At 36.8% G+C, this 288,358-nt stretch overlaps 1 protein-coding gene and 1 non-coding gene across 2 annotated transcripts; one reads left to right on the forward strand and one right to left on the reverse strand.

The window, feature by feature from the left end:
• Positions 1 to 11,159: 11,159 nt before the first annotated feature.
• Positions 11,160 to 221,798, reverse strand: WDR72 (WD repeat domain 72). Its single transcript, XM_009005469.5, has 20 exons — positions 221,746 to 221,798; positions 193,592 to 193,756; positions 186,514 to 186,620; positions 180,163 to 180,241; positions 178,732 to 178,906; positions 177,665 to 177,741; positions 176,086 to 176,205; positions 175,020 to 175,165; positions 174,542 to 174,638; positions 169,923 to 170,064; positions 169,315 to 169,560; positions 165,844 to 166,064; positions 163,451 to 163,646; positions 137,228 to 137,430; positions 98,950 to 99,767; positions 97,260 to 97,351; positions 93,829 to 93,908; positions 90,001 to 90,196; positions 19,180 to 19,284; positions 11,160 to 13,713 (listed from the first exon to the last, which is right to left on the reverse strand). The coding sequence occupies exons 2-20, from the start codon at positions 193,742 to 193,744 to the stop codon at positions 13,658 to 13,660; spliced, it is 3,309 nt and encodes a 1,102-aa protein (XP_009003717.4). The 5' UTR covers positions 193,745 to 193,756; positions 221,746 to 221,798; the 3' UTR covers positions 11,160 to 13,657.
• A 4,786-nt stretch (positions 221,799 to 226,584) lies between these two features.
• On the forward strand, positions 226,585 to 226,691 carry LOC118145302 (U6 spliceosomal RNA). Its single transcript, XR_004730427.1, has one exon. It is a non-coding gene; the product is annotated as a U6 spliceosomal RNA (small nuclear RNA).
• Positions 226,692 to 288,358: the final 61,667 nt, after the last annotated feature.

Here is a 288,358-nt window from a genome sequence, read left to right on the forward strand (position 1 = left end):
TTTACGTACTCAAGTCCATCTCACTACAACTACTTGAATATAATAGGATATATAAAGTTTTAATATTTTATGTGCTTAATTTGTTCCTCAACTTTTTAGAGTGCCTTTAATCTATCAGCAAATACAGTCTTCACTAATTTATTATTATAATATGGTAGAGAGAAAGGGATGCTTTACAAAAGGCTTCACAAGCCCTGCTAAGGGAATTTGGATGGTGCTCAAGGAAGTCAAACAATAGGTTTGTGTTGTAGAGTCGGCTTAAGCAGCAGTGTGGAGGGTGGACTGGAGGCAGTCAGGAGGCCGCTGCTGCAGTGTGGATGGGAAATTAGCCTGAACCGAGGAAGTAACCATGGGGAGGCCAAGAGGATAGACTCAAGAGCCATTTAGGAAATCAAATAAAAAATACTGGGAAACAAATTTTATGCTTGGAATAAGGAAAGCAGAGATTTGTTGAGTCCGAATGAGTTCAATGTGGAATCGAGGGTTAAGGTTCCGGGGACGGTCAGGAGAAGATGTTTATGCAGGTGAATATGTGAGTATGGAGCTGGATGTGAAGTTGTGCCTGAGAGATTTGTGCTTGGAAGCATCTGATTTTTAAAAAATAGCAGGCACTGGAAAAAGGAAAAAATACAGTGTTTACTATACTTTCTTTTAATCCTAAAGTAAATGTAAAAATTGCCGAAATTAACTTTATGTTGAAGTCAGACTAGAGGGTAGTATTCTGAAATAAATATAACTCAATATAATACCCTATGAACTTTTGTATTGGAATTTATGTTGGAATTTGCCTCAAACCAGTGTTTTCCAACTGGGTGCAATTTTGTCCCTCCAGGAGACATTTTTCTGCTTGTCGTAACTGTAGCAGGGGTAGGCAGTTACTGGCATGTAGTGGTGGGGGCCAAGGATGCTGCTAAATATCCTGCAACTTACAGGACAGCCCCCACCAACAAAGGGATCCCTGGCCCAAGGTGCTGAGGTTGAGAAACCCCTGCCTTAGACAACCAAGCTTAGACAATCTTAGAAAAAGAGTTCAAATCATCCTTAAATTGTTTTTCTAATCAAGAAACGCCAGAGAAGGACTTTCACTGTAATGCATGAAAGAACCTGAATCTTGGGCCTGGGAAGTCCATTCTATTAACTTTTCAACTCAAAAGGATGTTCCCCTGTTTAAAAACCCTTACATACATAGGAGTACTCTGCGAGCACCCATGAAGGGCTCCGAGACAGTATGGCATGTTCACCCAGTGAATCCCACACTGCAGGTTAGCAGTCAATGCAAAGATAGCAAGTTCAATCCCATGGGAATAGATGGAAATGTACATACCACCAAGGACATCTAAAACATGAGGCTTGAAAATGACCATTAAATCTGGCTATTGCATTGTTAAATGTGAGGACAGAAAGATGCAAGTGGTCAGCAATATAACATAATGGTGAAGACTACAGGTTACTGAATCTGATCTTACAAGATCCTGGTCCTAAGACTCATTAGTTGGGTGATCTTCAGCAAATTATGTATGCTTTTCTGTGAAGCACATTCTTCATCTGTCAAATGGGGATAAAATACATCCTGCTTCTAAGATATGACACACAGAGCTGGCAGAGTAATCACATTGTAGACTCTTAATAAATGTCATCTACATGTGCTTTGGTGCCTAGCTGGTAGAGAATGTTATCAGTGGAGCAAAAGAACACCTAGACCCAGTCCACTGTTTCCAAAGTAACTCTCTACTAAAGGCTTCTAGGTAATAGATACAAATATATTGACTGTATTAATGCCAGGAATATAACACCTATAGCTTGTTTTAATCAAATCAATAATTTGTTGATCAATATTTGTTAAAAGTGATGACATTGATTCTACTGGTTTCTGTCATAATGAAAGCAGATGAAACAGATTCATGATTTTTAAAGTGCCATCCTAATACCCCTTATGAAAAACTGGGAACCATAGATAAGAGAAGCAGTTATAAAAGACTGAATGATTCCAAAGAGCCTGAAAGCAAAGGCTGTGTGCTTAGAAACTATGCCGTAATATTTAATGCATTTTTCCACTGCTTACTAGCTGTGTGGTCTTCAGCAAATTACTCAACCTGTCTGTGTTTCCATTTTCTTTTATAGGTAATAAGGATCAAATGTATCTTGTAAAAAGAAACTAAATGTAAAGTACTAGGCACAGCATATTCTCACTCATAGGCGGGTGATGAAAAATGAGAACACATGGACACAGGGAGGGGAGTACTAAACACTGAGGTCTATTGGGGGGAAAAGGGGAGGGCTAGTGGGGGGCGAGCTGGGGAGGGATAGCCTGGGGAAAAATGACAAATGTGGGTGAAGGGGAGAAAGGAAGCAAAACACAATGCCACGTGTGTACCTATGCAACTGTCTTGCACGTTCTGCACATGTACCCCAAAACCTAAAATGCAATAAAAAAAGGAAAAAAAAAGTGCTAGGCACAGCACAGCCATAAAATTTTCCGTAAATGTTAGCTATTAGAATAGTATTAACAAACACAAATGTATGTGAATGCAAAATTGAAATAAATTTTAAAAGATAAACTACAGATGACAAATTTCACATTTCCAGTGGTCTACTTTGGAGCTACTTTTATAAACTAGTATGCTTTTCTTCTGACAACATTTTGAAATAACTTTCAGAGGCAAAGAAGTAGGTGGCCTTCTAGGTCCCTGGACAGCTATGCAGGCATAGAATATTTTTGACCAATATTATTTTAGCTGATATCCAAAAGTGACCTTCTGAACAGCCAGATGCTCAATATTATATTCAGCTGTTTAGTGTTTCATCATCCCACTCATTAATCACACATAACACTCATTTATCAGTTACACAAGAGGATCATTACTAACTGGGGGCAGTAGTGCAGCAACATTGCTGCCTGCAAGCCATATCAGTAGGCCTTGCATTACTCCAAAGACTGGGTAATGGCCAACTGGCGTATAATGGCATCAAGTGGGTGACACTTCTGTGGAGGTCAGAGGAACCATAAGACCTGGGTAGTTTCTTAAGTTATAGCCCAAAACAATCAGAGATGCAATGACAGGCATACACAAACAAGGCTAATAGAGATGAGAAACTGAAGGATTCCAGATAACTCTTTTTGTAAATAAATTCAATATGCCAATTTTCGCTACGACAAAATTTGTAAAGTGGGAATTTACCCACTATTTCAGTTTATTCGAAGTTTTTTATTTTCATGATTTTAAAACTATTTCTCACCCTATTTTACTATATTTTTAGCGCATTCTCAGCTCACTGCCCGCCTCTCCTTGCCGAGTTCAAGAAATTCTCCTGCCTCAGCCTCCCGAGTAGCTGGGATTACAGGTGCCTACCACCACACCCGGCTAAGTTTTTGTATTTTAGTAGAGACAGGGTCTCATCATGTTGGCCAGATTGTTCTCAAATCCCTGGCCTCAGGTGATCCGCCCACCTTGGCCTCCCAAAGTGCTGGGATTACAGGTGTGAGCTACCATTCCCAGCCCCTGCTATTGATTTATAGAGAATAAGGATTTAGCTTTCCTTTCTTCCATCCATTCCCTTCACAAAATTTCCTCATCCTCCTGATACTTTCATTATATTTTTTGTTAGAGTAATAATTACTTGGTAATAATTATTACTAGATTTACTACAGTTGGATCTTGTAGTAAACTGTGATTACATTTCTGCTGTCTCTCCTATTTTATTCATTTAGTTTTCTGTCCTATGCAATAACTTCACTACTTCATAACCCAAGCCCATTGACAGAACTGTAACATTAGTCTCAGTACAGTCAGGCTTACCAGGTAATCTATCAGTTTCATTGTTGTCCTGGAGACATCCCTATGGGAATCCTCTACTTTCTGCTATGGTCTAGACCAGCTGCACTGTAGGCTTGAGCACAGCAGTAGACATGCCATCTACCTTCCCTGTCCTCTGAGGATGTCTCTTCATTCCTCTGTTGCATGTGCTAAACTTTCCTGGTTTATTCCATTTTGTAGGAAGATCATATCCTCCAGTAATTTCATGAGAAAAATACATGGAAGAAATAGATTGCCTAGTATAGAATTCTAGGATGGTGATGGTTTTCATCCAGTTTTTAAGTCAATGTCACATTTTCTCCTGGTATCCAGAATTGCAATTAAGAGCTCTAATGTCATTCTGATTCCTAAATATTTGTATTGGGCAAAAGTTATCCTCCCTTTTCTAAAGTTAAGAGCATTTCTTTTGCTCTAATATTCTGAAGTTTCACTGAAATGTACCTTGATCTGGGTCTTTTTTTTCCATGAATTTTGCTGAGCATGCCTACGTTATTTCAATCTAAAAGATGGTTTCATCAATTCTGGAAAGTTTGCTTGATTTTATTTTACATAGTTTTCTTTCCCCTGATTTCTCTGTTTATTCTTTGTAGAGCTCTCATTAATATTATTTTTCACTCTAGACCCCCTCTTATTAAATTAGTCTTAAAGTTTTCCACTGCCTCTCATAATTTTTCTACTTTTGGAGACATTTCCTTAGTTGTATTTTTTAACCATTTTTTTGGGGGCTGGGAAAATGCTAGCCTTGGAGTGTGTGTGTGTGTGTGTGTGTGTGTGTGTGTGTGTGTGGGTGTGTGTGTGTTTACTGCTGTATTCTCACACTGGCTAGAACAGTACCTCGTACATTAGAAACTAAAAAAAAACTGTTGGGCTGAAAAAGTAAATGCTATCACCTATGTTTAACTCTTGGAACGTCTTCTTTCATGCTGCAAAACAAAACTACTCATTAGACAATGACTTTCCATTCTTCCCTTCCTCCTGTCCTGGCAACCACCATTCCGCTTTCTGTCTCTCTCATTTGATTTGACCACTTTACATTGCTCATATAAGTAGAATCATACAGTGTGTGTCTTTTTTTGGTAACTGGCTTATTTCACTTAGCATAATATTCTCAAGGTTCATCAATATTGTAGCATGTGTCAGAATTTCCTTCTTTTTTAATGATGAATACTATTCCATTGTAGGAATATAGCACACACATTTTGTTTATTTATCCGTCAATAGACACTTGGGTTGCCTCCACCTTTTGGCTATTATAAATAGTACTGCTATGAACAATGACATATAAACCCCTTCTTGAGATCCTGCTTTCAGTTGTTTTGGATATATACCCGGAAATGGAATTGCTGGATCATACATTTTACATTCCCACCAACTAGTACACAATAGTTTCATTTTTTCCACCTCCTCATCAACTCTTATTATTTTCTTTGTTTTTTCTTTATTGAAGTAGTAGTGGTCCATCCTAGTCGGTATAAGATGGTATCTCATTGTGGTTTTAATTTGCATTTCCTTGGTGATTAGTGATACTGAGCATCTTTTCATGTGCTTATTAGCATCAGACTAGTTGTTTTATCATAAAAGAATCATCTGTCTTCTTTCCAGGGCTAATAAGAGCAGTTACCAGCATTTTTGGAACAAAGCATAAGGAAGCTAGGGTAAGTGGGTGGCCATTAGTGCACAGATTTTCACCCATCCCTCCTCTTTCAGGATGATGTCCTGCCCTTGGCTGGCCTAGTGTCCTTAAGCCCAAAATCTCTCTTGTTCAGCCTTTCTAGAGAGGGAACATCCAGCTTCCCACTGGGGAAGGGGAAGAACAACTGCTTGCATGACAAATGGGAGTGGGATTCAAGGAAGTTAACTGTTTCTTTCAAACAATTTTTCTGTTTCAGCCACACCTGCACCCCCACTTTCAGAGGTCACAGTTGACCCAGTTTCTAAACCCTTAAGGAGCTCTGCAATATCAGCTAGCTTATTTTTTGGCCCTGTCCCCTATAGCATTTATCTGCTTTCAGTTTTTAAATTTTTGCTGTTATTATTTCTTTTCTGTTTTTCTTCTGGTTTATGGTTTTCATGCCATCATCTCAAAGAGGCTTCAGGAGGGCATGGAGATGAATATCTTTAATTTGCCATTTTAATTGAAAATCCCCATAGTTATTGATTTTATTATTATTGCTAACAATACTTTTATTTTCACTTAAAGACGGGGCAAAGAAGAGAACAGAAGCAGAGGCAGAATTCTGATGAGATATTTAGCCAAGATTTATGAAAGTAAAAATAGGTGCATTCTGTTGGTGTTTGATGCCCCAACGACATAGTCAGATCTCCACTTTAACTCTTTCTTGACTCATATTTTCTGCTCAGTTCATCCATTTTCAGATTATTGTCTGTTTAGAAAACATTTTGAACACAAACCATCCTACGTACAAAGGTAGAATCTGAAATAAATATTTGCTTTACACAAAACCTTTCAGGAATTCAGTGACTTTCTAAGTTTTAGGACAATTCTTTAGAAGTCCTTAGGTGTTTTGGTTTGGTCTCTTTCTTTTCTTTTTTTCAAAAGTTTCACTTTGTCATCCACGCTGGAGTGCAGCTGTGCGATCTCAGCTCACAGCAATCTCTACCTCCTGGGTTCAAGCGATTCTTGTGTCTCAGCCTCTGGAGTAGCTGGGATTATAGGTGTGTACCACTGTATCCAGCTAACTTTTGTATTTTTAGTAGAGCAGGGTATCTCCATGTTGGCCAGGCTGGTCTTAAAGTGATCCACCCTCCTCGGCCTCCCAGAGTGCTAGGATTACTAATATGAGCCACTGTGCGCTACCCTGGGTTGGTCTCTTTCATCACACTCATCCAAGGCTACAAGACATATCCTTTGTAGTGTCATTTGATTGTATGCATACTGGCAGAAGTTGAGAGGGAAGCTGCTTGTTTTGTACAACCCTGATGGACTATGGCCTATCCTACTCTGACATAAAACATTGCCAGTAGATTATCTTTTGGGACCCAGAAAAATAACTACTTGCTACTTATTATTACCCACTGTGCTGAGGAAAGCTCTGACCTCTAAAGAAATGATCAAAAACTTTGAAAATAGTCCTTGATTTTTGGCAATACTCACAAGTTAACATGAAACATTTTAAAAGAAGAAACTGTTATTTAAATAACGAATTGAGCTTGTTTATGCCACATTGCTCTATCCAATCTGAGTAAAGCCTGCTTAAGCACTAGTAGGCCATTATGGTTGGCCATAATTCAGATTCTAACCAGGCATTTTTTGGTGTGTATAGTAATTTCAGTATTTGTAATGCTATATTAAATAATAGTACATGTGTATTGTTTGCAAAACAATTATTAGTCTCAATGTATACATGAGGAAATTGAGGTTCGGAATACTGTACGAAACTTCTTATCTTAAATAGCAAGTAAGAAAGCGAAGAAGCTTGGACACAATGTCAGTTCTCTGACCCCATATGCAGTGCATGATGCCATGCACAGGTCTGTTCCTCAAAGACTTGGACTCAACTACATAGATATGGGAAGAAAGATCAAGGATGTGGAAGGACGCAAAAAATGAGGGGGAATATAAGATTGAAAGACAGTAGATGCAGAAATCTCACCTCACCTTCCCCAAATCACTCAATGGCCTCTTCCTAGCCTGGAAATGTAACTGCTGTCTGTTTCAGCTGGGCCTGGAATTGTGTGTATTTTCTTGGTGTTCTGGACCTGTTGACTGACCCTATGTAACAAGAACACTCTTAAAATGTTTTCAGAAAGGCTGCCTATATTTGCTATAACATGTCTAGCAAAACACCAGGAATTGAGGAAAAGCCTATTGCCCATCAGTTTTCAAACTTAAGGAAGAACTAACTCATTTCTATAAAGGGATTGGAGGACATCCTGGTTTCATTTCAACCCAGGCACAGGAGTGAACATCCAAGGCAGGGACCCTCATCCACACAGTGGCAACAGTCTCAGCTTTAGCCCACATGTCTTGTGTCCAGGTCTTCTGCCTTCACTCTTGGGCACCCTGAGCCTCTCTGCTCAGACAGAGCCATCGTTTGATTTGCACACAGAACTGGGTTGAATGCAGTCATTTCTAGTTGGGATAATCCGAGAACATGACTGCATTTTGAAAACTAAGAGAAAGCTCTCCACATATACTCAATCCTCAGGTTGAGTATTAGATGTTCAGAAAGAAAAAAGGGGACAGCCTTTTATTATAGTCCCCATAAAACATAGGCGATAGGAGACTAAAGCAGATTTCTTCCTTTTTCTTAAGAGAATGGCTTTAGTCTGAGAAAGGGTAAAGAAGTAACAACCTAGTAAATAAAGAAACAGCAACCTACTACTACCACCATGTATGAGAGCAGGCTATGACTTCTGTATTAAGGGGAATGATGAATGTTTTCACATTATGGGAACCGTTTTAAGCACAACCTTAAAATAGTGCTTTAGAGATAGGTGAAGACATAGAGAAATTTGTCTCTACACTTTAAACCTTTTCTCTCCCACAAGGACTTTTTAGTAAGAATATGTTTTCACTTGAGCTAAGAGAATGTGAAAGAAAATTTCTAGCCTTGAGTGTTGCTGCCACCTACATGGCAGGAAGACTACAAACAAAACCTAACACTTTCCAGGCAGGCATTAGCTGCAGTGTGCTTTCTATGAAACTGTACTTTAGAAATCCCCAAATTTATTTATTTCACTATCCTGATAGTATGATAGTATTTGCTATTTTCGCGTCATTTTCTATCTCAAATTCTAGCAGACATTGGAGTTAATGGTTTGGCTTAGATGGGTGTGAACACACTGATTATTTGAAATAGAAGCTGATTCAAATGCAACTTGATCCTCATAGCTCTGTCTCAGGGAAGGAATGAAGGTTCTTAATCTCACTGTACTACAGGTCCTTCCTCTTTCCCAGCCTAGCAGATTCTAAAATACAAAAAAGGAAAATGAAATGAAATACTTTTTCCTCAATTGATTATATAGTATTTATAATTTGATGCTAACAGGGGTAACATAGATGTCACAATTCTTTTGATATAGATCAGAGAGGTTATTTCTGATAGGAAATGTAGTTGACATGGCAGAATTAACAGGAAACCTCTTTAAAGTCGAAAGGAAACCTGTGATATGTCAGGAACATCACGGGCTGTCTTTTTATCTTGGAAGGCATCATCCAAGGCCACGATGCTGTTACTGAGGCTGTGTGAAAACACCTTCTCCCTAGAAAATATACATGCAAGATCGAAAACCTGATTGATGACCTTACAGATAATTGCAATTAAAACGATTGTTAACTGAATAAATGATGAGTTTTGGAAGCATGTGCCAACTAATTATTGCTCTTACATAACCTTATGACTATTAGCGTTTTTCTGGCATTTGGTACTTTGCAGATTTAGGCATAGTGTACTATGGCCTAAACATGGACTAATTATCTTTAGTGTTAAAAGCTTTGTATCCTCGAATAAAAATCTTTGCTATTTTTCCAATAGTGGGATGTAAAACCAAAAAAGGACCCTAAAATTGATGCTAGGAAAATACGCTCTGTGCAAGGAAAACTAGGCATTTGGAGGAACAATGTCCAAGGAAGAATAAAATATGCTCTGCCGCACCCCCACACTGAAACTCCTCCTGGTTTTGCCCCTGTCAAGAAGGGAACCATTCACGTGGTCACTTGAGTGGTCTCCCCACACCCCTTGCGGGGCGTGGTGGGGGCTGGGGTGCTGGTCTGAATGGCTCTGTGTGAGAAGCCCTGCATTTAATGGTGCCTAATTTCCCCCGGTATACCTCTAGAAGTAGGCCATTTCAGACATCTTCATTGGTTTATGGCTTTAGTTTTCACATAGTATTAAAATAACTATTTCTTACCATTTGCATCATTGTAATCGTGCTTGTAATGATGCAATTGTCACAGTCCATTTACCTGCAGTATGTTTTCTTGGCTAAAGGTGAATTTATCTTTGACTTAACAAACAGGATCTAAGACTAGGCAGTAGCAAAACAAAACAAACAAAAAACAGTAATCAAGATGAATGTATTTTAATATACTTTTATAAAAATTAAATTATTGCAAAAACTCTATGTCATCAAAATTTTCCATAAACATGGTATCTGAGAAGGTCAAGATGAAGGTGAAAAGAGTAAAGGAGTTGTACCAGGACAGGCCTCCCCTTAGACACATACTGTCTTCCAGGGGTCCCAGATTGGATGAGAGTTTCCAGTGGCATGCTCTTATGAAGAGACCTGTTAATTTCCAGTTTACCCTCTCCTACCTGCCATCTGTAGGCTCCTTCTTGAGCAAATTACAATGCAAGGTGATCTGGGGACTATCATATATGAAACCATGCAGCTTTACCTAAAATATATCTACTCAAGAAAGTCTTAATTTTGCAACTCTTATGGTTAAGCTATGTTTTTTTTTAATTTCAAAAACCCCTAAGTATTATGCAAATGTTTAGAAAGCAATGAGTTTCTTAGGAAATTAAACACAACTTTTGGCATTTTACATATAAGACAACAGTTTGTGGAGAATAAGGGTCTATAACACTGCTTTTATATAACTGAGTAATCAAAATGTATGAATATAAAATTTAAGAAATGGAATGAGTTCATTCTCTGAAAATAAGACTTTAAAATCAATTGGAATTAATGTATCCTGAGCCTTCATTTTAAACATATGGCATAAAATTTAATTTTAAAATATTCAATTATTATAATGTGCCCTTTAAGGATGGAAGAGGAATAGTATCTTTTCTAAAGTGTTCATTGAAATAATTTTAAAAGGATTTTTAAAATACAGAACACTGAAAAGTCTAAGAAATAAAAATCACCAAATGCTATCATTTAAAGATTGAATATTAATATTTAACAAACTTTATCATTTTTTTCTAATAACATCATGTTCAAAATAGCCTTAGTTTCTAAAAGAGTTACAGAATGTTTGATACCTGAGGCTCTCTTTTAGTTTTTAAAACTACACATTTTTTCTTATATTTGAAGTGTTTCACAGTGTTCAGATTGCTTTGCTACACTTCTGGATGAGCCCTGTGAGAAAGCTCTTCAAGCACAGGGGAGGGAATAAGGCTCTGAGAAGCACAGCAAGCACACAGGGCCTGGACACACTGCAGAGGAGTCTCAGCTCTTAACCCTTCATGATTTCCAGATACTTTTCTCTGCAATTACAATTGAGCCAATGTAAAACTCAACAGCAAGTCAAAGAATCAAGGCTTGCCAACTTGAAAATATTCCTTTGGGGTATATAGATATATTATCTATATTACAAATATATATGTATATTCATAGATATCACCAGATGGTTACTAACAAAAAAACACAAAATTTTTAAATAAATTTTTTATTACAATGACAAGAAGACTCTGGATACAGACACGTTAGCTAATACAATTACTCCACTGGTTACCTAGACATACCAAAGGACACCTCTATCTAATCAGGAGAAAGTCAATTTTGAGTTTCTGGGTGTGGTATCAAGTGGGTATGATCACCACATATGTGGTCCATCCAGTTAACTGTGTGGCAATTTGCTATTTCAAGTCCTCTCATGATAGAAATTACTGAAACATATTGAACACAAGTCAATACACAGAAATCATTTTTAAACAGACTAGTAAATTTGTGTCATAAACATTTGCATATGGATATTAGGAGAGTATTGCTTGAATGTCTCCTACTCTTATTTTTAGGAATTATAAGTTTTCATAGTTAATGACATTGGCCTTCAGAATTCATATTGATAAAAGCAAACTTTAGTCATTTAACATGAATATTTAAATTTTAGAGACTCTAACATGTGATGCTGAAAAATCCTAAAATTTCATTTAGTAATGTCAGGATTGTGCCAGTTCTAATTTCCTATAGCTAGTAACATCAGAAAATATTTATGAGAGATTCAATATTGGTTTCATGAGACCTGAAAAATGCCAAGCAGAGCAGCTGTTAAAACTTATTGTTATTCTTGTTTGTGAAAGGAAATAATAGGATGTAGCTATAAAAATAATGAAGCTTATTTTTCATAAACATATAACTTGAGTGTCCAAATAGGTTTTAACAATTAAAAATGCCTCTATTGGGAGGACATGCACTTATTTGATATTGCTGTCATTCAAAATGCTTTTGAAAGTCCTCATAATGACCTTGACAGCCAGTACACAACAGGCAAGAAAATAAAATCCATTGCCTAACTTGTAACCTTCCTTTATTTTGAAACCTGTTTGAAGTAGCTTTTGAGTGTTTCTAAAGGAGGGGAAATATATTTACCAGTTTTCAAAGGATTATAATTTTCCATGATTATTCATATTAACACTATATTAGTTTCTAAAGTTCAACTCAAATGTAATTTCAAGCAGTGAAATCATATTTTAGGAAACAAAGAATGCACTATTTAATCTACTTTAAAGGAGTCACACTCATTTGACATGTTTATTCTGGTGTGTTTCTTCAGGTCATCATTAATTATAAGTTGCTTAAGGGTATAGCCCATGTCATTTCAATTACATAGTTTTATTTTCTGATTTCCCCATCTCCTTTCCACTGCATCCCAGCATAGGACCTGAGGTTGGTCCTATGCTAAAAGTGTTTCTTTAATTGAAATGATTTGAACTTCTCCTTTAGATATATACATACATAGATATAACTGCATATCATATATTTAATACTTTATATCCCTTTTTCAATTATATAGTTCTCTTTTCTAATTTCTCCCTCTCCTGACCACTGCATCCCAGCATAGTACCTGAGGCTGGTCCTATGCTCAGAAATCTGTTTCTTCCATTGCAGTGACTTGAATTTTTCTATTAGATACATAGATATAGCTATATGTCATATATGTAATACTTTATATCCCCTTTTCTATGGATTAGGCAACACTCATATTCATGATATATATAGATTAATATTTTGATGATTTTCTGTAAATCGAGGAACTGTACAATATACATCATTGTAAATAGATCACTGAAGGCTTTAATAGAAGAGCACTTTATGTCTGTTCCTATTTATGCTGTTTGATATATTTTAGTTTTAGAATTCCTGCTAGTTAAGTTTCTTTCTGGGAAAAGACCTACAAGAGTTTATACTTAATAAGGATCAATTGTGATATGCCATAGGTTGATTCTCTTTCCCTAGTTCACATCTACATGGCCAACAAGATCAACCTTTAGCTGAAGACATTAGCCTCAATGTCATTAGATGTCCAAATTAACTCAACAGTACAAGGTTGGCCACTGTTATACTTTGTATCACTTATTTTGGCTAATCGATGACTAAAGGGAACTGGTTATTTGCTGACAACATTTCATGCTTAGGGATGAGATTTGCTGCAGTAATTGATCTAAATTAAGGCATATCCACTAAAACAAAATATCCTAACCAGACAAATCAAGTTGTAGATTAAATACCTTGAAGCAACATTAAATTTCTAAGTATTGTGTGCTACATTGGTTTTAATATTGTTTATTATATAATTCAGGGACTAAAAGGATAGGAGAAAATTTAAAGCAGTGTTAAATTTGTGTCTGTGGACTGGCATTGCCTGTTGGAAATACTAACAGAAAAAGTAAGAAACAGGCATACAGAATGATCTAGACAATAATTTTCTAAAATGAGATGAATTTGAATATTTTCAATCAGTATGCATTGCATTTTGGTAAGCGTGTATTAAATCATTTTTTAAATACATGCTGGCTAAAGTATTAGCAAATTCACTACAGCCTAATAATTTGATCAATAACAACATTGTTTTAATACAGTAACAAACAAATGGCATTTTTTTGATATCTTAATTTGTCCAAATTCAGCTCCTATTGATGAGATTCCATTTAACACACCTTGCAGGGGCACACCTTTGCTATCCATGAATGATGCCTTGGCTCACCTAAGAAAAAAGAAGATATCTTGGGTTATATGGTGAAATCTAAAAAGAGGAAAAAAAAGAAAGACTAAGAGGATGGGAGAGAGAGAGAGAAAATGAAGCCTCAATATATAGAGAGGAAGGAGGTAGAGAATGAGGAAGAAAAGGAAGGAAGAAAGGTATTGCTTATACTTTCTAGATGTCTTTCCCATCTTAAGACAGGTAAATATAATAAAAATATACTTGTCTTATAAAGTAGGTAAATATATTTTAATTGCATACACTATTGATAGCTGGGCTTTTTTTTTTTTAACTGTTAAGGAAGATGAACATTTTCTACAAGAAAAATTTAGTTTGAAATTAGTAAATTTCCATAAATTTCAAACAGCTTAATTGTTCTTAGAAAAACCCACAACTGCCATTTTAGGGTAAAAACTTAAAATTTTAGTTGAAATACTGTTTGACTTACAGAATCAAACAAGTGTTTACATAGACTACTTGGATGATTGTCTTTGCAATCTAAAAATACAAAACAAAACAAAAACCACTCATTTTAAATCAATTTGACTACCAAACTAATTGGAACATTGTTTCTTAATAACTGTTTTAAAACACATTTATATTAATGACATGTTTATGAATAGTAACTTTCACTCCTATTGGCAAAAACTGTGGTTTAGTTAAACCAGTACTGTATAGTGTATTTGTGTGTGTGTATGTGTATTAATATATAATTTTACATTCTTTAAAAAATATGGTGATGCTTAAATTTTGCTTTTGGGTAAATTTTAAGAATGTTTATATTGTTAAATACAACTAGAAGTAAGTGCTTATATCTTACTACTGAAATTGCTCTTAATTCTTCTAGAAGATTTTTTTAGCACTACCCATAAGAAGTGTGTTCTCAATGGCTATGATTGATGGGCTGCTCACACATTCCACATTTCTTCTGCTTCATGCATCATCATCAGCCATCTCCAACACTCCAGTCCTGAATCTGTCCTACTTTCTGTTACCTGATTTTTGCTGGTGATTCATGAGCCAGAATAGTAAAAGAAAAAAATATATGCCTTGGCTTTTCACAATGTAGCATCCCTGGAAACTCTGTGAGAAATCTAGTTTTGGTCATCAGACTCATGCAAATGTAATATTGATTGACAATGATGTATATCGATGTACATACATAACCTGCCTTATGAAAACCACAAAATTTTTCTATTAATGGTAGAATGCATACTAATTATAAACTACTTCTGAATGATGTAGAAACACTTATGTAAATGCATTTTGTCGGACTTCCAATTCTCTCATGTCACTACTATTTTCAGCTGCAGCTACTTTCAAGTGCACTGTTTCTAGTGCACTAAAAAGGACAATTCTTAATTTTCCAAGCCAATATGGTGATAAAGGCTTAGGATTTCTCATTAACACTTTCATAAAAACTGTGAATGTCACACTAAATTGTCTATCATCATGAGTTTAAAGATGAGGAACTAGAAATCCTTTAAAAAATTATTCTAGAGAATGAAAATTGAGCTTTAATCACCGCAAAAGAAACAGTAAGAAGTTAACTAGCAAAAGGCTCCACTGAACTATTTTTATGATAACATCTTTCAGATTCAGAAGCAACTAGGCCTTAAAGAGCTAAAGAAAGAAAGCCTAATGGCTCTAAAATCTCAAAAAAAGGGAGCTGCAAGTTCATGATATTGTCTCAGTGCTTCTATTACTAGACATCAAAGTTATTCCCACAGGTTTCAGGAATGTATAAATGCCAGTGAAGAAGCAAGTAGACTTCACAGAGTCTGAGCCAGAAACTTCAATCTGCGATTCACCTGTGAGTCAAAACTCTTTGCTAATGAATTATTCCAAAGAAAAGACCCTACTGAGAGATACTTTTCTCTATCAGACAAGACCTCCAGGTTCACTAGCAGGGTCAAAGTAACAGGAATGTTCTGGTCTAAAGGTGCTTTGCCTACCTTAATGGACTCCAGGCACTCAACTGGGTATACAGCTTGAACCCATAAAGAGATCACAGTGGCATGAAGAATAAGGTAGAGTGCTCTAGAGACCAGGTGAACAACCACTCCACAAGGCATCTAAATTGTGACCTATATGCAGACTGCAGCCCATTTACAAATGGGTCGTCCTGGTCAATTCAGTGCTGGAGAAGGAGGGATGTCAATATAAAAATAAACGATCTACATACTGAGTTCAAGCCCATTGTATTCAGAGGCAATACATGAAGTGATTCTATTTTATATAAATTCAAACAACTTGGCCTTGTTAATGACATGTTAAAACTCTATCAACATCAAATTATTAATTTCACTTTTTCCAAAATTCAGATTTTCTATGCTTCAGTGTCCCTTTTGCTTTCTGCATATGAAAATATGTTGGTATCCACCATATAAAACCAGAAGAGTTAAAGTAAAATGATGTTTATAGGATTTGCAAATAAAAGAGTTTATGTGGAATGAGCAACACAGAAAGCAATATCCTTGAACTGTGCTTGCAAGGAAAAATACTTTTGTTCATTTTCTATATGCTGTTCAAACAACTGATCTACTCATTAAGATGATGTAATAATTATATTAGTCATTTAGCATTGCATATATAAAACCATGTAAGTTCAATATCCATTAAAGTTAGGGGATTGACCACATTCGGCTTTGTAACTGGGGGATTTTGCATGTACAAAAAATGTTAAAAGAAATTTTAAATGAGTGAAAACCTTCTGGTTGAAAATGGTAAGAATGTCATGCAGAATTAAATGCATTCTTTTCATGCAATGAATAAGGAATATACTAATGCAATTATCAGTTTAACTACTAAGCACCTCTTCTGGTTGGAAGATGTCTTCCCAAATCTCACCACCTAAAAACCCCAAATTTATTTCTTCCTCTGACTAAGGTAGTTAATATTTTCCAGAGAAATACCACTCACATGTGGTAAATAGAGGTAACTAAACTACTAGAGTAATGCCTATGGTTTTGGAGCCCCTACATTTTGAAAGAGTTGATATTTTGAAGTTAATGTTTGGACTTTGAAAAGTGGACAGTCATATTTTTATAGTTCAAGACAGTCCCTCTCTGCCACCAAATTCACACAAGAAACATAAAACTTATTTTCCTCCATGTTCAATTTTAAGAATTTTGCCTGTCGAGTACTCATGTTTCAAGGAAATACACTCTCTCATCAAAGTCTTTCTTACAAAACAAGCACCTCTGTCAGAAGTGTCTTAATTTCTTATCACAGAATTTTATCCACACAAGGAGCAATAAATAATTCATGTCACTGACTCTTTGTTGTGTGTCCCTGAACTGCGAAGAGCTGGAAGGCTGACAGCTGTGTCAGGACAAGCACCAAAGATCTGACATGACAAGTGACTAACAAGTTTCTTTCAGTTCATAGTGAAAGAAGACAATGGCCCAAAGTGCAGAAAGAAATCCTAAAACAAAATAAAACTGCTTCTTTCTTTTTACCTAAGTGTTTGCTATGAGCTTATTTCCAACCCACAAGCCCTGGTCATTTTATAGGACTGCCCAGCCCCCTTTATTCCTCACACTGGCTTGGCCATTTACTCCTGGCCACGGATCAATATGAGCAATTCTTGGAGAAATACGATGTCTCCATGACAACCAAGCCACAAATTCTCAGTGGAAGGCAGTGAGACCAGTAGTGAACTCTCCAGAGGTTTCTAGGCCTATAAGGCAAGATGTCTTAAAATGCAGGAATGGACAGAGGAAAAAGCCAGAGTAATTCATTCTTTATTACTGGTATAATGATGTCCGATGTATAGAACTGTAGTCACTTTTTGAATTAAGATTCTTTTTCGGTACCTATATTTTCTAATTAATCTTTCTTTCTTGATAAATGCTCTTGTGTTTATGAATCAGATAGAAAATGTTATATTTGAATCTCTCATTCTACTCATTTCAAAAGTAGAAATTTGTTCTAATTTTGAAATAGTATAAAGCTGATTTATTCTTATCAAAAATAATGAACACTTAGGTAAAAACCTGACTCACAGATTTACCTGCCTGACAAAATGAGTGATAGAAAACTGTGTATTAAGATACCTTTAAAACCGAATCAAAATTTGGCAAAATTATTCAAAACTAAAAGTAACGGATAAATAATTTTTATTATAGAAATTTGACACTACCATTTACCTTCTCCCTTTTAGAGTGAGACTCATCTACATTTTTCTTTTAGCTATTATGGCAGGGGGTGGGGTTAATTTGCTCATTAAACATCTCTGTCGTTGCTAAAGATGCCTTTTCTCAGTTCCATGGGGTCTGAAAGCAGAAGTGTGGTTGAGAACGGGCACACGGCAGCAGTCCATCTTCAGAGGAATCTTGGTGGAGTGAAGAGGACTGATATACAATGCCATTGCCACTGCACCTATTGGGGTTCCGAGATGACTTAGGGGACCTGACATAGATTGCAGGCTGCACCTTTCACTGAAAATTAAATCTCAGTAGCTCTCCTTGGGGAAGGATCAGGGGACTGTTTGCAGCTGCCCCCTGTCAACGAAGGCTACAAGATTTGGAAATCTCTTAACTAAGCTGACAGGCCACAGAGAGGATGAATCAAAAATATGATACATGGATCAGCACACAAAGATGTGAGAGGGTAGAGGGTACACAGGTGCAAGATACAACAGGAACGACAAATATGAAGTGGAGGAGATATTTAACTCTTTCATTCATGATAATAAGGTACCTTCTAGCACCTTATAATTGTGTAGTTATCCAGGAATGTTCATTTGACTTTTACAGGATTTTTTTCTTCTAATTAGTTGTTTAAGGCTAGGCATGCTTCAAAACAAAACAAAAATAGAAACAGAAATCCAGGTATAAGGGTTTCTAGCTGTATCCTTCTAGTACATTTCTTTTATTTCTATACTGTGTGTGTGTGTGTGTGTGTGTGTAACTTTGACAAAGAATAGATTTTATTGCATGAGAGAAGGGTTACTATTTTCTAGACTTTTGTTTTTCCCTAAACATGCGACAGTATTCATTACCATCATGCGAAAATCCTCTCAACTCAGTTACAGTCCTGTTTGTTTTTAGGAAGATAAATAGAATTGTAATTATGACAATTTCTCTTTTCACCTCCATCTGTCCACTTCTCCTCCACTCTTGTTAGATCCCATTATTTGAAATATTAAAAATGTTGCCATTCCTCTATAGTTTCCAATCTCTGGCTCTATTAACCATTTAGCCTAAAATTGATGATAATGAACTAATAGTGTCAGCTTCCCTTCTCAGTCATAAAGCCTTTGTACTTCCTCCAACTGAATTCTTGATGAAAGAGGAAAAGATAACAGCTCCACACTGTGACCCCTGGAGGTGACCATTAATTTGACAGTGCAGCTGCTAAGAGAAAACAGCATTACAATGTTCTCTCCCCGCACCCCCTTCGAAGGACCCCAAAGCTGTGTCAAATTTATCATTTTATACTTGACTATTTTTAAATGGCTTTCACCTGGACTCTCAGACTCTTCCAAGGCACATCTGTCAGGCATGTCCTTCGCATCTTGGAAGTTTGCCGAGTTTGAGTTGCTGTCATGCTTGACTGGACTGACTGGAGCTATTAAGGAGGGGGGAAGAGAGAGAGAGAGAGAGACAGAGAAGACAGAGGATGAAAAAGTAGTAGCAAACACCATTAAAACATTTCCTTTCAGTTCCACAGATATTTCCAGGGACACACTATGTAAACACAAATAATAAATTGAAATAAAATGTATCCTCTAAGTATTTATTGGCAGACATGTAATTAGTTGAAAAATCTATAGATGTGACTTTATCTTAGAAGAAAAATAAGTTCATGGCATCAGCTTAAAAGCTACAAAGTAACAAAGTGATCTCTTCAAAGTAGAAATCGTATTTTTAATGCATAAATCTAAAACAATATAGTCAATTAACGGCAATGGAACACAGAGAGAACCATCAGCCTAGTCGATTAGAAAGACCAGCTCTGTACTGGTGGCAGTGGTTCCTCTCATCACACAAATCACAGCTAATGAACATTTTGTGTACATTTTGGCTCTCTTTCATGAAATTAAAAACTATGGTACTAAACACCAAAAAAACTAGTACCATAAAAAGTAAATTTTAAAATATAACAATATACCTGAGTATTATAATAAGGAGGGCTGTTGTTTTGAATGGTAGGTCTCCAGACAACCTGTCATGAGATACTATTTCCTAAGTAGGATTATGATCAGAAATGGAAGCTAGTACAGAAGTCTAAAATTTCCTATAAACCTGTGACACCCACTAATTCTGTTTTGAGAAACAGGCGCAAGTTTCCACATTTTCCACAAGTTGTAATACCTGCTCTATATTATCCCCATGAAATAACACATTTCCATGTTACATTTGTTCTAGAAAATATTTGTCAGAAAAAGTGGGCTGGTCTTCATGAAAAAACTCAGAGAAAAAATAAAACAAGCCTTCAATAGCATAAATTAGGTCACAAGCCAAACATTCTAAATATATAGATACTGTTGAATACAATGGAATTTTATTTATTGTAAGTTACTGCAATAAACACAGCCGCTGATATGATAACACATGCAATATATTTATAAGCCATAAATGCAATAAACAAAATATGCATTTGCAAATCATATGTAAGATGTTTGTTGGCACAGGAGAGTGGGCCTGGACACTGTTTCTAAAACTTTGTTAGGAGACAAGAGAGCAGTGCAGCAGCTGAGCCTGTGGTACTTCACACATCTGATACATGACACAACCCCTTCCTGCCCAACCAAGGTCCAAGCAGCATTGGTAGTGTCCACACCTGCCACACCCCTCCACTTATTTTAGTGGAGTGTGCATAGCACTGATGTCTGTAACTTGAAGACCACATAGACACACTTTACAGAAGACCGGTAACATGATTCTGGTTTAAATATTCCCTCTAGATTGTTTCACCAACTCTCTAAGGATGCAGGTATGACTTCTCTGCTCCATGAAAATGCCACTATAGTTAGAATTCACTACTTCTCTAAAACCTTTCTTGGGGAACCAAATGTAAGAAAAGCATGAAATTGCTATTTTCAATAATAAATCCAATCTTTTCATTTTGATCTATATATTTCTATGCACTTCATAAGCAACAGTGTCTAGGCCATAGAAGGTATTCTTGAAGACTCTGTGAAATGAATGAATGAACACATGAATGATGCAGAAGTACCGTGTTAAATGTCCTCCTGATCCAAGAGGATATGTGCTTTTAATTATCTTTTCAATGGATCTGTTCAATTTCTTCGTTAGACCAACTTGAAACCAAGGATGCATGTTTGCAAAATGGTGATGTTGGTTTGTGATATGGAAGAAGAGGATGTGTGGCCTAAGCAGTTATTGATGTAGCTGAGTTTAATTTTCTTTAGTTTAGGTCATACTTACAAATTATTTTTTAATCTACAGATTGTTTGTGAAATGTTTAAGTGGTATAGTTAAATGAATCGAAGTTTCATTCAGAATAATATTACGTTGGTCAAGATTTCCTTGCCTACTTTAATGATTTTTATCTCCATATATCTTACTTGATAATTTTGTGAAATATTTACATTGGCATTTATAAAAGGAAATAAATCATATAGCTAAATCTATTACTAAAAGCCAATGAGGTAGCACCTCTATTGATTTGGGCAAATGCATTGCACTTGCCATCCAACACACTGTTCTTCATAATTTAAAACTTTTGTCCATTCATTCATTTATTTATTCATTCCTTCAACAAATATTTAGCACAAAATAAATATTCAGAAGATGCTGTTCTAAATCAGGGACCTCACAGAGGAAGAGGACATGGTATTAGACAAACAAAGTACATGTCTGCAACCATCCTTTGTGGCAATAAAGTGGTCCCAGTATGAACTGATATCCTAAACCTCTCAAAAAGGCCAGAAAGTTATGTGTAGCTTTAACTGCATGATCTTCATTGAACTCACACTAGTAGGTACCATGTGACTACTTTGCTTCCACCTTTCATTTTGGAGGGTTTGGCTTGTGTGGGGGAGGGGAAATAAAGACGGTTATTCTTCAGATATAGTGCTTGGTTACAGATGAGTTTCCAAATTTGAAATGGTACAAGAGTTATCATTTTTACTGGGCAGTTCCTAGAGCATCCAATTAAATTTACTGTAGAAGAAGTAGCTACATTCTGCCAGTTGGGAATAGCAGGCATTGGAGAGGTTAATTACTGCCATTCTACTTTTTCTTTGTGTGTTTGCTTGATAAGCTAATCCTTGCAATGGTTCTTTTGGGTGTTTCCTGTGATGTTTCATCACTGAACTCTGACATGGTATGTGACCAAGGCTTCTCTAATGAATCACTTCCAAAGTGATGAATCAGCAAATATTGATCTAGTGTTTATTATGGGCAGAGCTCTGTGCTAGACTGTGAGGAGTAAAGAAATGAAGGCACTTTTAATGTGCCCTCATATAACTTGTGCTCTAGTTGAAGTATGATAAAAAGTAACCAGTCAGAGCACTAAAGGCAACATTCTTAAGAGGGGCATGGTTTTTAATAGTGCAGAGGAGAATTCCTCTACAATAGAGTAGTCTGAAAGTAAAATTTGAATCAGACCTCCTTGAGTAGGAATGTGGGAAGCCAAAGGGAGCTTGCTGAAGGCAAAAGAAAAGAGTGTGAACCTAGGCACGGCCAAAGATACACATTAGCCTAGTTTTGTTAACACTGCTGCCTACTTTGGGATGTATTTTTAATGAATTCTCTTTACATGTCTCTTTGACATGTAAATTGCTTTTTTTTCTAAATTGCTGTTGTTAGCTAATTCTTCTCACCTGTAAAAATTAGCTATAGACAGGTTTTTCCTGGCTTTAGATAGTCAATAATTTGATCTTTACTGATGGTGGGCCCATTTATCACAGTAAGTTGTCCTTTTACTATACATATTGACTTTTATTTATCAATACCAAAGTCCATTTGTAGCTCATCACTAAAGTTCTTGGATATTTTCAGTAGTTTTTGAAGGTGCATTTCAGAGCTTGGCAGAGAGATACTTTTGACATCAATATAATGCAAATGGTTGCTAGACTCATCTTCAGCTTAAAATTAACTGTTTATTTCTTCTGTATTTCTTCCGAAATATATTCTGAAATATTCCACATCTAAGGGGAAGGGGCAAAAAAGGCAAACTCTTCTGGACAGTCTGCCACTGAAAGATGTAAGGCTATTCCATTTACTCATCACACGCCTCAAAATACTGATGACTGAAAGGCCAGTGTTCTAAATATCTTTGCAATATCTTTGGTAGCTAGATAAGAGGAGTCTATGAACTTTGTATGGATGTGTTTCACTACGGTGCATTTAACTACTAGTGTAATTATTGTAGATCGTTAAGAAATGAATCATTCAGCCATAGACAAGACAAAATCAGTAGTTTTTAAACTACATTCAAGAACACTGTAAGAGGAAATTCAGGAGACAGTAGGAGGAAGACTCTATGGTAGGATTTGTTGCTAAAATTTAAAAAGTGGTAGCAGGTGTTCTCATTTTTCATCACCCGCCTATGAGTGAGAATATACGGTGTTTCATTTTTTGTTCTTGTGTCAGTTTGCTGAGAATGATGTTCTCCAGATTCATCCATGTCCCTACAAATGACACAAACTCATCATTTCTGATTGCTGCATAATATTCCATAGCGTATATGTGTCACATTTTCCCAATCCAGTCTATCATCGATGGGCATTTTGGTTGATTCCAGGTCTTTGCTATGGAGGGGAGTATTAAACACTGGGGTCTACTGGGGGGAAAAGGGGAGGGCCAGCGGGAGGGGGAGGTGGGGAGGGATAGCCTGGGGAGAAATGCCAAATGTGGGTGAAGGCGAGAAAGGAAGCAAAACACACTGCCATGTGTGTACCTATGCAACTGTCTTGCATGTTCTGCACATGTACCCCCAAACCTAAAATGCAATAAAAAATTAAAAAAAAAAGTGGTAGCAGGGCCATCAGTGATAATACTCCTTCACCTTTTCTGTTCTCTATTTTGGTTTTGGTTATCCTCTAAAAATTCCCTTCTTCCTTTTCTCATCATTTGCAGAAAAATGGTATTAGCTGTTCAAGGGGGTTAGGCCTAGGCAGCAAACAATTCCCCCCAGAACATGTCCCCATCCCCAGCAAGCAAGTGGCCACTGGAAAACAGTCTCCATCCACTTCCACAAACAGTGGCTGGATTTTCCAAGCTTGGCCACTGCTGTTGGATAGATGGAGCCTGTTAAAAAAAATATCCCTATAATTTACAGTGTGAATAAAAACTTCAGCTCTAAATAACATTTTCAATACAATGACTTAGGAATGACTTAAAAATATATCTCATTCATTATCTGTATAGGCTTTTTGGAGGTAATGAGGATCTTTATAGGAAAATAAATAAAAAGAACAGTTTGAAATGTTGGACAACTGAATAGAATATACTAGTGTAGAATGAGGTAAAATCCGAAGAAAAATCTTAATTACATAGTAATCAGGCCACAGAAATAATGTATAGGATGCAGAGGTCCAGAAAGACTGAAAGATAGCTCATACCTGTGGAATAAGCAGTGAAAAAGAGCTCGGACTTGAGTTGCTAGCTCAATATTGTAGCCAAGAGTTGATTATCATCCTGCTATATAATTCAGATCTGTCTCCAATTTTAAAGAGACACTATAAAATAAACTAAAAGATATTATTCTAGAAGTATGGAAGTGAGAGAAACTGTACAAAACTCAAGTAGAAGAAAATATTAATGCAATAATAGCAGATCTCAAAAGACTGCAAGATATTTTAAATCTATGAAAAGACGGTAAGTGATAACACCAAATTTGTAAACAAAGATGTCATTTGAACAGACCCTAAATTCACTTTACAAGTGGCATCTCTCTGGACAGATATCTTATCAGGAAACAGTATCTGGCTAAAGAGCTGTGTACACATTACCCTTACTTTAAGAGCATCTATTGAGATAATCAAGTGCTAGGACCTGATTATATTTGAATAGCAACAGCTACATTCTGCATTACACTTCAGGCTTACTTTGTCTTCAATGTGGACTGGAAATCAGGGAAAAATCATGTAGAAATGTTCCCAATTAAATTAGATATCTAATGCGTCTTCATAACTAGTAACTATTTTACAGGCAGGTTTAGCAAGATGAGTTAAGGTTAGACTTACATGTTGTGCCATCTTCCTGCAGTTGTAATCTAACATGGGATATTATTTTGTCTGGCATCTTCTAGAATGAATCACTTTAAACATGACCTGTTTTTCAACTAATAAATAAATTTTCTGAAATGTTGCAAATATTAAGTGTTATTTTTGTATTCTTAGCTAGATGTAGAGAATTTAATGTATTCATTTCAAAACACAGAGGATTAAATTATTTACTGTTTAGGCTAAGGGGGGAAAAAACCTGTTTATAGCTAATTTCCACAAGTAAGAAGTATGGCTAGACCGCCCAAACAAGTTTGGAGAAGATAAATTAGAAAGAGGTATCAATTGCTTACTGAATCTTTTTAAACATTGCTGTATTCCTCTAAAATACAAATACTGTTCTGTTATTCAGGATTTTGAGCAATGGCCTGCCTCAGTAAGCCTGACAAGCAAGCAGATACTGCACTTCTAGCCTAATGCAAGACACAAGGTAGATACTCCGGAGTACTTATCATATGACTGTTTGAAATTGCGAACAAGGATTCCTGAGAAGTAAAACAAAAAAAAATTTTTAAATCGATGATTAATTTCACTTGCAGTTTAAGGGGAAAATCCCAAGGTCTAGCTAGGGTTTACAGCTCAAAGTTACTCAAACATCTCCAAAACCTCTTATTAATGCCAACAGGAAGTCTGCATAAAGAAGGAGACTCCATCTGACTTAGTTTTGGATGGAAAATGATATTCCACACTGTTTAGTCCCCAAATATATGTATTTATTTTAGAAAGAATATAAAACAATTTCATTAAAGAGATGAGCTTAAGAGTTTGCAAAGAGGGAATGTGTTGGAAAAAAGCAAATAAAAACAAAAAGCATATTTAAACCAGAAGATCAGGCTTTCAATCTTACGCCTGCTCCTAATAATGTAACCTTGGGCATGCCATTTCACTTTCTTAAATTCAGGTTCTTTCCTTTATAAAATGAGGTAGTTGATGTACACAGCCTCTTTGATACCTTCCAGCTTTGAGACTAAAATATTCTGCCAACTAAGAATCCAAGACCACTACACTAGTGTTGGAGCTACTAAGGACTTCTGAGGCCCTTTCTGAATTAAGGAAGGTTGGCATTTTCTAAAAGATAAAGTATTCCTTCTTGGTTTCAGTTTCCCAGCAATAATGAGGTTCTCGATGATTGTTTGTTGAACAAATGGACAAGGTTATGGAGCAGTGGAGTGTTACTGTATACTCATACTCTCTTCAATCCAAAGCTCCTAAAGGAAGAATCAGTATAGTCCCAACTCTTTCTGTTTCTTTTATATGTAGGGATGGGGTCCATGAAGTCATTTTGTCTTAGTCAAGCCAGGCACGAAGGCTAACTCAAATCAAATTATCTAAACACTCGGGATCTGAAACAGATTATAAGCATATAGGAAGAAGAAAGCATTACAAAGAGCAAATGTGTAGGTTGGGAAGTAGAAAAGCAGAATAATAGGGAATGGTGCAACTGCTTTCCTTCCTCCTACTGCATTTCCTCACTCCCACCAGGGTAATTCTAAGAGTTCCCATTGGGAGGTTTGCCTAGATTACTTATGTGCTTCTTCAGAATACCATTTTCATGGGAAGCAGTGTTTCCAGGAGAGAGCTGGTGAGTAGTTGAGCAGGTACTTAAAGAAAAATTCAATAATTTCCATGACTTTGGTCTCTGAATAGTACTGAGTAAATCTAGAGTAGAAATAACTAAGAGAACTTACTTCTTATTTTTATCTACTATTTGGTCAAGAAGAGAATTTCTAGATACAGGAAGTTAATTGTATCTACTAAATTAGTAAGCTCAATTCCAGTTTTCGATACCAGAGAGATAATGAATGAAAAGAGATCGAGAAACATCTGAAAAGATCTTTTCATCACTAAAAGAAGTATGGTGAGGAATTATTTTTAAGAATGAATAGAAATGAACTCCACTCTTCATGCAATTTAGATTTTGCAAAGTCATTTGACTTTTAAAAACCAAATCCTATGGTAAATACAGAAATGTATTAATTTTACTTATTGTACTCAAGTTCAAGAAAATACTAAGTTGAAAGCAGGAGTCCATTCCAAAGAGGAAAACAAATAGATACCCACATATTGATGAATTGAAGAACAGTCAGTAAAGGTAAAACTCTAAGATGAATTTATAGTAAACTTCCCAGCTTGTATTTGAAAATTTAGAAGGAGGCCAGGAAATCAAGAGACCCTTCAATCAAACGAGCATCATGCTAGCATTAGAGACTAGAGATAAACATGATTTATATGTGAACTTAAGGATTCACATCACACGGCAATTTAAACCAAGGAAAAGCACCAAAAAACAGTCCCCTCTTGAATCAGTGGGAGAAAAAAAACTGTCAAATTGCACTAGCATTGGAATTCCTAAGAGCAGTAACCTTTCCACAGACTGAACCTAAGACATCACCATCAGTGTGGGGAGAATGGTTGGCAGGCAGTCTCAAATTCCCAGCTGATACCCGTCTCTATCTCAAGGGAAAGTGTTTGTCTCAGATGGTTTAGTCAAGTGTCAGAGCTCTTTAATCCCCCAGATTGGAAATGGAAAATAAGAAAATCACATTATCGAGACTATGCCTCTGTTTTCTAGTTCTTTGTCAACATTAAGAAGGATGTAAGGAAGGGTTACCATATTTCATATCATTAGGCTGAGTTACTCTGACTGTGACTTATTTTTATTTGAATGACATCAAAGTGGTATGTTAGCATACTTGAAAACATGCTAAGATTGAATGAAAGATATGCTTGGGTGCTAACAAGTATTTTACCACTATATAAAAATGTAATCAGTAGTGAGCATAACTTTCTCACATCCCACACCCTCCATATGCATTCACATGACACATGGAAAGCATAGGTGGTCTATTGGCATTGGCTGGGTCTTATGATCACACGTCAATGTAGCCACACATTTAAAAGTATTAGTTATATTGAGAGATAAATAACAGAAAGATGCCTTCCCAAATCTTTACACTGTTTCACTGCATAACACTCAGTATTTGGACTAATATCGCAAAGAGATGGTCACTGAAAATATGGAAGTGATGTTGATATGTGGTAGAGAGTCTCATTTAATACTACGTAAGCCACTGATATGTATAAATAAAGGATTAGAGAAACACACCTAAAGAAAGCCAAGTTTTAAAGAGCAAACATGCATGTGGATAAAGGGAAACTAGTAATCTAATGATAGTTCCGGAAAGGTAGGTTCAATACAAAAAAGATGTTATCATATTGGAGAACAAAGAATAGGAAACAAAGGGTAAGAGATGAATAGATATTTCTAGATAAGACAGTTTACTAGATTAGTGTAGAATCTCTCTCTTAATATAGTTTTACACATTGTTTGGAAGAATGAATGGTAAATCTCCAGGACACTAAGGGTTCCTGAGTTGTGAGATGTTAGACTAATTAGATTAGCTATAGAAAACAATCATAAGGCAGAATGAATGGGAATAAATATTGCATACACATTTCAGTATTGTTAAGTTTGGGAAACACTTAGAGGAAACATAACCCAGATATATGTAATACGCTAATCATCAGAGAAATGTGAATTAAAACCACAATGAGATATCTCACTCTAGTCAAAATGGCTTTTATACAAAAGACAGGCAATAACGAATGCTGGCAAGGATTTAGAGAAAGGAGAACTCTTATACACTGTTAGTGGGAATGTAAATTAGTACAGCTACCATGGAGAACAGTACGGAGGTCTCTCAAAAACTAAAAATGGAACTACCATATAATCCAGCAGTCTCACTGTTGTGTACATATCCAAAACAAAGGAAATCAGTATATCAAAGGGATATCTGTACTCCCATGTTTATTGCGGCACTATTCACAGAAGTTAAGACATAGAATCAAACCAACTGTTCATTAGTGGATGAAGAAAATGTGGTACTATACAAAAGGGAACATTATTCCGCCATAAAAAAGAATGAAATTCTGTCATTTGCAACCACATGAATGGAACTGGAGGACATTATGTTAAGTCAAATAAGTCAGGTATAGAAAAACAATATATTAGTTCTCACTAATATATGAGAGCTAAGAAAATATTGAACTCATGGAGATAGTAGAATGATGGTTATCAAAAGGTTAGTGGGAAGTGGGGGATAAGAAGGGATGGTTAATGAATATAAAAATACAGTAAGATAGAAGGAATAAGATCTCATGTTCGGTAGACTATAGTTAACAATAATTTATCGTACATTTCAAAATAATGAAAAGAATAGAATTGAAATGTTCCTAACACAAATAAAAAGTGCTTGAAGTAATGAATACCTAATTACCCTGAATTGATCATTACACTTGTATTCTTATGTCAAAATATCGATTGTAACCCATAAATATCTATAACTAGTGTGTATTCATAATAATTACAAATAAAAATTTAAAATAACGTGAAGTATATGTAATAAGAACACGAAACTGATCTATCATTTGTTATGACTGAAGGCCGTTGTGTCAATGTAAACATGTAGGAAAATGGCTAGCAGAAGGCTAGTGCTTTAGGAAGGGGATGAGCAAGAACACCAACCACAAGACAACCAAGTTGAGCCCATGAGGACTCTGCACTTCGGAACACTGAGTGTATCTCCAGTCACTATAGCCCATGCAGAAGACAGTAGAATTTAAGAGGCTATCCAAAGATCTGGGAGGAAGTAATGGAGAACAGAGTTTATTTATATAAGAATATCTCAAGAAGAGATTGAGAAGACCAAGACTCTAGTCTGAAAGTAAATCTGAAGAAGAGCATGACTGATATTTATAAATTTGCTAAAAAGTTATCTATACCTATGATGGTCATTTTTCTCACTTCTCATTCCTTCAACCCATTAAGATGGTTATACTCTCCCTCTTTTTTCCATTACTAGAGTCACTCCTCTATTTTAACTATCCAATAATAGGTATCTTTCCCTCTAGCCATTCTTTAAACAAGGACCTTTGTTCACTCAGCAATGAAGGATTCTGGAGCCATGGATTTCAAGCCCTTTTGCAATACTTTCTCAACTCACCTTTAGCAATTTCTCACTAGATGCTACCACTCTCTCTATCCTTCCCATCTCAGCCTCTGATATCATCACTGAAGTTAGATAAGACTGCTTATTATCCCCTGGATATGCCATTTAGTTTCTGCATCTGTGCTTTCGCACAGATCCCCAGTTTGAGATATCCTCTCTTAAACCAATCTTCAAATCTCTGCTCTCTAAAATAGTACTTTTTATTGAAGACTTAGCTGAAATTTCACCTTTCTGTGACATCTTCATCAGTCCACCACGTAACATTAATTTTTCTCCTCTCTTCTCTATGCCTTAGCATTTTATTTGGTCTGTGTTATACTTCTAATCCCATTCTTTGGATCTCATTTCTGACTACCTCACTGGGTACGTTAATGGGGAAGCAAGACAGTTTGGACACATTTTGAGACTTTGAGGCTGATGTTATGAGGATAACTTTGCCTATCTACAATGGAACCTCTGGTGCTGAAAGCAGAAGACTGAGCTAGAAAAGTCAGAGGCCTGACATAATGAGTCAGTTTCTGTCATCTTTAGCTTATCTCAGATACCTGGAAATTCATAGATTATATGTTTCCTCCACAAACATGAGGAGTCTAATGCCCATGGGACAGCTGACTTACAGGTAGTTATTAATGAAGAAGTTTACTTTATTTGCACTGAATGTTTATGTAACATTGGGTGGATCATGTTATGCGGTATCTCTAGGCCAAAGCATCATTTTTCACAAAACCCACTTTCCTAACCTTGAAATAACTTTAAAAATAATATGATTCATATGTTGTAAAAGATTACACCTTCTTCCTACAACAGGAGGGGAAATTCACTGATTTCCACTCTCTTTTCCTTATCCTCATAAATCATAAAGTTAAATTTACGCTAGGGATTTTATTTCTCTGAACTCAATGTACAAGCATAAAACAAATTTTGTTTTCACAGGACATCCCATTTTTGTTTCATTAGTTCAAGGAAAGGCTCACTCAATTTTTAAAGTATTTGGTTTGATCTCTGCTATGATTCATGCTACCTAACATCCACAGACACACTCTATATACTGAAGTGTATCTTATATATAAAATGAGTCTCTATGGACCGCATAATATTGGTACTTTCAAGTAAAGTACTCAAAAGCTGTATTATGGATACTTGAGTCTAGGCAGGGTGATCAGAGGTAAAAATAAATTAATTTTGTTGAATATTCAAACAATTGTTGTTTTGCCCAAGTTCCTATTTCATGATAGATTTCTTTTTCTTCTTATGAAAGGCAAAATACTTCCCTGGGGCTATAGGAGGAAATGTTTTTAAAAAATTTCCCCACATATGAGGCCTAGATTATACTAGTTCTATTTTATACATCTTTATTCTATGTTCAACCATCTCACTGATATTTCATCCTACAGAGAGGGAAGTGATAAAAATTTTATTAATGTAATAAAGGAAAAAAGAAATAAAGAGGATTTGTCATAATTTAACTAGATAAAAAGAATTCTTTGATCTTAATGTAAAAGAGACTATAATCTCTAAAAGAATACTGAATTATGGAAACATGATTTTTACATAATAGAACCATTTACATGGAGAATTTAATCCTATTAAGCAATAATTCTTAAGACTCTATTGGCTTATATACATTTTTGTCTTTAGATCCTTTCCAGGGCACAGCTCAGTTGTTTAAAAATGTTTCTCATTCTATTGCTATGGAAGAGATTCCCCCTTCCCACTTCTAATGACCAAAATTCTATTTCCCATGCTGTATATCTATGGGGAACTATGATCATCAACCTTTGCAGAGAACTTCTCTTCATGAGTTTAAGATGACAGAGATTTATTTGCAAAAACAAATAGGAGGAAAGATTTGGCGTAAATTTTTTTTGCTTGATTATGGCCATTCTTTAGTCTTAAAACCCTAAAGATCTTAGATAGGAGGATCAAACCAAGCACAGCACTGTTGGAGCCTGAAAATGGCAGCTGAACCTGGGAGGAAGCAGTCATTTCCAGGGCATTTCTCTCCTATTTCCCACAGTAAAGAAGTTGGCCAATTTAGTGGCATTTGGTATAGCTAGAGGCAGGAGTTAAACAGACATGCTTTAGAATTCCATTTCATTGACAAATCTGAAACAGATCACATTGGCCTTATTCCAAGACTAAATCGCCCCCCAAATCATCTTATTCTGTGCAACAGAATCTCAGAGTTTCCAACCCACCTATAGCACAAGATCCTGGCCTCCAGTCAGCCAGCTAGTTATCCATGGAAGTGGCTCAAGGCTGACACTCAGATTGACTGGTTCACACTAATTTACTTCACACAGGTTCCATTTATCTCCTAGAAGATCCCCCGGCAGCAGCCTATAATGGCATATCCTAGGATGCCTGCCTGCATGCGTGTTTAAAGCAGCAGCGCTTGATGAATCTAAGTCCAGAAAACAGTTCACAGATTGAGGAGTAGGTGCAATCAGAAAACATCAAGAGGCACAGCTGGGACTTGGGGGCTTGCTTGACTGGTCAGAGCAGCTGAGCATTAAGTGTGTCTGCTTTTCTGCTGGCTGCTCACCATCGCTGGGACAAATCAGAGAGCCACCCCCTTTTTCCTTCACCAGTCATCCTCCAAAGGGAAAGAGAAAAGAAAATGTGTCACCATCCAAGTAGCATGTACAGCTGTAGAGAAAGAGAATTTGATCATTTACCTTTACTCTTTAAATACTACCATATTGATCATCTCAGTAAAACTACAGCTGGTAGTTGTAAGGTTGAGTTGCTGAATGGTTGGACAGGCAAAAATGTAGTTAGAAGATGTGGAAGAGAACTCCAGCTTATTTTGTTTACTTTCAACAATGAGTCCCGAAGAGCTGTTTGAGACGCTATGATTGTGAGGCTTGTTGGCTGACCTCCAAAGAAAGGAACGGTGCCTTTCTGGTTGCTCTCCTTTGTCTACCAGAGAGCCTGGGGTAAGACACAAAAAAGCTGAATATTTATCTAATGAGTAAATGGATGGATAAATATGTGAACAAACAAGTCAGTGTTGTCCAGTTGGTGTTTCAGAAGTGTGGCGAACCATTGCACAGGGACATGGTCAGCCTCCCAAGGCGGAGAGAATTGAGATCTTTTAATGGCATTGAAGCTAAAAGCTTTAAACAATGCCAGTTCAGTGACAAATCTACCAAAGCAGTGACAAAGCACATTTAGTACTTAGAAGGTTAAACACACTAGGCTGCAGTAGCTGGTTGATGGGAAAAAGTAGGATTAAGGCTTTTGCATGAGACTTGACATGATCGTGTTGTCTGTCTGCTGCCTTAAGCTTTGAAAAACAGCTGGGATCATCTTCTTATAAGCTCCAACTGAAAGATGTTTAAGCAGTCCCCAATCCAATTAAACAGAGGTAAATAGAAGGAAGAATTGTACTGAGTACTATCATCATGTTTTTTCTTAATAAAAAACAGCATAATTGTGGGTTATACAGCTCCTTAATCTCACATTAACTCTAATAGATTGCTGACTTATACTGAGCATGACAGGCCCAGCTTTCTATATTGGTGTGCTTAATTTTAGGTCATTATCCTTTATTATGTGACTTGTAATCCTTAAAGCCCATGATTGTGTCTGGATATTTGGCAAGGATTGTACTTGGTAATACAAGGATTCTGCTTCTAAGAGTGATGGTTTAAATGACATTGTATAATTATTAGATGTTCAGAGAATTACATATTTTGCTTTTCTTTTTTTAATTGGCTGGTTTTTTATAAGTGTTTCCTTCAACAAACATTGTTCAAGATTATTATTCAGTTTTAGGGGCTCTTTTGAAAAGGGCAGCTTTCACAAATGAAAGACAAGTAGTTTATTGTTACGGAAATTTATCTAAATGCCGTTAAAATGCCCAGTTGACATACAAATCTGGCTCATCCACAGACTGGTTGACGTTGGTCAAGTTAATTTACTTTTCTGCTCAGTTTTTTTGTCTACAAAATAGCAATAATGATGGTGCCTACCAGATGCTAGAAACTGTTGTTGTAATTCTATGAGTTAAAACATGTAAAGTGCTCAGCCTAATGGCTCAAACATAGACAGTTTAAGTACATTCAGTATTACTAATATTTTATATCTGTCTTTGTCTAGAAATACACATAAATGGAAATAAGGTGTCCGGTCTTAAAGACACTTTTTTATTTGATTAGCAATATAGTAATATCTAAAATTTCTCTGGCCTATTAATATAAGAAATATTTTAAGTAGTTATATTATCTTGATCTTCATTGAAGACCATAGAAATCTACATGTTACTGTTAGTGGCCCCCTTTTATTTTACCAGTTTAAAGAGGCATCTCTATTTGTATCCACTTAATGATATTTGTCAACTAAACAAAATCTTGTCCAAAGTCATCTGTATTTCTTTTTTTTTTTAATCAAGAGTGCTGAATATGGAAGGCAGTAAAAGTGATTTCTTACAATTCTGACCAGCTAACACAGAACCTCATTGGAAAGTTACTCTAAATAGCTTTTTTTTTTTCTGATAAATAAAAATTAAATGGAATGAAAGTGATGACATGGTAGTATATTTTATATATATATTAACCTTGTAGAGAACTGATTTGGGTTTAGAAATTTAAATTATTGTATGTGTGCAATCGAATTTCAGCTTATGGATATGGTCCCAGCACTTTGGGAGGCCGAGGTGGGTGGATCACGAGGTCAAGAGATCGAGACCATCCTGGTCAACATGATGAAACCCTGTCTCTACTAAAAAAAAAAAATACAAAAAATTAGCTGGGCATGGTGGCGCGTGCCAGTAATCCTAGCTACTCAGGAAGCTGAGGCAGGAGAATTGCCTGAACTCAGGAGGTGGAGGTTGCAGTGAGCCGAGATTGTGCCATTGCACTCCAGCCTGGGTAACAAGAGCGAAACTCCGTCTCAAAAAAAAAAAAGAACAGGTTTTGTACCATCACTTGTGCATGGTACTTAATTGCTGCTTTTTTACTGGTTTCCATTCACACATTAGGTTTTAAAAAATGCTAGTATTAAAACTGGAAGTCTAATGAAGCTCAGCTCCATCAATGGCAAACACATTAGTGGAGGAGGTCATTTAATAAAGTATACATCTAACACACAAAAGTAGTGACTTGCTTGCTATTAACATTCTTCTTTTTCATTTCTAGGGTAGAAAGCACCATAAGATCTCATATAAAATAACAGCATAAAAAAAAACTCTTTTTCTTTAATACCACATTAACATTGGGGGGTGCAGAATGCATTATATCCATCTTACTTAATTTTAAGTGTGAAAAGATAGATTTATATTGCTTCATTATAAAAAGGTTTTTGCTGTGCTTTTAAAGGTGAGATGGAATGAGTTAGAATTACTTTTATATTCAACTCGGGCCATAGCTAAACCATGTCTTGTTTGACCCAGTATTTATTACTGCTACTCCCACTACCCCTAGACACACAGCAGATCACAGAATGAATCAGGTCACTGCATGGTTCTGATCATTCTATAAAAGCAGCTGAAATAACTGGATCAGAGACTTCATAATTGGTGTCAGTAAGTACATTTAAATATTAAGCTTTCAGTTTTTTCAACAGAGACTCCATGAAACTCATTAATTTGAATGTATGGATAATAGCAATATTCTGTATTTGAGCAAATTTCAAAATAGTGATAGAATAAGAAGTGGGTCAAGTTACTCATAGGAGAAAAAAATAAAATTGCCAAAAGATTCTAATGACAACACTTCACCCCAGAAAATGAAGTAACATGTTTACAAATTTAAGAGAAAGAAAAGATTGAACTAAGATTTTTTTATCCAATAAAATTGACTTTTAACTAGAAAGATTGTAAGCTGATTTAGGCATATAATAACTTAAGAAATATTATTTAAATATGCCTTTCCTGAGTGGCCTACTAAAAATGAGCTTTAGATAACCAGAATAATTGAAAAGTAATCGGCATGAGAATAGGAGGTAAAGACAAAATACACATTTACTGTAGAACTAAAATGAAATGATGGTTATAGAAATATGGCTGTATTCACTGACAGTTCATAGAACAACTATGAAAAATGGAGGTGACCAGACAGATATGAAGAGTGTATAAAAAGCAGGTTATGCTTAGTAATTACATAGTAATGCATATACTTAGTAGTATATGTATTACCTGGGGGTAATTTGAAAAGAGTATCATTTCAAATTAGATGCTGGAAGGAAGAAAACAAAATGTTACTAGCAAATTATTTCATTATTGCTAATAGGTGAGGGATAACTGAAAATGACATAAAGGTAATATATAAAGGTTTTAACAGAAAGGTAAACATTAGGGAGAAAATAAAAACTATCAAATACTCCCTCAGCACACACACAGAAAAAGAGAGAGAAAGAGATTTTTAGGAAAATGAAATGAAATAGATGACATAGTAAAATAATATATAAAGTTGCATATATTTGTATGTATGTACAAACTTACCAACATTATCAATAAATGTTAATGGACTTAATTCACTTATTAGAATAAAAGATACTCAGATTGACTAACAAAGTAAAATCTAACACTATGGTATTTTTCAAAAGACACACCAAAAACAAAGAGTTAAGCAAGATTAAAGACAAAAGGATAGACAGGGTATAAATAAATTTTTAAAAAGTAGTGGTCACAATATTATTGAACATGGTGGAATGCAAACCAGAGAGCAATAAATAAAGATGCAAAGAAGAGTATTTCATAATAGTAAAGACAATGATTCACAATGGAGGTATTTCAATGACTAATAAATGTGTATGTAATAGAACAGCTACTTTAATAAAGCAGAAACTAAAAAGAATGCAAACTCACAATAGGTAACGTTAGCACATATCTCTGAATATAAGACAGATAATGGAGACAAAATATTGACAACAATATAGAAAACCTACACAACTAAGTCAGTAAAGCAGATGTAATAATCAAACTCTAAGGCCGATAGTAGACAGCACACTTTGTATTTAAGTGCACGTGAAACATTTACCAAAATTGGCCACATCTTAATTTCTGGAGTGACCAATCTAGCATTCCAGGAAAAGAACTAGCACAGACAACTTTCTCTGATCACAATGTAGTAGGGCTAGAAATTAATGGCAATATCAGAAAACAAAAAGATCTTTCCACCTAGAAATTTCAAAACACATAACTAAATAATTCACTTCAAAGGGAAATTCAATACAAAATTGCAGAACTTAAAAATAAGTGATAATAATGAAGACATAACAATACAGCAAACCAAAAGAAACAAAAAACCAAGAGGAAAGAAAATAAATTAGAAAACAGTAAAACCAAAGAACCAAGAAAGAAACACAAAAGATACTTTTAACAAAATAATTAATAAAACTAACAAACCAGTAACAAATATAATCAAGAGGCAAAGAGAAAATTCACAAATACACAAAATCAAAAATGAAAGGGAAAGAAAAATGACTATTGGTAGAGAGGAAATTTAAAAAGTCTTAAGAGATTATGATGCTTAGTGTATACAAATTAATTTGAAAATCTAGATTAAATAATTTTCTGGAAAAAATGGTAGTGATAGAGTAAGTAGACAATTATCATTGTTGAAATGCGGAAAGAAAAGCCATTTGACAAAATTAAATATCCACTTATGTAAAAATACTTAACAAAATAAGATTGCAGGATATTTCTTTGCTATGACAAAATACCTAAGTCTCAGCTCCAAAGCTAACAACTTAATTCAGGAACATCAGTGACTTTCCCATCAAAATGAGGAAAACACCAGGGATGCCCACTGTTTCCACTACTATTTAACACTGAGTTGAACATATTCACCAATGCAGTTAAGCCAGATGGAAACAATGAGAGGGAATGTAACTATTAAATAGAAATAAATCAATCAATCTATTTTTATTGGAAGGTATAGTTATACATGTAGAATACCCAAAAATACATGTAGAATACCCAAAGGATCAAAAAATACGTTGCAAAGAAAAAGATGTTAGTGAAGTAGCATGGTATACAAATCAATATTCTTAAAAAATAAAATAAAAAATCAGCTAAAAAGATGCAATGACAAGGAAGCCTCTATTTACAATAGTTTTTTTAAAAGAAAAATTTTCCAAAATCTCTGAGGAAAACTCTAAAGCACTCTTAAGAAATAAAAACAGATTGAATAAATGACAAGATAGATAGATATACTTTATTCTTGTATATTCAAGATATATCTTGTCATTAGGAAACTGCATTGAGCAAGTAATTGAATTACCTCTCTGAATCTACTAGTATAGCATAATGACATTAAATAAAACCAAAAAATGTCAGCAATGTTAAGTCATGGATATTCTGTTTTAAAGGAAGAGTATGGCCTTAGATCTAAACTCATGATTGAGTGTTCAATAGATTATAATCAGTCTCCCAAGAATTTTAATTATTGCATAAGAAAATAGATTAAATTAGATATATATGTAAAGTTTTTAAATATAAAATCTGAGCAAGTAGAGGGGCATTTTCAAGATGTCTGGAAATGGTTTCAGTTAGAAGTGAGTATTTCATTTCCTAATATTACAAAATAACCAAAGTGTTACTATTATAATATCATTCATTCTATAAACAATGAGTGCTACTGGGTGACAGGGCACGTAGGAGCTGCTGAGTATAGAGCAGTGATCAATAATCTTTGTATTCTTCAGGTCTCAGTGGTTGTAAGAGCTAAATACTGAACAGTTACACAAAGGATGCTCACCACAGAGTAACAGGAACAGAGAACCTCCAAAATTTATTTGTTGGAAGAACTACACCAGCCTCTTTTGGTTGCCACACCTGGAATAAAAGGATTTCATCCACTTGTTCTGCCTTTGCTTCATTCAGTTTAAAGTTCAGGGCCTTGGAAGAAATTAACTGGTTGAGTTAAAGAAATCTGCCCATCCTGTGGCCATACTGTGGTAATGATGGAGGAATTGATCTGGTGGTAGGCGATTCAAGGGTGCTTATAGCATCTGAAGGAAGAGGACAAATTAATTCATTGCCTCTGCAGGAATGCACAGAAGAAAACAAGGGTGCTCTCATGGCAGCAGTGAATGCTTGATAGCAAAAAAAAAAAAAAAAAAAAAAAAAAAAGAAAAAGAAAAAAAAGAAAAATGTTGCTGATCTCTAAAGGTTGATGACTTCTTTGTAACTGACCACTTGGATGACTTCTTTGTAATTGACTAGTTGGATTTGTCTGCCACGTAAGTCTATGCTGAATGTGAGGCCACCTTATCCAGTCAAAAATAACCAGCATAAAGTGGTCGTCAACTCTGCTTACACCCTATATTAATTAAGAACTATGATCTGATCATCTCCTAACTAAATATTTTTTTTTTATTTTCAATGAAGTAGTGTGTGGTAGTACAGAACCATATTCCTGTTTTCCTTCTAAATGCACCTGTGGTAAGGTATCATTTATAGGTAAGACTTTTTGAGTAGGAGAGTAGTAGTCAGTGCCACCATTCTCCTACAGAATAAGCAGGGCAGGCCTGATGGGAGGGCCCGGGCTCTCAGATGCAGCATGGTTCGTTTCCGCCACGCACTGGGATTGGAATTCCTGTTGTGTATCCGGACCATGTACAGAATTTCGGCTGACTTCAAAGAGAGTGATTTTGAGAAGAGAGAGTTCGTTGCCAAAAGGAGAAAGCAAGGCATTAATCTTTGATAAGCTCCATTTACTAATTTATAAAGGCAATGGGAATTGGGGTGAGGTTAAAAAGTAAAAGCTGAGGGAACTATCTGCAGTGAATGCTAATGATTTTCTTACCATGTCATGAGCTGTGCATTTTTTTGGGGAGGGGAAACTATAGCTTGATTATAAAACATTGCATACTATTTAGTAGTTTATAAGTGATTATAAGATTAAAAAAAAACTAGTTCTGATTCCTTAAAATGGAAGAGCAGTTTGCTAGAAGGGGCTTGTAAGTCATAAGCAGCTACGGGAGGCATGTGTAGAATTCAGAGTCAACAGAGAGATTAGCATAGACAGCAATGCAAACGGTGTTTCCATTTTTTGTTCATCATCTTTATATCAACACAGAGAAGACTAGGAATGACAGGTAAGAAACTCTAGAGAAAATTTTGCAAAATTTATAGAAGACAGAGAACCAATAACTGTGCCCAGGTATAAAGAACACATCTAGGTAGGAACTGTTTGAAACAGTTAAGCATGGATGATGTTATTTATTCTTAAGGATTTTTATTTCCTTTAGCATGTTATTCTTTCAACCATATGTATACTTGGGGGACCCAGTATATCAGGTACTGTCCAAGGTACTAGGTAGAGAAAACAACAATAAAAGATAGGCATGGTTGTGCCCTCACAGATCTTACAGTCTGACAGGCAAGAGACATTGAACAAGTAATTACAGTCACGTGTGATGAATGTCAAGCTGGGCTGATACACAGTGCTTTTGGAACACGCAGCTAGGGGACATTACACCATTTTGTTTCTTGAGAAAACTAGAATGTAGCTGATAGACTCTGTTCATAAACTGTCTAGGCAATTTTCAAGTTTGGATGTTGACATATATATTTTACATATTCGCATCTTTTAATCCTCAAAGAAACCCTGCCAAATAAATGCATGCTTTCCCATTTATTGATGAGAAAATTTGAACTCAAGGTAGTTAAAGTAACACACCCTTTTCACACACACAATAAAAGCTATGACTGTAAAAAAGGGCCTGCTTCATAAACAAGATGATTTCAGGATTTTTTTCAAAGAGATATATAACATAAACTGATGAAGGCAGATCACTTTTTTTTTAATTTAATTTTCTTTAGAGACGAGGTCTCACTGTGTTGCCCAGCTGGTCTCGAACTTCTGGGCTCAAGCTATCCTCCCGCCTCGGCCTCCCGAAGTGCTTGAATTACAGGTGTGAACCACTGTGCCCGGCCAGCAGATCACTTTTAGTAGGAACATTTCAATGGTTAATTACAAATAAAGGTGAAGTGTTATACCTAAGGTCACATGGGCTTTGGTTTTGGTTTTATAATTAATATAAAAGTGAAGTCTTACTCCTAGGCTAACTTAGGCTTTGGTGTTACGATAGATCAAAGGTGATCTATTGCCCAGAATTTTGCCTTATTTTTGTGTCCAATTCTATAATACATATCCAAATTCAAGTGCTAAACTGAAGGCTCCAGATCTAGGGCCTGGGGTTTCCCAGAGTTATTTTGCCCATCTCTGGTTATTTGCTATCCCTCTCATTCGCGCAGATACTTTCCTATGTGAACTTCTAGTATCCTCTTTCATAATAGAAGCTCAAGAAAACAGAAGTTCAATTAAACCAGAAAAAAACTAAGTTTAATTGAACCCAACTATTGTTTATTGAACACTGATTGGAGGCAAGCACTGTGACAAGTCTTGAGGAAACAAGCTTGATAAAACATAGCCTATACCTTATGTTTGCTTCCCACTCTCATCAGTCTTGACGAGGGATTGGGAAATGTTTTCTTAAAGGTTCAGATGGTAAATACTTTAGACCTGAGGGCCATAGAGTCTCTATCAAAACTATTCAACTCTGCAGCTGAAGCATGAAAGTAACCAAAAACAATATATGAATGGATGGGTGTGGTTGTGTTCCAATAAAACTTTATTTATCAAAAACAGATAGCAGGCTAAATTTGGCTTCTGGTTTTCAGACTCCTCTTCCTATTTCTGGTTGGTGCATGAAGCCAGCGGCTGAGCTCCAGTTTTTATATCACAGTGATATAAAACACGGTATGAACTGGGAGCTTATCAGAATCTCTGAGCCTAAGATAATAACAAACATCTCTCCATCCTTTTATTTATTGTGCATTAAACAAAAAACTTGCTCTGCCTACCCCTTTAAAGCCTCATTCGACTGCCACTCTGCTCCAGCAGAGAAAAAGATGTGTGTTTTGGCTTCCTCCACAGGGAATGGTTAGGAAAATGGTTAGAGACTTGCTGTATAACATTAGAGATGTGCTCAGATAAATAGGACTTCACTTGAAAAGCGCTATAATGAAGCATCCAAGAGAATGACAGCATCATTAATTCAAGGAATATTTACTGAGCATCTACTATGTGACAGATCCTGGAATACAGGTATTAGAGAAGTAGCAAACGTAACACACAGGCTCTCCATCTTGTATAAAGCTTAGAATCTGACTAGGAGACACAAAACCTGTACATAAACAAAAAATATATAAATGATTAATTGAAAAAGAAAATGAGTAATATGAAAGAAAATCACAAGATGTCAGAATAACTAATGGAGTGAATTTAATGAAGCTTGGAGGTCAAGGAAGGTCCATTTAAGGAAATGACCTTTAAAGTAAAAATTGAAAGATGGGTAGAAATTAGGTAAAGAATAGGCAGTGGGCAAGATTATAGTTTAATGGGTGTCACTTGAAAAGATATGTGAAAATTCTGCAGTAAGAAGGAGCTTGGCTTGGTCTGGGGAATGGAGGACGGCCCGTGAGACTGGAAGTCAGAATGTGGGGAGGTGACTGGCAAAAATGAAGCTGGAGAGGAGACAGGTCAAATCACAAGGCTAAGAATGTGGGTTAAGTGTTTTGTATTGCATACTAGATGCAGTGAGAAGCCACTGAAACAATTTATTCAGAGGTGGCACGTTTAGATTTACATAGGTAAAGATTGTTCTTACTGCTGTATGAAATATGTCTTGAAAGGCAAATTTGATCAAACCCACTCTCAGCCATTCTCCTTCCAGCACCTTCTCTGGGCAAAGAACCCTTGGCAGCTGTATCCAGAACCAGGAGATGCATAAAGGGAAAAAGTCATACTTCCCTTCTTTAGGTTTATTACGTGTCCATAAATAACCTTGAGACATTTATCACCATAAATTTGCTTCATTATGCAAACATGCAGTTCTTATGCTATGTAAAAATTAAATACAAAAGTCAGTCCCATGTGTAAATCATAGAATCACGACACATAACCATTCCTTTAAGAGTCAGACATAAGATGGTTTAGATAAAGCAAGGATCCAGAGGTGGAAACTTCCCTTGAAGAAGATTCTGCTAAATTCAATAAAAGGTATCAATGAAAGAGGTGGTAAAATTAGATGTAGGATACCAATTCAGATATGGAAGAAGACTTAGAATACACAGACATACACACACACATGCACATGCAATCCGCTGGCAGGAAACTTCTGATCCTGTCTGGCAGTTGGTCTCTATTTAGTATAATAGTCTTTTGAAATCAGGGTGGGAAAGGGAGAAATTGAAGTGACCATTCAGCCATCTGCTGCTAAGCATATTCAGGGAAGACAGAAATGTGGTTGTCTGGAATGCTTTGCAAGTGTCCAAGTGTCACATGAAATTTTTAGACTATCCTCAAATGAACAGTTCTACATCTATCGTGTGTGTATGTGTGTGTGTGTCTGTGTGTGTGTACTAGTATGTATAAATACTCATAGACACAGAGTATCAGGTAATTTCATAGTGGTGACAAAGCTATATATCCAAGTTCAGAGTTGTAACTTTAACTGTATAGTGTATTAATGCCTCACTGGGCTCATGAATGCTACATATTCTTCACTGTTTACTAGCTTGTCAAAGTTATTCAATACATGGAGTGTCACAAAGCACATGGTCACATCTCATATGTCTGCTTCAAAGGCAGGACCAATGTGACCTTTGACTTTTCTTTACACAGGATAAAATAACTCCTTAGGAGCACTGACTATTTGCACAGCTACACAACTGCTATTGAAGCAGTCTCAATTTTCTGCGATGTTGCTTGTTAAATGTTTACAGCTAATTTTATAGTAGAAGGCTAGATGTCTGAATATCTTCAAATGCATTCTCTATTGGTGTGGGTTTTAACTGTTCGTCTTTCATTATGTTTTATGAGATCAAAAATAGACACAGAAAATAATGAAGTGGCTTCAAAAATTCTTGGATGATGAAAAACCTGTATAATATAGAAGAATAAAAGACTGCTCCCAAACACCCTCTGACTTGGAAGATAGTCACATATTTGTCTGTTACTTATTCACCATCCAGAAGCAAATATTAACCAGTCTACATCGAATGCCATCTGATTTCATCCCCTTTTGCTTGGGAAACCTATGACTACCCACATTCAGGGGCCATCAGCATGGAAAGTATTAGTTTCTGTGCAGCCCAGGAGCTCTACAGGAAGTGGTGGAATCTCAAAGGTGGGTTGAAAGGTTCAAATCATAGCCAAGAAGAATGACTTCAGTCAACAGTCAATATCATTTAAATCTCTAGAAATCTTATGAAAAAAAGAGAAAAATTAAAAATAATATCTTTCATTAGGATCCTTTCCATAACAATGATTGAGAATACTACGTTTTTAGACAAGAGAGGAGAAAATCATAAAGCCCTGTAGAAGGGAATGTAATTTTATTTTCTGGCAAGATAGTGGCTTCATCATTAAAAAATTCAACCAACTAGAATACAACGTCCTTTGACCTAGCAGATAAAAGGTCAGACAGCAATTTTGAATAATAAATGAGACCTGTTGACCTCATGACCCAAATCTGGCAGGGTGAGTGTTTCCTCTTTCACAGATGCTGATGGCAGACACACACACACAGACAGCTCAGCTAATGAGCTGCCTCAACCCAGGTTGTGGGTGCTGCAGTGTTTTTGTGTTATTCAGCACAGGAGAGAACAGATTTCTGAAACTGTTGTGTCACGTAAAGTGATATTTATAGAAATATTTCTATTGTGGCTTTTAAGGAGACTCCTTTCCTGGTTCCCAATGTTTCTGTTGAGCCGATGAATTGACTAGAAACCTAAACATTGGTCAAGGTATTTCTTCCGCCTCTGATTTCCTTTTATTATTTCAGCACTGGCAAAGAATAAAGGAAATGCAATATGCAGTTCACTTATATTAACATCAAGGTGATTCTATGAGAATTTTGTAAACATGGGAATGAACCTATTTATCTTTAAAAATGTGACTTTGCCCTTCATTTTGGAGCAAATAGTCCTTGTATTTGGATAATAGATTTAGATGTATATGGTATTAAGCTATATGGATATTTGTGATATTGTAATTAGTTTAAATGTTTAGCATTATTTGAATTACAGTGATCTAATTTGAAACTATAAAAATTTCCAACTTAAATGAAAACACAAATATGGCTTTAAACTAGACTATCCATCCCTATAATTTTAATCCTTAACATATTCATTATTGCTTTTGGAAAGCATCAGCTGCTACAAAGTAAACTTGGTAAATGTTTGCATTCTTTTTGATAAATATTCTATACTATGTCTAATTTTGACACTTGATTAGTAACATGCATAGTGCCTTTAATTTGTGTTTACTTGGTATTCTTTTAAAGAAAAGATTTCAGGAGCCTGGCCAAATTCCAGTTTAGCTAACTATATTTCTCTTGCTAGGTGTCCTTTTAGCTTTCAGCTGACTATAATAATCTTCTTCACTCTTCATGATAAACTCTTGCTAATTTCTGAATTGTAGAAGAGCCATCTGGTAAAGTAACATGATCTCTACTTGCATTAATATAACACAGATGAGGGCCGGGCGTGGTGGCTCACGCCTGTAATCCCAGCACTTTGGGAGGCCGAGGCGGGTGGATCATGAGGTCAAGAGATCGAGACCATCCTGGGCAACATAGTGAAACCCTGTCTCTACTAAATACAAAAAAATTTAGCCGGGCATAGTGGCTCGTGCCTGTAATCCCAGCTACTTGGGAGGCTGAGACAGGAGAATCATTTGAACCCAGGAGGCGGAGGTTGCGGTGAGCCAAGAATGTGCCATTGCATTCCAGCCTGGGCAACAAGAGTGAAACTCCGTCTCAAACAAAAAACAAAAAACAAAACAAAACAAAAAAAAACACAGATGAGTAAGAATTGTTTTGAACCAATTTGTTATTTACCATAAATTGAAAAGAAAAAAACCTTAACAATGAAGATTTAGATAAATGCTCACCACATATTTATCACAATTTCCATATCTTCCAAAAATAGAAAGATGAAATGGCAGCCAAAGCTGGTTGTTGTTCAGTTGGTTTCAAGCCTATTTAATTTGCTATAACTAAATAAATGCATATAGAAGACTTCTGGTGTGCAGAGCTCTGGAAAGCATCATTATGTTGTGATGGCAAACATTTTGCTTTGTACATACTGAGTTTCTCCAGACAGCCACAACTTTTCCAAAGTAAAACACTTGACCTAGATTTATGGTGAGGTTCCATTCTTATTAGTAATATGGAATACTACTGCTACATAGATACACATCAGCTGAACTGTGATACGAAAGAGAGGAAGTGAGTTTACAGGGAGTGAAGAGAATAAAATGACACCTTATGTGTTTTATGGAGCACTCCTTTGTCTTGTTTATACGCTTCACCTTTATTTTTATATAACCTTACTACAAACTCATGTAGAATATATGCAGTTTTGTGTTGGTAGATATTTAATGCATTGTTCTTAAAAATATGCAAACCCCCAAAAGCAAACAAGCAAAACTCCTGATTTGTACTATTTGTTAATCTGTATGGTACAAATACTCCCACCATAACTAATTTGAAGATACCAAAATGATGTCACTACACACAAAGCTGAGGAGAGATGCATACAATTGGCTGTCAGGAGCTGATGCTAGCTAGCTCCATCAGACCACTGAGTATAGAGGGGCTATCAGTGTCTTCATTTTGGAGTCAAAGAAACTGATATGGAAAGATTTAAGGATTCATCTGAGATGAAGAGGCAAAGAATAGCAGGGCTGGCACTTGCACATCTTTTATTACCAGGTTCTGAGTTTTTCTCTGTTTTCAACAATGTGAAACCATTTAAGATTAAAAAGGCAGGAGATGTAAGTGCCTTTTTAAGAAGGGTAAGAAAACTGTGCACCAACTCAGGGAGTGCATATGTACTTCATGGAGGACAGAGGCAGAGCAGGCCCATGAAGGACTTCAGAGCAAAGGGAGACACAAAGGAAAGAAACCCTGGGAGACAAAGATGCAGACAAAGAAATACAGGGAGCTTAGGGAAACTGGGAAATGTAGGGAGAGAGACAGAACAAGTGCAAGTGTGCATTTTGGATAAGGAATACTCAACCTTTGTATCAGTTTTCTCCTTCTGGCTCATTTGCCCTTTGCCCACGTTTACCACTCCTCCTTCATGTTGTAATTAAATTATTTTTTTGTTAGTGGTATTCTTTGTAGTTTTGTTAATATGGAAAACAAGCTAATGTTTTATATTTCTTTCAACTCTCCTACACTTTCACCCTATCACCCATAATGCAATTAAATTAAAATGAAGTTTGATTTATTTGTTTTACATTCGGACTACTTATTTGATTATTTTCCTGTGTCAGTGGTTTGCAGTTAAAAAAATATATTTCTCAGCGCTTCACTGTAGTATTACCTTGCAAAGGGTTTCTATTGTTAGAACGAAGGATTTGTGTTCCCTTCTTCATCTTAGTTTTCATTCTGTTGCAAATAAGTCACATTTTTTCCAATCTGTTACTTCAAATAATTCACATAAATGTTTTTTAGCAGTTTGCCTATAGTAGGGTCTGAAAATCAGCAGGGTGACATTCAGTAGTGTTCCCGTACATGGATGGATGGAACTAACTTATCAACTGTCACCCATATCACCAAAATCATCCATGTGAAGAAGGCTGACTTGGCACCGAGCTGGCAATTATCTGGTGAACCCAGCCTAGTAAACTGCCCAAACTGATAAAAGTTCAAAGAATAAAAATAATTGCATTGGGAAATCATGGAAAATCCTTTCTGATGATTCAAAATGCAGTATCTTGGATGGATTCAATCCACAATAGCAGGCTCATCAAGTCATCTAAGAAAAAAAATACTGACTGGTATTGTAGACATTCTGTAACATGGTTCAAAACTTGCATAAACCTGGTCTTTACAGAATATAACTTATGAGTATACAGCATGCTGAGTACATGTGGAAAAGTTACTCACTAATGTTATATAATCCACATTAAATGTAAAATACATATATATATATAGTACACATACACATATAATAACTTGAACTCAGGTTACTAGAGCAATGACAGGAAGGAGTTTCACTGTGAAAAGATAAAAAAGAAAAGACGAATGAAAGATTTACTGAAAGAAATTTGACTTCAACAATTAAACAATAGATACTGCCAAGGTTGACTTGGCCAGAATAAGAAACTTCACTTTAAAGGTAATTCGCTTTATTAGTCCTTAGTCTATCACGCCATCCTAAAAGCTTACATGTCAACAGGCAGTGCCATAGCAGTCAGAGCAAAATGAGCAATTACCGTGTCATTATACTTAGCTTTCGAATGTTAGGAAGTTCTTTCCAGTTTTCTAGGTGAAGGGAGTTGTACTGTGTTCAGCATTTATTAAATTTCCCTGAACTTTCAGATTATCTTGGGGAAACAAATTGTCTGCTGCCTTTAGTATGATAATATGAAAATCCAAAGTAAGGAGCACCAAATGTAGAATTATTTTGTGTGAGCTTAAGGGTCTCTCAAGACATTAATATGGCTAAGAGTTTCATCTCACATGCCACATTCAAAAGATTATATGGTGATTGCCTGGAAGGTGATGTTCAGAAGATTTCTAATGTTGTATGTAGATCTTGCAAGAAACAATGCCTAGATCTATGAGCAATGTCTGCCAGAGGGTAGGAATGGAGAAGCAGTAGCTCACATGGAACCTTTGGAGTTCTTCTGTAATGAAATCTGGCTGAGGTCAAGAGAGATGAGCCATAAGCCTGGAAAAGTGACACCGACCATCCTGAGGCTCAGTTAAATGAAGCAGGTGATACTAATCTCCAAGGCTTTCATTCATTTTACAATAATAGCATCCAAGGTTTATATAATATTACAGTTCAAAAAATGTTTTATATATATTAATTTCTTATATTATTACTAGGTTTTAGGAAAAAACTAAAGCTCAAAGTGGCTAGCCAGGATGGCACAGATAGAGAGGAGCTGAGATTGAAATGCTAGTTTACACTCAATGTATTTAGCATGTCCGTAGAAATGTACGCTTGTATGATTACTGTAGTGAATAATGGGTAGAAATGACCTCTTCCCTTGCTGATGTGAAACAGTGGCACTGGTGGAATCGGGAGCAGTGAGTTCCCTGAGTAGACAGCTCAGAGCAAAGGGCCAGGTCACTATCTTTCCACAGACACTGACTGACAGACACAGCTCCATTTCTACCATAAATGTGTCCTATAATCTATTTCTCATTTGATAGTAGAAAGTTATAGACTCCAATATTCGTTTTAACATTTTATTCAGTCTTAATGGCAATTATTCTAATAGTTATCCTTGGTTGTCCACATTGAAACATCCATGACACCTTTAATTCCAGATTGCCTCTTCCTGTCACTTGGCAGTTTTTTGGCCTTGATCCAGAAGATCCTACCATTCAAGCCAAACACATTTACAACCATGGCATAAGGAAGTAGCCCTGATGCTTACAAACAAAAACAAATTATGAAAAATGTGCTCTTAAGTTAATACTATGTATCACATTAGACAATTGAAACTTCATTAAATATTATTTCATAGATACTATCCCCCATGGTTGATCTTTATGGAAATGGCTTAGGGGTGGAGTGAAGGAGAAGCAAAGATTATTTGATTATGTCTCAAAATGATGATTTAGCAATTCAGCATCCCATTAAAGAATGTTTAATGCAATGTTGAATTGATTTCTTAATTTATAAATTCAAAAAGTTAAAGTCCACTCACTAGGTTGCTATATAAGAAAGTACCCTATAATGTATTCCAAAACCTTATGTAGATGATTTCCCATTTTATGTGTAACTTTTTTCTTCCAGTGGAGCCAATGATTGAGGCTGCCTTGTTCTGATTCATAGCAGTAAATGGCACCTACCTTTTGATTTCATTTGTTTGGTGGGATTTTTAGTGAGGCAAGAAAAGGCTTCAGAATAAAAGTCTCTTAATGAAACTTGCTTTTTTTGGCCTTTAAAAAAATGGGACATTGTGTTTCTTAACTTATTCCATATGCATACTTAAAATGTGTATGATTTTCATTAAATACACATTCTTGGAGAGTTAGAATCATAGGCATGCTGAGAAGCATCTCTTCAGTTTATTAATGTATGATTGAAACTCAAGCATTCTGTCCACAGAAATATAACTCAGAAGTGACACCAACCTTAAATGGTTATTTACTTATAACTTGCTAATGCACTTTTCTACCTGAGTATTAGCATGTTTTTTTTTTAGAGTTGAGAAACGTGGATTTTGCTACTGTCATAGTAGTCGGTATTTCTTTTAGCCATGGACTAGAAAGAAGAGAGTCTTCATGCCCAAATCATAAAAACTTTAATGATGATAGACATACAGATATTTTTAAGTACTATGGAAGTTTAAAAACAAACATGCAGATTTTCTAAAAATGCTTTTTAAAGATTAGACGAAGATCAGCCTCCCCCAGTAGACTCTTATTTTTCCTTACAGTATCTGTAGGAAAAGCTCATTTGCAGACAGCTGCAATATGAGCTTCCTTTCCTTGCCCTGCCATTGACCTCCAACCTGATCTGAAAGAACCACCTTCTTTCAAAGTGAGAAGTTATTCATTTACCATAATAGCTCTATTCGGGGCCTCCTTAGCAGAAACTAGCAATTGTGCCCAAACAAGAAGGTTTTGTGATCCTGACTACCTTTCTTACAGAAGAGGACAAAACCACTAGGAAATTTCCGTTCCGACAGCCACAGTAGGTGGCCATAAAGTTGGTGTTTAAAACTATAGCTTATGTGTGGTGATCACAAAAAGAGAAAGAAAAATCATTAGGAGTTTGCACTTGCTCTAGTTATGTACTGGGGTTTGCCAATTATGTTCTCTTAACTCGACAGCTTATTCATTGAGCAAGAGCTGCTGCATTAGAGGTTAGCTGACAGTCTGCCATGTGCAACTTAAAATAAAACCACTTTATGAAGAGGAGTGAGAAATATAAATAATAAGCCTATTGGATAATCATTAGAAATAAATAAAAAGCCTTTAATACACGCAATTAGTCACAAGCATTACAAGTTGAAATGCAGTCCAGTGTTAAAAAGACAGTTTAGAAGCACATGGCACATTTATCACAGCTCTACAGACAAGTTATTGAGCTGTCTGTGAAAAAACAGAGCCAAACAGGAAAGCTTTCAGCAGTGAGCAGCGGTTGAGGTCCTTGATTGATATAGCTAGATGATGCAAAGCTGTCCGATGGCTTTCTGCAAAACAAAGTGAAGGAACTCAAGGTCTTTCATGGTGCTCTCTGACCACAGATGAACAGCTACTTTATTATGGTCCAGATTGAGGTTGTGCCTTACTTCATATTCTGCTACTTTCTGATGCACACAGTTGACTTGACTGGAGGGCCATTGTGCTTAATGTAGGGGTTTGTCATTGTCACATTAAAAAAAAACAACAGTAACAAAACAGGTTCACTATAAAGAGCAGAATATCAACTGGTCAGAAGTGTTAGAAGCTCAGAGTCTTTACTTGTCCGTAAAGGATGAGGATGAGCATTATCCTAGGGTACCATGCAGACCCACCCCTTCCCTTACATGCACTTTAAGTCCAAAGCATCACAGACTAGGATGTTCACTGCCATGACTCCAATACACAAGATTACTATTTTTCAAGAATTAAGATGCAGTACTTATTTTTATTTTGTGCTCTAAAATAGGGAATGACCTTTAGGTAAGAAATAAATACCTTTGGAAGTCTCATTTATGCTTTTTGGTTGATTCAAGTAGTTTCAGTGATCGTAATTCATTTTGCTAAGGAGTTTAACAGCGAATAATACAATGTTAACACCCTTGTCTTTAGCTTGATTCTTGTCAACCAAAATTATTAACCTTAAATTTTTCTCGTTATATTCATTTGTGTCCTCCCCAGCTCCCACCTCTCCCCCCCCACAAAAAAAAAACACAGAGAGTGAATGAATGAGGAGAAGAAAGAGACTTGCTCTAGAATCATTTTGAAAACATGACATTCTTCCACACCCTCTTTATCCTAATTATTAGACTTCACTCTCCCTAAAGATATTATTTCCACAGTCCTTTGTTTGAGATTCGAACATCATAAATCTTCAATTCTACTCTTTTATTGGCATTTTAGAGTTGTGTTATTTGATTTTGAGTATCATAAACTACATTGTTCAGAACACTTGGAATTTTACCTTTAATAAATGAAGCAACTGGTGTAGCACATTCAACCAAAAGGACTTCATTTGAAATTAATTCTGGTAAGGGTATAGCTGTTTCTAAAACTTAAATGCACCACCAACACCTAAAACTAGTTCTCCTCTCTCTCCAAAAAATTAGAAAATTTACTCTATTTTTAAATTTCCCAAGGAAAAACAAAACAAACATATTGAAAGCTTTTATCGTGTCCAGAACCCAAATTTATATCCCAAATATAAATATATAAAACAAAGTAATTAAAAAAATATAATCAAAGCTTAACATAGTTTTACTTTGCTTAAAGCTGTCAGCAAAGAGGGTATTCCTCTACATAAAAATAGTGCAACTTTTGCTGCATTCTGGTTCTATCTCCTCATACAAATAAAGGGGGAAAATGATTAGTTTCTCTGTAGAAACTCACGTATTTCCCAAACCTGAATTCCTTGTTACCAAAGTACCTGTCTGTCACCTGGGGAATTCCTAGAGAGTAAGAACTAGCATTTTAACAAATTCCCTGGGTGATTCATATGCACATTCAAGTTTCAAAAGCACTGCTTTCATGTAGTACTTCTAAACTCTGTCTGCATTTTAGGTTCACCTTAGGACCTCTTAGAAAATATAGATGCCAGCACCCTACTATAGACCAATTAAATCAGAATTTTTGACAGTAGTGCTCAAGCACTGATATTTTTTAAAAGCTCCCAGGTAACTCAAATGTGTATCCAGAGATGGGGACCACCACTCTAATCAAAGCTATGTAACCTGTTTTCTTTATCTTTTTATAGTATCCACTAGAAAGCTTAAGTAGTAGTTAATATGAATCTTTTTAGGTAATTATATAATTAATTGTGTTATATTAAGAAACAAGACAACATTAATACATACATATTTCATGCTAGTTTTAAAATAAATTTTCTCATTTAATGTTCAAAGCAGTTATTCTTCCAATTTTATATCCAAGCAAACTGAGACTAGGAGGGGTTGAATAAATTAAGGTGAGATCGTTCTTTAGTAGGGGAACATCCAGAACTTAAAACCAGCTGTTTTTCATTACAGAGCTTACATTCTTAAATCCTTGTTACTACTTTGTGTATTCAATTATTACAGCTTTTTTTCAACCTCTGGTCTAGTTGTCTCTTAATTGCCCTCCACCACAATTATTTCATAATTTCTAGCTTTGGTTTGGACTCTAGAATGAAAAGTGGATCTCAAAGTTTAGTGTAAATTGGAAGCAACCGGAGAGTTTGTTACAACACAAGTTGTTGATTCTGTAGGTCTTGGTCCCCCAAGTTCGTAATTCTAAAGAACTCCCAGGCGATGCTGATGCTGCTGGTCCAGAAACAAAGCCAAGTTTTAAGAATCGTGGGCTAGACTAGTTGTGATGGCTCTAATGATGTTACCCACTTTCATTTCAAATTTCTTTAAATCACTTATGTAAATAGAAAAGTTATGTATAAGTAAAAACGGGAAAGAAGAAAGGGATGACGATATATAGAAATGATGTTAATGAGAATTGATAAAAATAGAACTTCGAGTGGAAGTGATTTTTTTTATCCTCTACTGCAAACCCTTCCCGAGAAATAAATGGACTTCAGCATTCTTTTCTCCACAAACTTATAATTAGACTTGGTATGTGATGGCAGGCAATGCAGGTATTCTAAAAGTCAAATAAACTTACATTATGACATTGTTTAGAAAATAAATGAGCGATGATGAACAATTTTAAGGTCTTCTATGCCTTGTGTTCTCTAAGTTACTTAAATCATACCAAGATACATTTAATTATTCCATGAAATGTTCTGCTTAAGGTTATAAATTACAGTGTTTGAAACAATAAAAGCAAGGGAATTTAAAAAAATGTATCTCAGTGATTTATGCTCTTAGCACGAAACTGACAATTTAAAATACACACTTGTTTTTTCTTCATGACTTTCGGAAAGAAATTTTCCACATAACAGAATAGTAGCTAGAGAGATGGCCCTAATTATTTGTGTTGGATATTGGTGAGATGTGATTTAGAGAATACTCTGTATTCTCTGCCTCATGTAAATGAGGCAGTTTCAGCAAAGACACATCCTTAGAACTTTATGATTTAAAGTTAACAAGTAGACTCATTTATTAAATTGGAAATTAGATATATAATAGAAAATTATTTTAACAGTCTGTCTACCAGGACTGAGTAAAATTTAAAAGAAACAAATTTGATCTTTCACTTAAACTTCAGTGACAGGTACTTTATTTGAGCTGTTAAAGGAAAGCAAGATCTTCCTGTTATACAACATATATTTATTTTTTTAACTTTTTTATTTTTTTACTATTTAAAATTTATATTTGGGGTTACATGTGAAGGTTTGGTACATAGGTAAATACATGTCACGGGGTTTGCTGTGCATATTATTCATCACACAGGCATTAAGCCTACTTAAAAATGTTTTTTAAAAACCCAAAACTAGGTTTGAGGTGAAGCTGTTTGCTAAATGATTAATCTAGTAATAGGAATGTCAGATGGAACATAAGTTTTAAGATTTTTTTTTTAAATGTGAAATACTGTTCTTGCAGAAAGTTGGTAGGATGACATAAAGAGCACAGGCTTGCCTATCACACTGATTACTTGATGTAATAGTAAGCAAGCTTAAGTGAACTGCGTGTCTTCAATCTTTCCAATCACTTAGGGATGGGCATCAGAGCTCGCCATCCATCATCCCTGGCCTGAAACATACAGTGCATCAGCAATCTTGGGCTGACCTAAATGATAGTAAAAGCCGCTCTGCTGTTCACAATAAGAAATTGTTGTCCGCTGAATTACAGGTTTGTGATTAGATTGCTAACATGGCCAACTTGATGTATAAGTGAAGTGTCTAGGGAAGATATTCTTTAGGATCTTCTGGAGATTAATTTATACCCTTGAAATGTAGACCAATCACAGAGTCAAAAAATATGTCAAGGTGTTTTCTTGTAACCAAGAAAGCCCAGCTGTTACAACAGTCATTAATTCATTTCTGGCCTCTTTATCTGCAAAAGAATTTAATGAACAAGTGGTCTAATGGTTATCATCTTGGCATGGCTAGAATTGCTCAATATAATGTTGATTTTTTTGGAGCCAAATTTATATGAGGAATAGTTATATACTGTTAGGAATATAAACCTGAAATGTCAACTGTTTCTCACAATTAAATTTTTACATTTAAACAATTTTAACTTTGCTAAAATGCCTATCTAAAATTCCTAGTTGTGTGTTATGTTCTCATATCTTAGAACAGCATCTAAAGATAGCATGCAAATTACTAGGTAAATATGCCATGTATTATTATTTTTTTCTCCTTTCCTAAGATTAAAATAACTTGTATTTAAAATTAAACTCTAAAGACACTATCTCCAGGTCCCCTAAATAACCCTAAGAGAATATCAACACAGGAACTAGGAGGCCTACCTTGGACTTCAGGTCTGTGTCTAAATTTGCTGATGGCCTTCGACAAACCATTTGACCGCTCTAATCATTAGTATCCACATTTGGTCTTGTAGGAATGGTATTTTCTGACCTATGAAAGGTCTTACTCAGTAGGATAACATTTATTCCTTCCATGTCTACTGAACTCCCCTACTTTCCAGTCACGTGGGTGAGCATAAAATGATGAAAACTCTAGTTCTGCTGACAGCCTAATGGAAGGAGGCAGGCAAGAAAACAGGCAAGTATGATAATAAGCTTAGTGTGCAGAAAAACCACCCAAAAATGAAAATACTGGGGGCCACAGGCCCAGAATCTGAGTCGACAGATTTTGTGCTGAGTTCTAATATATACTTTTCTAACATGTCCTCCAGATGATTCTAATGCAGGTAGTCCATGAGCTACAAGGGAATTTCCTAAGTGCAAGGAATTAGTGCTGGGTGCTTTGAGGTATACAGGAAAAAACACTTGATTTAATTCTAAAAGCTTGGGAAAGGTTTTGGGGAAAGGTGCTGGAGAGATAAAAACTTCATGAGCATATTCTGGGTACAGTGGATGGAAGATTGGGGAAAGTGTTCCCAGCAAGGGAACCACATGAGAAAGGAAGCCCTTGGGGACTTGAGACAGGTGAGTTTGGAAAGTTCAAGAGGCAAAAGCAAGAGATACATTTTAAGAAGTTGAACCTAACACGTAGGACACTTTTTTCTCTCTTCAACAAATTTCTTTTGAACACGTGCACGGAAAAATGTGTAAAAACGATATGCGGTGAAAAGTTTTTCTTCTGTCCTCTCTCCAACCACTTGTTTCATTTTTGGAAAGAAAATACCATTAACAGCTTCTTGCATGTCTTCCCAGAGATGTTAAATGCATATGCCAGAATGTACAAAGACCTATTCTCCACACTCCTAGTCCAGTAAATAATAAGGTATATTATGCACAGTTCTGCATCTTGCTTTTTTGACCTAATGTATTTTGCATATTGAGCACATATTCTACTTTTCTGTAAACACTGCATGGTACTGTACTGTACGTACACTATGATTTATTTTACCAGTTGCACGCTGATGGAGAATTAGGTTATTTTCAATCTTTTGCTTTTACAAGCAAAAATGTAAAGCATTAGCTTGTACCTAAGTCATTTCAAACGTGCACATATGTTGAATTCCAAAGAATAACATAAATTTTGAGTTAAGGGGGATGAACGTTTAACATGTTGGTAGATTCTGACAAAATGCTCTCCATGGAGGCTGTACTAATTTGCAATGTCATTTGCAAAGTATAAGAATGACTATTTCTTTTCTATCAAAAAAGCAGTTAGACTTTATTTTGAGAACACTAGAGTGTAAATCAAGGGTTTTAAGAGAAGGTACATACAGATTAGGGTTACATTTTCAAACGCTATATTCTACAATAGTGTGGAGAATAGATGGATGAGAAGTAACCTGGTGAGGCTTATATGGGAGAACAAGGATTTTTACTAAGAATGTATTACATGTCAGATTTTCTGCTAAGCACTTACACTACATCATTACATTTATTACCTATAACCACAATAATTACTGCTTTCAAACAAAAACAAATGAAACAGAGGCTCATAGTTAATTACTTGTCCAGGTACATGCAGATAGTAGTACGTGGCAAAACTGGGATTCAAATCCAAGGACGTATTAATATTAGTGAAGAGAAAGTGCTTTTAGCCACTACAATACCATTTAGGATGGAGAGAAGTTGATAACTTTGAGATCTGTCAGAGTTAGAACTGACCGAATTTAGTAACTGCATGTGTATACAGAGAGCATAAAGAAAAGAAACAGATCAGCATTATCTATTGAGACTAGAAATCTAAGAAGACTTACAACTGGAAAGCAAGGGGCCAGAGGGTGCCTTTGAGTTTCAGGTACCAGTGGGAGGTATCTACTGCTTGGGAGGCAGGACAGCAGTCTAGTCTGGGGAATATGTGGGATTTCACCAGTGTACAGACACTGTGCTTGGGCAGTCACCAGCATGGATGGGCTCATCTATGGAGCAACATTTAAGGAAGGGGTCAAGGATGAGGAGAACATCCAACAGGTAAAGAACAAACTAAGAGATAAGAAGGTAGGAAGGAAAATCCAAAGAAAATGTTATCTCCAAATCAAATTTTTAAAAAATCACTTTGAACTACTTTACAAATAAATTATTAATATCCCAGGTTTTTTTTTATTTATAAGGACTCTCACATATTGTAAAAGTAACATTCACGAAATCGTCCCCAAACACAGGAAATAGGTTACTGGAACATACCCACCAACACTGTCTTGCACAGGTGATATTCCAGGGGAAAATAGCTTTCCCTAAGCTGGCTGAGAGTCCTGATACATTTCTTTAAACTTTAATAACCATGCAGAAAAGTGTCAAGTTGAGGATTTAAAGCCAACGGCTGCAGTCCCAGGAGAGGGTCTGGGAGTGATTCCTATGTACCTGACATAACTCAGAAGCAGGAAAGGTGCACTCAATGGCAAAAAGTATTCTCCCACACCACCTCATATAAATCTACAGAGGACTACACAAAGGTTTATGTGAGCTGTGTGTCCAACACGTGTTGGAAAATCAGTCTCGTTATATTTTACCTGTAAATCCTTCCAGGAGTCCTCTAGGTTTAAGGAGGACCTTCACATTTTGAGTCGAGAAATGAGTATAGATTTTCTGAAACTGTCGAGACTGTGTAATATGTAGTTCATACGATATATTTGAGAGGAAGAATATGTAGGTACTGTCAGTCAATTGATGCATTCAATCTCAAGAAGCTCCAACAGGCCCACTACTCTCCCCAACTCTCTCATAAGGAAAACAAAAAACCAAAACCTCTTTTTCAAAGGACTTAGTTCTTTAAATGTGGCTAACCATACTCTGTTGCATATTCATGCAGGATACCTGCATATCCTGGAGAGATGGGACTGATCTTATTTTGTTTATATAATCAGTTTATAAATAAAACACAATATCTTTCATATTAGCATACCAAATTCCACTTCTGAATACACCAAAACTTAAAATGAGGACTGACCAAACTGTGGAATCTAAATGCTGTTAGTGCTTATTATCCTGAATATAACAAACATAGTTGCCTTAAATAAAAAGACTATTGATTATCCAGGATGCTATAAATCAAGATTTGATTCTAGGCATCTTTTGTCTTTTTTTTTTAAGTAAACTCTACTTAATTTCTAAATGTTAGTCAATGAATATATGATTTTAAAAAATTGATTATAAAAAATTATATCAAATGTGAAATAATTTTTTTACCATTTAATATAGCAATCTTATGTGTGGATCATGTACAAGTGCATGCATGATACTATTTTAAGTACATAAGCTTTTGTTTTTACAGACCCTTAAGAGGTTCAGAAAAGTGGAATAAATTTCTATGAAGTAGAAAATAGGGATTTTCTAACCAATCTAATACTCCAAAACAGTGACTCTAACTTTGTGACAGACACTATTTGAACAACAGTGACAGGGAGCTCACCACTCAGTGAAGCAGCCTGTTCATTCAATAGGTTTAAGGGTGTAAATATTTTCCTTAACTGTTATACAAAAACCTGCTTCCCTGTAATCTAGCAATGCTATTCATTTTGGCTTCTATAATGATCCCACCTTGCTCCCCATTGTCACTAAGGTGGTTCCATGCAAAGATTTTATTTTATTTTTTGAAGTAAAACAATTCTATTTCCTCCAGTCACTCTTCCACTTCATGGTTTGAAAAGTTCCTCACAATTCCTGCTCCCAAAGCACCACTGATCATTTCTAGCAGGCCTATAGACTGTTTCTTTCAACTGTAACATAACTCTTTATGTAGGGTTATCATTTCCCATGAGTTAAACACTCAGCTGCTGTCAAGGTAAACTTACATTATAGGCATATATTCCTTGAACACATCACTGATACATATAAATTTGCTTCCTTTTGAAGTTTAGCATAAAGAGTGGTATGATATACCACTCTGAATTATACATTTGTATAAATTAAATTAAAATTATAAATTTTAATTGTGACATATTTGTTTGTAAAATAGTGTTTAATTTACCAGTTTTTCTTAGAGTAATTGGGAGAAGTGGAAGAATGCAAAGTATTTAGGTATGGTAGGGAGTTTACTGAAAACATGATATTAACCTAAAGTTTTCTTTCCTTTCATGGGACTTACGGTCTAATTCTTTCTGCACATGGGATCATTCTCTTTCTCTGCAGATGAGTCTTCAGTGAGTTGAAATGCAGGTAGCCAGCCTATCCCTGTCTTTATGTGATCATTCTGGTCTACACTAAGTAGAAACTATGCTGAGCCCCTACACTCCCAGCTTGCAAGACCTGAGACAGACTATTTCATTTTAACCTAGCTCTCCACCCATCATAGGTAATATTAGAGATGACCAGGGTTGCATGAGCAGTACCTTAATCATATGCACTGTAGGTACAAGTTCCCTAAACAGGTGTGGACAAGATTGTGGGAGAAAATTGCATCAGCCACACAGGCACCCTGAGAGATGTCATATTTTTGAAGCACGTGTCTATTAGATAAAATACAGTATTGAATACAGAGATAAGATTGAAACCATCATGGAATGGCCACACTCTTAACCACCCATTCAAGTCAGGAGAATTCCACATATAGGAAGTCCTTCTATTATCTATACATCAGCTTATGAGGCATTTATTTGCATTCACAAGATCAGAGGTTGAATGTGGTACCAGAAGCTATGAAGCACCTGGGTATCTTTATAGAGGTGTAGTTGCTGTACCTCTAATTAATCCTTCTCAGAGTACTGAGGTTTGCTGTCATCAGAGTAATGATTTTCTTTTTCAATTCCCCCGTTAGGATGTCAGTATAAGAGAGAGTTAATAAAATTTGCATTATTTCATGTCATCACTTTTTAATTTTGCTTATTTATCTTTATATAAATAATGAATCATGAAAACAATGAGCATTTGACATAGGTGGCCTTTGTGGTCTTCAGTGAAAAGTATGTAACGGTAATTCACACTTAACAACTGAGTGGGAATGAAGTCATATTCCACTAAAGACAGTATGCTTTTGCAGGAATACACTCCCTTTTCTCCCCAGTACATATTTTCTTAAAAGCTAATTTTTAAATTTTAACTGACAAAAATTCTACATATTTATTGGGCACAACGTGATGCTTTGAAATATGTATGCATTGTGGAATGGCAAGACTGAGCTACTTAACATATGTATTACCTCATATACATATTTTTTTGTGTGGTGAGAACACTTAGAATTTACAATACATTGTCCTTGGCTATAGTCACCATGTTGTACAATAGATACCTTGAGAATTAGATCAAGGAAAAAAATAAATAATGCCATTAAAAAGTGGGCAAAGGACATGAACAGACACTTCTCAAAAGAAGACATACAGGTGGCCAATGAACATGAAAAAATAATGCTCAACATTACTAAGCATCAGAGAGATGCAAATCAAAGCTCCAATGAGATATCATCCATACCAGTCAGAATGGGTATTATTAAAAAGTCAAAAAGTAAATAATGGATGTTGCCAGGGTTGTCAAGAAAAAGGAATGCTTATTCACTGTTGGTGGGAATGCAAATTAGTTCACCCCTGTGGAAAGCAGTTTGGAAATTTCTCAAAGAACTAAAAATAGAATTATCATTTGATCCATCAAACCATTACTGGGTATATACCCAAAGGAAAATAAATTGTTTTACCAAAAGACAACTGCACTCATGTTTATCACAGCACTATTCACAAGAGCAAAGACATGGGATTAACCCAGGTGCCCATCAATGGTGACCTGGATAAAAGAAATGTGATATACACACGCACACGCGCGCGCGCGCACACACACACACACACACACACACACACACACCAGGGAATACTATGCAACCATAAAAAAGAATAAAATCTTGTCCTTTGCAGCAACATGAATGTGGCTGGAGGCCATTATCCAAACAAATTAACACGAAAAGAAAACCAAATATTGAATGTTCTCATTTATAAATGGAGCCAAATATTACAAATTAACTCAAACAGAAAGCCAAATACTGCATGTTCTCATTTGAAAGTGGAAGCTACATTCTAAGTACACACAGATACCAAAATGAAAACAATAGACACTGGAGATTCCAAAAAGGGAGAAATGGAGGGGGGAAACTGTTGAACAACTATGGGGTACTACATTTATTACTTGGGTGATAGTATCATTAGAAGCCAAACCTCAATATGAAGCACTATAAATATGTAACAAATCTGCACATTTGCCAGCAGAATTTAAAAACAAGAAACAAACAAAATATAGATACTTTGAATTTATTTCTCTTATTGAATTGAAATTTTGTATCCTTTAACCAACATCTCTTGAATGCTCAACGCTTACCTCCAGCTCCTGGAACCATTGTTTTATTCTCTGCTTCTGTGAGTTCAACTTTTTAAAACTTCACATAAAAGTAAGATCATGTGGTAATAGTCTTTCTGTGCTTGTCCTATTTCACTCAGCATAATGTCTTCCAGATTCATTGATGTTGCTGCAAATAATAGGATTACCTTCTTTTTAAAGGTTGAACAGTATTCTACTGTGTGTGTGTGTGTGTGTCACATTTTCCTTATCTATTCATCCATTGATGGACACTTAGGTTGATTCCGTATCTTGACTATTGTGAACAATGCTGCAATAAACATGGGAGTGCAGAGATCTCTTTGATATATTGATTTCATTTTCTTGATACTAATCCCAGCAGTGTGATTGCTGAATCAATGGTAGTTCTATTTTTCATTTTTTTTGAGGAATCTTCATACTGCTTTCCATAATGATTGTACTAATTTCTATCCTCACCAACAGTGTGCAATGCAAGCATTCCATTTTGTCAGCATCCTTACGAACACTTGTTGTCTTTTATCTTTTTACAATAGTCATTCTAATACGTGAGTGATATCTCACTGTAGTTTTGACTTGCGATTCCCTGATGATCAGTGATTTTGAACATTTTTTCATATATGTGTTGGCCATTTCTATGTCTTCTCTTGAGACATTTGTATTCAGGTCCTGTGCCCGTGTTTAAATTGGATTATTTATTTCCTTGCTATTGAGTTGTTTGAATTCCCTGTATATTTTGAATATTAGTGCCTTACCAGATGTATAATTTTCAAATATTTTCTCCCATTCTGTAGGTTGTCTTCACTCTGTTAATTGTTTTCTTTGCCTTGAAGAGGCTTTTCGGTTTGATGTAATCCATATTTTTGCTTTTGTTGACTGTGCTTTTGGGATTGTATTAAAAAAAAAAAAAAACAACAACATTGCTTAGACCAGTATCATGGAGCTTTTCCCCTGTTTTGTTTTAGCAGTTTTGAAGTTTCAGGTCTTGTGTTTCAGTCTTTAATCCATTTGAGTTGGTTTTTTGTATCGTGTGAGATACACATTTTTCACTATTCTTATAATATTTCCCCTTCACATTGAAAGCCTATATTTTCAAAGAGCTCATTGAAGTAAAAAAATTGAATATTTGGGATCTAGGGCTAGGCAAAAGGTTGTAAGAATTGACTCCAAAAGCATAATCCATGAAAGAAAAAAACTGATAAATTAGACTTCATTCAAACAAAACATTTGCTTTGTGGAAGATAATACGGTCCTTGCTGCAAGACATTCTTAACCTTTCTTGGAAGAATTTCCTTAACAGACAGGAGCCAACTTGACTAGAGATGCCTGGGAAGTGGCCAGAACTTCAGCATGTGATTGACTGATACTTGGATTTTAAAAGCCTTGTCTTCGTTGCTGCCCTCTGGGAATGCTCCCTACCCTTACAGAAAGTCAGCATTCAGTAGCAGTTAGATTTCTCCTTTCTAGAGAACCACATTTTTTATCATGTCATCCCAAATACAAGTTTTCCATAGGAATTGGGTTTTATATTAACCAGATATCCAAATCAAGAGAAGCACTAGAATGTTGCTTTATTGAATACCAGCGTCCTTACTGTTGGGTTGGGAGGAGGTAGAGGCGTCAGCATTTCAGTCATGAGACTTCATGAGACTTCGTTTCATGGTCATGGATTCCAAATAGTGCCATTCAACTCCAAGAGCAAATATTGTGTTGAAAACAACTGTTTATCTGATTTCTGTCATATTCAAACATCTAGTGTTTTAACTTTGTTCTTCTAAGCTAAGTATCTCATTTGGTCCAAATGACCTTCCTAAATGTGCATATGACTCTGTGTCAATTTCCTTCATTTCAAGATACTATGAATAATTCTAAGGTGTATTATCAATATCATAACAGTCACCAAGCAGAAGGAAATTCAACATTAATCGTTCATATGTTGCATCAATTCACAATGGTGTATACTTACTCATCTAATATATGTGCTGTTCTTTTCCAATATCTTAGTAATCTTGGAGTCTAATTCTGTATGTATTCAGTGGCTAAAATTTTTCTGATTCATTTTGGTCATTGCCGTTCCATAAATATCATTTGATGATGTGTTTTTTATGATGCTTGCTTGTAATTTTAACTTTTTTATCCATTTTAAAATCCACTGTTTTTTTTTTTTTTTTGGGGGGGAGGAGATGGAGTCTCACTCTGTCATCCAGGCTGGAGTGCAGCAGCATGACCTCGGCTCATTGTAACCTCTACTTCCTGGATTCAAGCAATTCTCCTGCCTCAGCCTCCTGAGTGGTTGAGAATACAGGCATGACCACTATGCCTAGCTAATTTTTACATTTTTGTAGAGACAGTTTTCACCATGTTGGCCAGGCTGGTCTCCAACTCCTGACCTCAGGTGATGCGCCTGCCTTAGCCTCCAAAAGTGCTGGGATTACAGGCATGAGCTGCGAAATCCAGCCAACATCAACTGTTTGATTTGCATTTTTAAATTTGCAAATATTCTAGTTGTGTGTTTGTTTTTAGTTTTTTAATTGAGTCAGATATCTTAGGATATTAGACACATCCTCTGGAAAGTCAGCAGGAAACTTCTTAGTCCTTTTTAATGCTTGAGTAGGTTATAGGAATTCACCCACATCAAAAATGTGAGTGATCTCTTATAAAAGATTTGCCCATTTCTGCTGTCTTTAACTGTATATCTTGATGTGTGAAAGGCAATCTTCTGTTTATAGGTTGTATTTGTTTCAATTCTGTATTAAAATATAGTCCTTCCAAAGACATTTTAAGTGACAATTTAAAATCCAAACTTAATTTAAAATTTAGCAGTAGGCAGTGCTATTAATGCTAGTAATTTCAACGGAAGTAAAAACTGAATGAAGAGATGCCTTCTATACATGGCTAAGTTTCTGCATAGACAATGACAACCACTCTTTAGGTGCTCAAAGCTATCTTTTTACTTAGATTCATGCATTTATTTAACAAATATTATGTACAGCCTAATTATGACAGTCATTGACATAGGTATTGAGAAAATTGGGTAAATAAAATAGATAAAATCTTCACTGTAATTGAGCTTATATTCTTCAATTATAAGAGGCACTCAGATTTCAGAAATAATAAAATGTGAAGAAATATGTAAAATACGTATCTCAGAACAAAGAAGGATACGATGTAGCTTTAGGGTTCTTTCATACTTGTTAATTCGGCTATTTCTAGTGTAATTAATTTTATTCAAACTTGACCTAAAGAGACTATTTTAGTATTTACCTGTTTCTTAAAATGTTTTTTATTATATTATTTCTTTTTTTTGGGCGGGGGGAGGGAAGGAGGAAGGGAGGGAGGAAGGATGAGATGAGGGAAGGAAGGGAGGAAGGAGGGGAGGGAGGGAGGGAAGGGAAGGAAGGAATTCAAGCAATGTGAGAGACATTGCCGACCTGGATCTAGAGATTTACAAGTTGATTTCTTTTTTTGAGAGAAGGAAAGAAAAAAAAATGAGTAAAGGAGAGAAAGAAAGGGGAAGAGAGAGAGGGAGCGTGAATGGAAATACTGCTTTATGCTGAAAAAAAAAAATGGGTATTAATAATGGCCAACAGTGTTTCATTTAAACCTATGAGTAGGTGTGATGTGGTATTGACAAGAATGTATATTTTATGTATTTGAAGTGGAGGTCTCTATAAATATTTATTAAGTTTACTTGTTCCGGATCTGAGTTCAAGTCCTTGATATCCTTATTAATTTTCTGTCTCATTGAATCTAAGTCTCTATGTATCTGGGTGTTAGGATCATTGGCTCTTGTTGTTGTATTGATCCTTTTATCACTATATCTTTGTTGCTTTAAAATCTATTTTATCCACTATGAGAATTGCAACTCCTGTTTTTATTTATTTATTTATTTTTGCTCTCCATTTGGTTGGTAAATCTTTCTCCATCCCTTTGTTTTGAGTTTTTGTGTATCCTTGCATGTGAAACAGGTCTGGATGTAACATGCCATTGGGTTTTGGCTGTGTCTTTTCATTGGGGGATTTAGTCAATTTAAATTTAGGGTTACTGCCATTTGATGTTAGCTGGCTGTTTGTTCCATTCGTTGATGAAAATTCTTCTTTATGTTGGTGCTCTTTACTTTTTGGTATATTTTTAGTAAGGCTAATACTGGTTGTTTCTTTCTGTGTGTAATGCCTCTTTCAGAAGCTCTTATAAAGCAGGCCTGGTGGTAATAAAATCTCTGAGTACTTGCTTGTTCATAAAAGATTTTATTTTTCCTTCAGTTGTAAAGCTTAGTTTGGCTGAATATGAAATTCTGGGCTGAAGGTTCTGTTCTTTGAGAATGTTGAATATTGGCCCCCACTCTCTTCTAGCTTGTAGAGTTTCTGCTGAGAGATCTGCTGTAAGTCAGATAGGCTTGCCTTTGTGGGTAACCTGACCTTTCTCTCTGGCTGCCCTTAGTATTTTCTCCTTTGTTTCTACCCTGGTGAATCTAAGGATTATGTGCCTTGGGGTTGCTCTTCTTGAGGAATATCTTTGTGGTGTTCTCTGTATTACCTGGGGTTGAATATTGACCTGCTTTTCTAGTCCAGGAAAATTTTCCTGAATAATATCCTGAAGGGTATTTTCCATCTTGGATTCATTCTCTCCGTCGCATTCAGGTATACCTATCAAACGTAAATTTGGTCTTTTCACATAGTCCCACATTTCTTGGAGACTTTTTATCCTTTTATCTCTAATCTTGTCTTCTTGTTTTCTGTCATTAAGTTGGACTTTGACCTCTGTTATCCTTTCTTCTGCTTGAACAATTCGAGTGTTTAAACCTGTGCATACTTCTCGGAGTTCCTGTATTGTATTCTTCAGTTCCATTAATTCACTTATATTCCTCTCTAAGTTGTCTATTCTCAATAGGATTTTGTCAAACCTTTTTTCAAAGTTCCTAGTTTCTTTATGTTGGGCTACAACATGTTCTTTTAACTCACCGAAGTTTGTTATTATCCATTCCTTGAAGAGTGATTCTGTCATTGGGATGTGCTCATTCTCCATCATCCTTGTTCCATTGTTGATGTGGAACTGTAATCATCTTTAGAGGGAGAGGCGTTCTGATTTTGAGTATTCTCAGCCTTTTTATGCTGGTTTCTTCCCATCATTGTAATTTATCCTCCTGTCGTCTTTGAAATTACCAACTTTCAGATTAGGTCTCTTGATTGGACGTCCAAGTTATTAGTTCCCAGGGCCAGAATGGTGGCGTTAAGACTGATGGTGCTTTTCTGCCCAGGATTCTCCTGTCTGGCTTCCTTCTTGTGTCAGTAATGGGCGACTCTGCCTTCCCGGGGCTCCAAACCTCGGTCAGAAGGGGAACCAGTCTCCTTTACTCTGCGCCGAGAGCTGCCACGCCGAGGTGCCGTCACAGCTGCTGCGCTGGTCTCAGGAATCGTGCTGGCGGCCCGTGTGGATCCTCCAAGTCTTGGTCAGAAGGGGAGCCAGCCCTGTTTACTCTGCTCCGAGAGCTGCCGCGCCGAGGTGCCAGCGAAACCCCTGCGCCAGCCACAATAGTCGCGCTGGCGACCCGTGTGGTTCCTCCACTGTGGATCTTCTGCTCCATGAGCGAACAGAATTTGTCTGAAAGTGTGGCGTCCTCTAGTTCTCTGCGCTTTGACTGAGAGCTGCAATCCTGAGCTGTTATCGATCAGCCATCTTCTTATTATTATATTATTTCTAATGCAAAGCACATACTTCAGCTTTATGTAAAAAATGACATCAGATCTTTTTTTCCTCATTTTTTTCTCTATAAAAGAAATTAACAGGTTTTTCATAGGATGGTCTATTTAATTTGTCTGTGGTCATATATGGAGAAATATATGATTTCAGAGTTCTCCATATATGAACACCTGAAAAAAAGATAGGAGGTGTGCACATAGGTGTTTATAATGATGGAAATGAATAGTGTTAAAACAACTCCCATACCAATCCCTCACTTCCAAGTGAGGAAATTCTCCAATAAGCATTGTCCTAGAATATATCTAAAGAGGCTACTAAAAATCAAACACAATATATATATATATATATATATATATATATATATATATACACACACATATATAGGCACTCACATATACATTTCAAATGCATGTATATACATTTGTGTATACATAATATTTATATACATAAGTGTTTTGATACACACATATTTTAAAAAGCTATGTAGTAAATTACTAGCTTATTTTTCATATGAGCACTACCATATCATATGTTCCAAACTCAAGAGAAGAGTCACTACTAATGGCATTTGAAAACTGCCAATTAAGAAGATGTTCATGTGTAAATGTAGACTTGATCTTTGATGTTCATGGGAAGTGATTCATAGCTAGTTTCTACATTACGCCAAGGACATGCTTTATAATTGAACACTGACACTTTATGTATTAGGCTATAATCAATACTATTAGCTACGTGCTTGGTCACTGAAATAAAACCATGATTGTTCTGCAAATAAAGTTTTAATTACTAACACAAACATCCCTGTTTCAAAATGTGGTAACCCTATATATCCCCTAACAGAACTTTACTACCAAGTATAATGATCAACCGAAGATTTAAAAGTCCTAAAACGTGTATATTGCAGTGGTATAACCTGAGTTTGTGTATTTTTTATGCAAACAGGTAATATATTGTAGGAGGGAAACTAAATTTAGTATTCTTATCTGTAAAATGGAAGTAACAGTTTTTAACTCACGTTGTTATTAGAAAAATTGGGTTAGATTACATGTGTAAAGCACACAAAATTTTGGCTCCTCCTAGATTTGGAGAAGGGTATCTGAGGTTGAGGACTGATGTCCATAATTGAATTAGTGTTAACCTGTGCATTTCAATGGCTGCTGTTCATGCCCATAACACACAGGAACATTTAATTGCTAATCCAAATCTATGCAATCACTTAGTTCATTGCACTATCTAACAGGGAAGAACTGACAGTCAACAACTTCTGCAGGATTGAAAAGAAGACGTTGCTGGTGCCCACTGAGACCATAGTCTGCCTGCTTACAGCTCCTTTGATTTTTGATTCATCTACCAAACCAAGAAACACCTAAATTATAAATCTGAAACTTTCTAGTACCTACAATATAGCATACAAAACCATTCACAACCTGGCCCCACCCCAGCTTTAAGCCCTTTCTGTCATAAAATTTACTCTAATTACACCCCTAAAGTAGCCCATATGATATTGTGTTATAGTTTATTAGGTATCTCCCATCTAGCCCTTTGTAGGGCTGTACCTCAATGTGTTTGCCTAGGGGAAGTTTAACCAGTGTATGCCTCTTCATATCTTCCAAGATAATCACACTTGAAAGGAGTTTCAGCTGTTAGCATCTTTGACAGACCCCTCTGAACGTCAGCAGTAAAATGAAACATTTTGAAATTAAGTTTTAAGGATGATCAGAAAAGAGAAGTAAGATATAGAGCCTCTGGTTCCTCCAAACTTCATAAGCAGGTGTGTCCAGGACAGTCACTACCATTGCACTAAAGCAAAGGTCACACCCTATTGTACTCTTTGTGTCTTATTCCTTTTTGTATACATGATAACTTGTGTAGTGCCCATTACTTACTAGGTGAAATTTAGATTAAATAATTCCTTTCCTTCTCTCTTCTTCCGCCACCCCTAAAAATACACACATACAGAATTTTTCAAGCTAAAGCTATCTCTCTGTGACAGTAAGCAAGTGAAAACCTCAGATTCCTATGGGAACCTAGGGAAAATTGAGTAAGACAGGCTTGGTGGGTACTGAGATGACTTGGAGAATGCACACTCACCCAAAAATGTTATCTCACTAGCTGCTATCAGCTCCAGCCTACTGTTGCTGCATGAAAACAGCAATTTAGTGTGGCTTCTCTTCCTATCTATCATGAGAAGTCAGAAATACAGAATATTTTATGAAATATTCTGGTTTTCATACGTTGAAGTTCAGTGGATTTTTTGTTGTTGTTTGTTTTGTTTTATTTGTTCTGTATAAAGCACTGTGTTAGCCAAACAGAATGTACTTGTAGGGGACTAGTTTGAACCTTTGCTCCAGAGCTCCAAGACTGGGCAATCTCTAGAAATCACTACTGTGCATCTAAGCTTGAAAAGATCCATTGTTCTTCCAAAGGACTAGGATGGTATTAGGACGCACCCAGGCTGTTCATGGGCGTGCCATCTGTCCGTATGCAAGAAGCTTGGTCAGTACTTGACTCACAAAATTATGACTTTCATTTTAATCAGCAAGGAAGAACTTCTGCACTGTAAAAGCTTATTAAGGGAGTTTGACTGCAAATTGAATGTGGTCCAGCACCTCTCCAAAGCTCATTTAAGATATTTGATATTTTAGAGAAGAAGCCTAAATGGGCCTGGTAACTCTCCTTTTACCTGCACTATTCCAAATTCTATCACTGAAGCCTCAGACCATCAGAAAATAATGTCTTGGGCCACATTATCTCAGTCAATCAAAGACAAGACTTCTGAGATGTGACTCAATACTGTGTCATTTGATCTTACAGAAGGCTCATATTTTAAAAAACTCATGTTTAAGAGTATAGTTTGAACCTTTTAGAAAACTGGCTGGAGACACATTCTACCATATGTCTTAGCACAGCATTATATTAGATATATAAAGCATTGTAATAAATTCCAGGAAAAATAGTTCCAGGAAAGAATGTTTATCCTCACAGATGCATCTATATATGATGCCTTAATGAGAAACAATTCCTTTTTCTTAGTTGCCGGGACAAACTTAAAAAGCTACATAGAGGAGAAAAATCTGAGGTTTGTTTCAGAATGTTTGAAGTCCTTACTATCCTTCCCGATTATTTGTTTATTAAAGTTAACATTGGCTTTAGGTTTTAGATAACTAGGAATAACCCAATTATAATAGTTTGTTTTTATTCTAGTGATATGATTCTGGGTAATCAAAATTTTTAAAATGTGTTTGCTCCATTTTCTATAATATTGTTTTGCTTTGTTACAAGTACAATTTTTAAAAATAAAGAGAATTCTATCTATATCATAGATTTTGATGAGTATCTGCCTTCAAAATGTCTTCACCATCACCTATACCAGGACTTTAAATTTTAATTTTGGAAGTACATTATTTGTATTTTACATGCATATTGCAATTCTAGAATTCCCTGCCATCTATTTGTTTATCAAATGTTTATCAAGTGTGTCCTGGGTACCCGGCACTGACCAAGGCACTGGAGAGACAATAGTGAGCAAGTTAGACATATCCCCTTCCCTTCAGGAGCTCACGGTCTCATTGCAACAGAAAAGAAACCAGGCAGTGAAAACACGGGTGGTCAGTGGTGTGACAGAAGTACAGGGTAGGCCGGTTAACATACACTAGGCAACAGTGAGGGCTTTCCAGAGGTTGCCCAAGACATGAAGATGTAGGGCAATAGTGGGAAAGGGCAGGAGGCTGCAGACTCCACGGGGCTGCCCTTCTCACTGCTGTGCCCTCTGGGCCTTGCTCAGTGCTTGGCTCATGGAAGGTACTGAAAATGTTTAAAATAAATAAATGAGTAATGGGACAGCATATGCAGAGGTGGAGAACTAAGGGAGGTAATTGGTCCTTTGGAGGATCCGAAAAGGGTTTTGTTTGGCTGAGCTGTAGACTTAAAGGTAGGTAGAAAGGGGCAAAATAAGACTAGAGAGATGTACAAAGCCCAGTTGTAAATGAACTTCGTGAATCATCTAAATAATCTACTTTTTATCCTAAGAGAAAAGGGAAGCCATATGTGCTTAAATAAAGAAAACTTAGAAGAAAACAAAAACAGAAACAAAACACCTGGATTCCCTTGGTAACTTGATAAAGACAGAATGTCAACTAGTCTCAAGGTGACATTGCTGAGAGCAAAAATGATCCCTCATTGATAAAATGCATCTGGACTAGGAGAGACCATAAATGAACCATAAAAACCCGATTTCATAGCTTTGGGCTTCCCTGTGAGCAGGAAGAGATTGTTGCAATAGATAAAAGACTGTTAGCAAGATGACTTCCATAGCTGAACTGCTGGACTGTTGTGTGGACTCCCATTGAGGAAGGCCTGCTGCTGTGGTGAGCTATGGTTCCTGATCTCTGTCCTTTAGAGTAGACAAGTGCCAGGTGTGGTATATGGTCACCTTGTAAACTGCATGTTTAGGTGAGCCTAAGAAGAACCCCTGACAGGCATGACGTCATTGAAGGGTTTTAAGTAGAGAGTAAATACAAATAGACTTTTACAGTATTTCTTTAGCTATTGAAGGCAATTGACCCTAGGACAGGTTACTGAAATAATACATTAACCAGAATTATATAGTCTTGCTGGAATAAAATGGAAACTGACAAAGAAGGGAGGAAAAAGCATCCTCCTTTTAAGTTTTACCTAAACCTAGAGGCTGTAAGTCCATCAAGTGGGACTTACAGGAATGCAAACTGCTTTCCCTATCTTTTGGTGTGTGGTTCATCTGCCACTTAATTAAGAAAACAGTCTGTACTGGCAAATAAGAACCGCTAGAGGGAAAGAGTGAAATACTAAATAAGGACCACCAAGCCATTTTCAGAACTCAGCAAATATTGAAAAGAGTCAGGTGTGAAATACTATCTCAGCCCTTAACTAGCTCTGTGACTTTAAACAAGTCATCAGCCTTCTCTGAGCCTTAGGTTTCTTGGCAGAAAGAACAAAGGGCTCAGACTCCATGACCTTCAAATGATCCTGACTCAAAGACTATTTGAGTCCTGTAATCTGAGTACCACTCATATGCCAAGTACTATGCTAAGCTCTAACAACCCTCCTGCCCCCATCAAAAAAAAAAAAAAAAAAAAAAAAGTTCAAAATCAGGTAATGAAATGCCTGCGATAGAAAGATCAAGGGCTGGGGCCAACAGCTGAAGTAAGTCTTTAGTCCAAGGTGGAAGTAAGAACTTAGTTATTTCTCTACACCCAAATGTCAGCCTGTTTAACATCATAATCATATCTATCACTAAAACTTTATCATGTGCTTTAGACCCCTCATGTGCCTGGTACTACTGTAGGCTCTGCTAAGTATCAGAAATTACCTATAACATAGCTGCCCACATGTCTGGAGTATTTACTGCAACAATTGCCCACCATAAACTCTCAGTGACTGCAGCTGATTGACAGAATTAAGAGATATAATGAATATTTTAGGGTTCTCATATGCTTCAACTACCTTTAAGTAAGACATAAAAATCTTGCATAATTTAAGCCTAAAATCTAAAACAAAATAATGCAAAGTGAAAATAATCATTTCATTTTAAACAGCTTGTCTTCAAGAAAATTAAGCACTTTCATATTTTCAGGGGTCATTAAAATATATTAAGAATGCAGGAGAAAACGTCTGTTTTTACAAAAAGTTTTGAAGTCGGAAATTTTAGTGAGAAGAATTGTGTGTACTTCTAGGAAATCTCATCATGATCTCAGTGTAATAGCCATTTACAAAAGAGCCCTGAACTGAGTCCATGCCAGGGAGCATTATTGGAAAGTGGCCCACTCCAGCTACTTCCTGGAATTCCTTTTCGTGCTTCAGCAGCTAGCTTGGCATGCACTGGGCACCAAACAGAGACACAGCATCTGACAAAGCAGGGGAAACATAAGGGTCCATTCTAGGATGATACAGTTTGTGATTCGTGACTTGAGCCTTGAAAAAGGCGGAAGATAGTAGCTCACGTTATCCAAATCATGAGGTAAGCCCTAAAAAGAAGTACAACTAAAAGCTGCCCTGAAAAAAATAAAATTGAGGTAATTATGGCAAGTATTTATTCCACTGCCACAATTCTATAGTGGGAGCTCAGGGATGTACAGAAAAACTGATACAGCCTCTGTTCTCATGAGCCTGACCAGCACTTTCCAACCTGCATTCCATGGCATTGCAGCATTTCTCAGAGGGAATTCCATAATTGCCAGATTCAAATTTTCTTTTTAAAAGAAAGTTCTAATTATTTGTTTTAAGCAATTGTTTAGCTACTGTTAAACAGCTGTGATTTAAAATGCAAATTTTGTATCTTAAGTTTAATAAATTTGGAAACCATGAACGTATTGACATATGCTCTCAAACAACAGTTGTTGTGCAGATTCAAGATTAATCTCTGTGCTTATATTTATGAATGTATCATTGATTAGAGAGTTTGTGTGTGTGTGTGTTTAATGTTAGTACTTAACAATATTGCTCATGTAAAAAAAAGTCCATGAGCAAGTGCTCCTTTCACTACAATGTAACCAAAGCAATATACCAAAATGAAGTAGATCTTGAGACCGGAAGTTTATATGACTGTCATCCATGTATCTTAATTTCAAATCTCACAAAAAATATCCTTGATCTCAGTGTTTAACTTTGTACTATGTAAATTATTGGATAATTAAACAAGTAAGATAGAGTTTTATCTATTTTGCCAGTTGTTTAATTTTTACAAAAGGTTCAGATGCTTATGAAAGTTTTAAAACACCAATGGATTCTTTCATAAAAAAAGATATCTAGTCATTGGTAAAAATTAGAAGGCTTTGTGCTTTACATAGAAGGAGGTTGGAAATTATTAATGAACCTTAGCTTTAATTTTCTGATATTTGACAAAACAAAAATATTTTCAATTATTGTTGTATAGACGATCCCATATGAAGATGAAAAAATCCTAACTGACTTCACAGAGCAGAAATTATTTTGTAGTAACTTTCTGCTATTTAAGCAAACAACGTATTTGGAGACAGCACAGCTTTTACCTCTGGCAAAAAGAAATGGAAAATTTTGGAGTTTGTGGTCTAAAATTGTACTTTGTATTAGAAAAATTCCATAAAGATTTACTTGACTTTTTCCCTGTCTAGATTTGAGAAAAGGAATTAATAATTTTGAATTACTGCTTCACATTAAAATAATAGATTAAAACATTTAAAATTTATAATTATAGCTTGTGAATTTGAGAAGGCAAGGATTGGGCAAGGAGAGGACAGGGAAAGTGAGACTATATTCAATGCAACTCGGAAGGGAAACCTGCCAATTGTAATATATAAAATGACTTATGATGCCGTCACCTTCTTCATACAGTTGTTATAACTGGAGCATCTAAGTGCTTTGTACCATTAGTCACTACTGTATCACAGTTTCATACATTTGGTAGTACCTTTTATACTTGTGATTTATGCCTACAGAATAACTAGGAAAACCATATATGTTTTACATACCGATTCCAGAAAGAGACAGAACTCGGCTAAGTAAAGTTATTTTTAAAATCCAGTTCTGTAATGGTGTTACAGGACACGTGGTTTTCCAGGAAAACCTACTCCTCAAGTTCCGCTTTCCCCGCATGGACTTCTTCCAGGGCTGCACTGCTTTCTTAAGCTATATCGTGGTGGAATCTTATCCTTTATAATGTTTTGGAGAAAGCTGAGGGTGGCGCCTGCACAATTTGATTTGGTGTAAAAATACACACCAAATCTGATTTCTGTTACATTAAGGCATTCTCTGACAAAATATACAGAGCAAGGAATGAAGTGAATTGTGTTTTAGAAAAATCGTATGAGCTTGTTTCCCCGAATACCTGACCACTAATTTAAAAAAATGAATCAAAAACCCACTTTAATTGAATATTTAATAGATGATTTAACAGTCAAGTTAAGATACATTTTAACTGCTAAATATAAAAATGATTTGTGTTTGCTTACTGGAAATATTTGTAATATAAGCCAACATATATAATAAACTAATATTTAAAGCAAATTTACCACGAAGAAATGAAATGACTATTTTCAATTTATAAACATCGTACATCAAACTATATTTTTGACTAATAGTTGGCTTTTATAATATGAATATCATAACAGCAGATTGCCATTAACAGTAGAAATAGTTTAACTCATTTTTAAAATGGGCAATATATTTTACTTTAAAATGAACCATTGCAAATATAAAAATGGTAATATTGTCCTATGGAAAGGCCCAAATGTGGCAAGAGTAACATATATCATTTTTTATAAATAAATGAGTTTACTGTCTTGTAAATTCCATCCTCTACATGATGCCCCATAAAATGGGGTGATTTACAGAAAAGAACATGGAATTGGCAAATGGAATGGAGCATTTAATCCAGTCTAGTGCCATTCTCCAATAAGATACATCATCATAGTAAAGATATGCAAGTGTACTATACCCTAGCATTCCTCTCAATAAAGTGGGACAAGAATTACTTCATTTCATATATGAAGAAAAAAATAAAGACTGCTAAATTTTTTTAGAAAAGTAACATGCTGTATAAGTAGAAACGGCATGCTAATCATTTGAAACTAACCATCTAATTTTGTTTTAGTATCTGAAAATAATGGGAAAATAGATATTCCAGGGTCCTGAAATTGCTGTTTCTTAATAGTACTTCTTGAATAAACTTTAGTTAATTTGGAAAGCTTGAAATATGAGGTCCCTAAGGAAATTCTAAAAACTCCTTTGCATTCCTGCACATTAAACATAATCACATTATGATGTCTGATGTTACAACACCTGGAGATTCCCAGCCACAGGGTAAAAAGGTCTATTCAAACAATCTTTTTTTCTTCTAGCATTATAGGAATTCCAGACATAGGACAATAAATATGTTACCGATACCCACAGGTGAGCAGGCAATTCTGTCCTGTGTTGCAGGTACTTTGTCATTAATTTCTGTTTCACCGTACAGCATATGTTATATAAAAAATAAATGATGCTGCCACACTGCAGCAGTTGAAAGAAACATAAGTCAATGGCATAAGGGAAGTAGGTGATGTTACAACTCTAAATTAAGGAGATGGCTTAAAGAGATGGATCGTGAAGTATAACCTTTGAAATTATTCATTGAACATCAATATAAACACATGGAAAAGCACACTTCAAAGTTACCTTGCTTTGCTAAAATTCTATTCATTAAATCAAAAAGTTTTTAAATGATAACAATAGATAATATATCCTATCCCTGGAAAATATGTGAGAGAAAACACCTAATAATCTGGTCTTACTTAATGTTTCAGTTAAGGATGTTTGTAGAGAAGGAGGTTAATAATGTCTACATAATGACACACAATAAAAAGGAAAGGGAAAAATTGACAATGAAACACAACCTTGTCAAATAATAAATGATTACAGATGAATCAGAGGAGATGAAAAATCAGATGAAATATTAATTTACACAAATTAGAAAAATTTTAAAACTGATTCAAAGATGGGTAATTGAGATAATGACCAAACATTAAGAAAGAGAAATAACCTGAAATTGGCATGAAGAACCACAGCAACTCAGAAGGTGCTAATAATGAGATCTGAGCTTTGATGATCTTAATGGCCATTTGGTGGTGTTTGGTCTAAAAGCCAGGAGACAAACTTTTCCTTCACTACATAATGTGAACAAAATTTCTTACTCCTTGTGGGACATGGAGTATTAATGGTCCATCTAAATAAGCTACATTTATGAAGGCAGACAAAAAAAATTGTAAGGTAATTTTAAAAATTAAGAAAAATAAATACTGTTCTCCAAATAAAACATTAAACAGAAAGATACTCTGACAACATTTGGACACAAGATTTCTTTGCACCTTCTGCTTTTATCACATTCTTCTTGGCACTGAAAGTGTCTTGCTTCTCTTAAAGTAACTTTTAATGGCTCTCTCTCTTTCAGAAGAAAGCTCCACAGCAGGATCCTTTCATTGCAGATGTCTCACCTTCTGGACCCAGCTTGGAGTATCCCCATTCTCATGTCCTGTCCTCACCAAAATCATCCCGTCTCCTGACCATGGCATACTGGCCTGCATCACTATCTGTCCTCATGTTATTCCCTTTGCCTCAAATGCCCTTCTTGCATCAAGCCCTTTCCAACTGTTGTCGCTTGGGTCCTAACAGAAGCAGATGTTAGATGAAATTAGAAATGCAAAAGGTTTATTGGGAAGTAACATCTGTGAAAGAAAAAGCACAAAAGCAGGATTGCATAAATCGTGAACTTTAATATCTCGCTCACCTCTCCTAAAAATCATTTCTCTTCCTCTAAAAGTGCCTACATCCCCCACTTCCCTCACTCCTGTTAATAAGGGTATTTAAACTTTTAAATATCATTGGATATATTAGTCCATTTTCACACTGCTATAAAGAAATACCAGAGACTGGGTAATTTATGAAGGAAAGAGATTTAATTGACTCAGTTCTGCAAGGCTGGGAAGGCCTCAGGAAACTTAAAATCATGGAGGAAGGTGAAGGGGAAGCAGGCACCTTCTTCACAAGGTGGCAGGAGAGAGAAGTGCAAGCAGGGGAAATGCCAGATGCTTATAAAACCATCAGATCTCATGAGAGCTCCCTCACCATCCTGAGAACAGCACAGGGGAAACTGCCCGCATGATCCTATCACCTCCCTCACTTGATACGTGGGGATTACAATTCGAGATGAGATTTCGGTGGGGACACAGAGCCAAACCATATAATTGGACGATTGAGTACTCACTTTCCTGTGATGCCCCCATGCATATGATAAATTGACAGCCCCTTTCTCCTGTTAATTTGTCATCTATTTCAGCAGACTCACTTATCATATATAGCTCCAGAGGTTAGAGAGAAGTTTCTCTTACCCATTCACTCTCTATCAGCCTAACAGAAACTCTAAAGCAAAGGATGCCTGTGAAAAGAGGTCAAAGAGGTCAACGTGGGCCAGAAATGGTGAGACCCTTGTATCACCATCTTGCTTAGCCATTGTCCCAAGAAGAGTGTGACCTCTGCTCCAATGCTGGGACTGATGTTGAAGGCACTAACAACAACAGTTGGAAGCTGTCGGATAGCCACATTCCTCACATCTGGGAAAGGAGTCCTCTCTTAAAGAAATATTTTAGCAGTACATCTCTTCATGTTTGCTGCACAATTTTTCTCTAACACACAAGTGAATGTCTATTTCTATATGAAGCCTCTAAAAATCATTCCCAGGCAGTTGTGGCTCTCAATGGCTTTACAGCAATGTGAATGTTAATATCTCATACTAACTACACTGTGTCCTCACTGTATTTACAGCTTTTTCTCTGCCATTTGGAAGGTCGAAACCACATCACATTCTTCTCAGATTTCTAGTACATAGCTTGGAAAACAGAGCACCTAATAAAATATATTTAAAAGAGGCAGAGTGAGTCGATGGATGGACTTACCAGCTGGATAACAGGCCAGACTAGTTATTCTCTATTCTGGTCCAGAGGTACTAAGGGACATACCCCATGCATGTAAAAGTGAAAGGGTATTAGGACGTTCTCGAAAACTAATGTCAATGCACTTTAAATACTGATGGACTATTGGACTTTAAGGATAACGTGTATCAAAAATTAGCATGTTGTAAAGCCAAGTTTTGAAGTTATGTTCCCAATCTTAAATCTAATCACACCATAAATAGATTACATGAAATTATCTGTGTATCCCTTTCTATCCATTATCCTCACTTCCACTTTTCTCTTTCAGTTCACAGATTGGGAACCAGTCCATCTAATATTAAAATTCTAAGTTGTACTGTGTTTATTCTATAGTGTAAAATAATTTAAGTTGTAAATTTTAGAGTTTTCTTTGATGAGCTTTTTAGGCAGGGCTTAGTAGTTACTAAGTAACATATATTCTTCATTTAATCAGCCAACAGCATTTACTTTCTGCTAGGCCCAAAGCTAAGCTGTGAGGACATAAAGATGAAAGTGAATGAACAGGATAATAAGCCCTTTTCCTAATGGTAGAGACAGAATGGCAGATGATTTACTACATGGACTGGGCAGTGCTATGATACCTAAAGGGTATACAAGGGAAAAACCAAACATGGGAGCGAGAGAAAAGGAACTTCTTGAATTAGTGTGAGTTACTCTTTTGGTTTTATCTCCCTCTGCACTTTTAAAGGGGAGCAGGACAGAAACAAAGACCTTAAGAATGTCTAGAATCCCTTTCTCTAAGGCTGTTCTTGGTAGGGTTGGTACTGCCCCCTAGAGGAAGGCTTTGGAAACTGCCGAAGTGAGGGACTGGGTTTCTCAGTGATTGTGGAGACACTTATTGGCATTTAGTGGACAGACACCAGAGATGCCAGATGGCCTGAAATGCTTAGGAACGCCCTTCACAGTGAATAATTGTCCTGCTTGGTTTTCAAATATTCCACTGGATATTCATGAAAAGAAAAGCTTTGTGTGCAATTTCCCAAGTCCGGAACATAACTTTGCTTTACATATAACCACTGAGGAATCTTTCAAGGCTTTAAATATACCTTGAATTTTCTAAAAAGGCCACAACCCTGTATATTAAGGAACAGTCATATTTAGCTACTACTGTCCAGAATTTTGCCAAGAAAATCCACTTTGGATACCCACATCGCTGATAGCACCACCACACACACACGGACATCTGTATCAATAGCAGTGGTCTTATATACACCACAGCATGTTATATAACAGCATGTTACTATATCTTTTAGTGTAGTCATGCCCAGAATTTTGCACATAATACTTTACTAAAAGTTGCTTACTGTTCATTTTTTTTTCCTTTAAATGGTATATAAATGATATACATACGTAGGTTATATTGCTTCTGAATTTTAAGATTATCAAGGGAGCATTACAGAATACTGGCTAGTATTGAGAGCACTGAGATCCACTACAATTACATTTTTTTAAATTTCAAGACTGACCTCATTCTAATGAGAAGAAACATATGGTGCTGGAATTTTATAGAGACCATGTTCTTATGCATATTCAGCTACCAAGGAGCACTTTTACATTGTCCCTAGATTGGCACAGCTGCCCGACTGGAGGACAGATATTCTGCACAGATATACATGAAGGTCCCATGCCCATCTATAGCAGGTAAAAGAAAGAACTAACAAGTCTTCTTTGAACTGTCTTCATTTCTTGTAGCTTATTCTCAGGGGGTTGAAAATGAAGTACTCTGCCTTGGTTTTTGCCTTCAAATACCTGTCAGCATTAATTTTTCCTGGTGGTTCTCTAGACAGATAAATTGCTCTTGAACAAAGTAGATAAATTTGAAGCAGTGCCCCTGGATTAATACTTTAGAAGAAAACCATCATCCTTATAATCACCATTTCCATTCTCTTTCTAGTACAGACTATTAACATATTATTTAGCATTTCTTTCATTTTGCGTTGGACCAGAGTTCTCTGATAGATATCTGTCATTGTCATTTATTACACATCCACTCACTCAGGCAACAAACATTTAATGAGCACCCATGATGCACCATGTGGTTCATTTGCTGCTAGGAGCATAAGATAAATAAGTGCCAACTTTTGCCCTCAAGGAGTTCAGAGAGTTGAGAAAGAAAGGCAAATAAACAAGCAATTAAAGTGCCAGGTAATATACCATATTTCAGAAGATTGTACAAAGAATGTAGAAAATAATATAAATGAAAATATAAGCACCTAACATTGAACCTGAGACATAGGTAAGTGCTTAATAAGAAATGTTTTGATGTTATTCAAATTGTTCCAAGGCTGAAAATTGGGCAGGTAAATTGAAGAGTTAAAATGGAAGGATAAGGCTCCAGCTAGCAAGATGATTGACATTCTGATGGGAATAGGATATTCCAAGGTCACTGGGACAGATGGATAATTTGTCCTTTATCTACCATTTCTCTAGCAATTGCTACATACTAGACACTGTGCTATCTGCTGAGAATACAAAGCTCTCTAAATCACTCGTTTTTCTCTAAAGGAATTTAGTTACTCTATTTACCAAAATTGTTTTTAGAACTATGAATACACATCTATATGGGCTGGCAGAATTGCATTTGATGGAGGAACTAATGTCACACACATTCCCAGGCTCAGAAGTAGAAGGGGTCATTAATGGAGGCTGACCCAAGCCAGCCGGGTTGCTAAGAGGGCTCTGTGTCAGCAGCATGAAGGCTGCTGCTTACAGGAGTCAGGAATGAGCCAGAAGTCCATAGGGAGGTGATGAGTCAGAACACAATATGTAAATCCAAGTACTGAGGAAACAGTGCTTGAGGTGGTGGCTCCTTAGAAACTTCTGTGGAGAAACTGTAACTGAATAAGGAGTGGGAGGAGTTTCAGGCAAGGCTTAGGCCTCTAAAAATATCAAATTGAAATCAGATCATGGCAAAGTGAGCAAAGAAGAGTGAAATAATTATCACTAACAGAATCTGCTGGAGGGTCACAAACTAGATTTATTCATGTGTATATTTTTAATTTTTTTTGTGAGCTTCCTGTGTGTCCATCACATGTTCCTAGGATGGAGACTGTCAGATAATGCAAATTTTGGTGTGTATTCAAGACTATGTCTGGATGCTAACGAACAGCAATTGACTGGTTTTTCTTCTCTACTCCTCTTACTAATTAGGAATTGGCTGAATCTTCAGTACAGACTATCTCACTTTCCATCCATTCATCCATCCTCTCAATAAACACTTATCATCAGCTTCTAGGTAAGGGACCATTTTAGGTGATGGGAGGAAAAAAGATAAATAGACTTAATCCCTGTCCTTGAAGGGTCAGTGTCGGGAGGCCAGTCTCAGCTTCAGAGAACAATAGTGCAAAACACATTGATTTCTGCGACAGAATCTAGATCACTTTTTCTTTGTCAATAATTTAAATGGGTATGCAGACAATAATCAATGAAGTGGTGCCTGCACGACTGTTACCAAAGAAATATTTACCTCAATTCCTCAATCCAACCATCTCTGGGCAGAGCCAGGCTGGCATTCTGACTGCACATGAGGAAAAAAGATGATGAAATACTCTAGTTTTTCATATGCCAAGATGAAAATCATCAATCTCAGTCTCTGTGAAAGATGAAACTACTCTTAGAAAAGAGCAGTGAACTCTTATCAGTCTTTTTAAGGTGATGCAATCTTTAAGGTGATACAGAGAGGGCAGAAACAGTAAAGAAGTTTAGAAGAATTTATATGGGCAAAAGGGAAATGATGAAATTTCTCTCTCAATTTTATAAGGAGCTAAAAATAGGACAGGATGTACATTAAACCCAAATGACTACAATGCTTTTGAAAGTAGGTAATGTATTCTAGCTGCTAAATTATTTATTTGCTTATCATATACAAATTTGTCTTTGTCTAACATATGAATACCTTGATATTTAAATAAGATTGTCTAGATAATTAAAATTAATCTATAACAGTGAAGTTTTAAATTGCTTCCCCTTTTACTCCTACACCCCCAACCCTTATACCTTTCAACTCATATGTATATGCCAAATCTTGTACATTTTTTAGCATTTGCCAGTTGGCATTTTCAGTTTCCAAAAGGAAAGTTTACATTTTTAATTGCTAAAACCTATATTTTTATTAATTCATATTCCAAATAAAATTCTTTAATATTAATTACATCTTTATTGAAATAACTTATAATGCTACAGCCCAGCTTTGTAGAGATCACATATTCAATATCTATTGATAAATTTCTTCTAGAGAATCTTTTTGTTGTTGTTATACCAAGAGGTTTTGCCGTCTTGTAATCCTCAACTGGGTTAATACATTTTTCTGCAACTGTCATAAAGAAGGTACTTGATAAATATTTGGTGAATTAAGAAATTCAAAAGGAGAATTGTAGGTAATTGGGAGGTAATGTAATACAGTGATGAAGAACCCTGATTTCGAAGCCAGCCTGGGTTTGATTCCTGGCTCTGCCACTGTTGGAAATAAGTCACTGGACAAGTTACTTCTTTATGTCTGTTTACTCACAAATAAGGGGGATATAACAATATTACCTGTTCCTATGGGATGGCTGCCTGGATTAAATAAATACTAGGTCATATCAGTGTTAACTATTTCTGTGTTAATTATTGTTATTGTTACTCCAGAAGGCTAAGGGTTAGGAAAAGAAGGCATTTGCACGATGAGATTAAAAGAGAACACAAGTGTTTTAAAGAGAAGAAATTAAAGATACATGGGTTTCTCTCTAACATCCAGGTTTCTCATTCATGCATTTCTTAGTCAGATGATCTTGAGAGGAAGAAAAGAACACAAGTGGTTTCAGTGGTCTTGGTAAACAGTCACCTTTCCCCACCCCGACTTTTTGCTTGGCTAAATCCCGATCATCCTTCAGCTCTCACTTTCGGCAACTTTTCTTGGAAGAAGGTTGCTTGAGCCCCAAAGACTGTGTTAGATGCCTCTTTGATGTGCTTCCCTAGTCTCTGCTCTGGCATCTGACACACTTTAATGGTTAACTTGATTCTAGTTTGTATCCTCGGCTAAAGAGTTTCAGTTTGTTCTTGGTGGTATGCTCAGCTCTTGGGTCAGTGCAAAGAAGCAGAGAGGAAGTGGCATAAAAGAAGTGATATGCAAAGATTTATTGGAAGTTTTGGAGATAGGCACTGTACAAAACAGAATATCAAATCACCAACCCCCATAACCAAAAGTCAGTCATATCTGCTTAATTATAGCTTCCTAGCTTTATCCATCCACAAGTTTTAAGTGAAATACTTTCCTGTAGAAAATAACAAAGAGGAGCTCCTAAATATGTATTAACAATATATGTATGTTTGTTTATAAATGCTTATACATGCTATTAGCATACCAACAGTATGTCCATTATATACCCAAAATAGAAATTCCAAAATGAGGAAATTAACAGACATACACACATATATACATACAACACACACACGCACAGATGTAAACCTTCTGATGTAGCATAAGTTTGATAATGCCATTTACGTCTTGTTTTCTCAAGCTTGCATTATTCCTATTATTTTTAAACATAGCTTCTTGACAGGGAACTGTTAAGCCTCTTGTCTATTTCCTAGTGATTAGTTTAGTTAAAACTACAAAATAAAATCTGTAGGTCACCTAAGCAGGTACACTTGAAACTGAACACCCCAAGGATGCCTTTTGTGGAGTGGACCTTCTTCTCTGGCTTCAGCACTCCTGGAATACCGTATGTGACAATACACCACCCAACATAGGGGCCAAGTCAGGACACCACAGTCAGTCATGCGTCACTGTGTTTTGCCCTTAAACCATGGGCAATGTGATCCCATTACAATTTGTTCCACTAACGTGCTTAAAAAATTTCCCATACCTCGAGTTAGAGACCAGACTGACCAACATGTAGAAACTCCATCTCTACTAAAAATACAAAATTAGCCAGATGTGGTGGCATGTGCCTATAATCCCAGCTACTTGAGAGGCTGAGGCAGGAGAATCACTTGAATCCAGGAGGTGGAGGTTGTAGTGAGTCAAGATCACACCACTGCACTCCAGCCCGAGCAACAAGAACAACTCTGTCTTAAAAACAAAAAGATTTTCCATACCTCACTACCACATTCAAGGCCTTCTGTGATGTGTCCTTCATTACTTCTTTGCTCTTTGATCACATGTACCACACAGACCTTTCCTAAATGACTTCTGTGGCCATAAAGAAGAACTCACTTAGGCCTGGAGATCTCAGAGTAAATGAAAGAAGACACACTTACTAGAAATAATGGCAGTGAGGGAAGAGTTTCCCTGCAGGGTAGTCACAAAGCCTTTCCACAATTAGATATCCTTCTGGAAAACTCAGCAAGCCAAGAAAGCCTGCCCTGGGCCTGTACTGCTGCAGGGCAGGATCACAAAAATGTTTCTATTGAATGGATTTTTATTTTCTTGATATACAATAAATGCATGGTTTTATGTAAACAAAAAACACATTTTTATTATTTAATTTTCTAGGTAAGTCTTTGAAAATGATGCATGCAATAAAAATTATTTGCAATACCCATATTTGATGCATCAGTTTCACAACGACACAGTTTAGCATGAAATTTAAATTCAGCCAATAATTTCAAGGTGACAGTTTTATCTACAAAGTCTCCATTTCTAGTTCAACCAATTTATTTAATGGAACAATTTAGAGCACTTATTTAACAACAGATCCAAATAACATTCAAAAGAAAGTAAAGGGAAATAACTTTCAAATGCAATTTAGTAATAGAAACTATTGCTGTTTTTAAAGTAATGAATCTAAACCTAAAATGTAAGTGTTAATTGTATGTGTTCTTATTAAAGAGATTCAAGGAAGATAGCAATGTAATCATAAAAATGTAAACTTAGATGAAATCCACCACTTTCCTATAAAACACAGATACACAAATATTAAGACCTCAAATGAAATACAGGCTGTGAAGTTAAGAGGTAAAAACACTAAAAAATAAGACAAAATTATAAATGTTAAATATACATTATGCTTTAACTCTCACTTCATTGGATTTCCATTGCTTTCTAGACACATCCCTGCAATAAGTTCTAGACACCTGGTGATTTTCTTTATTATGAGGTGGCAATAATTAAATACTCTGCATTTCTTTTGGTAAGGGAAAGCATGATTTATGAGAAAAGAATAAAAATATAAGAAAAACACATAATAAATTATTCAATGTTTAGATCAATCTGATTTCAGGCAAATTTCTTCCATGCTGCAAGTATGAAAAATGTAGATAACAGCACAGTATTTAAGATAATATCTGGGTTTGATTTCCTGTTCTTAGCAATTTTGTGACTGTAGGCAAGACACATAGCCTCTCTTAAGTCTTAGTTTATTCATTTTGAAAAGGGAGTAGTAATAGGAAGTATGTCTCTAAGAGTAAGATGTATACCACTGGTGGCATTTAAGGTAGCTGGAGTGGCAAGATGGGCAGATTGCTGGAGCTCAGGAGTTTGAGAAGCCTGGGTAACATGGTAAAACCCCATTACAAAAAATACAAAAATTAGCCAGGAGTGGTGGTATCTGTTTGCATTCCCAGCTACTCAGGAGGCAGGTGGGAGGATCACCTGAGCTGGGAAGGCTGAGGCTGCAGTGAGCCAAGATCATGCCACTGCACCCCAGCCTTGGTGACAGAATGAGGCACAGTCTAAAAGAAAAAAAATGATAGCTGCTGTGGTGATGAACTTATTTTTAAAATTTTATTTCAACACTATTTTAATATGCATGTTATAAAATAGATAATTAGTATGTAAACTAAAAAAAATTAATTTTTCAGGATAAACCAAGCAAGCATCATGGGACTCTCTCTTTCTCAGAGTATAGTTCTTTTCAGTTGTACTTTGAAATTTCACTTCAATGAACATGAACATTTTAAAAATGGTAAAGTCCTTTATACAAAGAAGTAAATGTCAGAAGAATGTTCTTAGGGTTCATGTGGATTGTGTCAGAATTAAAGGAAATGATGAGCTAAATTTTATAAGGTACTTAGCACAGCACTGGAATATATTAAAAACTCAATAACTATTATTTTTCCTTGTGACTTGTTATTGCCATATTACTGTAATCCTAATAAATCAAGTATACTCTGTTTAGCATAAAAGAAGTTTGAACATCTATACATAGCAAAACAATCATCTTTTCATTTCCAAAGGATTTATAAATAATATGTGCCACTAAGAAAAACGAAAAAGGATAAAAAGAAATTAAGAAACTTGGGGAGGGACAGGAGCTCACAGACGACAAATAAGCAAAGAGTTGATAAAATTAAATAACATATACAATTTGCCTTAAGAATATTTTGCGAAAGGACATATGTTGCAATGATTAGGCTAAGTAAATCTGCCTATGAAATTTGAGGAATTACCACACCCATTGAATAGCACCTATATCATCATATTACATATTGTCTCAGGACCTTAGAAATAATGAAAACAGTTTTCTCCTTCTGTTTTCTAAAAAATTCTATCAACCAGCCTGGGCAACATGGTGTATCCCATCTGTATTAAAAATAAAATTAAAAAAAAAACAAAACTAGCTTAGCATGGTGATGCTTGCCTGTAGTTCCAGCTACTCAAGAAGCTGATGCAGGAAAATCACTTGAGCCCAAGAGGTGGAAGTTGCAGTGAGCTATGATTATGCCACAGCACTCCAGACTGGGTGACAGAGCCTGCCTCAAAAAAAAAAAAAAAAAAAAGTTAAAAAAAAAATCCTACCAAGTAAGGCAGGACATATCACTGTAATGAATTCTGAAAACATTTCCTATAGTTTTACTAAGATCTTGTGAATAGTTTTTTTTAAACGTTTTCTCACAAAGGTCAATAATTATATTAAATATGAAACTATTTAGTTCCCTCTTCAATGTATTTTATGTCTCCCACTTAATTGCAATTGTAGTTAATGTTTTCCTGCAGCTGATATTTCCAAAAATAACATATGCCCAGCATTATGTGAATGTGTTGTTGTTCTTTTAAAGTATTCTGAATTTTATCCACCAACATATAAAGTAGCTGTAATATTTTGGTGTTCTGATTCTTATTACAAATTTTCTTTTACCATAGGCAAAGAAAGAACCATTCAATAATCAAAAGAGAGTAAATACCACACTTTAATCAAAATATCTTTAGTCATAATAAGACTAAATTCAATAGTATCAACAGTTCTTTCTCTAAACGTGCAGTCTGGCCATGTTGTCCAGGCTGAACTCAAATTCCTGGGCTCAAACCATCCTCCCAACTCAGCCTCCCATGTAACTGGAACTGCAGGCACCTAGCTAGTATGCTTATACCTAAGAATATACTGGGGCAGAATTGGGTGCAATCTGGTGAAACCTCAAATATGAGTAAGCCAAGTGACAGAAAATTCATCTAAAGTTTCATTTTGATAGCTGACCAACAGTTTCTTACCCAGAAAATGGGACTCTGTGTCAATGAAGAAGGTAGGCTCTTAAGATTCAGGAGAAAATTCAGAAATGACATCTACTGAGTTAATACACGATGAACATATAACATTAGCTGTCTTACGAGAGCTGGAAGAAACTTATCCATGACACTATGGGCGGCTCGCCATATGTATCAAAAATGCAACTGTAGTCACTCGAAATTAATTAAAAGGCAATTTTTCTACTTCTTGCTTAAAATATGTAATACAACTATAATTGTGTGATGTGATGAAACAGGAGCTCCTTCACAGAGGCAAATTTACCGGGTCTAATTAAAGCTAATTTTGGAAAACAAACATGCAAATGACTTAAAATAACCATCTAGCTTTATCAAATTATTCAATTTAGCATCATCACTAACTGTTCTGGCACTAAAACATATTCTCCCTGTTTTGATCTCTTGCCTTCACTAACTATACCTTTTTATCTCTCTCTACGTGACACTGTCCAATTAGTAATCTCATAAAAACAATGAGAAGAAATCATTAAGTATTGCCACGAATAATGCCTGTTTTAAAATTTAGCATTTTGTATATACTAACATTGCTCACAGTCCTGAATAATGAAAAGAAACCCCTTTGCGAGAGTGGTAGTACTTGACAGTTTAACTGCCTGTAATATGTAAATTTATAACATGTTTTCCTGACATTTAATCACGTCATAACTTAATGTATTCATCAAAAGCTTACTGATAAAGTTGAAAATTAAAGTTGTCCTTTTTTTTTTTTTTAGTTTTTATTTCATTTTTTAAGTGACAGCTAACTGTACGATAAAAATCAGAGAGCATTTTACAACATAAATTTAGACTCACTTGCCCTAAAATGTAAACATTATCATTAGGAAGTGACAGTGATGAAGTTTGTTATAAAATCAAATGACCCAAGTGTAAAAACAGTTTAATTTTTTATGATACTTATTATGCCCAGAAAAGAAAAATTGTTGCATGACTTTCATCAAGGTACAAAGTAAAAACAAATTTACCCATTATGATTAGGGTATTCCTATAATATAGATCCTCTTAAGCCATTGCTGTTAATTCTGCTTTCACTTTTAATTGCTTAACTTCAAAACATCATTGTAAATAATACAAGCTGTTCTTCTAGCAAGTATTTATGATTATAGTAGGATTTATAAGTTCTTTAAACACTTGACAATTGTAAGATGAAATTGATAGCAAAATAGGTCAGAAACAGGGTACTTGGCTTGGCTCTTGCAGAAATGATATACTGTGAACTGACATTTTCAACGCTGCTCAAGTTATGATGGTGTTACTTCTGCATAAACCTATCCTATGATCTTTTCAACTTACAGTGGGTTTATCTGGACATCCCGTCGTAAGTCAAGGAGTCTAGTGAATGTCTACCACGTTTGCACCCTGATATAATTGAAAATCGTTAAGTTGCATCACCGTAAGTTGGAGGTTGTCTCTAGTAGTTACGTTCTGTTGAAAGAGCACACCAATAAAGTTTGTACTTACTTTGCAGAGGCAAAGTGTTTCTAATACACTGTAACTCCAGTTCCTCTGTCCATTCCAACCTTGGAAGCATCTGCTTCATTTCACAGTTACCATTCTCTGCCCCGGACACTGGTTGACTATTGACTGGTATCTTTCCCAAACTCTTCATGTGGTGTTGAACTTCTGCCAAGAGAACAGCCTGTATTGCTTCAGTTACCTGTAAGATATTTTTTCAACGAATTATTTTTAGTATTATTACAAATGCTTGGGAATGTTGCAAAAAATCCAAAGCCTGGAATTTAAATTTGAGCAGGTTTCCATAAATGGTAACTTTCCATTCTTCTGGAATTAGCATCCCCAACAACTGAAATGTGGGGAGCAACAATTGGTACCCAGACTCTCACATTGTTTTTTGTTTTTTTTTTTTTTTTGCAATGCATGAGATTCTAGAAGGATACTTAGGAGGCATCTTTAAAGTCCATAATGCTAACCATTACACTATGAGACAAAAAGGAGTTTTCAATTATTTTTCCTATTTTCATTTGTACCAGAAGATAAAGAAAATTCATTTGAATTTATTCTATTGCTCTTAGACAAGGTTAGATCCTCAAGCTCCATCTAGCTCCAAAGCATTATTTAACTAAAAACACTGCCTTTAAACTATGTTTAATACAGAAAATTAAAGAAATTACATTAATAATAAATCTTACTAAATTGTGTGTATGCCTATGTGGTTTTATATAGATTAAAGTATTGCAAGTCATGTCTTCCACTTGCTGTGTATGCCCAGTCAAAGACCTGTGGTTGGAAGGAGGGGGAAAGGAACACTTGCCATAGGACACCTAACCAAATTCTTCATTTTTAAAATGAAGAATCTGGGGGATGACACCTCCAGGTTACACACACTTGGTGGTCAGACCTTGTGATTTCTGATTCTGTGTTTTTTGAAGTCCATGTCCACTCAAGATTCTATATTCTCTGCTCTCAGTGCAAAGCTAGGGACAGTTTCCTAGACCTCTTCCGATAAAAGATGAGGTAAGGTCTAGCAGGTAGGTAGAGCCCAAGGAAGGCCAGGAGCTGAATTAGGGAGAGAAAAGAAAGGACACTGCTGATAAAGACAAACAGGGGACATCTTCCCATTACCCTTCTCTGGCCAACAGTTAAGCCTTTCATATAGCTACATCCCAGTGCCTTTCATCTAGCCACATTCCAGTGCCACATCATATATATTTCCCCTCAGAAGTCTGTCCTCTGTCAGACTGACCCATGTTCCACAATTGCCACTGCCTCCGTCCATTACTCCCAGTCTATGCATAAGCATGTCTAGACCTAGGGATATGGGACCATACTGAGAGTGGTGACCTAGAGATGCTTTGGCCAAAAACTGAACATATATTTATGTAAACATTTATTCAGTCTCTTTTGTATGTCATGGTAGCATATGAGACCTTCAGGTTCCAGGGACATGCAGGGAGCTTATTATGATGGGAGATATTTGCTAGGGCAGAGAAGCTGGCCTCTGACTTTTAAACAGAGAAAGCTTCCTGAGAATACTGGAGCAGCTTCCTGATTGCTGATTATCCCTCTGTCCTTGTCCAGCCTAAACTCATATGCTTGATTAAGGAGTGAAGAAGGCTTATGAATTATAGACTATCACTGTTGTATACCATGCATACTAACCTGTAGTACTGTCTAATCCAATATAAGTAAATGGTGCTTACTCATGAATATCATGTAATGAGATATTTAACATCAGAGTATCAGTTATATGCCATTAATCTAAGATATACTTAGCATATCATGATGCTGGCGAATAATGCCTAGTTATATCTACCATATGAGACAAACCTAGTTGACACGGTGAAACCCCATCTGTACAAAAAATGCAAAAATTAGCCAGGCTCAGTGGTGTGTACCTGTAGTCCCACCTACACAGGAGGCTGATAGAGGAGGATTGCTTGAACCCAGGAGGCAGAGGTTACAGTGAGCCTAGATCGCACCACTGCACTCCAGCCTTAGTGACAGAGCTGGTACATATGTGTGTGTGTGTGTGTGTGTGTGTGCGCGCATGTGTGTATACATATATATGTGTGCGTATACATATATATGTGTGTGAAAGTGTATATATGTATACACATATATGTATATACCAGTTTTGATACATAGATATGTGATGAAACATATGATAATCTCTTAATTATTATATATGTGTCTCCTAACATACACTGCTATATATATATATATATATCGTGATATTGGTAAAACATGCTGATTTATGTATATCACAATGATGTGATATACTGTATTATTTATTCATTATGAACAATTTTGTAGCACTGAACTAATTTCATTGTAACTTTGTCATACATGTTATTTGATAGCACTGGTTCCATGACATGGCTGATGTGGTAGAAAGAACTCAGGCTTATAAATGAAAAGGTTTGCATTTCCAATTCAACTATGACAGTTACTACAAATCCAACCTTTGACAAGTCATGAACTTCTCTGACTCTTCATATTCTAAGTCTGTGATACTGAGAAATGAGGATAAGAGCTTTCAATAACAGAATACTGCATGGAAACTGCTCTTTCTATACTTATAAATTAAGTATAGCAGGACATCCTAAGACCTACAAGGTGTCCAGACTGTGTCATATCCCTTAGAATGGGTAGTTTGCCTTCACTGGGCTTATGGCTGTCCTCTCATCCTGGGATGCTTATCACCCCAGAGACATGCCCACAGTTGTGATCTAAAATGTCATGCCTCCCACTGAGTGTAATATCCTATACAACTTGGACAATAATTCTTTCTTAAAAATATATAGGAATTTATGTAATTTCACTTAACATTTCTAATTATTTGATTTACATGTCATGACTTCACTTTAACTGTTTTTTTAACATAGTTGTCACCAAAAATGCATATTATAAGAATAATAATATGAATGTCATAAAAAACAAGAGGAACAGAAATAATAATAGAATAAAATAGATTAACCATGATGACTAGGGTACTCAGTGCCACAACAGTTAAAGTGAATACTGAATGCAATCCAATTGGAAAGAAACTCAAAATATACATTTAAACTTAGTGCGAGATGAGAGAAAGGCTGTATCTTCTAAGTATGTAATAATGGTGTTATAGTATCTGGAATAGATTAGGCACTAAATAAATACTAGAGGAATTGAAATAGATTTGTAGACATTCAAAAATAAACTGTGGAAAGTATAATTTATTGATAGTTTATAACTATCAATACTTGAGTCTCTATAAATACAGTAGATAAATTTTACAGGTAGTCAATAGAAATAGAATTTTCTCCAACAAAATATAAAATATTTATATGGCATTTTATATAACTTTATAATTTTAAGAATGAGCTAGAAGTGAGCTCTGTGGCTATAAAACTGTCTTCCCAATGTATATAAATAAATTTCTTCCAAAGGTAGATATATAAGATATAAAAGAATCATATTCTTTTATGAGGCAATGTGCAGAAATTAAAAATAAGGCTTACAAACTCATTGACTAGAAATAGCTACTAATCTGGGACATATGCTTATTAACTAAAAGTATAAAAATTTTAGTGGTATTCCATTAACACCTTGGAAGAGCAAAATACTGTAAAATAGTATACAGCATCATGAAGATGCATAAGGACCCATGTGTTCTGCTTGTTTCTTCCAATGTCTAGTGTTTTTGCTATAAAAACATTTTCCCCAACACTCTACTTATGCTGACCTTTCATGTCTTTGTGTTTCCAGATGGTGGGGGGGCGGGGTATCCATGAACCACAGCAGCAAAAAAGAACTCTTCCAAGAACTTCATGAATGTGAATTATATCATACCTGCACAGACTGGTCTCTCCAACAGGAAATTAGCTTCAAAAGTGAAAGGTCAGCCTCAGGTACATTAGATGCATTCTTTCCTAGAAACACACAGAACACATTTATATCTTGAGAGTATTAAAAATGGATAATGGCTTTTAACATGGGCTGCATATTAGAATCACCTGGGAAGCTTTGTTTTTTTTTTTTTAACATGAGTGGCCAGGTTCAATCTTCCAGAGATTTTTATTTTACAGATCCTGTGTTAGAGGTGAGGCAGGCATTAATGCTTTGCAAAAGTACTGCAGATGATGTAAATGTACAGCCAGAGTCAAGATCCATTTGCGTACGTTTATACACACACATACACACATTTACATGTAATTTTAACTATATAACACATATTCGCATCAAATCAAAACACAATTTTGTTCATTTTGCTGACCCAAGACAGATCACCAAATCTTACAATTCCTTACTCATAGAAATTATGAAATTCTACTCTGCCGTGAATTAGTCTGTATCACATGTAATATCAAAATAAAACTTTTTTTTTTTTTTTAAATTTGTCCTTACCCAACCATACTACTCTGATTAATAGGTAGGGCACTAATGTTTTAATTTGATTCATTCTGTTACATATTGTTTCTTTTCTGTTTGCCCTCTCCAATGTCCTTGCTATCTATATGCCTTAAATGTTCAGTGTGAAATTTTAAGAATGAGCCAGAGCTTGGTCTATGTAAATTGATTCATAGAGTGTCCAGCAGTTCCCTACACATATAAAAAAAGCACTTAATAAGTGCCTTTCATTAATTGTACATCAATATGTACATATAATCATAATGAACAATCGATGATATAAGGTTTTCTGCTGGCTGAAGTCTGTTATCTAAGTGCCAGATTGTGAGAGTGAGATAGGAAAGAATGGTAAGGGCCTGTGCAAACGGAAAAGTTGTTACTATGATTGTCTATTTAAATTAATATATTGATATGTGTTTGACATCGTGGTATCAACTATTTAAATTAGCATTTGTCTGATAAACTTTTCATCAAATCACTATTTTATATTAATATGTGAGATGCCTATCTATATATGAATATATATTTACCACATTACTAGTCAAGGAAAATGTAATAGAAGGTATTGTATACAATGCAATTTGAGAACATGAAAGTAATATATAAGAAACTTCTGACCAATTATTGATATATTTTTTCCTAATGGAGCATTTAATACAAATGTAAAATGACCAGGAACAGTATATAAAACATGTAAGCATGTTAGAAGATTATAATTTTGACATGTTTTCCATTTCTTCATGAACAGAGGGTAAGGGAAAATTTTCTTTTGATCTCCTTTTTTCCCTCCCTCTCCTACTTTGTTGACCTTGTGACTCAACCATCAAAGCTAAGTATCGGTCTCAACTGTAACTACTTACTAGCATCATGGGGTACTTCACAGCACACTTTAATGTGATGTTAAAATTTTAATATGAGATGGAAATGAGAGCCAACTTGTCTTGGCAATGTCAGCAAGCTAAAGAATTAATTGCAACTTAAGGGGTAAAGATAAAAAGAAAATATCCCAGGCTTACCAATATTATTCAGTCACCATTCCTGCTGACAGAAGTGAATGCTGGTTCCTATCAGTCTTTTAGATGAGCACTTCAGAGTATTATTTTATTCTTCAGGATTTGGCTTTATAAAATTAATACCATGAAGTCAATACTTTCTTTTTTTTAATCTTTCTTCTTCCTATGATTTTTTGAAAAATATGTTTCCCTAGTCCTTACCTGAATTTTAAATGCTATAAGTGCCAACCTAAATTTCAGAGAGATGATTTTATGCTAACAGTGGTTGCTTAGGCTGTTTGACTGGGGCAGCCATAGGAAAAGCAGGGGCCTTCTTGATTGTGGTTAGTAATCCCCTGTCTTTGCAGAAACACTTATACTGAATATTAAATTCCAATCCCCTTCCCAGTTACCAGTGCTAAAAAAGTAAAAGGAAAACTGGATAGGTAACCCTCAGAAGGGTGACTACCTACGGAGAAAGGAGGCAACCCAGACTGGGGCCATTTAGAGGGACACTATCTACAATCATAAATGTGAGAAGTGGCCTGACACCGTGGACTGAAATGGGGTTAGGAATCAGATTTGGATTGGCATGCAGGCCCGTCTACTGAATAGCTGTTTGCCTATGAGTCATCTAACTTCCTTGACCTCCATTTTTTTGAGGGTAAAACACAGATGCTGCCTTCTACTGTGCAGGGTTCTTTTTACATTAAATGAGATAATATATGTGAAACCATATTCTTGGAACATACTAAGCACTAGATAATTGGAAGCTATTAATACACTCTCACTTAAACATACTCTCTTTTTTTTAAGAGTAGGGGGTGAGCACTAAGAGATGACGTCGGATGGAGGTGTGTATGTGGTGACATAGGTAGAGCAGCCAGATTGTTTAGCGTCTTGTGTGCTACAGTAAGGGTGGTGGCTTTTATTCGGAGTGAAACAGAAGCCACTGAAAGGTTGTACATAGAAACGTGAGGTTCTGACTTAATTCTGAATAATCATTCCTGCTGGTTGGTTGGGAACATAGCACAGGAGCCAAGAATAGGAGCAGAGAGGTGATCAGGAGCCTCCTGTGGTCATCCAGGCAAGACAGGATGAGTACTCACAGGGCTGAGGGTGAGGGAAAGGGAAGCTGAGGAAGCTGGAGTTGCTGGTGTAGGGGTGAGAAGCAGTCAGATTCTGGGATACATTCTGAAGGCAGAAGTGACACATTTATCAACAGATTGGATGTGGGGTATGAGGGAAACGGAAAGTAAAACATGATCCCAAAGTTCTTGGCTTGTGCCATTGGCAGTTGGAAGAATAGAACTGTTGTTTACTGAGATGCCCCAAACTTGGAAAGGCAGGTTTGGGAGATAAATTTGCTATGAGGAAACAAGAGAAAGTTTAAACACTGAAGTTGTTAATGAGAAGAGTGCAACCTTCTGAAATGCAAGAAAATTATCTAATAATCATTTATTTGGTAATAAAGATAGTGATGCAATAAACTTTCCAATAAAACACAGAATAACAACATCATCTAAGTACTTCCTTTGCTGAAAAGTTTCAAATGCTTAGTTATTTCAAAGATCATTTGAAATCTATGTTTTATAAATGTTAAAATCTTATATTTATGTTTTAAAATTATATAGTGGTAAATCTAGGTTTTTAAATGTTTTATAAATGTCACCCACCTCATTTTCTAAATGAGGAAAGTAAGGCCCAGAAAAGCTAAGTGACTAGCCTAAAGTCACACAGCTAGTATAATCACAAACATAGATAAATCTATGTTTTATAAATGTTATTTATTTTGACATTGCTAACCAGTTATAGAAAGACTAGTTATTTCCTTTCATAAGAAAAAGAATCAGATCATATCTGTATTGGTAACTTCCTTACCATTTCGTGAGCAACTGTAGAAGCTTGACATATTTAAAATGTCATTCCCAGCACTTCTCACCTTATTATGTACACATTCCATTCTGAAAGAACTGTTGAAAATAAGATTGACAGTATATTACTAAAAACATGAAAAATTCTTTGAGGAAATAAATCAAAGATATCGGTACATGACCACTTAAGCAAATTTGAAAACTGAATACAGATTATTTTTAGCAATACCTTTCACACCAATTTCTTTTGTGAATCTGATTTCCTCACTTTACTCCCACCTAAAATATTAATCCCAATTGACTTGCAAATCTGAGTTTGCCAGAATTATCTGTGACCTACATTTACAGGAGAGGCTTTGCTATTTTAAGTCACATGACTACTGACTAATGCAACAATTAAAAAACCCTAATAGGTTGACATCTGCAAAAGAATTCTCCTCAGGTACCATTTGAGCCTTACAAAAGTAGATTTTACCCTAGGCCAGTGTTCCAATCATAGGAATCTTCCAAAACTGCCAGGGATGTTCTCATAGATAGGCAATTATTTCCTTAAAATTCAGTTAAATCATGCACCCAGTTGTTAAGTGTACGAGGACTTCTCAGCCTTCACAACCACAGTAAAATCTTTGTGAAATGGTCAAATTTGTTGGAAGGATTTGGTGTGGCAAATCCAATATACATTATTTTGATTTCTTAAAAAAATAATATCTGGGCTCTGACAGCCAGATCAAATCGGAAGTGGCTGCGGTAGAAAAGCAGTCTCTAATCCTGACACCTTCATTCTATAATTTGTTTCAATGAAGAATTCTTTAAACAGTCAACTGATGTGTGACAACATTTGAAAGGCTATATAATGAAAGGCAACCAAAAGTCTGTAAGCTTCCCTAAAGTACACCGACATCAGACACATCATTTCCATCCTGTAATCTGTGTCAGGAATAACTTAGAATGAAACCTCTGGCAAACAACTAAGTCCCTCATCTGCTCTGTGGGATTATGATTAGACCGATAAATCAAACTGGCTAGCAGCCTAAGCTTTTAAGAATCTGACAATCACCTACACCACCCACCTCATTTTATAAATGAGGAAAGTAAGGCCCAGAAAAGTGAAGTGACCAGCCCAAAGCCACATTGCTAGTGTAATCTCAAAACTAAAAAGTTACTATTAAACTGTGCTATGTATAAATGAATTACTAAAAAGTATCCTCTATTGTATTCTATTTTAATATGTCAAAATATAAAATAAATGGTAAAATTGCAGTTATGAAATTTTCAAATTTTTCTTTCCCTGATGATATAAAATATATATTATCATAAGTATTTACTTAAATGTTTTTGTTCATACTTAATTCACACCATGTATAATGGATTTCAAGATGTATGTGTGTCTATGTATACATTTATCTATCTATCAACTCATTCAACATCCTATACTATGACATTCTTGGCACATATTATGAGAACAATAAATATCTGTTGAAAAAGTGAATTTTTAATTATATAGATTTATTGCCAAATTATATTCCAATTCCAAACAACTAAAAGGGAGATTCTCTTAAATGTGTTTTAAACCAAGAAATTGTTGCATATTTACCCCCCACTGGAAAAAAGGGAGAAATGTTAAAGAGCTGAATGTAGCAAATAATGATTTTTAATGTCATAAAATAGAATTGTCAAAATCTCTAGGTATGCCTTACCTGCCAACTCTACATGCCAATTCTAAAGGCATGTTAACTAACTTATTAACTAAAAATAGTCTGCTCAACAAATAAACGATAGTATTTGACTCCTGTAAAAAATCACAATTTTTGTCCAGTCCTCTTGGAACTCCAACCTGATTTGGAAGAGTGGCTGTGTATTTATTTGACAAGTCCAAAACTTTCCTGGAAAATAAATTTACTCCTGAACAGTCTTTTATCATTTCAGTATTGCATAAATCCCAACCTGGCAACATCAGTGAGAAATAAACTTCATTTGAAGCAAGTCCCAAAGAAACAGGTCCCTGAAGCTTTAAAATATTGAGGTGCTTAATACAAAGATAATCTAAATCTTTATCCACTCCCCATGGCAAAAGGCAAGACAGAAACAATTTAGCTGTGTCTATTGTGAGACTGGCATCTACTTTTCTTGATGGCTTAGGCTGAATTTTTTTGGAGATCTTCATTTTCTTCTGCCTTTTAATGACATAATTTTCTTCCAAAAATTTGATGGCATTATCTCCTTGGGCCAGGCTTTCAGTAAGAGGCTTGGCTTGTGCCTCTGCTGAGAGAGGACCACAGGCGGTTTTACTTTTTCTCAGTGTCAGTGTCTTCTTCTCCACCGTGCTCCTGGCTCTTCTTAGGACCTCACCACCATAGAATGAACTGGAAGAGTCAATGTCACTGAGTGGAGTTGGTAGCAAAAGTTCAACAAGGTTTTCCAGATCAAATAGAAGAATATGAAAGCCTATGTTACTCCATTTTATCTTCACAGGCAAGACACTGAAAGGTCTTGGGAAAAATTTGGCATCAGCAACCTAAGGGGACAAAAATATTTGTGTCAAAGTTCTTGCTTATTAAGTCATTTCATTAAATATTCCATGATTTTTAAAAAGTATTAAACTGCAGTACAGCTAAAGGCAAATAATTTCAAATTTTTGTCTTAGCTCTAAAAATTTCTCTTTAAATATATTCTAACATTCTTTGAAAACTTCTATTTTCCTACATTTTATTTTTCCTCTAAATAAAATGAATTATGTCACTGGTATAAGATGGTACTAGATTAACATCCTTTAATATACACTCTCACATTATATGAAAAAAAATACTTGCACACCCATGATTGTAACAGTACAATTTGCAATTGCAAAAATATGGAACCAACCCAAATGTCCACCAATCTACAAGTGAATGAAGAAACTGGTATATATATATATCATATACCACATATGGTATGTATTCTATCATACCATATGATATATATGATAAGATACTACTCTACCATAAAAAGGAATGAATTAATGGCATTCACAGTGACCTAGGTGAGATTGGTAACTATTATTCTAAGTTAAGTAACTCAGGAATGGAAAACCAAATATTGTATGTTCTCACTCGTATGTGGGAGCTAAACTATAAGAATGCAAAGGCATAAGAATGACACAATGGACTTTGGGGACTCAGGGGAAATGGTGGGGAAGGGATGAGGGATAAAATACTACAAGTTGCGTGCAGTGTATACTGCTTGCATGACGGGTGCACCAAAATCTCGCAAGTAGACTGAAGCACTTAATTTTGTAACCAAATACCACCTGTTCCCCATTAACCTATGAAAATAATTTAAAAAAAAAACTATCATCAAAGTGAAGATACAACCTATAGAATGGGAGAAATTTTTTTTGCAATCTATCGATCTGACAAAGGTCTAATATTGAGAATCTATAAGGAACTTAAACAAATTTACAAGAAGAAAACAAACAACCCCATTAAAAAGTGGAAAAAAGGACATGAACAGACACTTCTCAACAAAAGACATTCATGTGGCAACAAACATATGAAAAAAAGCTCATAATCACTGACGATTAGAGAAATGCAAATCCAAACTGCAATAAGATACCATCTCATGCAAATCAGAATAGTGATTATTAAAAAGTCAAGAAACAACAGATAATAGCAGGGCTGTGGAACAATAGGAACAGCTTTTACCCTGTTGGTGGACATGTAAATTCGTTCAACCACTGTGGAAGACAGTGTGTCATTTCCATGAAGACCTAGAACCAGAAATGCCATTTGGCCCAGCAATCCCATTATTGGGTATATACCCATAGAAATATAAATCATTCTATTATAAAGACCCATGCACGTGTGGTGTTTATTGCAGCACTAGTCACAATAGCAAAGATATGGAATCAACTCATATGCCCATCAATGATAGACTGGATAAGGAGAATGTGGTACATATAGTACATATACACCATGGAATACTATGCAGCCATAGAAAAGAATGAGACGTGTCCTTTGCAGGACAGTGGATGGAGCTGAAAGCCTTACCCTCAGTAAACTAATGGGAACAATAAACCAAATACCCCATGCCCTCATTTATAAGGTGGAGCTGAACAATGAGAACTCTTGGACACAGGGAGGTGAAAACACACACTGGGGGTTGTCTGTGGAGGGAGCAGGGGAAGGGAGAGCATCAGGATAAATAGCTAATGCATATTGGCCTTAATACCTAGGTGATGGGTTTTGATAGGTACAGCAAACCTGTACATCCTGCACATGTATCCCAGAACTAAAATAAAAATAAAGAAATATATCATACTTTCTTTATCCAATCCATTGTTGATGGGCACCTAGGTTGATTCCATGTGTTTGCTATTGTGAATAGTGCTGCAGTGAACATACAAGAACATATGTCTTTTTGGTAGAACTTTTTTTTCTTTTGAATATATATCCAGTAATGGGATTGCTGGGTCAAATGGTAGTTCTTTAAATTCTTTGAGAAATCTCCACACTGCTTTCCACAGTAGGTGAACTAATTTACATTCCCACCAAGTATAAGCATACACTGTATACATTCCCACTTATATATATATACACAGTATAAGTATCCCATTTACTATGTGTCCTCACCAGCATCTATTGTTTTTGATGTTTAATCATAGCTATTCTGACATGTGAGATGGTAACTCATTGTAGAGTTGCATTTCTACGATGACTAGTGATGTTGAGCATTTTTTCATGTTTGTTGGCCACTTGTATGTCTTCTTTTGAGAAGTGTATGCTCATGTCTTTTCCCATTTTTAATGGAGTTATTTATTTTTTACTTGTTCAATTGTTTACATTCCCTGTAGATTCTGGCTAGTAGACCTCTGTTGGATGCATATGAGAAGACCTCTGAAGTGATGGCTAGAAGAAGGGTAAGAAGATAGGCATATAGCATCAACTGAGAAAATTTCAGAATGGCTGACAGGTAGAATATGGGAATGTAGAGAATAAGCTACACAGAAGACATGAGAGCCAGATTACATAAATCTGTATAAACTCTATTGAGTACTAAATGTATTCTAAGAATAGTTATGACTCTTAAAGGGGAATATAAGCAAAGAAGTCACCTAATCACAAACTATAGCGTGGTTTCTTCTGGATTATTGCTTAATTAAGCAGGCTAAAGGCAGAATTCTACCCTCCTATGCACTCTCACTTCCTCAAAACTATAATCTCTGTCTCACCATGTAGATCTCCTTAACTTCTGGGCCAATCAAAATCATAGCAATTATTTGAGCAATATTTCCTGTTCTCCTCTTCTTATTTTGTGATCCACACAGCCGCAATAGGCCTAGTACACTGCCATAAGCAAAAACCCAAAATTTCTGTTCCTAAATATGTTTACCATATCTAAGAAGCAACGGAATATGTTGCATTATTTTAAAATCATAAATGTTATTCCAAATTTATTTAGCATACAACAGAGTTGGTTTCCATTTAAAAACAAGTCCATTCGATTATAAATATAAATCATTATGTTTTAATGTATTAATATTATTAAACTCCAGCCAGTAATCACTGTTTGAAACTTTAGGAAGTATATGTTAAAAGTCTTATTACCAAAGGGCCTTGGAAAAATAATGACAATTATTTTGGATGTAAGTAACACAGAAAAATGACAATAAATGCTAATAGTAGTATTTTCTGAGTTTTTACATTTTATAGATTGGGCAGACACAATATTCAGTAATGTTTACCAAAGGCTACAGTGAATCTTAACTTTATTTTTATGCCTCCTATATGCAATACTTTTCACAGACAAAAATTCTATTAAAAGCACCATGCTAAATGCAAAAATACAAATGTAATTATGTTAATTTTAGAATGATAAAATATATCTAAAACATTATTCTAACAAAAGTGTTTTGGAAAAATTCATCAATCTGATTGCAATTTTCAGAAGTCTAGAACAAGTAATTAAATGCAACAGGTATTTCATCTTATCTATGCCACTGCAAAAATGTGAAGACTAAATATAAATTTTAAGTGATTGGTTTACATGTTGTTTATAAAATGCTATCTGATTGCCTGACAGATAATTCTGTAATGTGATTTCCAGGTATTGGATCATAGAGAAGGTTCTGGTATTTTCCTCAAAAATCATCACTTTAACTACTACTTTTTGAAATCCCAGGTTGAGGAAAGAGAGGAGATATTGTTTGCAATTGGTACAGCAAGAGGTTGGCACAAAAGGACAATCCATTCCAACCTCTGAACTTTGGAGAGTCTGGGAGTAAAATAATGCTGATACATCTACATGTGAATGCTATAAACAGCAGGTGGGAGTAGGCAAAGGCACAGAGGGTTGAATTCTTTGTCTGAAGTAGAAAGGCTGGGAAAAGCTACTTAGTCTGCAAGTCTGCAAGTAGAATCCCAGATGGCTGGCAGGCTGAAATTATTCCTCTACTACCCACAAGAGCCCAGAATAATTAAAACCAAAGTCAACAACACAAAATTCAAACTGTAAGCAATCCAAAGTACATATAAACAGGAAAAACAAAAAGGACCAGTTGTTCAGACAAAAAAAAATATAGATATGAAAGTACATACAAGTCTAACACTTTTATCTGAAGAACAAAAAAGTCTATTGCTTTATTTTCCTTTTCCTTCAGCCTACTATGTTTCTCTTGTGCTTTCTTCTTCCTTTTCTCCCTAATAAAGACAAAATGGTTAAAACAAGACTGGTTTTACTCCTGGCTTTTGAAGGTAGAATCCTCCTAGCAACATGTTCTTTCTAGCAGCATGTTCTGATAACTTCTTTCTCAAAACATTTTGGACCCCCCACTGAGTTTGTTATGAAATATTTTACCCCTGCCTAAGTTACTACAACCATAAAATAGATTGGATAAGACTGATGCTTAAAACTACCCTCATCTTCTCACTTTTATGATTTCATACAGTAACAAATATAAATATGTAAATACAAAGTGAAGAAATAGAGCAGCAGCTGCCAAAACGTTTTAGATATTTCCTTATGTTCCAGAGTGGAGAATTTAGAAACTGTCTAATTTGACTCTTTCTTCTTACACTAAGGGGAAATGAGAGCGAAGGGAAATGACTTGTTCAAAGTTAACAATCTGGCAAATAGCCCAACCAGGATTCCCAAGTCGGTTTTTCCAATCTATTCTACTGATGACATTATCCACTTAAATTCTTCAAAGAATGAAATAATATTTTCTATTTATCATTTTTTAAACACAGAAGGGTCTTTATTAGCTGAACGTTCATTTTACAATACAGCACAGTCAGTGAGCTGTATAAGGAAGGAAAAGTTGTCATGATGTGAAAACATTCACTAATGAACTAATCACATAAAAAATTAGTACCTAAACACTCCTTGCTTTATAACACAAAGACCCAGCCCCATCTTTTAGACTTGAACCAGTTATCTGATGATGCAATTCAACTGTAGATAGCAAATACTGTTAAAGATGCAGGATTATGCCAACAGTGACAGCAGAACTCTGACTCATAACCAATGGCATTGACGAATAAGGATGTAGCAGAGGAAACCAGGTAACTTGAGGAAACTAACTCAGATGCTTCAAATGAAAAATGTTTTAATGTTAAGTATATAAGTAGGACTGTGGAAAGCTTGATTATCCTTCAAATTCTTTTCTAGAATAAAGCTCCTTATTCTTAGTGAAATTCAAACATGAAATAAAAGATGACGTATCATGCACCATACAGTTTAATTAGAAAAAAACCCCACAAAACTCACTCATTACATAGTCATTTAAGGAATTAGTGCCTAATTGCAATCATAATCTAAATTTTCCTCAGCATAAATAAGCTATGTTATTTTTCATTTTTAATTTCATTTTTAAGTTAAAAATAAAATGCTTTTTAAAAATCCCCTTAACACTCCTCCATTCAGCTAACTCATCAGATTAATTCTGTGCTCTCCAGTCCCTCTGACCACCAGGATACTGCTTTCTACTTTCTGCATTCTACTCATAGTAACTGAAATATTTACTTTCCAGTAATTTCAATTCTCTTTGTTCTCAACCTTCTTTTCTCAGTTGTGCTTATCAAATTAATTACATATTTTAATAAGCTATGCAAATATTAAAGAATTCTGTGTATATAATTTAGTTCCTAAGAAAACAAAGTTTAGTGATCTAAAAGACCCGATGGTGATAAATGAATCCCTTTAAAAATTGCTGTCTGATTGGGTACAGATAATGTATTATAGAAGACTGAAAAATAATCATAAAAGTGTCAAAGGAATCTGCATTCTAGTTACTCCACAAGTTTCAAAATTACCTCTCCATTTTAAGTAAATAAAAGCTGTAAGTCGTAGCTGAAGCATTAGGAAGGTAGTTTATGCAGAGAAAAATTAGGAAATTTAACGTATAAATCTATACTCAAGGGAAGGTACCTCCATCAAAAGATTTATGACAATGGAAGTTTTTCAAGTGAGAGATGGCACAGATGATAGGAAAAAAAATTGACATCCATGTATTGAATACTATATGACTGAGATATTATTTAATGATTAGCCTAAATTGTAAATTTAACAGAAAAGATAATGTAATTTCTTGATGCAGAAAATTTTCTGAGAAACAAGTCAACAATATAGATGAATTTATAACAACTTACAAAAAGTTACCTTTAAAACTTATGCCATAAAAAGGTAGAAAATATGGTACTTAGATACAAAAAGAAATTACAGTAGATGCTTATATCTTTATTGCTAAAAATTTCAAATAACTGTGTTTTGACAAATCAATAAATTCTACATATTTTTAAAATATGAGTTGATTTCTAGTCAAGATAGCAAAGTTTTAAATTTTTAAATTCATACTGACAATAGATTTTTTAATTTAAGGAAACTTAAAATGTTTAGCTAAGCTCAAAACAAACATCGTAGAAGACCACAAATGCAAAGAAACAAAATGCTAAGTGAAGCTAAAGTCATAGGCCTGCTTACCAACAAGTCTGTAAGCAGATGATTAGGCTTTAGAGTCCAACTTCAGAGGTTAAATGTCAGACCTGTGGCAGGTGGACAACCTCGAAAAATCCTGATCTAACTTTTAACTGACTTCAAACCCTCATTTTGCACAACGTTTCTCTCCTTCTGCATCATGATCATCTGAGTCTGGGATCTTTTATCGTTTAATGTGGTTTTCCCCATTACATTTTTACTTGTTGTTTGCTTCAAACCTAGGCTGCACAGCACCAGTGGAGTGACAGAGCATATTTTAAAAAGTGCTTTGAGCATATTACTTCTAGATTCTCAAGAGCTCCCAAGTGTCTGTAGAATTAAGTTGAAATTCATTGAGTTGGCATATCCAGACTTCCATTCAGGTTCTTTATCCCTTCCTGTCTAACTTTGCATCCCTTTGCCTGCATGTGGTCAGACTTCTCTGACTGATGCCTCACATGTTTAACTCAATTCCAAGCCTGTGCTTTTTCCTGTGCCTGTCACCCAAATCACAGTTCTTTCCTTCTTCTAGGGTTCTATCCCAAATCCTTTTTTTGTTTAATGCTTCATCCTTATCGTCCCCAGCTCTATATTCTCTCTCCCTTCAACTCTTTAGCAATGACTTTCTGTATCATATTTTTAGCCTGAGGCATTCACAGAGCCTGTTCATGCATGAAAGTGTGAGTGAGGCTCCTTCAATTCAGGAAATATATTTTCTAGTGTGAACTATTTGAGGGCAGGTTTCATGTCTGATTCCTTCAGTCGGGGGTGGGGAGTGAAGAGGATTTACTTCCCAAATCAGTATTTTGCAATTAATAGTACTCAGGTAAATTCATTGAATGAAAAATATGTATTCCTTTTCACAACCAGGAAAATGAATGCATAGTACTGACCAATGAAAGCAGCATTTTTTCCTTTTAACTGTAAGGAATGGGTGAACAAACATCAACTTCAACTTTATTATCAATACTTCAACAACAAAAGAGTTCAGAATAATTCTCAAGAAATGTGAGTCCAACCTCTTAGCTATAACATTAGACAAAGTCTTTTATCAAGGGTGATGTGAAAAATGTTTAACACTACAGTGGGGCTTTCTAAGGGCAGCTCCATCACTGCCAGATATTCCAGTGCCTTTGCAAAGTAAGACATGCTCAGGTCTAATTTCCAATCTAGCAGGGCTTTCATTTCCTTCCAATCATAAAACAGAGGGCTACCCTGGAACAGAAAAACGACACAAGAAAGAACAATGACAGATTTCTACTCCTTGGCAACATGCCAAAGCCTTGTTTAAACATGGTCTTGGAAGTCAGGAAAAGTGTTTTGCTACTGGTACGTTAACATATAAAATATCCCTCTAGATTTGTAATCAAGATTTGATATTTCCTTCTAATCACATTCTTTTTTTCCTTGGTACATACTGGCCTTGCACCAAATTACAGAGAAACATACTGAAAAATCAGAAAAATGTTCCAACTTTAAAATATCAATAACGTATTATTTGTGCTATGATACATTTATTAAGCCATGGTTAGCTGGGTAATGGTGGCTTACGCCTGTAATCCCAGCACTTTGGGAGGTTGACGCTGGTGGATCACCTGAGGTCAGGAGTTTGAGACCAGCCTGATCAACATGGCAAAACCCTGTCTCTACTAAAAATACAAAAATTAGCTGGGTGTGTTGGTGGGTGCTACTTGTGAGTCTGAGGCAGGAGAACTGCTTGAACTCAATAGGCAAAGGTTTCATTTAGCTGAGATCAAGCCACTGCATTCCAGCCTGGGCAACAAGAAGGAAACCCCTTCTCAAAAAACAAAACAAACAAACAAAAAACAAATCCATGGTTACTGCAATGCCAAATTTCTCACTAAGGAAGTCCGCTCCATCTCCTGACATCTTTGTTTCTTTTAATGGCAACAGCATTCTCCCAGTCCACCAAGCTTATATCTGGATATTACCTTTTCTTTCTCATCTCTGAATCCCCTCTCTTTCTTCAATGCCTTTCCTACAATATCCTTTCCTTTATAGTTTATTAACCATTCATTCACCCATCTACTCATCAAATATTCACTAAGTATCTCCTATGTGCTATATGTGGATGACTCAACAGTGAGCAGGACAGACAGTTGCAGTCCACGAAGCAGGAGCCTGCATCTGAATTCATCTCACTTAAATTCCTTTCTGGCCGGGTGTGGTGGTTCATGCCTGTAATCCTAGCATTTCAAGAGGCTGAGGCAGGCAGATTGTTTGATCGCAAGAGTTGGAGACCAGCCTGGGCAACACAGCAAGACCTCATCTCTACAGATAATTAAAAATTAGATTAAAAAATGCTTTTCTTGTCTCCTCTCCTAACTGCAGTCTGTGCCTGGCACTCCTGCCTGATTCTTCTGCTATTAATAGTTAATCTTGGCTTTATAATCTTGGTGATTGCTCTGCCTTTGTGTCTCTTTTCATGCGGAAAATGCCCTAACACCCATCTACAGAAATTGTAGTCCTGCAGAGAGCTCATTTTCCCCAAGAGACCACCTTCCCTAAACCCTTACTAATCTGCCCTTCCAGTTGTAATCGTGCCTTCCTTGGACTTTCCATGACATTTTAATTTCCTTTCCAACCTTTACCTTTTGTCATCATCCTATGTATAAGTGTCATTATTCTTCACCCACTCAAGTCTCTTAAAAGCTGGACATGCCTCAACCTCTGTGCATTAGATCAGCAGGAATTTGTTCTGTTATGAGTTCAAACAATATGAGGTATTTTATAGAAAATTTCATTGAGCCTGAAAGTACCATATAAAATTGAACCATATAATCATGAAGGACAACATATTAATTTCATAACATTCTCCTTCTAGTAACTATTCGATACTGAAATATAATGGTTGAAGATGTTATTCCAGGTCTTTTAAAAAATAATAAAAACTGGCACATTTTAAAAATTAAATATGCTTTTTTTTAATGATAACATGGGATATAGCCTTTGGGGGTGAGTCCTGCACATTTCAGTTAGCCCATCTCTAACCTCTGTGTGACCAGAGAAATTCACTTAAGAAACTGTCGCCTAAGTGAAAAATAAATGTCTTACAACACTAGCCCATTTAAGCACCTAATTATAAGGTCAGTCAAAAGTCAACTTGTTCTATGACAGATTGCTTTCATCAGTGGCTTCCTGTCCACCCAGGGCTTAGAGTAGAGTTAGGATGCCTCTACTCTTGGGTCCTGGTACGCTTGGATGCCATAGCCATAACTTTCGACTTAAGTCTCCTCAAAATCTCATTGATGCAGAACTCCAGGATAATTTTTAAAAGGACAGAAGTTATCTTTACATAAGCCAGTTCTCCACAGATGACAAATGAAAACTAGCATTTTCCATTCTTTTTCTAAAAATACATGTGCCTAAAATCATTGAACACTTTCTGGTTCTTTAAAAAATTCGTTAAAATAGAATGCCTGGGTAAAAAGCTCGGTTATATTTAACGTATGGGCTAAATTGCAAGGCTGCTCCAGCAAGTCTGTTTAAAACGCACTTCAGCAAATGCGGATACATGCAAGTGATTATTTTGTCATGCCGTCAGAGAAGTTAGTACTTCTTTTAATATTTATGAGTAATAGGAAATTTGCATTGTGGGTTTTTAGTGAGAAAAGCTTAACAACTATTTGTAGTCTTCTGTAGTTTGTGTCAATCTTTGCCAGATTTCTTAGTTTACTATTCATCTTTTCCCTTTAAATTCGTGTGAGTCCCTTTATAGAGAAAGATATTCCTCCTTTATTGACTATTACAAAGATTTTTTCAAGTCTGTTATTAGGTTTTTAAGTTGAATTATAAGTTTTTGAGATTTTTTTTAATACAATTTTTTAAAGTAGTAAAAATACTCAATTTTTTCATATTTTTTCTTTTGAAAATTTGCCACTTAAACATTTTGAAACACAATTACTAAAAATATTATCAAATATTTCTCTTGTAATTTATCTTTCTACATTTAAAATTTTTATTCATCTGAAGTATATTTTTGTGAAAGGGAAAGAGTAGGGCTATAATTTTGTATTTTATACAAAAATTACACTCAATTATACCGAAGCCTCTTAATAACTTTCCTCTTTGACTTTAAGTGCATCTTTAACAAAGAGTAGGTTGTGACATGCTCATTCCTGGACTTTCATTTTTTTCCCCATTTATCTCTTTCTGTGTTCTTGAACTTGTACCAAGTGCTACTATTTTACTCTTTCTCTCTGTGTGTGTGTGTGTGTGTGTGTGCGCACGTGTGCGCGTTTGTGTAGATAAATATGTGTAGATAGATAATATGTTTGACATCTGAGAAGGAAGGCTCCAGCCATCATTCCTCTATTTTCTAAGTTTCCTTAGCTCAATTCACACACTTATTTTTCCAGAAGAATTTTGTAATCAACTCATTGGTTCCCAAAACCCACTAAAGAGATTTTGAAATAAATTGTTATTAAATATATAGAGTTGTGAGTATGTAAATCTTTAAAATAGTAGGCTTTCCCTCTGGGACTACATTATTTTGTTAAACTAAGGTATTTTTGTTTCTTTTAGTAATTTTTAAAATATGGTTTCATATGGGTCTTGCATATTTCTTATGAAATATATGCCTATTTATTTTCTTTTATTGCTATTAAGAATGAAATTTTAATTCTATTGTGTATTCTAATGGGCATTTCTATATAAGTACATTAGTTTGGTTTTTAGCCAACTACCATGCTTAACATTATTTTCTGTTTTATTAGGTTTTCTAATCTATTAATATTTTATATGCAGAGTGTCCACTATTACTCTATTTGAATAAAGGCAATGCTTCTCCTTATTTCCATCTTTCCTTTCTTTTTCTTATATTTTGACATTTGCTCAAACTGTCAGAAAAAAAGTTAAATAACAGTAGAAAGGGTAGGTTACTGTAATTTTACTTGGTATGATTACTATTGTTATTTTAAAAACTCATTTGATTCATGTATTTTCTTGATGTTGAATTAGTTAAATGGTTATTCTAGGTCCATTTATGTGAGTAACCATCCTTCTTTAATCCCTGTAATTTGAAGTTGAAATATGCAGTAGTATTAAGTAAATGAAAGAATAGTGACATTCTAATAGCATAAACTAGTAATAATTGTATATTAGCACATAGTCTCAAATTGCTTCCCCACAAAAGATTTTCTGAAAGTAAAATGAAAATTGTACATATTGGAAGCTTAGTTAAAATCTAATCAGGGTAGATCTTTATGTGCTGATATTTAAAGGTATCTGCCAAATATTTTTGATTTGACAAAGTAACTTGCAGAATAGCTGTATAGTATCTCATTTCTATGTAAAAAATTTATATACATGCACACACTTATGTGTATACATGTTTTATTTCATGTCTAGAAAGGAGCACATCAACAGCATCATAATAATAGAGCCTAACTCAGGGGCTGTGGTTTGAAGAGTGAGAGTGGTTTCTTTACTAACCAGAAACGTCAGGGTCCTCTCTGTACTGGCAAGCATTCACTTTCTAAAATTCAGCCTTAAACCATTAGTGACACATGAAAACCAATACTGCTACACTGTATTTTGGAAAGTCTTAAATTACAACATAAACCATACCTGAAAAGTCAAGTTACTCTATACATCACTGGCATAATATCTAGGAAAAGAAAATGCTTTTAAATTTTCCCCCTTCAAATACATCAAGACATGTCATCTACTTTAACTGATTTAATACACGTAACCACATAAAAATTTCATGGCAAGTACAGCATAAATGCTATTTTTCTTGTCTACCTTCTTATCTCTGAGGGCCGTTTGCCTTTGGGATCCAACTTATTCTGGGAACTGGGCTACCTCCCTTAAAATGCATATTTCCATTAGTGATGGAGAGTCCTGTATTGGTTTATCTCTTCTGTGTCCTCTTTCCTAAAGCTAGTCAACTTTTCCTAATCTATAAGCTTCCCCTTTGCCACTGGCTTGTCCATTCGAAGATTCTAAAGTAGAAAATGCAAGTTAGAAAAAATATCTAATTCTTCATAAATGTAATAATAAACTAATATTTATCCAGTGCTAAAATTATTTCATACAATTTTTGCTTTAGAATTATTTATTCTAAAAACTGAACTGAAGACTGATACAGATATTGACTTAAGAATTCCTTGGTTTATGAAGATTTATGATATAAGGCATGAGTGCCTAGCCTCCATTCCAGCAGCAAATTAGTTAATTAATATTGTAAAAACTAAATGTTTATTGAGAATACTTTTATTAATGAAATCAAACCATCACAGTACACAAATGTGATGAGGAATTTTTTCTTTTCCTGAAATGTCGCTCCTTCTTTCCTTGAAAAGATGGTAAAGCTTCATTCTCACTGAAGATGTTAAAGTCCCTAGTTGTTTTGAAGTCCAAAGCACAGTTTCTAAAACAGATGGAAGCTGGCTTGAGACATGCTCCTCATCAAACTTCCTTTGGCATAACCAAACACAATGCTAAGAACCTGGCCATGATAAAAGCAGCTGGTGGAGGAGAGGCTGAATCTGGTCTTTCCTAACTCCTCACATACCTAGGTCTACCTTCAGAATAATCCTAGATATTGTTTGCTTAAGTTAAAAACTGAAACGTGTGTGTGTGTGTGTGTGTGTGTGTGTATAGAGAGAAAGAAAATATCATACTTTTCAAGAATTTACCATTTCCATGATCTAACCTAAAATGTTTAAATTCAATTGAAAATATGTTTCATGATCACACCACTGTATTACAGTGACAGAGGAAGACCCTGACTCAAAAAAAAAAAAAGAAATTTTCATAGCATCACAATACCATGTAATTTTAATTTTACATATGCAAACAAAATATATGAAAATCTATCCATGAAAAGCTCATACACAGTAACATACTTTTTATATTCTATCTGAACCCTCAGTTAGAAAATCCAAATAAAGTTTAAGTTTATGTTTAATTGTAAATGCTAAGCTAATATTGGTTTCTACTGTAATTACATCAGGAATAAATTTCTATTGTGACTTCATGAAAACAGTGATTCTCTCAGTATTAAAATCCAATTATCCTTGAAGAAAATTTAAATATTTGAGGAGATAACCATATTATAAATAAGTACAAACAAACACAAACCAAAAACGCTAACTATACCTCCAACATACAACTGGAAATGTGAAAGAACATTAATTTTATTGCATCGGTGCTTGCAGGTAGGAAAGCCTTTGCTTTAGTCCATTTTTTCTTGGTGTCCTATAGTTTTTCTTAAGACGTTTAAGAAAAAAAATGTAGGCATTCAAAAGAGCTTGTTCATATATCCCCATGGGAATTCTATCTTCATTGACAGAAACCAGTATCTATAATTTTAAAGAATTTTGTAACTATTTAAATGAATGAAAAATATTTATAAAGACCTGTGCTCCTATTGCACCAAATATATCTCAACATTCATAACAAATAATTTAATTTCATAGGGAGCCCATAAGCATGTAGGGATATACTAGTTATCAGAAGTACGTATCTTACAAAGATATGAAAAATCTGGAAACCATTGGTGGAATGATAGGAACAACAACAAGAAAAAAATCCCAACAACTCGTAAATCAAACAGCAAGATGTAAATGAAAGCGCCAACCATTCATTTTCAGATTGGTGGAATGATAGGAACAACAACAAGAAAAAAATCCCAACAACTCGTAAATCAAACAGCAAGATGTAAATGAAAGTGCCAACCATTCATTTTCAGATTCTTTGAGCCCTAGGTTGCTGAAGATCCTTGTTGGCAGTAAAAATGTCTCCTTCCAACGGGTGGGGTGGAGAACAGCATGATTGGCAGGGCAAATAGAAGACAAAGGAGAAAGCCTTCAATCTGCAGCTGATGCACAGGAAGAACATGGGGAGCTGAGTTTACAATAGAGACAGCATTACCAAGCTAATGGCATGGGCAATCATGGGGCCACTACGCATCTTGGGTATCAGCAGGGCATCCATTTTCAGCTAAGTGTTAGAGTACCTTTTTGCTTTCTCTCACCACTGCAGGGGTAAAACAACCTAGTGCGTGAAACCCACTGACTGGTAATAAATTACTATATTGGATACTTTTTGTTTTCTTTCAGCAATGACTTTACTGTGTATTCTTGCTATCATTACCAATTAAAGTGGAGCCTGTTTTAGCGAATTGTATCTAACTATATATCAGCCCTGATGCTCCAATTGCTTTGGCAAGTATCACAGGGTCAAGAGGCTCCTTTGACCTTTATCATCTAAGTCTTTCTGACCACTCACTATTTGAAGTAATCTCAGCTGAACAGATGGACACTTCCTGTAACATTGTAAAGCTTAGAATATAAAGATAAAGGAAATTGTGTTTCAGGCCTCAAACTGGTTTGTGCCTGTAAAATATTATAGGTGTGTTTACAAAATCTCCAAATTTAAAGTGTATAATCTGACTCTGGCTAATGGACAAAATTGCTCTTTCTTTTTTAATTATAGGTTTTGTGTTTTAAGTGTGAAGAATAGCAGAATTTTGTAAAGCAGTTCTCAGGGCTACCCAGTTACATTTTTAATGCATATATCAATAAACCATTTTAAAATGAAGGGTATCATTTACTGTGCAATGAGCCTTTTGCATGTTAGTTTTTAAAATGATGTACTAAGAATGATGTGCCAAACACAGAAAAAGTAAAACTGTAAATGTTGGATGAAGTAAAAATTAAGACTTTTATTTGTCTTAGGCCTAATTTTTCTCTTAAACGATATCATTTAACTGCTAGGAGATTCTAGTATTTTTGCATATCTGAATGTAAAAGGAAACTGATTAAGCACTAGCTTTTTATTTTTTAACCCATTTATGTTAGTATATCATACATGGTTATTTGAATATTTTGAAATTGCTAGTTTAATTTTAAGTAGGACATATACATTTTTCTTCATTTAATTTAAATGTTAGTCTCCTTTAAATAAACTGATTAAATAAGTTAGTGTTCAGACCAGGCTACTTTTTAGAGAGAAATGGTGCATTATCAATAATTACATTGGAACAGCAGGCATGAGGCAAAACTGTCCCAGTGAACCTGGATGTACGATGACCCTCTCTTACAGGAATAAGGTGATGAGGTGGTATATTAAAAAGCATCCGTGTTTCTATAACACTCTTAAAATGTGACTATGGTTTTGTAAACCATAACTATATCTCTATAAGTGTATGTTTTAAATGACTGCAAAGAAATTAAGTTCCTTTCTTAACTCTCAGATTGTTTATTTCTACTTCTCAAAAAACTTCTGATGTATATAGCCAAGAAAAAAATAACCAAAGTTCTCATCATAAAAATATTGCTAGATTGTTTTAAATGTTTATTTTTGTATCTCATGCTTATAAAAGCCCTGCGACTAGTACTCTCTTATTGTGTTTCCAAAATAATCTCTCAGCAATCAACCAAAGTTCTGTGAATGCAGATTCAGTTGCAGGAAAGTGAGAAATAATACAAATAATGGATTTAGAGGTGAACAAACTGCTCATCATTTTTGAAAAACTTTTTAAGACTGAGGTAAGGGAGAGAGTGAGGGACAGAGGAAGAAAAGAAATAAGGTAAACAAAATCACCAGAGACCAGAAGACTGTTTCAGGTCACCTTGTATTGAGAACTGGCTAACAAACAAGAGACAAAAGCTAGGGACCAATGTATTCTCCCTGTAAAAAGAATCACAACTACAAGCATGTCCCCAGCTTCTGGAAAGTGATTGAAACCAAGTGCCAGCTTTAAACTTTCATGGTTTTATAAATAATTCTGAAAAATAAATGTACAACAAAATGTCCCATCCGGGAACTGAAGTACTGAAATGAAAGAAAACATCAAATAAGGGCTCGGGGCAGTTAAAATAAAAAGTGGCAAGGAAGGTAAGGTATGGCCAAATAGGTGTTATGCAAAGGAAGTCTCATAACCAAAAATAAAAATGGAATAATTAAGGGTCTTTGTTAATAAATTACTGAAGCCAAAATATTTCCCCAAATTATAGGGTATTGCCTGTACTAGAGATAATATACAAAGGATTATCCTTTCTTGATACAGTGGAAAGGTAAGGGTTCCATTGGTCTTATGGCAGGGACTCCAGTAGAAGGCTCAGTAAGTCGGACCAGATCTCAAGAACAAAATGTGAAAGATCAGAATTATTTTTGTGCACAAACAGACTAAACAATAATATAACTCCACGTGAAAAATAGAAAAGATTGTGTTCAATTGTTATAAAATCACAGTAGTGCAGAATATGAAATATTATCTCAGACACCAAATTCTGAATTATAGAAGAAACTAAAGGTATTAACATACATTCATAAATTTTTTAAAAATATAAGAAAATCAAGGGACATTTGAAAGAGGTTCATTACTTAAAAATAGCTTTTGCTATATTATTTTTGCCTTTAATAAACAATACTAATGGTGTTTACATAGAATTCCATAATAAAGATAATCACAAGAAAGTTAGACATCCATAATCCTAATACCTAGGGAGATCCTTAAGTGTGGTTTTCTCTAAAGAGAAACCACACTTTTCCACAACATGTCATATAATCGTATAGAGTCCTAGAAATGATCTGTGCAATCATTAGTATGTTTTTTCCTCTCTCGTGACCCCTCTCCTCAGCCATCAGTATTTTTACCAAATGCTTACAGCTCTCCACCTTTTCGCAGCACATGGCTTCTGCTTCATTAGCTTTGTCTCTGTGTAACAGTGAAGAGCAGAGGCCCCTTCTAACCCCAGATTGGTACACTGAGTGAATAAGAAATAATAAACTTGAGTTGTTTTAGCTGATGAAATTTGGGACAGTGTTTGTTACTAGAGCATAATATAGCCTATGCTGATCTAGACATTATCCAAATCAATATCAATATATACATGAATATGTAGGTAGAGACAAGAGATGCTTGGTGATGAATTCAATGTTATATAGCCGCTTGTTTAATCAACCCAACTACTGAAGTGCCAAAGTTGAAATTAAAACTCAGATTGACTACTTCTAGTCCAGTGTTTCTTCCACTACATGAAATGTGATTTCTCATGCTTACGTGCATTATGCTTTCCCTGGAAACGACTAGAAGATACAGAAACAAATTTCCCCCAACCTCCCCACTTCTGACAGAAGACACATCTATTTGAATAGACGCTTCTTAATTCAATTTTGGTCTATTCTAATAATTCAGTGGCACTAATAGAATAAAATTCTCAATATCAAATTTTTTATTTTTATTTTTTTTGAGACAGAGTTTTGCTCTTGTTACCCAGGCTGGAGTGCAATGGCGGGATCTCGGCTCACTGCAACCTCCGCCTCCTGGGTTCAGGCAATTCTCCTGCCTCAGCCTCCTGAGTAGCTGGGATTACAGGCACACGCCACCATGCCCAGCTAATTTTTTTTGTTTTTAGTAGAGACGGGGTTTCACCATGTTGACCAAGATGGTCTCGATCTTTTGACCTCGTGATCCACCCGTCTCGGCCTCCCAAAGTGCTGGGATTACAGGCTTGAGCCACCGCGCCCAGCCTCAAATTTTTAAAAATTCATTAATAAGCCAAATTTTATGTACTTACCCCATGTGTATTCTTTAAATAGCAATTGTTTCCTTCCATTTGTTTTCACCTCTTTCTCTATATGTTTTTAAGATAACAAGTATGTGTTACTAAGTTATTGTGTCACCACTCTCTAGAGATGAAAACTAATTAAAAGAGATGTGCTATGTACATGTAATTTTACTTACTCCAAACACCTTTGCTTCCCAACCGTGACCCTGAAATCAGCAGGATCATGCTGATGCTTTCTAAACATCACACTAACAAGCTTATAATTGGCCAAAAGGTCAGGAAAAGTATAGGTCTAAAGGAAAAACAACTTAGCCAGAATTGGCTCACTACTAAATAGACCAAAGGACAAGTGTTTTTTAGATAGTGCTTTTCCTCCTTTGAGTAATTTGTATGCATATTTACACAAAGAGTAACCAACCATCCACTTTGGATATATATTTGTGTGGCCACCAGATACTTCAGTCAATTCAATTCAACACATACTTATTAAATTGAAATCAATACCCAGAAAGTATGCCCACTAAAAAAAGTATGTAAAGTTTATGAAATGTCTGAGGACATGGTTCTTTCAAACAACCATACCACAATAACTTCTCACATATCTAGCAACTGACTGACAAGATCAAGCTTGTAGGCTACCTTAAAAAAGTAAGAAGCAGAAGAAACAAGACAAAAATCTCTGAGAAGCCAAAAATGAGTTGCCAACCAGGGCTCCCAAATTGAGCAAAACCATTTATAATTTTCAGTAAACAGGGAATTTTGCAAGAAAATCTGTCAATGACAGAAATATAGTTCTTTCCAGTGGAAAGCTTCCACTCCTCTTCTTGTGACCTATTACACTCCATTATAACACAATCTAATCACAGCACTGCCTATTGCAAAGGTCACAAAACAATGACTTACAGACTTGCCTACCTCTTCTTTTTGTAAATGAAATATTATTGGAACAGAGAAATGCTCCATTACTGATGCAGCATGACTAGCATTGACTATGGTTGTTTTTGCATTACTGCGGCAGAGTTGAGTAGGTGTACCAGAGACCGTATGGCCCACAAAACCAAAACTATTTGCTATCTGACCCTTGAGAGAAAAATATGCCAACTCCTGGCTTATTCTAAATTAATGGGAGTTTTAAATGTATGTAAACTATTTTTTTCTGGACAAAAAAGAAATATAAATATGAAGAAAGCAATTTTATATGTCAAATCCCTTAAGTCAGGCAAGTTACACTTTAACAGAGGATCCTATCTTAAGTCTGTATTTGTTGTTTTTGTTACTCATGAGATTTTCCAACACAAATATAAATTGCTCCCAGAAGTCCAAGTTCAGGAATTCTTACAACAACAAAAAGCCAAGGATTTGAATAGACATTTCTCCAAAGAAGATATACAAATGGCCAAGAAATATTTGAAAAGTGCTCAATGTCACGAATTATCAAAGAAGTGCAAATCAAAACCATAACAAGATGCCCGCTCATACCTTTCAGGATGGCTACTATTAAATGAAAATAAAAGCAAAGTAAAAAAAGAAGACAAGTGTTTGTGAGGATGTAGAGAAACTGGAATTGTAGCACACTGAGTAGCAATACAAAATGGTGTAGCTGCTATGAATAATAGCATGGAGGTTCCTCAAAAAATTAAAAATAGAACTACCAAAACATCCAGCAATCCTGCTTCTGGGTATCTATTCAAAAAATTAAAATCAGAATCCTGAAGAAGTGTTACCATGTCCATGTTTCTTATAGCATCACAATAACCAAGATGTGAAAATAACCTAAATGTTCACTGACAGATGAATAGGTAGAGAAATCATGATATGTACGTACAATGGGATAATATTTAGCCTTCCAAGAGAAGGAAATTTTGCAATATGTGACAACTTGATGAACTTTGAGAACATACGCCAAGTGCAATAAGCAGTCATAGAAAGACAAACATTGCCTGATAACACATATATGCAATATCTGAAATAGCCAAATTCATAGAATTGAAGAGTGGAATTTTGCTTGCTAGGGGCTTAAGTTATTAATCAATGGGCATAAAGTTTCAGCCCAGTAAGATTAGTAAGCTCTAGAGATCTGCTTTACAACATTGTATCTAGGGTGAGCAATAATATATTATACCCTTAAAAATTTGTTAAGAGAGCAGATATCATGTTAAGTGTTCCTACTAAAAGAAAAGAAAAGGAAAGAAGTTGAAGTCCATGTTCAAAGACTTCCTTTTATTTTCTGCAGGAGTACAAGTCAGTTACCTTCCACTGCATTTCCCTTTATATTCCATCTCAAGTCATATCAACTTCTCATTAACCTCCTACTTGTTCCCCATCTTCATATTCTGAGCTTTTAGACCTGTTTTTCCTTATGGCAAAATCTTATTCATCCATCCATCAAGTCATCCTAATATGACTTCCTGCATACCATAGACAAGAGTTAGCTTCACCATCTAAAGGGGTTCCTCCCACTGGTACTTTGGGATGTAGGTCAACTAGAGCACATATGTCACATCATGACTTTTGCCAGCTTGATGTTTAAAAAATAACCAGCTAACAATTTCTTTCTCTTGCTTCAGCTAAGCAATAGACTCCTCTTCTAGATGCACTCTCTCTTCTAATTCGTTTTTTTTTTTTTACATAGCAAACAAAATGACCTTTTCAAAACATAAATCAAATTATGTTACTCCTTTTGAGTAAAATCGTGAAAAGACTCCCTTTAATACTTGGAACTCAAGCTTCTTACTCTGGATTGTTACACCCAACATATTCTAGCCCTCCCTCACCGTTCAATATTGACTCATAATTCTTCCTTCCCCATACTTCCCTTGAGTCACACTGGTCTTTTTGACTTCATTGTCTACATCAAGCTCATGCCTACTTTAGGCCTTTTGTAGTAGCTGTTTGCTTTGCTTAGAATCTTCTCCCCTCTGAAAGTCGGTAGAATTTCTGGCTCCTTCCTGCAATTCAAACTTAGTGTAAATCCTACTTCCTTCTCTGATCTTCTCTGATCACTCAGCCTATAGTAAACCCCTAGGACTGTCTATCAAACTGGCTGACATTAATTCCCTGCAGAGCTTTATCATTATCTGACAATCTTGCTTTGTTTTGTTTTGTTTTAATTACGATGTATTCTCTCTCACTAGAAATGTAAGGGCCATGAGCACCACGGTCTTGTATCAGGGAGAGTGCCTGGCATATAATAGATGTTATATTTGCTGAATAAATAAAGTATTCTGTTTTGCATTCCATGCTATAAAACTTACATAACATGCAGACATAGTAATTCTTTGTTTTCAAGGAGTTTTAGAGCTAATTGAGAAAATAAGATGAATAGTGGTAAAATAATTAGGCAATCTGTAATTCATTTTATTTATTTATTTTGTTGATATGGAGTCTTGCTCTGTCACTCTGGCTGGAGTGCAATAGTATGATTTTGGCTCATTGCAACCTCCTCCTAGGTTCAAGCAGTTCTCCTGTCTCAGCCTCCCAAGTAGCTGGGACTACAGGTGCATGCCACCAAGCCCAAACAATTTTTTGTATTTTTAGTAGAGACGGAGTTTCACCATGTTGGCCAGGCTGGTCTCAAACTCCTGATCTCAGGTGATCCATCCACCTCTGCCTCCCAAAGTGCTGGGATTACTTCCATGAGCCGCCATGCCGGGCCCATAGTTAATTTATCAAGTGTTTAATCACTTCTTGACCTTCGGGCTAAGATCAAATGTGGTATCTGTTCTTATCAGTTTAATATAAATTGTTTAACTAGTATGTTCATGGTAAATTGTGCATGCAGTTGCTGTAGTACGGGTAGGATCTGACTAAAGAGAAGAACATCTCTGGTACATGATATTGGGCAGGAAGAAATGTGGAGAATAGAGTCACCATCACTAACCATGTGGAAGAGCGTTGGTCTATCAAAAATTACAGAAAAGCCTTATCATGAGAATCTACATGAGGTGTTCAGAGGCAAAAAAGAACAAATCCTGTGAGGCTCGGTTTCTCCTGGGGCTGCTAATCCAGTATGCCACCCTATGTTCCCACGATGAGCCACCTAAAAGCATTTTATGTCGTACATGTTGAAACATAATCAGCACTCTCTCCTCCTTATCCTCGGATGAGAGGGCGAGTTAAGCAATTTTCAAATGATGTACAAGAGCAGGAAGCATGTTTGTTACTTGGGGGGATGCAGAATTGTACTAGTCTTTGCATCTGGGAAATGAAACATAAATCAGGCCTCTTCATATTTATTACACTTAAATTTCTAAAAGTTATTACAAACCTGTTGGTTAGATTGTTGCTTTAGGGCTTTTGTATTGAGGGGAGGGCTCAGTAAAGTAATTATTTCAGGGAAGTAGAGGCTCAAGATATACAATACAATCCTCAGGCTATTTTTGAGTGTTTATTTTAGATAACTTTGTTATTAGAAAAGGAGTCTAAGATTTAAGGGCAAGTAAATGGATATGCTCTTTACTGGTGTAACAAGCCATTTTAATCACATTGCCTTTTAATCTCCCTGTCTGGGTCTTTGTCGGCACTGTTGTATGCCTATCTTACCCAAAGTGAATCATTTCTCCCTAATATGCTGGACATGCTAAGTTTTATCACCACTATTTAATAAACTTTTTCTTATAAACTTTTGAATTAATTGAGACTGGTATCTAAACATCAGTGGAGGTTGCTTTCAGCAGCCTCTTTGCTGACTATTTTTTTGCTAGGTGACTATTTTCTGTACAATCAAGTCATATGTAAACCTGATTTGGGGCTGGGTGCGGTGGCTCACACTTGTAATCTCAGCACTTTGGGAGGCTGAGGCAGGTGAATCACGAGGTCAAGAGATCGAGACCATCCTGGTCAACATGGTGAAATCCCGTCTTTACTAAAAATAAAAAACAAATTAGATGGGCATGGTGGCGTGTGCCTGTAATCCCAGCTACTCAGGAGGCTGAGGCAGGAGAATTGCCTGAACCCAGGAGGCGGAGGTTGCGGTGAGCCGAGATCACGCCATTGCACTTCAGCCTGGGTAAACAAAAGCAAAAACTCCATCTCAAAAGACAAACAAACAAACAAAAAAAACCTGATTTTGACTTAAAGCAATTGACTGGCAAAATAACTACCCTTTTTTTTTCTGGCAGTCATTTTCATTTTATCTCTTACAATTCAAAAAGAAGCATCTTTTGCTTTCTTACCATTTATTCTTTATGTTTTAGACTTCAGTAGTTTTCAGTTCATAAGTTGATTCCACAAATATTTCTGAATGCCTACCATGTGCCAGATATGCTAGGTAATGAGAATTTCATGACAATCTTACAGAGTAGGTTTATCATAACTGTAACTGTCCCATTTGAGCTTATACTGTAGTAGAGGGTAGAGAAGATACAAAATGAAATAAAAAGGATGCTGAGAAAGAGAATAATAGAAAGTGAGCTGCTATCTACATAATGGTAAAATGGCATCGAAATTAGACTTGAAGCTATAGAATTGGGGTGAAAACATTCTGGCAGAAGGCTAGCATCAGTGGAAATATGAGTTTCTTTAATGAGGCCAAATAGCTGGAGGTTAAATATATGGGTCATGGGACTGAACCTGCACTTGACATTTTTCATCTTTTTAATGTATGATTTATAATTTTGAATGCAACTCAGATTAATAATAATGGAATGCTCATTCTTAGTCTCTTTTCTTTCCATCATACTGGTGAAAGCTGAAAATAATATTTCATAAACAGTTATGTGAGTTCAATACACTGGAAATTGTTATGGCTGAAGAATATGTGTAAACCTTACAGGACATCCCCTGCCCCACATAAGTGTCAAAATCAAATTTATAACTCCAAAGATACTCTTGCTAAGAAAATAATAGAGAGAGTTCCTAGTTTAGGAGATATAATACATTTCAAAATAATAGTACTGAATACAAATTTGAATTTTATGAACATTCTGAAATATTGAAGGGGGTATTTCCTAGGTTTTGATTAAGCATAAATATATCCAGTCTTGAAATAAATACAAAAATTAACAGTGGAGAGTAAAAATCAATTAGATTTCTTTCTCAAGTATCACTCATGAACTACTGACAGAGGTGCTCTAATTCTCAAGTGAAGAAACTTTTAATTATAATATGATGTGATGTGTTCATACTGAATGAAATTCTGTATATCCTGAAAACAAAAATTAAAAGCAACCATATTAAATGATTTATTGAGAAGACATCAGGTAACCGCAAGAGGGCTGCAAAAGCTTTAAGAGATATGATGTATCATTCATACATAATGAGACTTTTGTAGATTATATTACTTAGTCCCATTATACTTCATGATTTGTCTGTGAATTAAATGGCCATTTATTATACCCTTCATACAGATAGAGAAATAAGGGTCCAAATCCTTAGATTTTATTCATTAGTAGAAGATACACAGATTTTGATAATGATTTCTTGTTAAAAAACGGAAATCTGATAAAATATAACAACTCAATGTTTTAAAATACAAGAACTTGGTCCTAGAATTTATGGACATAGGATATTTGGTGAAGGCAAAAAACATCAAGCTGTAGCCCCATAGCTGGGCCTTTGTGGTAGGTGCACAAGAACAGTGAAACAAATCATCATATGAGGTGCTGTGTGTTACATGGGCACTTCCTCACCACACAACTCATTGACTTTTCTGTATCTGATCTCAGTTGCTATCTTGATTAAGACAGAATGGTAGACCGTTTAAATCAGATGTATATTTCAGGGCATAATTTGTCATGATTAGTTGAATTGTCATATTTTGACAAAATACACTCAGAACCATTAGTTTTCTGCTACTATCATACTAATTCCATCCTTCTTAACACCAGAAATTTAATGACTAAAAATATGTTTATAGATATTTTAAGTTGACCATTAGCATACATAAACATTAAGGTCATAAAAGAAAGATATGCTTAAGAGATCTTGACCAGGCATGGTGGCTCACACCATAATCCCAGCACTTTGGGAGGCTGAGGCGGGTGGATCACCTGATGTGAGGAGTTTGAGACCAGCCTTGCCAACATGGTGAAACCCCCATCTCTACTAAAAATAAAAAAATTATCTGGTCATGGTGACTCATGCCTATAATCTCAGCTACCTGGGAGGCTGAGGCAGGAGAATCACTGGAACCTAGGAGGCAGAGGCTGTAGTGAGCTGAGCTGGTGCCACTGCACTCCAGCCTGGGTGACCGAGCAAGACTCTCTAAAAAAAAAAAAGAAGAGATCTTAAAGACAATTTGTTACTATCTATCAACTTGACTAACTATAATTGATCTGATTGAATAAAAGACAGGTCCTTGGTAATTAACAACATTGAACAGACAGTCATATAATAACAAATTTCATGAAAGTTGATTCAGGTACCCTCTTAGGTTTAGGGAGCCATGTCAACTGTCAAATAATTTTCTCATTTAAGTCTCATGATAATCACATATGAAGAGACAGGACACATACTGTTCTTTCCATATTTAGCATGACCAATGTCATGCTATAGTTGTAAAACAGAGACTGACATGAGAGACAAGCAACAGGAAAGCAAACATCAAAACACTTGCTACCAGAGAAACAATGGAGAAGTCCATGTTTTATATAATGACAAGGGACCTCTAGTGGGAGCTAATAAGAAAGTAATGAAGGTGAGCAGGACTTTGCATTTTGTAAGCTTTTCTTATTTATTTATTTATTTATTTATTTATTTATTTATTTATTTATTTATTTATTTATTTATTTGAGACAGCTTGCCCTGTCGCCCAGGCTGGAGTGCAGTGGTGCGATCTCGGCTCACTGCAACCCCCACCTCCCAGCTTCAAGCGATTCTCCTGCCTCAGTCTCCTGAGTAGCTGAGATTACAGGTGTGCACCACCATACCCAGTTAATTTTTGTATTTTTTAGTAGAGACTGGGGTTCACCACATTGGTCAGGCTGGTCTCAAACTCCTGATCTCATAATCCGCCTGCCTCAACCTCCCAAAATGCTGGAATTACAGGTGTGAGCCACCACACCCAGCTTTGTAAACTTTCTTAGTGGCTTTCTAAAAGCTATAAGGTCTTGGGCAATATGCGAAGACATAGAACTACACTTTTCAGTCCCACTTGATTGTGCATGGAGTTAAATATGTGCATAAGCCCTGCTGCTCACAGCAGCTTGTTGGGATCATTTTTATATCTGGCAGGAATAATCACATTTGAACCAAAAGATTATGCAGGATATTTTAATTTAGGATTAAACCTGTTTTCAGAATTATATGAGCTATAGAGTATGAAGAAAATTACAAATAAATATATGTTAGTTGGAAATGCGCCTTCAGGATGTCACTATTAAAACCCAATTCAGCAAAATGGACAAGGATGTTAGCTGGTTATATTTTTAAAATAATTTCATGCTCTTAGTTCCAATAAATTAAGGAACTCTTAATACATTTTGTTTTTAATAGTATAGGGAAAATATTCCATGAAAATAAATGCTTTCTTTTTTTTGAGAATTGCTTCCTGTTAGTTTTTTGCATTTGCTGCTCTCTTAGGGCCAGTTTCAATATTAGTCATTGGTACAGAAGTAGTGCTCCTGTTTGGATTGCTTTAAATGGGTCTAGATGGTACTCTCAGTCAATAAGTGATATTACCAGCTTTCAACAAGAAAGATTTTATTATCCTCCATTTCTTTCCAGTTTTAAGCAACTAATACTTTGAGTTAACATCTGAATTCTACAAACTTCATTTTTTTCTAAAAATATCATCCAGTGAATCATTAAAAATAGACTAGAAACACATTTTAAAGAGGTAACATTTATAATCATGTTTTAATCAGAACCAACAAGTTGCTCAATAACAGAACATGCAAATCCACTGGAGTGAATTTGGACCCCAATAGATGATGACCTCTTTAAGTAGGTGGAATAGGGTCATCTTTTGGGTACCTCCCAAAGCAGGATCTTAACAAATTTTGAGAGGTCACATGTTTTTAAAAGAGAAAAACAATTTACAACTGAGAAGAAAAGAGGGAAGGAAAAATAAATAAGAAAGAAAAAAGTCTAAATAAGCTAAATAGTTTTGGGTGCATAGTACCATATGAACGTGGTTACAGAATTCATAGGTACTAAAATATCTATAAAATTATTAATGTAAATGAAGGCAAATGTAAAGATGTGCTTTAATAAATTATGCCAACACAGTCCTTAGATTAAGCTAAATACAAAATTAAGATGCCTAAAATGCTTGACTTTTCTCCATGTTGCTATGCTAGAACTTTCTTCTCCAAATTAACTGATAACTACAGACAGAATATTTAATCCAAGAAGATATCTACATAATCTTAGATTTCCACGTGTCTTACAGGGTTAATGAAATATTATGGGGAGAGAGAGACCGAAATAAAACTAAAGTTAAATTTAGTACTAAATAGATGATATAAATACTTATTCAGTGAAAAATCTTACTTTAGAATTAACAAAAGAGAACATTTTTTGAAACCAGCTAAACCCAAAGCAGAATTAACCCTTTCGCTGGTAGAAGTCATGATTGACTATCAGCAATTATAAAAACAATAACGCTGACCTTGAATCAGCCTTAAAGGTCTACATTCACAATTATATTATCAGCTTTATGAATTTTCAGTTGCTATCTCAGCCATAAATTCAATAAGTGCAGAGTTGATCAGTAATAGGAAGGTAGCTATTTTAACAGCGTTCATTGAAAAAGGTGTTTGAGAAAATACACATTATACTAGCATTTTCCAGGTTAAATGTAGGTTTTTCAAATCCTGCTCAGTACACTTTATATGAGGACGTATGTCTTCTCAGGAACAACAATAAAAACTAAAAATCAAACTCAACCGAAACTAGAAATGATTTAAATAAATTATATCTGCAGTCTTGGGAAAGCAATAGTCAGCTAAAAGGTTTTTATACCTGGAAATTTTTTTATGTTTCAAGACTTTACCTTGGAACATTTTTTTCTCATCTTAATATATAACTTGACTTCCTCTCTGTATCTTAAACATAACAGCTAGCAATGGTAGAGAAACCCAATGAAAAAAGAGCCCTGTATGTGGTTATTGTAATTAACAGATTCAATATCTATTACCGCCAGTCAGGTATCATAGCAACCTTGTAGTGCTGAAAACTGCTTAGAAAACTCTTCAAAACCAGCAAGACTCTGCTTTAGGAAAACAACAACACTGGGGACATGACTGGCTGTCAACATCTGTGGGTGTTGCTATGGGCACAGGCACAAAGAACTCTGCCATCTATACAAAAAGGTATACACACAGAGGAGAGGGGAGGGACACAGAGATAAATTGATAAGGAAAATCAAAAAGAAGAATAATTGGGCTGGCAAAATACAATAGGCACACAATTTTGAGTTTATGTTTTACACGCATTCTTTTCTACTGAGGCTAGATAATCCAAATTAAACTTAGCTGTAATTTTGACTAAACATGAGCCAGGGTTTGGAAATAATATCCGAAAATTCCCCATTTGTACCCTTTATCACAAGTCTTAATTTGAAACTTAAAGTGAATTACATTTAAAATAATATTTAAACTTCCACTTATAAACCCTTGATAGTCGTTTATAAATCTACAGAAGAGAAAAGAACAGGTTACTATGAACAAGAACCCAATATTGATTTTTCGGCTGTGCAGTAAGGCATCTCCATTCTATTTGGCTGCTGTCAAAGCCACTCTTTAACAGCTGGAGTCAAATTGCACTATTTACAGCAAGAGCCCTTGTCAAGTGGACCATAAGTATCCTAACAATACACTATTCAAATGGCACTTTGCCACACAAATTGCTGACTTGATGAATAACCTATGTCAATGACTAAGGCCAATATAAAAGTTTCATTTTATGAGAGGTTTTACATTCACACATTAAGTAAGCTTTCTTTGAAGAACTATTAGGCTATATATTTCAGGCCTTTGGAAGCTGAAAATAATTAAAATCTGTTTAAATACATTGAGGGAACTTGACAACATTAATATGGATCCAGTGTTAACTGCATTTGTCACACGAGTCAGAACAGAGTCCTTCTGTTGCTGGCACTCCCCACCGGCACGTGCTGCACAAAGCCAGACTAAAACCAGCCTCACACCATGAAATAGGAGCATTCTCCTTTTGTGCCTCTGATTTACATGGCCAACGAATGCTGAGATACAAGCCAGGCTTTGAAGTCCTGTGAGGAAATTTGAAGTTGCTTCTGGGTGCGAGGTGGACAGCTGGAGTCATTTTATGGTGCGTTTCCTACTTTTCATAGTCACTCAGACCTTCTAAAATCGTTTTGAAACAAAGCTGTGACATATTCCTCATAGTTTTCTTCATGACTGAGGTAATATTTTAACAACAGAAAAAGTTTAAACTCACGCCACAAAATGAGAAAAGAGATGTTCTTCATAAAGCAGTTATAAAGAAAGGATTAGGTATTACGGAAATTTTTTTTTAACTTACAGTACTTAAAGTCTATACAACTCTTACAATAAACAGTTATACAGTGTCAAAAATTTGTATCACTTTATGTGTTCAAAAAGCAAATTGCCTTGTAGATTTTTCCCCTACTGTTTCTTTATTCAATCTTACTAGGCAGGGTATTACCATTTAGGTACTACAGTTTTAAGATGGGATTCACTAAATCAAATTACTTAAAACAAAAATCTTAATTCAATGTTTACAGAGGGAAATAACTATCTGTTCATAAAGTGCTTGGAATTTAAAATAAAATTATTTTAAAATTATAAAAATATATAAAATATTTGTCACATTAGAAAAATAGTTTTCTATGTTGCTTATTATGTTAAAAAGAATAAATAAAAAATTTACTAATTAAAAAAGAAAAATTTTCATTCTGTATGGATGATTTAGCCCTATATAATGCAATGCATTGTTTTACAATAAGTATTTTTTATAGTTATACAATTTTAATATTAAAATAAAGACAGTTTAATAAAAACCATAGTAACATCTAATGTTACTACAGTAACATTATTTAATAATTATTATTTAATACTTTTACAAGTAAATTTTCAGATGAGATTTTCAAATCTCATAATTTAGAAACTATACTGACTCTATTTTGGTTAGTTTTTGAGTCAAAAAATATAAAATAACTAACTTTTCATTCTGATAAGGTGATAGATAGGTAATTGTGGGATCCAATTTTCAGTTGGTGGTCTACCAATACATCAGCCATGTTTTACAAGGGGTATCAGAATAAATCTCCAGTAAAAATTTTGAGCAAATGATACCAAAGAGACATCACCCTAAGGTCAGCTAAAGGTTAAAAACATATATAACCATATTTCTAGAAGGCTTAACTAGAATGGAACTAATGCTGTGCAGTCTTTATTTATAATCAATTTTTTATGCTTAAAGATGAACATATAAGTACATTATTTAAAGAAAATTCCATTAAAAAAAATTTCAATAAAGTTGTGAGCCATTACTTACACATTTGTTTCTCTTTAAAGGATGGTTTTACAAACACATATGAGTTCCTGGTTTCTGTCAGAGAATAGACTTGATATAAACTCTTTTGGATTACATTCCATACAGTGCAGACAAGGTTGGGACTGTTTCATGTAAAATACAGATATGGAGGGAAAAAGGGAGGTGTTGACTATTTTGCCAGTTCCTCCTCATACTTCAAGATCTCCAGGTCCAGTAAAGACTGTCTAGATCATAAATTGGCAAAAAGCAACCAGTGCATCATCTCTAGTCTACTGCTTGCTTTTGTAAATAATGTTTTTATTGGAACACAATCACCCTTGCTGAAGAATTGTCTATGGTTGCTTCTGTGCTCCAACAGCAGAGTTGAGTATGCGTAGCAGCAAAATTCTGGCCTGCAAAGCCAAAAATATGTACTATCTGGTCCTTTCTTAGCCTATTTTTATGTTGCTGTAAAGGAATACCTGAGGCTGGGCAATATATAAGTTTTATTTGGCTCATGATTCTGCTGGCTGGAAGACTGGACATCTGGTGAAAGCCTCAGTCTTCTTCCACTCATGGCAGAAGGTGAACCAGAGCCATGTGTGCAGAGAGCACATGGTGAAAATGGAAGCAAGAGAGACAGGAGAGTGATGAGCTCTTATTAGCATCTAACTCTCTTAGAAACTGATAGAGCACAGGCATTCCCATCCCCACATTAATCTATTTAGGAAGAATCTGCCCTCATGACCTAAACACCTCATTAGGTCCCTTCTTCAACATTTCAACATCAGGTTGGCGGGATCAAATATCCAAATCATAGCAGGTCCTTAACAAAAAAGAAAAATATTTATCCCTGGTCTAGTTCATCATTGGCCAATACAAGTGGAATGCCAACCACATTTGTAATTTTGAATTGCCTAATAGATACATTAATAAAAGGAAAAAGAAACGAGTAAGTTTAATTTTAATAATATATTTTATTATTCTACAGAAAATCAGTTTAAAAACAAGGCATTTCCAGGATATTATAATGGGCCCAAAATAATAATCCACTTTACCCTTTTATTCATTTTATAGACAAGAAATGCAGAAAAAGAATTTAAAGGAAACGAACCCAACAACAAACAAAATAGGCATTTTTCCCTTAAAATGTGATGAAGCTACAAAGATTTCTGCCATGTAGAAATGATTTTAGGATGGCTGTTTACTCCCTACTTTGGTGCTAAATTCCTTCCACTGCAATTTAAACAGGTTGTATCGTCTAATCCTTAGATGAATCTAAGAAAAGCAGTTCCCCATCACTAATATGATATTGTATTCCTTTAAATCCTTTATGACTCTGGCCTTCCTTTCCTATCCAAGAGATATTCTTTGTCTAGCAGCAAAAATTCAATTCCTCTAGCATTTTGAATTGGAATTATTTCCAACATGTTTTATTGTATTTGTTTTTCTCCTTTAAACCTTTCTCCAGATCTTTATGCACTTGCTTCAAATGCAACAAGAAAAAATAAACGCAACATTCTAATAAGTCCAAATATTGCCAAATACAAAAAGCTCACCTGCTAGTCTTCTGTTTAAACAGTTCATTCTGTTGTTGGAGAATATTTCACCTGTGTCTTACTAAAATCCACATACAAAAACAATTCTGAAATATAAAGTAACCTTTAACAGGTTTTCATTTCATAGGCATACTGTCCCTCATTTTCCTCACATATAAAATGAGTATGATTCAAATTTGGTTTCTTAAAATTATTTTTTTCTTAGGAAAACTCATGAAGCATTTTGCCATATTAATAACAAGGAAAACAGGGAATTTATAAGCACCCATAAATTTCATGTTTTTCAAACTTGTAAATTAAAAAAGACTAAGATAAAGCAACCTCACCAGGTACGGTGGCTCACACCTCTCTTCCCAGAGATTCAGGAGGCTAAGGCAGGAAGATCACCTGAGGCAAGGAGTTTGAGACTCCTTGCAACAAAATGTGATCTTGCCTTTAAAAGATAAATTTCTTAAATTCAGCCAGGCATGGTGTTGTATGCCCATAGTCCCAGCTACTTGGAAGGCTAAGCCAAGGGAATTACTTGAACCCAGGAGTTCAAAGCTGTAGTGGGCTATGATCGTGCCACTGCACTCCAGTCTGGATGACAGAGCAAGACCTTTTCTCTAAAAATAAATAAATAAAACAATCTTAACAGCTTACCTCTAATAGGATAAAATGCTAAGAGAAATAGTATATAATAGACAATAAAGACATACAGTACATAATTTAAAAGGGTATAGCTTACAAGAAGCACAAATAAATATCAATCTCATTAGCACTAAATTCAATAATAATAGAAGTATAGTATGTAGGACAAAGAAAGTGATAGTCCTGTCCAATTTAGATTATCTCCAAATGTAAAGAATAAAAGTTTAAAATGTAGTCATCTAAGGTAAGGAGCAAAAACAAGAAAATGAAGTTGAAATCAGCCTGTAGGTAGGAAAACAAGACCCTTGCATTTTATTGCTTCTTGAAGACAAGAAAGAAACAAAATTAAATGAAGAAATTTTCAGGTCAATATCCATGATGAACATCGATGTGAAAATTCTCAATAAAATATTGGCAAACTGAATCCAGCAACACATCAAAAAGCGTATCCACCATGATCAAGTTGGCTTCATCCTTGGGATGCAAGGCTAGTTCAACATATGCAAATCAATAAACGTAATCCATCACATATACAGAAGCAATGACAAAAGCCACATGATTATCTCAATAGATGCAGAAAAGGCCTTCGAAAACATTCAATACCTCTTCATGCTAAAAACTCTCAATAAACAACATATTGATGGAAGGTATCTCAAAGTAATAAGAGCCATTTATGATAAACTCACAGACAATATCATACTGAATGGCCAAAACTAGAAGCATTCCCCTTTAAAACTGGCACATGACAAGGATGCCCTCTCTCACCACTCCTATTCAACATAGTATTGGAAGTTCTGGCCAGGGCATTCAGGTAAGAAAAAGAAATAAAGCATATTTAAGTAGGAAGAGAGGAAGTTAGATGGTCTCTGTTTGCAGATCACATGATTGTATACTTAGAAAACCCCATCATCTCAGCCCCAAATCTCCTTAAGCTGATAAGCAACTTCAGCTAAGTCTCAGGATACAAAATCGATGTGCAAAAATCACAAGCATTCCTATACACCAATAATAGAGAGCCAAATCATCAGTGAATTCCCATTCACAATTGCTAAAAAGAGAATAAAATACCTAGAAATACAACTTACAAGGGATGTGACAGACCTCTTCAAGAACTACAAAGCACTGCTCAATGAAATAAGAGAGGACACAAATGGAAAAAACATTCCATACTCATGGATAGGTAGGATCAGTATCATGAAAATGGACATACTGCCCAAAGTAAATTATAGATTCAATGCTATTCCCATTAAGCTACCATTAAGTTTCTTCATAGAATTAGAAAAACTACTTTACATTACATGTGGAACCAAAAAAGAGCCTGTATAACCAAGACAATCCTAAGGAAAAAGACTAAAGCTGGAGGCATCACACTACCTGACTTCAAACTATACTACAAGCCTTCAGTAATCAAAAGAACATGGTACTTGTACCAAAACAGATATATAGACCAGTAAAATGGAACAGAGGCCTCAGAAATAACACAACACATCGACAACCATTTGATCTTTGACAAATGTGACAAAAACAAGTAGTGGGGAAAGGATTCCCTGTTTAATAAATGGTGTTGGGAAAACTGGCTAGCCATATGCAGAAAATTGAACCTGGACCCCTTCCTTATACCTTATACAAAAATTAACTCAAGATGAATTAAAGACTGAAATATAAGACCTAAAACCATAAAAATCCTGGAAAGAAACCTGGGCAATACCATTCAGGACACAGGTATGGGCAAAGACTTCATGACTAAAACACCAAAAGCAATGGCAACAAAAGCCAGAACTGATAAATGGGATCTAATTAATCTAAAGAACTTCTTCACAGAAAAAGAAACTATTATCAGAGGGAACAGGCAACCCATAGAATGAGAGAACATTTTTTGCAATCTATCCATCTGACAAAGTGCTAATATCCAGAATCTACAAAGAACTTAAACAAATTTACAAGATAAAAATAACTCCATCAAGAAGTAGGCAAAGGATATGAACAGACACTTGTCAAAAGAAGACATTTATGTGGCCAAAAAGCATATGAAAAAAAGCTCATCATCATTGGTCATTTGAGAAATGCAAATCAAAACCACAATGAGATACCACCTCATGCCAGTTAGAATGGTGATCACTAAAATGTCAGAAAACAACAGATGCTGGAGAAGATATGGAGAAATAGAAACGCTTTTACACTGTTGGTGGGAGTATAAATTAGTTCAACCATTGTGGAAGACAGTGTGGCGATTCATCAAGGATCTAGAACTAGAAATACCATTTGACCCAGCAGTTCCATTACTGGGTATATACCCAATGGATTTTAATCATTCTATACAAACACATGCACACATATGTTTATTGCAGCACCGTTCACAATAGCAAAGACTTGGAACCAACCAAAATGCCCATCATTGATAGACCAGGTAAAGAAAATGTGGCACATATACACCATGGAATACTATGCAGCCATAAAAAAGGATGAGTTCATGTCCTTTGCAGGGACATAGATGCAACTGGAAACCATCCTTCTTACCAAACTAACACAAAGCATATACTGCATATTGTCACTCATAAGTGAGAGTTGAACAGTGAGAACACATGGACACAGGGAGGGAAACATCACACACTGGACCTGTCATGCAGTGGGAGATAGGGGACGGATAGCATTAAGAGAAACACCTAATGTAGATGACGGGTTGATGCTTGCAGCAAACCACCATAGCAGTGTATACCTATGTAACAAAACTGCTTGTTCTGCACATGTATCTCAGAACTTAAAATATAATAATAAATTTTTAAAAAATGAAATCTATATATATTATTGCCACTACATGAAAAGTAGCTCTGAAACTCTTCAAGAGACTGAAATAGATAGCCATCAGTTTACCTTCTGGGAATTAAACTAATAAAAAAGACACTTGAATGAAGTTTCCTCCTGCAAACACTAAATAACTGAAATATGTAAGTCAAGAGACATTCCCCAGTTCTCATTTACTATTCTAGCATATAATTTCCACTATGAGATGCAAGCTCTGTTATGAAGAGTGAGCAACAAAGACACATCAAGATGGTGATGCTTGACAGCTGGCTTGGCTCACTCACTGGGCTTTATTCACTGAAGCCTTGTGATACCTAAGACTGACAGTGTGATTCAATTTCCGGTCTTATGTTCAGTTGTGAATGTTGAAGATTAATTGCATCTCTATAACTGTCCTTATGGCCTTGAAATGTCATTGAATGATCTTTTCAGGTTAAGAATAGGAAAAATAAGTTTTGAAAACCTAAAGACAATGGACTGAATGAGAAAAGAAAAAAAGCCGTCACCTTAATCACTGGCTTCAATATCTGAAGAAGGAAAGTATAAATAAAAGCAGGCATTCTAAATGAAGTGTTAGAGAAATCCAAAATTTAGACATTTTACAATGCATTATCAGCCTTGACAAAGTTACTCTGATGGGCTGAAAGCACTGGCTACATTCAACTCTTAGAACTCAATGAATGAATATTCTCTGGGCCCTGACTCCATGCCCATCAAGAAACCTTGTGTTACAATTTCCTCTGTCCCCAACTTTGCTGCAGTAAGAATGTACCAAGCAGTGATAGAATTCCAATTAAAGAATTGTCATTCTAGTTTATATATTCATTTTTTAGGTACTTAGTGTGACTCAGTTCTCAAAAGGTTGACAAATCCTAGACTCATTGGTAAAATCTAAATCAGGCCTCTAAATCCAAAAAGCTAAAGATGACATGCTGGCACTCTGGCCCCAAACTCTGCTGCTTTGAGGCATGGCTTTAATGGCCGATTAGCCTTTCTTGAAGATGATACATTCTTTTGCCTAACTATATACATACACATGAGATAAAATAAGGTCTTATTCAAAGTCCTTATTAATAGTATTTTACTACTCTTCATGATACTATTAAAATAACAGAACAGGTTAACAATATGTAATTAAAAATCAGCAAAATCTTGATTTAGCAATCCTGCTTCCAAAAACATCCTTTAAATAATCTACATGAAAAAAGCTTTAGGTTCATAGGTATGTAATTCATAAAAGTGAAACAAAAATATCAACCTATAAATCAAACCATAGAGAAATAATTTATACCAACAATGGCAAAAACACCACATAAAACATAATGCAGGCATTAAAAATAAAAGTTACATATTAATACTAGGAAAATATGTTTACATGAAAAAATACATTTGATACATACATATAAATGGCATAGTTCCAACAGTACGTTGAGGGGATAATTTGGAGATGAAAAGACAAAAAGAGGGAAAATAATCTAATCCCTTAAGGAAATCAGATTAAATTATCATATTTAGAAGTAAAAAACAATAAAGCTAGTCAAAATTTATGCTAAGCTGGTTGACTTGGTTTGTGAGAATAAATGCAAATAAATAAATGCAAATTCCATCCTTGTGTATTCACTGAGGCTTAGAATCCTAGAGTTAGTGATCTCGAGTGATACTGAGTATATCAAAAGAATTATCTATACTGTGATCTGGTTTTTCTGATACCATTTTATTTTCAGTCAGTACTTTTAAGAGGTCAGATACTCTGAACTCAAAAACAAAAACAGATGCAAACTACAGAATATGAATGTTTTCCCTTCCCTACGGAAAGCCACCTAGGATTTGAGGTTTAATACAAAATTGACTCAATTTTGATAAGGCAGTACCTATTTTGTCAAAAATCATGCCATAATAAGTATAATAGTCACTCAAGAAGTTATACTGATTCACCCAAGCTTATTTGGTAGATGTACCTGTCTCTTAGTTCTCGTTTTTGTGCTGATACTTAAGCGCCATGTATTTATGAATGCATATAATTTCTTGTTTGGTTGATAATGTTCTTTGTGAACAAGAGCTTGATTTGAACTTACCTTACGTGAAGACTCCACCTGCAGACCAGGGCAAGGTATTGGCCCAAGCTGGTAGGGGCAGGAGGATCTCTGTTCTATACTTTTGTGCTTAAGTGTCTCTGAGGCAACGGGAAGTACAGACTCAGCCTTCACCAGCTGTGAATCATCACAACAATTAAGAATAATTTGTGCTCTTTCTCCTGTCTCATGCCTTTCCAATGTGCCTGGAAAACAAGATTAGAAGTAAAAATTTCAGCAAAATATTTACCCCAATAGAATAAAACAGAACAAAACACTCTTTAACAGACAAGTCACAATTCTTTAAGTTCTTGTACCTTAGTATCTTGCAACCAAAACATAGCCTGGAGCTTTTTCTAAATTATTCAAAACACTTACTCATAAAGTCTGAACTTATGGATTTGGAAAGCTCATCTTCCTCTTTGTGCTTCTTTATCCACTGAAATCAACAGGCGATTCGATAGTCTTTAACAGTAAAATCTCTTATTATACAGTATGCAAGTGATCAATAACACACAACTATGGAATATTTTAGTGCTGTCCCCTAGTGTTCCAACTCACAAGCAACAGAGAACCCATGGTGTTTTGCTTGGGTTCCCAGGCTTGATATTGGTAACATATAATTTAAATGAATGGAGCAAGTAAGAACACGGATGTTTTGTGTACTGCTTTCCTCACTCAAGTGTCCCCACAGGCTTTTGTTGTTTTATTGTTGGTGTTGCTGAGATTATATCCTTTGGCTTTTATTTCTTATGTTATTAGAAGTGCCTCTGTCATTCTTCCAGTTTCAGAATTTAGGAGTGCTGTCAAGTTCAACTTAACATTTAAAAAAAAAAGCATAAAATAGACCAAAAGTATCAGAAACCAATTCACAAATAGTTCAATGTTTTTATAAAATACAATGCCATACACTCAGTGAAATCTCAATAATATGAATTAATCATTTCCTCTGTCTCTTATGAGTTCATCTGCATCATTTATACTACATTAAATATATAAGTTATCTCCTACTGAATAAAGACACCAAGGAATACTAATTTGATAAACAATACCTAAATAAAGATTTCAATTCATATTCTTTTCCACCAATGAGAAAGAAGTAGATCTACTACTTATATTGTTATGAAAATACCAACTTAATTACAATAAGAAAATAGAAATACTAATTATAGGCCACTATATCTTCAGATAGGAAGATTAATAGACCTATATTTGAAGATTATGACTATTCTATTCTTTCTCATTTGTCTCCCACTCTTCTATAGCCTTTTATTACAACTCAACTACCGTTAGTTGGCACTGTGGATTCTGAACCAGTAACTGTTACTGTGCTCAAATAACAGGCAGAACTTCAGTCTCGAGTCCCTTAACAATGTTAAGTAAACATCCTTAACACATAAACTTCTAAACGTGTTGCTCTTCTAAGCTTCCGTCTTCCATCAAGATTGATATATTTGGCTGGGCATGGTGGCTCATGCCTGTAATCCCAGCACTTTCAGAGGCCAAGGTGGGCATGCTGCCTGAGTCCAGGAGTCTGAAACCAGTCTGGGCAATGTGGCAAAACCCTGTATCTACAAAAATACAAAAATTAGCCAGACATGGTGGCAAGCAACTACAGTTCCAGCTACTAGACAAGACTGAGGCAGGAGGATCTCTTGAGCCCAGGAGGTAGAGACTACAGTGAGCCAAGATCCCATCACTGCACTCCAGCCTGGGTGACAGAACGAGACCCTGTAACAAAAAAGAATAAACACAAAGTATGTCACAATGGTATGCAACAGCTAAATATTCTGGAACTTTAATTTTTTTAAATTAGGAAAAAAAGATTGATATATCTTCTGAAGGATACACCTAAGGGAGAAAAAAAAGGATTTATAGATCAACAAGTGAAGTTGAATGCAATGTCAAGAAAACCCTTTCTCTCAAGATTGACAATAAGAAAAATTTTGCAAACCAAAGATATATTACTGCTTCCTGAAAACTACTGCATTCCAGAACTTAGAACCATGTTACGTGATAAAATTCACTGTCTTTCTAAGAAGTCTCTATCTAAATATGGTATCATCCTAGACATTTTCTTCTCACGGTTTACTGTGGCTCCTCAAACGATGATGTGTTTTAAATATTTTGAGAGTTATTGAGAAAGAACTTACTCCACTTCAATACATTTTTATGTGCCTTATGCAAAATGTATACATTTTTTATGTCCATGTTTTATTGTATACCTAATGTCTTACCCAAACCCAACTATTTCTTGTATATTTTTAATGATGAAAAAAATTGTTTATCCACAACTTAGGTAGTTGTAATCCATTTTCATTATTGCACAGATAATTAATCTGCCTGAGCATCTACCAGGCTACCATGTACCATCCACCATGCCAGATAATGTCAATGTATAGTATATAAGAATGACTCAGTCTAGGTCCCCTAGAGCTTTGTTTGGTAGTTCAGAGGGAAGGAACATCTGAAAACCAATAAGCAGCAATATTTAAAGTAACACCTAAGTTATTTCCACCCAAAACCAAAAATCTCCCATTCTAAAAATGTTAAAACTTGGTTTTGTGGACAAGAGTTTCTATCATGATTAATTATAAAATATTTGAAAAAGTAATATTTTATTTTGAACTGATTAAGGCATATATATGACAGAAGGAGTGGTTAGAGTTTATCAATTTCTGTAAAAAATGTAGATAGATAAGTAAACCACACATTCAAAACAGTACGTTAATTACATAATAAGTTCAGAACGGCAGCTTTTGAAAGACCTTGGTCAAAATTCTGATAGTGGATGGGTATTCCCACGTGTGTTTGTTATCATTTTATGGCCTCTTAGATTCAAATTCACCCTTCACTGCTTGCTTTGTGAAATTGAATATGGGCTTGATAAATAATTTTTCTTTTATCAGCTGGTGAAATATTAACCTTTGTGGACAGAGGGTGCTGAAAAGACCTAGTAGAAGAAAGGGTTAAAGCCAGGTGTGATGGGTCATGCCGTCTGTCATCTTAGCACTTTGGGTAGATCACTTGAGTCCCGAAGTTTGAGACCAGCCTGGGCAACATGGAGAAACCCTGTCTTTACAAAAAAATAAAAAATTAGCCAGGCGTAGTGGCATGTGCCTGTAGTCACAGCTACTTCGGAGGTTGAGGTGGGAGGATCACTTGAGCCAGAAAGTTGAGGCTGTAGTGAGCTGTGATCCTACCACTGTACTGTAGCCTGGGTGACAAGGTAAGACCCTGTCTCAAAAAAAAGAGAGAAAGAAAAGAAAATACACAAGAAGAAAAAGAAAGAGAAGCAGCAAAAGAAGAAGGAGAAGCAGAAGAAAGGAGAGGAAGTTTTCTCTTCTTGGTTGTGCTGTATTTTTCTTGCAGTAGTGTGAGTGGCTTCCTCGTACAGGTTCCTGTAGTATAATATGACGGCCAGGCAACCAGCACTTTGCATCCAAACACTTTCTTTGGCATATTCTTGGGGCAGTTTTGTAACAGCATCTCCAGCAAGTCATCTCCCTGTGGACAGCTTTCTCTGGCACCCTTGAGGGAATATTTCTGGAAAGTTCCAGTGCTACACCATAGCACCTTCTCTGCCATTCAATCAATACATATAAGCACACCCTCTCCAGCAAGGTCAGAAGCTTAGCCCTGGGGGTTGAGGGGATGTCTTTCTTGGTTTCTTGGTCAAGCTATCTCAAGTTCTAGGGCTAGGAGTCATCTTTCATATCTGTTATTCCTATATTCTTGAGAGTTCTCTTCTTACTAGCTAATCTCTCATATTCAAATTCCTTATAATAGTTAATAATTATTTATACTAAATTTTCTGTTTAAGTTACTGCATTTTTCTTTCCTGATTAGACTCTGATTAACACACTACAATAAATCACTTGGGTTGCAGAATGTTTCCTTAAATATGTCTCCAAAGTTACGAAATTTACACCACTTCAGGGATATATTTAAGCTATTAGAGAACATCTATTAGTATAAAAATAACCAAAAAGGGAGGCATGACCGCAAGGAAGATTTCCAACAAGAGATGCCTTTGCAACTCTCCGTACTGCCTTGGACAAGATACAGAATAGCTACTGTTTCCAGATATTAAAGAAATACAAGAAACTGAAGGTTTATAAAATTTCTCAATTCAACTTCCAATTTCAGGAGAACTTTTGCTTTCCAAAGTAAACTCAGTGATAATTATAATTTTATTTCATTATATTACATCAAGAATATGAGTTAATTCACATTTATTATTCATTTGAATCAATCTGAACATGACAAGAAAAGGTGTAGAGACATAGGTGAGTTAAGTATTACTGAAAGTCACACTACATCTTCTCCTTCAAAGTAGGTGTACAAAAATATTCCATAAAATATATTACAAGTAAAATCTTTATACCATAAAATGCTTTCCAGTATTATTTTGTATTTTTCTATTTAATATCAATTTTTACATAACATTTTATCTTAAAATATATAATAGTACATTAGAGACCAGAGGTAATCATGACAGCTTAAGGCAATTAACATCTTGATAAGAAATGAAGGAGAGATCAGTTTCCAAGTGGCATAGTTTCCAAAAAGTCAGTGCACAGAAATGTAAGAATCAGCCAAGGTAATCTACAGATCCCTAGACCCATATTAACAGGATTTTCACTTGTATATACTGATTTCCCTGTCAATTCAACATACCTCACAGCATACTAATCAATTACTCTTACAACCAGAGCTTTCTCTATGACCCCAAGGGCAACCCTGTCCATGTTCTCCCTATCTGTTCAGGCGGACAAGGACACATCATTCCTAGCATGGTATTTAGGAGCAGACTCTGGCACCAGACTGCCCCGTAGTTAAATCCTTGTCCTACCTTAGATGGCTGTGTGGCCTTTGGCAAGTTCCTTTTCATCTCTGTGCCTCAGTTTCCTTATCTGTACAATGCGGATAATGATACCTACCTCACGGAGTTACTATAAGGATTAAATTGGTTAGATATAGAAGTGCTTAGAGGTTTCATCACACAGTGAAGGCTGTGCTATATGACAGCCCTCTCTGTCACATGGCAGAGGTCCTCACTCAGCCGCTTGTGAGCTGATTAACAAACTTCTCTGGCCCCCAGCCACTAGAGTCTGCCTGACATGTAGACCTGAGGTCACCGGGCATATGGCCAGCTTAGGCCCCCATGGCTTCCTACCTGAGACTTGAACTCCTTAATCAGCCTTTCCTCGCAGGCTACGTTATAATCAAACTCAGGGTAGGATTATATATTTACCTTATTTTTTAATCCTCTTCAGTACACCAGAATGGAGTCTGGCATAAATTAAAGGCTAGATAATACTCTTAATAGATTATACAATATCAACAACCTGCTAGTGATTTTTTTAAAAAACTGGGACTGCACTTGGGATTACATCTAAACTCCCTGTCGGAGAAGTCATATTCTCACCTCTGCTCTGCTTTCTCCCATGTCAGCCTCCCCTTATTCACAAATTAGCTTTTCTTTTTCTTTCATCAAAAATAAATTTTTTCCTGCTGGCTCTAGCACATCCTTCAGGTATTAGCTTAATATCTCACCTCCTCAGAGAAGCCTTTCTAAAATAGATTGCCCTATCTTGTACCGTTTCCTGTCTCAGCTTCTTCACTTTAGAGCACTTATCACTTTTGTCATTGATGTCCTTTATTTGCTTGCTTCCCCACCAGATACCAATCTCTTTTTAGTAAGTATGTGTTCCATGAGCTTGGTTCAAAACAGGTCTCTCTAAATATTCACTGAAGAAATAAATAATTTTACCCTTTTCATGAGGCAGTGGAAAGAGGTGGCTGTAAAGTATCAGAGCATACTAAGGTCTCAGTGTGACAAGATTTAATGCCAGAAATGTGCACTACCAAGTTAAGACCCCAGAGCCCAGGAAAGGCCAACACTGCAAAAAGTGCCACTCACAAGCCTGAGGCCTGCCCCAGCTTTCAGCTATGTTGCCAGGTCACTCCTGATAGCACAAGAACTTGTAACTGAGAGACAGCAAGTCAGTTTCTGAGTGTGATGTGTCATCTTGACCTATGGACTAACCATTTTTGCTACATGGACTACAGAGCAGAAGATGCTAGTGTAAAGGGGGAAAAAATAAGACAATGCACAGAGAGAGGCAGAAACGGAGAAAGAAGAAAGGGGAAGGGAAAAGAGAAAAGAGACGCAGGCACGGGAGAGGAGAGAGAGAAAAAGAGTGAGCACTTAAAAATTTGTAGTTTTTTTTCTAGTTCCTTCCTGAGGAATAGTCCCCCAAAAGTGTCTGAAATACACCTGAATCCCTATAATAAACACCATTTTCTGATAAAATTGACTTAACTTCTACTGCTTGCCACCTATTAAGGGCCTTAATAAGAATGGCGCAGAGATGTCTCTATTATGGAAAAGACCAAGTTTAAGGATGCCCAAATAGACAGCATGCAGAGTTCCAGGAAGAGATCACAGCAGAGACACAAAGGCTTAAGCATTATCAGCAGATAGGTGAGGATTAAATGCCATCTCCAAGTGAATTTGGAGTGAGCTGTTTCTGGAGACAAGCATAAAACCCCTTAAGAAGTTTCTGCAGAGGAAGGAAGATTCCAAAACTGTTGTAAATCAGTATATTGCTAAAATGCAGCCTCATTGTAAACCCATTAGGATTGTCGAGATTTATAGGCATCTACAGTTTTTGTTTTGTTTTTAAATAGAGCAAATAATCACTTTGTGGTATACTGGTTATGAGATCTGATCTTGCAATATTAGGCTATCTTAAAGCATGACATGTAGAGTGAAGGATGTGGCCTTCAATTGCAGTAGAAGAGCAAGGCACAGTAAAGAGCACACTTCTGTACATCTGCCCAACTCACAGAAAAGATCTAAACATCTACCTAAAGAAGGGGAAGAAGGAGCAGTCACATTCTACACTTCAATTCCCTTCCAAACAGCCAGAAGTTGTTTCTTTGATTTTATTTTCCTTGCAATTTGTGCATATTTTTAATATTTGCTGTCTTCTTAAATATTTTTTTTGGGTGGGGCGTGGTGTCTCACTCCTGTAATCTCAGCACTCTGGGAGACCGAGACCAAGGTGGGCTAATCCCTTGGGCTCAGGAGTTCAAGACTAACTTGGGCAACATGGCGAAACCTCATCTCTACAAAAAATACAAAAAATATCTGGGCGTGGTGGCGTGCGCCTGTAGTCCCTACTGCTCAGAAGGCTGAGGTGGGAGGATGGCTTTGTCAAGCCTGGGATGCAGTGAGACATGACCATGCCACTGGACTCCAGCCTGGGTGACAGAATGAGATTTTGACAAAGGACAAAAAAAGAAAAAAAGAAAATTTTTTTCAACTTCCACTGATATTTACTTTCCAAAATCAACAAAGGTATTCTAGCCTACTATCAATGTATAAATAGCTTTAAATTACATACTTCCTCCTACAAATTAAGTCCAGTAAGTCTATGAAAAAAAGAATAGCTATTATCCTCAAAGGGAGAGAAATAATTTAAAAAGAAATTGTAGTCCTTTGATGACTCCATCTGCAAACAATCAAGAGAAAATTAAGGCTAAACAAACAACACCCAGAGGGATTAACACTTTATCAGGTTGTACAGAAACATTTTCTTTATGTTAAAATTATACATAAATACATTTGAGACTAATTGACTTACTGTAACTCATGGAGTCTTTCCAAAGAAAAACATTGTAGAAAGAGCATTTCTATAGAAATATATAATTCTCCCAGACCATCCAAAGCACATGCAATGTAAGCCAACAAATCTCAAGTTTGTTTCACAAAAAAAGGGAAACACTTTAAACTAAATATTCTGCTTATGATTGGATTGTGGAAAAAACATAGATTTTATTGTAAAAAAAGCATACATATTTATCACCAATCATATAATAAGAATTATTTAGCAAATAATTTTATTTAAATGAACAAAGCTTAATAGTAAAAACAAGTGAGTGGATACATTACAGAATTAGGTCTTTTCCATATTAGGTAGGCTTTTCCTAACTGAATCCATTATGATATTGGGCAAGTGATTAAAAGTGCAATTATATTTCAAAGTGCGCTTTTTGAAACACTCTCTCTGAAACAGAAGATTTAAAAAATGATCTCACTACCAAATTTGATAATCAAATTCATAAAATTTAGGTTGTAACAAAACAGCTGACTGACCATTACAATCAAATTCCACAAATCAAGGAATTTGTCCATTGGGTCTGTTGTACAATTTATCATTTATCTTCAGTTACTCATGAAGTTCATTGCCTTGCTCAGAATCCTGTATGGCGATTGATGCCCCCTTCCTAACAAAACCATTTCAAAATTACTGCATCTTACTCTAGGAAACATATAACTGATGGGGGTTCTGACCACAGACAGGGGCCTTGGAGGTATCAAATTTAGCTAACAAGAAAATAATGGAAAGGTGGGGAAAGGGAACAAGTCTAAAAATATTAAATTAGTCATAAATGCACTTGCCTTCATTCCTAAATATAGTTGATATAATAAATTCAGCCATAAAATAGAATGTCAAAGACTCAGCTCATTTTGTACTGTCTAGTGGCCCTAATATGATAAGAAAATTAGATTGGCTTCACATCAACCTTCTATACCTTAAGGGTATATAGGATACATTTTTAAAAAGTCTCTAACCACCACCATCTTAACCCCAGCTTTGCCACAGCCTCCAGCACATTCACGGCAATGCTGGGACTTATCAGCTGGGCCACATTCAACCTTCACATCTAATTCTGACCACTGGCCTCCAGAAAAATGGAATAAAGAGGTGTGATGGGGGACAATTGAAAGAAAAAAGGATTGAAACACATGGAGGTTTAGAGTTGCTGAGATGCATAAAGATAGCAAAGAATGCATTAATTTTCAACACATTTGAAACTAGGGTTTTCTTGATAAGGTATCTACTTACTAAAAAGTCCATCTTCTTAAACGTGCTAGCAGCATAAAATCTACTATGACATTGGGAGTCCAAGGCAGGCAGATCACGAGGTCAGGAGATGGAGACCATCCTTGCCAACATGGTGAAAGCCCATCTCTACTAAAATACAAAAAGCCAGGTGTGATGGCACATGCCTGTAGTCCCAGCTATTCTACTTGAGAGGCTGAGGCAGGAGAATTGCTTGAACCTGGGAGGCAGAGGTTGCAGTAAGCCGAGATTGCACTACTGCACTCCAGCCTGGTGACAGAGTGAGACTCAATCTCAAAAAAAAAAACAAAAATCAACTATGACTAAATTTTAATTTTTAACCTCACTCTAAGACTAAATACAACTTACAACCAATTTAAGAGGTAGATATTCACAGCCAAGTGTTTCTTAAGTATAATGTGAATAATATAATTAATTGTACGATTACCTAGTATATACAAAACTATAAAATTATACTTTTTCTAAGTATTTTGAAATTTCATTCACATTGCATTATTTAAATTTATTATACCAGATATATTATTTTTTAGTTTTAAAATATTTCAAAAGTAGATTTTTTTCCCTCATGCTCTTAATTGTAGGTTAAGTTACTTATTGGATATAATATTCTTGAAAAGATTTGAGTCTGTCACTTACACACTTCTGGTGTCAATTAATTTAATCAGCTCAATATCTTGCTGAGTTGATCTGGAATTTTTTCCTGGAAAGAGGAAGACTATTGGGAAAGGATAAAATCAGGTATAGTCTCCTGAATAAAGTGCTTGGTGAGGGGTGAAGTCCTATGAGAGTCGTTTTGGTTATTTTTTTTGGAGAGGAAGGTTAGAGTAGAGATGGGAGTACAAAAACATTATCACGGGAATCAGTTTTCCCTTGGAACATGGCAGTCTAAGGTTTGCCTTAGACAAATAATGGGTGACTAACCCTCCAGCAGGCATGTCAGGATTTGTTTTGAAAGCACCGAGGCTCAGGGTACCATCGCTATAGTCCTGGCTCCCCCGTGCTACTCGGAAAATTCAATACCATATGACCACACCCAGTGACCTCAGAAGGCCCTCTGACCTCTTCACACTTCCTTTCAGAAAGGGAGGACTGTCCTACCTGATTACCAATGTAATAGGAAGACTTCTAATAATCCCCAATGACAGTCATCCTGATATGATTCCTTTGACTTTGAATATGATGCGATAGCCCTCCAGTGATTGTTAAAGGGCAAAAGGAGCTTTGTACATATAATTAAGGTTTCTACTTAGTTGTCCTTATAATAAGGAGACTAATTCAAATAGGCCAGTCCTGATTAGATGACCACTTTGAATGTGGAAAGTGCTCTCTAGATGCTCAAACAAGAGGAAGTCAAGGAGATGCAAAGCATTGGAAGCACTTGATGCATCATTGCTAGCTTGGAAGTGGGAGGAGGCCAAGAATAAAGATCAGGGAGTGGCCTTTAGGAGATGATAGCAACACCTGACCACAGCCAGCAAGGACCTCAGACCTACGAATGAAAATAACTAAATTCTGCCAAGGACCTGAATTACTTTGAACGTGAATTCTTCCCCAGAGCCTCTAGATGAGAGCACAGTTGGCTAACATATTTATTTTGCATCGTGATAGCCTAAGTAGAGAACCTGATTGAGTTGCCTGGACTTCTAATTTACAGAACTGTGAGACAATAAATAGGTGTTGTTTTAAGCTGCTAAGTTTGTGTTCATTTGTTATGCATAACAGGAAATTAATATAACCAGAACTTGTGGCAATACTTTTACTCAGAACAGCAGATGTAGACCTCAAATATTTTAGTCATCCTTTACTATTTTATATGTGAAATTCTTGCTTCTTATATATAATGTATAACTAAATGCATAAAGGCTAAGTGTGATGGCTAGTTAGACATTTCATACCTTTTTTATAACTTGTCCTTTCTTACACCCCAAGTATTATAAGCCATTCAGATATTCAGTAAATAGCTGGTGATTCCACAATCATATAACACATAAAAACATTCCTTTTAAGGGACTCTATTTCCAAAGGAAGCTGATATGGTTTGGCTGTGTCTTCACCCAAATCTTGAATTTTAGTTCTCATAATTCCCGGGTGTCCTGGGAGGGACCCAGTGGGAGATAATTGAATCATGGGGTCCGGTCTTCCCTGTGCTGTTCTCATGATGGTGAATAAATCTAGTGGTTCTGTAAAGGTGAGTGTCCCTGCACATGCTCTCTTTTGCCTGCTGCTGTGGAAGACATGACTTTGCTCCTCATTTGCCTTCGCTCATGATTGTGAGACCCACCATGTAGAACTGTGAGTCAATTAAACCTCTTTTCTTTATAAATTACCCAGTGTCAGCTGTGTCTTTATTAACAGGGTGAGAACAGACTAATACAGAAGCATATGTAAGAGTAAAATGTTGTTTTCTCATCCTTCTCTTCTTTAATTGTTATCATCAGCAGCAGCAAAATTGCCACTAATTGAGTATTTTTAAGTGCCATTTAATTCTTAAAACAATCCAGTTAAGTGCAAAGAAATGGAGGTTCAAGAAGAATAATCAACAGGGTATTAGTTTCTCCTGTGATTGGGAGGGTGGTTAGGGAAGACATTTTAACTGGAAAGGCCATAATGCTACGTGGTAGAGTTACATTCCACCAGAGATCATGGGGACTGGCAGGTTTAGGGATAGATTTTAAGTAGGGAATGGCTGGTTGGCAATACAGAGAAGAACATTGAAGAAGACCTTCACTGGCAAGACAATCAGGAAATTTTCCAATAGTTCATGTAAAAAACCAGGAAGATCCCAATCCATCTGCTGTTAAAACATATTATTTTTTAATGTTTTTGCCACGTCTGAAAAGTATAATTCTATGTTTTACTGGAGGCTTACAAAATAAATGTAGCAATAGACAATCCAAATTCATTACTAGACATTATTGATAGTATTGGGTTTAAGAAGCAGGTACTGATTAGGACTTCCATGGAATGGCTACACAGTTTCCCTATATAGCCAGTGGTCTTCGGTCAGCTCTTAATTCTACAGACCCATTTCCTTTTTCTTCTTCTTTGCTCAGAGCCTTTTACCCCATCCCTTCTCACTATCATCCTTATTTCTGTAGTTTTTAATCTCTGCGGCCACTTCCTCTAGGTGTTTTGAATACAGGTGCACATACTTTACTATAGAGGTAGACTTACAGAACAGAGGTTTTCTGGCATCAGCCTTTGTCCTACCCAATTCTGAATTAAAAAACAATTTGCTCTTCTGGCCAGGCGTGGTGGCTCATGCTTGTAATCCCAGAACTTTGGGAGGCCAAGGTGGGAGGATCACGAGGTCAGGAGTTTGAGATGGCCAACACAGTGAAATCCCATCTCTACTAAAAATCCAAAAAAAAAAGAACAATTTTCTCTTCCTCCCTCTTGTGGCCCCATCTGGTAAAGACCCCAGTATGTGTGGCTGCTTATCCTATGCCACAAGGTTCTAGCCCCTACCTCTCAGATTTTATAGATCATGGTCAAAAGTACCTGTGTTGACTTTTGGGTATATAACTGAAGATCCCAATCCATCTGCTGTTAAAACATATTATTTTTTAATGTTTTTGCCACCTCTGAAAAGTATAATTCTATTTTTTACTGGAGGCTTACAAAATAAATGTAGCAATAGTTTATCTTTCAAATACTCCAACTTCATTACTAGACATTATTGATGCCCCAAATAACTGAAAACAGGGATGTGAATAGATATTTGTACACCCATGTTCATAGCAGCATTATTCACAATAGCCAAAAGGTGGAAGTCACCCCAGTGTCCATCAGTTAATGAATAGATGAATAAAATGTTGTATATGCCTGAAAATGGAACATCATTCAGCCTCAAAAAGGAGGAAATTCTGACACATGCTACAAAATGTCTGAACCTTAAAGACATCAGGCTAAGTGAAATAAACCAGTCACAAAAGAACCAATATTGCATGATTCCGTTTATATGATACACCCAACCCAGAGTAGGTAGATTCATAGAAACAAAGTAGAATAGCAGTTTCCAGGGGATTGAGGAAAGGACAAATGGGGCATTACTGTTCAGTGGGTATGGAGTTTCATTTACAGAAGCTGAAAAAGTTCTGGAGATGGCTGGTAGTGATGGATGCACCACACAATGTGACTGTACTTAATGCCACTGAACTGTACCCTTGAAAAAGCTTAAAATGGTAAATAAATTCTATGTTAAATAAAGATCCCTCATCTTTGTTTATATTTTACCACAATCATAATAATAAAAATGCTTCTGTGTTACTAAGATAGCCCAAAGAAAATTACAAAATTACAACTCTGAGAATAAACCCAAAGAATAATGTACAAAAAGCCTGTGGAAGTGGGGCAGTCTGAGAAAGAGGGGCCGCTGGCCATCAGGAGAAGGCTGAAGATGGAGAGAGAGAGAAGAAGGACATTGTTGGCAGAGTGATTGCAGACATGTCAAGTACCTGTGACTCAGAGCATGGCAACTCAGCTTGGCCGTGAGGTAAAGGAAAGAGAGTTCCAATGGAAAAAGTGCGGCAGAAGCCAAATTAAACTATATTAAATGAATGGGAGGCAAAGATACAGAGTATAGATGGTATATTGTAGGAAACCACCGATTACTTTGGGAATAATCTCAGAAAAATAATAGAAGCCCACAATTCCTTACGCAAAATATTTAAGACCATAGGAATTTAGAATTTGTGAACTTTCAGATTTTTGAGAAAGAAAATAATGCACATGTGCATATTATATAATAACTGAAGCAGGGTCTAACAGAGGAGACAGTCATCAAACATGTTATATATCTGCAGAAAAAAGAAAGAAACGAAAGAATACTTAGTGAAATGAATAACCTTAAGCAATTTGTTTGGTTTTTGTTGCTTTACTATAAACTATTAAAAACATTTACTTTCAGAGATTTTTAGATTTATAAATTTTGGCTAAGAGAATGTGGGCCTACACTCCACATAACTGGTAGCGAGGTGGGTAGAGGTAACCGGAAATATTCTCTGAGATAAGATGGGTTAATAGAATGCCCAGTGTCTTACAATATAGGATATTAGTTCATGCATTTAGCCTCCATTTATATCTATATGAGTGTGCTTAGTCATGCAATTCCAACCCCAAGTTTGGCTGGTTGTTTTGTCTATGCCATCTACGATTAGATCATAATGTACTAACAATTCTGTTATTCTGTTAAATTCAGTGTTTAAAAGAAGCACAAGTTTCTTTATACAATCATTGATGGGAGATAACTTTCCTAACAGACCAAGCTTAAGAAAACTCTCATGGTTGTAAGAAATGGAGAGATGTTCTGTTCTTTTTCTAAATGATAAACATTTAATAAGGAACATTTAACTGTAATGTTCAAACTTGACTTACGGTTGATACTTCTGGAAGTAAGAAAAATGTGGGACCAAAGAAAGTTAACCTGCAGTGCAAATGATGGGTTAAACTGTTTTTTTTTTTTTTTTTATCACATCTTCTTATTTTAGTTATCTTCCTAGAATCCCAACTCCATAAATTTTCTGAAGTTTTTATTAGCAGAAAGTACAATACATTTAGTAAATTTATGAAAACAACTTGCTATCTGCTCAACTGATGAACTGTAAGATGACATCTTGTGCCCTTCAGTGGAGTATTGGGTACCCAGATGCTCCAAGTGGCTGAAGCAGGTCCTTTGTCTTCTCAGCACATGGGTCTAACTGGAATGGAACATGTTTCCCTCAAATGTGAAAAAGGACTGGGGAAAGTGGTGGGTCGATCAATGCCTGGGATGTATTGACAAGGCTGACGGCGGCAGCCAACATTATTTGCAGCACAGAAGATACATTCCCTTCAGTCAAATTCTCTGCTCACCACTCCCAAGCCAAGGACTTGACCTTTGAATTTGTTTTCATCTAGTTCATCCCTAGAAACACAAAAGACCTTTCCCATCAAATCCTAACAGGTAAGTTAATGGTAGGAGTTGGGTATTATTGATACAGTCAGCTGAATCAAGTACATCCAGTATCCTTTATCACTCAGCCAAATCAGAGAACCTACTTTCCCAGAAAATAACAATCATTACAGTCCACTGAGTCTTGCGTTTTCAATTGTTTCTGTGGCAGCTGGCTACTGGGAAGTTGCTAGGGAACTGAAAGAAGGCAGCGTGGGGAGGGCAGATGGCTCCTTTGGGTTTATTTCCACTAAACGTTGCAGCTGTGAAACCCACTAACATTCCCAGTGTCATATAAAATGCTTGCAGAAAGGGCCTAGTTAAGGAGGAGCCAAAAAGCAGCCATCCTGATGTGTTTCTTTTTCTACTGCTGTAGGTGAAGCCCCCATAAACATTAAATGCAGATACCAGATACATAACAAACTACTCAGCCAGAACTCAATCCAAAAGTGTAATCAGACCATGGGCATCGCTAAAACTGATTACAGCCAGTATTTTCTTTACTAAAGGAAAACCCAGGAAGATAGCAACTGCCAAAGGAAACAATAAAGGCAGCAAAGCATGGGACTTAATTGGTGAAAGTAATTTTAAGAGCAGACAATATTTATTTTTATCATGAGAATGAGACTGTATTGATTCTCCTATTTGTTTCTGAGCATACAAAATGTTCTGAAGACATCCTGCAAATACCACAATAATATGCCTAATGTATATTAAGATGCCAAGAGAACCAAAAAAAGGTGGAGTTGAATAATATCTCAATTAAAATGCACTCACACACACACACAAATACATGTGTGTCACTTGAAAAAAAGTGAATCATGATGCAGATTTTTTTAAATAAGTCATGAATACTTAAAAACAATGTAGAAATATGTTTATATAAAGTATAATTCTGTAATAAAATGTAGATAATTCTTCCAATGTTTATAACTAGTAAAGGTTGACAAAAACTCCAAATTTGGGGAAGAAATTACATGTGCTTATTTTGACAGCCTTTCAATGGGATACCTGAATTTTACAAAGCACATCAGAAACTACCCAGGCAGATCATTTTACTACTTCATCCTTGGAATTTCCTTACTTTGAAAAGTTTGCAGAATTATAAGATCAAATTAACAATTACATAACTTCAGCAACATAGAGATCCATGTTCACCAGATGGAACTAAAGACGATGACTGTGGTGGGACTGTGGGGTGGGAGCATGCACTCACATGTCTGTTTACATGTACGTGCATGTAAAGATGTCTGCTGGGTCTTGTCTCTACGTTGAAATGAAAAACAAATATACAACGGGACTTATACGCCTCTCTTTAGTGATGCAGTATTAATTGTTTGATTTAATTTGGTTCAAAGCAAGGTCAAACTGTTTCTTATTAATGTATTTTTGCTCTGACTTTTTAAAAAAGTATATGGAAGGCAAATAAAGGCAGCCTGAAAAGTGAAATAGCAGTATACTTCCCAACCGTACTGCTACCATTGAGTAATCCAAAATCTCTTAGACTAACAGGAGTTCTTAACCTTTTTTTATGCCATGAACCCCTTCAGCAATCTGGGGATGTCAATGAACCCTTTTTTCCCAATAATGGTTTAACATCTGAAAATAAAATAGATATGATTCTATAAGGTGTCAATTATATTTTTAAAAATCAGCAAAATGTTAAAATCACAATATGAAAATAAATGTGAGCATCTCTTTATGTATGTTAATATGTAAAAGAAAGAAAACATTGAAAGTATAATAGACGAAACTTTAACAATTATTTTCTGCAAATGATGAGACTCTACTGCTTTTAAGAAATGTCTTTACACTTACTGTATTTTTTTTAATTGAGGTAACATTGACATAATATGCAGTAACTATACAATTCAGTGGCATTTAGTGCATTGACAATGTTGTGTAACCACCAACTGTCTCTAGTTTCAAAGCATTTTCATCTTCCTGAAAGAATACCCCATACCCACTAAGTAATCATTCCCCATATTCCTCACCCTTCCACAACTGCATCTCCTGACAACCACCAATCTGCTTTCTGTTTCTATGCATCTGCCTTTTTTTGATATTTCATATGAAAAAGAATCATACAATATGTTCATTTTTGTGTATGTCTGACTTCTTTCACTTAGCATGTTTTCAAGATTCATCCAAGTTGTTGCACGGGTCAATACTTCATTCGTTTTGAAGGTGACTAACACTTCATTGTCTGTGTATATTATGATTTGTTAGACTAACAGGAGATCAGTTTATGGAGATTCCTCCACTGATGGATATTTGGGTTGTTTCTATACTTTGGTCATTAAGAATAATTCTACTGTAAACATTTATGTACCAGTGTCTGTGTGGGTATGTTTTTATTTCCGTTAGGTCTATACTTAGGAGTGGAATTGCTGGGTCATTTGGTAACTGTTTTTAACTTTTTGAGGAAATGTCATATGGTTTTCTACAGTGATGGCACCATTTTATATTCCCACCAGCAATGTACAAGAGTTCCTGTTTTCCCCATTTTTGCTAATACTCTTTGTTTTCCACTTTTTTAATTGTAAGTATTCTAGTAAATATGAAGTGGTATTTAATCATGATTTTGATTTGCATTTCCCTGAAGAATAATGATGTTGATAACCTTTATTGGGTCTCATTCTGTCACCCAGACTGGAGCACAGTGGCACAATTACAGCTCACTGTAGCCTCAACCTCCCCAGCTCAAGTGATCCTCCCACCTTGGCCAACAGAATAGCTGGGAACACTGCCATGTACCACTGGGTACTGTTTTTATTTTTTGTAGAGGTGGGATCTCACTATGATGCTCAATCTTGTCTCAAATACTTGGACTGAAGTGATCCTCCCACCTCAGCCTCCCAATGCTGAAATTATAGGCATGAGCTACCGTGCCCAGCCCTATGTCCTTTGCAAAATTGAGTGACTTGTCTTTTGTTGCTGTGCCATAAGAGTTCCTTATATATTCTGAATATTAGACCATTAACAGATGTATAATTTGCAAATTACTTTCCCCATTCTATAGACTATCTTCTCAGATTCTTGATAATGACCTTTGATACAGAAAAGTTTTTAACTTGTGTAAGCTTCAATTCATCTATTTTTTTTCTTTTGCTGCTCAGGTTTCTTTTTTATTACAGCAAACATTTACAGAGAGAGAGAGAGAGAGAAACAGAGACAGAGACAGAGACAGAGACAGAGACTGATACTTAACAAAAATAAAAGCCAATATTCCACATACAGTAACTTCAAATATCTTTCCTGCAAACATTGTGTGTTAAGTGTCTTCATCTTTACCATGAAGAAACTAGGGCTCTGGTCAATTTAGGGAATTGCCAAAGACTGCACATGTTAACGGTGATAAAATCTTCTGTCTTTGAACACTGGGCAATAGTATTAGTTTGACATATGAAAGGTGAATAATTAATTATGTGCCATTATTTGTGCTCATGGAAACTAAATATTTTTTTATTCAATAAATATTTGTTGAGTTCTTCCGATGTATCAGGTGCCATTTAAGCTCCTAGAAATAAAACAGTGAACAAGACAGGCATAATTCTTGCCCTCAAGATGTTTTTAGTTTAGTGAGAAAGACAGATGTTAACCCCAAAAGTGTAAGTATGAGAGGGCAAGTGCATTGTGCTATGGGAACAAGTCATAAAGTGCTCCCCACAGGACCACTCATCAGTACATTTGGGGACTTGAGTATATTCCATGTACCACTTTCTTATATGTTCCTTTATATGTTACAAATTGTTTCAAAGGTACAAGTTTTCCCTGATTATACTGAAAGCTCTTTAAGAAGGGAAACCATAAGGAATAATTCTAGTGTCCTTCGCAGTGGTATGCATTTCATCATAACAGGAAATAATTGTTGAGAACAACTAGAATGGAGAGAGGAAGTTAAGGAGTCAGGAATAGTGAAATCTTAGTACAAACTAGTACAGTAATTCATGAAGGATTTAAAATAAACAATAGTTGGCCCAGCGCGGTGGCTCACGCATGTATTCCCAGCACTTTGGTAGGCTGAGGCGGGTGGATCACAAGGTCAGGAGATTGAGACCATCCTGGCAAACATGGTGAAACCCTGTCTCTATGAAAACACAAAAATTAGCTGGGTGTGGTGGTGCACGCCCATAGTGCGAGCTACTCAGGAGGCTGAGGCAGTGGAATCGCTTGGTCCTTGGAGATGGAGGTTGCAGTGAGCTGAGATTGCACCACTGCACTCCAGCCTGGCGAATGAGCAAGACTCCTTCTCAAAAATATAAATAAAAATAAATAAACAATAGTTCATATTTATTCAGCACTAGCTGCAATTAAGAGATGGTGTTTTGAGGAGTTCAAACTTGATTTATGTAATATACAACAAAAAGAATGAAACAAGAATTCAAACCCAGGCAATCTGACTACCGCCAGAGCTCATGTACATAACCCCTCTTGGCATTGCCACCTACTCAAGAGATCAAATTTTGATAATTGTTTAAATATTTCGTAGCTAAACTGCAAAGTTCATATACAAAAGTGCATGCTTATGCATGCAAACGTGCACACAAAATATTGCATGAATCAAAATCAAAAATTACAGTGTAGCTGTGATAACTAGGGCAAAGGAGAAAGAAAGATTCAAAAAATTGGCAGTAAACAAAAAATATATGTTGAGTAATAATATCAATAATTATTATAATAAAGAAGAAAGAGGCCTGGAAAAGGTGATACAAGGAAAATCCCGCCCTATACTTTAATGTATCCTATTTTTCTTTTCTAAAACCAATCATCCCAAGAGGGTTCCATCTGTAATCTACCACAACAAAATAACGTGTCCTCAAGAAAATGACATACTAGAGAGACTATTACCTGCAGGATGCGGCATACTCCAAAGCTACCTTGAACTTACCTATAATAAAAGAAGTTCACTGGTTATGCTGACAAGGCTGTCAACACAACATAACTTTGCCCCAATATCTACAAAGTGGTGACCTTGAGGAGAAAACCAAGCAATGTTGTTTCTCAGAATGGTATAGTTGGTCTAATGTGATTTTTTCATGTTATTTTATATGTACAGGAATACTAGATGTCGTATACCATGAAAGAAGGTGACCAAGTAAAACCTGGGGGCTGGCAGATTACCTCTCCATGTAGTAAACTTGTATGATATTTTGGTATGGCAAAGTAGGAAATTAACACACAATTCTAGTCTATTGAGGCAAATATGGCTATATTTTTGGAAAACTGTGTCTTGCATGTATTCTACATACCCGTCACTGTAAACTATTAAAGCAAACTCAAACCTATAGGAGAATATTAAACACCGATTATTTTCTAAAAACATGAGCTATTAGCTGTTGGTTGACAAAACTCATTTTTTAATTTTTTATCCTTTTCTTTTTTTTTTCAAAAACTTTTTAAATTAGTTATTTCTAAGCCTCAGCACTTTGAAACCATGGAAGAACATATATTCTACTTGGCAGTATTATGGATTGATTAATTTTCCAGGTAACTACTACTAATTCTAGGAAGAAAAAGATAGACGTTTTGACTTCCTGCTGGCAAGGAAAAAAAAAGAAAATTTAACATCTGTGGTAAAAATAACTCTGAAACATATCTTCTTCCTTATTTCCTTAATTTCTTATGAATAGGTTTTGTTTCAATGCTTTGTATTAAAAGTGCTTGTTTTAAAACTTGGAGTGTGTTTTCCCACAGAAACCATGTCATAATCAGAGGCTGGGTTCTCATGCCACGCTGTAGTCATGAGGCTTTCTGCTCAGCGTTACACAGCCCACATTACCTGAGCAGGAACTAAAGAAATGAACAAAAATAGATTCCCATAGATGCTGATTTCTACTAATTGGTCAAAGACTTCAGTTCCCTGAACCCAGCCCCCAAGCTGCTTCTGAGATGCCCTTAGGTCTGGAATCCACCGTGAATACAATACTTTCGAATAGTCCTCCTGGAGCCCAGCAGTACCAGGGAAGAAGCAAGCCCAGTTCTCCAACATGAGTCACAGGATGTGGACTGGCAGCTTCCCATGGTCTGTACAGAGATCTGTAGGAGCTTACTGAGTAGGGGAAACTATTTCAGCATTTTTATATTTTGGCACATATCTTCCTATGAGCACAAGAAAGACAGCCCTGAGCAGTGACACATAGCTTTTGCTTCTCCTCCCTTCCCATCAGCTTTGGCTTTTGCTCTTAGAGTGCCCACCATGAACAGTCTCCCCACTTGTAATTTGCTGCAGCTAATCTGTCATCTGAAAAATCAGATGACCAGAGCTGTTAGAACTATGTGTAAACTTGAAGCCAAGCTCTGAGAGACATCCAGAGACCCTCTCTTTCACGAGAACTTGTAGCAGGTTTCCCAGCAGTCATCTCCGTTCTTTTCAGAGCTGTTCTTATCTAATTCCCTGCTTGACAGTCTCAAAAGCCTGAACTCCATCTGCAAGAGGTGTTCCTATTGCACGATAAGTGAAGAACACACCAGAATGGAAGAAGGAGACATATAATCTAGTGCCTGTGCCAGAGCCTACGCTGGGGACCTTCTGACTCACAAAACCTTTCTGTTTTCCATTTCCTCACAAGTGAAATGGGTATAACTATACCCATCCTGGTTACAGACAGTGAGGTATAACAGATTGAACATTTTATGCTGCTTTAAGAATGAGTCATTATGGAAACGGTGTCTTTAAAAAGAACAATTCTCAATCTCAGGGGTCTGTAAATTATAGATACAGGTCATCCAGCCCACTGCTTGTTGTAAATAAAGTTTTATTGGAACATAGCCTCACCCCCTCCTTAAATAGTGTCTGTGGACTCTCTTCTACTGCAATAGCAGAGTTCAGTGGCTGCAGCAAAGATCCCATGGACCACAAAGCAGAAAATGTCTACTATCCAGCCGCCTACAGCAAACAATGCTTCTGATCCTTCTTGAGATACATTTTTAAAGCCTTATTTTTAAACAAACACATTTTCATTGTCCCACACACAAAAAACGCAGTTGCTTAGTATGTTGTATTTCCCAACATAGCCTGTACACTTAACAGAAGACCTTCAGTAGAAAGTCCCATTAATAACACAAAAGAAATTTATTACACAAATTATCTGCTATGTAAATACATTGCTGTGAAAAGAGTAGTACTCAGAATTATGTTAAGTTCAATTCTTAAAAGAATAATTAGCTCAGAGCTAAGATTTATTTCTGGTGTGTATTTTAGGGAAAATAAAATCGGTAATGCATTATTATCCCTATTGTGTCTCACAGCAATGAGGGCAACTGAGCCGCCCAGAGTGGTCAGTGCCAAAGACACTGTGGGAGCCCAAATATTAATCAAAATGACATCTGCAATAGTTTCCTTTCCTAATCAGGCCTACACATCATGGGACATCTGGCAAATCAATAAGCAAAACTAGATGCCCTCATCACTCCTAACCTGGCAGTACTACATTTTTAGCCAGAGGACGAGGGCCCTCAGTGTCATACAAACACTTCTTGACCTCAGTTGTTTGCCACTTCCAAGAGATGAGTGTGCCCACCTATGATCTGTAAGCTTACCCTGCCATGCATCTGACTATGCCACCTAGCACAGAAAGAAACATCCCTTATCAGTCCAAGATAAAATAGGCACAGTGGCACATAACTCTAGAATATGCTTGTGTATTCTGCCAAAGAGACTCATAAGTAAAGTGAGCATAGGGTGTTATAAAGTGTTTGTGGAAAATGGAAGAGGCTTCACATCCTGTCCTCTATAATCAAGGAAGGGTGGCACAGAGACTTATGCTATACCTCATACTTCCCAAGCTCCCACCAAGGCTGAATTTTGGCAAGTTGAGAAATAATGACTTTTGGCTTCAAGCCCCTTTTCCTGCTATTTCTTTTCAGGCCCCTTTCCTCAAAACTCTTATCCCACTGGCACCTCCTATTTTCTCTCTGCGGGCTGTGGAATTGCTCTAGTGCTGAAAGATCTGATAAATACCTTCATGTCAATTTATTCCTCCTTCACGTAGTTAGTGGAGGCAGAGTGCTGGAGAAATGAAACTAGGAATAGATCTGTTCACGCATAGAACTAAGTGTGAACCCTATGGAGAGAATAGCAAAGCTAAAAGGCAAGACCCAGAAAAACTGACTGGAGTAGGAAATATAGACATTCCCCTGAGAAAGTGAAACACGTCCATGAACTCTGAAACCTTAGGGGAGACTTAAAGCAGAAAGCTAAGGACTTGCTTACAGTTGGGAGGCTGTGATCTAAGAGCCACAACTGGCCATCATTAAGGTGAATTCATTCATACTCAATCTACTGAAGAAAGAGCATTCGGATTAGTTCATTCATTCATTCATTCATGTGCCAGGTACATCCATGAGCAAGTATATTCCATACCCTCACAGAGCTCTTTTCAGCCCATTTTGGCTTTAGGTGGTTTTATTCCCCCTAGTTTATGAAACTATAAATAGAAAATCTTCCTGATCTCAGAGCATTTCGCCTTTATAAGTAAAGGATAAAACAGAAATCAAGTACAATAAACATGATGGAAGCATCTTAGCCAGCTGAAATCCAGCTTGGGAAAATAAACTGTAATTCACTAAATTTTAACCAAAATTAAAATTGCTGAGATTAAAGGCAAAACACAACAAAGGCAATACCAGACATGAGGCTAAATGGAGCAACATAAACTTATTCAAAAGGAACGAATGTGATATGGGAAATTGGGCCACCAGTCACCTTCACAGGGTCTTGTGAAGCTCAAATGAGGTAGTCAATGGGATGAATGTCTAAAAACGTGAAGAGGCACATCACAGATGTGAAAGTCTGGGTGGAATCATTCATACTACCATCACCAATTACAAGCTCATCTTAAGATGAGTTGGGATTGTTTTTAAACTAGTAATATAGATAACCAAAAGATGAACAACTTACAGGATAGTTTGGCACTTAGCCTATCCATATTGTTTCACATGGAAATTCTAAAACAAATGTTTTATAGATAATAATGTAAATAACCAGCTGTAGGAGATTCCTGAATTAAAGTATAGTATGTCCATAATGACCACTCTATGGATTATTGTCCATGTGACAGCCCACTCTGTCCTTTCCCACCCTTCTGTGCCCTTCCTTCTTTGTGCACAGGGAGGCTGATGCCTAGAATTGAATGCCCTTCCACTCTCACTTACAGTGGAGTCAATTAATGGAGGTGACAGCAGAAGAAGAAATAATTTCTTCCAACCCTCCCCTCTCTCTGCCAGTCATGCATCTGTGGCAGGAGCTGCTGCTTTTCTGTAACTTCATGGGGTAACTGCTCCTCCTCAGCTTCGACTCTCACTGGGTTCCAGCAACTACGTTTTGTCCTCTTTTTGCTTCAGTCCTAGAGGTGGCCAGAGCTTCCTGATGTTGCCAGTGTCTGGGTGCCGGGGCCCTCACCATCCATTCCTTGCCTGGTCCCTTATCCCTACCCACACCTCTATAACTAGTCCTTTCATTCAAGTCTCTTCACTTGACTCATCTAGGTGGACTTCAGTTTCCTGCCAGGACTGTGACTGAAATGCAATATAGACTAAAATACAGTAAATATCTATTTATTGACATAGAAAACTGTCTGACAGAAAGAGATCAAAATATTAATAACACTTATTAGTAGGATAGTACTATTTGTTTTTCTTTATATTTATTTTTCAAACTTTCTACAGCATTTGGTTATGTATTTGAAGGAGTATAAAAGGAAAATGACAAAATTAAAATACAAAATGGGAATAAATATAATCTCAAGAAGTACTAACAGTTTGGCTTTCCTTCTTTACTTCCCACTCTGCCAAAAAAATACATAAATATAAAGTTACATGGCCTGAAGGTATCCCAATGGGTAAAGGGGACCATAAACTCTCTTCATTGCCCAGGTATTTCTTTCTTCTTGCTGGATTGTGTTACCCATGAAAAATATGTTTAGTTACCAAGTGTTCACAATTGAAAATTTAATTGGGCATGTTAATAAGCATATATGATTTACAGGCTCCTATTTTTTACAAGCAGAAGTCGAGACTTTGCTGCATTCTTTGATAGTAACAATCGTCAACTATTAATAAGGGCTTATCACCTGCAGGTACTGTTTATAAGCATTGTAGGTATTAGCTCATTTAATCCTGAAAAGCAGTATTATTATCCCATTTCACAGATGAGGAGATTTACAAGCAAAGAAGTAATGTAATTTGACCCAAGATCCCACTAACAGGTTCTGGAGGCAAGCTCAGGCTTTAGGATCGATTTTATCTGTTATAATTAACTGTTGCTCAAATCAAAAAGTCTAAAACTCTCCTAATTTTGTGCATATTGTGCAAAGAACAACCAAGACCCTCAAACTGGTTCACCACTTACTAGTTGTACACCTTGTACATTTATGTACTGGATCTACAAATTCCTCATCAATAAAAATGGTGAATAATACTTCCTCGATCTACCTCAGAAGTTGTGAGAATCAGATGGGAAAATGAGCAGGAAAGCCCACGGAAGCTGTAAAACGAGTTACAGATGTAAGGCAGTATCATGTTGCATCCTCTCAACACTAGTACATTAGTCATCCTCACTTACACACGATAGTGAAATGCAAATAAAATAGCCATTATTTTGGAGAAGTATGGCTCTAAACTATATAATATTATAAACTATCCAGTCTGTTAATAACACCCAACATAAAACCACCACTGATTGATCAATAAAAATCATACTGTAGTTCCAGTGAAATGTACTCTCAAATGAACTTCCCTGACTCACGCTCATTAATTACCTCACCTTATTTGATATGTTCCCAGCATTTTCTGGAATGTATTACTCTCAATCTTTACTTATGTAGTAACTTTTTTTTTAATTTTAAAGTTCAAACTCTACATTCTCTATGCTACGATATCAAAAGTTCAATTGAGCCACTCAGTTTTCAGTTTCCCTGACTCAACTTTTTGGAGTTTTATAATTAATTATATTCCATTATTACTGATCATCAATTAGCTCAAAATGTTGCTGAGATGGTGAGCATGCTGAAGAAAGCAGAATTTAATGATAATTTGAGACCAGTAGGACACTAAATTTCTCTCTTGTTAATAATTAAAGTAGATAACTTATGTTTTTATTTATAGCTTCCAGAAATATCCGGCTCATTCCTGTACACTGCCCTGTCAGCTAATCATCCATTGGTCAGCATCTGACTTAGGCCATTGTGTTTTATTTTGTACACATGCCTTTAACTGAGGCCATTAAATGCAGCCCAAACAAAGGTTAAAGCAAGTGAGGTCATCACCATGTCTTCTCTGAAACTTTTTCCATCTGGTCAAATGCTTGCACATCATAAATATATAAAGAATGAAAGGGGTAAAATTTCAATTTACCTGTTTCAATTTCCCAGATATAGACTGAGTCATCTGCACATCCAACAATTAAAAAATTCTCAACCGGGTGCCATTTTATCATCTTCACCGGAAACAGGTGCTTCCGCGCATGCAGGAGGCAACTCTTTCCCTCAAGGTGAAGGAGAGCCACGGAATGGTCACTGCACACACAGCAAATGATCTGATCACCCATTAGCTGTGAAAAAACAACATGCGTATGTAAGTAAATAGTCAAATGCTTTCTCTATGATCAAGTCAGATTGTTTTTCTCCCGTCAGTAACATAAAAAATTTTGTTAAAGCCCCATTTACAAAAAGGATATTTCTGCTTCCTACAGCACTTTTCCATACTCTACAGAGGAAATTTAAACACTGAATAGAGTTTAAATTCAACAAATTCTCAGGAAGGTCAAGAGATGAATCCAGGACAGATCTACTTACAAGATAAATGAAGGACTTGACCATCACTCAGCAAATTTAGGCAGGGAGGCAGACGTCGGAAATAATGCAGAATAAAATAAACCCCAGGACTAATTTGTTGCCACAAAAAGAAGCTATTTGTAGACACAAGCTTAGGCCCAAGGGTATCATGAGCTGATATTTTCCACTTAAAGCCTCAAAATGTGATTTGGTGCTGTTCCCAGAACTATACAGATTCTAATCCAAACAGGAAACTCAGTGTAGACACAATCTAAAAGAGGTAAGCATTAGATAGCTCCAACTGAATGTATAGCCTCAAAGACATAAGGACCAAAAATAGGCTCCCAGGACAACAATCCTTGAGAGACTTTTAAAAAAGTCAGCGCGTAGTTACCTTGAACAGGTTAGGACAGTTACTGTTCATGGTGGTTTCTAATGATCTAGCCAGAATTTTTGGCTGTTTTGTTGAAAGCTTCAGTTTGGAAACCTTGAGACACCCACTACTCATCATTAACCTCTCTGGGGGTGGCAATGGGGAAAGATCAGGGCACATGTTTTCTTGTATAATTAAAAAAAAAATCACAAAATGTCAGGTGTGATAGATCTGGAGCCTAGACTTGTAGAATGGATCATATGTCATTTCCCCCAACCATTTTAACTCCTGGAGAACCTGCCCATTCCACAGCTACTAGAATAGGCAGCCCAATGTGCTCTAGAAAACTTACATGCATATACCCACATAACATATAAACACAAATCTTATGGTTAGGAATAAACCATAGAGAAATAATGTTTATAAGCATATTAACTGATTTAAAAAATCATTTTACTTGTGATACCATGTCGTTTTACTACAGAGGAAACTCAAAAGTTGATTGTTCATGTGTGTTTTTTTTTTAAGTCGACTTTACAAAAGCTGAATTTAAGTTGACATTACATGAGAAAATTCTACCTAAAGCTATTTCATTTTGCCCAACACAAGGTAGATGCTCGCAAGCTTACTAAAGCTCATTCTCTGATAAATAAATAAATAAGCAAATAAAAATTCATTTAAGAAGAAAATGTGCTAGGTGCAATGGCTCACTCCTGTAATCACAGCACTTTGGGAGGCAGAGGTGGGAAGATTCCTTGCACCCAGGAGTTGGAGACCAGCTTGGGTAACAAAGTAAGATCCTATCTCTACAAAAATAAAAATAAAAAACATTAGCTGGGTGTGGCAGCACATGCCTGTAGGCCTAGCTACTTGGAAGGCTGAGGCAGGAGGATCCCTGGAGCCCAGGAGGTTGAGGCTGCAGTGAGCCATGATCATGTCACTGTACTCCAGCCAGGGTGACAGTGAGACCCTGTCTCTCTCTCTCTCTCTCTCTCTCTCTCTCTCTCTCTCTCTCTCTCTCTCTCATACACACACACACACACACACACACACACACACACACACAGAATTTGAAGAAAAATGTAACTATCTATATCCTTATAAAAATAAATTTTTGACAGGGTCTTGCTATGTTGCAGAGGCTGGAATGCAGTGGTGTGATTTTGGCTCAATGCAAAACAGAAGTTATTGGAGGCAAAAGTTAATTTCTAATTTATAGATTATTTTGACTTGCTTTTGCATTGAGTATGTACTACTTTTATTTTTTAAAGATAATTTCATCAAAAACTAAGATATAAAAGTAGAGAAAAAAACAGATCTAAGTACTTAAAGAAAAATAATTAAGTGGCTTTTATGAAGCTAAGCGTTGATTAAACCTTTGCTTTAGAGCCACATTATCTGTATAATGTAAATTAAAATAATAAAATTCATATAGAAATATTAGAAATAAATATATTAAAAATCCAGTTGTATTATAAGAACATAGAACTTACAGCTTTCTTTTCTTTGGAAATATGGGTCATTTTTACTTGTCTTATTAAGTATTCTATAACATGATATAACTTTCAAATTTATGTGTTATATTTAACTCTTTGTCTTACTTTAAACTTCTCTGGTGACATCAAAAGACTTGTTACTGGACCGGCTTCCAAAAAGAATTTATGCAAAATTTCTTCAGTAAAGATATCCCACAAGATGACACATGAGTCTAGGTCGCCTGACAACATCCAACTTTGGTCTAATTTTGAAGAAAGACCATGTGGGTAAAGTAATGAGGTGACACTTTGGTAGTGGCCTTTAAGAACTTTGTAAGGGGGAGAATCTGAAAAACAATGAAACACCAAATAATACAGATGTTATTTTTGTTTGGACAATCATCCCAGGATTTTCTTTTATAACATTTTAACATAAGGAAATTACATATAATTAAAGCATGCACTTGGCTAAGAAAACTAGTGAACACCCTTAGATCATCTTAAAAAGCAAGTGCCTCACCAGAAGCCAGAGCATGCTTTTGATGAAGCACTGTAGTTAGTTGTTCAAAGTCTATTAATTCTAGGCCAGGCACAGTGGCTCATGCCTGTAATATCAGCACTTTGGGAGGCTGAGAAGGGCAGATCACTTGAGGTCAGAAGTTCAAGACCAGCCTGGCCAACATGGTAAAACCCCATCTCTACCAAAAATACGAAAATTAGCTGGGTGTGTTGGCTTGTGCCTGTAGTCCCAGCTACTCAGGAGTCTGAGGCAGGAGAATCACTTGAACCTGGAAGGTGGAGGTTGCAGTGAGCCGAGGTTATGCCACTGCACTCCAGCCTGGGTGACAGAGCAAGACTCTGTCTAAAAAAAAGAAAAGAAAAGAAAAGGAAAACATAGTTTACTGATTCTTAAGGATATTAGTAAGTTACCAATTCCAGTGTCATGGAATAGTAAACACTGTTCTAAAAGAGTGAACACTTCATGCATTTGCCTCCATGAAAATAAGTTCAGAATATTGCTTATTTGCCTCTACAAAAATAAATTCAGAATATTACTTATTTTCATTCTTTTTTTTTTTTTTTTTGAGGCAGGGTCTCACTCTGTTGCTCAGGCCTGAGTGCAGTAGTGTGATCATGGCTCACTGTAGCTTCAAATTCCCTGGGCTTGGAGGATCCTTCTGCCTCAGCCCCCTAGTAGCTGGGACCACAGGTGAGTGCCACCATGCCCAGCTAATTTTTGTACTTTTAGGAGGGACAGGGTGTCACCATGATGCTCACACTGTTCTCAAATTTCTGTGCTCAAGGGATCCACCTGCCTCAGTCCTTCCAAAGTGCTGAGATTACAGGCAGTAGTCACCTCGCCCAGCCTGTCATTCTTCAAATTATAGCAACTAAGTCTAGTATACCAGAAAAAAAAGTTTCAGAAAATATTTTTACTTTGAAAGATGTTAGAGATTACCTAATTCTACCTCTTTGCTTTACAGATAAAGCATCTGAGGCTCAGAGAGGTTAAGTGGCTTGCATCCAAGTGTGTAAAAGCAAAGCAAAATCTTTAAGAGTGCAGCGCAGCACTGCTGTTAAATGAATCTGCCTTTTTCATCCCCCCTGGGTCTATCACTTACTAGATATGTCACCATATCTAGTTTCCTTTCCCTCTAAACCATAGATGTTACATCTGAAAATTTAGGATAATAATAGTCCTTACTTCAGACAAGACTGTTGTGTGGAATAAATAAGGTAATGTCTATAATTTTGTAGCACTCTGCTTGGCACTTGGTAGGCATATGGACATTTCAAATCATAGCTGTATGAGAACACAGGACTAGTGACACACTACTGTGCTAAGGGGTGACTCCTCCCCTAGCCACACTGCTTCTTCCTTCATCATTAGCTAAACTCCCCCAAATTCATAAACCATAAACTCCCTTTATTCAAATTAAAAATAAACCTCATCTAAGAATTATGATTATACTTCAGAAACTTCTATTCCATCAGGATATCCTCACTTTGTATCTCCTAACAAACCAGGATGAGTGCTCATTCAGATGCTGGAAGTCAAATGTGGCTTCATCTTGCTTTCTGGGTATTAGGATAAATCAGCTTAGATAAAAACTGCTAGGTCTTCGCTTTTTCACTAACTTTTAACAGCAGCCATTTAGCTGTACACCAGTACATTACCTCTCCTTGGTTCACTGCCATTTATTCTTCCACTTCAGTCAATCACTGAAGCGTAAGTCAGTAACATTTAGTAAGTGGCCAAAGTAAGCTGAGAACAATAGTTGGCAATATAAGAAGATTTTTAAAAATTGAGATTTAGTCCTTACCGTTAAGGACCTTATGCTCTAATAGGTTTTATATAACAATAATAAAGTAGGCCAGGCGCAGTGGCTCACACCTGTAATCCCCAGCACTTTGGGAGAGCTAGGCAGGCAAATCACCTGAGGTCAGGAGTTCGAAACCAGCCTGGCCAACATGGTGAAACCTCGTCTCTACTAAAAATACAAAAATTAGCCAGGCGCAGTGGCGGGAGCCTGTAATCCCAGCTCCTCAGAAGGCCGAGGTAGGAGCATCGCTTTAACCTGGGAGGCAGAAGTTGCAGTGAGCTGAGATTGCACCATTGCACTCCAGCCTGGGCAACAGAGTGAGACTCCACCTCAAATAATATTAACAGTAAAACAGTATACAGTTTTTTTCTACACATTCTAAATCTCAATCACCTCCTATACTTCTTTCCCTTACATAAGAATTTAATAGGTATTTGTTGTTGTAATGCACAAATGCAGAAAGCTGTATAAGCACACATACACATTTCATTCACAAAGACATATAGACTAAACAGAAAGACACTCTTTTTCTTCTGATTAGGAAAGATTAAAAAATTTAATAGCATACAAAGATGGTAAAGTTTGGGGAGAAAGCCATTTTTATAGGCTATTAGTGAAAATGCATGCATATTGATGAAAGTTCTTTACAGAATATTTTAGATATATTCTCAAAAATGCAAACAAATGTTGATTTAGTGATTCTACTCTTAGGAATTAATATATAGATATGCCTGTATATATATATACAATGATAATCAATTCCTCATTGTCCATGGTAGCTAAAATCTAGAAAACCTACATACAAATTAATAGGAAATTAAAGTTAGATTATTACTAATTATTTAAAGTCAGCTCATAAAGAATGCACTCCGAAATATTTTATTTAGATTTGTTTAAAAACATTTGGGTAAAGCATGTAGAATATGCTTTTATTTGTGCAATATAATTAAAAGACTGTGTATTGTTATGCTTGGTATGTCCTTAAATACACATAGAAAATTTCAAGAGGAGTATAAATAAACTGGTATTAGCATTGCCTTTGAAGAAAGAAACTGAAAGATCAAGTAAGGAGAAAAACTCATTTCTTACTGTATAACCTTCTGCTTGAGTTTTTTTTTTAAACCATGTATGGTTTACTTTAACATTAAAATAGGTACACATTTATTGGCAAATGCCAGTAAATTCTTTAGGTCTCTAAATCTTCTTTAGTGTACCTTGTTGAAATTGCAGCTTAGATAAATTAAATAAATAGTGTCAAATAAAATTCAATGACCTTTTACTAAAGAGCTGCCTTCTAGAAGTCTTGCTTTGGCAGCATTCAAAGCCTGGGTAATGATAATTGTCCCATCTTCACAGCCACATATTAGTTTATCAAGACTTGGAATATACTCTGAGGAAGTGACAAGAGCAGTTCCTGCCCCATCTTTAAACCCAGAGAAATAGTCAATAATACTGTGCGACATGGTATCATGCTTATCAAAATTATCTTGAAGAGTCCAGGTGGTAGTTATTGGTATCTCTGAAAAGAAAACAAACACAAAAAGAAAATTTGGTTTATCAATGCATCACAGACATGGAAAATATCAAGGCACCCTCCCTTCAAAAATATGAATACAATTTAACAGTCTATCCCCTATTCATATTGCCAGCATTTATCTCTTAAGTTCAATTGATGTTAACATAAATTATATTGGTTGTGTTACTATATAAGATCTGTAAGCTTTGTGTTTATACCTGCTTTTATGTTGTCATTTAATACATAATAGTACACAATAAATTTTTCCTCTTTCTGGTCCCATATTGCTCAACTTAGAAGAACCAATGAGTTAATTACAAATTAGTTCTCAGAAGACATGTGACTAGAAATGGAAACTGACTTACCTCTGGGAGAACCATCAAACTTGGACACAGGAACATCAGGGATGTGCCACAAAGTAATTCTTCCTGAGACTTCTCCAGAGAAAAGTACCTTGTAAAAAGGCTCTTTCCGTTCATTCATGTAGCCCATGACAAAGGGACAGCTCTGTTCCGATACAAAAAGTGAGCTTTTATGTAGGAAATATTCTAACTATGGAGAGATGGCCACTGTTTTTAGACAGAAAGAACACTTAATAACTGAAGTCTTTTCAATTTATTTCCCACTGTTTCAAAATTTCAAAGAAGTAATCTGTGATCTAGGACTAAAGAGGCTTTATAAAACAAGAAGCAAAGTCATAGACTTCAGAAAGTTAGTAAGAGTATTTAACATTTACTGACCATGTTATTTGTGTGTATGTGTGTGTGTGTGTATATGTGTGTGTGTGTGTGTATATATACGTATATTTGTATACATATATATACATATATACATACATACATATATATATATACACACACACACACACACACACATGCCTCTATGTGTACACATTACTGCAAGAGCCTTTCTACATATTCAGTTCAATAATCCTCACAATAACCTTATAAAATTGGTACCAGCGTTGTTTTCATTTTACAGACAAGAAAACTTGAAGGGAAGAGATTGATCTGTCTAAGGCGATTAGAGGTAGCAATGGGCTTTGACTCCGTAATTCTAATTCAGGAACCCAGGTCCCGAATAGATATAATTGTAACTGTTATACAATAGTTCCTGTGTAGTTCTAATGGTCAGCTAAAACAGCAACTAATATTTATATAGTAATTGTATGTTGTTAATATGTTTCCCACTTTTTGTTGACTATTTTTTAGATTAAATATACTTGATTTCAGATTTCTCAAGTGGCCACAAAGGAAAATGATTTCATAATTTATAATGTGTATGTGTGTACATATATAATGTTATACATAATATTATGTATGATTTTTAACATTGTATATACATTATATATAGTTTATGATCTTGCTGAAGCAGAATATAAATAGTGGGCACCAGTGCCCTTAAAGCTATGCCTTCACTAGTGAATGTGCTTAGAGCATCCCCGGTCCTTCTCAGGGCAGGTCTGAAAATAGAGATTATGCATAAGGGATCAAAATCATTTAAGTGATTACAAAAACAAAGCCTGAACTTTCTTTGGTGCAGAAATAAAAGTCATCCTGAAAAGAAAGCCAACTGCTGGTGGTAGACTCAAAGAAGTCCAGAAAAGTGATGCTTCCTAGTCACAAAATGCGCTTTAAGGTCTGGATTTAGACATATTAGTGAAAAGTTCTATTCATTAGCGATAATTAAGGGCCAAAATTAGCTACCTTTAATCTTCACAACAAAGCTATGTCATAAGTAACATTGTTATTATCCTGATATGAAAATAAGAAAACTCTGACAGAAAATAAGAAACCAGTCCAAGGTCATCCAATGAAGATGTGTAATGAATTCCCTGTAGTCCTAAGAAATAAGAGCATCATGGAAAATGGTTCCAATAAAGTCAGTTTCTAAATAAATTATTGTAAGGCTCAGAGGGCACTTTGGTGTCTTACAGCCATGATTTTTATAGCTTTTTGAAAATGGTGCTGATAAAATTTGGTTAAATTGGCTACTCAAACTCTCCTACCATTGTATGCACTTAGAACTGATAGTTCCAACTCTCTGGTTATTCTAATTTAAAAAGGAAGCTCCAAGAGGCTGGTGGCTTACTCAAGTTGGTGGCAGCACAACTCCTCCCAGCGGGTGCTTTGCCTCTGCAGTTGAATTTCCCTGTTGCTTTCATCCCCGCTGCCTCCACCTTCCACACGGCTGCCTCTCACCTGCTCACATTCACCCCTTGATCCCTCGCTTCTCCTCCTCCCAAACAGTTGCCTCTAGTTCTGCTATTCACCTGAAAAACCTCTTCCTAGTCCCTTACCATGTGAATTCTGATTTTTCATCACAGTGTCCATGAGAGTCTCCATCCTCCAGGATGTAATAAAACATATCCATTAGAACTGAAAGCCCTGGGCTAACTGCCTGGATTCAAATCCTGGCTTTACCAATTGACAGCTCTATTAAAAGAGCACGTTACTTACTGTAGGTAATTTGGTACACCTCACTGTCTCATTTTCCCTACCTGTGAAAGAAGACTAACAAAAGCACCTGATATATGGGATTGGTGTAAGAAATAATGAGCAGATAAAGATAAGGTGCTCAGAATGGTCCCTGACATTTAGTCACTATTCAATTAATTTGAACAATTCTTGTTATTCTTTTCTCAGAAGAATTGAGAAACTCACTCCAAAATCCATTACCAGATTTGGACTAAACCACTTGAGTTCAAATCCTGGGAATTCACCTCTCCGAACATCAGTTTCAAAATGGGATCTTGGTGGCAACTAAAGAAATGAGGTTGTTTGTATGTTTGACAATAATAAGGACTGAAACAAAGTTGTTTATCATCATCATCAACATCAGTACTCTTAGTTCATGCACACACATTTTTTATTTGTGATTCTTAGGCTGTTTTTATCCCAGCTATTCCCACCTCAGCACAGCAGCCTTACTCTGTGGCTGAGACCCTGGGAAGCCCAGTTCCTTATCTCAACAGCCAGGACCCCTGCACCACAGGCCTCAGCAATTACCAGCTATTATTTGAAACCAGGGAGACCCTATGCAGCTACTGGCAGGAAAGATGAATCCCCATTCTCACCACTGCAACTCCATCAGCAGATAATGTTCATGAGCATTACAAACAGTAACTCTGAGAACCGGTTACTGTCAACCCTGGAGATTTAATTCTGTGGTATAACTCCAAAAAATGAGTCTGGACAATACTACCTGTTTACAGAGCGGTACTGTCTAAGCTCACTGCATGTATCAAATTCATCTCATCCTACCACAATGCCTTCATTACCTGGTGACTTCAAGAGAGATTGGGAACTCTTATATTTAGTGAACACTGGTGAGGCTTGAATAAGGGGAAGAAAGTCTGACTTTGTGCGCTAGACAAAAGGCAAGTAAGGACAGGAAGATCAGCTTTTTCCAGTTTCCAAATACTCTATTCTTATTTCACTGGTTTCTAGGCATTTCTCGATTTTAAGATACAGAAACAGCTATGGTTGTTTAAACAAGTATTATTGGTAAAAAACCCATAAGTTTGTTTTCACATTTTGAGAAACAAAGCAAGATAACTTCCCATGAGATTAGTTATTTCTTTAGTTGTCGTATTCTTTCCTCATGGTTACATCTAGCATTGAAATTTGTAGGAATGAGAAGCCCCAAAAGGGCACAACTGATAATTGGCTTTCAGGGCAAACTGTGCTTTGTAAAAATGCATTCAAAGCTAAAGAGAAGGAAACAGCAGATTCTTTAAAACATAACTAAATATGCCTTTCTGCGTAAGCCCCAATACTGCTTTTGTGATCAATAGCAAAACCAGAAACTATTGCTGCCCAGAAATAATTTAAGAAATAGTCATTGATGCATGTCATAATTATAAAGTTTGCTTGTGCCCCAGTGGCACTTGGGGTTCTAATTTTTGGCTGACAGTTTCTTAATCAAGTTTTCACAGCAAAACCTCACAGATATGTTAAAGGGACAATCACTGAACTATAGGATTTCCAACAGCTATGCTGCCTAATTAAGCAAACCATCATTCTGTTAAAAGTAGCATGCTTCCTTGGTTGACACATCAATAATTCAAAACTCGTCCACTCTCCATGAAATACGTTTTTGGATAATTAACTGATGACAAAGTCCAAAGGCTTAAGAAAAGAAAACACTTTGGATAACACTACTGAAATGAAATAACTGCTTAAATTTTAAGGCTTACTGGGGTGTCAAGAGTATGATTCAGTCAAGTAACAAGCTCACAATTATATTCTCGACTCTCTGCCAAAAGCATAATTATATTTGCTTTAACAAGAAAGTTTATTCGTAAGAATAGCTAAATACAACTGAAAATGATACCAATTTATGATTAAGTAAAAAAAAATAAAACATTTCATAAAGTTTAAAAATTGGAGTGGATACATAAAATGTTAACAATGTTTTTTCAAACCATCTGTCACAAGGGTCCGTGAAAAAAAAGTGTGGTGTGTGTGTGTGTGTGTGTGTATGCGCTTGTACATATATACATACACACACAAATGCAGAGACAGACCGAATGAGAAAGTAAATATAGAAAAATGTTAATAATTGGTGAATCTAGGTAAAGCATATATGAGTAATTACTGCAATACTCCTGCAACTTCCCAAATACTTGAAAGTTTTCCAATCAAAATAAGTAAATACAGCTAAGTAAAAAAAAAAAAACTCAGTGAATATTTATTGCAGTGAAAATAGAAATTCTGTTTCTTTTCAACATTTATAATTTTCCTGTAATGAATATATATCGTTTCATTATAAACTTAAAAAACAGTCTTAAAAATAGTAGATTTTTAGAGACGAAGTGTTCTCTTTGGTAGCCATTGACAATTAAAGTTGATTTTCTCATTAACAAGGTGATGGGATGCTTCAATTCGATGTTTTCAAGGCTGACTCTGTGACAGACAAAGCAGCACTTACCCAAGAAACAGAGTGAAGCAGCTTTGAGGCACTCACTTTTTTCTTGCATTACCTTATTTTCCTGCACAGAAGTACAGCACAGTAAATGAGGATAAACGGTCTCTTTAAGCCCTCTTCCATCAAAAGGGTATATGCTTTTCGAAAGCCCACTGCATGGCAAAAATAAAAAGCAAAGTTTAGAACTTCGGCGTTCTTTATTCGTTTTTTTCCCCCTCCCACTTTCAAAAGCCGGATGGTATCGTTCAAGTTTCTAAACTCTAGTTAGAAATTGTTGGGTTAATAATTACAAGTGACTTTTTGAAAACCCAGCACCAGCTGTACAAGTTATACATGGTTAATCTCATTCCTCCATCCCCTGCTGTTTTGTACAAAGGCTGAAGCCTATGAAGCCCCCAGTAAATCTTCTAGTGCCAAAGTTGTTTTGTTCTGGTTTTTGATCATGGGCAGCATGCAGGGATTTTTACATAATAAACCTCCCAAAGTTCATTTTCTACCTGAATGTTTTGTATGCCGCTCCCATCTGAGCCCACCTGTTCAGCAGCTGATAGATGTAACTGTGACCATCTTCTGTCCATATGAGGATTCTGTGAGCAGCAATCACTTCTCCACCAGCAAAGAACTGCCCATTTCTACTAACTTCAGTCAGCAGAAGGGAGAAATTACAATAATCATAAACCTAAAATATAAAGTTGATGCACATTATCAAAGGTTGAAATCTAATCTGCCAATAAGGTAAATACAAATTCTGATAGTAATAATATAACATCATAGTGTTAATAACAGACCATACTGTACTCATATATTAAAAATGATATTTTACTATCACTTATTTACTCATATTTATCTTAGGGTAGGTTTCAGTGGATAAAGTTCATCTGGCTATTTCATTCCAGAGTGTGTGCACTAAACATAGAAACCGTAATGAGTAGACCAAGTTTTACATTTGAAAATTTATTATGCACATAAAAAATGTATATCACATAAATGTTTTGTTAGACCATATACTTTTAAATCTTTATTCAAAAATACATTATCATCATACAAGTAAGACTGTAGAGTTTTGTTAACCGATCCTGTTATACAAAACTTTAAAGAAAAATAAATGCTATGAAATGATGGCAACTTAGCTTTTCTTTCTTCTGGGAAATGTCAGTGAACATATTCTCAAGAAAATAATGTTATTCCCTCTTAAATCCAATAGAAAAGTAAAACATCTAAAAGTATAATCAACTATTAGGTGAAAAGTATATTTTTAGTTCTAAAGTGCAGACACCAAATTTTGAAAATAATTTAGAGCTAAATATTCATTGTTATTATGGTTTGTTGTTAACAAAATTAGAATAGACTACTGCATATCTAGTATCTTGAGATACAAAACTGTTGCATACCATGATATTAAATATGTAGTAATCTATCCCAATTTTATTACAGAGTTAGAAACTAAGATGTCAGTCATAAAAGACATTATTCCATGTTCTGGTAATACTATTATAGAGAATTTTATCATATTTAAATCATATTATTATTTTTGCACAAAACAAAAAAGACAAATTACATTTGCATATCACTGATATTTATTATATTATTTTATAATACCTTCCAACATTTAGAAAATACCACCAAGAGAAGTCTCTCAGTATATGAGCAAAATCGTATTGTTTGGCAGTTCAAGGACTCAAGAAACTTGGATTCTTTTTCATAGACATCTTGCTTTTCCTTCAAAAGGAAAGAAAATTTTTTAGTACTAGTTCAGGTAATTTATACACAGTCATGAGAAGACCTGCTTCCCATACATCTCAAGTAGATCACACCATTATAAAATGAAAAGTATTTGAGTTTCCTTTTGAGTGTTTTGAACTAAGAAGCTACTTTGCAATAGAAGTTGTGTACCTGGGCGACGAAATAATCTGTACACCCAACCCTCACCACACTTAATTTATCTTTATAACAAACCTGTATATGTACTCCTGAAAGTCTTAAAAAATGTTTTTAAAGAAATAAAGGATGTATTTCTTGGGGAAAAAAAGCTGTGATCAGGAAATCCTCTTGGATTCAAGAACTTATTATATACAATCATTTAGCAAACATTCTGTGGGGAACTATGGCTGAATGCTGAGAATGTCAAGATTAAGAATAAGCTATAGACTGTTAGACATAGCAGAAAGGTCAAACAAAAAATGTAAAATGATGACTTAAGAAAAGCCCTACAGTATTTTATTTTATTTTTAATTTTTTTCTTTAGACAGAGTCTTGCTCTGTTGTCAAGGATGGAGTGCAATGGCATGATCTTGGCTCATTGCAACCCCTGCCTTCTGCGTTCAAACCATTCTCCAACCTCAACCTCCCAAGTAGCTGGGATTACAGGTGCACACCGTGCCCAGCTAAAATTTTGCGTGTGTTTAGTAGAGACAAGGTTTCACCATATTGGACAGGCTGGTCTCAGACTTTGGACCTCTGGTGATCCACTCACCTTGGCCTCCAAAGGGCTGGGATTACAGGCATAAGCCATCATGCCTCGCCTAGTATTTTAATTGCTGAACAAAGTGCCAACACATGGCACATAGATTACTATATTCCCAATAAGTTTGTGATAATGCTGGATGTGTATTTCTCGAGCTCAGCATACCAACAAAATTCCTAGGCTTCCTCAACCAAGAAATTCCTAAAGAGAGCCCAGAGCTCCTTGGGGAAGCCTAAATAATTTTGTCATCAATACAAATAGTATGGTTGTTCTTTCGTCCATCATCTCAACTTGTAGCCTGATGTCAGGGAAGAGGTGAATACACTGGACTCCCCAGGGACGTGCCTCTCAGTGGTTTATAGTCATTTACCTGCCACTGTTAACACATACTTAGAAGAAAGGGGGATTTCTGCTGTAAGGACCAGAAAGATACTCTGCTATTTTTTTTAATTAAAATTTAATCTTTGTGCGTATGTGTGTGTGTATAAATGAAAACATTTATATATACATGGAGAAGAGATTGGAAGGCTACAAGCCAATTATACCAATGGTCGCCCCTTGGAAGATGGATGGGGGGAGATTATGGTGGTAGAATTTATACACTTCTATATTATTTGAACTTTTAACAATAAGCATGTAATAGCCTTGTAATTTATAAGTTTTGATAAATATGCTTCAATTGTAGTGAAAAAAGAGTAGGGTTCCCAAGCCAACCTGAATGCTGTTGATAGATGAGGAGAGATCCCATACTTTGAGCTCACCAGCTACTGATACCACCAAGAGAGAATCTTCTGTAAAAAGAACAAAAGTAACATAGAAGCTCCATGGATGTAATTGGGCATGTAAAAATCATTTCATAGTCATTTGAGAATTATGCAGGGCTGTGTAGATGGAAAATTCTAATATTTTGAGTTACTTTTTAACTAGAAAAAAATAAACATTCTACATCATGCTCGAAATCGGTTTTAAAGTTTCAAAGTGATTCCTAGATAGAAGAGCGCCGCTAGAAGCAGAACTGCATTGCAAATCATCATAACATGAAGCCTTCCTATTTCAGAAGTAAGTGAGGAGCCCACTTCCGCTTCCCTTTGCAGTCGCTCATTACAGGAACTGAATTATCAATACTACATCCAGAAGATACAGGAGGGCAAAATTCCAGGAGTCCTACCAATCCACAGCAAAACCTGCTCGTCACTCTGAAAATGTAACAAGCAGAACTTGGTTATAAAAACACAGATTCTTGGGCAGGTGCAGTGGTTCACGCCTGTAATCCCAGAACTGTGGGAGGCTGAGGCGGGTGGATCCCAAGGTCAGGAGTTCAAGACCAGCCTGATCAAGATAGTGAAACCCCGTATCTACTAAAAATACAAAAATTAGTCAGGTGTGGTGACATGTGCCTGTAATCCCAGTTACTCAGGAGGCTGAAGCAGAGAATTGCCTGAAAGTGGGATGTGGAGGCTGCAGTGAGCTGAGATCATGCCACTGCACTAGAGCCTGGGCGACAGAGTGAGACTCCGTCTCGAAAAACAAAACAAAAGTAAAAAACAGATTTGCCTCTTTCCACCTCATCATAACCTTTTGCTGACTTTCCAATGTTTTGAACCACTGGCATGGGTGTTCTTAGTTTTTCTTGATCAGACGTATTATAGATGTATCCTCATTAATAGGTAATCATAAAGAAGCATTCTTTCTGAATTCCTGACCAATAATTTGACAAATAATTCAAAAAGTAGATATTTTTATATGTGATCTCTTACTGTCAGATAATATCCAACTATTACCTTGAATTCTCATGGAGTGAACAATGCACATGCAGTTGATCCAATCAGGAAACTGAGATGATCTAAAACTGTGAACAACAGCCAAAGTTTTGGCGTCAATTATGAGGACATCTTGATATTCTCCACAACAAAGAAGCCAGCCTTCTCCTGTCATCCGGAATGAGCAGTGGTAATACTATGTATATGGAAATCAAAGCAAACATTTCATTATAACTAGAAGTTAACATAATTTGTCTACATTGAAGACCTCTCTAGATTTTAGTTTTAGCTTACGATCAATTGAGGTATTGAACTGAATCGCAGCTCAAATTTTTCTTAGTTCAGTTATTCCAAACTCGCACTGGCACTTTAGTCTCATTTGCAACTCATGATTTTTCTGGAGAAAGAGAGACCTTTTGGAAGGAGTGATTTTATTCTAAATTATGGAAAGCTCACACTTATATTATTTCTAGAGTGCAACTTGGAACTAAACAACCACGGGGCCAGGCACAGTGGCTCATGCCTATGATCCCAGTGCTTTGGGACATGAAAGCAGGAAGATCGCTTGAGGCCAGGAAGTTGAGGCCGCCATTAGCACCACTGCATTTCAGCCTGGGTGGCAGAGCAAGACCCTGTCTCTTAAAGAAAAAAAAATTAATAACAACAACAAAACCCTGTTCCTTACCCAAGCAACAATTCTGTATGTTAAAAAGAAATAAAAGGTTTGAAGGGCATTTGAGTATTATTGTGCCAAATAAGTTTTGGAAATCTTTTATTAAAGGTCAAGTAATGCATTCTACTTTAAACCAGCTCTCTCTGCAGAATTTTATTCCCAGATAAATAGAAGAGAGTTTGTAAATGTTGCAATGCAAATCATCAACACTAAAAGTATAAAATATTTAAAAACATGGTCACACCAGTGGAAGCATGCAACCACACTGCATATGCTTGGAAATCATCTACTAAAAGCCAAGATTTGCTTTAAAGATTGGGAAGTGATCATAAAAGTTATGGTTATGCTGCTTGCTCTCATTTCATAAATAAGACATTTAGAAATTAAGAACCTATCCACACAAAAAAATAGGGTTTAAAATTGGAAATGAGAGAAAAAATTATGCTTTATAACATAGCAGATCATTAACACTGAATTTTTACATGTGTACAAGTATGTGTGTTTTGTGTCACTAAGGCAACATATGGACATTGTCTTTCAAATCTGTTAGAAAGATACACAAATGAAAGAATCAGGGGAAAAATCTGCTTGACTAATACCTTTTGGAAAAGAAAAATGCCATAATAGCAGATGATTACTGATGATATTCGACCCTCATGACAAAATAAAAATTCAAGAAAAGAATATTCTCCAAAGATACTTCTTTAGTAGTGTATTTGCAAATGCCCTAAACAAGTTGCAGAATCCGGAAATGCTCTGGAGGAAGTGAGCGTACTTACACAGATTGCAGTGTGCCTGTAAGGGAGCGTAGCCTTCTTCACACACTGTCCACTGGTGACATTCCAAACACACATCTCCCTAGCAGAGACAACTTTGTATTATTCTCTGTCATTTCCAATCAATTGGCTGGAATAATTTTTGTGCCACCACGTTTTTCTTCAGTGCTGCACTTAAGTGCAGCCTGATCATTTATGTGACTTTTTGTTACAGATTACTGGGAAAGAAAATGTTGTGGTCATTAGCAGGGATGACATACTGTATCTGTATCTTTTTGTTTGGGTAATTACACCCTGCTGCCAGCCTGCAAACCTTACTTTAGGGACAACCCAGCCTACAACAAATTGTGGGGATACAGCTATCACAGCCTCTTGGTGACAGTAGAACAATCTTTTCATGGAAACTGTATCCTCTTGAAAATGCTTTATTTCACTGAACTTAAACTATATATTCTGAAAATCATAATGCATCAAGTGCTGCATCTTCTGAGGCCAACGTATCATCTTTGTAAAAACAAACAGTGCCACCAAGAGGCTACATTTGGTCTATCATTGATAACAGTTTATCTCTGCTACTTCTGACTTGAAATTCTGAAATAATCCTTGCCACTTAATATTTAGAAAACTGTTATTATTTGAAAAACTCGTACTTGGTTATATATTACAAAGACATCGTTTTAAAATACAGTTACAAAATACACCCAGCATAGGGTGGTTTATATGACTTCACAAAAATCAGAATGGCTGTTTCAGGATTGTTTGGTAATATTCTTCAGTCTTAACAGTTTTAAAACATAAGCAAAATTTTCATGCAAGAAAAACATAAGTTTTATAGACCTTAAAGGAGATACTGCTATTATATTAGGAAGCAAAATATATAGACTAATTATGTTAACAACTGCATGCTTTTGGCATTTGTGGGCTTTTTCATTTTTCTAACCAAACACTGGAACTCAATCTTCTAAATGAATGGTTCTTAAACTGGGGTGATTTAGCTACCTCCTATTCCCCCTACATTCCGAGGACACTTGGTAACATTTGGAGATATTTTTGGTTGTTAGAATTAGGAACACACTACTGGCATCTAGTGGACAGAGGCTGCCAAACAGCCTGCAATGCATAGGACGTCCCCCACAACAAAGAATTATCGCTTCCTAAATGCCATTAGTGCTGAGTTGAGAAATCGCATTCTAGAAATAGACACTAAATAGTCATAGATTTTTTCCCTATATTTATATCCAACCTCATTCTAAAAAGATTTGAGGTAACCTAAAAAGACATATAGTTCTATAAAACAGGAGGGGAAAAAATCTCTGTGTGTATGTACTAAACAGTAAGATTGGGAGGAAGGTAAATATTGAAATAATATATCTCAAAAGTAAAGCAAACTAATAATGCCTCTATAAAATAAAGAGATGTATCTCAAAGTTAAAGTAATTGAACCTTAAGCAGTCAACATTATAAAAGTTTAGCTCTTTAAGGGATTTGAGTTTATTGACAAGGTTTTTGCCTCTAGCTATGCATCAACAACCACCTAATACTTTTCCAAAAATTACCTCAGAGATTCCAGTTCCGTGACTCTGTGTTGGGATCTGGTATGTGTGGCTTTGAAAAGCACCTGATCAGCTGACTTCTTTCTAGCCTTTTCCTAAATCAGTAGCTCTAAATTCTGGCTATACATTAGGCTTATTTGAGAACTTTTAAAAAATACTGATGGCTGACCAAATGCAGATATCAAATCAGGCCAATTAATTCACATTTTCCAGGAATGGGCTCTAGACATCAGTGAAAATTCCTTTGAAAATACTAATGTATTTAAACCATCTTGGACCCCAGTACTTTACCTGCTTTCCCTATTTGTTTGCTTATCATTTTATTTTCTGTATTAAATCTGAAAAATGCAACTATATCACAAAGTGAAAATTTTCACTCTTTGCCTATCAATTTTATTTAATAAAAGAAAGTAAATTTGTGGTGTATCAAATGTAACACTGACATCTTACCTGGGACTGTATACGTTACATACATAAAAGTAAGACATGAAATCGAACTACTAAAAAGTATGAACTTTTCATTTTTTAAAATTGTCACCTAAGTTTGTACATAGCTAAAATCAACTTTCATTATAAAAAATTTAATTTAACAATTTAAAAAATCTTTAAAAATCTTAAATTTTTATTTCAATGAAATAAAAAACACAGATGAAAGTGTCTACAACATACGAAATTAGAAAATTGTTATATTCTCACTACAAGTTCCTTGAAAAGGGGCACTTTTTAGTCATATTCTACTTTACATCCCAACCTCAGCACCTCGATAAAAATATATTCCATGGATAAATGTATCAGCCACTATTCTTCCACACATTTTCTATCTTTTGGAAATATATTATTTTCTCCTAACCTCATTCTTATTTCTCATATTTGTATGCTTATAACACTATTGTTTTGCTCAAACTTTAAAAGAAGTGCCTGGAAGGAGAGGAGATAAACATAAATACTTGCTTTGCCATCTTGCATTGGAAGTCTATGACATTTTTCAAATTTTTTGCCTTGTCTTCCTTTATACTTTCATCTTTTTCTTTGGCATTCTCAGACTCCTCTTCTTCCTCTGTCTGCTTTGTAAGTGCTGGTTTTCTTTAGATATTTGTCTTATACTTTCTTAACATTCTTACACTCTCTTTCTGGGTAAGTTATCTACTCCCCTGGCTTCAGGTACTGTTATTATGCTATTGGGAGCCCAGACCTGTCTACCTGAGCTCTATATTTGTATATGCAACTAATTTTTAGACATCTCCATCTGTTTGACTTTAAGGAGCTCACCCCCTTCGTGTTCAAAACGAAGCATAGCGGTTCACTATCTCAATGAATGATCTCATTACTAATAAATTTCCCTTAATTCTTGACCCAACATTTTCTTTCACTGCCTCAAATGTGGGTACTCACTGCTCCAAATAAGTGCTCTGGGTCAACAGTACCAGCATTGCCTAGGAATGCTTTGGAAATGCAAGTTAACAGACCCCAGCCTAGACATACTAAATCTGTATCTTCGGTAGTAAGGCCCAGAAATTTGTAATTAAACAAACTCTGCACGTGCATGCTCAGGTGTGAGAAGCACTCTCCTAGTGTCCTCCAAGTCCTGCTGCCCTTACTTCTCTGAGGTCATCTCTTGCCAGTGACTATTTTTATTTATAAGCAATAAACCTTTCTATTGGTACCAAGGATTTTTGCCTTAAAATTTAAGTATATATACACATTTATATAAAATATTAATACAGTTATACTAGCCTTATTTTGATCACTATACATCTGATAAAATGTAATTGGAATGACTATTTTATTCAGATTTACTTCAGCTAACTTATTTTGTGCTATTTGTCCCATTTTTTAAAAATTTTTGTTTTCTTTGAATTAAACAACATATTTTCTTTATAAATTGAAAGTTACATGCTCTTTCATTTTTTATTCCTTTTGTCTATTGTTTTAGTAGCTACTAAACAATACTTGAAATGTAAACATATAAATATAGCTTAAGGTCTAAAGTTAATCAACATATTTACCCACCTCTAAAACATCAGAATATGTGGGATCTTATCACTACATTAGTATACGCTGTTGTTAACCAGAATTGCGTGTGTGTGAGTGGGTGTACATAAATAGCATTATGTCTTATAGTCTGTGTTTGTTTAAATTTTCTACAACTTTGCTGGTTTTCATTCCATATTCCTTGTTCCATCTCACATCTTCCTTCTGAAGTCATCGCTCTTTTTACTAAAGAATATCATTTAGAAATGTATTATTATACTTATCGAGAGTTTGTTGGTAGTGAGCACCCTTAGTTGTTGTTAGTCTGAAAGTTTATTATTTTGCCCCAACTTTTCAAAGGTGATTTTGTTGGATATATAATTCCAAGCTGACATATATTTTCTCTCCACTTTTTGAAGGGATTTCACTGCTGTCTTCACTCTTGGAAAGTTAGGTCTTTGCTTGATTAACATTCCTTTGTAAATAGTCTGCTTTTTCTCATTGTCTACCTATCGGATCCTCTCTTTTTATTTGGCATTTGTTGTTTTAACATCAGACCTCCAATAGTTTATTTTTCTTATTCTGGAATTTTCTGTGATTGCTGAATGTGAAGATGTATGCTTACAAATAAAATATTAATTTGGGAAAAATATTAAACAGTGGCCATAAAGCAACTCTGAGTCCCTCTGATTACCACGGAGGCAAAAATGCTAAGTCCATAGCCAATATCCAGGACTCCTCAAATCTAAAAATGCATTGTTGTTTGGAAAACAATGGGGCAAACCTAGTAAGGGTAATAACTTCCAGTGGACAAAGTTAAGATTTTCTAAGTACACAGTATTTTAAATCTAGGTACTGCCTAAGAAGTATTTACAGATTCAGAATAAGGTTTAGAAACCTCAAAAGAACAAACTTCTAGAAAATTCAAATCAGCCCAGCGAAGGAGGACAGCTGGTTAGACGGAAACTAAACTCCTAGGTTTGTTATCAATATTTACAGAGCTCATACAGCTGAATTTATCTTTCAACAAAAACATATCCAGTAACTCTTGTTTCTCTTTTGTAGTTAGACTACTATGGGCAAAAACCTGAAGCTGAGACTTTTCACATTTTTTTCTCAACTATACATATTTCTCAATTCTTCATGTTGTCCCAGAAAAAAAAAATTCACCATCCCCCAAATTCTCTAGATTGGGAATAAATATCTCAGCTTGTGTAGCAGACTTTGTGGCAGACCTAGTGAATGAAAACTACAGACAAAGGTTAAAAAAGGAATGGATTAGGACATTTCACTTTAGACATATCCAAAGTTCAATCCCTCTAATATTACAATTAATGATTTACTATAAGCTATGAAAATAGGTATCTATTTGATATCTGTTCAACTAGCCATTTTATTAAACTATTCTGTTTATACAAGATGGGCCTTGATTCTTCATTATTCTTTCAGTTTTCAGAATCCAGAAGCATATAATTTCCCTTTGGATTAGAAACAAAAGAGAGGGTTATCTTTTTTTTTTTTTTCTTTGAGACAGAGTTTCGCTCTTGTTACCCAGACTGGAGTGCAATGGCTCGATCTCGGCTCACCGCAACCTCTGCCTCCTGGGTTCAGACAATTCTCCTGCCTCAGCCTCCTGAGTAGCTGGGATTACAGGCATGCACCACCATGCCCAGCTAATTTTTTGTATTTTTAGTAGAGACGGGGTTTCACCATGTTGACCAGGATGGTCTTGATCTCTTGACCTCGTGATCCACCTGCCTCGGCCTCCCAAAGTGCTGGGATTACAGGGAGAGGGTTATCTTGTCTCAACTAGCAAGCCCAACCCCTTATTCACAAATGCACACTGAATTGATACCACATTCCTAAATATATTTTGGCAAATAACTCGTCAGGAGCCTAGTTCGTAGTCTTTCTTCCATCAGTGGGGCTTTTTCCTACAGGTGAGTCTTATTTCATGGGAGCAAGCTTTGCTCCCATGAAACGGCACTGAAATCACTGGATATGTCCCTTCCCCAATCTCTCTCCTACCATTCTACTCACAATTGAGTCCTCTCCTCTGTTAGTTTCATTGATTTTTTTTTAATTTTTTGAGATGGAATCTCCCAGGTTGGAGTGCAGTGGCGCCATCTCAGCTCACTGCAGCCTCTGCCTGGGTTCAAGTAATTCTTCCTGACTCAGCCTCCTGAGTAGCTGGAATTACAGTCACTGCCACCACGTCCAGCTAATTTTTTCTATTTTTAGTAGAGTCAGGATTTTGCCATGTTGGCGAGGCTGGTCTCAAACTCTGACCTCAAGTGATCCGTCCACCTTAGCTTCCCAAAGTACTGGGATTACAGGCATGAGCCATCATGCCCAGCCTGTTAGTTTATAATAGCATCAAACAAGGACAAGGGTACAGCACGAAGATTGTAACTATTCAATTGTTTTGTAAAGCTATAAACACTTGGATGGGTTTGCTTAAGAGATCAAAGTGAGTTACCACATGAGAAAAGACAAGCACCTAGACTTTTCTATTGCTGCTTCTAGAATACTAGGCATTTTTCACTAACCTTCACCCAGGAAGAGTGCCACAAGCTCTGATACACATGTTGAGATGCTTATCTTGGTCCCATTCCAGCAACGAAAGTATTGCGTGAGACTTCATAATACTGATTACATTCCCTGGCATCACTGCACAAGTTATTCACACTTTCATGATCTAAATGTTCCTATATGTGAGAGGCGCATGTTGATCACAAAGGTTTCCTTCAGCCCTAAACTTGTATCCCATTGTAGTTTTTCAAAAGGGGAGGGAATGGAGAAGGGGACAAAGTTTACACACCACACCTACCCGTTTTCAGCAGCACTAACAACGTAGGGCTGTTTAGAGAAGTCTCTTGCTCTTGCCAAACACGTTACTGAAGCTGAATGACCAAATAGGAGTTCTTTTGCTGAAATCTAGAAATAACGAGAGTGAGCTTTTAAATAATTGTAAACTGTTTGAAGAATAAAATCACCACAGTATAGTACACAGTTCTGATTAGGAAATTCTGTTATGTTTTTGCTGTATACAAGTTTCAAGAAAACTGATATATGGAATATCAAAATCCACAGACCAACAAACTTCTAGGTAGAGGAACTGTGTTGTACACAGGTTTTGTTTGTTTTGGTTTGGTGTCCATCACGAAGCCTCCATGACTGCAAGACCTGTCTTACGACAGCTAGGTTGTGAATACAAATAAGTCTGTGTTGATGCTCCCTATGAACAAAATGTCCCCTCAAGAAGAGTAGCACATTAATGTGCAGAGTTAGAATTCAAAATAACTTTACAAAATAATACAAGAGAGAATATTATCCTTTCTGAACCCTCCATAACACCGTATGTGGTGGTAGGAATGTAAATTGGTACAGCTATTTTTAAAAACGGTGTAGAGGTTCCTCAAAAAAAAAAAAAGGAAACTTACACATGGCTCAGGATTCCCACTTCTAGGTATATATCCAAAAGAATGAAATCAGTATCTCAGAGAGGTATCTGTACCCACAGGTTCATTGTAGCATTATTCACAACAGGCAAAATATGGAAACAATCTAAGTGTCCGCCAGTGGATAAAGAGATAAATAAAATGTATGTGACACATACATTTTATTTATCCATCGTTATCTGTGGAGGACTGGTTCCAGGACACCACCTCGTGACACCCCACCACATAGGTACCTAAATCACACGATGCTCAAGTCTGTTATATAAAATTGCATAGTATTTGCATGTAGCCTATGGCATCTTTCATATACTTTAAATCATCTCTAGATTACTTACAATACCTAATACAATATAAATGCTGTGTAAATTGCTTTTATACTGTATTGTTTAGAGAATAATGACAAGTCTGTAAATGTTCAGTACAGATGCAACCCTATTTTCTTCTTTTTCCAAGTTTTTGATCCACAGTTGGTTGAATCCATGGATGCAGAAGCCATGGACATGAAGGGCTGACTGTATACACAATGGAATAGCATTCAGCTAAAAAATGAAAAGGAAAGAAATTCTGCCATTTGTGACAACATGGATGGACTTAGAGAATATTATGCTAAAGAAAATGATCAAAGACAAACACTATATGAACTTACTTATATGTAGAATCTAAAAAGGTCAAACTCATAGAAACAGAGAATTCATGGTTGCCAGGGGCTGGGGGTGAGGGAAGAATGAAGTAATGTTGCTCAAAGGGTACAAACTTTTAATTATATATAAGATGCATAAGTTTGGGGATCTAATGTGTGCATTGTGATTATAGTTAACACTATATTAACTATAGTTATATATAGTTAATACTATATACTTCAAATCTGTTGAGAGAGTAGGTCTTAAGAGTTCTTGCCACATAGATACAAAAATGATTATGTGAGGTGATAGATGTGTTCATTAACATGATTGTTGTATTAGTCCATTCTAACACTGTTATAAACAACTACCTGAGACTAGGTAATTCATGAAGAAAAGAGGTTTAATTGACTCACAGTTCCACAGGCTTAATAGGAAGCATGACTGGGAGGCCTCAGGAAACTTACAATCAGGGTGGAAAGTGAAAGAGAAGCAAGCACATCTTACCACGACAGAGCAGGAGAGAGAAAGAGTGAAGGGGGAAGTGCCACACACTTTTAAACTGTAGGATCTTGTGAGAACTCACTATCACAAAAACAGCATGTGGAAAATTGTCCCCAGGATCCAATCACCTCCCAGCAAGTCCCTTCCCCAACATGTGTGGATTACAATTAGACATGAGATTTGGGTGGGGACACAGAGCCAAACCATATCATTTGTGGTAATCACTTCACAATGTATTCATGTATCAAATCATCACTCTGTACACCTTAAACCTATATAATTTTTACTAGTTAATTACAGCTCAATAAAGTTAATATAAAAAATTCCATTAGTCATAGACTGAATATCAGACCAGTTACCACAGAGGAATTTTTAGGCATCAATTTTCACTTCTAAATTTTCTATATTACCAAAATTTCTAAAAGTAAAACGTCTTTCTTATTTATATAAAAAAGAAGAAAACATCCAGAAAATAAGAAAACAAGCCACAGACTGAGAGAAATATTTTCAAAAGTCATACCTGCTAAAGGATTATAATATAAAATACACAAAGAACCCTTTAAATTCAATAATAAGAAAGTTAAAAACCTAATTAAAATATAGTCAAAAGATCTGAGCAGACACCTCAGCAAAGAAAACATGCAGATGGGAGGTACACATATAAAAAGATGCTCCATATAACCTGTAATGAGAGAAGTGCAAATTAAAAAAACAGTGAGAAACCACAGCGCACCTATTAGAATGGCCCAAATCCAGAACATTGGCAACATCAAATGCTGGCAGGGATGTGGCAACAGAAATTCTCATTCATTGCTGGTGAGAATGCAAAACAGGGACGGCCACTTTGCAAGAGAATTGTTTAGTGATTTCATATAAAACTAAATATATTCTTACCACACAACATGGCAATGACGCTCACTGATATTTACACAAATGCATTGAAAAGTTGTATCTACACAAAAGTCTGTATAGAATTACTAGGTAATTCATGAAGAAAAGAGGTTTAATTGACTCCCAGTTCCACAGGCTTAATAGGAAGCATGACTAGGAGGCCTCAGGAAACTTACAATCAGGGTGGAAAGTGAAAGAGAAGCAAGCAGATTTCTCCATAATTGCCAAAATGTGACAGCAACCAAAATACCCTTCAAGTGGTTAACAGATAAATTATGGTACATCTATACAATGAAATATTATACAGTGCTAAAAAGAAGTGAGCTACCAAGCCATGAAAAATTATGGAAAACCCTCTGATATATATTACTAAATGAAAGAAGCCAATCTGAAATGGTTTTATGATTCCAACTACATGACCTTCTGGAAAAGGCAAAACTTAGCAGACAATAAAAACATTAGTGGTTGTCAAGGATGTGGGGAGCAGGAGATAAATATATGTTGCACAGAAATTTTTGGGGCAGTGAAACTATTCTGTATGATACTATAAAAATGGATCCACCAGTCTGGCTAACAGCATGAACCTCATCTCTACTAAAAATACAAAAATTAGCCAGGGGTGGTAGTGTGTGCCTGTAATCCCAGATACTTGGGAGGCTGAGGCAGTATACTTGCTTGAACCTGGGAGGCAGAGTTGCAGTGAGCCGAGATTGCACCACTACATTGCAGCCTGGGCGACAGAGTGAGAGTCTATCTCAAGAAAAAAAAAAAAAGATACATTATACATTTGTCAAAACCTGTAGAATGTACAATACCAAGAGTAAAGCAACTCTTGATGATGTGTAGGTTAATCGGTTGTAATACATATATATATTATAATATATACTACAGCAGTATATATATATATATATATATTATATAATATTACATATTATTATATATATATATTATATAATATTACATATTATTATATATATACTGCTGTAGTGTGGCATGTTAATAGTGAGGGACAGATGTGTGTAAATGTGTGTTGGGTGCAGGGTGGGGCTGATCAGATAGGTATAGAAACTCCCTGTACCTTCCACTCCATTTTGCTGTGAACCTAAAACTGCTTTCAAAAATAATCTATTGAAATACTTTTAAAAAGTATCCTATTTGTCTTCCTGCCTCAGAAATACTAAAATTAACCTTTTTACAATAAAAACAAAATTTTAACTAAATGATTATTTAAAATACCAATGCTGGCCAAGCATGATGGCTCATGTCTATAATCCCAGCACTTTGGCAGGCAGAGACAGGAGGATCACTTGAGCCCAAAAATTCAAGGCCTGTCTCGGTAACAGTGAGACCTCATCCCTACAATAAAAAAAAAATTAGCTGGGTATGGTGGCGCACACCTGTGATCCCAGCTACTCAGGAGGCTAAGATGGGAGAATCACTTGAGCTCAGACCGTCAAGGCTGCAGTAAGTTTAGCTCATACCACTGCACTTCAGCCTGGGTGAGAGAGTGAGATCTCACCTCAAGAAAAAACAAACACCCATTGTTTTTCTCCTACATGCACATTTTTAAAATATAACACTAAGGTCTAATTCCCCTACTGCCTCCTGTGTGAAAGAAGTAAATTCCTCATTATTTTGTAAAACAAGATGATAAAAATTAAATTACAAAACAAAAAACATGTAAGATCTCCTGAAATGAAGAAGGAGTTGTCAATAATAAACCAAACATTGGCTGGGCACAGTCGGTGACTCATGCCTGTGATCCCAGCACTTTGGGAGGCTGAGGCGGGCAGATCACTTGAGGTCAGACATTTGAGACCAGCCTGGTCAACATGGTGAAATTCTATCTCTACTAAAAATACAAAAGTTAGCTGGGCGTGGTGGCAGGCACCTATAATCCCAGCTACTTGGGAGGCTGAGGCATGAGAATCGCTTGAACCCAGGAGGTAGAGTTTGCAATGAGCCGAGATTGCATTCCTGCATTTCAGCCTGGGTGACAGAATGAGACCTTGTCTCAAAAAAAAAAAAAAAAAAAGACCAAAAATTTAATTTGAATAGCTAGCAAATGTCATGTGGGTAATAAAAATCTATTTTCCAAATGAATTAATATCTATTATATTTTTTCTGAACTATATGAACATATGTAGATGAAAATGCAGCCATATTAATGAGGACATATTTTTTCTACCCCTACCCAAATTATTCCTTTATATACACATTTTTTATTAAACTACTAAGCATTAACCTATTAATCTACTCATCTGACCATCTTAAGCATAGCAATAGGATTTGTTGAGAACTGAAAACTGCTCTTGATTTTTTTCAGTCTGAAGTTTTTCCTACTAATAGTTGATCAGTTGCAGTGTGTGGGCAAGATTGATGGGAAAATAAGAGATGCTGTTTACTCATTGTGGCCCTGTGGTTAGCCATAGAAAATGTTCAGGAAAATCTTTACATGGAATATCTCACATTTATACTAATCAGTAGCTTATTTGTGTAATTAACTTTTCACAATGTTCTCACAGTGAATTTCAAAAACACAAAGCTGATCCCATCCCCAACTTAAATCTCAATAGCTTTAGCGAATTCTATGTAAATTCCTTTACTTGTCATCTAAACTTCATGTCTAGGTCTTTGTCTTCCCCGCTGGCCTTACCTCTCTTAGGTCATTTTTCATACCTAGGTAAGGCAACAGACAGCTCCTCCTTTTTCCTCCAAGCACAAGCTGTCTCCTTAATGTAGAATAACTTTGCTTCTTCCACTCGCACCAATCAGATTCCCATTTCCAGCCTATATCTCTATCCCTGAATTTCTTTATATCAGCACTCTTGGCATTTGGAATGGAAAATTATTTATTGTGAGGAGCTGTCATGTGCACTATATGACGTTTATAGTATTTCTGGCTCCAGCCAGTACATGCCACCAGTATCTCTTGTCCTTCAGTTGTAACCACCAAAATGTCTGCAGATAGTAACAGATGTCTCTTGGGAGGAAAATTGCCCGCTGTAAAAACCACTACTCTGAGTCTAAGCAGAAGACTTGCTCCTAAGAGACGCATGGCATAACCTGTCCACTGACTATGCAGTGCAGACCATTCTTCACCTAGAGTACCTTGTATCATAACTGCCCTACAGTAGCCTGCTTTTTCTGTACTGCACTGTAAGCTCCTGGGCAGCCAGCACCAGGTCTTATCATTCACATTTGAACTTATGAATGAGTACCCACCATGCCACCCAAATTATATCATGCACTCAACAAATGTATGCTAAACAAATGCTGAATAAATATTAGCAATGTCTTTATAAATATAAAGATGATAGAATTCCAGATTTATTAAGCTTATAGTGACCTACTTAATATTAGACAACTATTCCAGCCACAAAATAATACACTTAAACATTAAAAATAAGCAAGACATTTTAGTCACTTAGAAGTCTGAGTTTAAATTTTAATAGAAAATTAATGTCTCAATATTCAAACGGGGCCACAATTTTCAAAGCACCACTGTTGCAATAATACCCATCCTTCCTTCAAGAACGTTCATTAACATTAAGCTGAGCTGGTCTGCTATGCAGTTCTTGGCAGTCCTATAGTAGAAGCGTTCAGTGATGGGAGATGTTAATTAATTACACTATAAAATAGAATTACAATTAATTGTTAATTTAGGTCTTAAAGTGACAAACTTTAAAGGCTAAAAATAGTCTTTGATCTTTAAAAGGCTTCTTAATGAGGGCAGTATACTTTAACTACATCATTAGTTTAAATGTTCAAATTGGGTCTAGAGACTGCTAGAGTTAAGCAAATATCTATTCCAATATGTTAAATGTTTATGACTTGAGACAGGGACAATTAATTGCCAATCAATGGGCCAAATCCTAGGTGAGGTCAGGTTCTGAAATAGGAGGACGACAATAGTAAATTGGATTTAGAGCGTTTTGATGTGATCTGTAAAAATTACAGGCAGGCAGAGACTAAAAGAATCACAAGAAGGCCAAACTAGCAGAAACACCCAGATAATTAAGATATTACTCATTTAGTTAATCGTGGCTTTCAAGGGTGTCCTTTGTTTAGATTAATGAGCCATAATTTTTAGAATTATACTTGTGTGCCTGTAGTTCAGTTACTTAAGCATATAATTCAGAATATAAAATAGTAAAACTCAGCATAGTTTTACTATTAAAACTATTAAAGGGGAATAATACTTAGTGGGTACCTAAGATTAGCAATATTCATAATATAATTTTCAAATATGATCCTTGATCAATCATATAATACTGTATTTCTCAAAATTCAGAAGTAAAATCAATTTATTACTTTAATAAGCATCTTTTTAACAATCATGCAAACCTTCCACTGTCACTGCAGACAGAAAATGCAAGTTGTGCTTATTTTGTGAATGGTGTCTGTTTCAATATCAATAGCTTTCACTAACCTTTAGTTCATGTGAGAGATTCCAGAGACAGAGCTGACCCTCTTGACTCCCAGTCACAATTGTTCTCTGGTCATCGGTGATCATGATGGCAGTGATGCTGTGGGGAGGGGCCTTCTGTCCCCAGAGTGCCACTGCCTGCAGGGAAGTCCTCATTTTGGGTGAATCCTGGACACACAAAGAAGGGAAGAAGCATACATGGTCACATTTTTTTAATTTGAAAAAACTGATAATATTATAAAGCAGATTTATGATTATCCAAACTTCAATGATGTGTTCCGAGGGCTATGGAAAAGGGTGCTCTCCCATCAATTAGAAGAGAAGGTAGTCATCAGACCCTGAAATTACCATGCACACTGCTAATTCATAAAAAAAAATGACTTATCTTCCAGTTCCTTATTACTGAGAAAGAAAGGAATAGTCTATGCACTTCACACCCAGCTCTTCCTGTGGCTACATCCAACTTTATGCAAAGCCCTGCTAGGCTTCTTAAGAAGCATAGAGCTGTCTACAGGGCATAATTTGAAGTCAGCTTTGCAAACTCTCTCTCTCCAACTAGGTAATACCTGAAATTGGGGAATTTGATATTAAAAAATAAATCTTTTCCATGAAAACAATGTTTCCTAGTGTTCAAAGATTCATGTATGACTATCATAATTTCTGCCATATTCATTTTTTTGTTAGTATACTTTAAGTTCTGGGGTACATGAGCAGAACATGCAGGTTTGTTACATAGGTATACATGTGGCATGGTGGTGTGCTGAATCCATCACCCCGTCATCTATATATTCTATTTTTACTAATAATTTTTATTTTACCTATTTTTGTATTTGGTATCTTCCTAAACAATAATCTCTATGAAATTGCCACATTCATATGTTAGTTGCAAGGATTAAAATGAATACATAAGTATCAAAAAATGTTGTCTGTGACCACCTAAAATATCACTCAGTGATGTTTGCATTATATTTTGTGAAACACTGATTAAATATTCTCCCCAAATGGGTATTCCTTCCTGAAACACAAACAATTTTGGGAGGCAATTTAGCATTATATATTTAACCCATTAAAAATGTCAAAAAGAGAGGAAGAAGGTGCCAAGGATAATTCCCACATTTGCTTTGAAAAAGTCAAGAAAATGAAAACTTTCTGTCCTGCAGGATTTCTGGTACTAAAGCACCGAAAGGATAAATACCATTACACATTTTTAAAGCTTATGATGCATGTTATTTCTAGTGTTCGGTTATATATATTTACACACACACACATACACCTAAACATGGGTGTGCCCTGACACTATAAACACAAACTTTCCTTGCAGTTCCATTGTCTGGAACTCAGGGTCTAGCTCCCTGTTATCTTCTTAGGTTAGTATGTGAGTCTATCTAGTCTAGAATACATTTGTATTATCTAACTGCCTTATCCAAGCACCGTGAAACCAAGGCTTCTATAGAAAATGTTCTGAGCATTGCAATTCTGAATACCAGGATTATACATATTATTCATACTGCCAAGCTAACCAGAGAGTTCTGATTTAAATAATACTATAACTGGAACGTGGACCTTCTGCTTCAAACACAGAGAAAAATGCATTATATGTATTTTTTAAGTTTTTGCTTCATGGCCAAGCTTACAAATAAGTCTAGAAAATCCCAAGCATTAAAAAAGTAAGAGAAACTGGAAAAACGGCACAATAATTATTGGAACTAAATTAGTAGGTGGCTTTTTTGGCTAGGAGTTTGCATGTTAGTCCCTATGTAAGGGTAGAAAGCAAAGCTCTCAGAAGCAGCCCTGCTTGATGAAAGGGGAAACAGGAAAACTATCCCAGGAAGGTAAGAAAGCTTATTTCCAAATCTCCCAAGAAAAATCTCTCAAGCCTTAATTACAAATGGGTTGAGAGTAAAAAAATTAAAAAAAATTAAAAAAATTTTAAAGTATTATACACAATTCCAGAATGGATTTCTTCACATGGGGATTCTGGAATTATGTATAATACTTTTAAAAATTAATTATATATAAAAAGTTGTTCGCAGGTCAATGATACTATTGGGAGGCTTGTCAGAAACACTACAGATCTATTTGAATATCTACATTTTATAAAAGACCATGACAAATGTTAATGGTCACGCCTGTAATCACAGCACTTTGGGGAGCCAAGGTGGGTGGAGCACTTGAGGCCAGGAGTTTGGGACCAGCCTGACCAACATGGTGAAACCTCCACTCTACTAAAAATACAAAAATTAGCCAGGCGTGGTGGCGCTCACCAGTAATCCCACCTTGGGAGGCTGGGTGGGAAAATCGCTTGAACCCAGGTGGTAGAGGTTGTAGTTAGCTGAGATAGTGCCACTGCATTTCAGCCTGGGCTACGAAGTGAGAGAGGAAAAAAAAAAAAAGCCGGGTGCAGTGGCTCAAGCCTGTAATCCCAGCACTTTGGGAGGCCGAGGCGGGTGGATCATGAGGTCAAGAGATCGAGACCATCCTGGCCAACATGGTGAAACCCCGTCTCTACTAAAAATACAAAACATTAGCTGGGCATGGTGGCGTGTGCCTGTAATCCCAGCTACTCAGGAGGCTGAGGCAGAATTGCCTGAACCCAGGAGGTGGAGGTTGCGGTGAGCCAAGATCGCGCCATTGCACTCCAGCCTGGGTAACAAGAGCGAAACTCCGTCTCAAAAAATAAATAAATAAATAAATAAATAAATAAATAAATAATAATAATAAATACATTTTTCAGGAAATTTCCCAGAATACAGCAAGAAGACATTAAAAAACTGAAAATGTTGAGTAAAAGGAATTCAGAGACATTAAGATTAATCAGATACGTTAAGAGATATAGATGCTAAGTGAAAGATCCAATATGTTTCTATTATAAGCTCCAAAAATGACAGAACCCTTTCCCTTCTTTGCTAATTCAGTCCTAAAGCCACCAGGTATTAATAGAACAAAGCAGAAATGGAGTGTTGGAGTTTAAATAATATGAGGAGGGCATCAGGATAACAGGACTGTGGAGTCAGAGCCTAGGGAGGGTGAGTAAGACGTCCAAATGTGGGGGCAGCCCCCAAGCAGGGTGAAGAGGAATAATGCATATGTGGTTGTGTGGCACTGGGTATTGGAGCACGAACAAGTGAGAAAGGAGCTCACACAATGAGGTTCCTCAACAAAGAGTGTCAGGAGCCTAAGAGGGGTGAGGATAGTGAAGGTTGTGGCCCCGCTGTGAGGAGCCAGAGCCTGGGCAGGGTGAGGAAAACATACATTTATTTACAAGGATGGTCTGGCACAAAATGTTGAAGCCAAAGGAGGATAGGAAGACATGCACACTGGGGGATGTTCAGTATCCTGAGAACACTGGTAGGGTGAGAAGTGTTCCTGCCCGGAAGTGTAATCAGACATAGTAAAGGAATACAAAGGGAAGCAGGATATTCACACATTGGGCAGTGGACAGGTCCACAAGGAGTGTCAAAGCCATTAAATGATCAGGAGGGCATTCATACAGAGGACAGTGCAGCACATTTACAGGAAATTGGTTACATAACAGACTGATCAAATAATTAGTATATTGCTTATTTATAATAGGAACCAGATTTCTTGCTGTTTACTGTTAGAAAAAAGAGTTAGAAATAGAGAAAGGAAAGAACTTGAATGATACCTGTGGTACTGGAGTTGAATTAGAGGAATCAGGTTTTATTGGGAAACTAACTGGTTGATTCCAGTTCTGGAACAGGGAAACACAATATGATACTGGACTATATTGCCATTAAAACAAGGAAGTGCTCGAAGAGTGAGGACATATCAGAGGGACACAGAAGTCTGCTTGCAGGAGCTCCCACTGACCAAACCATGAAAAATTTGAGCATCAAAATAAATAATGCTAGCAACAGATGAATAAATTGATTAAACTTACTAAAGACAAAGATTCAGAGTTACAATGTCCTACTACATCTTACTTACTAAAGATTCCTAAAGTATTAACTCAGAAAGGTTTAAAATAAAGAGATGGATAAGAACATACCAGGCAAATAGTAATAAAAGAATAATAAACTGATGTAATATTGGACAAAATGGGCTTTAAAGCCAAACCACTGTTGGAGGGGTGGTCACTATATAATGATTAAATAAGTCATTTACCCAAAAAGAATAACAGTCTCTAGGTAATCAACAGCAGAGCCTCAAAATCCATAAAACAAAATAATGCATAATTACTAAGAGAAGTTGGTGAATTAACTATGACAGAGGAAGATTTTACTTCTCTCAATCAGTAATAAATAGATCAAGCAGACAAAAAAGATTAAGGATTTTAAATACTTGAACCACATAATTTGTATTAATAATATCATGAAAATATATAGATTCCTGCACCTAGAAATTAAATAAAAATACATTTCAATGAAAGCATGCATATAACATTTATAAAGCTGTGATGCTGTTGGACCACAAAACAGATCTCAAAACATCTTAAAGGATTAATACCACTTAGGTGACATGATCTGACCACAATCAATAAAAATCTGAAATTGCCTCCTTCCTCACCCCTGCAATACATGCATAACACAAAAGTTTGAAATATTTCCTGTCTGAATGTTTGGAAACTAAAAAAAAACTAAAATATTCTACCAAGAAAATATAACATAAATTCGATGCAATTAAGAACCAAAAGAATAAAAATTTTGTATAATAAAACTTGCCAAATGTAGATTTTGTATAAAAGGAAATTATAGCCTCAAACACACACACACACACACACACACACACACACACACACACACGATGCTAATAAAGAAGACAGCAAATGAATAAGGAAATAACACCCAAATGAAACCCTTATATAAAAGAAGAGCAGGGTAAATACAAGGAATGTAAAAGGAAACAATGTGGACAAAACTACATATTATTATTAAAAGAACAACAAAGGAGAAATAATCTACAAATCAAACCCAGTCTTTTGAAAAGATAAATAACATGAGGAAATCTATGGCAAGTTTGATTAGGAAAGCACTAAAAACATCAAAAATAATGTACAGATAAAATGAGTATAGCTCAGTTATCTTAAATGAGAATATTATTAATGTTAAAATTTGGAAAGGTAAGTGAAATAATTTTTATAGAAATACAGCTCACTAGGCTTTTTGTTTTGTTTTGTTTTGTTTTGTTTTGTTTTGTTTTGTTTGTTGAGACGGAATCTTGCTCTTGTCGCCCAGGCTGGAGTGCAATGGCCCACTCTTGGCTCCTCCACTCCTGGGTTCAAGCGATTCTCCTGCCTCTGCCTCAGCCTCCGCAGTGCTGGAATTACAGGCACCCACCATCCCCCACCCCCGGCTAATTTTTATATTTTTAGTAGTGACAGCATTTCACCTTGTTGGCAAAGCTGGTCTTGAACTCCTGACCTCACATGATCTGCTCATCTCGAGCTCCCAAAGTGCTGGGATTATAGGCATGAGCCACTGTACCCAGCCAGAAAATATAGATTACTAAATTTGAATGAACATGAAATAGAAACACAAACACTTGTAACCATTAAAATGGAATAAAATATGTAAAATTATGCATACGCACATTTATTTCAGCAAAAACTTCATATTGGATGTAATCTTGGGGAATTAGCAGATACATTCTTACATATGAAAGCACACAGGACAAACCTACATAAATTCTGAGTAAAATAACAGCTCGTTTAACAGCTCACTTGTATTAAAACCAAAAGTTGAGAGAGGGAAGGAAAATGAAATGAAGAAAGGAGGAACACAATGATTTTCAGCTGAAGTAGGCACACACCAAAAAAAGTGAATCGGCAAAAAGAAAGGAGACCAAAAACCCCACAAAACCTGCCATTAAAGCCACACAATCTGGCAGTCCTCACCCTCAGTGTAAGAGCAAATTTACCTAAATATTACTCCTGAGAGCTCCGCAGTCCTTCAGCCCCGGACAACTACCGCCTCTCATGGCACCTGCCTGACTGAATAAAAGATGCTGAGATGTCCAATATACTCTATTATAAAAAGGGGGCAAAATAGACAGCACTAGTTTTAACTATCTCTAAGACAAGAGTTAAATAGTAAGTTTCATGGATAAGAAAAATTCACTTTGGGGGGAAAAGCTCACTCTCATGAATACCAGATAAATGGGGTACAAATGAAGATTGCAAAGCAGGTAGTGAGGACACACATAGGCGTGTTTTAACATTCTGCTCCTAAGAAAAACTGCTCCTCACTGCATGTTCTCAGTCATAAGTAGGTGTTAAACAGTGAGAACACGTGGACACAGGGAGGGGAACATCACACACCACGGCCTCTTGGGGGTGGGGGGGGCTAGGTGAGGGATAGTAGGGGGTAGGGGGATAGGAGAGGGATAGCCTTAGGAAAAATACCTATTGTTGATGATGGGGTGATGGATACAGCAAACCACTGTGGCACATGTATACCTGTAACAAACCTGTACTTTCTGCACACATACCCCAGAACTTAAAGTATAATTTTTAATTAATAAAAATTTTAATTTTAATTTCAAGACAATGAAAATCACCAAACAAAAATAATTTGACCTTCACTCTTGGCTTGGCTAACGTGTGCTCAGCCAAGAATTAACAAGGGAAAGCTCCTGGGTCACAGTGCTTCAAAGGAAACTGGGCATTTTTTGCTTTTATGGACAGTGTGCACTTTGGCTCTTGTCCAAGAACTTGTGTTATTTTTTAAAGTTTACCTAGGAAACTAGTCAAAGAAATTCATCTAGTTTGCTGAGTAGAACAGTAGGAGAAAGAAATTCTGAGGAACATTTGCCATGGAATTAATATATTTTTAATGATTAACATTACACTAAGGGATAAACAACTCTTAAGGTGCAGTATTTATATTCCTATTGCTCTGGAAAATTAGCTTCTCTTACTTGAATGTTTGCAACACTGTCTACCCAATAACCAGCCACACGTATTCTGGTTTCGAATCTCCCTGAAAATTACCCACTCTGCATTGATGTCTCCCTTAATGAAGTGACACTCTCCACCCAAAGATAGAGATCAGTCCTTATGTAGCATACTGCCTATCCCATAGTAGAAAATATTCTTTTCTGCTGCAAAGAATTGATTCAACGGATTTTGATGCTTCTTCCTTCTACATTCCTTCTGAAATATGAGAATCATTTCTTAATCACTGATAAAGTCCCTACAATACCTGAAGAACAGTGCTTTGAAGATAGTGACAAAATAAACATTGGTTGAATAAATGCCCCTTTTCCTCATTTTTAAGCTCTGTATACCAAAAGAGAGGGAGTGGATGAAGCGTGAAGACTTTAATCAGGCTAGACTTAAATTTGAGCCATGGTATCCCTCTGAGCCTCAGTTTCCTCATCTACAATATGGGAATAATAATGCTAGCTACCTTACATAGTTGTTGAGAGAATGAAATGAGATCGTGCACACAATGTGGAGCAGAGAGTAATATTCATAACTGACTAATATTATTTTTATTTTGGCTCCCATGCTTCTGGGTAATAGAAAGAGTTATCCATATGTCAAACTTTTTCACCATGACACTTCTGCTTTATTCTTATTCAAGTTAAACTCACTTCAACTTCACTTTCAGTAGATAGTAAATTTTCTAAGCAGAGACTTCTGTCTCATTTGTCTATTGCTGTAATCGCAGGGCCCAGAGTAGTTTCAGCAAAAGTAGACACTCAATAACTGTGTGATCAATTAATGAATGAATGAAAATATAAAATATAGTTCTAAAGACTTACGTGTGAAAAAACGTCCACCCATTCAAATATTTACAAATGTTTACATACCTGTTAAAATACAAGGAATTTGGAGTTTAGGGAGAAAAAAGTAAATCAAAGCATTTCACAGGTTAAAAACCTTTTTAGCCACAGGATTCCTAACACGACCAAATTAGAAAACAAAATGGACCAAGGCAAAAGCCACAAGAAATCAGATCACAACTAGAATTGATATTCAACAATCCAGCCTGCTATGTGTAGTGCAACATACCTGAAATTCAGAGAAGTATGTCCAGGGCTGTTTTTACCACTTATAACCTTTATTACCACATCGTAAATACAGTAATTAGTAAAATGAGGTTACTATCACCTGAGCTGCCTACAGCTCACTATTCTTAAGAGGAACAAATACAATGATCTAAATAAAAGCATATGGGTATAAATATAAATATTATGCTGTCATTATATTACCTTGCATATATTACTTATAAGCTCCCATAGGATTTAGAGCAAGTGACCCTGGATCATTAATGTAATCATCTCCCATCACTTATAAGAAAGCTGATGATGAGAAATGTGATCTAGATTTTTTTTTGAGAAGAAGTATAGCTCTGTCCCCCAGGCTGGAGTGCAGTGGCACAATCTCTGCTTACTGCAAACTCTTACAAACTCTGCCTCCTGGCTTCAAGCTATTCCCTTGGCTCAGCCTCTTGAATAGCTGAGACTACAGGCACCTGCCAGCAAGCCTGGCTAATTTTTGTATTTTTAGTGCAGATGTGGTTTTACTATGTTGGCTAGGCTGATCTCAAACTCCTGACTTCAAGTGATCTGCCAGCCTTGGCCTCCCAAAGTTCTGGGATTACAGGAGTAGGCCAGATCACTCTGGCCTGATCTAGACAATTCTTTAGATCACTTATAATTCTGAGATTCTGAGAAAGATCAAATGAATTGTACAGCGAGGAGAAAGAACTGATTAAAAGGTTACACATCAGAAGTCACTGTTTTCAGACGCTTTTTAATTTTTTGCAGCAAAATTTAAAATGTAACCACAGAAACTAAGTGCCCTGTTATTAATAGAATAGAAAGTAAATCCACATCTTCTGATATCCCTAATAATTCCCTAGGAATCTCTAAGCGAAAATAAACCTCAAGGGAAAAAACATTTTATTAAAAATTCTCTACATTAGAATCTCTGCAGTGTGGAGGAGAAAGTGATGTTCCTGACAGAGGCACACCTGTTATATTTTAAATAATTAAGTGTCTAGACAAGTTTTAAAGAAGTATTTGGAAAGGGATTACAAACCTCTACCATAGCCCTCAATTTATAATTATTATATACCAAATTTGAGTGCCCGAATGATATTTTGGATGTCTAAAACAAGCTGGTAGGATTTTGTAGGATAATTTTTAAATCTGGTCAACTTAAAGGCAATTCAAAATAAACAAATAAATGTTTCCACTGGAGAAAATAAGTGAACACTGAGAAAGAAACATCACTTCTTGGCTTTTGGCTAACAAAAAATAAAAAATAAAAATAAGCATCATAACCACAGACAGGGTTAAAGTCAGAGCCTACGTTTTAGTACTAAGTACATTTTGATATTGCATTTTGTAACATGTAAGCAATGTAATCAATATTTTATCATATAATCAATACTGCTATGGAAATGATTATACAAACAACCAAACATACAGACACAAAACTTCTCTTTAGTAACTCTCAAGCAATACCTACACAAATTCTTGACTGCAGCCTACTCAGATACCAGGCTGGATTCTCAGGTTGAAAGGATGAACGGACCTTCAGGAAGCTCACAGCCAGTAGGTAAATCAAACGATGTAAATGAATTACTTGATAGTTATGTTGTTGCATTTATATATATCCCACCATTTTCACATTATGTGTGTATATAATTTTGTCATTTCTTGGTGGCATAATGAAAAAAAAAATTTTAAGAAAGAATTTATTTTAATAAATTCTTTCTTAAAATTGTAATAATTATTAAAGTGTTATATTGTAATTATTAAAGTGTTATAAAGCTAATTTTATACAGTTTAATAATACATAAAGAGCAAAGCAATTAATATGTAACTAAAGCAAAAGCATAAAACTAAATTTAAACATGTTATTTTAGTAGTACATATTAAATATATATTGAAATTTAGGTATATATCAAATAAGGCCAAACAGGATTTGTGACATATTTTGGGATTTCCTAGCTTTTACAGTTACTAAAGTACAGCTGTTCATTTTTATAATTTCCACATTTTGTTTCTAAACAAAAGACATTTCAAATTGCCACTTGCAAATGATTTTTTGCCATTCAAAATACAGGAAGTTCGTGAATATTTTTACTTTCTAAAAAAGCCATATTCGATGTTCCAAATCATGATTTCCTATTTTAATATTGATTTTTAAAGTATTAGTGATAGCTTGATGTTCCACATAAAAATCTTTATCAGATGAATGTTCTCTTCAGATCAAAGGAATACCTTCTTGTAGTGAGTCTTCAGTAACGTTTCTGTCTTTATTCTGATTTACTCAGGATCTTAATAACAGAGTTCCCTGGGCTTCCTTTCTATAACCAACACTCTACTGTGATAGAAATTAACTAAATCAGGGCCTCCCAGCGGCATGCCATGGTACATAAGATGAGAGGAACTGAAACTTTCAACCTGGTGTATACAAAAATAATCATTTCCTTGTTTACGCTTTGATGTGCAGAGGTTGGGAAGCATTGAATTGAGTAAAACTTGCCTAGAAAAAGAAATAATTAAAAGCTGTAGAGGGATCAAACCATTATAGAGTTCTTAAAACCCTATCTACATCTAAGAAATAAACCTCCTGGTGAAGCAGTCCTACTGATAGCCACTGACTGTTGCACAGACCCACAGGATGACCTGCAAGCTCCCAAACTGTTCTGTTTTAAATAATAAATAGAAATAGCAATAGGCTACCTACTTTAACAACATTAACTTCCCAATTACCTCCTAAACTCAAATCACTGTTGTGGAGACACTTTGCAAAACTGTAAATTACAGTTGGAAAAGGTGGGCATGTCTTTTCACTGTTTGTTCCCTATCCCTGGCACACTGCCTTCTGCATAGATGACATTCAGTAAGCATTTCTTACATAATGTGTTTGACCTGGATACCAAAGCAAGAGTTTAGTAGAAATTGGAAGAGACATGAAGAATGTAAAACGCAACTCTTATTTTGGTGATGAGGAAGTGGAGGAGAGGTGTTGTGACCTTCCTAGGACTAGAGCATAGTCTTGCTCTGGGAGAAGTATATTCTGGGGAATGTTACCACCCCAATTCCTCTCTTTGTGCTCTACCGAAATACAAAGAAATACAAAATTTCCGATTCTGGGTTCGTCATTAGGTTGTATCTGTATTTGTATTATTTTAATTCAAAATATACTTTATTGTAAAGAAAAGAGGCAAGCAAATATTAAAGAATGAGTCAGAGAAATATTTGCCTTCTTTTCCCACATCTTAGTAACTTGCAAATATTCTTTGAGCCTCGGTTTTCTCATCTACAAAATGGAAAATAAAATTGCCTTGGAGAACTGATGGGAGTATAGGTATAAATAGCTTTTATCATTATTCCTTATTCATAATTGGCACTCAACATAAGGAATGGATTGATGGATGAGGCAACGAATTACTATAATTTTGTATTGTGAATAGAGATTGTGACTGTCACTTTCTAGCAATCCCTTTGAGGGCATGAGTTTTCCTTCTTTTACTTTTATAATATTGTCACTACAATTTCTTTTCTTGAAAATACTGTGGCTATATGCTGGAATATTTGGCCATGAAAATATACAATTTGTTATTGCTTCAAACTCTATAATGATCTTTAAACCAATGACTCCAAGTCAAATTAGAGTTGCAAGATTTAGCAAATCAAGATACAAGATGCCTAGTAAAATCTGAATTTCAGATGAACAACAAACAATTTTTGTACAGTATGTACTATGTAAATTTGGGACATGGTTACACTAAAAATTATTGTTTATTGTATGAGACATGCTTAAAGGAAATATTTATTAGTAATCTGAAATTCAAATATAATGGGACCTGTAGGCATAGTAGGGTCTCTGGTATCCCTAAGCTGAAGATAAAGAGAAGCCTTATAGATCACAATTAGCACTTCTTTCTTCTATAGTTGAGTAAATGAAGGCCCAGGGAAGTTGGTTACTTGGACAAAGAAATCAAAGAAATGAGTGGCTGACACAGAAGCTGAACCAGGTCTCCTCACAGCCCATCCAGAACTTTCTCCCTGCACATCATTGCAAAGATGCCCCTGACTTGCCCATTCAAAAATTCTTAGGGATCTGCAATGTGAAATTCCTTTGTTATTTTGGTTGTTCTTAATTTAAAAAGGTCAACAAAACAAGAACAAGAAACCTCTTATTCATACAGGCTCCAATGTGGCCTTCATTGCCTTTGAAAGCTGAACTGACCCTTCCTGACTCTTTGTTGATAAATACAATACCTGGCAAGAACGAGGAAGGACAACACGCCATTATGACTCCCATCCTCCAGTCCACCTTCATCTTCTTCCCTGTAACAATTTGTTTTCATCTTTTTGACTTGTCTGAGGGCAGCAGAATAATGAGTATGATGTAAATGTGGTTTTGTGGGTGGTGTCTACTGGGCACTGGAATTGTTTACCTTGTCATAAATAGCTGTCTTCAGGGACACGCCCAGACACTGAGTCTGCTTTACTAACCTCACAAACATAGACAAATCTCACACCCCTTGACTGAGGATAGCCCACTAGAAACAGAAAGGATTAAGTCCCTAGTTACAATGCATGAATTTTAATAATAACATCCTGACCCGAATAAACACTGAGAGGAAAGTAAATAGAGTACAGCAATGAAGACTATGAGCTTTGAGATAAAATAGGCCTTGGTTTGAATCCCAGATCTGTCACTTACAGTTATGTGACCTCTGTGAATTCTACCTCTTGTGGAGAAAAATCCCACCTGCTTTCTTCAAAACTCATAGGCACTGTGAGGGGCAAGAACGAATTAGTTGAGGATTTTTTTTTCCCCCTAAAAACATACCTTGGTCATCTTTAGCCCAGGAGGGAGTTTTGCTTTTAAATTTTGAGTTTGGGTGGAGATAAAAAGAGTTTTGGTGTGAAAATTGTGCACTCAATTTGTAATTGTGCACTTTAAAAGTGTGCAGTTTATTAAATGTATTATAAATTTACCTTAATAAACTTGAAAAAACAAATGGATAGATTGGAGAGCAGAGTAAGGTGGCTTGGCCAGTGTCACACAGCCAGCTAGTAACTGGAAATCGTTTGGGAAAGGGCAAAGTTAAACTTTGTGAAGGAGCAAGAAGCTCAAGAAAACTGAAGAAATCTGGGGAAAGTAACTGGGGTTCAGGTAGGCCAGCATGAGATTAACTTTAACCACAGCAGACTATGAAGCAAGCAGCCTCTGCAGCCCCTGGAACCTGACTTTCAGTCCATGGGAACATGCCAGTCTAAGCTGGCATGGGTCTCAGCAGAAGCCCCGTCCACCCAAAATCTATTTGAAAATGCTCCTGAAGCCAAATTTATTCTTTTATCAACAGATTGTAATTAGATAACTCTTTAGAACAGGTAAAAAAAAATCTACGAGGTCAAAGGGTGCCCAAGGGATATTTAAATAACAACATTCTCTCTGGTCAACCCACTGGAGCATGACTGTTTCAGAATTAACCCCTAACCAACATCAGCACTAAGCTCCTCCAAAAATCTTGTTACTGAGTAATTAACTGCTACTTAGTGAACTCTAGAAAATAATGTATTTTAGATAGAGACTATCTTAGCAGGTAAAGTCAAAGCTAAAACAGCCCAGAGGTCAAAGGAGGAATTGAACAGATGTGCCAATTAATCTCTGAACTCCAAACACTCATGACCTGGAGCATGTATAAAGCAAAAGAGCCAAGAAATCACATCTCTTTCACTACCTGGATGAGGTTTCCATCACAGCTCACAGCTCTTCCCGCCTTGTAAGTCAAAGATCTTCACAAAGTATTGCCTTCAAACTTCACCTCCTCGCTCAATAAGCTGTAGCTCAACAGGGCTGACACATTCAAAGAAAGGCCAAGTGTGCCCACTTAGTCATTGTCAAGGAGATGAGCATTAGATGTGGTAAGAGAAATATAAGAGAACAACTCAATTCTTTCTGAGTGGTAACTTCACTTTTATTTATATTCAATTAGTGAACAAACAAACTCAAGAAGCGACAATCTCTCTGTCTAAAACTCAAAGTTCAGGCCTTAAGAAGTGGATTATGTATTTACTTTATAATACATTTAACCCTCTATTTGCAGTGAAAATCATTTTTTTTACTTAAACATGGCTAACATGAACAAAAAATACCATTGTCCTAGACCATTCTTAATTAAATTTGACAAATATGCATTGAGAACTAAATATAGCAGGTGGTGAGTCAGGCTGCAGAGAACACAATAAAACAGAAAAACACCATCCCTGCCCTCAAAGTATTTGCCACGGAGTCATCTTTTGATTAATTTTAACCAAGTGTTCATGCTACTAGACAAAACAATTGTTCTGTGAGCATATAAATTCTGCAAACCTATTTCTGGTCTTGAGTCATGTTTTCTTTCCCATATTCAAAAACAATCTAGAAAACTGCCTCATCTCCAAAAATAATCTGGAAAACTGTTTGCCTAATATCTCTCTTCAAATTAACTCTCCTTAAGTATTAATTATACTTAGGTAAGAAGAAATTAAGTTACCGAAGGATCTTTTTATGGAATCACCTTAATCATAAGTGTCCATAAAATCGTGGGGTTTAATGTACATGTTATATTTTTCAAAATACACATTAGAAGAAATACTTGTCTATTAACATAAATACTTGGTGTGTACTACCTAAATCACACTGGGAAGCATGGCTTTAACACTGTGGCAGTCAAATCCTTTCCCTCTACCTTTCAAAACTGCACCCCAACTGAGGTAGTTCCTCATATCCCAGCACTCTTAGTTGATGATCCTTTCTTTCAATTAACTGAGAAAATTAAGTCACTCAGACATGAGCTTCCTCATTACTTCAACATCCCATCACTTCTTCTTCTGAGATATCCATATTAGTCTCTTTGATAATAATTTCACCTTTATTCCAGATTCCATCTTCTGACAACTCACTTCCTTTAATAATACTTATATTTATTTTATCTTCAACTGATCTCTCTTCTTTGGTCTTGTTGCCTTTGTTTACATATATTTAGTTTAGAAATATTTATTATCTGCTACGTGTTAGAGACTGTGCAAGGATTCTAGGGGTGTCAATAAGAAAGACAAAGAAAGTCACGAACCTCAAGGAGCTTCCTGGTGTCTGAGGAGGCAGGCAGGCCTGCCCTGAATCAACCCATAGTGTGATAGGTGCTATGTTAATGGGAATGCAAGAGTGTCCAGGGAGGAAACAGAATTTGAGCTTGAAGCCAAAATTGGGAAGGATTTCCCTCAGGGGAGGGAATAAAATTTCATGTTATTGTTATTATCTTTCTCAGATAATTGTGGTGTTTTTTTTTTTTTTTTTTAAATAAAAGGAAGTTGAATTTAGGTGGAGATAAAAGAGCTCTGGTGTGAAAATTGTGCACTCAATTTGTAATTGTGCACTTTAAAAGTGTGCAGTTTATTAAATGTATTATAAATTTACCTTAATAAACTTGAAAAAACAAATGGATAGATTGGAGAGCAGAGTAAGGTGGCTTGGCCAGTGTCACACAGCCAGCTAGTAACTGGAAATCGTTTGGGAAAGGGCAAAGTTAAACTTTGTGAAGGAGCAAGAAGCTCAAGAAAACTGAAGAAATCTGGGGAAAGTAACTGGGGTTCAGGTAGGCCAGCATGAGATTAACTTTAACCACAGCAGACTATGAAGCAAGCAGCCTCTGCAGCCCCTGGAACCTGACTTTCAGTCCATGGGAACATGCCAGTCTAAGCTATGACCTGCTTTATTGCAGTATTCACTTTATTAGAGAGGTCTGGAATCAAACCCACAACAGAACCAGAAATATCTTTGACATATGCCTGTAATGCCTAAGTTTAAATCACAAATATTTTACATTTCCTGGTTTTGTGACCCAGCAAGCTTATTTTGTCATCCATGAAAGGAGATCAATTATCTACTGCACCTGGCTATAATGAGTAAGGAGACAGCATGTACCAGTGGGTCAGGCCCTCTGGTTAGTGAACCTGGATTCAAATGACAACTTTACCTAAAGTAACCTTGAGAAGGTTACTTTAGAATTCGGTGCTGGATTTTGATTAATAAAATGAGGATAAATAATAATATCAATCTACTGGGGTTGATGTGAGTAAATAATCCTTGGAAATCATTAATTAGTAAGCATTCAATAAATGTTAGACTCTATTATCAGAAGGGTTTTAACACTCAAAATCTATGTAAATCTTGCTAAGTAAACAATATTAGGATAAATGGAATTCTTGTCATTTCTAATTCTTCATTCCATCATTCATAACTTAGAGTAGATCCCATCTATTAAATGAATTAAGTAGGAGAGATAAAGGTAAAACTTCAAAAGTATAAAATTGGCAAATTAAAATAATTTAAATTTAAAAAGCAATTTGAGTTTTTCAAAATTCCACCACATTCTCATCTAATATGAATCGAATTGAGCCTATCCAAAATTTATATGTTGAAGTCCTAACTGGGAGTATCTCCAAGTATGGCCTTATTTGGACATAGGCTCATTGTGGATATAATTAAGTGAGAATGAGGTAATACTGGATTGGGGTGAGCTCCTAATGCCATCTGACTGGTGGTCATATAAAACAAGGAAATTTGCAGACAGATACACACAGAGAAAAAGTCAGATAAAGGTGAAGGCAGAGGTTAAGGTGACTTCTCCAGCCCAAGGAACACCAAAGATTGACAGCAAACCACCCAAAGCTAAGTAAGACATGGGACAGAATCTTTGTCTCAGCCTCAGAAGGAACCAACCGTGCTGACACTGTGATTTCAGAACTCCAGCTTCCGGAACTGTGAGACAATACATTTCTGTTGTATAAGTCACCCAGTGTGTGGCACTTCATTACACATTCCTAGAAAAGTAATACACCATTTGACAGAATCTGTTTCTTTCTAGTCAGAATGTAGATCTCAGTAACACATGTATCAATTCCTGAAACATATATTTAAATTTTAGTCTGAATCACACAATTGGTCATATAACAAAATCTATTCTCTGCCTCTTTGCGTAATGCATCTCTTTTCCATCTACATTATAGGCTCCTTGAGAAAATAATATATTCATTTATTAATTCAATAATTAATATCTAGTAAGGCCCTACTAAATGAAACATGGAAAAACACATGTTCCTGCCCTCTAGGAATTCACAACCTTCAAGTCAAATCCTAAGTATATAAAGAACCAACATAAAGTAGGTTGGCATAGGCATTCCTGAGGCACAACAGCAAAGCAACTTTCATTCCCATGGTGGTCAACAGTTCATCCCTTACACTTTGGCTTCTCGTGGAAAAATCCTGTGTTCTTCCAAGGACTAGTTACTTTCTTCCTTGGCCCTAACACCTACTTCTCTTCTTTCAACTTCACTATAGTCCTCTGCAATTATAACAATCCTTTTTTCCTCCCAGAATGAGCAAATGGCAGGCACTCCCATAAGCAGGAATATAGGCCTATATGGACAAGGCCTATTTGGAGATGCCTCCCTAATGCTCACGATTCTAGTGTTTTCTGACTCTGCCCTACCAACCAGGAATGCCTGCCAGGGAAGACTTTAAACTCATCTTTTGCACTAAAGGATTCTAACAGAAATTAGGCCAAAACAGACTTTCATCAGCAAGACTATGAATGCAGAATGCCATGGTGGTTTGGAAAAAGAGGTAGAGGAACTGCAAAATTTGCCGCTCATAATCTGAAGGAACTGTAGCCTTACTGAAGATCTCTGTGGATTTTCTGTCGTGAGCCAAGACAACCCTCACCTCTGTTTCATGGACCCTATCTCACCACTTTATTACTCAAAATTTTCCCTCGTCCCAGCTCCTCCTGCTTTCCCTTATTCCTAAAGACCTTCCACCTTCTGCCTTCACTGTCCTTGCCTCTTTTTCCCTGTGTTAAGGCATAGTGTTATGTATTCAATTTAACAACTGTTTACTGAATGACAACTGTGTGGTTGACCTTGCACTGGTGGCTTTCCCATGCATTTTCTCAAGTAATTTACACACCTACCATTACTGTTATTAGGAAAAGAAGGCTCAGCAAATCTCAATCCCCTGGCTAGGATTACATCCCTAGATCTGTATGACCTCAAAGCCCATCCCACTTCTTATAGGCTTGAAAGTGAGAGTTCATAATGATGACATCATTACCTGTTTACAGTTCCATACAGACAAACCAGTCCACCTATTTCTTAAAAAAAAAAAAAAGAAACAAAACAAAACAGACACAACTTAGATCCAACCACAGGGGCGATTAGGATGCCAAATCACTCTTTAGTGTAAGAGTAATTCTACAAGCACATTGTCTCTACTTAATATATAAAACTTATTCATTACATATGTGGAAGTGTATGCATGGGCCAGAGTGTTTTCAAAGCATCCGGACTCAAAATATAAACACTAAAAAGCTCATTGTAACAGTAGCATCAAGGAAAAAGACTCATAATACACAGTGTGAGATTTCCACATTGGGATGATTTCAATGCAGTTTATGACATAAAAGTTAGTGGAGGGAGACAGGAAAGGGCTTGCCTGAACCTACAGGCCAACAAAAACCAGGCAGTATAAGGCTCTATGGCACTTTCTAAAACATCCTGGCCTCTGCTTATTCTAAGAAAAAAAAAAATCCTTGGCAAAGAGGATCCCTCTTCTCTCTGCTCTGCTTGATTTTCACTGACCAAAGAAGTCACTGTCCAGTGATATCAAGAAATTCTGTCCCTAGGGCATAAATAGATAACCAACACCTACAGTTCATGAGTGTATAAGAGCCTGAGAGGCCTGGAATCGATCCAACACATTTTAACTAGCAAGAAACTACCTGGTAATACCTTGTTTGTATTTCTTGGAGGAGGGACACAAGAAACACTTATTTCATTCCATACAATAATTCACCACAATCAGAGAGAGCACAGCAAGGGCAACACCATCTCCCAGCTGCTGATTACATCAAAGGCTTGCAGCACAAATTCAATTTTATGATGTTAATCTCAGCCTGCCACTCAGAAACTTTCTCTGAGGGATATGATTTTTCTCTGGATTTCATTTTAAGAATGATTTTCTTCATCCACAATCAATAAAGATATGTTTTCATCAAAAGACTCTATCTTGGCAGAATTCAATTGGCTATTTCATTCCCTTTTGGTGACACAATATTAATTAAAATAGTTTATGTTGCACCTCAACTGGAAAAAGAGGCAGTGAAAATAGCAGCTACTCAGAACACATGTTCTGTATACATCAACATGGAAGGCAGAAAATAATTTTCTCCTTCCCCAGGCGACAGCTATTAGCTATTCAAGAGAGTTGCTCTAACTTGGTTTATCTCTGTGATCTCACTGGAAAAAAAATAAAGTCCTTACTGTTTATATTTTCTGTTGAGTAGGAAATCAAAATGCATATAAAGAAGATGCTTTAAATGCTTACATCCCAGTTAATCAAGAGGAGGGGAAATAATTATCCGTGTGCCTATGTGGCATAAAGGGCCATCAGCATCACATTCATTATTTCCTTTAACTAAAAATTGATGATGTTATTACAAATTCTTTTATTTTCAGTTTATTAATAATAATTATACCTGAATGCCTTGTATTTCTCAAAAACAGGCATACAGATTCTCAAAAGCAGGCATATAGAGTCAGCACAGGCTTTTGCACATTTAAGAAAGAGGAAAAAACTATGCAATGCATTACAGAAAATAAAGCAATTTTGTTTTAACACTGGTTTGGGAAGTGGCAGTTAACTCATTTAACAAACATTTATGAAGCACCTACTGTGTTCTTGACTCTGGTTTCCTCTTGAGGCCGAGATGAAGGTCCCACTTTCTATCCCATGATTCTGACAGACCATGGGGCCTCCATTACCACAGAGAGAGGGGATGGGGCCTGGTTCCCACAAAGTAGGTAGAGAGTGCAGCAGAGGCTACACTTAACCCTACTGGGACTCCTCCAGGAGAGTTTCTCCAAGGAAGTCCAATCACTGAAATATTCAGCTGGTAATTTACATATGCAGTCTAAAAAAGTGGGTGGCATTGCTCAGTCTCTAATAAAAAAGGTAGTCTCCACCAACCTCACCTTCTCACTTCCCCATTCTGAAGTCATCTATTCATTATTCCTCTTTTTCTTTTTTTTTCCCAAGTAATTGAAACATTCAATGCCCAAACTAAATACTTCAAGTTTGGCTCATTATTCCTCTTAACATAAGAAAGTGGTAACAAAGAAAGTAGGGGTACTGATACCCTAAGGAGAATAAGGATTTCACAGGACTCTGGGTAGATATCACTCAACAGTGCATTTGTTCAAAGAATGACTTTAATTTGAGAGTGCTCAAAGCATACCTTTCACTGGATTTCTATCTAAAACAAAACAAAAAAAAAGCATCGATTTAAGGACTAGCATGGAAATTTACAGAAATCTGGTTCAAGCCCCTATTTTATAAATTAATAAAGCAACATAAAGGTAAGCTACTTGGTTAAAAGCAAGGGAACTAAAGTTTAGATTTTTCTAGATATTTGACCAGATATGATAAGCCCTAGACAGAGAGATTACACTGTTCTCCAAAATGTCTATGTAAATGTGTACACTGATGCTGAAAAAAATTGGTTAAAAAAAGAAGAAAGCTCCCAGCAGCATCAGAATCACCTGTGAGGCTTATTAAAATGCAGATTCCTACACCCCACACTGGATGAAACAAATCAGAGCTTTTAAGGGTTTAAATTTAAACTAGCTTTCAAAAGTCATTCTTATTCACATTAGAGTCTAAGGAACTTGAATCTATCTCAGTATCCCCAACCTCATATATAACACAATGAATAAAATATTCAAATTAATTAATAAATTGAAGAAAAATATACTGAATGAATAAATGATCAAAAAGAAAAATTCTCACAAAAAGCTCTTACTCAGGATCGGTTTTCATGATCTAGGAAGAACCAATCCCTGACCTGATCTGGCCTTCCATAGCAAAGAGGCCTAGCCTGGAACCCTAACCTCAAATGACCAAAACCTAAAGTAACTCACTTCTCTTACTGTCTACTATTGCCTACATGGAACGTAGAATTTTTCCACATGCTGATGGCATTGCAAAAACACCGTGTAAGGTCTTTTCTTTGAAATCCATGTAGGGAAAATGACTTAAAAAGTATTCAATTGTTCGGCCAATTGGCACAATCTTTGCAACAGGAAAAACTCATGCATGATCAAATTGTACTTTTGAGGCAAGTTCTTCCAAATAAAAAAGGATTTAAAAAGCTAGCAATACTAAAGGCAAATCACAAAAGTGCACAATTCTATAACAAATTCCTTCCAAAATGTTCAGTTTGCATTTTGGTGCCCCAAACAATGAATCAGGTTTTACTATATACTCCACACTAAAATGTTTCTAAGACCCAGTTCAATAGCTCAGACTGAAGCAATGACTGGAGCAGGAAGCATGGCTAAAAATGGCCACAGATCTTATCGTGTAAATGTAAGAACGTTGACCTCTCTAGCAAGAGAACAACTCAAAGAGGGAGGAACTCATTTCACAGAGCCTGGCTCCAAAACATAAGCTAACAACATAGCCTTAGTAGAAGGAGAGCTTATAGTGGTTGAAAGGAAGGGTAATGGTGGTAGAAGCATAGAATCTCATATTTCATTCTAAACAAGAACAGTTAAATCATTTCTTGGCCTGCTTTAGTACTATGCATGAAAGGCTTAAATCCCATCGAGATTTAGAGTAGTGTTCAGCTGTCTCTAAACAAGAGAAGGACGGAGTGGAAGGCACAACTTTGATTGCACCAGGTAAGTTAGTGTTTTATATACAACTAAGTCTCACAATTATGTTGTGAGCTAGATACTCTTATATGATAGGCTTGAAGATTAAATCTCTACCTAATAATGTAAAATAATAAGACCCCCATTTGACACATGAGGAAACTGTAGCTCAGAAGTCAAACACTTTACTAAGGTCCCATAGCCAGTAAAAGATGGGACACAGGAGGACAGCATGCCATGATTTGCAGTTGTCATGTTTTGTCTCTCTAGCATACCTTCACACAAACTTCTGCCTTGGCCTGGAGTGCTTTTTCTCAGTACTTCCACCTAGCAAACTTCTACAAAACTGGAACTTTCAAAACTAGAGCTAAATTTTCACTGCTTTGAGCTTGTCCTAGTGAATGTTTAGCACTCCTCAACCCTCAGCCTTCCCTTTGCCAATCAGAGCACTTATTACTCTGCTCTAATTATTACTGTTATATGAACAATTCCCTGAATGCATACATTGAGGACATGGGGCAAGGATGGTGGGGTGGTCCTTGTTCTCTTTTGCACTCTGCTGCCAGGGAGCTTTACATATAACAATACAAAAAAATGTTGAAAGGGAGCAAAAGAATTAGCATATCAGTTATGTATGAATATGATATGGCTTCAATAGCTGCCTCTCTTTGCTCCTCCTTCTTCTCCCAGAAAAGTCAGTTTGTAAATGTTCATCTTGAGAGTAACTCTGAAGTATATACAAAGAACAAAGGGCAGATGGAAAAAAGTATCCTTGGCTATAGACATGCATTCTGATTTATACTACAGCAATCTAAAATCATAACAGCTTTCTAGGCTGATGTGGTTTTGAGGGACTGTGTTAAAGAAAAACTTCTCTTCCTGGGCCCACAAGGGGCGTGGTTTCAAAGGCAGGAGTTTCCCACCTCCACCCTCTCCATCTGGGGACCCGAGGGGTTTCAAATGTGAAGTTCTTTGACTAGGTTTCCCATGCATGGGCGAGGTAGAAAAATCAAGGTGGGCGTCTTTGTCTAAAAAGCTCGTGGAAACCTCTGGAAGGAGGCTCTGTTATGGACCAAGCAGCCAATCTGGTATGAGTCGAAGATCATACCTAGAGGAATCACTCTAGAGGAATTTTGAAAGAACTCCTCTCATTGGACGAGAACATGAATAGGAGGGAATAACTCAAGGGTTAAAATTCCACTACTCCCTCCCTATATAGAATCCTTCTCTGGATCCCCTCCCATGGCAGCATGGGAGCTGTCTCTCTTTCTCTCTCTTTCTAATAAATTGCTCTCTGCAAAACTCTTTGGGTCCATGATATATATTTGAACAGCAAACTCACCACACCTCTGGGGCCCCTTTCCCCATTCTTCAGAGTAGGAGTGGCCAAGAACCTTGGATTGGGGAATTGAACGTGTCTTTGGGACACCCCCACATCCCCCACACCCTGCCCTGTTACATCTTTTTGGCGAGCCAGTCAGGAGAACATTGGATTTCAAAGCAGTGAGTGGTATCGGACCCCTTTTGCTAGCTAATCTGTCCTTTCACTTCTTTAAAATTTGTTAAGGAGGTAAAGACTGGGCACAGTGGTGCAGGCAAGGCTGGGTGGCACCGCCTGTGGAGAGCACCAGACCACCAGGCCTGCATGGGGCCATGCGTGGAGGCAGCGGCTGGGCCCTGGCTGCTGAAGCGGCAGCTGCCTATGCAAGCCATGCCCAGCCTTTCAAAATCATGGTCTAAAGACACAGATGTCAGGCTTTTTCTGAACGAGCTTCCCTGTCTTGCTGTTCTTTGTTTCTCTGGGCCTAGCTGAGGGCCCGCCAGAGGAAAGAGCAAGGTCTTGAACTCCCAGTTCAGTCTGGTTGAGGTTGAGGCCCCACTTAAACCTCCAAAGAAAAAGCCACCTATGCAAGCCACACCCAGCCTTTCAGGCCCTGACCTCCTGGATCCAGATTTCTGTAAGGCAAACTTCTTCCCAGCTGTTTCCTCTAAGATATTTCCTACACATGAGGGCCTCCTGCAATACACAGGGCCAGTTCCCTTAGTCAGCAGTGCTAGGTTATGTCCTAACAGAGCCAGAGTCTTTCAGTGGGTACTGGAGGCTATAAGACATTGTGTTTCTTGTCACCCACAATTTCCCAATCCAACTGAGTGATGCCAGAATCCAGTGATGTATGATTTGTCTTGCCTAGGATTGGCTCTCCATACGGCAGGACTTCTCCATCTAGAATTCCATAGTCAGAATGGGTCCGAGGCCCCACAACCATAGGGCATATTCCTATAATGAAGAATAGGGTAGGGGAGAAGGCATGGGTCCCGAGGGCATAGTTCCCACCTCGGGCATGTGGCCAGCCATTACCATTACCTTCTTTAAGATTATTGTGCTTAGAGGCCCCTCTCAAGAAGTTTATTCTCCTGGGGCAGTTTTATGGTCAGGCCTATGTTAATTGAACTCTTGCTAGGGAATGTTGGAATCCATTGCCAAAGCTCACTGGCCTAGTTCTTCAAGGATGCACTGGTACAGGGCCACTAAACCTGGCAGTCCCCATGTCTTTAAGGTGGCCATAAGGACATTCAGACAGTGAGTGTGTTTGCATGATGTTGGTAAGCATGACTAAAGCTGGAACATGGGAGGGCCCAGAAGATGATCATGCATCTAGGGTGCAAGGAAACTATAAGGTGCTATAACTGGGGATGCCCCAGGGCTAGCAGTTGCAAGGAATAGCAGGCGATGCAGGCATCCCCGTGTTCAATTTCAGATGTGTGCGAATCTTCCCAAGGCAAAGTCGCCCTTCAAGTGTATCCTTGATAACTTGGACCAATTTTACCTATGATATTTGAAGAAGCAGCAGCTCATTTTTCTTTGCCAAATAGTGTGGCTGTGATACTCTCCGCTCAGTGGAGAAACCGGGCCTCCTAAGGGAAGTATAAATTATAACACCCTTTACAATTAGATGTGTTCTGTAAGAGGGAAGGTAAATGGATTGAGGTCCCATATGTGCAAGTTTTCTTTTCTTTGAGAGATAATCCTTGGCTACGTAAGGCCTGAAACCTATACCTTACCGCCCCTCCTCAGGACTACCCCCATATTTAGCTCCTCCCTCCACTGATACTGACCAGATCTCCTCAGCTCCTATAACCCAAGAGGAGTCAGGGAAGAAGGCCAAAGAGACCAACACACCTCAGGCTACTAGGATGCCCCAACTCTTTCCCCTACAGGCAGCAGGATGAGAATTTGGCCCCACCAAAGTACATAGCCCCTTTTCACTTTCTGACTTAAAGCAAATCAGGGCAGACTTAGGAAAATTTTCAGATGACCCGGACAAGTACGCAGATGTTCTGCAGGGCCTGGGTCAGTCCTTTGAATTATATTGGAAAGATATAATGTTAGTGCTTAGTCAGACCTTAACCAGCAATGAGAGAGAGGCTGCTTTAGTACTGGCTCAAGAGCTTGGGGACACCTGGTACCTTAGTCAAGTACATGACCAAATGATGCCAGAGGAGAAAAAATTCCCTACAGTTAGACAAGTAGTCCCTAGCACAAACCTTCACTGGGATCCTGACTCAGAACAGGGGGACAGGAGTCATAGGCACCTATTGACCTGCATACTTGCGGGATTAAGGTGAACTAGGAAAAAGCCCATGAACTATGCAGTGTTATCCACCATAACTCAGGGAAAGGAAGAAAACCCAACAGCCTTCCTTGAGCAGTTACCGGTGGCCTTAAGTAAGTATAGTCCCCTGTCACCAGACTCCATTGAGGGTCAGCTAATACTAAAAGACAAATTTACTATGCAATCAGCAGCAGACATTAGGAGGGGGCCAGAACAGTATCTAAAATCATTACTAAATCTAGCAACCTTGGTGTTCTATAATAGACATAGGAGGAACAGGCTGAAAGGAACAGGAGGGACCAGAGAAAGGCCGCAGCCCTAGTCATGGCCTTCAGCAAGCAGACCCAAGGGGCTCGGAAGAGGGAAGGGCTTGGGTTAGCCGCCAGGCTGGCAGAACTTGCTACCACTGTGGCCTACCGGGACACGTTAAGAGAGATCATCCCCAGAGAATGGACCACCTCCTTGTCCTTGCCCACTGTGCCAAGGGGATCACTGGAAAGCACATTGTCCCAGGGGACGAAGGTTCCCAGGGCCTGAGGTAGCTAACCAGATGACCTAATAGCAAGTCTGAGGGTGCCCGGGGCAAGCACAAGCACAAGCCAACACCGTCACCAAGCCCCGGTTAAAGCTGACCATAGAGGGCCAGGAGGTCGATCTCCTCCTGGACACTGGTGTGGCCTTCTCAGTTTTGCTTTCTTGTCCTGGATGATTGTCCTCCAAGTCTGTAAATGTCCGAGGAGTCCTAGGGCAAGCAGTTTCCTGATGTTACTCCCAGTCCCTAAGTTGCAACTGGGGAGAGGTACTCTTCTCCCATGCCTTCCTCATCATGCCAGAAAGTCCCACTCCCTTACTAGGGCAGGACCTGTTAGCCAGAGCAGGAGCCATTATCTATATGAACATCGTCAGTGAGGAAATCCCTATCTACTGCCCATTATTTGAATACGGGATTAATCCTGAGTTTTGGGCAATGGAGGGACAATTTGGGAAGGCAAAAAATGCATGCCCAATTTGAATAAAGCTAAAGGATCCCACTTATTTTTCTTACCAAAGACAGTACCCCCTAAGACCAGAAGCCAAAAAGGGGCTGCAGGATATTGTATGAAACTTAAAAGCTCAGGGTCAGGTAAAGTCCTGTAACAGCTCTTGTAATACTCCAATTTTATGAGTATAAGAACCTAATGGACAATGGAGGCCAGTGCAAGACCTCAGGCTTATTAATGAAGCTGTGATCCCTTTATACCCAGCTATACCCAACCCATACACCCTGCTCTCTCAAATACCAGGAGAGGTACAATGGTTTACAGTCCTGAAACTTAAGGATACCTTCTTCGGTGTGCCATTACGTCCTGACTCCCAGTTTCTGTTTGCCTTTGAAGACCCTTTAGACCAGAATTCTCAGCTCACCTGTACAGTGTTACCCCAGGGCTTTTGAGATAGCCCCCCCTGTTTAGCCAGGCTCTAGCCCAGGACCTTAGTCATTTTTCATATTCAGGTACCCTGGTTCTTCAATATGTGGATGACTTACTTTTAGCTGCTAACTCAGAAACCCAGTGTCAGCAGGCCACCCAGGGCCTTCTAAACTTTCTAGCCACATGTGGATATAAGGTTTCCAAATCAAAAGCCCAACTCTGTAGGCAAGAGGTAAAATACCTAGGGTTTGTCTTGTCTAAGGGACAATCTCCCTCGTACAGCCTTTTGCATTCTTTACGGAAGACACTATTGGCACATTTTAACATTGAAGGAATAAAAACGGCAAAGGAATATAAGCGATGTTTACAAAAAAGCGGCACAAGACCAACTTAGCCACAAGTACTTGCATGACAGAAGAGGTTGCTTTCCTTTTGGGCTGGTTAGTAAGTGGTGAGAGCTAGACAGGGAAGAAAGATGTGGTGCTTTGGCAGTCACAATGGGAAGGGCTGGAGGAATGAACGCTTGTGGTAAACAGATTCCCAACAGGTGACCTAGTCTCCAATAGTTGACCTTGAACTCATTTAGCACAAAACTAGGAGGGGGGCCAAAGACAAACGTACCATACACCTACATTTTGTTTAATAGAATGTCGTTAACTGTATTGAAATGGATACAAAAATGCTCTAATAAATGAGGAAGATAGTACAAGGAAGCACTTGTTTCCAAAGGGAGGATTCCCAGTGCATCACCTTTTCCAGATTTTGTCAACACAGACAGTCCCCCCTTTATCCTCCTGCCTCTCATCCAACTTTACAAGAGGCAAAAGTATTGTCCCTGCAGTCTTTATTGCCGACTCAGCCCAACCGGCAGAGCGAGGAATGTTTCCCCAGCTCTGTCCCCGCATCCCCAAGCTGTCACACTCCAGCAGGCTCAGCCCTATCCGGTAGTTTTCTCTGCCCCTGAACTCAGCTTTAAAGTTGATTTGACCTAAAATTAAAGTTTTTTTTTTAATAAAATAAATTAATTAATTCAACTGATTCAGTTCCGTGGAATTTCAATTCCCTAGTTCCAAGAAAGTATCCTAAGTGAAAGGCAGGTTCCTAAACCTATCTGGGGCTCACTCCTCTCAGGAGCCCAGGTAGGGATACTGCGGAATGAGCAGCTTTGTTCACTCCCGATGCCACATCTGGGTAAGAGTTTGAAGAGGGACTTTTCCGAATCCCAAGGGCAAGAACTGAGAGCAAAAGGAAGAGGTTAGAGACAGCGCTGCGCACGCCCACCCTCTTTCCCGCCCAGATGTATCCAAGCGCGGGCCAGGCCCAGTCCCCTTCTGCTCCGGGCTCTAAGGGCCGGCAGGCGCGCGGCTGCACCAGCCAGGCGCAGCCGAAGACCCCCGCCTGCGACCGGGCAGCCCGAGCTGAGCTCTGGGGGTGCCTGCCTTACCTGAGCCGAGGGGCGGAGGAACAAAGGGGACTCGCAGACTGGCGCTGAGCAGCGGGGCAGCAGGCTGGAATGTCTCCCCTTAAGGTCACCGCTCCCGCCCCGCCCCAGCCCGCCCAGCCCGGCCCCCAGCGCGCAGACCCGGCCAGCTCTGGCCCCAGCCGCCCGCGGGCCAGAGTCCCCGCTCTCCCTTCCTGCAGCCCTAGCCCGCCGCCTCCCTCCCTCTCTCACTTGCGGTGGTGGCTGGAAAAGGCCTGACAGCAACCTGCGGTTTCCTGTCCTCTCAGGGCTGGAGAGAATTAGTTAGGGAGGGAGTACATCAAAAGAGCCCAGGTTACCTGAACTCTTGACCCTAGGCACTGGCAGAGAATGAACACCTCAATCTTTGTTGTTGTTGTTTGTTTTTGGGAGGACACTGTAGGTGTATATATTTATGGGGTATATGGCATATTTTGCTACAGACAAACAATGTGTAATAATTACATCAGGGTAAATGAGGTTTCCATCATCTCAAACATTTATCCCTTCTGTTCCAAACAATCCAATTATACTCCTTTAGTTCTTTTTAACTCCACCATTATATTATTATTGACTTCGTTCACCGGCTGTGCCACCAAGAAGTAGGTGTTATTCATTCTTTCTACCCGTTTACCATTCTCACCCCGCTCACTTCCCCACCCTACTCGTCCCTTCGCAGCCTTTGATATCCGTCCTCCTACTCTATCTTCATGAGTTCAATTGTTTTAATTTTTAGCGCCCACAAATAAGTGAGAACATGTGAATTTTGTCTTTCTGTGCCTGGCTTATTTAACTTAACATGATGATCTCCAGTTCCATCCATGTTGTTGCGAATGACAGGATCTCATTCTTTTTATTGCTGAATAGTACTCCACTGTGTATATGTATCACATTTTCCTTATCTGTTTGTTGGCTGATGGACAACTTAGGTTGATTCTAAATCTTGGCTATTGTGAACAGCGCTGCAGTAAACATGAGAGTGTAGATATCTCTTTGATATACTGATTTCCTTTCTTTTGGGTATATACCTAGCAATGGGATTGCTGGATCATATGGTAGTTCTATTTTCAGCTTTTTGGGAAATCTCCAAACTATTCTCCATGGTGGTTGTACTAAGGAGCTTAAACAACTCTATAGGAAAAAATGTAATAACTCAGCTTTAAAATGGGCAAAAGTCTTGGCGCAATGGCTCATGTTTGTAATCCTAGCACTTTTGGAGGTTGGGCTGGGTGAATCACTTTGAGGTCAGGAGTTCAAGACCATCCTGGCCAACATGGTGAAACTCTGTCTGTACTAAAAATACAAAAATTATCTGGGCATGGTGGTGAATGCCTGTAGTTGATGCTTTTCCAGAGACTGAGGCAGAAGAATCACTTGAACCTGGGAGGTGGAGGCTTCAGTGAGCTGAGATTGCACCACTGCAGTCCAACCTGGGTGACAGAGTGAGACTCCATCTCTAAATAAATAAATAAATATAAAAATGGGCAAAAGACCCAAAAAGAAATTTTTCAAAAGAAGATATACAATTGGCAAACAGGCATATGAAAAGGTGCTCAACATAATTGATTATCAGAGAAATACAAATCAAAACAACGATACCATCTTATCCAAGTTCAAATGGCTCATATCTAAAAGACAGGCAATAGCAAATGCTGGCAAGGCTGTGGAGAGAAGGGAACCCTCATACACTGTTGGTGGCAACATAAATTAGTACAACCACTAGGGAGAACAGTTTGAAGGCTCCTCAAAAAACTAAAAATAAAGCTACCATATGATCCAGCAATCCCACTGCTGGGCGTATACCCAAAAGAAAAGAAATCAGTATATCCAGGATCTTTAGATAAGGGAGGGAAGGACGTTTTCCTCAGGACTGCAGCCTCTTGGGCATGGTGGCTCATATCTGTAATCTCAGCACTTTAGAAGGCTGAGGTGGATGGATTGCTTGAGCCCAAGAGTTTGAGACCAGCCTGGACAATTTGAGGAGACCCCTGTCTCCACAAAAAATATAAAAATTAGCCAGGTGTGGTGGCTGCACACCTGCAGTACCAGCTACTCTGGAGTCTGAGTCTGCACGGTTGAGGCTTCAGCTAGCCCTGATTGTACCACGGTACTCCAGCCTAAGAGACAGAGCAAGACTCTGTCAGCAAACAAAAAATGTAGCCTGAGTAGGGAAAAGCTATCAGAAGTCTCAAGAGGGGGTGAAAAATTCAGCATGGAAACCAGCATTCCAGCCTGCTGTGGATGGACCAAGTACCTCACCTGAATGACTGGGTGGTTTAGAAAAACATGGGGTAGGGAGACACTGCTTTTTTTTTTTTTTTTTTTAAGTTTTCTCAGTCACATGACTTTACCCTCCAAATCCTGTTGGCTCCTTAGTCTTGGATTCTAAAACTCCTAGAAGCAGGTTGGGGAGAGATTTTAACTGCTCCTTTTTTTCACTGATATATGACTTCCCAAATGTTAAGGCTATTTGGCAAAACCAATGCAAGATCGCAGGTTTTCCACCTCTTAAACCTCACACATCCTGGGTCTTCCTGCATTCAATGTTTCCTACTAGAACATTCCTCTCGCTTTCTGCATCCTCTGGGCCTGGTTTGTTTCTATTTGGGATTCATCTGGAACCTCACTTCCCCCATGCAGTTTGCGTGTGCCTGTTACTCACTCTTAATGTACCTTGTTTCCTCTGTCATGACACTTGTCACAACTACCATTTCTTGTGCGTTGGTCTTCCCTGCTTGACTGTAAGCTCTGTAAAGGAAGGGACACCAAGTGTGTAGCAGATACCTAAGATATGTTGCTGAATGATGTGCCTGGAACAGTCAACTGTTAAGGCACTTCCAGCCATCAACTCTATAATGAATTTCCCTTACCAGTCCTTTCCTTCTAAGTCTGCAGATTCTTATATCAAAGTTAATGTCTCCACACATCCCCTCATCCCCAAGACTTCATGCCACCTCTTGAGCAGAGCCTTCTCCATAGTCTTCATAGTCACAAGTGTAGAAAGAAGTCTAAACCTGGTTGCTCTCTTCTGAGCTCTGCGGTAGCTGGCTTAGTGGTCTTAGAGATCCTCAATCTCTCTGTGTCTCAGATCAGGGCTGACTTACCCATTAGACACAGTGCCTAGGATCCATGATAATTTGGGGGCCCACAAAATGGGGGCAGAGAGAAAAGAAAAAAAAGAATATTTAAGTCAAAAAAGTCTTGTAATACATAATTTTAATGTATTGGTCTTTGCACCAATATAGTTACTGACCATGTTGATCTTTACCCAAGTCCTGTGATCCTGGAAAACATGGAGGGTTGAAGGAACCCTCCCACCCCTTAGTGTTCCAGAAAACAGCTTATACAAGGAAACATCCTTTCCCATGTGACGTAGATAAGACTTGCTGATGCCAACCTTGTTTTTTTTATAACAAAGCTGAACATAGATGCTCCACATTCCATTCTTTGCATCATTAATGATTAGCTGAACTGTTTCACCCACTGACCAATGTGGATAAAATACCTGCTTCCTTGAATTGACCCAAATTTAGTTAGTGTTCTCTCTTTCCTCTGGCCCCTGAACTTGGACCTGCCTTTTGCTTGAGCCATCATACAACCCCTCCTTAAGATTCCCTCCTGAAAATAGCAGGATCATAGGGTAGAATTTTCTATTTTCTACTGTAAGATTATTCATCCTGGCTCATTCCACTTTTTGACATCCTGTTCTTTCCAGCATTGTTTGTTCTTTCGTAGAGAGAAAAAATCTTTTACTGCCTAACCCTTCAGAGATTTGCATATCTCAGGGTCAAAGTTTCCTTCAAAATGCAATAGTCCGTTTGCTGAGAATGATGTTCTCCAGATTCATAGGAGGGTGATGAAAAATGAGAACACATGGACTCAGGGAGGGGAGTACTAAACACTGGGGTCTATTGGGGGGAAAAGGGGAGGGCCAGTGGGGGGGTAGCTGGGGAGGGATAGCCTGGGGAAAAAATGACAAATATGGGTGAAGGGGAGAAAGGAAGCAAAACACACTGCCATGTGTGGACCTATGCAGCTGTCTTGCACGTTCTGCACATGTACCCCAAAACCTAAAATGCAATAAAAAATTTTAAAAAAATAACAATAAAAAAAATGCAATAGTCCCACTTCTCTTGCAAGTCACTTTCTCTCCTTTGCAGGAGAGAGAAATTGTACTCTTTTAGAATGAAAGTCTTTGCTTACCTGAGTCTATATATTTAATTTGACATTGTAGGATATAATTTTTAATATCATTTATAAATGAAGAGGCCTCCCCAAAGCAAAAATTTCCACTAAAATCATAACGTGAACTTGCCTCACATTCCTGACTGTTAAACAGAGAAGCTGAATTAGGTAGACCAACAAAACGTTTTGCCAAAATTAATGAATTCAGAAGCAGAATTATGTGCTCTCGGTTAGTCAGTAGGAAGCAACTGACAGAATGATGTGCACACCTCATTTATTTTATATCTGACTCATGAATTGCTATTTCTTTGACTGGACTCAGGGCTTTTCCTATGCCTGGCTTATGGGATAAAATAGAGGCCTCCAAGGCTTCCTTTCTGAAAGTTCCAGCACACAAGACCCTTGATGGTATATCAAGCTATTTGTATTTTTCTGGTCCTGACACAGGGATATTGGTTGTGGTAATAGTATGTCCCTTCCTCATTTTATTTCTTATTTTCTTCTTCTTGTATTATATGATATTATAACAAAATGCTCTAAAAGTTCTAAAGTAAAAACAACATGATAGGCAATTTTATATCTCACCCATTCAGATGAGATTTCATAATTTTCCTAACTTATTTAAGAAGAGCTTACTTTGTGCTTGCTTCGACAGCACACACAGTAAACGTGGAACGAGGCAGAGAACACTGGCGTCTCCCCTGAACAAGGCTGACGTGCAAATGTATGAACTATTTCATTTTTATTTCATTTCATTTATTTGTTTATTCATTTTTTGAGACGGAGTTTCGCTGTTGTTACCCAGGCTGGAGTGCAATGGCACAATCTCGGCTCACCGCAACCTCCGGCTTCTAGGTTCAAGCAATTCTCCTGCCTCAGCCTCCCGAGTAGCTGGGACTACAGGCGCGTATCACCATGCCCAGCTAATTTTTGTATTTTTAGTAGAGACGGGGTTTCACCTTGTTGACCAGGGTGTTCTTGATCTCTTGACCTTGTGATCCACCCGCCTCAGCCTCCCAAAGTGCTGGGATTATAGGTGTGAGCCACCGCGCCCAGCCAGCATTTCATTTTTAAAAGTGAAATAAATAATAAATTTTCTTTAAAAAAATGGCTGGACTTTCAGTATATTTGTTTTCTAAGATTAAATATATATACATTAAAATATATAGAGAGAAAAAAAAAGGAAAAATAGATATCCCAAACCATAGCAATCTAAAAGAAAGTTGAGTATCCTTTTTTCAGTGTATTTCTTTCTTGCCTCTTTTAAAAAGTATTTATGTATTTGTAATGTTACACAGATAGGGTTTATATCCTCTCCCTTAAGCATGACATTATAAATTTTCCTTGTTGCTACATTGTCTTCATAATCATGCTTTTTAATAGCTGTTAGACCATCAGATTGATGCTTTGTAATATGCCTGCTTCTCACTTGCTGGGCATTTGTTTCCAAATTTTAATTAAAATATGCCGTGTTGAATATTTTGTTAGGAAGCAGAATTATTAAGTCAAAATGTATCCCTATTTTTTATGCCTCTCCATATATCTTTTCAAGTTAATTTTTAATAGTTGGAGCAAATGCTTTCATCAATGTGTGAGAGTCAGTTTCTCCACTGAGAAAATATTTAACTTGGAATTAAATATACATATTCCCAGTGTTTGCAAATTTGATGTACTAGATTGACTATTAACTCCATGAGGTGCTATGTCTGTTTGCTCACCAACTTATCTCCTTGCTCGATAAGACTTGGTAAATAGTGAATAAAAAACTGAATGAAGGAAAAATTGTATCTTATCACACTGTTGAACAAACTGCATTTTGAAATGCTATAAACTGACATAGTTTATAAGTGCCACAAAACCTTATTTTTCCTTGGTCTTAATCCTTGGGCTGAGAAGAGGTTATTAAAAACTCATTTAGAGTTGCCATTCAAGGTGGGGTTATATTAAATTGGAGGTTCTAAATGTTTCTGAAAGGGCCTTTTCTCCCTTGAATAACAGAAAAATTAACAGTACCCTGAATATTTCAAACCCAAACACTGATGTCATCACGTACACTACCGAGAGTTTTTGGTAAATATTGTGCCTATTTGGCCTTGTTTCTAGTGTATGAATTTCTATACTGTTGAAGCACAGGTAGCCTCAACACAGCATGATCAAAACCGGCCTAATAATAAACCTGGAATGACATTCTATTTAAAGAAACACACTGCTCCTAACATGTGCCCCCAGAGGACATGCATATGAGACCAAATACCTTGGACAGAAAGAGTGCATTCAGTGCAACAGATGGAAGAGGATGAAGACGATGCCCTCTGTCTTTCTCTCTAGATGATGGACTGAGACATGCAGTTAATCCTTAGTTTAGGATAGAGGGGCAGACAGAAAGAAGGAACCACAAGGATTCCCTTAACTTGCTGGTTCTTTACATCTTTATTTTCCCCAAAGAACAGCAAATTAGAGCTTAGAGCTCAGCACTGGACACTGGAAGGTGGTTTGTTTGGTTGGCCTGGTATTGTTGCTATTGTTTTCGGCTGCCATTTGAATGTTATAGGCCTCACCACCCCCTATGGTCTTCACCCATCTATACTACGTGCTTGGCCTCTGAAGACACTCAAGTTTGTGTTCCTAGAATGCTTTTGTGTTCTCAGAAAAGTGCCTTGACTTACAAAAACTGTCTCCTACCTTTCCTCCCACCACATCAATAGGGATAGCCAGACAATGATGTCTTACTTGATAATCTGTTAAATCTCTATACTGCAGGATTCAGGTGTCTGAACAAAAAGACACATATTTAATTTATTATTGAGATATGTTTCTTTGCTGATATGATGTTATGCAGTGTGAACCCCTCTTCCTTTTAAGCACTGAAAGATTTTTGCCAGATCAAATAAATATCTTTGGAGGGGATGTGGTCATTTCAATCAGAAAGATCTTCTGACATATTATGACACAAAAATGACTAGAAATTATGCCTAAGGTAATTAGTTCAGCCAATCTGTGAAATAATAATAACTTGTGATGGTTTAGTATATGTCCAGAAATTATTTGAAACTCCTCCCTCCATTGAAGCCTTAATTCCCTCTGTAGACTATACTATACTTAGTGACTAAGGAGAAGAATGTGATAGACATATTGGAGAACAGCTATGAGTAGATTGTAAAATGACATTGTAACTTCCTCTTGCTGGGGGAGGCCACTCCAGCAGCTCTGTGGAAAGGCCCATGCATTCAGGAACAGAAGTGTATTTCCAACAGCCATCAAGAAACCAAGGCCTCCTCCTGTGAAGGTGCCAGCTTGTACACAAATCCTCTAACTTCCGTCAGGCTGCCAGTCCAGCTGGTATCGTGACTGCAACTTTATGAGAAACACTGTACCAGAACCACACAGCTCAGCCATTCCTGAATCCCTGTAGCACAGATACTCTGCAATTATAAAGGTTTTTTTATTATTAAGTATACCCCACTACGTTTTGAGGGTAATTTGTTGCACATTAATAAATGATACTGAACTTACTCAAGAACCTTTTTTAATGAGAAGGTGCTAGGGATAACAGTATTAATAATGTCCGATGTTTTCAAGGTTTTTTGTACTATAATGTCTTGTATCTTCTAAAAACCTTTTGGTAAGCCTAAACTATGTGGGCATTGGTCATTCTTATGGACAATTCAGTTTTTGTTTCTGCTTTCTATGGTTGGAAATGCACCTCCCTCTTTACAAGGCAGAGCCTATTTTTCCCTGAAGAAGTTGTAAACGGTCCATTGCTAACTGTTCGGCATTCCCTTATACACAGGGCATGAACACAGGTTCTAGGTTCTGCCAGTCAGACCCACAGATCCAGACAAAACACATTCTTGTGAGGGAGATGGCAGCACCACAGCCACATCTGGTTTTCAAAGCCTCAATGTGTCTAGTGGCTGCATCCGAGGACACTAGCAGAGTGTCAGTGGTGCAGGACCCGGGGTCTGTGCCCAACTGGTGGCAGTGATGATGGTACTAGTTCTGCAGTATGATTTTGGATTTTGTCAGGATTGTGTAATATTCAAACTTAGTTTTCTATGTCCTGGGAGAGATCTGACATCCTTCCACAAAATCCTTTTCTATTTAGATAAGCATGTTGCTTTATCTTGCACACAACTAAAAACCCTGAATGATACAGGCAGCTCCATTTTACAGATGAGACAATTGAGATCGAAAGATGTTAAATGATGTGTTGTTAAATACAAGTAGCAAGTGATGCAATTGAAATACATTAACTAGTACAGACTGAACTAAGCAAATAAAGTAATATTCAAATTTAGAACTAGAAATGCAAAGGCCTTTAAAATAATTGTTTTTCTTTGAACTAGATAAAGTGCTAATTCCCTGTTCTAATTTATATATTAATTGCCAATGTTATGGCATTGAAGCCCTTGATGCTTCAGAAATGGACCATACTTTTCCAAGCCTTCTTTGTTTTACACAGATACGTCTTCTTGGAAATGCTTTTATTTGTCCATCTCTGCCTCCCATTCATTAATCAGTGTGTCTGGAGGTTACTTCAAAACCCAGATGTTGTGATGATTATTATTTGCAGCCTCTTCTGAGCCCTCAGCAAAAGGTATTTCTCATCCACTTCTAATGCTTTCCCAGAGTTCTGTTTTTATCCATGACAAAAAGCTTAAGTTTGTTTACCTGTCTGCCCAACCTCACACCATTTCACCACCAAAAGGAATGGAAAGACCCCAAGTTCTGCCCAACCAGTAGAGGGAGATTAGGACAGAGTCTAAATGTGGACTAGGAACCCCAGGGCTGTAATGCCATCCGCTATAAGAATGCTTATGGCTAGGCAGATAGCCCCTGTACAGGATACTGGAGACATTTTCTCAGAAGAAATGGAATGATTCCAGAAAAAGTCCTCAAAAGCACAACATTTGCAAGTTTCTCAAGCAAATGGGTGAGTACACATATGATGCTGAAGGATTTGCCAGATCTATACCTTACACAAGAAATGCCAACTCAGATTGTAGTACTTTAAATTTACATTACAATAAAAAGCAAAGGATCACCAGAATTATGTAGGAAACTTCCAAAATAAGAGATCAAAACACATCAATTAGAAAAGGAAAAGGAGGCAGAGCAAGATGCCCAAATGGAAAAGAAAAAGGGAAGAAGCAGACAAGTCAGGGAGCGGAAAAAAATTTCAATCAACATAATGAAGAGACAGTCTACCGAATGGGAGAAAATACTTGCAAACTATACATCTGGTAAGGGGTTAATATTCAAAATATATAAGGAACTCAAACAACTTAATAGTAAGAAAAAAACAATGAAACATTGGCAAAAAATCTGAGTAGACATTTCTCAAAAGAAGACAGGCAAATGGCCAAGAAGTATCTGAAAATATGCTTAACATCAGTAATCATCAGGGAAATGCAAATCAAAACCACATGAGATCTCACCTCATTCCTGTTAGTATGGCTATTACCAAAAAGACCAGACATAAGTATTGGCAAGAATGTGAAGGAAGGAAACGCTTTCACTCTGCTGATAAGTCTGCAAATTCATGTAGCCATTAAGGAAAACAGTGTGAGCTTTCCTCAAAAAATTAGAAATAAAATTACCATATCATCCAGCAATCTCACTATTGAGTATGTAGCCAAAGAAAATGAAATCAGTATGTCAAAGAGATATCTGAACTACAATATTTATTGCTTCACTATTCACAATAGCTAAGATATGTAATCAACCTATGTGTCTATCAGCAGATGAATGGATAAAGAAAATGTGATAGACATAGACAATGGAATACTATTCAGCCCTAAAAAAATAAGGAAATTCTGTCATTTGTAAAACCAGGGAAGAATCTGAGGACATTATGTTAAGTAGAATAAGTCTACCACAAAAAGACAAAAATATCATATGATCTCACTCATGTGAAATCTAAAAAAGCTGATATCTTAGAAGTAGAAAGTAGAACAGTGGTTTCTACAGGCTACAGTGGTTAGAGTGGAGCATGCCTGGGGAGACGTTAGCCAAAGTGTTATCAGAAAGGGGTCCTGATCCAGACCCTAAGAGAGGGTTCTTGGACCTCACACAAGAAAGAACGTGGGCAAGTCCATAGATAAAGTGAAAGCAAGTTTATTAAAAAAAAGTAAAGGAATAAAGAATGGCCACTCCATAGGCAGAGCAGCCCCAGTGCAACTGATTGGCTATTTTTACAATTATTTCTTGATTATATACCAAACAAGGGTAGATTATTCATGAGTTTTCTTGGAAAGGGGTGGGCAATTCCCAGAACTGCAGGCTCCTCCCCCTTTTGGACCATATATGGTAACTTCCAGAAATTGCCATGGCATTTGTATACTGTCATGGCACTAGTGGGAGTGTCTTTTGGCATGATAATGCATTATGATTAGCGTATATATAATGAACAGTGAGGACAACCAGAGGTCACTCTCCTCACCATCTTGGTTTTGGTGGGTTTTAGCCAGCATCTTTACCACAATCTGTTTTATCAGCAAGGCCTTTATGACCTGTACCTTGTGCCAACTTCCTATCTCATTCTGTGACTTAGAATGTCTTAACCACCTGGGGATGAAGCCCAGCCTTATTTTCCCAGTTCCTATTCAAGATGGAGTTGCTCTGCTTCAAATACCTCTGACAAAAGGATACCTAATTACAGTTAGATAACAGGAATGAGTACAGGAAATATGTTATACAGGATGATGATTATAGTTAATGTTGATACATTCTTGAAAAATGTAAAGAGTGGATGTTAAATGTTCTCATCACAAAATTGATAACTATGTGAGGCAATGCTTTTGTTAATTAGCTAAAGTTAACCATTCCACAATATTTATGGATTTCAAAACATCATATACATGATAAATGCTTATAATTTCATCTGTTAATTAAAAATAATGCTACAAAGAAATTATTCTAAAATTCTAAGAAAGGAACTGGAATAGTCAACAATTTTGAAAAATAATGATTTTAGAGAACTAACACTCTGTGATTTCAAAATGTACTATCAAGCTACAGCAATCAGGACACTGAGGTGGTGGCAAAAGTCCAGATGTACACATCGGTGAAGTGAAACAGTATCCTAAAACAGGCTCACAAGTGTAGAGTCAACTGATTTTTCTTTTTAAGATGCTAAAGTGATTGAATGGAGAAAGGATAGTCTTTTCAACAAATGGTGCTAGAACTATTGTCATCCATACACTAAATGAATTAATGAATGAATACATTTCAATCTATACCTGGCACCTTAAAGTTTACTCAAAATGGATGATAGATCTCAATGTAAAACATATACCTTTCCATCTTCTAAAAGAAAACATAGAAGAGATTCTTTGTTACTTGAAGTTAGGCAAAAAGCAATATCCACAAAAGAAAAAAATTGGAAATAGCACTTTATCAAAGAACTTCAGGTTTATAAAGAACACTATTAAGGGAAAGAAAAGCAAAGCCACAGATTGGAAGAAATTATTTGCTAATTATATATTTAGTAAAGACTTCTATCAGAATACAAAAAGAACACTCCAAACTTATCAATAAGTACACTAACAACTGAATTTTTAAAACTGTCAAAAGATTCGACCACTTCACCAAAGAAAACATCACAAGTGCATTATGCTAAATGAAACAAGCCAGGTTTGCGACTGTATATTTTAGTGGTTGCCTTGGATATGGAATAATTATTTTGGATAATAAAACTGTCCTATCTCTGAACTGTATTAGTGGTTACATGACTGTATCTATTTACCATTTTTGATAGAACCAAACTCCACAAAGTCATAATTTGCTGGAGATAAACTTAAAAAAGCTAGGCACTAAAAGATCCTTCATTTAACCATTAACCCTGTGTTAAATAGAACTAAGCAGAGACTAGAATGTGTTTATTACCAGTGTAGTAACAACTTACCAAAAGAAAGCAAAACATTTCAGTGCCTGAGTACGCCAAGAATCATTTTAAGAAATATCATATCAGAATGATGTTTTACCAATAGAAAAAAAATGGGGATGCCTCTTTTGTGTAACCTTTACAATATTTATTTGAAATCATTTGCGCTTGAAATTATTTACGTTTATGCCTTGGCAGATAATCCCCGAGTCTTCTCGAAAGCAGAGCTTTCATTTTATTAAAAGCTGAAATTACGTGAAATTCACAAAAAGAGGCAGAGATTTGTGGTATGTGAATTGTGAGCCTGATATTATGTGACTATAAACAAATCACACAATCTTCAGAAACATACTTATTTTCATCAGTAAGGGGGCATCTATAAACTGTAAGCAATATGCACATGTGAGACATGGGAATTACTAAACTAATTCTGTCTCTGCAGAGGTACACACACGGACATAGAGTCTGTCTCTCTCTCTCTCTCTCTTTCTCACATGCATTCTGGCTTGCTGCTAGGTGACTAGGAACAAGCCATTTTTCTAATGACCAACACTGAAACTGCACACATAATGCCTACTGAAAGGCACCTTGTTTTAGGGAAGGATCTCTCCACTTTATTTATAAAACTCTGTAAGGGCATGCATGATGAGTGTATATGAATTTTCACTGACAAAGACCTATCCTGGCATTGAGACAAAGGACACCAGCTGACCAGCTGATCTCAAAAGGCTTGTTAGAGATCCTGGCTCTAAATAGTTACGAAACTTTAAATTTCATAGATCTGAATAAAATTGTGAAGAAGATGAGTTGTCAATTTTTATTTTCTCAAGTAACATCATTAAAAATAAAACAAATTAAGAACTGTTATTAAGCAAAAATAAAAGTGTATGCTATTATGAATTTATAGAATGCCAGGGGTTACAATCAGATTCTAAAAACTTTCAGAGAAAAAAATAAAGGTCACCTGCAAAGGAATAAGAAGTGTAATTGTCTTAGATTTTTCAGCAGCGATGTGAAATACTTGAAAACAGGTTATCAAGGCCTCCACAGTTTTGAGGACAAATGATTTTCAGATTTGAATTGTATATTCTGCCAAGTTAACCACAGTTATAAGACATTTTTATAATGTAAGAACAAAAATGTAAACTTCTCATACACAATTTTTAGAAAGCCACAGAGGATAAATTCAGGTAAACAAATAAATTAACCAAGAAAAAGGAAAGCATGACATTCAGGAATTATGGAAATAGGGGAATCAATACGAGAAAGCAGTGACGGCAAAACACAATGTGAGATACGTGCCCAAAGCCCAGATTGTACCCAGTCTGTACAGCAGGAAAAAGGGATGCAGAATAATCTTTGGAGGGGAACACGATGGAATAGATGGATTACTTGATACGTATGAGCATTTCAAAAATTATCAGTAAATATTTGATGAGTCTGTTTAAATACAGAGGAAAAACACCCAAAAAATATCCAAATGCAAAACAATACAGCTACTTAAATTAACATTATTTAAAATAAAACAGTTACAAAAATAATAATATCTAACATTTATACATAAAAATGTATAAATAAAGTTCATGCTACTTAAAATTTGCTATGAGAAGATTATAATGGACATTGATTTTTTGGGGGTTTCTCAGGCTCTTGGAACACTATTTGTAGTGGGGGAAAATTCCCCACTTTACCCACTGCTACCTCCCCAAGATAGAACATGAAATATCTTTCCCAATTTACTGTGAAGCCAGGATTCAGGTACGTGACTTAGGCTTAAAATCAGATGCACTTATAGATTAGCATCAATACGAGATAGTAGGTGCTTGCAGGATTCAGCCTCATTGGCAGCAGAGACCTGTACTTCAGAGGCATCTGCGGCAGTGGCTCCAGTGATAGGGTCCAGACTACCTATCTCACCAGCAGTGGTGGTGAGAATTCTGCTTCCTGTGCCAAAAGCAGTGATATTCACATTTCCACAGAGCAGTTCTGAACTGTAAGTTGTCCTTAGCAGTGCTCACAATAGACTTAAATAAATGACTTTTCTGCTAAAACTTCTGGAGTGGGTTTCTGTTGTTTACTACTAAAACTAAAATCAGTGAGGAATAAGAATGTAGCATTTCCTATTGACATTTCACATACATTCTTTCACTAGATTTTAATCCCCTGCACAAAGAGTATGTAATAGGAAAACTCTGATAATTACCTGATAATAGCAAATAATTGAAGAGACTGCAAATGTGTTTTTCGGATCAATCATCAGAGAGGAAAGTCCAGGACTTTCCATGTTTATGCTATTCCACTAAAGTCCTAACTGAAAATTAAATAATTGTAAACATTATCAAGTCCAACAGCACGTTTTAGCTGGGATATTAGAAGCCTTAAGAAGTTAAGGGATTTCCTCAAGGTTGTGCATTTCATTGTGACAAAGGCGGGCTCAAATATCAGCCTCAGTGACCACTGGACTATATCCTAATCCCTATCATCTCCGTTAAGACTTAGATCATGCTAGTAACTTCTCAATCATTACCCAAATCAAGGACTTAATGTTTTTATAAAAATGGATTTGGAAAGATAGGTAGGTTAAAAAATAAAAACTGAATAGATAACCACCTGTGTATGTGTATGTGTATGTGTATGTGTATGTGTATGTGTATGTGTATGCGTATGCGTATGCGTATGCGTATGCGTATGCGTATGTGTGTGTTTTCTTTCCTGAACTGGCAGTGGAATTGAAGATCCTTGGAATGACTTTCAAAGAAGTTATAAGCCTGTGTAACTAGGAGCTAAAAAAAATGATGGCAGGTTCTTTATTATAGACATGCCATTGAGCAGCCCTATAATATAATATTTTAGGTGAAAAGTAACATTTAGACAGGCTATTTTTCTAGCACCTGATTTCAAGGTCAAATACATTTCTTCTTCATGTTTTGGAAGTGCCTACATTGAGAGCAAAATGAGAAAAGACAAGTCAATGTATTTTTTAATGACAGAATTCTGTGTCTTAAAAAAGGTGAACACTGAACAACTTGAAATTGTTACTACAACAGTAGTAAACCTAGTTATTTTCCATGTTGTAAATGCTCTGTGCAAGAGCAGAATAATGACCTGAGACAATGTTACAGAAAAAATGACCCAGATGCAGTTTGGATTTTGCAGTCTCCTTGTGAATTCTTCTCAGCTGGCTATATAAATGACTACAACATTGCATCCTTAATCACCAGCAAATGGAAGTTTCCAGAAGAAAAACTGCTCTAGATTATAACACACTCTGACATGAAGGGAAGTTAATTCCCAGAACTTAATTATACTAATATCCCAGAAAAGGTTAAGGGGCAGAGTAGTCTATCGTTAGTATCCTAGTCCTATATTTGTTATCCTGAGAAAATCAATTTAGAACTAAGACTGAATTCCAATTTATGATGGCAACAACATCTTATATTTGGATAGTGCTTCTTTAACAAACTTTCCTCTATATTATATTAACTAATCTAATGAAAGGAAGAGATACCTACATAGAAGAGAAAGAATGTGACATTGAAATCATTTGCTTCGAACTTTGCACTGTTTTTGACAGTTTTTCATGATGTCATCATTTTGAAGGAACCATAATTGTCATCCTAAGCAGTTATTCCTTTGGACTATCTTCATGCCGTTCTCTTCTTAAATAATCCAGCTCATTTCATGGATAATAAAACTTCCTTCAGCTTTCAAGTTTACATCTTCAGAAATACTTCAGATCACCTCTAATTTACTCACTCTTTTTTTAGAGTAACAGGTTTTATTTAATTAAAATAGGCTAATAACAGATTATGTAAAATAATTAGCATTCTCAATAATCTACTATTACTTACATTAGCAAATGACAATTGATAGTAGATACCATGAGGAGAGAAGCTGGAAGAACTGGAACCCTCCTCTGTGGGCAAGTGATCCCCAGCTTCCCTTTTGATTCTCAGCCTTTCAGGTTCATTATGGCAACTCCATTACTGAGAGCACCAGGGCGGTGGCTGCAGCACTGAGACCTGCACTGAAGGCCAAGAGATCTGGAAGGCCAGGAAAAAGTTTATTTCCTCTGGAGAGAATCATCGCACTCAGTCAAAGCTCAGATGAGCACCTGGTTGGCATCATCCCACTGCAAAGGTAAGAAAACAGGAGAGTTTCAAAAGGATAAGTAACTGGCCCCAAATCACAGAACTAGTGAGTCAATGTGCCGGGCTTTAAACACCGGGCCATTCAGTTTCAAAGCCCTTGTGCTTTCCTTTACACTGTCATTTTTTCCTGAGGGGTTGAAATTTGGTCCACTGAACTTAACCATCAATTTATAAAAACTCCCTGTGTTTGAGGCTCTGTGCTAAATGCCTCTATTACACCATCTCACTGCCTTCCCTACTTTATGAGCACTGTCTGTAGTACAGTGTCTAAGGACTTGCACCCCAGAGCTATGCAGTCTGGGTTGGAATCCCACCGACTCCTCTTAAAAGCTGTGTTACCTTGGGCGAGGTATTTAATCTCTCAGGACCCCAGCCTTCCTCTTCTATAAAATGGTGATGGTAATAGTACCTACCTTCCAAGAAGGTTACAGATTAGATATTGCAGTGTAAATTGTTTACAGTAAGATTAACACCTATTAAGTTTTATTTTTTACTGTAGTCCTCCATTTAAAGATAAGAAACTGAGGCTCACAGAGGTAAACTAACTTGCTCAGGACATTACAACTATAATATTGCACAGTGGTATAGCTTGGTGTTGATGATGAAGTGGAATGATTGAAGGTTTCCTGGGTTACAGTGTGGCATGTCCCATCACCAACTAATATCCCAAAGTGAGAAAAGCCAATGAAAATGCAACAATATATCATGATGGCAGTTGCAAATACATATGTCTTATTATGAGAAAAATAATATGTGTAAAACTTGAGTGAAGTTCTGTGTTTTCTCTGACTACTGTAAATATTGAATATTTTTATCAAGAATAAAAGGTACCAAACAAAGTATACTATACCCTGGAAATTATGCTATTAGCTTCCTCCAATGCAATGCTTCTGCTCCTGAATTTGGGGACGGAACATAGAAACATACACTCCTCCGGGTTTTAAGCCTACAACTGCCTAACTCCAAAGTTTATGCGGAGTCAATTGATTTACAGGCTTTCACATCTATTAAAATACATCATTGTGTGGTCGATTTAGGACTCCTGAGATAATATTCATGAGAAGCTCAAATCTCCCTGATCAACACAGAGTGCCAGAGATGATTTACAAGCAGGTCTGGCTGTTGACAAACTCATCAAGTGGAAGAAGCTGGTACCTTAGCCTTTGGGATCTCTCAGCCAGTTTGTTTATTCCGGCTCTCACTTCAACTTGTTACCTCCCTGAGAGCACTGATGTTCCTAGCTTTCCTCCTTCTAAATCCCATGTCATTAGCGAGGACGTTATATCCCCATATGTCACTTTAGCCTGTGCTGATAGACCAGTGATACAGATGGGTTATTTCGTTCTATTGCACATTCACATATGACATTTGAGAAATGGTTAGCCTCATTACTTACTCAACAAATATTTAGTGAAGGTCTATTATATTTGAGGTGTTGGAGAAGAGACAATGAATGGTCTAAAGACTTTATTACTGTCTTATAGATTAAAATACTTCGATACTTTCAAACTGATTATATGAAAGTCTAGGAAATATTTCTCCCCAATCAATCTCTTTCTTTGTACTCCTTCAGTGCTCTTTCTTTCTTTTTATTTTGTTGACTTATTCTCCATGACATGTCACAGAAAAAGGTAGAGGTATTGACCTTTTCTGTATTCCTTAGCAGAGAATCAAGGCATTTTTTTGCTAATGCACTAACTGATACTTACTACTTTTATCTGTCCTTCTTAGTGGAAAATATTATAATTTTCAGAGACTTATCAAGAACCTACTAATTTTAGGCTATTAAAAAAGCTGATTAGTCCTTTCTTCTCTGCCCATTTCCACTTAAGACATTAATTTGAGTTTCTTTGGGTCCTAGGGCATGTACAAGAGTTCATGTATAAGAGTCTTAATATGCCATTGTTTTTACCCAGATGAAGAATCAAGTGATGAAATTTCATATACCACAATGGGGACCAAAGCATGAGAAGGAGTCACATTCAGAAAAGGAATCCAAATTGCTTAATCTCCTAAGACATTTCATGGGAGCAAATATAAGTGAGGATTATTTTTTTAAAACCTGATCAAATTAAGAAGCCCTCTGCTTCTTTTGCAGGATGATGGAATGATAAGGAACTTGAAAGAGCATCAGACAGTAATTCTCCACTGGTGGCTCTCCTGCCCATCATACAGGTTGTTGCAATGTTTGAGCTAATAAGCTCTGGATGCCCTAATAAGCAGCACTGCTAATCCATCCCTTTGTCCAGAAGGAAGGAAATAGGAGTGGGTCTTTCCCTCGAGATCTTATGCCCAGCTGTAGTGTCAAAGCTGGAGACAGAACTTGCAGCTCTATTCTAGGATTTGTTTTTTCCACTAGAACCAATTCTCAGTGTGACTGTTCCACATATAGCCAAAGGAAAATTGTCCCACTCAAAAGAGCTTCGTTAAGGTGTGATGTTCTCATTCACATCAAATACCATTTCTCTTACTCTAAATTCTTCTTTGGGAATGGTTTTCAGTAATGTTTCAAAAACCACATAAAAACCAGGCTTATGATTTTGTATTGCAATTTTTTTTGGTGGGGGGAGCTAGTGGTTATTTTGTTACCTCAAAATTGCTTTTATTAAGCTTGATCAGCCATTTTACTTACCCCCACTTAATCCAAATAAACTTTGACTTCAAAAAAAAAAAGAAAAAAGAAAATCAAACCTACCTTCAAATGTATAAAATGTTCTGTTTTAAAGTTGAGAAAGGAATGAAAGTACAGTTCTTATTCAACATATAACATACATTGTAAATGTTTCATGAGCCAGGTTTGCGTTACATGCTGGGGATGCAAAAGGTATGATCTTAAAGAAAAAAATCACGGTTCCACTCTAAGAAAGCAATTTAGTGAAAATAGAAGGCAAGTCCAACATTGTGGTCATAGCAGCATAATGAAATGCAGAGAAAGGGCTCTTACCCCCAGAGTAGATGGTCAGAAAGGCCTCCTGAAGGGTTGCCACCCCAGTGAAGAACTGAGTTGGTGATCAGACAAATGCCAGTAAGAAGGGGGTTAGGGCAAGAAGAATGGGAGATAGAAATCTAGACAGAGAATGGAATCTGCAAAGTTCAGTTGTAAAAGGAAATGCGCATGGTGGCTCGCACCTGTAATCCCAGCACTTTGGGAGGACAAGGCGGGTGGATCACGAGGTCAAGAGATTGAGACCATCCTGGTCAACATGGTGAAACCCTGTCTCTACTAAAAATACAAAAAATTAACTGGGCATGGTGGTGCACACCTGTAATCCCAGCTACTCGGGAGGCTGAGGCAGGAGAATTGCCTGAACCCAAGAGGTGGAGGTTGCAGTGAGCCGAGATCACGCCATTGCACTCCAGCCTAGGTAACAATAGCAAAACTCCTCTTCAAAAAAAAAAAAAAAAAAAAAAAGGAAATCCATTGCCATTTGTCAGATGTCCAGTATATGGTTTTAAATTCTTGTTGAAATTTAGCACATCCACTTCCATCGAGGTTGTAAAATATGTTTCTGAACCTGCACTGAGTTTGACATGGATTCTATTCTCCTCCTCCACTCAGTAACAAACCCTTGTCTCCAACCAACATCCCTAATTAGTGGATGAAATGTCATAGTAAAACGTAAGGAGACTTTAGTTCCGAGTACATTAGGACAACAGTCTCAAAAAGGGAGAATTTATTGCATTATTTTACACAAAACATAATTAAATTTTAATAAGAAATTTCACTTTTCCTGTCATTACCATGCTTTTGTTTTGCAAAGAAAATCTACTGGACCATAGGGTGAAAGATTAACAGTGTTACTAACAAGTGTTATTAACAACATTTGAAAATGGAAAAAAACATGCTTTTACAAATTGCTAAAGTGTAAGTGAGCAAAAAGTGATCACTGGAGATACACGCAACAATTAAAGAGGTGTTTTTGAGTATTGGCCAAGAACTGTTTTCAATGAGTAACAATAGAAGTACTCTACTAACATTCTTCCACGTCAAATGAACACACCAGTCTTACCCACATGCTTACTTTGTAGGTGCTGTTGCATTTCACATCCTGATGTACAAGTGAAAAATCAGTTTGAGCTTCAATAAGATGGAAGAGAAGCATTCTCTAAAGATTGACTATGAAAAGAAACATGGTAGTGGTAGAAAAGTAAAGATTTTCTCAAGATAGAATAGCTTTGTACTTACTTAAGATCAAATGGCAAGAAAACAGGTAGCAAGAGATTAAAGATTCTGGGGAAAATAAAAGAAATAGAACACTAATTTTTTTCTGAGACAAAGTAAAAGAATGAAAGAAAATGACCTGAGAAATAAGACTGTAGAGGCAAATGGGTGAGAGGCAGAAAGTCATTATTTATTTATACTTCATCTATTATCTAAAAGAATTTGAGGCAGCTTACAAAAAAGAACATAGAAATAATAAAGTTGATAAACAGAAAATAAAATCAGGACTTAGAAAGAAGGAGGAAACAAATATGATAGCCGTGAGAGCTGGCAGAGTTAGCCTAAGTATCAGATTTGGCTCTGAAGTTCTTGGCGGTCAGGAAAAAGAGGAAATGTGATATATTTCCATGTACCTTCTGTTGCATAACAAACCACTTCAAAACAATGACTTGGAAAATGAACGTATTATCTCTCATGTCTTTGTGAGCAACTGGTAGGTCAGCAAGGAGGTTCTGGCTCCAGGTCTCTCAGGCGGTTGTAGTCAGCAGCCAAGCCTTCGATCATCTGCAGTCTTGCTCATTCCCATGTCTGGTGCCTGGGCTAGGAAAACTCAAATGGCTGGACCGGACTGGACAGCTCAGCCTCCTCAGGCATCTCTGTCTCTATCTCTATGTGCTGTTTCCAGCTTGGTAGCTTCAGGTAGTTCCAAAGGCACATGATCCAAAAAGAGTCAAGCAGAAGCCATACTTCTTTTATGACCTAGCCTGGTGGTCACTCACCATTGCTGCTTTATAATTTTTTAGAAGCAAGTCTCTAAGGCTGACCCGTGTTCAAGGGAAGGAGAATTAGTCTTTCCTTTTTGAAGGGAGAATTGCCAAATAATCTCTAACATGTTTTAACAGATTTAACCACATGGTGTAACAGATTTCTCACTATCCAAAGTGTAGGAGCATATTCAATTGTCCAAGCTCGCATTTGATGTTGTCAGTCTTTAAAGTGAAGTAAGAAGAAAGATTATTGAGGATAATAGTAGAGATGAAAGGAAGAACAGATCAGGGAGAAATGCATGTTTGGAATATTTCTTCATACACCACATAATGCCAGCACATTGGAACCTTGCTTCTTAAAACACAGTGTAGGATCAGCAACATTCCCCTACTAGGAGCTTGTTAGAAATGCAGAATATCAGATCTCGCTCATGACCTGCTGAATAGGAATTTCTTAACAAAACCACAAGTGATTCCTACACTGGGTAAAATTTAAGAAGTACTGTTCAAGACGTCAAACAAAATTGCTAAGCAGTGAAAGGGACAAATTATTGCTGTGTACACACTTAGAGCAGGCCATGTGTGGGACAATAACAGAATGTGAGTAGGAATGAAGACATGACTCCATAGGTCATTTAAAGTTCAAAATTTAATACAATCACTGACCAGAATGTTTAGGTGGTGTCTTGGAAATACAGGTGGAATTGAAATGGGAGTAAGAGCTAAATGAGGATCAGGTGCAGTTATGGAAGCAGCAGTGTGAAAACAATAGTGAGCCAGGCATGGTGGCTCATGCCTGTAATCCCAGCACTTTGGGAGGCCAAGTAGGGAGGGTGGCTTGAGCCCAGTTTCAGACCAGCCTGGGCAACATAAGAAGATCCTGTCTCTACCAAAAAAAACCACAAAACGCTGGGTATGGTGGCATGTATCTGTAGTCCCTGCTACTCAGGAGGCTGAGATGGGAGGATCAATTGAGACTGAGAAGTCAAGGCTGCAGTGATAATCAGTGATACCACTGCACTCCAGCCCGGGAGACAGAGCAAGACCCTGCCTAAAAAAAAAAAAAAAGAAAAAAAGAAAAAAAAGCAAACAAACAAAAACCCCAACACAATAAAGGTTGGAATAAGGCTAGAGAGTTGACACTGCAGAAATAGGAACAATGGTATACAAATAAATGGTGACCAGAAAGAGAAAAATACCAAGTTAATCTTCAGAGATAAATAAACATTATTTTGGTGTGCTGGAACTGTGTTATACAGAATGTTACTTGAAGCAAGTAGATGATTTACAGAGACATTAACTTTGTTTTGCAGAAATACCTTCAGTAATGACACTTGTTAGAATGATGAACAGCCTGTTTATAGTTAAAAGCAGCCAGCCAATAGAATAGTATTACATACTAGCTAGTTATAGTACACCATTACTGGTATTTCAAACAAGCTGGCATTTGTGGTTTGTGTTAAGAGTGTGGGGCTTAAACACTATAGGAATCCTTGAAGAAATGGCAGATACCAATTTTGAGCCAGAAAATGCATAAAATATGTGTGTAGATGAGTGAAGACAATCAGGGCTGGGTTGGCAGAATTGTGCAGGGAGCCATTGTGTCATCTTTAACACCCTTTCCCTCACCTCTAAGCGTGGCCCTTTCTTTCTGGCAAGCTCAGGCCCTATGTGAGTCAGTGCAAGGCTTAAGTTTGAAGTACCTATACCCAATCCCGGTCCCCTTTCCTGACAGATAATGTCATCCACAAAGAATAAAACCTTGAAGCAGGAGACATGGGGGTGCTGAGTCAGAGTGTGGGACTTGAGCCATTTTCCACTCAGCAAAGATCAGGAAGTAAGCACCCTCTCTCTCTTCCCCAGCTTGGAGATGCTAGCCATCAGGCACTCAGCCTCCAACTCCAGAGCCCCAGCCAGGGAGAGTACTGGGGACTGGAGGCACCAAGCCAAAGGTGCTAAGAGGCCACAGTGGCTGGGGATTGAGGCTCTGAGTCCAGAAACTTTGACAGAGAGCCACATAGTAGCTTCATAACCACCAACTCCCTGGAGCTATGGGAAAGGATTGAAGGGAGCCAGTCCTGGTGGTGCACATCCTCAGGTACTTTCCTGTGTAATTCTCTTAACAATCTGTGAGGTATTATCAGAGGTGTTTGAACCAAAGTGACTCCATCTTGAATAGGGGCTGTGTAAAATAAGACTGAGACATCCTGGTCTGCATTCCCAGGAGGTTAAGGCATTCTTAGTCACAGAATGACACAGAAGATCAGCAACAGATACATGTCATGAAGACCTTGATGGTAAAACAGGATGTACTAAAGAAGCCAACCAAGCTTGGCTCACGCCTATAATTCCAGCACTTTGGGAGGCCAAGGTGGGTGGATCAGGAGGTTGGGAGATCGAGACCATCCTGGCCAACATGGTGAAACCCCATCTCTACTAAAAATACAAAAATTAGCTGGGCGTGATGGCATGTGCCTGTAGTCCCAGCTACTCAGGAGGCTGAGGCAGGAGAATTGCTTGAACCCAGGAGGCAGAGGTTGCAGTGAGCCAAGATGGTGCCACTGCACTCCAGCCTGGTGACAAAGTAAGACTCCTTCTCAAAAAAAAAAAAGTTTGCTTTAAATGTACAAAGCCAGATAAATTAAAAATAAAGAGATATAGAAGAGTATACCATACCATAAATGAAAGAAAGCTGAAGTAGCTATATGTATGTCAGACAAAATAGACTTCAGAACAAGGAAAATCACTTGGGATAAAGAGAGCATTACATAATGATAAGTGAGTAAAGTTTCCAAGAAGATATAACAATGCTTGACATGTGTGCACCAAACAAATGAATGTCAAAGTATGTAAGCTTAAAGTTGATAAAACTGCAAGGAAAAATAGGTAAATCTATTATTATGATTGAAGAATTGAACACCCATCTTTTAGTAATTGATAGAGCCATAAGTCAGAAAATCTGTAAGGATATAACTGAACTGAACAGCATCATCAGTCAACCAAATCTAACATGTAGAGAATATTTCATCTAACAGCTGCAGAATACACGTTGTTCTCAAGCTCACATGAACATTCACCAAGATTGACCATATTGTGGGCCATAAAACACATATTAAAAATTTTTTAATAGAAGTAATTCAAGTTATGTTCTCAGATCATGCTAGCAAAAAATCAATTACGTAAAGATAGCTTATAGATTAAACAGCTCTATACTTGATATTAGCCAAATGGCAGAGAAACAATTACAAACATTTCTAAGTAACACATGAGTCAAAGAAGAAGTTTCAGAAGATATTAAAATATTTTAAACTAAGTGAAAATAAAAATACCTCTTATCAAAATTTGTGGGATGCAGCACAAACAGTGCCTAGAGGAAAATTTATAGCACTGATGCATATTATTAGAATATAAGATAGATCTAAAATAAATTTAAACTTTCAACTTAAAAGATTAGAGAAAGAAATATAAACCTAAAGCAAGCAGAAGAAAATAAGTAATAAATATTAGAGCAAAAATCAAATAAATTGAAAACAGAAATTAGATAGAGAAAATGAACCAAACCAAAAGCTGATTCTTTGAAAAGATCGATAGAGCTAATAAACCACTACCCAGGCTAACTATTAAGAAATTGAAGACAAAAATTACTAATATCAGAAACAAAAGAAGGGGTTCCCACTATTGATATTATGGTCATTAAATAACTCATAAATGAGAAAAAGCCAACAAATGGAACAATATGGCAGAATAAAAAGCACCACTGATCATCCTCCCCACAAAGATACCAACAACTATATAGAAAAAAACGAAACACCTTTGCAAGAACCAAAAATGAGGTGAGCACTCATAGACAAAACCCTGATACCTGCCTACAGAAGGAACATTCAATACAGCCCTAGCAATAGGGGATTCAAAGATCAAAGCAGTCTGAACTTGAGTGCCTGCAAACTTCACCACCAAGGCTAAAGGGTTCTTGGTCTATAAGTAAACTTAAAGGCACTCTACACTGTAGGATTGCAGCTCATAGGTGAATCCTAGGGCCAAATTAGGCCCCAAAAGAGTGGACTGGGGGTGAAGGCTAATAATATACTGAGACACCAGCTGGGGCAGCCAAGAGAGTGCTGGCATCACCCCTCCCCTAACTCCAGGCTGCACAACTCATGACACCACAAAAAAAAAAAAACTTCCTTTATTCTACTTGAGGAGAGGGAAGACTGGGAGAGTGGGGAGGACATTGTCTTGCATCTTGTCTACCAGCTCAGATAGGGCACTGGTCATAGTCAAGAGGCGCTGTGTTCCAGTCCCTAGCTCCAAGACAACATTTTAAAATTGCATTTTAGGTTTTGGGGTAAATGTGAAGAACATGCAAGATAGTTGCATAGGTACCCACATGGCAGTGTGATTTGCTGCTTTCCTCCCCATCACCTATATCTGGCATTTCTCCCCATGCTATCTCTCCTCAACTCCCCCACCTCCCGCTGTCCCTCCCCTATTTCCCCCCAACAGACCCCAGTGTGAGATGCTTCTCTCTCTGTGTCCATGTGTTCTCATTGTTCAACACTTGCCTATGAGTGAGAACATGTGGTGTTTGATTTTCTGTTCTTATGTCAGTTTGCTGAGAATGATGGCCTCCAGGTTCATTCATGTCCCTACAAAGGGCATGAACTCATCGTTTTTTATGGCTACATAGTATTCCATGGTGTATATGTGCCACATTTTCCCTCTCCAGTCTATCATCGATGGGTATTTGGGTTGGTTCCAGGTCTTTGCTATTGTAAACAGTGCTTCAGTGAACATTCGTGTGCATGTGTCCTTATAGTAGAATGATTTATAATCCTTTGGATATATACCCAATAATGGGATTGCTGGGTCAAATGGAATTTCTATTTCTAGGTCCTTGAGGACAACATTTTAAAATACATCCTGGGCCAGAAGTGACCCCGCTCCCTTGAAGTAAAGGACCCAATGTTGCCAGCATTTACTACCTGCTAACTGAAGAGCCCTTGGGCCCTCAATAATCAGCAAAGATACTAAGAAACTACATCAAGGGCCTTTTTGAGCTCTGAGACTTACTGGCTTCAGGTGAAATTCAGCTCATTGCTAGCTATAGTGGCTATTGGACAAAATTACTTCTGCTTGAGAAAAGCAGAAGGAAAAGTAAAGGGGACTTTGTCTTGCACCTTAGGTACCAACACTGCCATGGGGAGGGATCAGAGCACCAAGTGGGCTTTTGGAGTTTTTGATTCCAGGACTTGACTCTTAGATGGCATTTCTGGACATGCCCTGGGCCAGAGGGGAGCCCACTGCCCTGAAGGGTGAGTCCCAGTCCAGGCAGCATTCACAAGCGGACTTTAAGAGATCATGAGCCTTAAGAGAATGGTGGCAGCAGTCTGGCAATACTCCTCATGGCCTGGGGTGGCAGTGGGTAAAGGGTGAAGCTCCTCTGCCTTGGAAAGGGAAAGGAAGAGTGGGAAGGACCGCATGATATGGTTTGAGTGCCGGCTTAGCTGCAGTACAATGGAACACCAGGTAAACTTCTGAGACTTTTAACTCTAGTCCCTGACTCCTGGACCGCAGTTCTGGATCCACCCGAGGTCTGGGGAACATCACTGCCCTGAAGGGAAGGACAGAAACCTGACTAGCTCTGCCATCTGCTGATTGGAGAGTCTCAGGCCTTGAGCAAACATAGGCAGTAGCCAGGTAGTGGTTACAGCAGGCCTTGGGCAAGACCCAGCACAGTCATAGTGGTGATGGCTACAGGGGTGCTTGTGTAACTCCACCCCAGCTTTTGGTGGCTCAGAACAGACAGAGACTCTGTATATTTATGAGAAAGTAAGAGAAGAGAACAAGAATCAGTGCCTGGTATTTCAGATAATTCTCCCAGATACTGTCCAAGACCATTAAGGCAGTACCTCTAGGAGTCTGCAAGAACCACAGTGCTAAGGGGCCTGGGGTGCACCATAAAGCAGAAACAACTTAGATCACAACATCCAAGTTCTATCAAATATCTGGAAAGCCTCTCCAAGAAGGATGGCTGCAAATAAGCCCAGACAGTGAAGACTACAGTAAATAGCTATCTCCTCCATGCACAGATAACAAAGACTATCTACTAGCCTTGATGCCATCCAGGAAAGCATGAGCACATCTTCACCAAATGAACTACACAAGGCACCAGGAAACAGTCTGGAGAGACATAGATACATGACCTCTCAGGCAGAGAATTTAAAATAGCTATTTTGAGGAAACTCAAAGAAGTTCAAGATAACAGATAGAAGGAACTCAGAATTCTGTCAGATAAATATAACAAAGTGATTGAAATAAAAAGAATCAAGCAGAAATTCTGGAGCTGAAAAATGTAATTGGCACAATCAACAATGTATCAGAGTCCTTTAATAGCAGAATGAAGGACTAGCAGGATGAAGCAGAAGAAAAAATTAATGAGCTTAAATACATGCTGTTTAAAAATATGCAGTCAGAGGAGACCAAAGAAAAAAGAGTAAAAAACAATGAAGCATGCCTACAGGATATATAAAATAGCCTCAAAAGGGCAAATCTACTAGTAGCTTTGAAGAGTAGATAGAGAAAGATATAGAGGTAGAGAATTTATTCTAAGGATTAATAACAGAGAATTTCCCAAACCTAGAGAAAGATATCAATATCCACCTACAAGAAGGCTTTAGAACACTCAGAAGATTTAACGCAAAGAAGACTACCTCAAGACATTTGATAATCAAAAGCCCAAAGGCCAAGGATAAAGAAAGGATCCTAAAAGCAGAAAGAGAAAAGAAACAACATACAAAGAAGTTCCAATATAACTGAAAGCAAATTTTTTTCCATGGAAACCTTACAGGCCAGGAGAGGGTGTCATAACATATATAAAGTATTGAAGGAAAAAAACTTTTACCCTAGAATGGTATAGCCAGCACAAATATCCTTTAAACGTGGGGGAGAAATAAAGACTTTCCCAGACAAACAAAAGCTGAGACATTTCATCAAAATCAGACTCGTCCTATAAGAAATTCTACAGGGAGTACTTCAGTCAGAAAGGAGAGAACATTAATGAGAAATAAATAATCACCTGAAGGTACAAAACTTACTGGTAAAAGTAAGGACACAGGAAACACAGAACATTATAACACTCTAACCGTGGTGTGTAAATTACTCTTTTCCTAAATAGAAAAACTAAACAATGAAAAAATCAAAAATAATAACTACAACAACTTTTTAAGACATAGTATAATAAGATTTCATTAGAAAAAAAAATTTAAAGGTAAGGGGACAAATTTAAAGTAATTTTTATTAGTTTTTTTTCTCATTTGTTTTTTGCAAATAGTGTTAAATTGTTATTAGATTAAAATAATGGATTATAATATAGCATTTGCAAACCTCATGCCAACCTCAAATTAAACACACACACACACACACACACACACACACACACATACACACACACACAATGAATACTAAAAAAATGAAATGCGGAGGAGGACTCAAGATGGCGCTGTGAGAACAACCCAGGATTGGGCTCTTCTCATTGAATCCGCAAACGGTGAGTCAGAGCGGCATTTCCAGACTGATCTTTGTTGCCCACAGAATGGGGAAACTCCCAAGTATAAAAAAGACACGGGACGCCAGGCAGCCGGGGCGGCGGCGGCCAGCCCTACCCAGCAATCCCCACAGGGCGCGCTTGTCCGGGTGCCCTGTTGAATCGGCAACCTGAGACTTGAGAGGGCTGGACTTGAGACTGAACGAGACTTGGACAGTAGGCCAGCCCAGGAAATTGCAGGGATTGGGATACCCAGTGGGACGAACAAAACCGCGATTTCAAACTATCCGGAGCAGACGGTCCGAGACGCTCTGTGGGGGAGGGGTGTCCACCACTACGGAGGCAACCCGCCCCAACTGAGATACACGCCCACTGCTGACGCAGCCAGCCGTTGCCGAGGCAACCCGTCCCAACTGAGATACACGCCCACTGCTGACGCAGCCTGCCGTTGCTGAGGCAACATGCTACAACAAAGAGACTCCGCCGCAGGGCGTGGCGGAGACCACACCAGAGCCAGCAGGAACAGCGTGAATCACACAACAGCAGGGCGGAGCCTCGACAGCCAAACAGTGGCTAGTCTGCCTCCTAGCTGGGCAGGACACCTGATCGGACATCCAAAAATAAAGCACAAACCCCTCAACACAGAGCATTAGAGGAAAAAAAAAAAAAAAAAAAAGGGTTTTTTAATGAGCTCTGTTGCAGCAGAATAAAACATAGCAGCCTAACAGCCCTGAATGAACAACAGAGTGCACAGCTCAGCAATTAAACCCGTATAAAGTATAAAGTACAAACTATCTCCTCAAGCAGCTCCCTGACCCCTCTATATCCAAAAGACTGACATTAGGCAGGCATCATCCTGGGACAAAGAGAGCAGAAAAAGAAACTGGTAGCATCCCTCGCTGTGCCACAGCTGCTAGAGGTGCACCCCAGACAAGCAGGGTCTGGAGCGGACCTCAGCAGTCGTACAGCGAAGGGGCTAGACTGGTAGAAGGAAAACCAAGCAACAGAAATACTTCATCATCAACATTCTGGGTGTCCACTCAGAGACCCAAATGAAAAGTCAGCAACTACACAGACAACCAGCGGACAAATCCACAAAGATGGGAAGAAACCAGCACAAAAAGGAGGAAAACACCCAAAACCAGAACACCTCGCCTCCTAGAAAGGACCAAAACTCCTCACCAGCAAGGGAGCAAAGCTGGACGGAGAATGACTGTGAGGAAATGACGGAATTAGACTTCAGAAGATGGATAATGAGAAACTTTTGTGAGCTAAAAGATCATGTATTAAATCAACGCAAAGAAACTAAGAACCTTGAAAAAAGATTCGAGGAAATGATAACAAGAATGGATACCTTAGAGAGGAATATGAATGAATTAAAAAAGCTGAAAAACACAATACGAGAACTTCGCGAAGCAAACACAAGTTTCAATAGCCGAATTGACCAAGCAGAGGAAAGAATATCTGAAGTCGAAGACCAACTCAATGAAATAAAACGAGAAACCAAGATCAGAGAAAAAAGCACAAAAAGGAATGAACAAAGTCTCCAAGAAATGTGGGACTATGTGAAAAGACCTAACCTACGTTTGATAGGTGTACCAGAAGGGGACGAAGAGAATGAATCCAAGCTGGAAAATACTCTTCAGGACATCATTCAGGAAAATTTCCCCCACCTAGCAAGACAAGCCAACACTCAATTGCAGGAAATACAGAGAACACCACAAAGATATTCTGCAAGAAGAGCAACCCCAAGGCACATAATCGTCAGATTCAACAGGGTTGAAATAAAGGAGAGAATACTAAGGGCAGCCAGAGAGAAAGGTCAGGTCACCCACAAAGGGAAGCCCATCAGACTCACAGCAGATCTCTCGGCAGAAACACTACAAGCCAGAAGAGAGTGGGGGCCAATATTCAACATTCTTAAAGAAAAGAACTTTCAACCCAGAATTTCATATCCAGCCAAACTGAGCTTCAGAAGTGAAGGAAGAATAAAATCCTTTGCGAACAAGCAAGTACTCAGAGATTTTGTCACCACCAGGCCTGCTTTACAAGAGCTCCTAAAAGAGGCACTACACATAGAAAGGATCAATCAGTACCAGCCTTTCTAAAACCACACTGAATGCTAAAGAGCTTCAACATAATGAAGAATCTACAACAACTAACAGGCAAAACAGCCACTTAGCATCAAAATGGCAGTATCAAATTCACACATAACAATATTAACCCTAAATGTAAATGGACTAAATGCAACAATCAAAAGACACAGACTGGCAAATTGGATAAAAATCCAAAACCCATCAGTGTGCTGTATCCAGGAAACCCATCTCACATGCAAGGATACACAAAGGCTCAAAATAAAGGGATGGAGGAAGATTTACCAAGCTAATGGAAAGCAAAAAAAAGCAGGAGTTGCAATTCTCATCTCTGATAAAATAGATTTTAAAGCAACAAAGATCAAAAGAGACAAAGAAGGCCATTACATAATGGTAAAAGGATCGATACAACAAGAAGAGCTAATGATCCTAAACATATATGGACCCAACACAGGAGCACCCAGATACATAAGGCAAATTCTTAATGACTTACAAAAGGACTTAGACTCCCACACAATAATAGTGGGAGACTTTAACACTCCACTGTCAATACTAGACAGATCAACCAGACAGAAAATCAACAAGGATATCCAGGGCTTGAACTCAGACCTGGAGCAAGCAAACCTGGTGGACATTTACAGAACTCTCCACCCCAAATCCACAGAATACACATTCTTCTCAGCACCACATCACACCTACTCTAAAATTGACCACATAATTGGAAGTAAAGCACTGCTCAACAAATGCAAAACAACTGAAATCATAACAAACAGCCTCTCAGACCATAGTGCAATCAAGTTAGAACTCAGAATTCAGAAACCGACCCAGAACCGCACAGCTTCATGGAAACTGAACAACTGGCTCTTGAATGTTGACTGGGTAAAAAACGAAATGAAGGCAGAAATAAAGAAGTTCTTCGAAACCAATGAGAATGAAGACACAACATGCCAGAACCTCTGGGACACATTTAAAGCAGTCTCTAGAGGAAAGTATATAGCAATAAGTGCCCATATGAGGAGAATGGAGAGATCCAAAATTGACACCCTATCGTCAAAATTGAAAGAGCTAGAGGAGCAAGATCAAAAAAACTCAAAACCCAGCAGAAGACAAGAAATTACTAAGATCAGAGCTGAGCTGAAGGAGATTGAGACACGAAAAACCCTTCAAAAAAATCAATAAATCCAAGAGCTGGTTTTTTGAAAAGATCAACAAAATAGACAGACCACTAGCAAGATTGATTAAAAATTAAAGAGAGAACAACCAAATAGATGCAATAAAAAATGATAAAGGGGAAATCACCACAGATTCCACAGAAATTCAAACCATCATCAGAGAATATTACAAACAACTATATGCGCATAAACTAGTAAACCTGGAAGAAATGGATAAATTCCTGGACTCCTGTGTCCTCCTAAGCCTAAACCAGGAGGAAGCTGAAACTATGAATAGACCAATAACAAGGTCAGAAGTTGAGGCAGCAATTAAGAGCCTACCTCACAAAAAAAGCCCAGGTCCAGATGGGTTCACAGCTGAATTCTACCAGGCACACAAGAAGGAGCTGGTACCATTCCTTCTAAAACTATTTCAAACAATCCAAAAAGAGGGAATCCTTCCCAAATCATTTTATGAGACCAACATCATCCTGATACCAAAACCCGGCAGAGACCCAACGAGAAAAGAAAACTTCAGGCCAATATCCATGATGAACATAAATGCAAAAATCTTCAATAAAATATTGGCAAGCCGATTGCAACAGCAAATCAAAAAACTTTTTCATCATGATCAAGTAGGATTCATCCCGGGGATGCAAGGCTGGTTCAACATACGCAAGTCTATCAACGTAATTCACCACATAAACAGAACCAAAAACAAAAACCACATGATTATCTCAATTGACGCAGAGAAGGCATTTGACAAAATTCAACAGCCCTTTATGCTAAAAACCCTCAATAAACTCGGTATCGATGGAACGTATCTCAAAGTAATAAAAGCTATTTATGACAAACCAACAGCCAATATCATACTGAATGGGCAAAAACTGGAAGCATTCCCTTTGAAATCTGGCACTAGACAAGGATGTCCTCTCTCACCACTCCTATTCAATATAGTACTGGAAGTTCTAGCCAGAGCAATCAGGCAAGAAAAAGAAATAAAGGGTATTCAAATAGGAAAGGTGGAAGCCAAATTGTCTCTATTTGCAGACGACATGATAGTATACCTAGAAGACCCCATTGCCTCAGCCCAAAAACTCCTGAAACTGATAAACAACTCAGCAAAGTCTCAGGATATAAAATCAATGTGCAAAAATCACAAGCGTTCGTCTACACCAATAACAGACTTAAAGAAAGCCAAATCAAGAGCGAACTGCCATTCGCAATTGCTACAAAAAGAATAAAATACCTTGGAATACAACTCACAAGGAACGTAAGAGACCTCTTCAAGGAGAACTACAAACCACTGCTCAACGAAATCAGAGAGGACACAAACAGATGGAGAAACATTCCATGTTCATGGTTAGGAAGAATTAATATCGTGAAAATGGCTATACTGCCCAAAGTAATTTACAGAATCAACGCTATCCCCATCAAGCTACCATTGACTTTCTTCACAGAACTGGAAAAAACCACCATGAACTTCATATGGAACCAAAAGAGAGCCCGCATAGCCAAGTCAATTCTAAGCAAAAAGAACACAGCCGGGGGCATCACACTACCGGATTTGAAACAATACTACAAGGCTACAGTAATCAAAACAGCATGGTACTGGTACCAAAACAGAGATATAGACCAATGGAACAAAACAGAGGCACCAGAGGCAACATAACATACATACAACTATACAATCTTTGATAAACCTGACAAAAACAAGCAATGGGGCAAGGATTCCATGTTTAACAAATGGTGTTGGGAAAACTGGCTAGCCATGTGCAGAAAGCAGAAACTGGACCCCTTCCTGACACCTTACACTAAAATTAACTCCAGATGGATTAAAGACTTAAACATAAGACCTGGCACCATAAAAACCCTAGAAGGAAATCTAGGCAAAACTATCCAGGACATAGGAGTAGGCAAGGACTTCATGAACAAAACACCAAAAGCATTGGCAACAAAAGCCAAAATAGACAAATGGGACCTAATGAAACTCCACAGCTTCTGCACGGCAAAAGAAACAGTCACTAGAGTGGATCGGCATCCAACAGAATGGGAAAAAATTTTCGCAGTCTACCCATCTGACAAAGGGCTGATACCCAGAATTTACAAACAACTCAAGCAGATTTACAGGAAAAAACAAACAAGCCCATTCAAAAGTGGGCAAAGGATATGAACAGATACTTTACGAAAGAAGACATATATGAGGCCAACAATCATATGAAAAAATGCTCATCGTCACTGGTCATCAGAGAGATGCAAATCAAAACCACATTGAGATACCATCTCACGCCAGTTAGAATGGCGATCATTAAAAAATCTGGAGACAACAGATGCTGGAGAGGATGTGGAGAGAAAGGAACACTTTTACACTGTTGGTGGGAGTGTAAATTAGTTCAACCATTGTGGAAGACAGTGTGGCGATTCCTCAAGGCCTTAGAAATAGAAATTCCATTTGACCCAGCAATCCCATTACTGGGTATATATCCAAAAGACTATAAATCGTTCTACTGTAAGGACACATGTACACGAACGTTCATTGCAGCACTGTTTACAATAGCAAAGACATGGAATCAACCCAAATGCCCATTGATAATAGACTGGATTGGAAAAATGTGGCACATATACACCATGGAATATTATGCAGCAATCAGAAATGATGAGTTCGTGTCGTTTGTAGGGACATGGATGAATCTGGAGAACATCATCCTCAGCAAACTGACACAAGAACAGAAAATGAAACACCGCATATTCTCACTCATAGGTGGGTGATGAAAAATGAGAACCCATGGACACAGAAAGGGGAGTACTAAACACTGGGGTCTATTGGGGGGAAAAGGGGAGGGCCAGTGGGAGGGGGAGTTGGGGAGGGATAGCCTGGGGAGAAATGCCAAATGTGGGTGAAGGGGAGAAGAAAAGCAAAGCACACTGCCATGTGTGTACCTACGCAACTGTCTTGCATGCTCTGCTCATGTACCCCAAAAACTATAATCCAATAAAAAATTTAAAAAAAAAAATGAAATGCAAGAAACTAAATCATATCACCAAAGAAAATCATCTTCACTAGAGGAAAACAGAAATAAAAGAAAGAAGGAAGAGAAGACCACAAAACAATCAGAAAACAAATGCTAAAATGGCAGGAGTAAGTTCCTACTTATCATTAATAACATTGAATGTAAATGGACTAAACTATTCCATCAAAAGACAGAGACTGGTTGAATTGATGAAAAAACAAGACCTATTGATCTGTTGCCTATAAGAAACATACTTCACCTATAAAGACACACATAGACTAAATTCCATGCCAATGGAAATCAAAACTGAGCAGAAATTGCTATATTTAGACAAAATAGATTTAAAGATAACAACTATATAAAAAAAAGACAAGGTCACCATATAATGATAAAGTGTTTAATTCAGCAAGAGGATATAATGATTTTAAATATATATGCATGCAATACAAGAGCATCCAGACATACAAAACAAATCTTATTAGAGCTAAAGAGAGAGATAGGCCCCAATATAATAGTAGCTGAAGACTTCAACATCTCACTTTCAGCATTGAACAGATCTTCCACATAGAAAACAAAGGAATGTCAGACTGAATCTGCACTGTAGACTAAATGGATCTAATAGATATTTATGGAACATTTCATCCAAGGGCTGCAGAATACACATTATTTTCCTAAGCACATGGATCATTCTCAAGTATAGACCACGTGTTAGGTCATAAAACAAGTATTAAAGCATTCCAAAAAATTGAAATCATATAAGCATCTTCTCTGATGATGATGGGACAAAATTAAAAATTAGTAACAAGAGAAATTTTGGAAACTATAAAAATGCATGGAAATTAAACAATATGCTCCTGAATGGCAACTGGGTCAATGAAAACATTAAAAAGGAAATTTAAATATTTCTCTCTCTTTTTTTTTTTTTTTTTTTTTGAGACAGAGTTTCGCTGTTGTTACCCAGACTGGAGTGCAATGGCATGATCTCGGCTCACTGCAACCTCCGCCTTCTGGGTTCAAGCAATTCTTCTGCCTAGCCTCCTGAGTAGCTGGGATTACAGGCATGCACCAGCGTGCCCAGCTATTTTTTTTTTTTTTTTTTGTATTTTCAGTAGAGATGGGGTTTCACTATGTTGACCAGGATGGTCTCGATCTCTTGACCTCGTGCTCCAACCGCCTCGGCATCCCAAAGTGCTGGGATTATAGGCATGAGCCACGGCGCCTGGCCGGGAATTTAAATATTTCTTCAAACAAATGATGATGGAAACACAACATACCAAAACTTGTGGGACGTAGCAAAATCAGCACTAAGAGGGAAATCTAAAGCTGGAAGTATCCACATCAAAAAGGGGAAACATCTCAAACAATCCAGTGATACAGCTTAAATAACTAGAGGAGCAAAAGCAAAACAAACCCGACATTTGTAGAAGAAAAGAAATAGTAAAGATTAGAGCCAAAATAAATAAAATTGAAATAAACAGAAAATCAATGAAACAAAAACTTTTTTTAAAAGTTAAACAAAATTGACAAAGCTTGAGCCAGAGTAACTAAGAAAAAAAGAGAGATCCACATAAATAAAAGTAAAAATGAAAAAGGAGACATTACAACTGATTACTGCTGAAATTCAAAAGATCATTAGTGGCTACAATGAGCAACTATTTACCAATACATTGGAAAACCTAGAAGAAATGGACAAATTCCTAGATACATACAACCTGCCAAGACTGAACCAGGAAGAAATCCAAATGCTGAACAGATCAAAAACAAGTAATGAGATCAAAGGTATAATAAAAAAATCTTCCAGTAAAGAAAAGCCAGGGACCTGATGGCATCACTGATGAATCCTACCAAACATTTAAAGAAGAACTATACCAATCTTACTCAAACTAGTCTGAAAAATAAAGGAAGAGGGGATGCTTTCAAACTCATCCTACAATGCCAGTATTTTACTGATACCAAAACCAGACAAAAATGCCTCAAAAAACTGAAACTACAGTCCAAAATCTGTGATGAAGATTGATGCAAAAATCCTCAAGAAAATACTAGCAAACTGAATTCAATAATATATTAGAAAAGTCATTCCTCATGAGCAAGTGGAATTTATCCCTAGGATGTTTCAGCATGTGCAAATTAATCAATGTGATACACATATCAACAGAATGAAAGGTGAAAACCATAGTAACATTTCAATTGATGCTGAAAATGCATTTGATAAAACTCAACATCTCTTTATGATAAAAACCTTCAAAAAACTAGAGAGAGAAGAAGTAAACCTCAGTATAATAAAAGCTTACTTTACCTGTTATCTTTCTCTCTAAAACTTATAACCCCAGATTAATAATGACAAAAAATATCAGAAAAATTCTAATAAATGGGCATTCTACAATATAGCTGACCAATGCTTCTCAAAATTGTTAAAATTACAAAAAAAAGAAAGTATCAAAAATTGTCACAGCCAAGAGGAGCCATTTTGGTTTAATATTTTCATTTATTTATATCCATTACTTTTCTTTAGCTTCTCTTCTAATTGTACTGTTTGAGCCTTTTTGAGATGGGTTTATCTTAATTCTTTTTGCTTATTGTTGGCCATGCGCTTCTGTTTCTTTGCATGAATGATACATAATAGACTCGCAGAAGAATGATTTTTATTCTAGTCAACAATTAACATGGCTGGACTCAAACTCCCTCTCTGTCAGCTGCATTCAACAGTTGATGTTTTCCTAGGGTCTCTAGTTTCCAGCTGCTGCTTTTCAACTAGTTCCCCTGTGAAGTTTAGTTGAGTGGTCAGCCTACATTTGAGGCCAATATTGGCTGCATATTTTGGGACACACTCGCTCTATGACCCCTTATCTTCCAAGCTTTCCGGCTGCTCTTCAAACCCTAAACTCTGGCCTTTTATGCTTCAGAGTGGTAAGGCTGTGACGTTTTGCTGCCCTGAGCTGCTGTTCAGATCTGAGGACATTCCTCAGGCAGGAAGCTATGCATTCTCCAATATCACCAGGTGTAATTTTTGTTTTTCCAGACCTCCGGCTGGGATTGAATCCAGGAAGTTTTGTTTCAAAGTTTGCACTCTTAACCTCTAACAATGCTTCGTGTCAATTTATTTTTACTGAAAATGAAACACTGAGGATAATTGATAAACCCACTTACTGTATTAACCATAGCTGATTATTGTGTTCTATTTTTAAGAAAAATAGAGAATTAATTCAGGGATTCTGAATGCCCCTCAAATTATACCACATGGTCTACAGTCATGCTCTTTCATAGTTTATGAGAGAACACAAAATACAAACCTAAATCAAGATATCCTGATTGTAGGGCTGACTCTGCCATTAAGTTCATATGTCTCTTTGGTAAACTGTCTCTTACCTCTCAGCTCCAGTTTACTCATCTATGAGAGGGAGTGGTAGTATATTTTCCTGTAACAGCTAAGTTACGGAACCATCAGAAGCCATTCACCTGTGTATTTCCTCTTTGTCTCCACGAGAGGGCGAAGCAATACCAGACAGAGTTGGTTAAAAACAAAAACCTGCAATAGAATCTCCAGTGTCAATTTTTTTTTTCTGATTATTGAACCCTCTTCATTAGAGAAAATGTAGAACATATGGCGAAGCATACAGAACCAGAAGACATCGCCAAAATGTCTCTGTTGTATATACATTTTACATCCCTTTTTGCTACCTGACATGGGAACCTCTTTTGCTCTACAGGTGAAAATGTGTGCTTTCCCTACCTCCTCTTTCAGCTGGGATGTAGACACATGATTTAGGGTCTGCCACAGATGTGTCTCTGATAAGAAGAGAGCATGAGTGGGAAAGAATCACGCTGGTAAGAGGTGCAGCCCCAGGGAGTGGCAGTCTCCTTGGCTCCTGAGGCAGCAACGTGAATGGTGCAGGTGGCACTGATGAAGCCCTGCCTTGGCCCTGGCCCAGTTCATTTGGGAACTGGGGTTTATTGAGTTTCACGGATTTTTCACCAAATCGAGGTAATTTTGAAACAATGGATAGCACAGTGGGACCTCACTAAACTGCTTTTGGGATGGTTTTAAATATTGTGCTTGGCTTCGTGAACGGGCTTCTTCAGCCCTTTTGTGCCCCACAACCACTTCCTGCCTCAAGAGCCTGTGAACTATTAAAATTTTTTTTATCTCTTTTTAACTGTTTAAAACAACTAGATTTTTTTTCCCTAGTGCTCGCAACTGTAAATCTTACCCAAAAGCCTACTTTCCTGGAGACAATCACTGTTGGTATTTTGAAAAGTTTTTAGAGAGCCTTTAAAGAATTGTAAAGAATTTGTTAAAGAGAGGGATGTATGGACTCCAATACAAGTTCCCCAGATGTATTTTTAAAAGTGTTCCAGGTTCTTTGATACGTTTCATGGTTGGAGGCCCTCCAGTGTTCTGGATACCTCACTGGAATGTGGATATTCCATAAAACTGAGTCCATCTCATAACCTAAACATTCGCTTCACTTCCTGTATTCCCTCCCTCCCTCCACCCACCTTTGTGATGGAGGCGTCTAGTTACCTAAGTTAGATATCTCGGAGACCTCTTTGCCTACTCTCTTTCCCTCACATTCTATTCTTAATTGTTTCCATTTATATTTTATTGATATCTGCCTTTTACTGATGAATGTTACCTAAGATATAATAGAGATTTCAGCTGGTTTAGAACTAGATTCTAATGTGACTAATGTGTAGAGCTAATTTTGTATTCTCATCTTACCTCCTCGACCTCTAATTGTTCTGACAGACTAATTTTTAGGAAAATTGAGGACACTGATGGCTGTAAAGCATGAAGTTGTTCCACGTTTGGAGTTCAGACAGGGCTGCTAGATTGAGAGTTAGGTTGCAGGCAGGTAAGGAAGTATCATTACTTTTAATGGTAAAACCACAATTACTTGTGTACCAACATAATACACACAGAGAGAATGCATTCTAAGCAGGGAAGGTATTTAGCTTGGACCTTCAGCCTCACCCAAAGGGACTAAGGGTCAGAGTGGTGCAAGGTACAAGGTAGTAATTGGTAGGTAAACCCATTCCAGTTCAGCTATCCTGGTGACATGTGTGTTCCCAGAAAAAAATGAATAGTTTGTACCCTAAAGACCTCTGTTGCTAAACTCTATAGCACACCATTGCTTAATCTACCGTGCTGTGGACACCCCTCAATTAAATACAATATGGGTGGAGCAGGGGGGAGGACACTCCTTTCCACTTAATAAGAGATTGCTGGGCATGTGCTGTAGTCTTAGGACTGAGAGCAGTGGTGGCCAGGGAGAATTAGCAAATTTCTAATTTCATCATGGAAGATGCTAACGGCAAGTAGCAACCTGAAATTTTTGTTGTTATTCTGTAAGCATATGTAGAAATCCATTGCAAACCTCCAGACATTTTTTTGGAGTGTCCATGCAGAGGAAGTTCCGCTTCTGCAGGTGGCACTTGGAGTTAGTAAGATTAGAAGATAAGGGTGCATGTGACTCAATCTGCCCTCGCAGGTGTATGAGGTTAGAGATCCCAGCTGCCACAGATGTCTCTCAGGTGTATTTCATTCTATCTCCTCCCGATGCCACTGCTTATGTTAGGTCTTCATCATTTCTCACCTGGAATACTGTCCCAGTCTCTTAACCTGATCCTGCCTTCTGTCTTTCTCCATGCTTTAATCCATGCTCCACATGAGTGCCAGGCTAATTTTCTGTGGCACAAATTAGATTATGTAATTCTTCTGCTTAAAATCACAATGGCTTCCCATTTTCTTTAAAAAAGAATCTGATCTCCTATTGATTAGCAAGATATTTTTTATGAGTTGGCTTCAGTTTTGCTGCATGGACCTTTCATTCAGCTTTCCCATCTGGCTCCTTATGCTTCTGTCACACTTAACTCTTGGTGGTTTCATAAACTGAGCCTCTATTTAACATTTGTGCATTTCAATGTCATCCTTATCTTTAGATGACTAAAAGAGTTAACTAAATGACACAATTCATTTTATAGGAGAGATGTGATCACATCCTCTTAAAAATCGTCCTTTAGCAAAACAAAGCACAAATCTTTAATTCAGATCCACACATCATCTTAGAAATGTGCATTCACAGCATTAGTGATATGTCTAGATCCAACCATTTAATTGTGATGATCCACTTTGAATAGTTTGTGTTTGGGGTTAAGAATCATGTTTTCTGCCCAGTTGAGGCACAACTTCGTTTTTAAATTTTTGACTCTGAGAATTTTTAAAGTGGGAGTAAGATAGAAATTTATACTCTTCTGATAGATGCGTTAAGACTGTCTGTCCACCAGATGTCACCCTGACTTCTTAGGATTCTTAGAAAACAAAAGAGCTAATCTTCCTTTCATAGGTATATTATTTTTGACAGTGCATATATAAACTGGTGAAATTTAAATCTTAAATAGGGGATGAGGCAGGTGGGATTGGAGACAAAACCAAGGTTTATTTATTTATTTATTTATTTGAGATGAAGTTTCTCTTTTGTTGCCCAGAGAGGAGCAATCTTGGCTCACTGCAACCTCTGCCTCCCAGGTTCAAGCGATTCTTCTGCCTCAGCCTCCCAAGTAGCTGGGAACACAGGCAGGTGCCACCCGGCTAATTTTTTGTATTTTTAGTAGAGGTGGGGTTTCACCATGTTGGTAGATTGGTCTCAAACTCCTGACCTCAGGAGATACATCTGCCTCGGCCTCCCAAAGTGCTGGGATTACAAGCATGAGCCACCACACCCAGCCTTTTTATTTTATTTTATTAATTCAACCTTATTTTAGATGTAGTGGGTGCATGTGCAGATTTGTTGCGTGGGAATATTGCGTGGTGCTGAGGTATGGAGGATTCTCATTATGCAAGTAGTGAGCACAGTGCCCGACACGTAGTTTTGAACCCACCCCTCCACCCTCTAGTATTCCACGGTGTCTGCTGTGCCCATGTTTATGTCCACGTGTGCTCAATAAAACCCAGGTCTTTGTTTCTCCAAATCCCTGCTTACCTGAGAGAGGCACCTGTGTAGATAATACTGTCAACTTTTCTTTCACTGCTTATAGTTTTAAAAGTACTCTCCATTAAATTCACAATTTTATTTACAAAACTTTTGCAAATAACCTAAAGTGCATGGCCATTCTCCAGATCATGTAAGTCTCCTGTGAATTGCAGTGTGACCTCTATTCAGACATCATTCACGGTGATGTTCTTTGATAGAGGACCATTGACACACCTTTCAATCAAGTCAGACTGCTGGGCTATCCCACAAACAAGCAACATGTGTTTTGCCTTCACTAGTCGCTATTATTATGAATAACATTTTTCACTGTTAACATTTAGCATCCTTTTACTCTGCTCTAATTTCCCTTCTTTCAAGGATTCATCTGTTGTGAGCTTTCACTGAGGTGCAGGCGTGTGTGAGTGCTCGTGGACTATGTAACAACAAAGCAGAACTGCCGTTTCTCATCAGAGATTTTCCACTATTTTCCAAAGTGTGTACTTTGATATTTTAATTGTATACAGCTGGGCATAGTGGCGTGTGCCTGTAATCCCAGCTCCTCGGAAGGTTGAGGTGGGAGAATTACCTGAGCCTGCGAGGTTGAGGATACGGTGAGTGGAGATTGTACCACTGCACTCCAGCCTGGGCAACAGAGTGAGACCCTGTTTCAAAGTAAGTAAATGTGGATAAAGAACCAAATTTATGTAGCCTCTACCATATGTCAGGCACCTTATATATGTGTTTCAAATACGAGTTAAAGCCTTCTTTGTTTTTTGAGAGATTTGCTCCTGATTGATAGAAAATCCCAACCTGGTTGGACAGAGTGCGTCACTCCTTGTAATCCCAACACCTTGGAAGGCCAAGGCAGGAGGATCCTGTGAGCTCAGGGATTTGAGACCAGTCTGGGCAACATAGTGAGATAATGTCTCCATATGAGAGAAAAAAGAAAAAGAGAAAATCCCATCCCATGGAGAGTGAGAAACCATCTGCTTTAGAATTCCATTTTTTTTTTTTTTTTTTTTTAAGACAGAGATTTGCTCTGTCACCCAGTCTGGAGTACAGTGGCACAATCTCAGCTCACTCCAACCTCCACCTCCCAGGTTTGAGTGATCCTCCTGCCTTGGCCTCCCAAAGTGCTGGAATTACATGTGTGAGCCAGTGTGTGTGGCCCCGTCTGAGAATTCTTGATGGCGCAGAGTGTTGGATGGCTCACATTTCTTTTCTTCTTTCTTTCTCTCTTTCTCACTCTTTCTTTTTTCTCTCTCTTTCCTTTTTTCTCTTTCTCTCTCCTTCCTTCCTTTCTTTCTCTCTCTCTTTTTTAAAAACAGATTGATTGAGCTTTAACTGTTAAACAAAACACTGCACATATTTAACATTTGCACAATTTGCTGAGCCTGGACATAAGCATATACCAGTGGAGTCGTCACTACAATGAAGAAATAGATATAACTGTCACCTCTAAAAATTTCCTCATTTCTTTTCTGTTTTGTTGCATGTTGTTGTTGTAGTAGGAACACTTAACGTGAGATCCACTTCCGTAACAAATTTGTAAGTGTGCTATACCGTATTGGTAATTGTATATACTGTGTTGTACGGCCGATCTCTACAACTTACTCCACAAGCATAACTTAAACTTTATTCCCACCGAAAAGCAACTCTAAATTTCCCACTCCTGCGAACCCCTGGTACCCATCATTCTACTGTCTGTTTTGTCTATGGTTATGACTATTTTAGATAACTCACATTAAGTGGAATCACACAGTGTTTGTTCTTCTGTGGCTGTCTTATTTCACTTAGAATAATATTCTCTAGATTCATCCATGTTTTGTCACAAATGGCAGGATTTCCGTCTTTTCAGAAGCTGAATAATATTCTACTGTATTATACTGCATTTTCTCTTCCGTGTTTGGCTTTCTACAATAGTTTGGCTATTGTCACTAACACTGCAATCAATGTAGGACTACAGATATCTTGTCACGATCTTTATTTTTAATATTTTAGATATACCCACAAGTGGGATGGTTAGGTCCTATGGTGGTTCTGTTTTTAACGTTTGAAAGAGCCTTCATATTCTTTTCTATTGCACTATTTTACAAGGATTCCCTTTTCTCCACATCCTTACCACTACTTATTACCTCTTTTCTGTTTTTACAGTGGTCATACTAACAGGTGTGCGATGATATCTTGTGTGGTTTTTGTTTTCATTTCCCTGATGGTTTGTTGAGCACCTTTTCATGTATTTATTGCCCATACACTTAGGGCAAGGAGAGTCTCTTCAATAAATGGTGCTGGGAAAACCGGTTATCCACATGCAAAATTGGACGGTTTTACACGATACACAAAAATAAAGCCAAAATGGATTATAGGTTTAAATGTAAGAACTGAGACTATACAATTATTAGAAGAAAACATAGGAGAAAGTTTCTTGACATTGGTGTTGGCAATGATTTCTTGGATATGATACTGACAGCAGAGGAAACCAAAGCCAAAATAGACAAAGGGGATTGGTATAAACCAAAAAGCTTCTGTACAGCAAAAGAAATGACAGAATGAATAGACAACCTACAAAATGGGAGAAAATATTTACATACTATATATTTAATAAGGAGCTAAGGAGATATATATATATATATATGTATATATATATGGCTCCTACAACTTAATAACAACAACAACGACAATAAAAACCCAACAAAATTTAACAATGCGGAAAGGGCTCTAATAGATATTTCTGTAAAGAAGTCACATTTCCTTGCTCTGGCTTCATCGTTTGGCTTCCTAATGAAGCCCTGATCTCACTATGATTGTTCTTCTCCATGATCTCCAAAGATCCACAATTGGGACAGAAATGTTTTTCTTCGATTTCCCTCCAAACACTAGTCAGAAAGAAATTCAGAATGTTTAGGTAACATGCTCAAAAGAGCACAGTGATGGGGCAGGGACACACTTCAAGGTTTTCTGCCTGAAAACCAGAGCTATTCCTATTCACCCTTCTTTCTGATGTATTGGCCAATGACATATGGTGGCAGGGAACTCATGAAATAAAGTGAATTTGACTTATCATGAGATGGTAAAACATTTGAAGTAGTGAAAAATTAAATATTTTTCAAAAAGAAAACTTTTAGTATTTAGAGCAATGACTCTTGTACTAATATTCACTAATTAGAGATAGTGTTCTTATTATCATTATGTAAGAGTTATCTATACATAAAATTAACATTTCAATATGTGTCAAAATATTTCATTTCTTTTTCCTTTTTTTTTCCTTTTGAGATGGAGTCTTGCTCTGTCATCCAGGCTGGAGTGCAGTGATGTGATCTCAGCTCACTGCAACCTCTACCTCCCAGGTTCAAGCAATTTTCCTGCCTCAACCTCCTGAGTAGCTGGAATTACAGGCAACAGCTAGTGCACCCGGCCTTCATCAATAATTTTTAGTGTATACAGTCATGAGACCAAAAGATTTGAGAACAGCTTTAGTAGCCTCTAATGAATCATTTTTAGGGTTTTCAAGACAGCAAAAGGAAATACATACTTACATCTGCCACCTAAGCCTTCCAAAGTGCTGGAAGGACAGTGTCTGGCAGTCCCATTCTCTTTGGCTAGCCTATTACCTACATACCAACAGGAACACAGGAAGTACTCAACACAGTTGTTTAATTGTCAAATGTAATTGACTGTATTTAAAACGTACTTTGTCCTAATTTAAATGTCTCTATTCTGTTATGTAATTCATCTCATTATATAATATAGATACTCATTTCCACATCATATAATTACTTTAGAAAAACAGTAAGAAAAGCTGTCTGGTTAGGATTAATGCATTAAAAATTCACAAAGTTTTCTTCTATATAATCTAGCTTTCCTAGCAGTTTTTAAGATTTTCCTTTATCATTGGTAGAAAACACTTTTCACAAATAGAACTTTTGTTTTTAATTGTAATTAAGGCAGATGGCTAACTTAGCAAATGTGTATTGTTGGGGAAATATAACTAAAAACAAGATCTCCTTGTCTAGAAATTATCTCCACAAAGATTACAGGAAAAAAATATTTTTAATATTGAAAGCCTTGAAACTTAATGTAATGGGCATCACAGGCAATCCAGTAAGACATTGCTCACCCTTATATAGAGCCAAGCAGACACAACCCATTATATTCATGTTTTCAAGATGAACAATAAGTCAAGTAAGAGGACTTGATAGCATTATATGTCACACATAGGTTATCATAACTGTACCTGTTAGTTGGGGTGACCATCTGTGCTAGCAAATTTCCCATATTCAGAGGAAATTCAAACTTCTCCCATCTTTAGGACAGGAAATAGTTTTGCAACTTGGAGCAAGGTGCCCACCTAAGTCAGACTGAAGCCTATTCCAGAGACTGGGAGACGTAGGTATTATCTTCCTTGATGTTTACATTTCAAAGAAATGGCTACCAGGTACTTGAGAAAGATATTTCTAGATCATGTAGCTGACAAATGCCAATTTAGTCTTCAAAAGAATTTATATACCTTTCAAAGACAGGAGAGAGAACTTGAAATAATAAGTTTTCTAAAGTCAATGCTCAAAGTAAAAAAACAGAAAGGGATATTTTTTCCTATTTTTAAAATGAGTAAGCCTCTGATTTTAAATTTGCATGTGCCCTTACAGTATTTATTGTCTGGTTACTTCATGCAAATGTTTGTGGTAATTGAGTAGGGAGGTGAAGAGAGAGAGAGGAAGCACCACTATCATCTCACTCATATGTTGCTGCTTTTTTTGATTTGCTTTATTCCCATGTTCCCGAATGTTAAATTTGGCATTTCTTGGCATATTATGAGCTAAAGTAACTACTGCTGTGCAGATGAAAAAGGCTCCTTTAGGTTTGTTCTTCAAGATTATGGCCTTCTGGGAATTACTTTGTTGACTTCTAATTGCCCTCTGTTCCCCAAAATGTTAAAAATCACACAGTTGTAGGTGAATAAATACTAAGTTAATAAATAAAGGGGTTGACTGTCTGTTGATGGAGGAAAAAAAAAAAACACCTATGTAAAAGAAGTTTATTCTGAACCAATACAAGCAACTATGGCCCAAGGAACAGTTTCAAGAAGTCCTAAGACCATAAGCTATCTTGACTATAAGACATAGCTTCCATAAGACTTTCATATCCTTCACTAAGGAGTCAGCTAATGCTTCAGGAAAACATTGTTAATCTGACACAGGGGCCCGTATGCCGGTCTTGTATCAGCGTGCACTTGACACTGATGGTTAATTTATAGAGAAACTTAACTTACTTTATCTCTCAAAATTGGCCCTTAAAATTTCACATGCCTACTTCTTCTATAATAGTCCCTGAGCCTTGAGGAGTTGGTTAGCTGTAATTTCCAGTCCCGTCTATCAGGAACATCGTTTATTTTTATTGGCATCTTCTACTGAGCCTGAAGACGAGGTTTTAATTGCTATCAGCCTTTAAGATTTACCAAGACTTGATGTCCTTTTTAGACCTAGGTGTCAAAGCCCTGTAACTCAAGGTCACAAGGACTTTAAAAGCACATACAGAAAGATACACAGATGTAATTAATTTTTTAAAAGTCTATTTTTTTTTTTTTTTTTTTTTGAGATGGAGTTTCTCTTTTGTTACCTAGGCTGGAGTGCAATGGCGCGATCTTGGCTCACCTCAACCTCCACCTCCTGAGTTCAGGCAATTCTCCTGCCTCAGCCTTCTGAGTAGTTGGCTAAATTTTTTTTTCTAAGCAAACCAGCAAACCAAAACTTAATAATAATGGCCTAGGAATTATTCAATAAAATGTAGTCTGTTAGGTCAGTTACCAAAAGGCAATATAAAAGACCTGCTGTGCACAGAATATTATGTTGGAAGAAAACATATCCTTTATGCCTTTAAGAAAATATTGTTAGCCTCAGGTGACAACAACAGAACCTGATGGGGAATAAACCTTAAATGAGCTGAAAATGAGCTGAAGGACAGTGTTACTACCTAAAGTAGGTCTTTGGTAAAATAAGTCATAGTCACTGATTCTTAGAGTACACATCAGATACAGATTTTAATATACGCCTTTCTCTTTAGACTTTTTTTCTAAAAAAACTTAGAGTTATAGAGTTTCAATGGATATCATGGCATTTTGTTTAATTTTTCCTACTTATGGGATCAGTATCACTTTCAGAAAATTATAGCATTAAAAATACATAATTTTTAGATAGTGTGTTTTTCCCAGAAAATATGTTAAAATTTAAGTAGAATCGAGTAATAATTTAAAAAATACTTGATAGATTAATAGTTTTTTTTCAGATCAGATACTTTATGCATCTGTGATTTTCTTTTTTTAACTTAATTCTTTTAAAAAATTACAATTCAGTGTGCAGATGCAGTCATAGCAGGCTATCTTTTTAAGGTACAGGTCATTGTATCAGAACATATGCACTTGTTTATTCTCAGAAAACAGACTCACCAAGAAATAGAGCATGGTATTCATTTGTGCAAGACAGAGTTTTGTAAAATACATTGTAACTTTACAATATATTTTGTATATTACCTTGAATTTGGCATATGAGCCCATTAATACTATTTTATTTTTCTACATGACAAACAGAAATATGGAGAATACTAGATTTTTTTTTCATTGTAAAAGTAAAGCATATCAAAGATGGGGAAGTAGAAGGAATAAAATACCATATCCTTAGCAGTGTAATGGTTTAGAGAACAGACTTTAGGATCTAATTGACTAGATTCAGATTCCACCTATGCCATTTACTAAAAGCATTTACTTGGCAATGCTGTTTTACCTGCCTGGGGCTTAGTTTCTTTATTTGCAGGTAGAGTTAATGTTAAAAGTGACCATAGCATAAGGTTGTTGTGAGATGAAATGAGTGCTCAGGTAATCCATCTGGCTCTATTCACTAAGTATTCACTAAGCATTGCTAGCATCAGTAACACTAGTAGTTGATGATTTCTACTGTGCTTTTCCTCATGTATTTTTTCATATTCGTTATAGAAATATATGTATGTATACATACATGCAAATTGATTTCCTTTCTTTTAAAATTATCTTGTAATAATGCTTAGTCTTTATAATTACAATATTGTTAAACACACTTTTATACATAAAAACATGCAGGCAACACATTGGCTCAAAAATCTTGTCCTGGTCATGGTAACCATTTAAAGTGCTTTTCCTAGAGCGCCTGAGGACACTGATCCAGATAACTGACAGCAGCCCTTTGCATCTGTGAGAAGGCACAATGTTACAGAAAGTTAGATGCGGGTCCCAAGGGAAATTAGATATTCCTCTTTACAGTGTATCTTCTGAGAGCACTTATAATGGAGTCCTCATGCTGGCTGCCTCAGTGATAGCTCTGTGACTTAAGTCGGTGTCTCTTAGGGAAACAGTTCCCTTTTTCCTCAATATCGGTTTGTATCTTGTTTCACCCATAAGAGAATTCCCGGAAGACTCCTTGAACAAGAAGAAAGGTCTAACATTTCATGGAGCAGAAATATCAGAAGGTTGCTATATTCTTTAGGAGAGAAGAATAATTCAAAAATTATCAATTCTGTCCAGGCATGGTGGCTCACGCCTATAATCCTAGCACTTTGGGAGGCCGAGGTGTGCAGATCACTTGAGGTCAGGAGTTCGAGACCAGCCTGACAAATATGGTAAAACACTGTCTCTGCTAAAAGTACAAAAATTAGCGGGAAATTGCTTTAATTTGGGAAGTGGAGGTTGGGTTGCAGTGAGCTGAGACTGTGCCACTGCACTCCAGCCCAGGTAACAGAGTAACATGAAAGAAAAAAAAGAAAGAAAGGAAGAAAGGAAGGAACAAAGGAAGGAGAGAGGGAGGGAGGGAGGAAGGAAAGAAGGAAGGAAGGAAGAGAGAAAGAAGGAGAGAGAAAGAAAGGAAAGAGAAATGAAAGAGAAAGAACGACAAGAAAGAAGGAAAGAAAATGTCAGTTCTGTAGTCTGAGCGAGTGCATTCTCCTTTTTCTCCTGTGGAACAGAAAAGGACTTTCTCCGTTTTGTTTAACATCTCACATAACATGATCATGAAACACGTAATGACCATCTACTGTTGGTCAGGAACTATGCTAGGTCCTGGGGCTTGAACTCTGTGCTTCAGAAACTCCAGTGCATCATATATGTCGAGACTCACTCTATGAGTCAGGTTTTTTCATGATTTGACCTTATCCATTCAGTCAAACTTACCTCCCCCATTATGCTCCAGTGTGACCAACTCACTTGACTCCATTTATTCATCTCACAGATCCTAGTGAGTGCTTACCACAGGCTGGGTGTGTTGTAGCAACTGCAGATATGGAGGTAATCTAAATAAAGTCCCTGCTTTCATAGTTTTTAAAACCAATATGAGATTTAGACTATAAACAAACAACAAAATAACCATAACTATTAGTGCAGAAAAAATAAGAATGGAAGGAGAGAGAGGAATTTAGATGGATAGATACGCTACTTTTGATAGGGTGGCCAGGGAAGTGTTCTTGGGTGAGAGGGTGTTTGAATAGAGACTTGAATAATTGAGCGAGAGAGTTATGTGACTATTTTGGGAAAAGGCATTCCAGGCAGAGGGTAGAGCCAGTGCAGAGTTCTCGAAGTGGAAACACGCATGAGGTATTTGAGGAATAACAAGCTGATGGAAGTGGATCAGGTGGAATAAACCAGGTGGAGACAGCAGTAGGAAATGTAATTTCAGAAAGTGCCAGGGGTCAGATCATACAAGCCCAGGGGCATGGTAAGGTCAGCCTTTGAGTTTCCTTTCAGGTATTATGGAAAGCTCTTGGGGGTCAGGGTTGGAAGTGTGTTGAGAATAGAAGGTGGCAGACAAGTGTGAAAGCAGGAGGCACTGTTGGCTACTGCAGCTGACCATTTTAGAAGACCCCTCACTCTAATGCTTCTCCCATTTCTGCTGCTTCCCTTTGCTCTGATCCCCTCCTGTGGGTGTTATCCCACTATTCTCTCCACTTACTCGGTTCTTTGTGATATACCTCATGTCGCTGACTGATTTCTTTCACTTCCAGTATATTTTATACTGGAAAAAACACCGCAGGGAAATCCTCCTCACATCTTTCAAATAACATTTCTGGATTCTGACAATTAAATCTATTATTTTGAGAATGATTTTCTTTTTTTTTTAAATCATGAACAAAGATAAACTTATTTTTTGATAAAATGAAGAAAACAGAAAAGTCACAATTATTACAATTATTTCTTCTATTATTTAGTAGTGAATCTTAAACACTGAAATACTTACTTGTGAGGGGAGAAGTATATAGCATAGGAATTGAACTGAATCTCATCTCATTCCACTTGGCAAAAACTGTGTGATTTGGCTCAATTCCCTCAGCGCTCCAAGACTCGATTTACTTATCTGCAATATAGGGAAAATAATTAAGGGATCTCTTTAATTATTTTGAGAACGATTTTCTTTTGTAGTCATCTTTAAATAGATTGGCAGAATTTTTGATGATGAGGATTTGAAAAAAAAAAATACTAAGACTTGATTTAAAATGAATCTAAACCATTCAAGTTTAACCTAAATATTTCATTTTCTTATTCCACATTTATGATTCTTAATTTTTTTTACTTTGATTTTTATGATTCTATCTACTAAAGTATGTCTTTCTTACCAAGAGGATTCTGATTACAAATGGAATGCAGAAGAGAATCCAGAAGAATATGCCTCTGGGTTGCCAGAAATGATGCCCCAACTCCATGCTCTCGTGGCTACATAATTTCCTCTTACAACCTTATTTCCACAAATGACGGAAGAGTTGCATGCTAAACGTCCATGGTGCACTGTGACAGGAAGCTTCCTTCCTTGCTTGTTTCTAGGGATCTCACTTATTATCACACTGGGTGCAAAGAGATACTTGTTTCTCCCCAGCTGTTAGGATGGTCCAGTCAGCACTCTGAGGACTATGCAGAGTGGAGCCAGTCCCATCTGCCTAAACCACTCAATAAGCAGGAAACACTGGGGTCACCTGCAGAAGCAGCCTGGGGCATTCTGACTGGAAGGACCAAAGATATATCTGACATTTTTTAAAAAGTGAAGTGAAAGATCATGGGAAAACTGTCATTGACAAATTAGAAAATATTTCTAACTCCTAAACATTCTGTTATTTTACCCCCATTTCTACGTATCTGCATTGTTCATCTTCCTCTTTGTTTATTTCTTTTCCATTTCCTTGCCTGGGAGAAAGAAGGGTGGGTTTTGTGTATATCATCCTCTCTAATTGATTAATTTTTTTTTGAGTAGAGGGAGATTTCTGGAAATAATAAAAAAAATAGAGCAGAATGCATAGAAATGTCTCAGGAATGCCTGTGAAAGCACTACTCTTGATAATGGTTTCTGCATAATGCATCTGTGTACGTTTAGCATCTATTTTTTATGTTGTAGAGTTGGCACCTGAATTAATTAAGATTAATGAGCTAGGCCGGCAAATAATAAACAGCGTCTAAACGACTGTGGTGTTCTCAATGAATGTCTGTTGAATTGAATTCAATTTCAATAATAATCTGCCTCATTAATGATGACACAAATCATGAGAAAGGCAACTGTATATCTAGCTCATACTTAGGACAGCTGTGAGCAGATAGATAGGCCCTTGTGGACTCCTTAGACAATAAAATGGACATTTTATTCAGGTTTTCATCAGGGGAGAGTGCACTATAATTGCTATGACATGGCCTTGGACTCCAGTAGATGTGGCTGGAAACATGTTATTACTAGTTATCAGTGACATGAAGCATAATTTCACTCTATTTTCCTATCTATAAAATGGTAGTAATGATTGATACTCCCCTTAGACTTAGACGACAAGTGACCCTGCACTGGACCCTCCCCTGTCCTTTTTCTGGCTGTGTCTCTGCAGATGATGTGAAGAATTAGTAAGGTAAAGGAGATGTGCCCACCCAGAGGTTACAGCACCTCGCTGTGCCCCACAGAACAGCTCCAAGTATGTGGGAATCAGAATTTCATGTTTGAAGAACTCAGAGTCTGCTTTTGGAGCCTGCTTTCAGAGCCTGCAAGAAGCGACCAAGAACTCCATTTGAGAGGCAAAAGGAGTAGAGATGAACCTTGTATGTTCTGTCCACAAATGTGGGTGTCCACAAACATGCGTTTTAGAGAAGAGAGGAGGGAGAAAAGAGAACAGGAGTGCATCTGAGATGGGGCAGCTGTGTTGCCATGCACAGTTCCAAGTCAAGGAATCTACAATTTGAACCTGGAATTCCAGGTGGTTATGAAGTCTATGTTTCAAGGTAGGAGTATAGAATATATTTTGTTTAGCAATTTGTTGCTTGATTTTTAAATGATTTTTAAAGACTTTACAAATTTGGGATTATTGTAGATTTACAGGCAGTTGTAAGAAATAATGCAAAGAGGTCTCCTGTACACGTTGTCTATTTTCCCCAATGGTAACATTTTGCAAAACTACAACATAATATCACAACAAAGATACAGACATCTATACAATCCAAATATCTTATTTTGATTCCCCAATTGTACTTGTATTAATTGGTATGAATTGGAGTGTATTAAGCTCTACACGTTTTATCACCCATGTACTTTCCTGTATTTGCCTCCATGGTCCAGACACTACACAGTTCTAACACCACGAGGATTCCTTGTGGGTTTATTTTAAATAGATAGATACATAGTGAGCAAGAAAAGAAAATCTCAGCACCCGGAACTCACTATGCCAAAGGGAAAACTTAAGCTTGGAAGCTGAGTCAAGCAAAAAACAAACAAAACAAACAAACAAAAAACCTGCCTTTCCTTTTGTTCTTAAACAGAAGATAAACGTCCACATATCTTTCAGGGTGGCATCCCTCACCCCGAAAATGTAGATTAACAGCTTATCTCTGTGGGTGTGGAACAAGAGGAGACTAGAAATTGTCCCCTCCACCCCAAGACAAATGCATATTGACTTCTTCCTCTACTCTTTGTGTACTTGATCTTATGGAAAGTGATGTTTTACTGAGCAAATACATAACTGACTGTTCCTCTACTCCCTCCTTTTCATATGCAACGTGTGGATTACAAAAGCCTCACAAGAATGTGACTATACTCTTTTTCACTTTCCTCCTTCCCCCTCCTGCCCACTCCTGCCCACTTTTTTTCTCTTTAAATATTGAAGCTCTTGAAATCCTCTTTGGAAAAAGTTCAGGCCAAGATCCTACTGTGCCTTGTGTCTCTTTCTCCCAGGTGCATCCTCAACCTTGGCAAAATAGACCTCTAATGATTGAGGCTTGTCTCACTTGTCTTCTTTGGTTTGCAATAGAGTACCCTGGGAAATGAAGTGGGGAATAGCACTTGAATGTTTGGCTTAGGCTGAATTAAGACAGTAATATGTCAGAATGAAAGACTCTTCTGAAAAGGAAAACTCTTCCTGAAACAGAATCCTTTTACCAACCCACAGATTCTACTGGAGGTGGTTTGTGTTTAGAGATGGAGATTGTGGGAGAATTGTACTTCAAGCTGCTGCATATGATTTCTGGGACAAGTTGATTCTCTGTCCTTTACTGCTCAGTACTGTACATCTATGAACACAGGAAAACCTAACCCTGGGCTAACGCTTATATTTTAGCAAAGCCCTTAGGTTTCCTAGGAGCTCTGATTTCCAAGCATTTGTAGGAGGGTTGACAGCTATCTTGCTAACCTTTCCAGAAGCCCATGGATTTCTCAGTCTTGCATTCTACTCTCAGTATAGACTTTTGAAGCAACCAGACCAACTCAAGTTCTACTGGGGCAGTTAAGGCATTTTATCATCTGCTAATAGTGGGTGTTACTATAAAGGATGTGAAAAAATGGGAAGCACATGGGAGGAAGAGATAAACGGTAAATCTCTCATTTTACTATTTCAAATGAAACCAGAAGTAATCAAATGCAAAAAAAACTGTAGTTAAATCATAGTCAAGATTCAGGTTTGGGAAATTCCCACTTCTGAGCTCCCAGTAGCTTGTCCCAGATGTTCTGTGGTGCACCTGGAATCCCCTTAGTGGTTGGCAGGGGCTTCTATTCTGCCCCTTCCACTAGGTGCAGCCTGTTGGCTAGCAGACAGGCTGGCTCATTCTGTGAACTCTTCTTTTCCAGTCTTTTGGCTTCTAAGTCTCTGCTTTTTCAGCAGTTGGTTGACTTCTGGCAGAAGCTAAGATCTAATCTGGGAATGACGCCAGGGTTCAGAGCAGCCAAAAGTCAAGAATTAGCTGTGAAAATAAACCTGATGCTGCTTCAGTGACTCTGGGGATGTTTAGCAACGTTATGAAAGCAAACCATTTGTTTCTTTTAGCATCCATATTTTGGTCCATATACCAGAAATATGGACTCTAAAAGAAATAACTGGTTTGCTTTTGTTTCTGTGTGTGTGTGTGTGTGTGTATTAGACACATGACTGGAGCCCCAAATTTTGAGTGACTGCAAACATGTGTCATGAGTAGTTGCTAAGAACATAATTTTGGGTAGCAAAATTGTATAAGGAAGAGCAGGAGGAAACAGAGGATAATTTTATTTGTAACTTGAGGGCTGTCAAAACATAGAGTGAAATTTATTTCAGTCTCATAAACCTTTTTAGTTGCTTTCAATTTTTAAATACACAAAAATTATTAATAAACAAAATTATCATTTTACCATACAGAGGAAAATCACCATTAATCTTTTGTTTTCGTTTTTTTTATCTGTATATTTACCATAAATTATATTTGTAAGTGTGCGACCCTCTTGTAGACCCCTGCCCGGTACCCGATCCCAAGTAACAGCTCCAGCGAGAGTTGGAAGCTGAGTTCAGGTTTATTGGGACCAGCGGGCAGGCCAGGAAAGGAAGGAGGGTTTTATAGGGGGGGTGGACGGGGCGTGGACACAGGGCTGGCGGAGTGTCAGGAGCTTAGGATAGGCTGTCCGTCTCTGCGCAGACTGCTGAGTTAGCTCAGAGGGTTATGTGTCGGTTCAGGATAGGCCGAGGCTTGGCGGGCTTTCCTGCTGCGATGATTGGCTGCTTGTTGTTGCCGGGCAGAACAGAGCAGCGCCTGAGGGTTTTCTTCCGGGTGGCAGGAAGCCTGGGGGGGAGGGTGGCGGGACTTTCTACCGAACAGTAAGAATTTAAAAGTAATTTATGATAATTATAGAATACATAGGAAAAATAAAAGATAAGAAGAAAATGAAAATAATCTCTACTTCTACTCTGCATTACACCACCATTGACATTTTTGTTGGGCTGGGCGCGGTGGCTCACACCTGTAATCCCAGCACTTTGGGAGGCCGAGGCACGTGGATCATGAGGTCAACAGATTGAGACCATCCTGGTCAACATGGTGAAACCCCGTCTCTACTAAAAATACAAAAAATTAGCTGGGCACGGTGGCGCGTGCCTGTAATCCCAGCTACTCAGGAGGCTGAGGCAGGAGAATTGCCTGAACCAAGGAGGCGGAGGTTGCGGTGAGCCAAGATCGTGCCATTGCACCCCAGCCTGGGTAACAAGCAAAATTCCATCTCAAAAAAAAAAAAAGACATTTTTGTTTATATGTATTCTTCTAAAATGTGTACCATTTGCTAAAACATATGTAATTATATACTTTAACAAAATTGAGAGTATAGTACATTTTATAATCCACTTTTTCTACTTAATGCTGTATCTTGGACGTTTTCCTTTATTCTTATAAACCATGACTTTTAATTACCTAATAATAATTACCATACATAGGTATGCCATAATTGACTTAACAGTTTTCCTATTTTGGATACTTCAGTGGTTTCTAATTTATAATTGTGGAATAGAAAGTAACAGGAAGTCAGCACTTCTGCATCTGGTGTCAGATGGCCTTGCTAAAAATGACTCTTCATTCTCTCTGGTGCTTCCAGCCCCTGCTGTTTTCTGGAAACTTGTATCTGCACATGGATCTTATTATAAGATGGTATAGTGTTGGGACTGAGAGTGAGGCTGCAGCAAGGCTAGACAGAGCTAGGTTCAGCTTTTAACCTGCTATTTTCCTGCTCTCAAAGACTCAGGTATCTCATGCTTAAAATAGAGTTATTATGAAGATTACATGAGGTAGTGTATCTCAGTTTATATAGCTACTTAGCTGATAGTAGTATTTTAATTTGTTGGTTCTCTTTTTGAGTTGTATTTATTGAGCATTTTAATGTGACAGGCATTGAGCTCTGTGCCAAAGATAAAAAGATGGGAAAAATAAGTCCAGTCTTGGTCCTGTGGCTTTTAAGAGTTTAGCATTATAGAAAATCATCATGTAACTATGTTTAACAAAATTCAAAATTATGGCTGTGCGAAGTGCTAGGAAAGAGAGATACCTATTCTCATGAGACCTTTAATAAAGGATTGGCCATAGTCATAGATGGGCATTTGTATTCTCACCGGGAATATCCCTCTCTGCCCTAAAGTGCAGGTCAAGAGACGGCTGCAGGAAGATTGAGAGTCAGCAGAAAACATACTACTTGCTCTAAGACTTTTTGTCTTCTCTCTCAGGTGAACAGAAACTATGTGAATGTGACTTTGCAATAAAATGCTCCAGACGAACCAGAAAGAAATATTTTTAACTCTTTCCTGCCCAATACATTGCCACTGATCATCTTTCTTATTTATTAAGATTGATATTCAGCAGAAATGTACTACTTGCTCTAAGATTTTTTTTGTCATCTCTTTCAGATGAACAGAGACAATATGAATGTGACTTTGCAATAAAATGCTCCAGACTAGAATGAGAAAGAAATATTTTAGCTCTTTCCTGCCCACTGCATTGCCTTTGATCATCTTTCTTGTTTACGGCATCTGTGCTCACATAACCTTTTGTACTTGCCTCCGGGATGGACAACTGTAAGGTGCTTCTTTGCCCAAGTGTCTAGTGCTTCCCACCTTCTTTACTTTGCCACCCTGGCAATCTTCATGTTGCCAGAGCTTAACAAGGTGCCTGGCACACAATAGTTCTCACAATGCCCAAAGCTGGCTGACTTAAAAGTTAACGTAATATTTCAGGGCAGGGCAGACAACACCTCCCCAGGAAGACGAAGAGAGGAAGGAAAGAACTTCTGTTCCCTGAATATACAAGAGCTTTAAGGCAAGGAGTGGAATGAAAACATCAAGCGGCAGCTCCTTGAAATAGTTTGTGAATTACCTTGTGGGGAGGATAAGAAATATTTTGAAATATTTCTAAAAAGGGAAGAGGGCATTCCAGAAGAGGTGACATCAGGTACATAGGTAGGAAAGTATGAACAATATCACCTGCAATAGAAAGTGTCAAGATTTGGGTTTGCCAGGAACAGGGAGAGACTGGGGAAAGCCTGTTAGGTGGATAAATAGGAGATGACCTGGGGAAGTAGTTGGAGCTGAGTTGTGAAATATCTTCTGCCTGTCAGTAATTTAGATTTTTAATATGAGAAACAAATATACATACAGACTAGGGGAAAGCATAGGGCTTTGCAAAATACAAATGTAAATACTGCTGATATCTTACAGCACAGAAAAACAACACGGAACCAAACAAATCCTTCCAGCTGTGATCAGCACACTTAGATCTTGTCTTGAAGTTTGCAAGCCTCCTAGGGATGAAAAGCTATGTGGTCTGCTACCCTTGCTTCTGACCTTGCAACCCCAGAGTTAATATCATCTTCACTGTGTGAAGGTAAACAGGTCTTTACACCAGAGAAATACTGCATCTTGTTTTAAAAAAATATGTCCTTGGTTAGTTTTAATATATTTACTTTAAAATACCCAAAGGATTATAAATCATTCTATTATAAAGACACATGAACACGTATGTTCATTGCTCACTGTTTATAATAGCAAAGACCTGGAACCAACTCAAATGCCCATCAACGATAGACCGGACAAGGAAAATGTATCACATATACACATGGAATACACTCTGCAGTCATAAAAAATGATGAGTTCGTGTCCTTTGTAGGGACATGGATCAATCTGGAAACCATCTTTCTCAGCACACTGACACAAGAATAGAAAAACACCGCATGTTCTCACTCATAGGCAGATGTTGAACAATGAGGACACATGGACACAGGGAGGGGAGCATCACACACTGGGGTCTGTTGGGGAGTGGGCAAGGGAGGGACAGCAGGGGGTGGGGAGGTTGGGGAGAGATAACATGGGGAGAAATGCCAGATGGTGGGTGATGGGGGGATGGAGGCAGCAAACCACATTGCCATATGTGTACCTATGCAACAATACTGCATGATCTGCACATGTACCCTAGAACCTAAAGTACAATTATATATATAGATAAATATATATATATAAATAAATGGGAAGATTTCATAACTATTCATGAATAAATTCCCTGATTATTATCAACATTATACATATACTAACAGATTAGAAAGTTATTTGCATAAAATGTTTATGCAAAAAGTAAGAAATCTTGCTATTACTGGAATAAATAGGTGCCTAATATGCCTGCTTTCATTCTGTGATCTGTACACTACAAGCAAGTTTTATGTGAACAGATTCTTGGGTGTAGACCGCTGGTTCCCAATATCTCACTTAATTACCTCTCATCCTATTCCCACATTTTGAAATGGGCCAGTTTTCCAAAACACAGGAGATTCCACTCTTCCTGATTCAGCATGGTAAGGAAGTTCCCTAGGTTTTAACCCCATAAGGATGGTAACTTTTTTTTTTTTTTTTTGAGAAGTTTCACTCTTGTTTCCCAGACTGGAGTGCAATGGCATGATCTAGGCTCACTGCAACTTCTGCCTCCAAGGTTCAAGTGATTCTTTTGCATCAGCCTCCTGAGTAGCTGGGATTATAGGCATGTGTGCCACCACACCCAGATAATTTTGTATTTTTAGTAGAGACCAGGTTTCTCCATATTGATCAGACTGGTCTCAAACTCCTGACCTCAGGTGATCCACCTGCTTCAGGCTCCCAAATTGCTGGGATTACAGAGGTGAATCACCATGCACAGCCCGAAAACTGTAACTTTCAAATAACCAATTCACCTTGTGTTTTGTATTTCTGCTTTCTTCAGCCATTTCCTGCCTTTATAGAAGAGAAGCTGGGTATTAAAGGAGTTACTCCAGCCCTTAGAAATTCTCATGACCCTCAGCTCTCAAATATGTTTGCTCAGCTCATCAGAATACTCACTCTATGTTATAGAATCACAAATAAAAGTCAATGAGACCTCTAAACTAAATTTGTTGTAATTTTGCCTTTTTATAATATCATTATTTGGAAAATAAAATGCAACATATCTGCGTGCATACATCAATTATTTTATGTACAATTGGTAACTGAATCGAAAAGGGGGGAAATTGAAGATGGAAGAAGATCTACCAAAGCAGTTAGAATTTGTTGAAATCAAATCAGTTTTCTAATCATGAATGTATCACTTCAAGGGAACACAGTTTAAACAAAAAGTAGTCATTTCTTTGATTAGGAGACACCCCTCTCTGCTGCTGGAACACGTCAGCAGCATCCTTGTTCTCCAGCTCCAGCTCTGCAGGTGTGGTTGGTTTACTGATTGGCTGCCCACCAATTAGGAGCGGCTCTGCCTTATTGAAAAGCCCTGTGCTTCACAACATGTTTTCCTAAGTTTGCTAAGTGGTATAAACCTCTTAATTTTAAACTGTTCTACAGCACCTGCCCTGCCACTTCAAAATAACTCAGTCCTTGTTTTCAATATTCATTCCATGCATAAGCTTTTCTTTGGCCAAAGTGAGTGCTGAAGCAGTTTTAGCTGCTTTTTTATCCAAGAGGTGCCTGGTAGCACTAACTAGCACACTGCCAGCATTAGGAGACAGCAGTAGAGCTAAATGACAGTCTCTTCTGAAAATTTTTTTTTTTTTTTTTTTGAGATGGAGTTTCGCTCTTGTTACCCAGGCTGGAGTGCAATGGCACGATCTTGGCTCACTGCAACCTCCGCCTCCTGGGTTCAGGCAATTCTGCTGCCTCAGCCTCCCGAGTAGCTGGGATTACAGGCACGCGCCACCATGCCCAGCTAATTTTTTGTATTTTTAGTAGAGACGGGGTTTCACCATGTTGACCAGGATGGTCTCGATCTCTTGACCTTGGGATCTTCTGAAAATTTTAATGCTTTGCTTTTGTATTTGAAAATTTAATTTAAGTGGAATTGATTTCTTGTGTATAGTATGAGAAAGGAATCCCATTTCACTTTTTACATGGCATTTCCCCAAAGGATCATTTATTGAATAATCCGTCTTTTCCCTACAGGTTTGCAATGCCAACTGTTAAAGATCGCACTTATGTTTATAGGTGTTGATTAGATTCGAAGCTCTGTACAGCATCTTATTGGTCTGAGTTTTTTTTTTTTAATCAATACATTACTTTTAAAGAATCACAAACTATTTAAACTTATTTTGTTTAATACATCTTAGTATTTTTTAATAATCTCTTGCTTAATCAATTTTTTGAATATAAAATATTTTGCTGTAAAAATACAATTGTTGCTTAAAAAGTTCTATAAAACTTTTAAATTAGTTTATAATTTTTCTGTGATAATATCTTGTCGGGACTTTAATTGGAGTTACATAAATTTTTGGGTCAATTGGGGAAAGATCAATATATTTAATGTTTGTCTGTAAATATGATGTATTTATTCATCATTTGTATCTCCTTTAATACTTTACAAACCTTATAATTTTCTCCATAAAATATCACAAATCTTTTACACCAGTTACTCATTCATTCATTAATTCATTCCTTTACATATTTTAGAAGGCTTACTTGAACCAGAACGATATGCTAGCATACTTGTCGCATACTGATTTTTTAATGCTTTTCATCAATATTTATGATGTTTACCATAGATTTTATGGATGTTTTTATCAGGTTAAATGTGCTCCCTTCAGATTTAACTTTTCCCATGAATAGATATTTAATTTTACTGAATGCTTTAACTCATCTTTTGAGACAGCTAAATGGTTTTCTTCTTTAAACTTAATGTGGAAGATTATACTAATTGATTTTTACCATCTCTAATACACATTCAACTTGAATATAATGAACTATGTTTTTATATATTTTAATTGGGCTTGACAGCATTTTATTTAGGATATATGTACTATGTTATAAGAGAAATTGACCTATAATTTTTTGTTCTCTGATTTTTCTGTCCTCATGAAACAATTTAATGAAGATTTTATTTTCTGTTCTCTGGAAGAGCGTGTTAAACATGTAAACATTTAGCATAAATTACCAGTAAGTCCTAAAGTCTTAGAAATTTTTGGAGGAGAGAGAATTATTTAAAATGTATTTATTCAACTTCTGGTTAAGGTATATTCAAATATTTAATTTGTTATTAAGTAATATTTGATAAATACTTGCATAGAAAATTAAAAATTAGTCCATTTTCAAATTTAATGTAGTTATTCAAAATATTATTACTTTTTAAGTATTAATTTATCTTTAGCTATGAGCTTTTTTGATTCCAAATATTATATATGTGTATTTCTCCCTTTTTCCCATGATTTTTAAAACACTTATAAAATGTGTATATGTATGTATATATGGGCAGGTGTATGTGTGTGTGTGTGTGTGTGTGTGTGTGTGTGTGTGTGTGTTTCTTCTATGGTAAGAAACCTATTCCCAGCAACACATTTACACATTATTTTATAATACATTTAAGATAGTTTTAGAATTGTTTTGTTGTACTATTTAGTGTCACTCTTTGAATGCTTTTGGTCTTAAAGATAATTTTTTTAATAAAATATACCTTTATTAATTTTTTTCATTTTCTTTTCAACCATTCAGTATCTTTATATTTTAACATTGACTCCTATAGACAGCTTATAAGTTTTGTCCATGTACTGTGACAATTGCTGTTGTTTAACCTGTTATTTTAGTTCACTTACACTTATTATTCTTACTGTGGGTATTTGGACTTATTTCTAACATCTTATATGATGCTTTCCATTTGTTTTTCCCCCGCCTTCTGCTTTCTCCCCCACTTCTGCTTTCTCCCCTCTTACCTTGCCTTCATTGGATTGAATACTTTTGCTCTGTTTGGAAGTTGTATATACTATTTTGGTTTTTTGAAGGTTGCCAATTAAATTTTGATATGTTTTGTAATTTAATAATGTCTCCTATTAATTAATATCTTTGTAAGAGATTTTTGGAATACTGAACTCTAATCACCAACCTCTCATTTTACATGTTATTGCTGGCGAGTACTTGATTCTATCCTATTTTGTACTGTTCTTCCCATCCCCCAGTTAAGACTCATATCTCTAGGTTTCTAAAATCTGCTAACATTTCCAGTGATTCATTACTTATAACAAGATGAACTTGAATAGGATGAAAGAGCAGCTTCTCCAACTTCACAATTAGGTATCTCTGCTAAGATTCCAATTCCTTCAACATGATATAACATTAGCAATTGATAAAATTATTTCTTATTAAGCGTAGAGAATTGTTTCCTACAATGAAAGAATACTAATAGGAAGGTATGAAAAAATAGCTTGAAGATTGTACTATATGCCTGAGAAATTTTCTTCTTATTCTGAATTTCTAAGAATTGCCTTTTATTAGAATTTTAGCTCTATCGAATAGAGATTAATGTGCTGAACTAAGTAATTTACTGAATGCTTGCAATGGAGTTTGTCAATATTCTCTAGAAAGCAATAAGACTGAGCCAAAAACTGTAGTTTTTCTGGCCAAGCAAAACTAGAGACATAATGAGAAGGGCATAGAAAAAACAAGGAGAAAGACATAGAGCAGAGGCCTGTAAGACTTGAGCAGCTATGAGGCAAAGTGTTAAGCACCTGAGGTGAAGCCGAAGAATAGGGTTCAAGACCATAGGAAGCAGCAAATGGCTAACACCACCTCCTTTTGCCTTGATGTACAGTTCTTTTTTTTAAGGTATATTAGAAGTATCCATTTATTTTCTATAACTCACTTTCATTCTTAGTAACTGAGTAACAGACAAAATAACTAGTCCTTTTTAAAGTTTTCCCCGTTTCCCTCGGGTTAAGGTGGGGTTCTACCTGGAATGGGAGGGTCTTCTGGTTGTTGGTCATCTATATAAAACAACTTACCTCTGAAATATGAGTTATTGTGTCTAGATAGCTCTTTCTGATCTGATCTGACAGAGATTTGATACTTCCGAGTCATGGACTTTTATTTTTTCTAGAATGTCTGTGTTTCTGTTTGTCTAGATGCATTACGATGTCATTCCTCTTGGGTCTTGCTGCCTTCCAAGCAATGTTACCCGTAAGTAGAGCCTAGATCCATAATGACTTGAGATCCAAAGGCTTTTCTCTGTTTTCTTCAGCTGGGAAAATTTCCTTTTATACTATGAAGGGGCTAGGAGAAGTCCCTGTCTCTGCCTGTACCTGAGAATCTCTTTTTCATCTCTGACAAACTCTTCTTTAATTCTGAGGACTTAGGGTTTTTTTTTTTTTTTTTTTTTGTAGAGGTTCAAATAAAGCTTGCATGACTCTTCTATTAGCATTTTGACTGTGAGTCCCATTTTGACTGTGAGTAAAGGCACCGAGGAAATATCAGTGTTAGCCCTCAAGTTCGAGATGGAAGGACCAAGAGAAACAGATGCGAATGAGGAGGATTCCATGATTACCCATATGTGAGCAGAGCAGTATGAGTATGAGGCATAACATGTACGCCATGGCCTCATACTGCTTTGCCCACATATGAGTAATCATGGAATGTATAAGAAGTATGAGGCATAGCATGGGTGCATCATCCTAAGCATCAGAGTTCTCATGTAGTAACTGCAAGTGCCAAGTGCAGAGGGTTAGTCAGAAGTGAGTGAGAAGTCAAAGTCTAGAAGCTCTGGTGTTGGTAAAACCAATCCACTGTTGGTCTCATAAACAGCAATGGTTTCCTTTCATTTACCTTTTTGACCACCTACTATGTGCCAGGCAATCCAGATACCTCATCTCTACTGTTTCCAAGAATCTTAGAAAATTAGGGATTTACAGATCCCTATTTTACATAAAAAGATTAAGATTAAAACATGTCAAGAGATTTTACAACTATCAATCGGTGGAGCTAGGTTTAATACCATTTTATTTAATTTCTCCCCTACATTGGACATCTCCCAGTGAAACACACTGCCATTCCTTCCAATCATATCTCAAAAGCTCCAACCAAAAGCAAGGCTAAAAAATGTACTTTTCTTCTTTAAATATATATTGTGTGGCTTTCTTATTCTGCACTTTTATTTAACATCCTCTTTCTCAAGACATGATCTTTATTAAGCACAAATTTGCAGGTAACAAACATTAAAGAAGTTAGTAAAAAAATAAGATACTTTAGGTGAGAATAAGTGTATGAAAAAATTCTTATCTACTGCATAAAATCTTGATAAAATTATGGCTTATGTAACAAAGAGCTCCCCACAAGGTAGCTGAGGAATAGAAGGTTTATGATTTTGGTTTGGGAAAAAAATGTTTTAACATAGATCTGTGGTTTTATTTTTATTTTTTATTTTGTTTTACTGAAAATTAGGATTGGAAGATTGTCAGTGGTGTTATGTGGATTTGCACTGCTTGCCAGAGAAAGTAAATAAGATTTTCACTGCAGCTGATTAATTTTTAGGACAAAATTTGCCTCTTCTCTCTTCAGAGTTATTGTTGCCATAGTAATGTTTTGACATCAAATTTTGCACAGGGGGTTACTGTTCTTAACTGTAGACCCTGGTTTTAGCTGGATAGGAAGGATTTCTGGACCACTTTGGGGAATATCTTTATATGTTAAAGCCAGAGTAAGGTGAAGAGTCATTCATTAAGATGCAGATGTCTTTTTAAATATTCTGAACATGAGTAGGAACATCAAAGTGTTGACTTGTATTTGCATAAATTGAAGCTTTCAGTTTCTTTTGATGACACTGAGAAGTACAGGATCTCTTACTAAAATTGAGCAGGAGAATTGGAAGCATTGCATAGTGAAAAGAGTATTAGTTTTAATAGTGGGAAATAAAAATTCAGTACTGTCTTTTACTATGTGACTGAATTTAATTCCTCTGAATTTTGTTTTGCTCATTCATTAAAGTATAAATGATTTTGTTGTTGAAAAGATTAAAACAAAACAAAAAAACTTTACAGATACAAAGTATCATTGTAGATACATTTTCTGGCCACCAGTATCCTGATTTACTTTAATGGAAATTGTCTCCATTATTCTCAGTTCATGATGTTCAGATAGGGCTGACAATTTTCTAAGATGAATGGCTAAGGCTGTGACTCAGATTGGCCAATTAGAGTCCTGCATTCTTCTGGACATAATAAATTGTCAGGATGGACTAGGATTAACTCAAGCCAAGGCACTGAACCTTTCTTGAGACTTCAGTTGAATACATGGAGCAAGTTATATTGTCTTTCAGGTATGGTTGCTTAGGTGGTAGGCTATAAACCTAAATTGATAATAGGCATCTTTGTTATGGTTGGAGATATTAAGCCTGAAAATGAAGTTGACAGACAGAGAAGCTGAGCTGAGAGAGAAATTGTACACTTTGACAACTTGCGCCCAGAAGCGCCTGACATCTGCTCCTTAACTTTTTCAAATTGTAGTAGCTAATCTATTGCTCAAACCAATTTGAGCTGGGTTTTGATTACTTGAAACTGAAGAAATTTGAACACCAGAATCATTCATATACTTATATACATAAAATTTTAAATTATATATATAATTTAACAAAATAGATAACACAAATTTCTTTGTAATTTAAAAATTAAAATAA

The sequence above is a fragment of the Callithrix jacchus genome, chromosome 8, assembly GCF_049354715.1.
Source record: "Callithrix jacchus isolate 240 chromosome 8, calJac240_pri, whole genome shotgun sequence".
NCBI classification, from domain to species: Eukaryota; Metazoa; Chordata; class Mammalia; order Primates; family Cebidae; genus Callithrix; species Callithrix jacchus.

Excerpts from the sequence above, each read along its gene's own strand:
- WDR72 (XM_009005469.5), bottom strand. The coding sequence starts at position 193,744 with ATGAGGACTTCCCTGCAGGCAGTGGCACTCTGGGGACAGAAGGCCCCT. Across the intron at positions 177,742-178,731 it reads TCACTCCATGAGAATTCAAG|AAGATTCTCTCTTGGTGGTA; the intron begins GTAATAGTTGGA and ends TTCTTTTTACAG. Across the intron at positions 97,352-98,949 it reads TTGGCATGTAGAGTTGGCAG|TTCTTTCAGAATGGAATGTG; the intron begins GTAAGGCATACC and ends TATTTTCAACAG.